This window comes from Pristis pectinata, chromosome 17 (genome assembly GCF_009764475.1).
Source record: "Pristis pectinata isolate sPriPec2 chromosome 17, sPriPec2.1.pri, whole genome shotgun sequence".
Lineage (NCBI taxonomy): Eukaryota > Metazoa > Chordata > Chondrichthyes > Rhinopristiformes > Pristidae > Pristis > Pristis pectinata.
The window spans coordinates 23619228-23907585 of record NC_067421.1 but is presented as its reverse complement, the minus strand read 5'-3'; the positions used below and the strand labels follow the sequence as shown (position 1 = coordinate 23907585).

At 37.7% G+C, this 288358-nt stretch overlaps 6 protein-coding genes across 17 annotated transcripts in view; 2 read left to right on the top strand and 4 right to left on the bottom strand.

Moving 5' to 3' along the window:
* Positions 1 to 99385, bottom strand: part of clip1a (CAP-GLY domain containing linker protein 1a) — a 125720-nt gene extending 26335 nt beyond the window's left edge. For 2 of the 7 annotated variants that reach the window (XM_052031871.1, XM_052031872.1), the window contains exons 1-18: positions 99099 to 99376; positions 73690 to 73884; positions 66360 to 66919; positions 50363 to 50487; positions 45614 to 45830; positions 44547 to 44744; positions 42988 to 43091; positions 42585 to 42645; positions 36654 to 36758; positions 30208 to 31149; positions 25944 to 26060; positions 25338 to 25395; positions 24151 to 24234; positions 21567 to 21723; positions 21016 to 21181; positions 20322 to 20537; positions 13290 to 13427; positions 9555 to 9661 (exon numbers count right to left, since the gene is read on the bottom strand). In XM_052031871.1, coding sequence (XP_051887831.1) covers positions 9555 to 9661; positions 13290 to 13427; positions 20322 to 20537; positions 21016 to 21181; positions 21567 to 21723; positions 24151 to 24234; positions 25338 to 25395; positions 25944 to 26060; positions 30208 to 31149; positions 36654 to 36758; positions 42585 to 42645; positions 42988 to 43091; positions 44547 to 44744; positions 45614 to 45830; positions 50363 to 50487; positions 66360 to 66919; positions 73690 to 73786 — 3452 coding nt within the window. In that variant the 5' untranslated portion in view covers positions 73787 to 73884; positions 99099 to 99376. Of the gene's footprint in view, positions 1 to 9554; positions 9662 to 13289; positions 13428 to 20321; positions 20538 to 21015; positions 21182 to 21566; positions 21724 to 24150; positions 24235 to 25337; positions 25396 to 25943; positions 26061 to 30207; positions 31150 to 36653; positions 36759 to 42584; positions 42646 to 42987; positions 43092 to 44546; positions 44745 to 45613; positions 45831 to 50362; positions 50488 to 66359; positions 66920 to 73689; positions 73885 to 99098 lie in introns of all 7 variants that reach the window. The other 5 variants (XM_052031877.1, XM_052031873.1, XM_052031875.1 and 2 more) reach the window with 5 other exon arrangements.
* A 12773-nt stretch (positions 99386 to 112158) lies between these two features.
* zcchc8 (zinc finger, CCHC domain containing 8) lies at positions 112159 to 129669 on the bottom strand. The gene is made up of 14 exons (XM_052032413.1): positions 129487 to 129669; positions 125758 to 125800; positions 125299 to 125373; positions 125087 to 125192; positions 124923 to 125000; positions 123753 to 123856; positions 123015 to 123080; positions 122848 to 122908; positions 121572 to 121702; positions 121090 to 121232; positions 118744 to 118868; positions 117682 to 117768; positions 116224 to 116338; positions 112159 to 113565 (listed from the first exon to the last, which is right to left on the bottom strand). The coding sequence occupies exons 1-14, from the start codon at positions 129659 to 129661 to the stop codon at positions 112808 to 112810; spliced, it is 2067 nt and encodes a 688-aa protein (XP_051888373.1). The 5' UTR covers positions 129662 to 129669; the 3' UTR covers positions 112159 to 112807.
* A 2-nt stretch (positions 129670 to 129671) lies between these two features.
* si:ch211-110p13.9 (uncharacterized protein LOC562347 homolog) lies at positions 129672 to 135760 on the top strand. The gene is made up of 5 exons (XM_052032414.1): positions 129672 to 129914; positions 130064 to 130209; positions 133766 to 133895; positions 134279 to 134412; positions 134777 to 135760. The coding sequence occupies exons 1-5, from the start codon at positions 129878 to 129880 to the stop codon at positions 135650 to 135652; spliced, it is 1323 nt and encodes a 440-aa protein (XP_051888374.1). The 5' UTR covers positions 129672 to 129877; the 3' UTR covers positions 135653 to 135760.
* A 3504-nt stretch (positions 135761 to 139264) lies between these two features.
* rsrc2 (arginine/serine-rich coiled-coil 2) lies at positions 139265 to 172295 on the bottom strand. Of its 2 annotated transcripts, XM_052032333.1 has the most exons (11): positions 172131 to 172295; positions 162886 to 163054; positions 161078 to 161124; positions 157990 to 158180; positions 157050 to 157673; positions 153373 to 153480; positions 151175 to 151257; positions 146049 to 146090; positions 144151 to 144374; positions 142907 to 142996; positions 139265 to 140024 (listed from the first exon to the last, which is right to left on the bottom strand). In XM_052032333.1, exons 1-11 carry the CDS (start codon positions 172134 to 172136, stop codon positions 139842 to 139844), a joined length of 1767 nt encoding a protein of 588 aa, XP_051888293.1. In that variant the 5' UTR covers positions 172137 to 172295; the 3' UTR covers positions 139265 to 139841. The 2 variants fall into 2 exon arrangements, with proteins under 2 accessions (XP_051888293.1, XP_051888295.1); XM_052032335.1 differs by lacking the exon at positions 146049 to 146090 and having other exon boundaries at positions 172131 to 172265.
* Positions 172296 to 174909: 2614 nt separating this feature from the next.
* kntc1 (kinetochore associated 1) lies at positions 174910 to 275754 on the top strand. 5 transcript variants are annotated; one of them, XM_052032449.1, is made up of 64 exons: positions 174910 to 175055; positions 180376 to 180519; positions 181196 to 181316; positions 182702 to 182817; positions 183190 to 183262; positions 185796 to 185873; positions 187795 to 187829; positions 187924 to 188034; positions 189205 to 189295; positions 190562 to 190614; positions 190716 to 190828; positions 191914 to 191968; positions 192181 to 192279; positions 192887 to 192930; positions 193086 to 193160; positions 195338 to 195413; positions 196082 to 196207; positions 196298 to 196387; positions 196462 to 196527; positions 196620 to 196681; positions 198840 to 198951; positions 200375 to 200518; positions 200611 to 200667; positions 201715 to 201816; positions 203184 to 203303; positions 203494 to 203637; positions 204431 to 204529; positions 205494 to 205597; positions 208811 to 208913; positions 209341 to 209475; positions 210726 to 210842; positions 211614 to 211686; positions 211773 to 211840; positions 212757 to 213043; positions 215218 to 215390; positions 216968 to 217065; positions 218434 to 218578; positions 221869 to 221925; positions 226048 to 226211; positions 227374 to 227478; positions 228570 to 228698; positions 230457 to 230573; positions 230931 to 231040; positions 231317 to 231521; positions 233439 to 233528; positions 233903 to 234074; positions 237981 to 238039; positions 240734 to 240950; positions 241387 to 241460; positions 244535 to 244745; positions 245840 to 245949; positions 250200 to 250255; positions 252024 to 252102; positions 252799 to 252917; positions 253787 to 253922; positions 256390 to 256485; positions 260277 to 260333; positions 260620 to 260674; positions 261530 to 261593; positions 267628 to 267757; positions 268109 to 268198; positions 269565 to 269710; positions 273153 to 273240; positions 274134 to 275754. In XM_052032449.1, the coding sequence occupies exons 2-64, from the start codon at positions 180388 to 180390 to the stop codon at positions 274155 to 274157; spliced, it is 6657 nt and encodes a 2218-aa protein (XP_051888409.1). In that variant the 5' UTR covers positions 174910 to 175055; positions 180376 to 180387; the 3' UTR covers positions 274158 to 275754. The 5 variants fall into 5 exon arrangements, 4 of the variants coding, with proteins under 4 accessions (XP_051888409.1, XP_051888411.1, XP_051888412.1 ...); XM_052032450.1 differs by having other exon boundaries at positions 174970 to 175055; positions 180379 to 180519; XM_052032451.1 differs by lacking the exons at positions 250200 to 250255; positions 252024 to 252102.
* Positions 275755 to 275929: 175 nt separating this feature from the next.
* Positions 275930 to 276956, bottom strand: LOC127579573 (hydroxycarboxylic acid receptor 1-like). Its single transcript, XM_052032453.1, is given in 2 exon segments — positions 275930 to 276580; positions 276582 to 276956. Coding segments are annotated over 2 exon segments (1020 nt in total). The 3' UTR covers positions 275930 to 275935.
* Between the last annotated feature and the right edge of the window lie 11402 nt (positions 276957 to 288358).

The window sequence follows — 288358 nt, the reverse complement described above, 5'->3', positions numbered from 1 at the left end:
ATCTGAGTTTTAAAATGGATTATTTAATGACCCAAACCATTAAAGGATACAATTTTCTCCCTGTAGTACAAGCAGATTTGTGTACTGAATCACCATGACACAAAATGGTGAAGTATAATGTACCATGTCCCACTGTTCCTCACGTGGTAATTTCCTGACCTCAAACAGAATTGCTGGAAAGATGTGGGAGGAGAGAAAAAAAACTTTCATGATGAGCTGGTTGGGAAGGAGGTGGGAAATGGTAAAGCAGGAGGACCAGTCATTTTAGAGGATCTAACAGCTAGTTGAGAACAGCATTGGCAAAGTGCCTGTAACTGCTTGGCAATGATTAAGAGCACAGACTGAAAAAAAGAGTTAAAAAAAGGTAGACAGTGTGTTAAATTGTGCATGTGAAATAATAGTGAATAAGATAAATTATTAAAAGGAAAAATTCAAATCTGAAATTAGACAAAAATACACAAAACTGTTAGAATCTGTAAAACAAAGAATATGATGCGTCAGATATGTGACCAGTGGTTGGAATTCGGAAAATAAGGTGGACAGGGACAGTGCCACCCTGCAAATACAGCAGTCTCAGTGACCTTAATAGAAATCCAGATCTGTGAGGTGATGCAGAGGCAGAGACGTACATTTGAATATGCAGAGATCCATTTAGAGTCGGGGGTGGGGAGAAAAGGAGGTTGTAAACAAATGAAAATAAAAACTTGCTTTAGTTTGTGTAGAACTAAGAAAAAAGCCAGCTGCACAGGTAGCATATATGAAATTAAAACACAAATTTTCCCCAAAAGACTGACTCACACATCAAAATATCAACTCGGGAAAAAGGGACGACATCTAGGATACCTTAGTGTGGAAAGCAAAGCCAAACCAGTGAATACAAACTGAGGAGAAAGGGGTGTAGTTCTTACAAGGTAGATAAAAACATAATCAAGGTAATTGTGGGAAATTAATGAGTCTGTAGAAGGCACATCAACAGAAAAAGAGAGGATAGTTCATAAAAGTGCAGAAAGACCTCAGAGACGACCACTTTACGGCAAGAGGATGGTGTGAGCAAAGAACAAAATGTAAACAAAGTTCTACTGATGGACTAAGGCGAAATTTAATCCAATATTAAAAAGGTTTGAATTTCTAAGCAACAAACCCAATGATATTACCACCATAGAATGAAGTGAAAAAAAAACATACAACTGAAAGCACTTTCAGTTACTAATTTTGTCAGAACATGGTTCTGCTCAACTTGCACTAGTCTAAAGACTGATGTTAGATGAAATCTTGCAGAGAGGTGCAAATTTACAATCTTCATTTTCCATAAGGAGAACTCCAAGCTTTGTGTGGGTCATCAAGCAGAAGCAATGTATCAAATGAGGAGAGGAAAAGTTTCTTATGGGCTTATCAACCCAGAATGCTGACATGTATGCCTGAGCAATGGCATTAGCAGCATGTACAAAGGCCCAGAAAGTTACAGCAGAATTGTGCATGGCACCTGCAAAAGGCAAGAACAACCTCAAATAGATTTGTAAATTTTTTATATTCGAATAACATGAATCCAGGGGAATGGATTCACTGGTATAGTATGAGAAAAGGGTCCTGATTTTGTGAGTAAGGCATACTGCCTGCACTTGTTGCAGAGATTCTTCATTGCCTTGCACTCACCTGATTCAGATCCAAAAAGGTAGAATTTGCTGGTCAATAGTGTGTTGGACTGAAATAGTAAAGTTCACCATGGCACCAGGGTCTCACGCAATGCAAGTGGGTCAAGTAGGTTTACAGAACAAGCTCACAAAACTGCTGAGAAAAATCTCTTACATAAGGCAAAGACCTGATACCAGCTTTGCAGAAGCAATCAAAAAAAACATCTGAAATGAATTGAAATGATGTAAACTAAAATAAGCTAAAACTTTTGAAATACTTTAAAATAATTAAAAATATTACTGCAATCAATCTGCCCAAAGTACCAAAAGATTTGCTGGCTGGAAATCTGGACCCCCAAGTCTGAACTGATGCAAAGCATCAAATTTGGTTCCATTTACAGAACCAACTGTACTTACTAGCAAGATTTGGTGTGGTGAGTTTCAAATTTTAAGGATGGGATTAAAATTCTGTCAAATTAGTTACGTAAAATCAACTTGCATTGTTCTAAACCATGCACAACATCTGAGACAAATGAGATTTTAGACAGGGAACCTAAAGCTTTGTCACAGATGTGAATTTTAATACTTAAATGAAGAAGAGGTTACTCCGACTGGGCATATACCTGGAAATGGCTTCTTGTTTTGTTTGGCATCAGATATCAACTTTAAGATCTAAGAACATCTCATCAGTGCTTTCAGTCCCATCCAGAAATTAAACACTGCTCTGCTTGTTGGACACTGCATTCACACAGGGCTAGTTCAGGATTTTTATTTTATAAAGTGATGCTCTGAAGCGACATTAGTGCAAAAATGAAGTGCTGTAGGGACAGGTCAGAGCTTTTCCAGTACGTCAGTCCACTAATTTGCCACCCATGGGGTTTTGTTCCGTATTCCAAGGTGATGAACTGCAATGTCTAAGACTCTTGGGTCTCTGCCTGCTTGAGTTTTCAGTTATCAGTTGATGATGCAGTGACTTCCATTATTCCTTGCCTTTGTCACCAGTAGTATTGTTAAGATCTACTATCTTACGTGACTTGGATTGATGCCCTAGAGGAAGTACCAAAACGAGTATATAAACTATGGAACTTATTGAGTCTCAGTGCCATGTTAAGGATAGGGCCAAGCATGGTGCTGTTATATAATGGAGTAAATTCTAGACCAGATAAAAGCATGCTGGGGAAACAGGGTTGTTCTGAGAGCTTTGATATCTGTATGCCATATCCTGTTGGGTGGCAGTTAATTGTGCAGAGACTTTACTACGAATGTTCTGAATGTGATGTTTATAGTTGTGGGAGCAAGCTAGTATAGTACTCAAGTAGATTAGGGTACACTCATGAGAAAAGTACAGAAGTATATTCTAATATACATGTGCTTTTGGCCTGATGATTGCACAGATGGATATAACACATTTTTTTTCACATCTTAAGTGTAAAGAGACTGTTAAAATGACAAATGATCTGGCATCCATGATGAAAGAGTTTGAAGTCATAAGATTCTTGATAAGCAATTTCAGAGACATGACCCATTTCAATTGAGATAGAGCTCTATCAATTTAGTCTTCAATTTGTGAGAATCGTCCAATAGAAAGAATTTGCATTAAAAACATTGAATTTTGCCTCAAGAATCTTCAATATGAAGATACAGTCACTAAAACTGAGGCATAAATCCTAAGTTGCAAATTTATTGCAGAACTGCAGGATATTAGCTTTTCAAATTGTGAAACAAAAACAGTGATGTTTTTGCTCACTGGTTGCTAAACTCATGATTCATTTTTAAAGGCCTACATTTCAAAACAGGATGAAAAATCTACTAAATCCTACTTTAAGAAATCTTCCTCAAAAATACTTTTAAAAATGAACTAAAGTCAACAAATTGCAGAAGTACAAAGTAACCAGCCCACCCCTAAAGACAAGGAATATTGGGTGATTCTGGAGGAACAAAATGAATATGTAAAATGGAGCTTGGGATCACAGGAATCTCAAGAAAATGGTCCCACACACTTAACAGCAGTGTACATGTGGAAGTATGATATATGCATCAAGCTTGTATAAATCCCATTCTACTGGTCATCCAGGTTAGAGGGACCAGTGGGCTGGACTAATCTGAAGCTAGCATTATCCTTCTATCACCTCCTCCCTCCCTCTTATTAGACCCAAGGTCTTGCTGTGGTGGTGCTTCTTTGAAGTGCAACAGCCTATGGATAGCTACAAGGCCACAAATGGTAGACTGTCCTGACGGCCTTCTGACAGCTTGGGCTATTTACATGAATTGCTTCCTGAGGAGGTCCCTGCAGCTTTCATTTTGACCATGCTCTGCTGTGGAACTACACCAGTCCAGCAGTAGAGCACTGGTTACATTCATTTTGAAGGAGAAGAGATGCTGCAAGGAAGAGGGGTAAATTTCAGATAATTTGCATTTCTAAAAAAATTCAATGGCCTTATATGTATAAAATTGGTAATTTATTATTATAACCCAGTGTCTTCTCATAATTTCTAGCACTATTTTAAAATCATTTTAGCATTGTGCAATTTTGAACAATTAGAAAAATTAATAGCATAGTTAATCTTTAGTAATGCATGAATAATTTTGAATGCTTACATTCATAAACAATCTGAACTCTGACAATTTTGACTGCTAATAACATTGAGGGTGTGGCCTAACTGGCTGTTAATGTGTTTTTGTGGGTGGGGCTTGCCACCGAGGCAGGCTAGATGGAAGCATCCTCAGGCAGAAGTGTCCTGTGGGGTGTATGTTGTGCATTACTGACCTAAACACAAAAATTCATTTCTAAACTGTGATAACAGTAATTGGAGATGAAGGTTTGATTGTTCTGAAAATTCCTTCTGCTTACAGTTTTGGAAATTTATAAAGAATTGCCCATTTAACCAAACACCCTCTTTAAAACGTCTTTGACAAAGCTTTTGGTCATCCTTTAAATATCTCCTTCTTGGGCTCATTTCACTTCTAAAGCATTTTCTACCTAAAAAGTATTCCATAAATTTAAGTTGGTATTCATATTTAAGTTAAGATAAATGCAAGTTGACAAAATACAGCAATGACCAAGTTATACATTAGATACAGATGGAGTCAAAGAAAATACAACTTTATTCCTTAACTCCTTTTATTACTATGGGCTGGATTGTGCTGACTATTGCCTATGGTTCTGACTGGTATCAGTGGTGTTCAGTCACTGAAGCTGCAATAAGTCCAGGACATTGCAGATTTAAAAAGCTTTAACGGTGCCAGATGTTTTTGGGGTAAAGCCTCCTTAGGAGTCCTGTCTCTATCCAGATCATATCCCTGGATTCTAGGTTGCAGAGTTTCAGCAAGATAAGCTGGGTAGGCTTAATGAGTGGACAGACAAGGTCACAATGGTTTTTCCTTGTACGTCTTCCATAATCCTAAAGCAGTAATATGTAAAATATCAATGGGACACTTACCTACCATTTAATTCAATTAAAAAATTACTTTGTTAGAAATAAGGGAAGCAACCTATATGTGTGTTCCAATTATAGGGAAATTGTAGTTATTTGATATAGATATTAAGGTCACAAAATCTAACCAATGAAACTCATCCAGAAACAAAAACAGAAAAAACCTGAAGCACTAAGCAGGTCAGGTAGCATTTGTTTTTCTCTCCCTACAAATGTTGCCTGACCTGCAAGTGCCTCTGACAATTTCTGTTTTATTTCAGATTTCCAGCATTTGCATTTTTTGTTTGTTTCAATTGATAAAATCAGCCAGAATAATTTGAGTCAATGACAGGACCAAGTATTTAGCTTCTAAGCTAAATTTCACAACAATTATAAAATTTGTAAATCTAGAGTGCTTCCTTTCAAAAGTAAAAATGCAATTCGGGGGTATGAACATGTTAAACCAAAGAGCACTGTATATGGATCTCAACAGATATTGTCATTGAAGAAAATAAAATGAAGCTTGAGATTTAATGACAAGTACTTAGCATTTGTTTTAGCTCATGGCATTTAGTCACATTAAGCTATAGTAGAAAGTCATGATCATTCCAATTTGTAATTATAGTAAAAAAAAGCAAACTTCCATTTATTTTAATAACCATCAATAAAGAATAGGGAATGTACAAACTGCCCATAAGCATGCCACTTAGTTATTGAGTAATACACCTAATATTTCAAACCGCACAAGAAGATTAAGACAACGATTCTATTACTTTGTTAATGATAATAATTTGTTAATGATACATAGTTCACTTGATTTTTAACATTCAGCCTCAAAAGTCAGTGATAAGTCATAACACATTGCTACATGAACACACACATGCAAATCTTCTGGCATGCCCATGAAGATACTTAAAAAGCTTTGGACATGTAAAAACTGAGATGCTACATCAGGTGTTTATGAACACAATTTTGTGCACACATGAACATACAGGTGCCAGCATGCTCAGAGTTGAGTGAAAGTGCTTCATTTAAATATACCACTCAGGAAGTGTAGTTTAAACCTTATGAAGCATGTTTAACTTTTGATGAAGTGTTTTAAACATATCCTGATGAGCAGAAACTGTCCAAAGATGACGGATGGACTGTACCATACCAGGAAACATCATGCTTCTGCAGCATTGGGTAAGAATTAAAAATCAAAAGCTATAATAATTAATATCCAGTTCTAGTGAAATCTCAGCCAACAGAGAGCCCAGATAAGCCATAAAACAGTTGTAAATGATGTACATATTCAGTATTCAATCTGAATTTATGAAACCAGCTTCTAATCCTAAAATCCAGCATCTTCTTCATTTTGAAAAACTGAAGTCAATACATTGACTTGGTTTCATATTTCCCAGAAATTGAGGGATGAAACGTGGAGGGATTGCATAATATCATTTATTATTTCATTGTTGAATCAGACTTCACTGATAAATTACATAAAGCACTTTATAGCTCTACACCTTTACTTTTTATCTCACCATGCGTTCTACTATCTCATTCGTTTAAAGAGAAGAAAAATGTTTGCACCTAGTCCTGTTCAGTGTCTCTCTGCCTTCCTGGATATAATGAACGTGGCCTGGGATATGTTCCCATTTGATTTCCATCATCCCTCAAGGTGGACAAGCAATTTGTCTCCTTTTTATCACATTGATGAAATATTGATTTCAACTAATGAACCCAGGTGCCAGCAGGCTCAAGAGTTGATAAAAGTAATTCCGCAGAGAACAAAATACAAACACGAATGGACGTCCCACTCTTCCAAATTATACTGCGTGATGTCACTGCGCAGCTGCCATTAAGATTTTAAGTGTGAAACATTATTTAATTTATCCTTAAACATATGAATATTCAAAGATTAAAGGAGGGCAGAATTGTTAACTGTTCCATCATACTTTCTAGCATAAAGTTTTGAAATAACACATAGCTGAACAATGAACTTCGTTCAGCAAGACGACTTTAACAGAGATTGCATACATCATAATGTCCTCCATTCACTAATCAACATCTTCAGCTGTGACAGAATGCCGTTAACACAGTGAAGTAGACATCTGCAGTATTTTCTGCAACATTAACACTTGTTTTGTTAATGTTATCCCTCAGAAAGTCTCTCGGTATTAAAATATGCAAAATACTTTTGTTGCAATGAAAGATTATATAATAGAAATCAAGCTGAGTACCATCATACATTTTTCGTTATTACCCAGCAGTACAGTTTATCAAGATAATAAACAGTGAGGATTTTTCTTGCATTTGGAATAAATTATATCCTCTATCTCTAACAAATAAATTTATAAAGACATGTACTGTGATATTAGATACGAGTTACTGCAAAAAAAAACAAGTTACACAGTTATCTGTATTTTAATATTCTCCCGATTCTCATACTGACATGACACCCATGTATTTTTCTAATCTTCAAAAACTTAAGGACAAATACCTTAAAGCCCAGAATAGAATCCCTGTTTACAAAGGAGACAAAAGAGGATGTTACATTCCCTTGGAATGTGTCCAAGCTGTCCTTTTCAAATAAGCCTGAGCCTCGCCCTATTCCTTAATGTTCCTTTCATGAAGGACCACCAACCAAGGCGCAAGTGGGAAATGGAGCAAATAGTTAAAGGTTTATGTATTTTTTTCTTTAACATTTTTAAATATGAATTTTGACATAGAATGACTGTTTTTGAAACACGTTTGACAATTTGGCATCAATACCAAAAATAAACATTACATTTTTCACAAAGTGATGTATTTATTTCTGATTTAGGAATCATCTTTGTTACCAAAAATCTCTGTTAACACTAACAATTAATTCAGTAACTACAAGAGACTTGACAACACTCTCAATCTATGCCAGAAATGCAGATTTTTATTGTTTGGTTAATTGCAAGCTGCTGGTGCTTAGGAACAGAACATTTTCCATTTCTAAAATTCAGTGCTAGCATCAAGCAATCTCTAAGGGAGCACAACACAGGCAGCTGCATGGAAAAAGCACCTTTCCACTCAACTTTAACAATATGTTTATTTACCGGTTTACATTTTTGTCCCCACTAGTTCCCATCAACAATCCTTTAGCATATCTATGTAATGTTGCCTTAGTATTGAATTATAAAGAATTTTAAACTTACAAGGAGCAAGACTGTGAATACCTAAACTTGTTTCACACTGGACCCTGAATAGCAAAGGAAACGTAGGAGTTCTGGGCATGATTAATCTTAAAGGTGAGAGTGCATCCAATGCAACACCCATTTATCACATTGCTGGATGGAAAACAAAGAAAAATATCAAGACTGAGTAACTTCTGAATCCTCTTGCAATCTCTGCCTTATTCCAAATTTTGTACCCTATACAAACAAATTTTAATTATTCCACCACTGCCAGCCGTGATGATATCATCTTCTTTGGATCTAAGCTCTGTGACTCATCTATTAAATCTCTCTGCCCCTTTCTTCTTCCTTAAAGTGCTCCTTAAAGCCCACCTCTTTGATCAAGCTTTTGAATATCCTCTGAGGCTCAAGGTCAAAATTTAAAAAAAAATGGTAATGGTTTTGTTAAAAGCCTTGAGATGTTTAGCTACGTTAAAGGCACAATATAACTACAAGGAGTCATCATCGTGTCTGAAATTAAGAAATTTCTCTGCATAGAGAGTTATGTATGCAAGGAGGACCACCAGGATTCAATCTTCAAAATTTCACAGAACAAATCAAACCCAGACTTGGTAGGCCGAAGGGCCTGTTTCCATGTTGCATCTCTCTGTGACTCTAAGTCATTCACTTTTTTCTCTTGTATTCAAAAGGAATACTGAATAATTAGGTGCTATACATACCTGAGTCATAAATCCCTTCTACGGATCAGAACTACTATTATGAAAATTCTGCTTAGGTGAACCTTAACATGAATTGTACAAGGTATTCATTGAATTAAAGAAGAAACTTCCAGATGAACAGCCAAAGTGAATCACTGTAGCCAAGCATGAAATTAATGCCTTCAAGGAAGCGGGGAGGAGGAAAAATGCAATTGGTGAAATTGGTGGGGAGAAAACATAGTAATCCGTTATCTGCACAATGAGTGACATTGCAATTCTGACAATGTTGCTAATAAAATTACGTCTTTTACTTTCAATACAGGTGAATGACTCCAATCACATCAATTTTTAGCAAAGGGAGATACTATTCCAAAGCCAAGCTATACCTAATAGAGGGAAAATTACAGACATGGAGACTACCCACCAGGAGAAGACAAAGAAAATGCTCTATTTAAATATCATTATTACAGGAAACTTATCAAGACAGGAGTTTAGAAAAAAAATAATTCCTAGCTCTCCCCCACTGTGACATATGAAAATAGAAAAGCTGAAGAAGATCAGTGAAATTAATTCTAGCGTTAAGAGATGGCAACACTGCCACATAAAGAATCTATCTTTACCAGCAGGTCACTGTCATTTTGAACATTAAGTACAGTTACTTACATTTCTTTGCAAAGGCTTCCTATTCTCTTATTCTCTGAGCTCAGCTGCTGTTTTGAGTGGTTCAAGTCTTCTTGGCATTTATTGTTCTGTTCCTTAAGAGCTTCGAGCTGATAAAGGGAAAAAAAAGCATTTTGCTTTGGGAAAGAATGAATCTTTAAGAATAAAAATAGAAAATAGCTGACATCTCTCACTGCATTGAATATCAGAGATTGGATCTGCTCTAACACATTAGCAGAAAACATAAGGCTGTTAGAAAGACAATCATATTCTGTGCCTCAAAATTGCAAAACTGAGACTCTAAAGAAAAACAGAATTACCTTCATCACAAACCCTTGTGTTAAAGATTAAAACCTTTTTAAATGTATGCTCGATTAGTACTTTATGTTTTGCTACCAAAACTAAATGCTGCAAATTTTAAAATGTATCCCCATTTTTTAAAAATAAAATTACAATAGCTACCAACCTCAGGATCATTCAAATGAGAGAAACCCAATAAAAATCTTCTGATAATATACAGTTTATCTTAATTGCAATAAAATAATTTAACATACACATTAATGATTACCAGAATACACCATAACTGTTCACTGGGCTATTTATATAAAAAAGAAACTGAGCATCATCTGTTCTTTAAAAATCATACCTTAAGCTGTACAGAGAAGTAATAGGGGGAATAATTATCCTGCAAAGCTCTGATATCCATTATTGATGATATTAAGATAATTTCTTCCTTTGAAAAATTATTCTGAAGGTATGATAAACTACATGCCTTAGATAATGAACCTGAATGCTCACTGCCATCATCTGTCATGTGCTCAGTTGCATAACACAAAGCTTTTGGTGTACTGCCTCCAACCAGCTGTCCTACTACTACAGGTTCCTGCATCTTCAGCTATAACACTTGCAACAAATCAGTTTTAATGCACAAATGACATCATCTGGAGCTCCATGGACTCAGCTTCTCATCACTATTTTTTAAGTACTTAATATGAGTTCCTGCAAACATCCCTAAAAGGTTCATTTGAACAAGTTATAAAATAATCTATCTCACCATAGTGTTACTTTCCGTCATTTTGGCAAGACATTACAAGTATGTTTTACCAAAATAAATTTGCCTTTCTTGTGCTGTAAACAGCATTGCAACATTGATACTACTAGACACTTCATTTTTAAATGCCTATAAACTGTGTGACAATATTATCAAAATCATGAAGCACAGCAACTCAACAATACAAGCACACTACATTGTTGACTTGTATTGAATCATGTGCATCTCTTCAGATTATCAAGCAGTTTGGTTAAATTTGAAGTCCAAAGTTGATTACATTATATAAACAAGCATAAATATTGGTATTATTTCCTAAAAAAAATAAAGTTAACATGGAACATCTTACTGTCAAAAATGAAACTAGTCTTTTTCCTCTCATTCCATTTTTGAAAGGATTATTTTACATCAATTTTAAAACAAACCTTTAGCCTTCATTTAAAAAAAATAGAAAATGGGGGTCCAGATCATCTTAGACTACACTAAAGCAGATTTTCATAGATGGCATATCTGCTTTTGTACTTCTATTTATTCTCTTGAAACTAAGGCAGAAGAATCATCTTCAGCAAACGGTACAGGAAGTTTACCAGCTGGGCAGGAAGGATTTTTTGGGTTGATATTGATGGAACATAGTTGACCACTGTACACATGGATGATCCCTTTAACAGGTTCTGATAAGGATAACAAGAAGGGTTATAAATGTGTAACAGTTTAACTCTGTCACCTATGACTTACATGATAAACCTGCTGAAACAAAAACAGAAAATGCTGTAAAACCTCAGCAAGTCAGGATGCATCTGTGGAAAGAGAAACTGTCAACATTTCAGATCTGTGATCCTTTGTCAGAACTAGAAAAAAAGGGATGCAAGTTAGCTTTCTGTGAGAGAGGAGGTGGGGGAGGGATGTGTAGAACAAAGAGCACATCTGGGATGACTCGCTTAATGGGAACAATAATCAGCACATTAGGTTTATAGGTCTGTGTGTAATAAGTTGGTAAGATAAAATGGTAAGATAGTGGGACCTGCCTGGCAGGCTAGACTAATGCATGTATGATAAGAAAATGTGAGCCAACATGATATATATATAGAAAAACAAAAATTGAAAATGCTGGAAAAACTAAGTAAGTCAATCAACATCTGTGGAAAGAAACAGTTAATATTTCAGGTGAGGGACTCTTCATCAGATCTGAGAAAGAGAAATAAGCAGCAAAATGTGGAGGAAACCAAGGGAATTTCTCTGATAAAGAGAACCCACGTGGCAGATAAGACAAGCTACGATGGTTGTGTAATTTGTTGCTGATGTGGTTCTGGCATACTGGGACATGTTCGGCAAGACAGACGACACATACAGAGGAAAAGGAAAAGGTAGAAGTGGTTCTGGAGATCAACTGGTTGCCCATCCCAACAGAGCTTTGGGCATCAACTTTGTCTTATATACAAACCCCAATAAAAGCCATGATTATGCTCCATTTTTTTGGTCATGGTACAAGTTGAAATCACAAAGAAAAGGTTATACATTGTGAGTCTGACTCAGAAACCCAGACAGATTCAGGTGAATAGTTGAAATGAGATGCGAAAATCTGTAAGTAGGAATTGTTGGTGGAAGGTGCGAGAGAGAGAGGGATAATATCAAAGACAGAAAATTCTTACCCTCAAGTGCACATCATAAGTATTGGTTTATTATTGTCACTTGTACTGAGGTACAGTGAAAAACTTGTCTTGCATATCGATCGTACAGGTCAATTCATTACACAGTGCAATTACATTGAGTTAGTACAGAGTGCATTGATGTAGTACAGGTAAAAACAATAACAGTACAGAGTAAAGTGTCATAGCTACAGAGAAAGTGCAGTGCAATAAGGTGTAAGGTCACAACAAGGGAGATCGTGAGGTCAGAGTCCAAGGGAACCATTCAATAGTCTTATCACAGTGGGGTAGAAGCTGTCCTTAAATCTGGTGGTCCGTGCCCTCGGGCTCCTGTATCTTCTACCCGATGGAAGAGGAGAGAAGAGAGAATGGCCTGGGTGGGTGGGGTCTTTGATTAGGCAGGAGTCTGAGGTGATTGGTGGACTGAGGAGGGGTGGAAGATGATGGGCAGGTTACGCCAGGTAAGGAGGGGAGCAGGGTGTGGAGTTGGGAGACAGTGGCAGGTGAATAATAGATGGAGCAGACAAAGAGAGAGAAAAGAAAACTGAGCTGCTGGAGGGAGATAAGCCGGAACAGAAAGGGTCACCAAGTACTGACTCTGATAAGTAAAGGAGGTGATAATAGAAACCATTACGGGAGAGGTGAATGGCAGATGGAACCAGAACTAGATAGGGGATGGTGGTGGGGGCGGGGGGTGGGGGGGGGGTTGGGGGAAGGCTGTGGATGAACTGTGTGTGTAGTGGATGGAATCAGGAGGGGGAGGGGTGGAAACTTTAATTTTGAGACTGACAACTCCTTTGGTTGTGAAAAATGTAAAGGTTAAAGCAAAAAGTTATGCAGTTAGGTTGCAAATGATTTAATAGCAGAACAGGCTGAATGGGCTAAATAGACTGCACCCATATCTGCATTAACATAACTGAAGAGTCAGCCACTATATTTTTCATCCATCCTTTACAATCCTTTTACTGCTTCACAGCAATACTTTATAAACTATATTGTCTAACTTTCTGGAGCCAACAGATAAAGCAACGAGTTGGTTCTTACCTCGTTTTTAAGCTTTTGGTTCTTCAGTCTGGACTCTTCCAATTCTGCCAAAGTTTCAGTCTTCTGTTGGTCCAATATATTTTTCTCCTTCATTACCTGCTCTAATGACTGTTCAGCCTCTTCAGCTTTTCTCGAAGCCTAAGAATACAAAATTATCCTCTGTGAATGAATGGCTTAAAGTTTCACTGAAACACGTTACAGGAAAATTCTTAAAATTAATTTAAGCACCACTTTCATGTGGACAGGTCAAGTTAATTTATGTTGTGCACGTAATATCATGTTTACTTTTGAAAAATGGAAGATGGTTGAAATTTTTCATGCAAAATTTTAAGAAATTTTGACTTGATTTTTTGTGAAATTATGCTTTCACATTTCATTGAATGTTAGTTGCCATTACTATTAAGTTCTCATTAAAATTCTGCAGGAAATATGTACAGTTAAATAATTAGATTTGTAACATGCCAGATGCAGTTTCATGCCAAACATGCCACTGATTCTTGTTGAATTAAAATAATTAACATTGGAGAAATTCCTAAAACTCATAGACATAAAAAAAACTGTCAACAGGTCAACTCATCTTGTGAAATAAGAAAATTACATGCCTAATCTTAAATACAACATATAATCTAGAATTTTATTGATAGATTTACCTATTAAATTTTAATGGATTACATTAAATCCCTGACCCACCAGATTTCTTCAGAACCACAGGCACTCATGCTGGAGAATATGTCCATGGGTCCTGACACCAGTCTGGTGTGTTATCAAATGCTCAACCATCAACTAGGAACTGAGATGCCAAGCATCACGTCTATCCAACCACAGGCACAAAGAAGAAGTCACATCCGTCTGTAATCCTGCTGTTTACACTCACTCCAGTACATTCACCATTAACCAGAAGTGATAGTGAACAGGAGATACAAGCGAGATGGGGCTAATACTCCTCTATTCTTTAACTTCCACTAGTCGAACAAATTACTGTTGTGAAGCATTTTAGATATAACAAAATATTCCAAAGTGTCTCATAGAAGAATAAAAGAAATATCATGCTCCTACTTTGAAAGCAGCAGTTCCTTGTGAATAAAACATTTCTTTGGTACTCTGTAAATGCAATCTTTTATTTTCTTCCTATCTCTGAGCTAATTAGGACAACACTATTCATATCCCAGCCATGATTAGCAAATTTATCATAGTTTACTATCAAACCTCTGAGTTTCCTCACATCTCTGGCTGAGTACGATACATGCACTCATGTAACAGTTTGTATATTGCTGCCCAATCATTTCAAATTGTTTCTGCTTTTGCTGACGTTAGCAGTAAACTGTGGTTTCTCTGTGGATAAGTTTGAAGTACTAAGATTTTAGAAATAATTATATATAAAACACAAAATTGCAACAAAAAGAAAATTAAGATTTCTGTTGTGAATTGACTAAGAAAAAGATTTGAAGATAATCATCTGTTAAATTTAGGGACTTGTAAAATAGTCCTACTGGTAAACCAAAACAGGATTAAATGGATATTGGATTAAAACACTGTTTTACTATATCTGTTAAACTTTAAGCTCCATTCTATCCACACACTTCAATAAATTCTCTGCATGTTAATTAATTCAGGTAAAATGAGAAGCAGGTTTTTTTTTTAAGATGAATGAAATTACTTCTGCAAAATTCCCACACCAATTATTGGAGAGACAAGCCACAAAAATCATTTCCCAGAATTAATACATACTAATATACAGCTGACACTGTTATAATAATGATTTTAAAAGATACAACACCAAACCTGTTAATGCACTCATTAGTAAACAAATGTGCCCATAACTTTCTGAATTTAATCTAAATGCTTATAATTGGTACCTCAATCTTCTCTGATAAAGTAATATTCTGATGAAACTGAAGATCTTTTAATTTGGAAGTAAGGTCCTCTTCATTTTTCAGCAGTGCCTCCTTATCACACATCAGCTGCTGCAGTTTGGCTTCGGTTTCTCCCTTGTCTCGAGCCGAAAGAGCAGCCTCTTTGTGGAGGGATTCTGTCAACTTGCTATTCTCTCTTACCAGCTCTTCTTTTTCTGTCTGAAGTTTTAGCACTGTTGTCAGCAAGTTATCCTTCTCTTCCTGCAGTTTTACTTGATCCAGCTCAGATATCTCTTGGCTATTCCGAAGTTCATCTAAGAGTTTTGAAAGATTTGATTTTGAAGCCTGGAATTCTACATTTTCTTTGGTTAATATATCAATCTCCTTCTTCAACACTTCAATGGTGGATACTAGCCAATTTTTCTCAGCTGCTAGGTCTTCCTTCTCACCAGCATACTTACTTTGTTCAGCATGTAATATCTCATTTTCCTTTATTAGCACATTGTTTTCTGAAAGCACTTCATCGTGTTTAGCTTTAAGAACACCCATTTCATTTGTCAATAGCTGGAAGTGACATTCAAGTTCCGCATGAGCCACATTGAGAGCCTCACTTTCCACTTTTGTTGCATCTCTTTCCTGTATTAGTTGGTTCTCAAGTACTCTCACTTGTTCATTCAGTTTATTATACTTTTCCTCTAATTCCACTCTCTGCCAAGTAAGATGTTCTTTTTCAGAGCACTGCTCCTGAAGTTCAGCTACAAGTCTTTCCTTCTCTTGCAACAAGGAATGCTTTTCTAAATCCACAATATTTTTGCTATTCTGAATTTCATCCAAAAGTGTACAGAAGCTTGACTTTGAGGCCTGGAGCTCTTCATTTTCTTTGGTCAATTCGTCAAGCTTTTGCTTTAGAAGCTCACTGTTGACGAGGAGCTGATCTCTTTCTGCAACAATGGCTGCATTTTCAGAGAATAGCTGCTGTTGCTTCAATTTGAATTCGACTATCTCAGCCGAGAGAGATTCATTTTCTGCAATTTGCATGTTGCGTTTTGATTCCAAGGTCTCCTTCTCCCTTTGTAAAAAATCGCAATGGGTTTCCAGCTGTGACTGCCTTAGCCAAAGTGCATCTTTCTCAGTTTTCAGAGCTTCTTTTTCTTCATTCAGCTGCTTTGTGATGATGGCTGCCTCCTCAATGGATTTCTGCAGCTTTGTGGTCAGCTCCATTTTTTCCTTAGCTAGTTCATCCTTCTCTACAGTAAGTTGTCTCTGAGATGTTGTTAGCTCTTCCTTCTCCTGGAGCAGTTGAACACGTTCAGAATCTGTTACCTCCCTGCTATTCTTAATCTCATCCAAGAGTTTTGACTGGCTGGATTTTGAGGCCTGAAGTTCTGCATTTTCCTTCATGTATTTTTCTAGCTCATTCTTCAAATGATCATGACTACACTGCAATTGATCTTTTGAGATAATGTAAGATTGCTTTTCAAGGATAGTCTTCTGTAAACTTGAACTAAGATGGTCTTTCTCCTTATTTTGAGCTTCATTTTTAGATATTAGCTCATCGTGTGCTGATCTTAACAGACTTTTCTCCTTTGCTAAAAATTCATATTGAGCTTCAAGCTCTGAGCACTTCAATAGAATAGAATCTTTTTCCACCATCAGCTCATCTCTTTCTTTCACCAGCTTCTCAAGAGCAACTGCTGTCTCTTCACGCAACTTGTCAAAATTTTGAGTAATTTTGTCTTTTTCTTTTGTAAGTTCCTCTCTTTCTGTAACCATTTTCCTGTGGGCCGATAACAACTCTTCCTTTTCTTGAAGCAGTTGGGCTTGTTCATGTTCTGAGGCTTTGCTTTTTGTCTGAACATTATCCAACTGTTTGCTCAGGTCTGACTGACAGGCTTGGAGATCCTCATTTTCTTTTGTCAACTTATCAAGCTGCTGCTGCAAATGTTTGACTTCCAAGAAAAAGTGGTCCTTTTCAGTCACCAAAGCATCCTTTTCCAGACAAAGTTGTTGCAGAGTACTCTCAAAATCCTGCCTCTCTTTAAAAAATGCTGTTCTTTCCAACTGGAGTTTCTCATTCTTTGTTTCTAACACTTGCTGCTCTTTCTGTAGGGAAGTACACTGCAACTTCAGCTCTGAAAGTTCATAAAATAAGGACTCTTTCTCGGATTTTAGTGCATCGCTTTGCTGGATCATCTGTTCTTTATCTCCCTTCAAAGCTCTCACATCCTCTGCTATTTGCTCATACTGAGATTTGGCTGTTGCTAGCTCAATGGTTAAAGACTTCAGAATTTAAGTGGGGAGAAAGGTAAAAACAAAACATAGTCAAGCAGACAAATGAAAACAGCATGGATTAAAGACAATACAAAGGTAAAGTGTGCTGCTCAAACATTAAAAAAGAAAAACATAACAGAGCAGTGTTTGGATTTTTCAGCAGATTTATGGAGGAATACAAAATTGTAGTAATTAACGTAAACAGATCTACCAAACTTTTCTAAGGCTTCTCAAAGCACTTTGGACCATATGTTATTTAATAATTATGCAAAGTTTTGCCACTTGAAATAGTTAAGATGCAATTTGCCAAATAAGGGCAGACTTTACAGTAATTCTACTGCTTTGAATGCATATAGTACTGTTTAAGGTTTATCCTACAATCTAAGATATCATTGCCTTATTTATAAATATCAGCCTGTATAAAATGTTATCTTTTTTAAAAAAAATGGAAACGAAGGTGTGACGTGTGCTTAGCATGTCAATGCATTGATTATACCATAAAGGAGGAATGCCTAGCTTGAATGCTCTTTAAAAGCAGTTTTTAAATCAGGGGAAAGGGTGGAAATCGAAAATGGCATATATTTGCAATGTACTTGCAAGCCATGAGTGTGAGAATAGACACGTTATCATTTTTTAAAATTTAAAACTATACTTTGAATCTTTACTGGAGCAAAGTTACCTGATATAATGCAGCACTTGTTAAACTATATAACAGTCATTTGCAGTTACAAAGCACCTTTAGAGTGATTAAAAACTTGCAAGGAGCTTCATGAGTGTTGCCAAATGATATTTGAAACGAGGTTACACAAGAAGATCCTGGGACAAAGACCAAAAGCTTGATCAAGAGATTTAAACAATGCCCCGATGGAAATAAAAGAGGCAGGGAATTTAGGGAGGAAATTTCCAAGTGGGGCTTTGCCAGCTAAAGGCACAACCGCTAATAATGGAATTTTTAAGATGCTCAAGAGACCTGAAAAGGATAAATGCAGACATCTCAGAATAATGTGAAGCTAGAGATTACAGATGTAGGGAAAAGCAAGGGCATGGAGAGATTTGAAGGATGATTTTAATATCCAGGCATTGATAAACCCTTAGACTGGAAGCATGGTAGTTGATGGATCAACAGGTCCTGATGAAGAGTTAGAAAGGAGAGAGAATGGGTTTTGATTTACCTTGCTCTCCATGAGTAGAATGAGGAAGGCTGACAGGAGTGATTGGTATAGTCAGGTTTGGAGATAACAAAGCCATAGATAAAGGCTTTAGGAGCTGATAAACTACAGCACGGGGTTAAGTAACAGGTAAAAATAGGCTGCCTTATTGGACGAATGGCTATGTCATTCAAAATCCACCTTGGGTGAAACTTGCCACATGTACAATCTGGTTCAGCTTCTAAGTATTATTGGGAAAGGGATAGAAGCGACCAGACAACAGAGTCTGTAGTAGCAACTGCAGAGCCCAGCTTCAGCCTTCCATATTTTCAGTTAGAAGCAATTTCTGTTCAACCAGTACCATGTCAGCCAAGCAGGCAAGTAATTCATAGGGACGGGTAGTGGCCAAAATGGCCAAGGATGGTAAGGTACAGCAGGGTGGTGTCAGTATGAACAGAATGCTGTGTTTTCTCTGTTAGAAGCAATTAACTTGAAATTGGTTATGATAACAGGTGTATATTCTAAGTCACATTAATGTATTTAAAATTCTAACAGTTTACCAGGTCACTATTGCCAGGCCACTGAACACTACATCCTTGCAAAGTTAATGAAAATTTAAATTTTTTTGTACTTATTGTTAACAGAATTTTATCGGCGGGGGGGGGGGGGGGTGGAAGTCAGTTTTCAGTTTTTAAATCAACTAAAACTGTAAAATTGAAGCCTTAGGTACAAATAACACAGACTAAATACAGATCAGGCAAGAATATGAATTTACTTCTTGACACATTGTTGTATGCAAACTGCTTAGGGCCCATCTAATTTTATGTCTCTAAGTTGTTATGAGAGTGCCATTATGAAGTACAGTAAGTCTGCAAAAAGACATTGTTTCTGATAAATCACCTGAGAAACCCAAACACTCTTGTTTCAATGGACAGTTTTTCTCATTTTCTGCAAGAGCACAGTAAACACCAAGGATTATTATAAAACATGATGAATGGAAAATGAAAGCAAGAAATAAAACCACAGGATGCAGATGAACAGCCAACCAATAAGAAGTATCTTACTATTGCTGTTACAAATGCAATTTACCGAAATACTATACTTAAATTAGCATATTAAAAAAATAAAAATAGCTAACATATTATCTACTGTACTTACTATGAAAATAATTAAAATGCTTACTACTTTTCCTAATGTACCAAATACAAATGCATAATTTGTAAAACACTAAACAGAGGTGATCAAAGACGTGTAGTAACTGTGCTTTGGTAGCTTATTCTAATCCTCAGAAATCATCTATTTTATGAGTTTCACTAAATTGCATGATTAAAGCATTTACAAAGGTGAAAAAATATACAACTTGAGTTGAGACAAGGTTTTCTTTGAAATATTAGTAACTTGCTGCTGATTCACAAGCCATTTAATTTTAAGTGTAGAATGTGAAATTGAAATTGCCCTAAAAAGCCAAATGTGGAATATAGAACTTAGTTGTATGATATATTTGTTTATGTATTATGATGTATTTAACATTTAATTAAAATGTTTTATGTAAAAATACATCATTTTACAGGCATAGTATCAAATCAGAAAAAAATCCAAAATTTAAACAAAAAGTTTTTTTCTCTCCAATAAAGAGCCCAGCACATCTAAGATGCAGACAAAAAAGTTACTCATTTCACCATATCAATCCCCAACAACTAGTGCAAAAAAAAATGTAATACCCTCTATGAACCAGTCAAATATAATAGTTGCTGGAATACCTGGACCTGTTCCACTTGCTTCTTCAGTTCTTCTATGCGTTTTTCTCTTTGATTACTCTTCTCTTGAGAGCTCTTCAGTGCTTCTTTGGTTTCCTGTAAATTTGTCTTGAGCTCCTTCACTAAAGTTTCATTGTTCCTATTTATTTCTGAAACCACTTTCTCATGGTTGCTTTGCATTTCCTTAGTGTGTGTGCTGTGCATTTCCACCTGCTGCTGCTGTGGGAATAAACAAAGAATAATTTTTGCAACTTCCACCTTCACAAAAATGTCACATCTCATCATTGACATCCAACATAACTTCTCTAAATAAATATGTAATGGAATACTTCTTTCTTAATTTAAAAGTAAAATTAGAAAATTATGGTATTCAATAAATTTGTCTAATTATTTACATCTGAAATAATTTCTGCCATTATAATGCTGTACAATTGAGGGAATATTAACCAGAATAAACTATCCCACATTCAAATGAATACATTAATTCACAAGTAGTGAATTATCCCTTTACCTAAATTACCTAAATTGCATATTTATAACAATTATACAGTAACTGCTAGAGATGTTAGTTAACAAGGTTCTGTGAACAATAGAGATGGCATTTTTAATGAAATGACACACTATATTCCTTTACAGTGGAGGAGATTATAATTTTTTGAGGCACATTGGCTTGCAATGCCCAAATAGTAGTTTGTACCAGGTCTGCCATTTTCTTCAGTATTGCTTGAAGCTCATTCTGATGTTTCTGCTGCTTCTCCTCCTGCATCCGTTCTGCTTTATTTGTGACTTGCTCCAAGTTTTCCTGTAAACAAGCAATCTTTTCACTGGATTGACGAACCAGTTCTTGTAGTTCATCCTGCCTCCTGAAGTGGAAAAAAATGTTTTCACCTGATTAATCCCCATATAGCCATAGTAAAAATATCTAAGGACTGATAATCCATATAATTATAAAGCACAGAAAGTGCAATACTATTATTTGCAACATTATTGTCCACATGCCAATTTAGTCCCTCACGTTGTCAGTCTAACTATGCACAATCCTGAATATGCAATTTATATCCACTGCAATCCACATCTAAATCTAACTGTATTCTCCGCTCTTCAGGATATTAAAAACAGTTAGTTTTGTTTTAAGGCAAATTAACATCTAAACATTTTAACATTAATAGACATTTTCAAATCAAGATTGATTCACTGTTCAACATTAATATTACTGAAATCACAAGCAAACCATTCCATTCAAGGCACCTTTCTTTGAGTTTCAGCTCTTCATTCATCTTTGTAAGCTGAGCAGAGTTGTCTCCTGAAGATTTAATCATCTCAGAGATGGTGTTCTCAAGTTTGGTTTTATCCCCAGTTAGTTGTTCAGCCTTTTCCTCCTCAACTTTAATTCTTCTTTCCATAGCTAACAAAAGAAAAATCCATCACACACAAAAATGTAAACAGCAATAAATGCAATTTGTACTAAGTTGCATTTATAAACTCAAGAATCAAAATATCTCTTAGAGGTCACTCCAAGTGTGCAAATATTTTGAGAGATTAAAAGGTCAGACTTCCAAGAAAAAGTTACACTTATTCTTAATTGGTACCACAGAGATTAGCAATTATTAAACATCTGTAAACATCCATTCTAAAACATTATATAACATTTAATAACGAAGTGTTTTTATATTTGAATGAATATTTATCCACTGTGCAATTAAATTATAAGTTTATTATTGTATCCAATATGAAACTTAGGTCTTTAATTTAGTCACAGCAATCCTTAGTTCTGTTTGTCTTTGTGAATTTGTAAATTCATCTGCTTGCAATTACTTCTTCATCCCACCCCATCTCAATAATATCTAGCCATATGTCTACAGCCTGACATCATAATCCTTGAATTTTCCAATTTCAGGTAAACTGCTCCCCCTCTGTCCCTTTTCTCTCTCCTCCCGATCTACCTTTTTCAAAAACACCCCTACATGCTTCTTTAAATCTTTCCCCACTCCCTCTTCCTCTCTGCGATTACCACTCAAACCCATGATCTCTCCCAATAAGAAAGATAAGAGCATCATGTACAAGGGAACACTACTATCTTCAGGATCCTGTTCAAGTCTCCAATTCTGACTTGAAAATATACTGCTGGTCCTTGATTATCACTGGATCTAAACTTTCAAACTTCATTCAAATAGCAAGGTGGGAGCACCTTCACTAAGACCACTGCAGCAGTTCAAGTAGCTGGCTCACTATGCTTCTCAAGGATTGTTAGGAATGGGCAATAAATGGTTGCCTTGCCAGTGATCCATGCATATCTTAAGTGAATACATAGACTAATTTCTGTCTTTTTTGTCATGAAAAAAGTTGCAGAGATCCGTTGGTCTCATTTGTCAAAGAAAACAAAGAGGAAAGGACAGAAGTACCATGAAGATGTCAATCATCTACCTGATACACAGTGGAAAGTTCAGAGACTCATTGTCTCTTGGTTGTCATCTTGGTTCATCATTCCTACACTAGAGTGTACTATCTAGGTTAAGTTTCACCAACCCATAAGGGGAATACCTCCAGATTTGATAAGGGGAAATTGAAACCTAATTTGCCACTAATAAGCTTCTACCTGCTAAAATAATAGAGGACTGTACTGAGGTCAATGAACAACATACTTTCCTTGGGTTGATTTACAAAATCACAGAATACTTATAGCCCACCAAGTCTGTACCACCTCTCTGCAAGAACAATTCAGCTTGTCCTCACACCATTACACTCTACCCATAGCCCTGCAAATTATTTCCTTTCAGATAATTATCTAGCAACAATTGAATGTGCTCCAGTACTACACCTACAGTGCATACATACCTTAACCACTCACTGGTTAAACCACTTTCTGTTCTTTTGCCAGTCTCTTCCATTCTATATCCCCCAGTTCTTGACCCCTCCACCAATAGGAACATTTCCCTCTATCTACTTTGTCTATACTCTTCATGATTTTAAATATTTGCTTCAGGATCTCTTTGCAACTTCCTTTGTTCCAAGTGGAATAAATCCAGTTTCTGAATTCTATTCAAATAATTGACGTCCCTCATTCTTAACATCATTTTGGAGAGCGATCCCTGTGGAAAGCAGAGATTGGGGGTGGGGGTTGTGGGGGGGCAGACATGCCTGGTGTGATCCTGTTAGAGGTGGCGGAAGTAGCGGAGAATGAGGTGTCAGATGAGGGTGGTAGGTGAGGACAAGGGGAACCCCGACCCTGTTATGTCATTATGCCTTGGGGTGGGGGGGGTGGGAAGGTAATGGGGTGAGGACAAATGTACGGGAAATGGAGGAGATACAGGTGAGCAGTGATGATGGTGGAAGGGAAACCCCGTTTACTGAAAAAAAGGTTATCTCTGATGTCCTGGAATGGAAAGCCTCATCATGGGAACAGATGTGGCAGATGCAGAGGAACTGGGAGAAGGGGAAAGCATCCCTACAAATGACAGGTTGGGAAGTGTAGTCAAGGTAACTGTGGGAGTCAGTGGGTTGTAAAAGATGTCAGTGGATAATCTGTCTCTGCAGATGGAGAAAGAGATCCGGAAAGGGGAGAGGGGTGTCGGACATTGACCAAATAAATTTGAGGGCAGGGTGGAAGTTGGAGGCATAGTTGACGAAACTGATGAGCTCAGCATGGGTACAGGAAGCAGCACCAATGCAGTCATCAATGTAGCGGAGAAAGAATTGGGGAGCGTTACTGGTGGATGATAACCCAACCTAATTTCTAAATGACCAAATACACAATCCAGAGTCAAGATTCAAAGTTTCTACAAAATAAACTCATCAGAAATTGAATTTCAGTGCATTTCAAAATATAACTTACCAGAAAGCTGAGATTTGAGCTCCACAACCTCAGAAGAAAGTGAAGTGCTTTGCTCTTCTTTTGCAAGGAGCTTTGCAAGTGTTTCTAATCAAGAAAATATGTTAAAATGTATAAGACCACAGATTAACTATCTTAGACCAGAATTTTGGGGGATAACCATTACCCTTTTGAAAGCTTCAAGCAGAATTTGTACAATTTAACCACACCAAAATTCCATGTACCATGATGGTTGGTGATACTGGATGAGATTCTAGTTTCTGGAGCTCAACTATCTTAATATGAAAGTCAGTACAACGACGTTCAGCGTGCTAGTCCACTATATGTCCTATATAGCAAAACCAGAGACAAAACTTATCCTAGTGGCTAGATATTCTAGGATACAATCACTGAATAACAATCCAGCAAAGGATCACAGCATACAACACCAACAAATCCATGCCATTTTTTTTTATTAAACAAAACCTGCAGAATCCAATTCTACATCCTTTCTTGCTTAGCATATCTTTAAAATATTCACCCTTTACAAGCCAATCTAAATCCCTTGTAAAAAGAATTTAGACTGCAACAATGAACTGTAGCGCAGAATCCCACACTCTCACTAACCTCTTTTATAAATTATTTTTCTTGTTAAAAAGCTCTAATTTCTCGGCTCCCTTTTAGTAAGCGTCAATGGTTTTCTGCACTACTATTCCAGTGAATCTTGTCTGGGTCATTTTTAAAGCTTCCTAGATCTTTACTAAAGGAGTTTTTAAATGGCAACATCACCTGCAGATCTTAGAAAGTTTGACATTACAAGTAATTTATATTTCTACATATTAAACATTCTGTTTTCACTTTAATAGCTTTATTTCTCACGCTGCCATCACTTAATAACCATATGAATGCATATCAAGGTGCCTCCTTTTACCATTAAAATTCTACCAATTTTGGTGCATATCCTTACCCATACACTGGGACCATCAATAAACTTAATAGTGTTCCTTTGTCTCCCATATTTAGCCTCACACCATTTAGAACATCATTTATCACATCTTTCTTGTCTAAAAAACTTACTTTTATCCCACTGCTTTTCTCCATATGCCATATTCCCTTTAATCAATTCCATGCACCATTATTATTGCTATGTATTTGGTACATAGCAAGTTCAATCAGAGAACCCCATTAGTTTTACTATACTTTCAAGTTACCTTGCAATGTTTGCTGCAATTTGTATTGTTCTTCTGATGCTCCATCAAACTTTTCTTTCTGAAAGTGCATGAAATACATTTTAAACAGGTTTCAATAGTCAATTTATCCCAGGGCAATAAATTAATGACATTCCTTCACTGCTCAAGATCAGAGGAAATTAAAGAAAAATACAAATTGCAATGGTTTAGAAGTTACTTTACACAGTAATGTTTAAACTAATCACGTTGTATTGATGTTAAGATTTGATAATTTCTTTCCACTGAAAATAGATGACAAGTTTTACTCCTGATCCACTTTTGCTTTCATCAACTAGGTAAGACACTTTCTCCAGTACTCTAGTGCCCAAATTCAGACATTACTAACTACTTTTCACATACAACAAGCATTTTAAGAGCCAAAACCAGAATAAACTCTTAATGTGATTGTACACTGCATTGTTCTCCTAATTATTTGACCAGAAAACAACAGATAAAATTTGTCAGCCGGCAACTATTTATATTTGATAACGTTGACAATAGTGGTTGCACCTACCTTATGTAGAGTATCTCAACCCTGCCTCAAACAGACTCTGTGTTACATAACATGAAGTGCAATGAGCCACTTACCATAGTCTGCAGTTGTTGCTCGAAAGCTTGTTTATCCTGGCTCACTATAGTCAAACTTTGCTTCAGATTAACAACTGACTGAGCTTGTTCCTCGAGCTGTTTGGCCAAATCAATAACCTAGTAACAAGTATGCAAGTTCATTGCAACAAAAAAAATAAAAGCGAAGGGGATAAATGTGTTGAAACAATAGAAATTATGAAAACAAAACTCAAAAATAATATAAATTTAAAGCTGCAATATGCAAAATAACAGATTGAAATTTTTATAACAATCAATTTTGAGTTATTTAAGAGACTTAACAAATACATATGGCAAGTATAAAAACATCTATAGAGCAGAGACACAAGAGACTGCAGATGCTGGAATCCATAGATGTTGCCTGACCTACTGAGTTCATATATCAGCTCATTTTTTGATCTATATAACACACTTCTTTTCCCATAGGTTTATTTATGCATTAGATATAAAAATAAAAAAAAATTTCTAAGCCTTATTACATCTGTAACAGCAGGCATATTCCTTAGATTCTACACAATTTATTAATGTTGTAAGCTGGTCAACATCAATAATGTTGACTAAACAACCAAGAAAATTTTCCCCGAATCTTGTTATTTAACAATCCTTTACATATTATATTAAACTGTTTCCTTACTGAAGATCAAATACGTTTACCTTGAATACTGCAGCTTTAATTTACAAAAATATAACGTGCAAATGGGAACTGTGGATAAATCAATAAATTTCAAGCGCAAATATATAACATGAAACAATTTGATAATGGAGAGTCAGTGGACAAGTAGCTAATACAGAAATGATCAATGGTGTAGATTCTATCACCTGCCTCGCCCGCTCCCCCCCCCACCCCCCTGGTGAAATAGATACAGAAAGCACAATAACCTTAGAATAGTTTACCCAGACTCACTATAACTATTTATCTTTCAACAATAGACTGATGCATAACAAGATATATTGCAAATAAGAAAGGAGTTAACAAGAACAAGTACTAAAATAATATACTACTAGCCCTGAAAAATCTTTAAAAAAACAGAAAAAGCAGGAAATCAGCAGAAGATGAAGTTTTATCTGTGGAGAAAAATGAAGATAAATTTCAAATTGGCAAACTTTCACCAATAAGGAGGTATTTCCCTGCTAACTTCAAGATGACTTTTGACCCATTTTTTGTTCCTTGTTCCAGTATAGTCTCTAATTCCCTTGCACCATGAGTTGCAAAGTTGCTTGGGGGTGAGGAGTGGGGTGGGGTCTATAGGAATTCAGCTAAGCCACCTGTATGTGAACTCTGTTAATCAAGCAGGCTGGGAATGAATATTTCCCTAATGTAGTTATTACTAATTGGGGACAATTACAAACAAATGTAGTAGGAGATAGCAGAACAAAGTATAAAGGTCAGAGAGAGACACATAGAACAAACAATGGCAGCTTTAAATAGATAGAAGAGAGGGAAGGACTTGGGCTAAAGATGATAAACAAGAGACAGGTAGCAACAGCAGTACAAGTAGAAATCCAAGCTTTGATTAGACAGGTGATTACAAATCAGTAAACATGATAAGTAGTATCTGAATTAGGAAGGAGATGCTTGTCTGAGTTCAGACATTGGAAATGCCCGAGAAATTTGCAAGAAAACAGATTAAGGTTAATAATGGGTATTGAGCAACACTATACGCATGTGGGTACAGAGCCTACAATTATGACTGAACAAAGAACTAGAAAGGGAGTATAAACAGGGATCCTGAGCTGGTTTGGTAGCATGAACCTAGGACCACCACATGAAAAAGACCTGGAGTTCAAAACTCAACCCAAGTTGCTAGTTCAGCCTAATCAGCTAAAGCCAGAAACAGGTAATATTGAGGTAGGTTGTAAGTGTTTGTCCGCCTGATGTTCTTTGAATAGATCTTGTCTACATCACAGGGGTGCAGCTAGTAGAGCTGCTTCCTCATACCGCCAGAGACCTGGGTTCAATCCTGACTTTGGGTGCTGTCCTTGTGGAGTTTGCATGTTCTCTCTGTGACTGTGGGCGTTTCTTCCAGGTGCTCCCAGTTTCCTTCCACAGTGTAAAGACGTGCAGATTGGTCAGTTAATTGGTCACTGTAAACTGCCCCTAGTGTGTAGGTGAGTGATAGAATGTGGGGGAAAATTGATGAAAACCCAGGAAGAATAAAACAGGATTAGTATCAATGGGTGGTTGATGGTCAGCATGGACTGGATGGGCCAAAGGGTCCATTTCCATGCTGCATCTCTCTGACACTTCTCCATTTTTGAACATTATTTATGCAGAAAAGTTTTGTTATTTTAGTGCACAAAACGAGGAGTATTTATTTTAAGTGGTGAGAGAATGTTGATGTTCAAAAGGGATCTGTACATCCTTGTACACAAGTCACCAAAACCCAAGATGCAGGTCCTGTCCAGTGATTAGGGAAGATAAAAGGGATGTTGGCCTTTATTACAAGAGGATTTGAGTATAGGAATAAAATTGTCTCACTGCAATTATATAGGGACTTGGTAAGACTGAACCTTTTGGTCTCTTTATTTTAAAAAAATATACCTTCTGTAATGGGAATGCGTCAAAGATTCACTAGACTCCTTCCATGAGGGGCTATCTTAATGAAACTTACAACATTCTGACATGGCTCAACACGCTGGATGCAGGGTGGACTTTTCCTCTGGGCGAGGAGTCTGGAACCAGGGGTCAAAATCTCAGAATAAAGGAGCAGGTTGTTTAGGATTGGGATGAGGAGAAATTTTGTCATAGAGTGTGGTGAATCTTTGGAATTCTCTACCTTGATGGCTGTGGAGGACAAGTTATTGAGTTCATTCAAAGTAGAAATCAATACATTTCTGGTATTAAGGGAATTGAGGGGTATAGGGAAAGTGCCACAAAATGGCACTGAGGTAGAAGATCATGATCTTAATGAAGAGTGCAGCAGGCGAGAAGGGCTAAGTGCCTACTCCTGCTCCTAGTTTTATATTCTAATCTAAATTTCTGTCTTTCACAGATCACTCTTTTTCCTTCATCTGTATTTGATTAAAATATTTTAAATCTCTAACTTTTTCTAATTCTGATGAAAGATCAGTAATCTTAAATCCTAATTTTGTTATACTGCCTGATTTGTTCAAGCATTTCCTGCATTTTCTGCTTTTATTAAAGGAACTTTTATTTAAATAATTCTTTTTGCTAACAACAGTATTAATTCAATATATACAACTTACTCAAAATTATAATGTAACTAAAGGAAGTAAGTCTTCAGAAGTGTGCAATAACATGATTGTACATGTGTAAGTATCCATACTAATGCAATGTAACTGAGAATGTTAAACTTGCTTACATTTAGCATAGCTATACATGCAAAAGCATGAATAACCAGTTTTTATGAAGGTAAGAGCTAATGCAATTCTTAAATAGATTGAGATGAACAATCTTTTTCCAAGTAAATATTGGCAAATTCAAGGTTTTGTTTAAATTTCAACAATAGCAACAAACTTAACAGCTTGCAAGTGCACATACACTTGGATAACAAAGATGCACATTCTCCATAGTGGATTGTTGCATTATAGTTTCGATGTTTAACAAAATACTTCTCTATTAACAAATACATAATGAGCATAGCCTACACAAGTATGATTTTCATGAACACAGAAAGACTTTGTGGACTATCATGCTCTTCCTATTCTGGACAAACAAGGCTTCCACTATGCACAAATTGCTATTAGAAATGGTTTTGACTCTCAGTTTCAATGCCAGGTCTAAGTGTTACTTATGATAACCAGTGTCTGTAGAAACATGTGGATATTATTTTGATCTTGAAAGAAATTGAGAACTATTTGGTCTTTACCATCTCCTCCACAGAAATTCTTTAATTCAGATTTAACATGGGACAAATGGATATTTTAAAAATGTTACATCAATGGAAGTCAGAGCTATCTTTTCCCACATAAATAATATACATCACATTCACTCAAAAAGAAAAATCTGGGCCTTAATATCATGGTTTGGATGTTTCTTTTTGATTTTGATTTAAAACTTGATGAATCAAATTGAACAAAAGTTCAGCTTTTGCATTATGCTTCACTGTTGAAGAAAATATATGTTCAAACTGTCATGTTTAAGGAAATATCTTTCCAACTACACTAAATGGACAAAATATTTAACAAAAATTTTAAGAGGTTCAATTATGTGAATTGTCATTTTCATAGATGATGTTTGACTTAAAACCTTTTGAAATAAAAGACGGAAAAAGCATATACATACCTTGCTCCCTTCAGAAAGCTTTAAAGCTTCACTGATTTTCAACTGTGATTCAACAGCTGCAAGCTTCTCTTCAAGTCTTTTGATTTCTTCTCTACCTTGTGCTTCAACTTCTTGTAGCAATTCAAAACCCATCACCTTTTGCTCTGCTGCTGCTACTTTAGCTGTTAATGCCTCTACAATTTGTGCCTGTTCATTGCTCTTGGACTGCAAAATTTGCAATTCCTTTACCTTCTCTTTGGTTTCCTGTAGTTTTGTCAAAGTCTCTTCCATTTCTACCAGGTGTTGATTTGTAGCATATTCCAGTTGTGACTTCAGATTATCTATATCTTTCTCCTTTTCTACAGTGATTTCTGATAGCTGAGATTTTAAATCTTCAATTTTTTTTAGGTAGGTTGATTTTTCAAAATCTTGCTGTATTTTAATATTCTCAAGTTCCATTTGATGGTCTGCTTTAAGCTTTTCAAAGTTACTCTTCAGCTCTAGAAGCTCTGTGGTTTGGGAATCTGCTCCTTTACTGAAAGAAGACTTGAGTTCTTCCATGGCTTGCTGATGAGATTCTATTGCAGACTCGAGCTTACTTTTCCATAGACTAATAACCTCTGAGTTTTCAGTAGTGGCTTGATCCAATTTGGACTTGAGAGTCACATTCTCCTTGGATACCTTTTCAGTCGCAGCTTGCAGCTGCTGAAGTGCCTTTTGGTGATCTTCCTCTGAGGTTTCAAGTTTTTCTTTCAATGCTTTAAGTTCATTTTGATGTTCTTTGCTCATTGTTGCAAGCTTATCTCGCATGCAGGAAATTTCTTCCAACAAAGGTGCACTGTCCACATTACCAGAAACTTCAATGCTCACAAGTCTTTGTCGAAGCTCTGAAACTTCTTTTGTGCGCGATGCTAGATCCCTTTCTAATTCCATAATCCGAGACTTCTCAGACACAGTAGCCACCTGAAGTGCAATCCCCCCCATGAAACACAAATTTAACCAAGTGAAATATACCAACATATATTCTCAAATTTCTTTATAATTTACAATTCTGTCATAAAAGCCAAAACTATTTTTTACATCTAATATCGTTAAGCAAATTACGACATCATTTAATAGTCTTACCATCTAATCAAATGTTCAAGTTGGCCAGCTGCACACTCAATCAACTTTAACAAGTACAACTTACAGGTTTAATGTAGAACATAAATCAGTAGATGTGTGCGAAAGGAATAATGTGAAACTACATGAATTCAAACAGCATGCAGCTTGGTTGGGGGCAACAAGTCAAACAGGGCTCTCACTTTCGATCACTCTGCAGTGAAACCCGAAAATATGGTTTGCCAATATGAATGGGTTGGATGTAATACCTAATAGGGATCTAGGCTTCACCGTTGATACACACATGAAAAATGGGCACTTGGGCAAATGTACCAGACGGCTGTCGATGGCCATGAAATTGAATTACAACAAGGATCACAATCCCCAGGAAAAAGGAGAGGCGGGTGTGGTGGGATGGGGTGTGATGCATGTTCCAGTGCAATTCCATGACCACTGACACCCTTTGGTACCTTTGCTATATTTGTTTTACAGTGTGGGTTACATTGAAAATGCATAAAATAATCAAATAGTAAATAGTAAAGATATTTAACTGGCTTGTTACCCTGGTTATATGACAATATTTTTCCTGTGAACATATTAAACTAATAAAAAAATATATTCCCAATCTATGCTGAATTAGATGAACATGCAAAAACTGGCATAGTTCCTCAGAGTTTGGAAGGGGTTAATTAAAAAGAAACACCCAAGGTTGTTGCTCTGTATATTTCCACTCTTTTTTTTTGGCTGGAACATGGACACGGACATTCTGTGCAAAAAGAATCAGACTTGTCTCTGCTGGATTACATGTTATCATCCTTGGGAATGTGGATGACAAATTATCACCTGGACAAAGTGCCATTGTGAGTGCCTCCAACAGGTAAGGGGGGCAATAAAAGTAAACTATGATGCAGTATATTCTTGCTACTGTTTTCTCAGGTGTAAAGTCAACTAACATTCTTTTCAATGTCAATATCATTAAAACACAAAAAAGCTATGCAGTACACACAAGCATTGTTGGCAAGGTCAGCATTTATGGCCCATCCCTAACTGTTTTGAGGTGGTGGTGGTGGTGAGCCATCCTCTTGAAATGTGGCTGTTCTTCTGGTGAAGGTACTGCCAGAATACTACTAGGAACATAATTCTAGGATTCAACAACAATGAAGGACTGGTGATGTATTCCCGAGCCAGGAAGGTTTACAAGGATAGGAAGCTAAGACTCTTTCTTGTGGGAGATGTCATTGTCTGGCACGAGTGTTATGTACTACTTAAAACCGATGCATGAACGTTGACAAGTCTTGCTGAATGCAGCCATAGGTTGCTGCTTCATTTGTTGAGTTGCAAATTGAATTGAACATTGTACAATCATCAGCAAACATCTCCACTTCTGATCTTATGATAGAAGCAAGGTCATTGATGATGCAGCTGAAGATGGCTGGGCTTAATACAGAGCCTGAGGATTTCCTGTAGTTTGGGATAAATGGCCTTTTACTGTTCTTTCAAATGCTCTAAACCTATTTTCCTTACTATTTTCTCCCAAACCCACTCTCCCTCCTTTTCAACTCCTCAAGTGTATATGCTAAGCTAAATGACACCATAATCATTTAATCATCAAACTCACTCCAAATCCAATGCTCACCCAGCTTTTAAAATGTTTTGATTGACATAATATTAACTGCTTTGTTAGAAGGACTGCTTCAGTTACATTTAACATGGTTGGAAGAAATTTCCTATACATTTCAAGATTTATTAGAAACATGTTGAGTTTATACTCTTCTACACCAAAATTCAGCTTAAAAATAAAATCTGTTGGAATCTACTTTATGCCTTCCAGCAGTTCGTAATTTGGACATCGCGTCCACTCTTATTTTCATTTCTCTCTTTTGAGGAGCTCTTATGCAGCCTGGAGCACGTTATAATCACAGTAATATCAAACACTCACCCACTCAATAACACTGGAAACAGAAAGGATTAAATACAGCAACTTTTGAAAGAGACCTCAATTTGAAGATCACTGTTAAACACCATATCTGCAGTCACTTAAAGAAAATGGCAGAATCAGTCACTGTGCATGAAAATGTTTGTTATATTGAATTGCAGGCAGGAGTTTCCATCTTGAATAGGATCCATGAAAACAAAACAGCTTTGATAAAGTTAGAAATTAGAATGAGAAAGAAATTGCTGTTAACATTTAAAATCCTAATTGTGCACTTTAATCACTTTTGATAGTTAATGCTGCTTCCAAGTAAAATGTAATAAGTTTATATTGTCAAGTAATGCCAAAATATTTACAAAGCTACTTTAACAATGCTCGTGTAATATTAGTATTTTGTACAACTGTACACATTCAAGTTTTGCCCAAAATGAATTGTGTGCCAATCTCTACCAGATTTTGAAGCCTTAATTTTTTTAAAATGCTTTGGTGCAATAATAATGCCAAACAGAAATTTGTTTATCAGCTGCAATATAAATTGCACAGTCACACCTGAGTCAAAGTAGGAGACTTTTGCTGAGGGGACTGAAAGCTTTAATCAAAAAGCTGGATTTCAAGAGCATATTCAAGGAGGAGCAAGGTGGACAGGAAGAGTGGTTCAAATAGAGAAATCCACAGCTTACAGCCTAGACTACTGAAGGCACCTCTGCCAATGATGAGGGCAAAGGCAGTGGTCAATGTAAAAGAGGCTAAGGTATGGAGTACATAAAATTCCCAAAGCACTGTTGAACTGTTTGAGGTCACAGACAAAAGGACAGATAAGGCCATGAAAACAAGGATGAAAACTTTATGTTCATGGCGTCAGTTTAACGGAAGCATGTATAGGTCAACATTCACAGGGTGATGAGTAATTGGGGCTTGCCTGAATTATATTATGGTAATGGGTAATTGGGATGTCTAAATTAGATTATGGGCAGAGGAATTTTAACGAGAAGTCTATAGAAGATGGAAAATGGGAGGCCTGAAAGGAGAAATGAGCCTGGCAGTAATGGAAGTATGGAAGTGTTTCAGCAGCAGATGGGCCTTTGCAGGAGCAGAGATAGGCGACTTTACGGAAGTAGATTAGGTGATCTTGTGAATGGAAAGGTTATGCAACCTCTGAGCAATCTAATTCAGCTTAATACAACTGGCCAAGGAGAGGAATGAAACTGTGGGAAACCACAGAGGATCAATCAGCTTATTTTTGTTATAGTTTGTGCGAGGCCTGGAGAAACCAGTGAAACTGGAAAGGTTTAAAAAAAGTAAATGTCAAAATAAAATTGCATCATCAGATCAATCTGCTTTGAAAACGATGTAACATAAGGTAGTAGGTGCAAGACATGAAACCTTAACTGCTGTAACTAGGTCACAATTCAATGAAACAGATTTCCTCCAGATTTCTTTGGAGATGATATTCATCTTTCAAAAAAAAATTGTTCTTAAGTGTCTACTTATACAGTTATCTTCATCTTTAAAAATAAATTTTGATTTCCTAAAGTTAATTAAAATTTACATTTAATATTTTCTAGCTAAACTTAATTTGTCAAGTCCCATTCAATCTAATTTTTTCTTTCAACCACCCAGAGTTGACTCAGCTTTTTCTATATGGAAAAGGAAGGGAATAGTATGTTTTCATGATTTATTCATTGATAACTGTTTTTCATCTTTTGAACAATTGTCTAACAAATACAATTTGTCTAGATCACACTTTTTTCGATATTTGCAGATTAGAAATTTTTTAAAAGCTACTACACCCTCTTTACCAACACCATATAAAACTGAAATTATGGAAAAAATTTTAGGTCTTAATCTTTATCAGAAGGGCTTGATAGCAATAATCTATGATTTAATTATGAAAATACATCCAGAATCACTGGACAAAATTAAGAATGAATGGGAAAGTGAACTCCATACATCTTTACCTACAGAGACATGGAAGAAAATTCTTCATTTAGTTAATACATCTTCAATGTGTGCCAGACACTCTTTGATACAGTTTAAGGTAGTTCACAGGACCCATATATCCAAAGATAAGCTAGCCCGTTTTTATCACCATATAAATCCTATATGTGACACATGTAAATCGAATGTGGCTTCTCTGACACATATGTTTTGGTTCTGTCCTCTTTTGTGGAAAACTATTGGAAAGACATTTTTAACATCATCTCAACTGTATTGAATATTGATTTACAACCTTACCCTATCACTGCAATTTTTGGTTTACCAAGGATAGAGTCTGGCCATTTATCTGCTTCCACTTACTGTATGATTGCCTTTGTCACATTAATGGCCAAACGATCCATTTTGCTTAAATGGAAGGATCCAATACCCCCTACTACTTTTAATGGTTCTCTCAAACTATAGCATGTTTAAACTTGGAAAAAATTAGGAGTGGTACTGTTGATCCTTTGCTTAAATTCAAAGATATTTGAAGTCCATTTATTCAATACTTTCAAATGATATAGATCCCTTTTCAATAACTTTTCAATTTAGAGGAACGGAGTTGATGACATAATATTGCTCTGTTTCTATTGAGAAATTTCAGTCCAGTTTTTTCTTCTTTTTTTTTGTTTTGTCTTTTTTTTTGAAATTTTCTTTTTAGTTTGGTTTGATATATTATTTACAATTTTTTTTATTGATTTGGGGATTTTTTTTCTTTTCTTTTATATACACAATAAATGTTTTTCTTTCCTTTCTTTTATATTATATTCATCTACTAAGAGATCATGAGATCTAAAGATTTTTTTTATATTTTAATATTCTTTATGATTGTCTATGCCATGATTGTTCTCTTGATCTCTTTGTATTATATTTACAAACATCGATGTTATATATTAATCTGGAAAACTAATAAAAAGATTTAAAAAGAAAAAAGAACATTTTCTAGATATGACCAACCACAAAGGTGACACTTATCACACTGATACTCTGACATAATGCACCACTCTGTGGTAGAATGTGGGACGGCACCCATTGACAATTTTAACTGCAATGTTATTTTCAGCTGGATCTTCTGGGAGTTGCAGCGTGGAAGCACTTTTCTGAGAAAGCCAGAAAAATTGAAGGACGTTAATCTCCCACAAAGTTCCCATTTGTTGATTACTCACCACCAAAAGTTTGTGAGCAGATTGTCAACTAGCCCACTCATTTAAGGTAGGACATGGAGTAAGCATATATCAACAAGTAACATATCAGAAAAGCAAAAAATTCTTTGATCCACGTAGCAAAATCTCATTCTAAAATACATATAAATAGTGTTTAAAATGTCCTTAGCTAAGTGATAAACTTTTTTTGCAGGGATAAACCAATATAACAATGTCAATGTTAGCAACTTATATCCATTTTGGGTACATGCTGATAATTGAATGGAGTTCATTGAAACTGTGAAATCCATTACCCTAGTGTCTTCTAACTCTCTCTGGAGTTTTTCAGCTTTGGTCTTTTCAAAGAGCAGGCTCTGTTCAAGCTCCTTAATGCGGGCATGCTCCAGTTTGGTCTGCGTCTGTTAGTAAAAAGGGAGAGGAAGAGAACACACCAGTGCCACCATCACATGCCAGCACGACAGGAGGGAGCCACATGCAGGCTTATCCACCAGCACCTTCTGCCTTTTATAACAGTTAGGAAAGCAAAGGGTAAATTGGACAGTTTGGAAGCAAACAGAAATGTTTAATGGAAAATGGTATCAAAGGTATGCACTGACAAGGATAAATAGGGAACAATTAAAAGAAATACAGTTTAAAAAAGGCAGATTCAAAAGTTTCATGCAGTCAGTGTACAGTTTAATATCAGCATTGTTCAAATCAGAACAGTTAATACTTAAATTTTAGTTTACTACTGTAAACCCCTTGTGCTTCTGTATTTTGAAACATTATTAGTCTAATTATTCAGAAACAGGATTTACACCTAGAAATGGTAAAACATCCTAAGAATCAATCAAGAGCAAAACACAAAATCCTCCAAAATAACATATCCTTGTAATTTCCTGTACAGATTTATACTTTAAGTAATTTAATTGCGACTTCACTTGCATTATAAACTAAAGTGAATTTCTCATTGTGCATTCAGAAAGAATGCAGTAGGTCTTCATTGTACTTGGGTTTGGAGTTGATTATCCATGCACATTACTGAGAAAAATTAAACTTTTATAACTTGTGAGGTCCATACAAAATCATATTAGTTTGTTTTAATTAGTTGGTTTCTGGAAGATTTTGAAAAAAGAACTCATGATTTTATTGCTAAACTACTCTGGGTGCACACAAGGAGACTGCCCAAAAGATGCATTTCAAAAATTCCAAAAATGACAAAACATTGAGTACTTGAACAGCAGATACTTCAGCCATTCTTTCAAATGATGCTTCAGCAATAAATACAAGAAGAATAAAGTAAGGCTACGTTTTATAATTATGAAGGAACTAAATTACAGTACTTGGGATAAAACTGAGCATTAAGACAGCTATCTGAATATTTAGATCTTTGAAAGGCTTGCTTGGATCATTCAAAGTCCTTAAAGCCAATATGGTCTGCTGATGGCCAGTTGAATTTTTAGCCAGGAAGGAATAAGTCCACAATGGATGTGATGGTACAAAAGGAACAAGAGCAAGTGGAAACATTTTCAAAGGGATAGAGTTGTGGCAGCTCATCCACTTTCAAAATGAAATTGCAATGAACCTCACAGAATAATCTGAAATTATGATTTTTCTCTTTTAATCAGTTCTTGAAGTTAGCAATTCTTCTAGGAGTCATTAAATCTAAATCCATTAAGTTACCTGTATAATCTGATGTGTATGCAAAATGAAATATTGGACATACACTTCTTTTCTGAATTTACATAATCTGCTTTAATATTTCAAAATGATAGTTCAGATTATTTTGGCATGATAATAAAATAAAGGTATTGTTCAAGAGAATTTGATTGCTTAAGTATATATTGGCAGCACAAAAGTGACACAAATGAATTCCAAGGGATGTTCAGTCACTCAGAATGCTAATGAAATATTTAACCTTCCACGTGAGGTTTTTCTCATGGCTTTTCATGGGAAACATACAAGGACAACTGATGCCTGATAATGCTGGATCTGAACAGGAATTCAGGCCAGAAAGATAGTCACCATTGTCGTTGACCAATGAAACAATGCAAATTACAGTCAGAGCCATTAACATCTGCTTCAAGTGGGTTTGAGAAATATAAAAAGCACTTAAGGGAAAACTTCAGACTCTGAAACGATGGTGGCCTCAGTTCAAACAATAAGATATTAGATTGGTCAGTCTAATTTCAAAATCCACATTACATAATTTAAATAAATTTAACAAAAATCTGGATTCTAATCAGTTCCTAATGGAAAGCTACTGGCATAAAAATAAAGGGGAAAATTTGTATAGAACCTTGAATAACAATGGGGGAAATCCCAAAACATTTTGCAATCCTGAAATAATATTTGACTTCAGTCATTATTAAAGAAATTCACATTTCTGTGTAAAGTTTCCCCATGAATAAACAAATCAAAACCCAAGTGTTTTGTAAAACTAAAGCTGCAGTGGATAATTTTCCTTTGATCTCTACAAAACATAAATGCAAATATATTTTTAGAATAAGTAAGGGACTCAGTAGCTTGCCTTCATTAATTGCTGCTCAGGTGGACTTTAGTTTTTAAACTATATTACATGTACAGTCAAATAATAATAGTAGCAAAACTAGTTATAAACCTATAATTAATAGGGGTTTACAGCAGAGTTATTCATCATCATATATAATGCATTTCATTCTGTGCAGCTGTGAAAGCAACATGCATATAAGTAAGTCAATGCTGAGAAAACAGTTACTGCAGTTAGTTCTGGTATTTGTTTTATAGTAGTATTTTGGATTGCTCAAATTAGAAATTATTTAAACATTGGATGTCTTCACCTGTCTTACACTATATACCATTCCCTTTTAATCTAATTTTACTGAGGAAAGTGTAGAATAGTTGCTACAATCCTTGCATGCAATGATGTCCACTAAGCGGCACACTGATGATTTAACTATCAATCTGAGAAGAAACCACTCCTACACCATCCAGTCCATTTTGCTTTAATCTACATTTCACTGAATGCTGCAACCCAAAAAAATGCATATTGTTTCCTTGCTGATCTTATTCCTTTCTTTCCTGTAATAATTTGTTCTTTAAAGAATATGGACCCAGAAGCATATTCCAGAGCCTAATTTAGTTTCCATTGTTCAGTTCCTACATGAATGTGTATCAGCTAGCAACTTGATTGAGAAAAGCATTTCGCCCAGGCACCAACCCATTTGTCACTCCTCATCATTTACACTCGTCTATTTTAGGAGGGTAATTAGACCAAAATGAGAAACGAGGATTGGCCAATGGCATTGTTCAAAAGGCTAACTGTACCTCATTTATACTTTTGCTGTGATGAGTTATCGCTATATTGTTTGTGGATCGAAACTAGAATTTTACAGGTTGGTGTAGTTCAGGAACTTGTTGGATAAATCTCCAGAGAGGTAAAGTACATGTTTCTGAATGATATAGGAATGCAAGAATCAGTTACTAAAATATGAAATTAATTTGCATTTGAATTTGAGACCCCAGGGTTTGCCCAAATTCCTACACATAGATTAGCAATGTGTTAGTTGTGCTTTCTCATAGCTTGCCAAATATATCTTATAATTTGGTTTTGACAATTAACTTCTAGGCAATACTATCACTTTTTACATTGATGATCCAAAAGCAATCATCATGTTTCTACTCAAGGACAGAACTGTTCTTACATCAGAATTACCACATTTAATCAGCATTATTTTTGAAGACATCCAAAGTTTCCTGATAAAACTGGCAGGATTTGGTCCAAAAGTTCCTCAGACTTGTTCCTACAGTCTTCATTTGGCCCATTTCTGTCTCTTATAACAATTCCATGTCAGTTATTTGATTTGAATTTACTGTTGGTTAAAACAAAATTCAGAAGTTTTATTTAGCACAAGGCACAATGTTTACATAAAAAGTATTTTTTTTGTGATAGGTTTAATGGGCAGTTTTAGACTTGGTTATAAGGAATGGTGCTGGTCAGTTGGAAGGAGCATGTACAAATATGTTCCTACAAAGGGAAAGAGCGAGACTCCCAAATCCAAGTTTCCCTGGATGCTAAGTTACATACAAAGAAGGCAAAAGCATAGAAGTCTTTTCACAGATCCATCAACTCAGTTTTGCAGCAGGGCTAGAAAGTGCTGGAACGAAACTAAGAAGAAAATTAGGAAGGTAAAGAACGTCCATGAAAAATATTGGCAAGCTAAATCAAGAAACATTCCAATTTGTTTCTGAAATACCCAGAAGACAAAAGGATAACAAAGGAAAGAGTAGGGCCTATTAAGAGTCCAAAACGATAATCTGTGTTCAGGGTGGCTCAAGAAATGGATATTATTCTGAATGATCATGGGGTTTTGGATTACATGTCCACAAATCCTTGAAGGTAAAACACATAAGTAATTGAGAAGACATACAGGATACTGTCCTTTATTGGCTGAGACAGAGTTTAAGAGCAGGGAATTATGCTAGAGCAATGAAAAATCCTTGTTGGGCCACAGCTGGAGTACTTCACTGTTCTGATTATCACATAAGAAGATAACATTGGAAAAGGTATACAGGAGATTGACAAGGATATTGTCAGGGTAAAAGTTTTCTTCAGCAAAGGCTGAGATTTTAAATTGAGATAAACATAATTAGAAGAGATTGGGACAGAGTGAATAGGTATAATCTATTTCCCTCAGCAGAAAGGTCATTAATTAAAAGCCACAGATTTAAGAGAACTGATAGGAATATTAGAGGGGGGTTGTGGAAAAATCTTCCAAAGAGTGGAAGAAAAAAGAATTCAGTGTGAAAAGGCGGTGGAGGCAAAAACCTATTCATTTAACAAGTGCATGAATGAGCACTTGATGTAGCACAATTTACAAGGCTACAGATCAGGAGAAATGGTGGAGGGGTATGTTTAAAGAGCTCTCTTTTTGTTGCCTGACTTGGGCACTATGAGCTGAACGGCCTACTGTACTATAAATTCCTATGATTTGGTAAAAGTTCTGGACTTGTGCTGACATGCTGAATACAATCAAATGTCCGATGTGGAATGTAGGGTTTCCTCTTCACGTAAGTATTATTTTTGTTGTTTTAAACTACATGGAAAATAGTTTAAACTGTATACAAATGATAACATTTTGATTCAGACATTTGCAGAGCTTTAAACACCAGACCTTTTCTTCCACCCCCCCACCCATATACCACTTGACTCACTAAGACTTTTCTTCCTACTGATTATAAGTACTTCATCCTATTGTAGTCTCTATACATTTAGAAATCTGCAATCAAGAGAGTTTATGATATGCTTTATATCTAAGTAAATCAGATCCATTAGATAGCTCTCATTGGTTAATAGTTATTACTTTAAAGAATTCCAGAAGGAGAGGTAAAACTATTCCTGCTGTTAATTATTGTTGTTAATTCCTGATCAGTGATCTTCAAATAATGGCCCCTGTAAAATGCATTTGTGCATCTTCCCCAAAACAGAAGTTAAACTAATTTGTCTTCAGTTCACATCTCAACCCCTTTTTGAATACGAGTTGCTGTACTCCGCTTCAACTCAAATGGTCTTTCAGTGTTTGGTAATAATTCCAATAATAACTTCCTAAAGCTCTGCCATTTCTTCCCTCACTTCCGTGATTCTTTCATGATCTGAATATTAACAAAATGAACTGAGACTGAAAATGCTAAAACTACTTTAAAAACTTAAAGTTGAATTAATTCTGATTCAACAGACCAAGGACTGCCAGTTTTATATGCATAGTTCACTTATTTATGGGATTCTCAAATATTTGAATATATCCAAGTTAAGTGTAAAGAAATTTTGAAGCAGTAATAGAACTTGTTAAACACATACAGAATAAACTTTCATCCTCAATGGAATACAACAATGTTAATCATTTAAAATTGCACTGTTTGTTGAGGGCATAAGGTCGTAACTGTTAATTAATCAAGAATGTTTTGCCATCACTGCAACCACATAGCCAAAGCGCCATGCCAAATAACCAAATCACCCAATCATAATTTGAAATGTTTAGATATTTAAGCCCAGGTTCTCCATTGATCAGCAGTCATCAGCCACTAGCGTGAACTGTTCACAGCCTCTCATCCCTTTTATACCAACAGGCGTTGAAAAACTTATTCAGTGTTGCTATTCCCTGGCTTCTTAAGTACTAGCAGCAAACATGTTTTGTTACATGCAAAATACCGATCAGAATGGTTATGGTCTTTTGTTCATGATCTCTGAAAATCCAGGGGATTATTACCTCTAAGTCACCTTTGGTAATGGACTCTTCCTCTACACGGAACTGAAGATCTTCCACTTTTCTGTTGGTAAAAACAGAAGTAATTATTGAGGAAAAACAAACAATTAGGCAGAAAGAATGTGACTGGCTGAAGGTCTTTAATAACAGAAGAAATGAAGGCAAAAAGAAAACTCTGCTTAAAATACAAACTTTTCCCAGTTCATATACAGAATACAGTTGATAAATACTGCCGTAAAACTACAAGGTTAAACTCAAGAATAACTTGATTTCTGAGTTGGCTCATATCAAGCCAGACTGTGCTTTTCTACAAGAACAATGTGGTTCCATATGGTTTATCTTTTTTTACAATTTTTTTTTCATCTCTATTATAATTTATTTCAGACATTATTTTAGCAGCTTGTACCTTTTCTCTTCCTCCAGCTGGTTCAAAAGCTCCACCTTCTCTCTGTCAGCAGCCTCCACCAATGCTCGTAACTGGTCCATCTTTGCCTCCATCTCCAATACATTCTGCATTAAGAGATTGAATGTTAATATTATAGGAAAGTCCAGGAAGTTGATTAAGTGGCTCTTACACTTCCCATTATTCTAGACAAAAAATGATTTTCAACTGCATAAAACTGCTGTAGAATACAGCCCAGGACACTTGCGTCAAGGACAGTGCCTCAAATGAGGAGACATTTGAAGTGCTCCTTCTGGCAGGCAATGACTGCCACAATGCCCTTGATAAGTTTACTTCTATTCTTGGCTCTCAGTGGAAGGTATCCTTGCGTGTTCACCCCCTAAATGCTTTTCACAGAACCCAAAAAAATCTACATTCGCCAGGGTTATCAGTTAGTTGCTGGATCTCCTGCCACTTTTGTTGGTCTTCGGCCTTCAGATGTCCATAGATCAGTTTTCTTCCCACATGTGACATGATTGTATTTCTAGTCAAAGAATGACTTTCAATTATGATTGGATAGCTCCAAGATCTCCAGGCCATTTTCATCAAACCAGGTTTGGTTCTTTCAGGTAAAAAAGCCAAGAATCTCTTCATTAGTACCAATTATGGTAGACATTGGGGCAGATTAGGGACCGTGGATATTTTGCAGTTCCTTCCGATTAAGAGTTATCTGTTTGTTCATGAGCTGTTGACAGAGAGAGTTTTATTTGTGGGGTCTTTGAGTCCTTAGACATCAATTTTCTTGCAGCAGCAGCACTTGGGTTGCCATTAACGGGCAAGACTGATGGAGAGGACAGACTGGATTGATTGACAGGGTGGTTAATTCACCATTTGCCTGCACCAATCTTGAGATGAGTGCTGCTGACTTACTTGCAATCTCCTGTTTATACTGCAACACATCTAGCAGGTATCAGTGCCTGGAACAAAAGTGTTACAATTGGGTCTTGCACTTGTTTCTCTGATGAATCTATATGTTGGTTAAGTTCTGCTTGTGTTCCAATCATTTTCTCAGGAGGAAGACAGAGTTAGCTTTTCTCATTGCTTCCTTGCCAATTATATCTTTCTTTTAGATCTTCCAGCATCTGCAGTTTCGTGTCTACACTTTTCTAGAGCGAGTGTCTTCCAACTCTGGCAGTTGACAAGGAAGATTGGCTGGTGAGTGGATAGGTGAAGAAAGAAAAGCCTTGGATAAATTTGGATAAACATTCGTTACACCTGAATTGGACACCAATGCTGCTAGCTCACGCGAAGCTACCATTTCCCCCCAAATAAAGCAGACACTCTCTGGGAAAATACATACAATCTGTCAATGAAATAAACCATGGTAAATCTAATCCAATATCTAATCCAGCATAAAAGGCAGAGACAAGAATAGACTTAATGAGGTATAATAAGTTTATTCTTGTCTCTGCCTTTTATGCTGGCTATCATACAGTAATTATAGATCTTTATATCCCATTTCCATTGTACCTTGAAAAAACAATTACTTGCCAATTAAGCTTACAGTTTCATTAAACTCTTACCTGTTCGTGACCTGTCCGAAGTAACGTAAGCTCCTGTTCAATTTCTCCCACGTGGCTAGTTGCCTTGGCAACCTCAGCTCTTTCTAGGTCTCGTTCAGCCAGAAGCTGTTCAATGTGCTGCTGCTTTTCCTTTAAAGCCTCCTGTAATGCAGTGGTGCCTGATATTTTTCTTGCATAACGTGAAGATGTTTCTGTTAGCTGGAGAAAAAAAAATTGACATTTAAGTTATTAGAATAACAGTTAAGCTCATTTATTACTGCAGATTTCTTTTTGACTGCAAAATTAATTTTTCCCTTCGTACGCTCAAATCTTCCCCTCTCCTGCGGTGTGATTTTTCTCTACAGGATAAAATGATAAAGCAAAACTCTAGTACTCACTTAAAAATGTATAATGACTTATTTAGTTGGCTGGAAAAACCTTCTGACCTGATAAGGAAAAGGGATTTCTGATGTGACGATGTCCCTTATCTACTTAAATAGCTGTTCGTTCTTCCCCTTCCTCTGCAAATCATTGGTTGCTTCCCTAGTATCAAATCTAAAATGATTTTGCAACACACTTTTGAGGAAAATCGGTCTACTTCCCCAACCTTGCTGTTGCAAACTCCAGTTTTGCTCCTCTCCTCCCCTTGCTGCCTTCCAAAGCATCCTTTATTTTTCTCTCCTCCAATTTCATTCCTTCATTTATTCTTTCCCTCCATTTAGCTCCCCACTCCTCTCAGTTTTTCTCACACCACCTTTACCCATTTCTCTGAATCTCCCGTTCTCTCTCCCGTTCCCCATTCCTGCCCTCATACCCTACATTGTCACCTCATCTCCTCATATCTTACTCCATCCTCACCCTCTTTCTCGTTCAGTTCATCTATCCCATGGCCTAGCTCTCCTCTCCTCATTTTTTGTTGCCAATCTTCCCATCTCATTCTTCTCTATTCCTTAAATACTTCAGAAGTAATTCCTCAAAATGAAAGATCAGTAAGTATTTTGTACGTTTATCTGAAAATTTAACATTAAGCACTTTGCAAAGCCCCCAGGATAGATTAAGCAACTTTTGACATCAGGTTAATTTCTTACCAATCCTGATCGACTCGGTCTACCACTGATGGAAGATGCTACAGAGCTTAAAGAGCTGATGGATGATGCACTAGGACTCCGCTTGAGATTTGATGGGGTAGCTACTATTTTTCGTACAGTTGTCTTGGCTTTAGCTGGTGTTGTTGAGGGAAATCCAATTCTGGTAACTTTATGAACTGGTGCAAACAGACCATACTTTGCCTGGCACTGAAAATATCTAAACCAAAAGATAGAACATATACTTTTTGTTTTTTTCTTAAATTAATATACTTTAAAACTTATCCAACGTTAGCCAATGGAGATGGGGTTGGTGAAAATAATCCCATGTAAAAGATATCCTTAAACTATTTTTCAATATTGTAAAAATATGGATTAGTAAAATTAACTACCAACAATGAAAATGTTCACACCATCTGGTGCCATAATAACCAATAACAATTCTATTGTCACTAAATATGCAAATACTAACTGCCGTAATAACATCTTTTATGCTAACTTAGTTTTGTACCTTTAAGACTTCATTCAGGTGCAATTTGCATTACTTACTTATACATTTTATTTCTGACTATTTTACTAAAATAACTCAGCTGGATAGGCCTTACTGATCGAAATCAGCAATTCACAAATATACTTTAAAATATTTCATATTTCTTATGACATAGAAAAAAGCTATTCAGCGCAGACTCTGTATTGGTTCTCACATCGTCGCCATCAATCTCATTCCCCCATTTATTTCTCTGCAACCTGTAGCATTTTACATACCCATTAACTCCCAATTCACCCTACCCCCCTCCCCCCCCCCCCCCCCCCACTGTTAATTCTCCAGTCACAACCTACATTGAGGCAATTTACAGCAGCCAATTAATCTATCAGCACATCTTTGGGATGTGGGAAGAGACTGAAGCACTTGAGGAAAACCCACATGATCACTGAGAGAACGTACATACTCCGCACAGACAACAACCAAGTATTGAACCTAGGCTACTAGAGCCACGACGCAGCAACAAGTAGTAAGTCTTGCCTTAGCGGTAGCACACTTGTTTCTCTTAGTAGTTCATGTTTTCAAGCCTTCTCCAGCCATTTAGCAGTGTTTATGACCAATGTTTCAATGCAGTACCAAAGGAGTGTTGTACAGAAAGATAAACTATTATTTTTCATGTGAGATATTAAAAAAAGTCATGTGAGTACCCTTGATTTAGAAAAACCATATAACACACCTGGAAAAGGGCTGGGACTGCTGACTATTATTTATTAACAAACATATATTATTAAAATTATTTAATTGATCATTTAATACAACAGTGACTACATTTCAAAAAATTAATGGCTGTGAAGCAATTTGGCACAGTTCATGAAAAAGCATGCTATAAATGCATGACTTTCTTTTACAAGCTCATTATTTGTGCATTGAATTTATTTATATTTTGATTGTTTAGTAATTCATTCAATTGCTTCACTAATTCACCAGAAAAAATATCCAAAACTTGTAAACCACAACAGTATCGGGATTCAGTCCATTCACAGATTTTAAAAAAACTTTGGGTTAGGAGTTGCTGATATCTTTACATATTGCATGTTCAGCTTTAGTTATTTATCTCATCTTAGAGGTTTCCAAGATATGGAAATACAACACTTTAGCCCATCATAATAATGCAGTGAATTTACCACAATGTATCAGAAGACTGGTTCAAAATAAACTTAAGGTTCTCACTGACAATAGAAGATGCAAGTCACATAGTTTAAAGTTGTATTTTACCACTTGATAGTACTTAAGATTTAAATAAATTTCTTTCCTCCCCAAATCTCTTAATCCCAGTTATTTGTAATTACTTAGATGATTTTGGAAAATAAATAAAAAGGCAGAGAAACAAAGGACTGCAGATGCTAGAATCTAGATGAAAAACACTATGATGTTGGAGGAACTCAGCAGGCCAGGCAGCATCCGTGGAGAAAAACAGGCGGTCAACATTTTGGGTCAGGACCCTTCTTCAGGACTGAAGATAGGAAAAGGGAAGCCCAATATACAGGAGGGAAAAGCAGAGCAGTGATAGGTGGAGAAAAGAGGGGAGGCAGGGTGGGCACAAGGTGGTGATAGGTAGATGCAGGTAAGAGATAGTGATAGCCAGGTGCAGGGGACAAGGGGAGAGCAGATCCACCAGGGGATGGGTCAAAGGTAAGGACAGAAAAGAAGAAAAGGCAGAGCAGAGAAAAGAGATAGGCTAGGAAAGGGAAGAAGAGAAGCAGCATGGTTTGGTGGGGGGGGGGGGTGAGTTTGTGGGGAAGGGGTGTGGGAATTACTTAATGTGGGAGAATTCAATGTTCATGCCGTTAGCCTGCAAGGTTCCAAGATGAAAAATGAGGTGCTGTTCCTCCAGTTTGTGCTTGGAATTCTCCTGGCAGGCAAAAATAAAAAGGCAACCTGGCTATGATTAAAGCTTTATATATAAATGCAAGGAGTGCAGTGAACAAGGCGAATTATATTCACGCTATTTCTGAAACATGGCTTATAGTACATTAACGTTCCTGTTTACAGATGAGAGAGGGAGATAAAAATTGGTTGAAGAAACAATTACAGCATTGAGAAGGGATGATATGTTTGAAGGATCATCAAACGAAGCTAACATGGAATCAAAGAATAAAGAAAGGGGCAACTACACTGATAGGTGTGTATGGGAGAGACCGGAACTGTCTGAGGGAGATAGAAGAGCAAATTTATGGGTAAATTTCTGAAATGTGCAAAAATGCTAGGGTAGTAACAGTGAGGGACTTTAACCATCCTGATATTACATTGGGATGGTGTTAAAGATATAAAGGGCAGAGAATTCATAAATTACATCTGTGAGAACTTTACCATTATGTAGCAAGCCCATCAAACATAATTGTGGATTTAGTTTTAGAGAATGAAGTTAGGCAAGTGAAATGATCATGAATGGAAGAGTAGGAATTTGTGATAGGAATCATAGTTCAGTTAGATTTAGCATAGTTAGAACCTATTTTATTTGTTTTTTTCCCCCTATCGGTTGGAAGAAGGCTAATTTACTGTGCTTAAAAATAGGGAGCATGATGAAGAAGTTTGCATATGATACAAAAACTGATGGTCTGGTTTACAGTGAGGACAAGATCTGTGGATTGTAGGAAGAAGCAAAAGGAATTTTGTTTAGAGAAATGTATTTAGGGAAGTGCAACAAGATAAGAGAACATACATAAACAGGAAAACATTGAAAGGTGAAGAAGAACATAAGGACCTTGGAGTGCATGTCCATGGATCGTTAAATATAACAGAACACTTAAAAAGCCTATGGAATGCTTTCCTTTGTGAGCAGAGGCTCAGAAAATAAGAACAGGGAGACTGATCTAGACCAGTCTCCCATGTTAATTAGACCACAACTTGAGTACTATGTACACTTTTGACCACCATATTATGAGAAAGATTTACTTACACTAGACAGGGTGCAGGGGAGATTTAGGAGGATGTTGCCAGGATTGGAAAATTTTGGCAATGAGGAAAGATGGGATAAGCTGAAGCTGTTTACTTTAGAACAATGGGAGGTGTAGAAAATTATGAGAGGAGAGAGTAAACAGGACTTGGCAGATGGGTCAAACCAGGGTAAATAGTAGAATGATTAAACAGGAGATAAGGAGACAATTCATTTTCATTCATAGGATGCTGGAGGTCTGGAACTCATTACCTTCAGGGCGAGAGAAGTAGAAACTCTCATTGCAATTTTGTACTTGAAGAGCCATGACTGCAGGGCTACAGCCAAGTGCTAGAAGTTGGGAAGGTTGGGTACTTCTTTCTCCACTGGCAGTACCTTCCTTCTGTGTCGTAAAGCTTTTACACCTCTTTCTTGTTTCCATTGTGCTTCTGTAGATCTTATCGAACTATTTATCATTAACATGGCCAGACTAAAGTCATGGATGGCTTAGCTCCTGAACACGTGGTGCTTTGGACCTAGTTGACTGACTGACCAGCAATGTCTACAATCAACATCAAGAATTCAAATACAGTAAAACTGTATAATCTGCTATCCAATTATTTGGAAATCCTAATAGTTCGGCATCTAGCTTACCAGGTAATGTTTCCTTGAAGCTAACCAGGGCCCCAGTTCCTGAGTTCCCTTAAAACTCAGCAGGTTCACTGCAAAATTTATTATGTCAGTGTGCGACATCTTAAAAAGAATTAAAAGAGTGTTGGGATATTGATAGGAATAACATTCATTAGTCCAGAAAATCAACAGTTTGTCACCACCAAATGCCAGATTAAGGGAGTTTTATTGTATTCTCTTTCTGGCCTGGGCAGAAAAATCTGCTGTCTTTGGTAATAGGAACAACTTTGTCAAATACTATTCATGCAAGGATTTCATTCAATCTGCATGAGAAATTAAAACCCTTGCTTTTAGTGGCTCATTCATGTGCTGTTATTTGACGATCAGCAATAATTTTCTTTGCTAGTCAACTGCTTACATAACCATGAATCATTATATTTTACTCATCTGAGATATTTTTGTTATATGATTGATTGTTTGTGAAGATCCTCAGACTGATAAAGGCATAGCATGCAAACATATTCTCTGCATTGTGAATTATTCTTTCATTGTCCACTTGGAAACAAACAATTTCTAGTTACATATCTGAATTTACAGCTTTCAAGGTCGTCAAGTATTAATCTTCATTGTGGAAATTGTGTGATGCTTCACAAATGATGCGTTTTCAAAGAGCTCAGTCTTAAACATTTGTAAGCAAGCAAACCTGGTTCCGGCCACAGCTCCATCATTCTTCCCGAGGGGTTCGTCCAGTTCAACTCCACACCACTCCCCCTTAGCAAAGTCAGTCTCTCCCAAGAAGCGCACCACTCCTGCTTTAGTACCACCAACCTACAAAAACACCAAATAAGCAGCAAGTAAAGAATTAGTACTTTCTAAGGAAAGATCACTGGTCAAATCTAATCATGGATCAGACCCATACTGCATTTCTGCACTTTTTTTTCTATTTGTAATAACTACCAAAAACATGAATATTTAAGTTTAACTTTAGCCACAAAACTACTGCAGTAGAATTAAAAATAAAAGAGCCTCTTTGAAATTTTGTAATGACACATAGATTCTTCCCTTCTAAGCTACAAAACCCCAATATAGGACCATGCATACACTTGCACATCATTCAAGCCACCTTAATGCAAATTAAAACTTTATTTTAAAATTAACCAGCAGAATAACCAATGTATTCTACACATGGGAAAATAATTTAGTTCATAGCAATCTAATAGATCAGCAATAATAAAGTAATAATTTATATTTTGCCAGCTCCATCATTAAATTTTAAATCCAGCGGTATTAGAATGGAATAGCACATTCTCATTTAGTGAGACTCACGGTGATCATTCTTCAATAACCTGTAGGAAAAGTAATTTGTTTAGTGATATATATAAAAAAACAAAGATGAAAGGACACAGAACAAAGTCAAGTTAATGGTGCTTGACAGTAAACTTTCCCACAATAGTTGTTAGAGTGCCTTTACATTGTTTTGCTTTGCTAGGTTGTTGGGTATATAATGTGTAGGCAATTAAGGATTAAATTTTAAGGAAAAGGCAAAAGTAATCAATATCAAAATTAAATGAACAAATTGATAAAAATACATTGCTTAAGAGTGTACATCCAGTTATAAAAATTGTTAGAAAATAAATTTAGGCCACAAAAGTGTCAAAAATAAACTGGATGTTTGACACAAGTCATGTTTATTTATAATACAGCGTCATAGCCTCAGGCTGTTAAACGATTAATGAGAACTTGAAATGACACCCCAGTTCCAGGAAAAATGCTGTTCACAAGATTTAAAAATCTGCCTGCCAATACTCAACACCACCCCAAGCTGTCAATTTTCCCTACAAGTGAAAATTGACAGAAAAAACTAATGACTGACCAGGAACAGAAAACAAAAGCTAAGTGAGAGATCATGCTACTTAAACAGAGATGTTGAGAGATCATGAAATGAGGGATGTCAAACCATAACAAATTTTATAACAAGTTGTGTTCAATTCTCAGCAGCTGCCAAAAGCCCGCAGATAGAAACAAAAAGAAACTGCTTGCTTATCCAGGACTACCTAACTTATGATACCCTGTTAGCCATGCAAAGCTGTTGGGAAGGTAGGAGGCCCTGAAATTCTTATGTGAAGATGAACAAGATGCAGGCCAAGGTAACCATAAAATTGACCAAGGTTAAACAAAATAGCACAAATAATGGAAAGCTCTGGCTTAATACTCTGGTAAGCACCAAAATGAAATGAAACAAGAGGAAGATCAAACAGCTGTCACAAATTTTGCTTCACCACAGTGCACTGCAAAACTGTATCTTTTGGAAATTCCCTCACTAATATGATTTACTGACAATTTACTTGAAAGTGCCAGTGTAAAACTGGACCATTTCTTTCTTGCCAGTTCAGCTACAGGGCTCAGGCCAGCACTCTAGATCTACAGAACAAGAATTGTACAGATATTTCCTGGTCATGCACATTGAACCTTGTCTAATTTTGATTTTTAAAAAAAATCACAGTAATTTGACTGAAGAGCCTGAATACATGTAATCCATAATTAACATTAGTTTATATTGATTCTAAATGTTAAATGAAACAGGAGGGATCCAATGATTAATTCATTAGTGAACAATGATGCTTTACAGCAAAGATAAAACTGCACTGAAGCTAAGTGATAGTGGATACAATAGGGAACAGAATAAGGCCATTCAGGGCCTATTCCATCTTTCAATCCTGAACATTGGTCATCTGCATCTTATTTCTATTTTCATGCCTTGAATTTATACTCTGTAATGCCCTTCAAACAATAAAAGTCATTAACCTTAGATATGAAGTTTTGAACCAGCCTTCATCACTGAAAAGCCAAAGTCTAATTTTAACCTATGCCACAATTTGCACAATAACCCTCATAATGCCACCAGAGGGAACAGTTTTGCTATGACTTACCTATCTATTGATGATCATAAACACCACAAATAAATCACTCTTTGATGTTCTGTTCTGGAATACAAGTCTGGTCTTGACATAATCTAATCCTAATAGTTTTGTGCAATCCTGGGGAATTAGTGCTGCACCCATAAAAGAGCCTAAACATCCTTTGTGATGGATGTAATTTCCTTACAAAGGTCATTAGTAATTGACTAGTTGTATAGTAGAAAAATTAAATTCAATATACCATGAATTTATTACAGTTACAAAATAATACAAAAATTCTAGGTGTTCTGTTATATTTTCCTGAAGCCCTAAATAATGAACAAGTCCCAGCTCCAAACTCCTCAGAGAAAACCATTAAATCTTGAATGCCCTCTATCTTTGTTAACCTGCTGTCTAACTAAATATTGCATTCTGCATGACACGACAAAATGCACCTGCGCTTTTGTAAATCAGTTCACCAAAAATTTGTTCCAAAAAAGTTATGCTCAGAACAACCAGACTGCGTAACTTTTAGCTCACATCAGGTATATACATGTGGCATAGACAATAGGGTCAAATAACATGCTTCTATGCTATTAATTGCTATACTATTCTGTCCATCTTAGTATCCCAATACAAGCCATCCCCAGGTAATGCAAGGGTTTCGTTTTTACAAATGTCCTTAAATCAATTTTGTCCACAAGTTAGAAAATACACAAAAATCACTCAATATGGTAACCATATCTCAATAGCATTGTAATGAATGGCATCAAAAACATAAGACTGACAAGAAAGAACAACAACTAAAAGTGGAGAGAGAGGAAACTAGCTCTGCTGTTTGTAGGAACAAATGCATGTACGTATGTTGGCCTTTTGAATTTAATATTATGGGGAGCTCGTTTGTATGTAGTGGTGTCCATAATCTGAAGATTGCCTGTAACTGCAAGTCTGCCATGCATGGATACCATGCTTTGGCACAGACATAACACAATCTTTAAATCTAAATCTTTGAGCTGTAGTCTGAAACTGGCAAGTAAAGTTCACTTGTCAAAGCAACTGGTTTCTTAGCAACTTCAAGTTATTTATTAATTAAACTTTGTGGTCTTAAAGTGCCAGGACACCTTAATATATCTTAATATAAGTTTGTTGCCTACTGACACAGAGTGAACAATTAAAAACATCTGGGACCAAAAATGATTAAATGTTAATTGAACTGAGCTCAGCAACATATAGATTGTGACTTTGGGGCACTCAGCTCCACCTCTGTAGAATAAAAAATACCCATTCTTTGTAATATTCCTGGATCAATATATTATTGTATATATTCCTCAATATATACCCAATATATTACTTTGTAATATATTGCCTCTTGAATACTGACCTGCCTTAGCAACAGCCCCTCAAGTGTCCTAGAACATATCGTACCTTCAATATTGCCAGACTAGAGCTTCTTCTCCAATGTGCAAGACTCTAGGTCTCTTACATGACAGCGTGACTGCAGCCTAAGCAAACTAAACAATTGATCTGATTTCATTGTTTCTCTAACCTTGGTATAACCTTAGTACTATTGTCAAAATCCACCCTCTTCCACCTTTTCCAGGACTGTATGTTCTAGGACAGCTTGCCATGGAAATCCACTTCCCAGATTCTTATTCAAAAGGCTGAACTCAATGAAACTCCAACTCGGCAGCAGGGCCCTACATGTACAACTGTTGTCAGGTGAGGCCTGCTCAAAATTGCTGAGAAAACTGACAGCTGACAAATCCATGCTCGAAGCTTTGAACGCAGCCAATTGATTGTCCACTTCTAAACTCTACGCAAAGTCCATTGGCAGAGAGCAGCTGCAAAACTGCCAGTGAAACTCAGCCACTAAGTTAGCGATTTCCACAGCAAATTACCAAGGACAAAGACTGGCACTTCAGAGCAATTTCCTGCAACTCATTTCAACCCAAGGATTACTTCCTTGGAGCTGCCAAACCACAGTAAAGAGGTAGAAGTTGCACGTTCATTCTAGATGCCCAGCTCAAATGGCCTACCTGATCTATGCCAATATTGATACAAGATATTAAGATATTTATTTATTAGTCACATGAACATCGGAACACAGTGAAATGCATCTTTTTGCATTACTGAGAATGTGCTGGGGGCAGCCCGCAAGTGTGGCCACTCTTCCGGTGCCAACATAGCATGCCCACAGCTCCTAACCTGTACTTCTTTGGAATGTGGGAGGAAACTGGAGCACCCGGAGGAAACCCACGCAGACACAGGGAGAATGTACAAAGTCCTTACTGACAGCTGCGGGAATTGAACCCGGGTCGCTGGCGCTGTAATAGCGTTATGCTAACCGCTATTGCCAGAATTAAACCTGTTACTATGAGCTGTTTGAATATTTGTATGGTATCTTTGTGAGTAATTAAAACTAGTGACTAGTACTCAGAATAAATGTTGCAAAAAAAAGCTTCAAGCTGGGAAATCTCATGGGAATGTAATGAGGTAGGGATGTGACTGACAAGTTGCTATGTCGTTTCAGTAAGAGAGGATCCTCAAGTCTCGCACCATGGTAGAAAATCAACGGATGTGGCAGTACCTAGAGGAAAGGGATTCCTTGAATTAGAAGTACTGATGGACAGGATACACCCAGCACCATAGGGAAAGTAGAAAATTATTGCCCTGATTTTTCTTGGTTATCCCTCACTCCCAACAAATTTTGTATGTTGTACATACCCCTACCCACCAGCTTTGAAAGAAAGGGGATTTCTGAGAGTACCTGGCACAGGGAGTTCCTAAGCAAACATACAAATAACAGCCAAAGGGGAGAAGAGTTAGAGAACAAAGAAAAACATTACACAGCACACTCCCTAGGCTTCTTTGAGAAAACCTCAAACTTGAAAATTCTGGTATTGGTATTGGTTTATTATTGTCACTTGTACCGAGGTACAGTGAAAAACTTGTCTTACAAACCGATCTTACAGGTCAATTCATTACACAGTGCAGTTACATCAAGTTAGTACAGAGTGCATTGATGTAGTACAGGTAAAAGAAAAACAATAACATTATAGAGTGAAGTGTCACAGCTACAGAGAAAGTGCAGTGCAATAAGGTGCAAGGTAACAACAAGGTAGATCGTGAGGTCATGAGGTCATAGGTCATAGTCCATCTCATTGTATAAGGGAACTGTTCAATAGTCTTATCACAGTGGGGTAGAAGCTGTCCTTAAGTCTAGTGGTACATGCCCTCAGGCTCCTGTATCTTCTACCCGATGGAAGAGGAGAGAAGAGAGAATGTCCCGGGTGGGTGGGGTCTTTGATTATGCTGGCTGCTTCACCAAGTCAATGAGAGGTAAAGGCAGAGTCCAAGGAGGGGAGGCTGGTGTCCATGATGTGCTAGGCTGCGTCCACAACTCTCTGCAGCTTCTTGCGATCTTGGGCAGAGCAGTTGCCGTACCAAGCCGTAATACATCCTGATAGGATGCTTTCTATGGTGCATCGGTAAAAGTTGGTGAGAGTCAAAGGGAACAAAACAAATTTCTTTAGCCTCCTGAGGAAGTAGAGGCACTGGTGAGCTTTCTTGGCCATGGCATCCACGTGGTTTGTCCAGGACAGATTGTTGGTGATGTTCACTCCCAGGAACTTGAAGCTGTCAACCCTCTTGACCTCAGCACCATTGATGTAGACAGGTGTATGTACACCGCCCCCTTCCTGAAGTCAATGACCAGCTCTTCAGTTTTGTTGACATTGAGGGAAAGGTTGTTGTCATGACACCATTCCACTAAGCTCTCTATCTCCTTCCTGTACTCCGATTCATCACTATTTGAGATACGGCCTACAACGGCGGTATCATCTGCAAACTTGTAGATGGAGATAGAGCAGAATCTGGCCACACAGTCATGAGTGTATAGGGAGTAGAGTAGAGGGCTGAGGATGCAGCCTTGAGGTGCAAAGCACAAAGGTAGCAGGTGCATGGAAACAACATCATGCACAAGATCCTGCCTAGGCCACAAAATGCCTTCCTGACTTATGAAATAAATCACCATTCCTTCATCGTCACTGCATACAAATCCTTAATTCCCTTCCCAACGACAGTGGGAGTACCTTCACCAAAAAGAGTGCAGTGATTCAAAAATATCGCTCACCACTAGTTCATGGGGAATTAGGGATGAATAATGAATGCTGGTCTTGCCAGTAAAAGCCACACCCCATAAAAATGGGAAAACAAATAACAATGAATGCAGTTTTATTGCACTGGCAACCATCTGAGCTCGAACCAGAATCCCCAGATAGAACTCGATGGCAACAATTGGTTAATGATATGTGCTTCAGTGGCAAAGGAAAATAAAAGCAAGATGTAAACCATGGCCTCCCCAGTGGACTTCATACCAAGTTCCATAAAACAATGACTTAACAGAAGCATCTCTAATATTAATTTCAATTTAGTTATATTGTGATAAGCAAGTGACCAAAACATGATCCAATTATGTCATGTGTGGTCACTTTGTAAGTACAAGATTAAGTTTCTTGAACTTTGATAGAATGGTTATAGCACAGAAGGAAGCCATTCTGCCAATTGCGGCTGTGCCAAGCAACTCACAACTACCACCCAACCGCCCATTCTCCACAGCCTTGCAAATTCTTCTTTACCACGTATTCATGAAATTCCCTCAAAGGCCACAATATCAATCACCAAAAGCGGCTTGGTAGTACCATCCCTGAAAGTTTGAAGATGTACCTGGATCTGCAGCAGATGGCGAGTAAGTCAACACACAAGGGATTGTCACGAACCAGCAACAAAAGAAACACACTGAGCATGATTTAGTGTTAAAAACTATTTTATTACTACTTATGATAATACGTAAGATAAAAGTAAAAATGTTAGTATGTTAGAATTCAAAAATGTTAAACCTCGAACGTTAACCCCAAAACTAAACTCGTCGTGTGTGTGTGTGACAAAGTCCCAAACTCCAAGTTCCGGAATGGTTCTTAAAGTTCAGTTCCGCAAGCCATAAGGTGAAACATGAGCAAGGGCTTCTTCAACAACCACCGTTGTCTGAAGACGTAGACGTAGAGAAACATAGAGAGAGTACATAGGAAATCCAAATGTTCCACGATGGAACCCAAACGACACTTCAGTGTTTACTCGGTAGTGACTTCCTCACCCCGAAAAGCATCCGAATCGTGGTCGTCCACACACAAATACCTGTTTCCTTCTACAGGTCAGCAACAAAGTGAACTCCACCGGATTACTTCCAACTTCCATACGTGGATTTCAGTGGCAGACACAGTTATTGTTTCTCATCCATTGATAGAGAAAAAAAACAAGCAGGCTGGTGTCTCTCTCCCTTCTCTCTCTCTCTCCTTCTTCTTCTGACTTCTTCAACAACGTCATTACGTCCTTTATCTTCTATTGACGTAAGCACGCCCCACACACACATATACACACACACTCTCTATCTTAAAGGGACTTTCACTGAGTCCGTAACAGGATAAACTAATTTGACCTTGTATTCATTGATCTACCTGTGGGAGCTGCATCTATCCACGACAGCAATGGTAGAAATGACCACCACTCAGCTATGGCAGAGACACTGTTCTTGTTTCACACCAAGGCCTTCCTCCACTCAACTCAGATCTGGAAAAACAAAACTGGGTATTCATGATGCACTGTTGACTATCAGCACAAGTAGATCACCATCACAGCTCCCTTCTGCAATCGCCTTCACAGAAACCTGTCTTCAACCAATTTGATTCATTCCATCTGATATCAAGAAGCAGTTGAGGACACAGGATACAAAGGATGTGAGCCCAGACAATGTTCCAGCTGTAGTACTGAAGACCTGTGCTTTAGCAGCAGCTGTGACCCTTACAAAGCTGTTCCAATACAGGTATAAACACTGGCATCTATCCGACGATGTGGGCCCATTCACAAAAAGCAGGACCAATCCAATCAGGATGATTATTTTCCAGTCAGTCTATTTTGTTGATGATTTGAGTGTAATGAAAAATACTGTTGATTGTGCTCTCAAATGGCATTTATATGGTAATGACTAGGTCACTGATGTCCAGCTTGGGTTTTCAGTATGAACAGATCTCAGAGCTTTGGTCCAAATATAGACCAAAAAGCTGAAGTCCAGAGATGTAGCAAGGATGACTGCCCCTTGATATCAAGGCAGCATCTGACATGTGTTGAACCAGGGAGCTTGGGCAAAACTGAAGTCAATGTGGGTCATGAGGAAAACTCTCCAATTGTTGGGTTCATAAAAAAAAAATTATCAATAACTTCCATTCCACAAAATCATCCTCAGGTCAAAAATGGAAGACTTTGTTGATGATTCCATTCCATTTACAACCCTCTGATATTGAAACAGTCCATGTCTGCATGAAACAAGATCTGGACAATATTCAGGCTAATGTGGCAAACAACATTAGTATCACACAAATGCCAGGAAATTATCACTTTCAACAAGGAAAGGTTTAATCATTTAGATGTATTCCATCATCAAATCCCATATCATCAACATTCTGGAGGTCATCAATGACTAGAAACATCAACAAATCAGTCACATTAAATATTCTGGGTATAAGAGGTCAGAGATCAGATATCTTGCGGCAATGGGGTCATCACCTGATACCACAAAACCGTCCCATTAAGGTACATCATGAGGGCAATGGACTACCACCCACTTGCTTGGATCAGTGCAGCTTCAACAATGCATAACACTATCCTGGATAAAGATGCTCCCATATTTGATAGCCTGTCCACCACCTTATGCATTCACTCCTCACCACTGGCACTGGAAATCCTGAGTACCACCTACAAAATACACTGAAGCAACTCGCCTAGGATTCTTCAACTGTATCTCCCAAATCCATGACTTCTACCACCCGAAAGGACAAGAGTAGTAACATCACTAATAAGCAAATCACTGCACTCATCCCCCACCCTATAACCACTCTGAGTCATACATAATCCTAATTTGTTTCTTCATCTTCACTGGATCAAGTTACTGCAACTCCCTGCCAACACACTGAGAGAATATTTTCACTACTTGTACTGCAGTAATTCAAACAAGCAGCTCAGCACCACCACTTTAAGGGCAACTCAAGGGTGACAAATAAATGATAGATTTGCCAGCAATACATAAACATTAAAATTATTTTTCTTAGACACAAAAGGACCCTTTTAAGGATGAGATTTATGCTCCTGCAATGTCATGCAATCCCTCTGGCCGAGAAGAGGAAAAAACTGAACGTCGTACAATAAGTGGTCCTTAGTTTCTTTTAAAATAAAAAATTCTGTTTTCAAAAGCTTCTTGTATATTTCCTTTCTACCTCTTTTAATTGAATCTTTCTTTCCCCCTGTTATTTTTTCTGCATCTAATTTCACTCTAATTCATCCTGTTTTTAATTGCATAAGTTAGGCTAGACTGCTGATTTGGTCAGTCGTCGAAGTCCCAGACCTGCACCATTATCAGCATGTATTTCCAGCAATCTGAAGTGCAAAAAAATCATTGCTAACTCATTGCTAAATCAACGTAACTTATTGCTGCTAAATTTGGACTATTAACACATACCCAGATGACTTTTACTGGTTTATTGCCAACCTCTCAGGAAGCAATTACTTCACTTCCAAAACCAGTGGATCCCAAACATAACTTTATGCATTTCCCTGAACTGTTTGCATCATGGCCCGGTCGTGTGCAGAATTAGTCAGAACAACTTCTCTACGCTGAACAAACATTACAAAATAAGTGACCAGAAGCAGATTATACTATAGATGTGGAATAGGAACACAGGAAAAGGTGCAAGCCATTTAATTCCTCTGAACTATTCTGCCATTCAACCTCTGCCTGATAAGCACCCTAACTTCATATATACTCTTTGGCTCCATAAATCTTTGATACCTCTGGCATTTAAATGATTGTTTTGTCAGATTTTTTATTATCTTCTACCACCCTTTGTGTGAAGAAGTGTTTCTTAACTTCATCCTTGAAAGGCCAGCCTCTGATTTTATATTCCTTTGTTCTCAACTTCCAATCAGCAGAAAGTCTCTCTACTCATTTCATTCCATTCAGGGAACTAAATATCTCATTCAAATCAATCCCTAACCTTCAATATTTTAGTGAATATATATTTAGCTAATGTAATCCCAATTTATTGTTCAGTGTTTGAAGTATTGGTAACATTCTGGTGAAGATGCATGGCATTCTTTCCAATATAATTTTTTAAGTTACAGTAGGCAGAACCAAAAATTTTGCAGTTATAGCAAAACCTCCTTGCCTTTTGTTTTAACTGTCTAGTTATAAAGGATAACACCCAATCTATCCACTTTTTAATGATTATTTTGAAACATGGCTACCGCATTTTAGTATGTGTGTAGGCAGATATCTATTCTCTGCTGTTTTTGGCATTATAGTAGTTAGAAACTCAGATTTATTCATCATTTTCATGCAGTCGAAAACTTCACATTTACCTGCCTTGAAACCCATGTGGCACAATTATTGCTGACAGTTTATCAATGCAATTTCATGCTTGTGACTGCAGTTAATATGCCACCAATTTGTTTGTCATTAACAAATTTGAATATGAGGCTCAAGATCGAGGATGACTTGCTTTGACTCCAGTTCTGATGATGATAATGTGGGGTTCGCAGATGGGGCAGGATGTATTTAATGGGAAAGTTTGGGAGGTGGTGTGCTCCTTCCATCACTTATGCTAGTTTTCTTCATGCTCCTGACAGAGCAATTTGAGGTTATAGTGTCATCCCAGATGCTCCCTCCCCATTTTGAGTGAGCATGGTACAGGGATTCAGACAAGATGGTGGGTATGTTACAATTTTTCCCCCAAAGGCTTTGAAAACATCCTCAATCCTGGTAATCACTTGTCCAGACAGAATGTAGAGTGTTTTTGCAGCTTCAATCACAGGGACTTTGGAATGATTGGTGTGGGTGGGGTGGATATAGGGAAGCTGGGAGTTTTGGGAGAATGGAAGAAAGATTTGGATTTACTTAGTGCCTTTTCTGTCCCCTGGATGTCCCAGGACGCCTCATAGCCAAAGCAGGGTGTTTTATCTTAATGTGTAGTTACTACAGTAATGTAGTAACACCATACTGCTTTTTCCCCTCTGTCTATGAAATAAGTGCAGTATTGTTAATATTACAATTAGTATTAAATGTTCCAATGTTTATTTGAAAGAAAAAGATCTCTCAGCATCTCACTTTGATGGCCATGTAAATGAAGGAGTGATGATTGAAAGTCAAGTAGGCTGACTCATCAAGATACTATTAGCCTTCAGCACACATTTCCAAAGTGGCTGCCAAAAGACCCAATATGGATTGTTGAATACAAGTAAATTAGATCCAAGAGCACTGTTCTATCAATAGATGATTCCCAACTGCAGTACAAAAGGAGTAAGTTATCTGTTCCATATAAACTTACTTGCTAATTACTAGTGATGGAGGAGAGATTTCATTATGCTACTGTCATTCATCAACTTTAAAAGTACTAAAATGAAGTTATGACACATTAATACTTAATTTGTTGAAATTGATCTTAGAGTGTAACAATTCATATCAAGAATATGGATAATACAAAATACTGTTTTTTTTAAAAAAAGGAGAGAACAGCTTCATGACCTAAACGTACAAAGTCATTAAATTCTAATTAATTAGAGGAAATTAAATATTCCATTGCCCCTTTCTTATCTCTTTCAGAGATATGAATGGGACCAAATCAATCGGTCCTTGGAAAAACAGGTTTAAATCCCAATTACAGAAATTTTCAGCACAGGAGGAAACTATCCAATCTATGCCATTTTGAAGCAATTTTTAAAAATCTTGAGTTAGAGGTTTCCTTGTGTAACCACGATGTAATTTTGTTTTTTTGATTTACTCCAACCTCAGGGAGTTTGGTCCATTTTAATTTCATGGTATGATGTTGCATAAAAGAAATTTGATATAGTAGTTGTTACTTCCCCCAAAAGCTGTAATTCCAAAGGTCTTGCAGCATATTCTCTTTAGCAAAGTGAGACTGCAGCCTGCAATATATATCAATTCAACAGAATGCAGGCTGTACGTTTTTAACAAAGTTATAAATTGTTGAAAAAGATAACTTTTTGCTTAAATAAAAGTCAGCATTCCATTGTATTGTCATGCATATTATGGAGTGTACTCTGACATTTGGTAAAGAGAATATACAGAGAGGCAATATTTTAAATTTTAGAATCACAGCTTATAAAGGCAGCAGAAACTACTATATATAAAATTCCCTTGATGCAACATCATGCTGTGAACTGAAAAGCAGCAGTCCCTGGGATTGGAGTAGAACAGAAAAAAATAATTCCAACTTGGGTACTCCATGAAAGCTGTGACTTAAGGCAAGAGATAGCTTCAACTGGTATGCACTGGATGGCTTCTTTCTGTGCTGAAGACTTCTATGACTGCAATTTAAACCCACTTTACCATATTCATATTTCTTGCCTCCATTATCAGAGGAGCTAAGTGTAGCTCAGGCACCTCCATCCAGAAAAGACATGGATGTGGCCAGAATCAGAAAAATCACTTCTCTGTATTTTTACTAACTATTGTACTCTGACATTGGAAAATGACAGGGAGGATCAATTCATTTCAGCTGTGCAAGAAGTTGTTACATTATAATCATAGATCCAACAAAAAAAGGAAGTAAATCAAGATTAAAATTATAAAAGTGGGAGTTAAGAGTTGGGTAAGTGACAAGTATGATGAAAGCTATAGGATTTGCTCAAAGGAGGCAAGTAACAAATGCATTACAAGTATAAATATCCATATGAGGCAACCATAAAATTAACTGAAAAATGAAAAAAATAGGAAATGCTGCAGATTCTCAAAAGGTCACACATCAGCTGTGCAGGTCAATGTCCTTTCAACAGGACGAACAATCATTTCTAACTGATTATAACAAGTTAAATAGCTTTCAAAAGCAGTAACCCAAGTATTCAAAAAAACTTGACCTTTCATCAGAATCGTATTTTAAAACTATGTATAAAAATCAGGTACATTAAACCCATTTACTTTAAACTATATCACTTGATTGAAGCATCAATGTCTGGCCAGAACTGGAACTTGCTTAATTAAGTAGTCCATTGAATTCACCACACATTTGTTTTAAACATCCCTGTTAAATTCAAACCAAAAACTAATTAAAAGAACTATGAAAGATGGCTTCAACAAAAGCAAGTTAATGCTTGAAATCTGAAAGTTAAAGCCAATGCTTGAAATCTGAAAGTAAAACAAAAGCCTGTAAATGTACAGCAATCAGAAACCATGTATACAGCAAGGGTAAAGTGGATTGGACTTCACATCAAAACAAATACTGTATGTTAAAGGTGTCCCTCTCCACTTGTGCTGTGTAACCTGTTGGATATTCCCAATATTTTAAGATATCAGTATCAACCAATATCAAATCACTTTTACAAAAATAAAACTATAACTGATGAAGCAACACCACCCACCAAATAATTAAATTGTTCTGATTTTTTTTCAGATAGACAAAATAGTATCCAACATTAATTTTCATTCTTAGATGCCAACCTAGAATGCAGCATCCATTAGTGGAAGATGTGGTGAACCATGGAGTATAAATAAAGCTAATTAGCAGAAACCCTCCTGCAATTTTACTTTCTGAAGCAAATGATTCAATCTACATCCCAGAAATAAAAAAAATGGCAATATCCTCTTCTCTGTCTCAGAGAGGTCTCAGAGCATCAAAGTCTCAGAGACCCTCATGACATTATTTCAAGTTATTAAATGAACCTTTTCTATGCCCAAAAGTAGTTGTGTTTCTGTCAAAGCCAGTCTTGAATAAAACTAGTCTTCAGATACAAACATTAGTTGAAAGCGTAATCCGTAGAAGTCAGCAAATACAGAATTAAGCACCTATCCATAATGGACCCTCCTCTTAATAAAAATCAATCAAAGCTTTTATACACAAGGAGATATTCATTGAATCTTAGCAGACCAAATTTAATAAATCCTCAAAAGAAATAATTATTAGTTAATATCAACTGTTAGCATATTGTAATTTTCAAAAGTGTTAATTGGTGAAGATACAGCACTAAATTATTTTTCTACAATTGTTTTAAGTTGTGCTTTGGATACATTACTTACATGCTATAAAAGGTTACTACTACTTTGTGTTACAATAAAACTATTTTAAATCCAAAAATATAGCTAATTGACAATTCTATAATGTTAAAATTCATGGTAGATTGCTGGTTGCAAGATATCTAAAATAATAAAGAAAAAATGCAAAATGTTAGAAATCTTAAATACAAACAGAAAAAGCTAGAAATATTTAGTAAATCAGGGGTCAACTGTGGAGAAAGAAATAGAGTTAACTTTCCAGGTGACCTTTCATTCAAACTAGGAAAACTTACAAATCAGACATGGCTTAAATTGCAGAGAAGGGGGAAGAGAGTGCCTATGATAGGGTGAGACCAAGGAAGGTTAAATGGCACAAAGGATGGCTATGAGAAAATGGTGAAGGCACATTAATTCTGCCTGGAGGAGATTTTAAAGGAGAAAATAAACAAGGACAGAGAAGAAACAAAAATACTTGTGAAACTCAGGGAAACAAAACACTGCAGTTGCTGGAAATTTGAAATTAAACAGAATACAGCAAATACCCAGCACGCTTGGCAGTGATTATGGAAACAGAAAAAGTTAACTAATGTTACAGGTTGATGATGTTTCTTCAGAACTGACCTGAACTGGAAAGACAAGTTACCTGAAATTTACTTCAGATAACCAGCAATTTCAATGCTCTCCACAAATGCAGCCTGGCCATGCTCAATACTACCAGCATTTTCTGTTTATATGCAAGATATCCAAATATCAGTTCGGTACAAAATGGGAAACACTTTGACATTTAAATTACATGGCTCAGAGTTAAAGTTCTACTCGAATACTCATTAGATTTCAACATCCCAGTGCTGCATTTGGTTGAATGATCACTTCATGGCATTTTGACGAAACTTAAATTGAGATCATCAGTTAGGTACCAAGCATCTCATGATAATGCTTCAGCGCAACCCCATGCCTGGATTCCTGTAACATCCTTTAATATTAGTGAAGGTAGAAGTAAAGATATACAGAAAAGCACTGGAGGAAATCTGGGAACAGAAAGACAAACAGTAGTCAGGCTTTGGTTAAAATGTACATGTTATATGTGTTGGACAATATTTTGAAGATAGCTTTTTCAATAAGATTTGATCAATGAAGAAGTGTACATTTGATTTGTTTTCTATCATGACAAGAAGCTAGGTTGTAAAGATTAAAAGTAATCTGATGATACCTTTTGTTCTATATATTTACTTACTTTGAAAAAGAGTGATTGCAAAATCTGTATCTAGCTTTGTCACCACAAGGGAAAAATAAAAATAAAGCAGATGCTGAAAATCTGAAATAAAAACAGGAAATGCTGGAAACATTCAGCAGGTCAGTGGAAATAGAAGTCAGATGAAGAGTCTTTGATTGAAACATTAACTGCCTCACCTGCTGAATGTTTCCAGCATTCTCTGCTTCTATTTGTCCCAGCAAGTGTTACTTAAGATCAAGGATTGCAGCTAGAAGTTTGTGAACACCAGGGAATCCTGAGATCTGGAAGGGGGCAAGACTCTGGGATTCAGCAAGCCTAAGGAATGTTTTTTGTAATACTGGAAGATGGGGCAGACATTACCACATCATACCAATAAATTGTGCTTTGTGCAAGATGTACGAAAACTACTCAAGTAGATTTTTTTCAAGAAGTAACATTAAATACTTAACAAACCTACCAGGACCCGATCTCCAATCTTTAATTCACGTTCCCCTTTTTTAACAGAACTAGCTTCTGAGAGATTTGACACAGATTCACTTCCTGTTTTTAAAAGATTGGACATGGCTGCAGAATCTTGAGCTCCACCCGATGCAGCTTTTTGTGCTGTTGATGTAGATGGAGCTGTTGCAACACTGGTTGATGTAGATGTTGGTGATGTGGCTCTGGAAACAGATGTTGCACGAGTCTGTGAACCACTAGCTTCACCATCTGTCACTGGGCTTCGCGACAACTTTGAAGGTCTTGTAAATATTCCACGCAATGGTTCACATTGGAAATATCGAACCCCAGCAACTGAACCATCATTTTTACCAATTGGTTCATCCAAGACAATTCCAGCCCATTGGCCAGGGGCAAACTGACTCTCCCCAAGGAACTGGATGTAGCCAGGTTTACTACCATTTACCCAGATGCGTTCTCCAATTTTGAAGTCAGCCACATGTTCTTCCTGAGCCTCCGTGGTGGATGCGCTTGAAGATTTCTCTCCAGGTGATGTCTTTTGTGTGGTAGCAATGGATGCTGTGTATAAGAAAAATAATGCCAATTATTTGATAACATACTTGAGATTTTCTTTTGAAAAGTTACTTTTCCTTTGATAATCTCCCCTCGTCTGCTTGGCAATGATTTCTTGTTACAGTGCACTTCTATGAACAGTAATCTCTGTATAGAATCATGCATATTGCCCTTCATGTGGCTATTGACAGTAAGCATAAAGGCAAGAGAGACAGGTCAAACCCAAGTTTAGCTGACACGCACCAGAAATCCTGGCTAATCTTCCCGTTTTTAGGCACAAGAATACAAGAAAATAGGAGGAGTGGTCCACCTGGCTGCTCAAGACTGCCCTGCCAGTCAATATTATCAAAAAAACAAGAGGGCATAGGTTAAAGGTGAAAAGAAGGAGTTTTAAAGGGGATTTGAGGGGAAAGTTTTGTTTTCGCTCAGAGAGCGGTTGATAGCTAGAAATTGTTGCCAGAGGATGTGGTGCAGTCAGATACAATCATTACATTTTAAGAGACATTTGGAAAGGCAAGGCATAGAAGGATATTGACCTAGTGTGGGCAAGTGGGATTAGAGTAAATGGACAAAGGTTGGCATGGGGCACGGTGAACCAAAGCCCTGTTTCTGTGCTGTATAACTCCAAGAGTCTATGATCATGGCTGATCTATACTTGTCTCAACTCCTCTTCTGTGCCAGTTATTCATACCCCTCAATTCTCCAATCTTTCGAAAAAGTTATCTACCTCCATCTAAGTACTTCCAATAACCTCATCTTCACAACCCTCTGGGGTAGAGAATTCCAGAGATTCATCATCATCTGCAAAAAGAAATTGCTATGCACCTGTTTTAAATAACGTGGCCTTTACCTACAATTATCTTGTAATCCAGAGCTATTGAGATGAAGTATAGTCCTGTAGCATAAACCCAACTTTGATTTGGTTAAACTCAATAGACCACTACAATAATTTGCAGACATTTTTAACCTCTTCCTCCTTCAACCTGAGGTTCCCACCTGCTTTAAGACCACCATTATCATCCTGGTATCTAAGAAAAACAAGGTAACGTGCCTTAATGACTACCACCCGGTGGCTCTGACATCCACCATCATGAAGTGCTTTGAGAGGCTGGTCATGGCACGCATTAACTCCAGCCTCCCAGACAACCATGACCCACCGCAATTCGCCTACCGCTGAAACAGGTCCACAGCGGACACATCCACCTAGCCCTACACTCATCTTTGGATCATCTGGACAGTTAAGACACCTACGTTAGACTATTGTATATTCAATACTACAATTCCAAGCAAACTTATTATCAAACTCGGGGACCTGGGACTTAACACCTCCCTTTGCTACTGGATCCTTGACTTCCTGACCGACAGACTGCAATAGGAGCTGCTTCACATCAGTGAAATCAATCAAAATTTGCCACAAGAAACAAAGGCAATGATGTTAGGGACAGTGACTAAATGTTTGGGCAATGAAGCAGGCTTTGAGATGGACAGCATGGAAACTAGGTTTCACCAAAGAATTCCAGAGAATGGGACACAGACAGCTGAAATCTGTATTAAGAAAATGCAGCATATTTGAAAGTCTTTCAGATCCTAAACAGAGGTTTCATCCAGCTATTCATATGCAAAATTATTCATGAAGAGCTATCAGTTCTTCAACTCTATTTATCCCTTCACCAACACCACTTAACTAATTATTAATCTCATCTGTTTTTTGTAGGATTTTGTTATGCATAAACTGGTGCCACTAAACAAAACTTGGCTATTTTGAAGTCCTTCAGTACTACTAAAAAATTGGAAAGGTAATAGATACTCATTTTAATCAACAATAAAGTACTTGCTTGATTTACTGTTTTTGAAAAGCATTTAACAATGTTATAAAGCAATTTGCCTACAATCATTTGTTAAAGATCAATGACCTGGAAACTTAATTCTGCCTCTGCACAGGTGATACCTGACCTGCTGAGTACTTACTAGCAGTTTTTGTTCTTATTTCAGATTTCCACTTCTGACATAATTAGCTTCTCAATAATCTTTGTGATCTCCTCTGCTCTCCGGCTCCTCGACCATGTGCTCACTCAGACCTCTGATCTCACTCTCAAAAACCTTTTGTAGTCATGCTACTTGATGGTAAATCCTATATAGGTCATCCAGAAGTTATGAACGCCCGACTTAAGGACACCCAAAATACAAACAAGCTTCCAGGATATTATTAAAAACATGTCTGACATATGTATATATGTTCATTCCTACGAATGGCAGAACTAGCTTCCTCTCTCTCTCCCCACTTTTAACCTTTCTTATCAGCCTTATGTGCTTTTGATGCGATTCATTACAATACTATGGAGGTATGATTACCATATCAAGTGATTTTCGTGTATTTTCTGACATGGACAAAATTGACTGGATGGACCTCTACGAAAAAACAGAATCTGTTCATTCGACACACACAAAATGCTGGAGGAACTCAGCAGGTCTGGCAGCATCAATGGAGGGAAATAAACAGTCGACACTTTGGGTCGAGACCGCTGAGTTCCTCCAGCATTTTGTGTGTTGCTCCCGATTCCAGCATCTGCAGAATCTCGTGTGTCTTGGAGAACCTGATCATTACCTGGGGACAGCCTGCATGTCTGTCTAGAGTTTTCTAATGACCTAGATGTTCCAGTCAGCAAAGAGTCACTTCCCTGTCCAAACAAACTCTATTCAGGAGATGCTGCAAAGAACATTGACAGCATGACTGCTGGCTAAGCCAGACTCACTAGTTCAGTCAGCTGTCAAGCACTTCAAAATGCTGTGAACGTTTTAAAATATTTCAGATGATCAGAAATTTGAGTCAGAATCAGATTCTTGTCCCCAGCAACTTCCACAACTTCACACTTTGTGGCTGGCAAAGACTCTGCATCAAAGCGCAGCTGGGAAATGCTGAAGAATGGCTGCCAGCAAGTTTGGGACTTTCCAGGCAGAACTGCTGGCATTTCCCCACAAAATTACGCCAACGTGTCACGAGTCAAAAATAATTTTTGGTTGATTTAAGTTTAGAGCTTCAAATTAGACTTGATGGCAAATACAAGTTGAAGTTTGACTATTCTCATTAAAACTTCACCTTTTTCCACAGGTCAGAACATCTCAAAAAGCTTCACACAGTTACTTTTACACTATGTAAAAAAGTATTATGCTGTGACTCTATGACAATAAGGAATCCTAGCTGGGAAGTCCACTTGATATGGTTGAGGAAGGAATTCTGACTTTCACATTGGGGAGAATATTTGTACTGGGGAGAATTCCCCACTCTTCAAAGGGCATTATGATTTTCAACATGCAGAAGATGCATATTCTGCTTAAGTTCCAATCCAAAGGCCATGTAGCCTTCCCAAAATGATAAGTCCAACTGCATGGCTTGAACCCAGTACTCAAAGCCAAAGTTTGCCCACGAAGACAAACTGACATTCTAATGATTCTAACCTTCCACAGGAGGAGAAATGGAAAATGTCGTTTTATACAGTGCAAGTACAAATATTCATCCTGCAGAAGCTGATTTAGTGACCCAGACGTTGCAGCAGAACTTTCAATGAGTTAGCGCTCACAATCATTAAATCTGACAGAAATTTCTGCAGTTTAACATGAAATTTAGAATATTAATGTCCACACTTCATTGCTTTTCCTGATGCTTTGCTAAAGTGGTATTGCTACTATGCATTGCCATGAAGTCACAGTTCTTATCCACAATATACCCAATAAGCGTACCAGAAGATACAGATTTTCTATTCAAATGTACATGAAATCAATAAAAATTTAAGGCTAAATTATTGCCAAAAAACCCCTCTAGCATCAAAATTTGACTTTTTCTTTGAAACAAGAGCAGACTCTCAGTTCTTCAAATCTTAATTATTATTGGAGATTTGAAAATGAATTTTTTTCTTTTTTGTAACTTCTCTCATTCTTTCAAACTATTTGTCCTTGCTTTATTTATTTCTTCTCTGTACTTATTAAATGTTCTAACTGATATTTCCTACTTTTGATTCTGAGCATCTTGTTAAAAATTCTTCAAAATGATTGTTAAAGATACACAGTTATGACTTGTAAGGTTCCCAGTAGCATTGGTTACCATGTGGAAAGTTTAAAAACAGTGCTCCATATCTATCCTTATCATCTATATCATTATTTTCTAGTGTTGTCTGGAACCTGCTGTACAATATACCCAAGTTATCAACATCCAGTACTCTATTACACATAAATTATGTAACAAAATTATATTCATCTTTGAATATTTCTTCTTCATACCAACAATTTCTAATGTACTCCAAATTCCTCTCTATTGTTCATACTGGACTCCCTGGATCTAATTGGCTTCTCTTATTTTTATTTACCCAGTTTCCTGAACTCACCATTCCTTATTTATGGTGGCTTACTCATCCTAACATTCCAAGGAATCCTACAGGTCTCTCATTCAAGTAGACATTCTCTCTGTTCAAACAGTGAATATCCACAAACTTTTGAAATGTTGGGACATCTCAACTTGGATTTTTCAAGTGTAACCTCCAACTTTATCATTTGCACTTTCAAAGGGATGTAAACCTTCATCTTTTTTTCCTATTCACCAGCTGCAAATGACCAATTCCAGTACCTCCATGCACAACTTAGATCTAAACTGCTAACTTGACTTAAACCAGAGTCCTCTATTACTCAGTTCCACATCATTATCATTAACAGTTCTGGATTTGTGTACTTTCCTGGTTATGAAATTCACTTTGTTCTCTTTTCCCCTCTTTCCTCCATATTGTTAAAGTATTTGTTATTTTTGTTAATGACATTCAAAGGCATTACAATGTCTGAATCTCCTCTCAACAGTACACTGGGGTCACCATGGATCAGAAGAGTAACTAGAATATTATTGCCAAAGCATGGTTAAAAAGGCTGGACATCTGCTGTGACTAACTCCTGACCACCCAAAACCTTTCTTTGCCTGGATGAGAATAGCTCCAATAACATTCAAAAAGCTTGATAACATCAAGGACAAAGAAGCCCATAAAGATTCACTGTCTCCATTGCCAACAAATTACAGTTGTAGTATATACAATCTATAAGGCGTACAACAGTAATTCGCAAGGCTACTCTGACAGTTCCTCTCAAACTTGCAACCTCTACCACCAAGAAACACAACTATCCAATGGCGATAACATAACCTGAAAGTCGTCTCCATGTCACATGCTATCATGACATGGAAGCACGTCATATCTCCTCTTTCCTACGGCAAAAAATCCGTGGAACTTGTAGTACTGGGGAAGTACTTTCACTAGAGGTACTACAATGGTTCAGATGCTGCTCACCAATACCTTTTCAAGTGCAAATGGGGATGGGTATTAAGTACTGCCTTGACAGCAGTGCCTATATCATGAAAGTGGATAAAAAGAAATGCTCTTAAGTTCTAAAATAGAAAACCTTACAATGTTTGGACTGTTTTTGCTCATTGATTCTCAGGAGGAGATACACAAATACAGGAAAGAGCTTGAGGAAATGATGCCAGTTACAGTAGTAGACATACAGACTGTCTCCTATAATAAAGGACGTATACTCTTTACTTTTTAATCTTTTCCCTGCATTTACTTCAATTTTTGTAATTACTTTTGCACTGTCTATTGTTACATAGTTTTCTCAGAAAAAAATTACAGAATATAGACAAAAGGGGAAGATTAAAAATCAATAAGACAAAGGCAGATAAAAATGTTGCAATATAGCCTTTTCTTCCATGATGAATTTTTAGCTTCAATAATACAGATGATACAGCAGTGAAAAAAGTATTATTTTTAGGTACATCTTTTGGAAACAATCCTGAAACAACAGGTACACAATTTAGAACCATTAAAATGCTATAGTAATTTTAAGATTTTTTCTAAGAATAGAGACACAGAAGCCATAAGAAAAACTGTGTTTAAGTGCTGCCTGACATTTTTGCAGTTAATTATGGTTCCACCTCACCAAATTTAATTACATCTAGTGGTTTATCCCTGCAGATCCAATGCCGTTGATCTTTCATTACAGTCTCAAAACTGTATGCTATCGTTTCCCTATAATAGAATTACTATTTCCCTCTTTCCCCTCTCACCACACCCAGCATCCCATACAAAGATTACATTTAAATTTGATTTTAATTAATCAAATAACTGTTGAATGTGTCAGCACAATGGTAGCTCACACAAGGCCACATTAAGTATTAAAGTCTGTTTCTATACTGGAATAGTGCCAGTGTTTAAAAATGAATACAAACAAAGGTTTTCATATTTGTAAATGGAAAGTACAAAGGAAATGCATAGAAAATATTCAATTTACTACTCACGATTCCCCACATCGAAAATATATTGTTGGTTTCTAACTAATAAAACTGGATATTCCTCTATTCTCCATTGTGTGCAATAGTAAGCATGCAAACTAACTAGAAAGCAACTGAATTATAAGACAATTAAAAAGGTTGATGCACCTTTTTGAAATTTGATTACCCAAGCTGTGCAAAAGTGTTCATGTTAACAATGCATCTTAAAACAATACCTTAGTATTTTACTTAAGCATTTAGCTGGCTCAGTTGAAGCTTATAACCAAACAGACCTTAAGACGGCAGTAGAACTGTACGATGAATCTCATTACACATTTCCATCAAACAGATTTAACAAAGCACTGCTCCAGGATGTAAAGCAAAGCAAAATCTTCCCCAAATAAATTTAGAATGGTAAACCTAGCCTTCATTTACAACATACATAAAGTCTAGACAGGAGATTCTAATGACTTACTTGCCGATTGTGAAGAAGCCGCTTGCTTCACTGCAGTACTTGCTGGCTTGGCAATCTTGCTGGGAGCTTTCAGCCCACTAGGTTTTAGCAGACTCATCCTTCTTCTGTGCTTCCTTATTCCAGCCTTTGTTTCAAAAAAAGTCTTTCCAAATCATCGAATCATCTGCACTGTTTTTATATAATGTCATCTAAAACCTGCAGAAAGAACATTACAGAGTGAAAAGGTATTTTAGCTGCCATGAAATGGGTTTGAAGTGTTGCAGGAAGCAGTACATAAAACAGCTTCCTCCTGACAAAGCACAATGCTCTTTTCCACATGCCTGAGCTCCTATGAAGGACTTCAATGAGGTCCTTCCCAATGCTATGCTTGTATTTTTTTTTAAAAAGACAAATGTTTGAAAAATAACCATTTTTTGCTTTAATTTTATTAATCACTCTTCATATCTGAACATGCAATTTAAAATTTTTCACTAATTTGTCAAACAAGGTTCCAACATTTTGTAACAGAACACACTTCCTAGCTGGTTTATTTTTGATAATCAGTTAAAATATTTAGTCCCTTTGTTTACCAAATAAATGTGATCTTTGATTATATTCCCAGTTACACATTATCTTGCCAAACCAAGGACACGTTATACTAAAACACAAAGCAGCTACCAATATATAATTATACATTTTTAAAACATCAAAGGCAATAACATATGATTAAACCATGAATCTCATGTATTATTAATGACCATACTCCACAGAAGCCAGTGATTAATTCTGTCTGAAAAAGAAAACAGTGCATTGGTGTTACTTGCTCAATGAATCAACACATCATTTTTACAAGGTCCCTTGCAACTCTCACCATGGAATAGTGTTCACTTTCAAAAGGAATGAACTAAACATTATCTAAACACAGGAGGGAGCTAACGACGTGCAGGTAGACGAATTCAACACATTCCTGAAGTGCTTTAACAATTACTGCATCCACTATTAGGAATGCCATCCTTAGATTTCAGTTACTAGACTTCAGTGACAACACAGTAACAAGCTAAACAACCAAGTGCATATGATTGTTTATTGCACCCCCCCCAACCAAATAACATTACCCAACTGGTTCCTGTATCTCACCCTGGTCTTCTTTTCCTTCATTAGCTTATACTATCGAATTCTAAATGTTTAGCTTTTCCCTCAACTCTAACCTCTGAAAGCAAATTCTTGAGCTGAAACTCTGAGTGCAATTCATTTTCTGCTATGTTCTAAATTTTAACGAAGTTACTCTTGCATCACTGCTCTCTTTGGCTGATCTGTCAGCTGCAGTAAGAACCTGATTTTCTTCCATCTTTACAAAATTATAACTCCTTTAGCATTGCATTCCATAAATGTATGCTGAATTCAAAAACTGTTACAAGCATACAAATTAGCCTCTCAAGGCTGCTCTGCCAATTAATATCATTGCTGAATCTGAGTATAACCTCAACTCCACATTCCCAGCTACCCATGGTAACCTTTCACGCTTTGCATATTAAGAACCTATCTACCTCTGCTTTAATAATATTCAGACCATGCACCGTTTGAGGAAGAGTTTCAAAGACTCACAATTCTGAGGGAAAAAAAAGGCCTCAACTTGTCTTAAAAACACAACTCATTTTTGAATAACGATGCCTGGTTCTAGACTCTCCCACAAGAGGAAACATTTCCTCTGCATCCACCCTAGCATCATATGTGTTTCAATTCTTTAAAACTTCAGAGAATACAAGTTTACCTTGTCTTCCTCATAAGACAAGCTGGCCATGCCAGGTATTAGTCTAATAAACCTTCTCCAATCTGCTTCCAATGCATTTATATCCTTCCTTAATTAAGGAGAACAATACCGTACACAGTACTACCTATGTAGCCCCAGCAATGCCCGATGTAATTGAAGCATAAACTCCCTACTTTTGCATTCCCTCAGCAATAAACAGTAACACTCTGTTAGCTTTCCTAATTACTTGCTGTTACTGAATACTAAAATTCTGCAAATCATGCACTTGGTCATTCAGATCCCCTTCCATCTCAACAATCTATTGAGATAATGATTCTTTTATTCTTCCCACAAAATGGACAATTTCACCATGTTACCTCCTACAACATGAGTTTTAATTTCCACAATAATCTTTAATGCTACACCTATCAAATGCCTTCTGGAAATCCAAGTATAGTGCATCCACTGGTTCACCTTTGTCAACGACACATTACTTCTTCAAATAACCCCAATAAGTTGGTCAAGCAATATTTTTCTTTCATAAAATCTTGCTGACTTTGTCAGATTACCTTGAATTTTTCCAAGTGCCTTGTCAATATAAATTTTCTTTTCAAACTGTTACAAATTAAAGCAGATACAATAGTGGTGTTTAAGAGGCTCTTAGACACACGAATATGCAGGGAATGGAGGGATAAGGTTCAGGCAGAAGAGATCTAGTTTCATCATGGCCCAAAGGGCCTTTTCCTGTGCTGTATTGCAGTATATTGCATTGTATGTATTGCATTAAAAATTTGAGGAATGTACTCCACTATGAGCAAAAGGTAAATAAACTACAATATATCAAATACAAATTTAGATCTTAAAGCAAGCTACCACTAACCATTCAAAATAGATGTAAAGCTTCAACTGATCCCTACAAATTTTACTTCCTAAGAGCAGAACTGCTCAATTATTTTTATCAAGAAGACTGGAGAGAACTTTTATTTTACGAATTTCAAATTTAAAACCCGTTCCACCATTACTTAGCCCAATTATGGCATTTACATGTCTTATTTACAATGATAAGGCACCTGTGCTTCTGGAACTGACACATTCTATTGTGCTATTTTCATTTCAAATGTTTCACATCCTGATCCACACAGTCACTTATTTTTACCACATTGCTAGTTATATGCTCTTAATGCTCACTTGCTTAATAGCTAAATATATCCAAAATTGTCAACAAGTTGAGAGAGAGAGAGAGAGATTCCAGACAATACATTCATTCAATTATTAGTGCAAAACAAAACCACATTAAGCTTAAGCGTTCAGGTCATATGCTTTGATAATCCCAATTTATTTTACACTTGGTCTGGAGCAGCAGTTCTTAAAGTTTAGGTCATGACAAGAGACAGGCAGAGAGAAATAAATTTAGAGCAGGAGATTTTCATTAACATGTTTAAAAGAATGCTTCCCTGATCTGCATTGTTTTCTGTAACAGGCAAATGAGCAGCAGAGTCCAGAGTAATTCAGTCAAGGTGGCAGTGGTCAAGTAAGGTGAGTGACACTCGCGGATGAATCTGTACCCTCAGCACCCATGATTTAAGAACCTCTGCTTTAGAGGAAAAGTAAAATGGCAGTCATCCATGTACATCAATGTGGTTTTATTTCATGCTGCACCATGAATTTAGTAGAACTTACTAATTTTACTACTCATACACATAGAGCCATACAGCATGGAAACAGGCCCTTATCCCACTAAACCCTTCCTATCCATGTACCTGTCCAAGTGGCTTTTAAATGTTGTTAACGTACTTGCCTCAACCACTTCCTCTGGCAGCTCATATACGGACCACCCTTTGGTTGAAAAAGTTGCCCCTCAGGTTCCTATTAAATCTCACCCCTCTCAACTACGCTGTTTAGTTCTTGATTCCCCAACCCTGGGAAAAAGACTGTGTGTATTCACCCTTTCTAGGCCTCTCTATAAGATCACCCCTCATTCTCCTATGCTCCAATGAATAAAATACTAGGCTGCTCAACCTCTCTCTATAACTGAGTCCTTTGAGTCCTGACAACATCCTCATAAATCTTTTCTGCAAACATGTTGACAAATAAGGATATACTTAATTAGAATATTAAACAAGTGAGCAACAAGTACAGTGGTTTAATGTTAAGAGCTACAACAGCTTAACATGTAATCTTGACTTAAGATTGCATAACTAATTCAGCAGGACGATTTGTTTGACTCACTTGTCAAAATAGTGAACTTGATTGGAAGAAATCTAATGCAAGCCAGATTTCTAACATATTAGCTTATTCATAAAATTTTCAAATAATGACATAGTACATTCACGTCACCATCCTTAGTACACTATTATTCCATTCACATTATATTAGCATGATAAATTTTCCTTTACATTCGTGCCTTCAAACAGTCTGAAGGTTCTATGTAATAAGGTCCCAGCACATCACTCTGCAATGGCAGAAAGGATTTAATCTGCGGCCACTTCCACAGAAGAACTTGAAAATAATGAGTGGCTTCTGCACTGCAAGTACAGGAAGTCCCCAGGTTACGAACGAGTTCCATTTTTGAGACTGCTCATGACCTGATTGTGTGTGTAACTCGGAACAGTGTCCGCACATGTGCACTTGGCCCGGGGATCGCGGCCGCACATGGCCCCGGCCACACGTGCGCACTTGGCCCGGGGTTGGGCCAAAGAAGGTGTACTGCCGCCGTGGTAGGATTGGGGGCCAGGCCGCGAAGGTCGGTTCGTAAGTACAGACGTTTGTAAGTCGGGCGTTCGTAAATCGGGGACTTCCTGTACAAGGTATGGGCCACATCTGCACTGTATTAGGAAAACCCGATAATACCTTGCACCTGATAGCCAGGTGGGGTTACTTCCAGTAATCCTGTTGGCACAATCCCACTTTCTGCTTCATTTTGGCTATAACCTCCACCCAGTTTTTGATGCATGCCAGCAGCTCTTCCCAACCACATTCCCAGCACTTTCCAATGCAAGGCAGATCATTCCATGATCTCTATGCTGGCTGTCAAAACTTTCACCACCGCTTTCCTAGAGCTTGGTGGTTTCTCTCCCTATCAATTACACCTCTAGTTTTCTCACTATTAGATTAGGTTAATCTGCATGTTAGACTAATTCTCAATTTATAATTGTTGAATGGTTGGGATTGTAAAGCAATACATTTCTCTCAGTCTGTTGTTGGGTTTAATTGGCATGCTATTTAAAATTGAAATTCCAGTCAATCACAGATGGACCTTGTTCCTGCTGACTAGTTCAAATGCCAAACATTATTATTTGGAGTTAGTCAAAGTCATCCCTTAAGCCTCATATACCAAATTACTGAAAACAATGCATAACTATCACAAAAGTTTCTAAACTTGGGGTTCACAAAAGCGATGTTATTTAAAAGAACTTTTGCAATGTGCTTTGCTATCAAATGAAAGCCTAAAACAAAAAACTAAGGTTACATCAGTCAAGAAGCATCACAGTATGAAGGAAAAATGTGATTTTTTTCCCCAAGAACAGCAGCAAACTTCATCAAGCAATGTTTCAACATCAGAAAAACGAGTTCAAATAAGATTTCATGTTTTCTTTTTAAATTTGTGTTAGTATGCAAAAGTCCAACAGATCTTACACTGTAAAACTAAACTTTGACTCTCTCTTCATGATCCAAATACCAGGGTGTTGGTATGTAAAATAACTTTTTTATTATTCAAGACACTGTGACTTATTAAATTACCATTTCATGCATTCAATCAAATCAGGGCAGACCTAAAAGCATCTTACCAAGTTAACCTGCACATAAAGGAGAAGAAATCCTATATAGTGGGAAAAGATCTTATCAAGCCTTATGTAAAAGTCATCTATAAAACTCTTTCAGATGAAGCAGCAGCATGGACGGTGGATTCTATCCCCCTCTCAAATTATACTGTTGGACAAAGGATTCAGGATATGTTGTGATATTCCGAAAGTTGCTGCAGAGGAAATACAAAGTATTTGCTCTTCAATTGGATTAATCAATAGACATTTGTGAGATTTAAAATTGATGATGTTCAAGAAATAACCACCAAAAAGGGAGGACATTCTCACAGGAATCGATTCAAACCTGAACGATCTGCTTTGGAATGGACTGACTGTGTAGAGATCACTGCAGAGACAGTGCCAGGGATAAAATGGGTTGCCAGTCAGGCTTTATTGTTTGTGTTCAAAAACTTGCACCTGATCTAAAAGTGACCACTGCACTTCGCATAGCAAGGGCCTGACATCCAAATCATTGCAGGGTGTAGTGATAGGTTCACTTCACAAAATTGTGAACTTGATTAAGAGGCTTCCCTATCAGCCAACTATTCTGTGCACTCTATAAGAGATGAGACTTGAGGGCTTTTGCAACTATCTTCCTTAAAGGGTGGTGCAAGCAGAGTCTTAGAGTATCTTTCAGGCAAAGACTGATTGATACTTGATAAGCAGGAGGATGAAAGATTACTGAAGCTATTCAAGAACATGGAGTTGAGGTTACAAACAGATCAGCCATCATCGTATTATGTGGCAGATTAGGCTAGAGGGGCCAAGTGGCCTACTCCTGCTCCTAATATATATTTTTGTATGCATGGTGATAGCCCATGAGCATTTCCTGTTCCATACAGACAACTGTCCAGGGGAATGTCCCTGTACTTCCTGCCTTTCTTAAAGGGAATGATAATTCTCCTGTAGAAAATCTAAAACTTGGCATATTGAACCACATGGCTGGGCTGTAGGAAAACTTTTGGAATTACTTTTCCAAAAAACACCAAAAAAAGTATTAATTGGCAAAGTTCACCTTGTTGGCAAACCCAAGTTGTTCCAAATGGTTTAGGATAAGTCTAGCTGAGATGGAAGGATCATAGAGAACCTATGACTCAATAATGCCAATGCAAACTCATGGAAGCTTTGAAACAAACACAGAGTTCTGCATTTCCCATCTCTAGCAGGAATATTTTTCATGCTTGGCTAAAAAAGCTGTGAATACTCTGGAGACCAGATACGTAAATCAACTGGAGGCCAGACCATGACCTCAGACTGGCCTAATCAAAGGCTGAGCAGAGAATAGAAGTGCTTGTTGCACATTATAAGAGCCTCAATGCTGTCAGTAAGACATTTTTATTTACATGCAAAATTTGTATTTCTTTTTCAAAAAAAAATTACTTTCGAGGCCCAATGTTTTTTTTAAATCTCGTTCCTTGCTGACTCACAATGCCAGCAGGTTTTCATTCATAGCTCTTACAAACTAATCTGAATCAGCATAAGTCATCAGGAAATTCTTTCATAGTCAAACATAAGATAGGTTTGAAGAAGCAGTGAGCTACTGTTTAGATCCTGACATAAAGAAGTTTATAAACCCAATCCTAAGGTAAATATTTTTCCAATCCCCACCCATCACCCATATTTCAAAGGCAACCTTAACCATATATAAGCATTTACTATTTATTTTAAAAATCAAATCTCATTGCATAAACACACAGTCCTTTCAATAATTCAACTGAAACTTAACAGTATTCGCTTCAGCTTGTAAATCCTCTGCTTTAGTAAAAATAACAATGATTCTGCAGATCAGCACAAGCACATTCAGAAATGGTTCAGTGATGCTGAAATTACACCAGCTTTAATATACTACAAAATCTGTTTAGATTTAGTTGCACATTTAGATATAAAACTGTCTTTAGCAAATACCTGTGCATGATTTCACTTTCTAAAGGAGCTTTTTATTCTAGGGCAATTGGGTGCAGCAGCATTTTGGTTCAGATACCAGACTCGTAATCAAGAGGACATTGGTTCAAAATGTTCACCGTAAAAAAGTGACTTCAATTTTGAAGTACGTAAATAAACCATAAAGTTGTCAGATGTTTATTAAAATGCTACTGGTTCACTGCTATCCTTTCCTGGCCCGGCCTATGTGCAGTTGACTGTCCTGTGGAATGGCTCAACAAGTCACTGATTTACATTTCCATGGACATTAAAGATGGTCAATAATTTTGGTCTGGCTACTGTTGCCCATGCCTTGAGAATGTAAAACAAAATCACTAGTTCTGTTGCATCGTGAAATGGTATCAAACAAACCTACGACTGGAAGCGCTATTACCAGTGGTGTCCCACAGGTGTTGGTATACAGCTTCTTGCATTTTGTAGTCTATGTCATTGATTGAGAACCAATTGAAGGAGCCATGATAAAAAGCTTATAGATGACACTAAAATTGGTTGTTGTATGATCATGAGCAAAGCTTTGGGCAGAATGATGACAGATTGTCTGAGCAGTTAGGCAGAAAAATAGCAATTCAAATCTAATCCACATAAGAGTGAGGTGATGCATTTGAGGGAGGTACAAAAAGGCAAGGAAACAAGCAATAAATGGGAGGATACCAAGGGATGTGGAAGAACAGAAGGACCTTCTGTGTGCAAATTCACAGAGATTTAAAAAGGAGCAGGACAAATCAATAATACGGGTAAAAACACTTTCCTTTATTTGCCAAAGCATAGAATAGCAGGGAGATTCTACTAGAACAATAGAGAACACTAGTTAGGCCACATCTTGAGTACAGTACTATTGGCACATTATAGATGCAGTTGCACTGAAAAGGATACAAAGGAGATTTACAGAAACACCTCCTAATCCTGGGCAAAGTAGCCATGAGGCAAGACGGGAAAAGCGAGGGTTGATTTCTTTGGGACAGAGGAGGCCAAGCAGACATTTAATTGATAATATATTAAATTACATAGAGCCTAGACAGTGTAAATAAGAAAGACCTATTTCCCTTAGTGGAGGGGTCAAAACCAGGGGTCATAAACTTAAATTAGGATTAGAGGGAAGATGACAAAAAAATGTTTTTGCCCTGAACACAGTAGGAGTCTGGAACTCCTTGCCAAAATGAGTGCTGGAGGCAGAAACATTCATCACATTGAAATGGAATTTGGATGTGTAGCTGAAGAACATAACCTGCATGACTCTGGATCATGATGAGATTAGAGAGGGCAACTCTTTTTAGAATGAGACATAATGGACCTTGAGGTCCAATTCTCTGGATCTCTGAAAGTGGCAGCACTGGTGGAGGAGGTGGCAACAAAGGCATATAGGATGCTTGCAGTGGCTGTGGCAAAGAATACAAGAACTGGGATATCATAATAATTGATTATAATAGCTTTAGTAAAAGCTTTATAAAACATTGATTAGGCAGACCTGGAGTAGCGTGTGCAGTTCTGGTCACCTCACTAAAAGAGGATGTTATTGCACTGGAGAGGCTGCAGAGCAGATTCATCAGGATGTTGCTGGGATTGGAGCATTTCAGTTATAAAGAGAGACTGGATAGGGTGGCCTTGTTTTCCCTGGGAGAGAGGAGACCGAGAGGTGATCCGAGAGGAATATAACCTTATGCAAGTGGATAGATAGGATACATAGTAAAATCTTTTTCCCATGGTAGGGGTATCTAAGACAAGATGGCATAGGTTTAAGGTGAGAAGTAGGAGGTTTAAAGGAGATCTGAGGGGGAATATTTTCATAGAGGTTGGATAGAGAATGGAATCTGCTGCCTGAGGTGGTGGTGAAGGCAGATACTATCGCAACATTCAAGAAGCCTCTAGACATGTATTTGAATCACCAATGCATAGAAGGCCTAATGTGGACAAATGGGATTAGTAAAGATATGTACAACAGGCATGGAAATGGTAGGCCAAAGGGCCTGTTTCTGTGCTGTACAATTCTATGACTTTCATTGACTCTTCCTTTGTTGTACATTTTCTGTGCTTCACTAACACAGAAATTGTTAATATACAGTTTGCATATTCAATTCCATTTTAGACACTGTAACAATATTCCTAGTATTAATTATATTTACTTCTCTGTGCTTGGTTGAATCTTGATGTAGCTATGCAACTAACAATCTAACTTAATTGACAAAATGCTTGCAAATTATATTCTCCATTTATATATAACGGAGTTAGAGGAATTTTACGCAATTATATCAGGCACATTCATGTAAACACAATTTGCATGCTACATACAATAGTCTACATAATGTAGTAACATTATTTATATTATAGATTACAACTAAATAAACCTCAGTACAATGCATGCAAACTTTATTTAAATGGCAAATAGTTAAACTTTATTTAATGTAAACACTATTTGAAAGGGATTAGAAAAGCATATGTACACAAAAGGTAATTGCACCTTAACAAGATGTTGTTAACTGTTTTTCTTCTTGCATTCATTGCCATTGCTGCTTTCTTCTTATGAAGACCCTCGGGATCAAGGACGACTACTTTCAACTCTTGTTCTGAGGCAAATGACAAGACCGATGTGGAACCTGCAGACTCCACTACAGATTGACAGGAGGTGCCTGATGGAGCAGCTGGGTGAGTAGCTTGTGGGGTGGTGCACTTCTTCCACTGTTTGCCATGGGCTTCTGTGTGCTGCCAACACATGGACTGAGGCTCTCAGTACCAAATGTACCACTTCCACTTTGAGCAGTGGGGCCACGGATGTTGCAATTTTTCAAGGAGATTTCGAGAAAATTCTTGATATTTTTCTGCAGCCTGCCTGATAATTTCTTCTCGTGATGGAGCTCTGAAAACTTGCGTTTTGTTCAGGAGGCTGGTGTAGGCATTCAAATTATATGGCCTACTCAATGGAGCAGAGTGAGTGTAATTAGGAATGGAATTTTGGCCAGAGTGGGGACAATGAAACAGATCCTCTTCCAATGGATTTGGAGGATTTTGCAGAGACAGATTTGATGACGTCTCTCCAGTGTTTTGAGGTGACTGCTGTAGATAGTCCAAGTGTCATAAACATACTGAAAGGTAGTAATCACTGCTGCCCAGCAGACTACTTGTTTTCTGCAAGTTTGAGGTCATGATCTTTAAACTGCCTTTACATCAGCTGGCCAAGGGCTGTGCAAGTGCACTGAAAATAATGGCAAATCACTGTCAGGGGTTTCTCAACCAGCTCCTCAAAGTAGCCAAAGAGCTGCTCTCTGAAACAGTTATAATTTTGTCCATCTAGTGATACAGTGGACATGACCTTCACAGAATGACAACTCCAATATAGGGAGCAGCAACAACCACCAAAGACGTATGGGTAGGTTAACACGGGTGTAATTGGGCAGTGTGGACTGATTGGACCGGAAGGGCCTGTGACTGAGCTGTATAAAATAAAGTAAGACCTTTTACTCCAACCGAGTGAGACTGTGGAGCACCTTCCTTAAATTTAGCTGCTGGTTGAAATGCATCCCCGTCTTACATTTGCTTCATGAGGGCATGCAAGCAGTGATCCTAACCAAAGCAGTCAGTGTCAGTGAAAACTAGCATTAATCAAGGTTGCATCATTGCCCTGACACTTTTCTCAAGATAAGATGTCTTTATTAGTCACATGTACATCAAAGCACACTGTGAAATGTGTCTTTTGCGTAGTGTTCCGGGGGCAGCCCGCAAGTGCCGCAACACTGCACTTTACCTCCAAGTTCCTGCTGGAGTGGAACCGATTTACAGGACTAAATAAAAAATGTTTAACCTATGGAACCTGTACCCTAAAATCAAGGGCACCCCAGCCTCAGTAGACAAAGTGCAGTATGTGAATGATGCTGGGATTTGCATATGTATGCAATCAATGATATACATTTCACAATAAAAGAGTGAAGTCTTCTAAAATGTGAGTTAGCCAGCATCAATAGGATGCAACAGACTGATCAGGTTAGCCAGCAGCATTATCTGAGGTAAACATATCTGAAGAGCAACTGCTGAAAAGTTGTACTGCTCTGGTAGTCTAGTTGCTTGGGTACAAAGCAAACACATTATAGGTAAAAAAAAATTCCTTCCTCATTTGAAAATATGCACTAACAGTTACAGAGGTTTATTATTTTACTGGAGAAATGATTATGGCCCAAATTTTGAAGTGATAATAATGTCAAAACTACTGTTGTTCACCATCATTACAATATAAAATTAATAGCAACTTTGGAATTCCCACACAGGCTTAATTTAACACAGTAATCCCCTAAATTGCTGTCAATGATTCAGTCCTCCTGTAAAGATGTCACCAATGAAATTAAGAGTAATTTAGAGTACAGTCTCATGATATAGTACATTGTTACTATATTGTATATACTATAAAATATTGTACATTGTTACTTAGCCTGTCTGTTCTATTGGGTTACCAAGCCATAAAATAGCTGAACAAATCCTGTCTCGAAAAGAAATTTTATGTATTAATATTGTATTTCCCTTCCTTAAGTATTTTAAAATATTTTTATGAAAGCTTATATCTTAATAATGTTTAGGGTCCAATACTTATTAAATGTTTAAAAACTTGTATACAAATTTGATTTTCCCCCTTTGTGGTTTGCTGTGAGGCAAATCTTTAGTGTGATTGGTTGCTCTACCAGCTTGATGACAGTTCAGTTGCTGGGTGCCAGAGATCCTATTGAACTGATATCTGATAAGAAAAGGAGCTGGGAAGGATTAACTTTGCATCAGAGATCACTAGACTATTTTAGGTATCTCTCTTTAAGGTGAAAGGAGAGCACTATTATTTTACCACTGGTGAGAGAGTAAAGTCAGGAAATTCAAGACCTGTTAGTCTAATGCACAGTTATTGGAAACCATGATGAAGACTAAGTGATTGAGCAGCTAAAGAAATTTGAGTTGATTAGAGGAAGTCAATATGGATTTGTAAAGGGAAAGTTGTATCTAACAAATGTTAATGATTTTTTTCTGAAGTGATCAAAATAGTACGCAATAGAATTTCAATGTGTAGTCTTTAAGGACTCAGAAGTGATATATATTAAAGTTTTTACAAAAGAGACCATTAACAATAATTAAAGTTCATAGAATCAAGGGCAAGATATTGAATTATTTAGGTGATTGATTAAACCAAAGGAGATTTGGAACAGCTGATACTTAGAATTGGAAGGGAGGAGCTAAATGGCCTCCCATGAAGATGTGTGTTGGGGTCTCATCTAATCCCTACATTTATTAATGGCTTTGATAATACAATAGAGATCCATACATCCACTTTTGACAACAACAACATTTAGTGTATTATAAAGGATTATAGACCATAGCATAATATTAAAGTGACACTGGAAGTTTTGGTGAGAGGGCAAAACTGTTGGAGATAGACTGCAATGCAGGTGTCAAGGGATCCATTTTGGACAAAAAGAATAGAGAATCTGGTATCAATCTTATGAAGTATGCAAGGGCAAAACTCAGCCAAGCGCTAGGTGCAGATTGTTGAGCTTGTAGAACTGACTGCTGGCTTGTGCAGTTAACACTAATTTGCTGTAGTTCTTAGAGGAAGAAACCAAACCCATTTCTACCTTTATAAAATGATAAAAATCAGAATGAGTGTAATCTCCTGGATTAGTTTTGATCCACTAAAAATGCCGGTGAGTGTTCTTCCAATCTTTTGTGCTCACTGGTCTGGGGTTTAATCCAGTTTTATCTGCATTACAAAGCTTAGGCTAAGACATGGAACAGGGTAGACAGATGAATAGGTCTTTTCCCATCCATTTTTGTCCATTCATCACATTACTTAAGTTTATCCATTCCAAACCTCATTATTAAGAGCATGGCATTTATAATTGTCTGTAATAAATCCATTTTCTGAAACTGCACGTGGCTTTTATCGTAGCTCAAGCAACATTGCACACCATATATAACTTCAAACTTTCTAAATACATATTTTAATACATCCATACAACACTTAATTAATAATCCTACGTTATTTTTCTTTCTGTATCAGTTGCAACACATATCTCATTGGCAAAAAACAGTGGTACAAGATGTGTACAGTTTCTCGATTATAACACAATTTCATGAAAAAAACTCCAAAACCTTTTTCTTTCTCCAAGCCTTTATTGGAAAATAGTCTTCTGTCTTAAATCACATAGACAAGGAACTATCTTGACAGAACCCTAGGCATGAACATGAACACTGAATGCTAGAGGAGAAGTAACAATATCAATATCAAGCAGTATCTGACTTTGGCTATAAACAGCCCTGCTGAAATAACTAGTGGGAGGGGTCTATGCCAGTCAAAGAGAAAATGCTTGAATGGTGTAATCATATTTGGCATACCAGAGGTAATCTTCACAATCTCAGGATATCAGAAAAATTCCTCAAGATAGTACATAGAGTCAAACTATTTTCAGCTGCATTCCAAATGACCTCAACTCCAATACTTGCTTGATACCAAAGCTTGTCGAAGGATCCAGACAGCATCCAGGCTTGGATTAGAAGTGGCACAACATCAGTAACACATAATGGCCATGTAATGAACGGTTCCAAAATACAGAAAAGTGTTAACTTGACCTTTAACAGTGCAACTAATGCCACATACAATAACAATCTGGCTGACCACACTGACCAAACAATGTAGCCAGAAAAACACACTGGCTACAAGTATTGTGCTTGTACAGAAATGTGCCAAAATATTCAGGTGTAGCGGCCCGTACTCATGGAACTTGAACCGTCATCGGCGGCCGCGGGCGGACGCACGGGATCACGTCGTAGACTAACTGCGGTGCGGGCCTTCTGACAGGAACCTTACGTCACGCCTGCCAGAGGGGCTTTCGGGTACTTTTTGCGCATGCGTTTTGCTTGCTACAGTAAAGTGTGCTCCGGCTCAGCCTCCACGTCTCTGAATTTTCCTTTCAGCAACGCGCCGCGTTCGGCTACACAGTCACCTTTGTGAATGCAACTGCACTAATGAGACAGATCCACATCAATCACAATAGTAATTCACCTGATCCATGTGCTTCCAATGCCAGCACATTTACTTTCAAATCGTACACACCTGTAATTTTGACAAATGCCAACTTCTCTTCATCACTCATCAACCTCAAGCTCATTATCTAATCCAGCCTGAATAGAAACTTTGGCAATTCACGATGGCCCATCAATTACCTTCTTATGGAAACTAAAACTGGACTATTATTACTTTTCCAGCTTCCCAAACATTCCAACTAAAATCTTTTTAAAAAAGTTGGCAGCCATTTACATTAAAATGGTTGGTGATATTTTTTAACTGAAGGTAAATTTGAAATTAGAAATGTAAGCATTTATTGGGTAAAAATGGAAATCTTGTCAAAAAAACACAAAAGCTCTAACAGGCCACTTTCAAATCTTTTTACCAAATATATGCCGAGGGAGGAGATTGCTGAGCCTCTGGCGATGATCTTTGCATCATCAATGGAGAAGGGAGAGGTTCCGGAGGATTGGAGGGTTGTGGATGTTGTTCCTTTATTCAAGAAAGGGAGTAGAGATAGCCCAGGAAATTATAGACCAGTGAGTCTTACTTCAGTGGTTGGTAAATTGATGGAGAAGATCCTGAGAGGCATGATTTATGAACATTTGGAGAGGTATAATATGATTAGAAATAGTCAGCATGGCTTTGTCAAGGGCAGGTCCTGCCTTACGAGCCTGATTGAATTTTTTGAGGATGTGACTAAACACATTGATGAAGGGAGAGCAGTAGGTGTAGTGTATATGGATTTCAGCAAGGCATTTGATAAGGTACCCCATGCAAAGCTGATTGAGAAAGCCAGGAGGCATAGGATCCAAGGGGACATTGCTTTGTGGATCCAGAACTGGCTTGCCCACAGAAGGCAAAGAGTGGTTGTTGACAGGTCATATTCTGCATGGAGGTCGGTGACCAGTGGTGTACCTCAGGGATCTGTTTTGGGACCCTTTCTCTTCATGATTTTTATAAATGACCTGGATGAGGAAGTGGAGGGATGGGTTAGTAAGTTTGCTGATGACACAAAGGTTGGAGGTGTTGTGGATAGCGTGGAGGGCTGTCAGAGGTTACAGCAGGACATAGATAGCATGCAAAACTGGGCTGAGAAGTGGCAGATGGAGTTCAACCCAGATAAGTTTGAAGTGGTTCATTTTGGTAGGTCAAATATGATGACAGAATATTGTATTAATGGTAAGACTCTTGGCAGTGTGGAGGATCAGAGGGATCTTGGGGTCCGGGTCCATAGGACGCTCAAAGCAGCTGCACAGGTTGACTCTGTGGTGAAGAAGGCGTACGATGGATTGTCCTTCATCAATCGTGGAATTGAATTTAGAAGTCGAGAGGTAATGTTGCAGCTATATAGGACCCTGGTCAGACCCCACTTGGAGTACTGTGCTCAGTTCTGGTCACCTCACTACAGGAAGGATGTGGAAGCCACAGAAAGGGTGCAGAAGAGATTTACAAGGATGTTGCCTGGATTGGGGAGCATGCCTTATGAATATAGGTTGAGTGAACTCTGTCTTTTCTCCTTGGAGTGACGGAGGATGAGAGGTGACGTGATAGAGGTATATAAGATGATAAGAGGCATTGATCATGTGGACAGTCAGATGCTTTTTCCCAGGGCTGAAATGGTTGCCACAAGAGGCCACAGGTTTAAGGTGCTGGAGAGTAGGTACAGAGGAGATGTCAGGGGTAATTTTTTTTTTAATCAGAGCGTGGTGAGTGCGTGGAATGGGCTGCTGGCAACGGTGGTGGAGACGGATATGATAGGGTCTTTTAAGAGACTTTTGGATAGGTACACAGAGCCTGGAAAAATAGAGGGCTATGGGTAAGCCTAGTAATTTCTACTGTAGGGACATGTTCGGCACAACTTTGTGGGCTGAAGGGCCTGCATTGTGCTGTAGGTTTTCTATGTTTCTATATAATCACTGTCCATATCTACTTCTATATATTTTGTTAGGCCACATCTAGTAACTGCAATACATTTCTTATCCTTCACAAAAGAGCAAAGTGTATAACATCTGTTTTATTTAAGGCAAATAACTTATTTACTTAAGATTGGTGTCTAAATAAATATAAAGACACATTAATGATATTTTTCTGTTAATAATATTTGTCAGTTGCAATGTACACAAGGGAAAAGAAAATTAATGATTTGGAACAATTTGCCATACCTGCCCATTTGTTTTAATTGACCATTAATGTGCGACTTAAGATAGATATCCTTCTTAAAAAAGACAAATCGGCACATTTTATTGCCTTTAATTTTTAGTTGCTATCCTTTCTTGTTTTGAAAGACTGGACCCATCTGAATCTTCTCAGTTGACCCCCCTTTCACATTAAGGCTTAAAACAGATATTGAAATCTGAAACTGTCCTGGTTTAGAGGTTCTTATTACCACAATAGATTAAAGCAGACTCAGCACAAAATGAAAGTGGGGAAGTAATTATACATCTCCCAAAATATGAAATTCCTTATCAGCAATGTATTATACCTTAAGCTATAAAATGATCTCATTATTCCCAGATATTTTGCAATGTTAGTGTGCTCACCATCTCTGACTTTTTTTTCCCTAATGTGAGAACTCACTGCCTCAGGCTGCGAGGAGATCAAAGATTTGGTCTTCAGATCTGGTGCAAATACAACCCCACTGATTTAGAAAATTATCTGATTTCAGTCCTTTCCTTCTGTGGATTACTGCAAATATAGCGGTTAATTAAATGGTTTCTTAATGATCCAGTGGATCAGTAGATTATACTGAATCAAAGTCATTGGTTGGGTGTGCATGGGATTACCCGATTCCTATTCAAGGCTCAATTCAACAAAATGACCATAAACCAGAGATTATCTAAAAAAAAGTTGATACCAAATTGATGCTAACTCCCCTTAATTTGCTCACACTTCTCAAGATCTCAGTCACTCCTCTCCAAATTTAAATGCAAACAGCTACAAAATAACTGAACTAAACTGAAAAATCTATAATTTTTGTTTTCCTTTCCTCCTCCGCTTCACTTAAATAATGGAATGACTTTTGCATTTTCCAATCCAAAAAACAAAATTCCTAAATTTAGAACACGTTGAAAAATGGTATCTAATACGTATGCAATAATATTCAAATATTCTTTTAATATTTGAGTATTTTTAATACACAGGCATAGGAACCACAAGAATCTGTAGATTTAGACAAATATTTTAGTTTTCCTTGTTCCACTGACTTTTTGTCAATTTGCTTTGCTATGTAAACAGATACAAAACATTCATTTAACAATCTCCAGGACTTGGTCTTTAATGCATTGACATCCTTTTATAGTCCCACCTGTGTGTCTCTGTATAATATCTTACAAGAAAATGTGTTAATCTCTTTTAATTTTCTTCAGAAATTTGAGTTTCATCACTTCCTCTGTATTGTTTTGAGGAATTTTATAGACTATTAGATTTCCTTTGATCTTCCAAAAAACTTTTTCTTTCATTACTGTGGCAATGGTTACTTAGCTGTATGAGTAGCACTTTTGTCCTTTAGGTTTATGTATTTATTTTGCATTGTACCAAAAGCTTCTTTTAATCTCTCCTAGAGTTTGTAGTTTTCCTATCAATAATTCGCCACTGCTCAGTTTTCCTGATTCTGAACTTTTAGTATTCTTTCTTACAAGTTAATAAATTTATTACACATACTACTTGATTGTTGTTTCTCCAAACCTATATTTAAATTAAAATTGCCTTTCAAAAAGGGGCTAAATTTATCAATAAAATTCAAATAAACAATCACGCTAATCACAGAGCATGATGGGAGTTTTCTCATGGATTTTGAATGGGAAAGCTTATGTGTATCTTTGACTTTCAGATAACCATTTATAGTTCCGTAGAGGGTGGAAAGAGTATGGAATTTTCTCTTTCTAATAATGAGTTTATTGCTAACTGTGTAATACCTGTGTTTACAAATGAAGTGTTGTGCATGTAGCAGGATCTTTTTATATACAACCTTTTCACAATGTTTAACTGTATTGGAATTTACTAGTACAGCTGCTAACTCAAGGTAAATCCATAAAAAACTAAATACTCAACAAGTCAGGCAGCATCTTTGGAGAGAGAAACAGTTAACATTTCAGATAGGTGACCTATATTCAGTTGTGATGAATTGTCATTCTTTGACTGCCCTTCCCCTTTCTGTATTCCTGCTATAACAATACATTTCTAACAAAATAAAACATGAAAGCTATCCACCTGCAAAGAGCCCCACCACACTTATTGCATCAGGACTGAAATTGCCTTGGGCAGTGTTTCAGTTGTGATGCATTGTGGCGAGGCTCTCATGTTTTATAACAAATGATAATTTCTTTAAAATAAATTGAGTTTTCATTCAATCGTGTAGCAAATGAATAGAACCTGCCAGATAGAATCTTGGTTTACATAGGGTTCTCAAGTTATAAAATGTACGAAAGCTGGCACAACATTAATTTTTAATTCCTTAGTAAAAAGGTAAGTTGTGATGGATTTCTTATGATACACAGTCTTCACTGTACCAGTAACTGGAGAGCTATAAATTAAACAGGTGCTGTGTTCATAAAAGCGTAAAGCCACGTGAAAACATCCACCTTTCAGATTAATGATTCAGAAGGCAAGTCAAGAACCTCAGATGGGGCGTACCTGTAGTTGAATATTATGCTGCTTTCTTGTGGACAATGATCTGTTCATAAGATCTTGATGAAGGCAGTCTGGATTTAAGTATGTATTAAAACCTGTTAGAATTGACATATCTCCTGTTCAGAGGACAAAATGTCATTTTTAAAACTATCATTAACTTATGAAAATTAGGGGTGTTTAAAATTGACTGCATTTTACTAATATGATAATCCTTTCATTTTTAGAAATATAAACTGGTGATGATTGTCATACACCCATTAACATAATCCCTTGGTTAAACAGAATGTGCTTTTGCTTATTAACTAGCATTTTAAAATATTGTCTTAAATAAATTCTATTTTTATGCTGCACTTCAAGTATTGCTGTGGCATCCTTTTAGAAACCAACTTGATGTCATTTGTGCATGACACACCCTATGATATAATTTTCTGTGTCAATTTAAAATTTAGTTCACACCTCACCTACAGGCATTTGGATGAGGTAATGTAGAAACACACCTAAACATAAGTTACTAATAGGAAAAAGGATTAAATTGGAGTAAAGTACACAGCACCCCTTTCAGAAAACTTCAAATTAAACAAGATTTCATGTGGTTTGGTTAATAAATATGCAACTCTCCATAAACTCAACTTTGTTCAGTAGGAGAGTAAAAGTATCAGCCAATTACAAATATGCAGATGGTGCTTTGCAAGACATGTTGGGTCTCATTGAATTTGGATCATAAATTAAAAAAAGACAAATGTATGCAACCAGATGACGGCAATTCCCTTTCTGCTGGCTAAAGAGTTGCAAAAGAGTATACAGAAGCTATCAATTGTAAAAGTTAATATAAGCCACAGAAGTTGATTATGGAAATAAAGTAGCAACAGTAAATACACATGGATGGATGGTGAGGAAACTTTGCACAGGATAGATTTGTTTATGCTACAGTTAGAAGGGACTTGATTGAAGCACACACAAACCTGAAGGCTCTTGACAGGGTGGATGTGGAAAGAATGTTTCCTTTTTTTTTAGGAGAATGTATTACTAGGGGCCTCTGTTTAAAAGGGCTACCAATTTAAAATAGAGATGAGGCAATTTCCACCCTCTGCCCCTCAGAGTATTGAGAGCCTTTGGAACTTTTCCTTAAAGAATGATGATAGCAGAGTGTTTGAATAGTTATTTGATAACTAAATGAAATGTCACAGGTAGTCAAAAATTGAAATTATAATCAGATCAGATGTGGTTTTATTGAATGGCACAACGGGCTAGAGGGGCTGAGTAACCAACTCCTGCTCTTTACTCATGTGATCTTAGAATTGTGGCTGAAGACCTTTTACATCTACCCAAGCAGGTTGATGTATCGGGATTAACATTTCATCCAATGGGGAAAATTTCCAACAACACATCAATCTAGATTATATGCTTAAATCCTTTCATCTGCTCATCCTAGCTGATGCTACAATGCAGTAAATAAGTTTCCTTTATGTGCATATACATCTTTGATTTCCAAAAAACAAAGATGTGTATGCAAATATATGGAGATTATGAGCTGGTGCTGTATGTTTCTATAATACATTAATGAACTATATTTACCATAATGAGGTTATATAGGCTTCCTTGGCTGAATTCATAACAGGAACTTTGGTCATCTAGTGGTGATTTGTTCTAATCTTGCCAAAATGCTTATCGCTGCTACATTTTTTCTTTACTTTTGGAATCTGGACTTCAATGCCAAAGCCAACATTTATTGCCCAGTCTTAAATGCCGTGGAGAATATAGTGGTGAGCCACCTTTTTAAATGCTGCAGTCCTTTTTTTTTGCAGATACTTCCACAGTGCTGTTGGTTAGGGAGATCAAACGATAAGGAATGGTTGTCAATACATCTCCAAATCTGAATGGTGCACAGCATAGAGAGGAACTGCAGGTGCTGGTGCACAGGCACTCACTATCCTTGTCCCTCTTGGGAGCTGCTGAGAGAGTAAATGGGCGAGTGACTGGAATGTGTTTTGTAGACAATACACACTACAAGCACAGTGTGCCAATAGTGGAGGGAATGAATATTCAGTTGGAGTGCCAATTAAGTGGGTTGCTTTGTCCTGATGGTACTGAGCATCTTGAGCTGTTGACACTGCACTGATTTAGGGAAGTAAGGAGTATTCCATCACACCCCCAATTTGTGCCTAGTACATGTGGAAAGGACTTTGGGTTTCAAGAAGTGAATCACTCACCACAGAATACCTAGCCTCCAATCCAACCCGCTCTTATATTTATGTGTCTGATCCAATTGAGTTTCTGGTCAATGCCACCCAATGATATTGATATTGGGGGGGGGGGGGGGGGGGGGGATAGAGGGGAACCAATAACGGTAACAACATTGAATGGCTAAGGGTAGGTAGTTAGATTCTCTCCTGCTGAAGTTGGTCATTGCCAGGCACTTTAGTGGCAGGAATGTTACTTTTCACACATCAGGCCATGTCTGAAGAAGAATGGTGATCAGTAACCATACTTAATGATCATGTCCCAGAGCATACCACTCTTCTTCTGCTCCATTGTTGCACAAGGCTTGATTACTATTACGACACTGAAGAGCTTATAATGAGTTGAAAACAAAAACCCATTCACAGTACAATATCTTTTCTAAAGATATACTTCACATTCCTCAGTCGAATTATATTGTGCATCAGATTGTTAATGGAAGTTATCGGCGGGTAATTTTAATTAAGCTACACTCACGACTACAGCCGAAATATAATGTGACATGGATAACACTCATTAAGCTATGTTGCAATCAATCCTGGGCCTTACATCATATTTAAAGACAGTTTTGTTTACTACTTGTGACAAGTAATGGTATGGTATAATCTCTATAAAGGATCCTAGTTAGTTTTTGCAAAATTGGTTTGGAAAGCAGGACATTTCATTACATTTGATTTAGACAAGTGCTTAAATTATTTTCCAAAGAAACTATACTGGCATTTAAAATAATCTGTAATACTATTACATGTTTGAGAACAAGCAATAGAGAGGAGTATACATGCAATTGCATTACATCACACTTTTATTTCCTTTTCTAATTACCCATGCAGTTTTCAATGTCAAATAATGTTCATCTCACTCTTCTACCTATCCAAAGTCCTTTGTCTTCAGTTATAATCAAAGAAAATTACAGCACAATACACAATATTTAACCCACAGTACCCGTGATGGTTCACTGAAAGAGAAATGGTGCTTTATCCTGCAACTCTGCTTCTGGTTTATAATCTTCAAGCTCTTCAGGTATCAATCCAACTCTCTTTCAAATTATTCAAATCAGTTACCACCACTTTCCACTTACAGTTCTTCAGATCCTTACAACCCTTAAATTTCTCCTGGTAGATTTTTTCACCCATGTGCATGATGTCTGGTTACTGACCCACTCTCCAGATGGATAGATTTTCTCGATCTATTGCAGGAAAACATCTTCATCTTTAAAACCTCTAGAAGTTCAACTTCTGTTTCAAAGAGAAAAGTCCTAACTTTTCCAACTTTCCTCATACACAAAGTTCATTGTGTTATTGTATCATTGTTAAGTTTCCCTGTTCCTTTGAGTTTTTTTTAATGAAGTGTGGTATCCAGAAGAGTACATAATAATTCATCTGAAGCCAAACCAGAGACTTACAAAGATCAACGTGATCTCTTTACTTCTATTTATAAATCCAAGTAGTCCATATGCTTTTTTAATCAACTTTCCTGCAACCTTTTAAGGATTTGTATAAATGGGAACTGAAGTCTCTGTGCTCATCTACAGTTATTACGTTGTGCCAATGTACTTTCTTTCTTCATTTCTCCACTCATTTCACTATCCAGTCCATCTCATTCCGAAGTCTTAATTATTTGCATCACAATAATTACATTTCCAACCACTGGCACAATCTGCAAACTTTATATGGTATGTTCCTACATCCAAAGTTAGGTCATTTATAAAAATTAAAAATATTTGTGATGGCTAATCTGACCCTTGGTGAACACCAATACACAGCGTCTCCCAATCAAAAAAAACTTCCATTCACTTGTACCCTCAGGTTCCTGCCAATGGGTCAATTCTGCTCTCATACTGCTACTTCCATGATCGAGTCATTTTGTTAAATTCTTTTCCAACATTCATTTATACAGTATGTCCTGGACTACCTTCAATCAGCTTTCTTCTTTATCTCAGAGTGCTGCGGCTGGTAGAGCTTCTGGCCCTCAGCTCCAGCAACTTGACCTTCTGTGCTGGGTGTGTGGAGTTTGCATGCTCTATCACCAAGTGGGTTTCCTCCAGATACTCCAGTTTCCTCCATATCCCAAAGGCATGGAGGTTATTAAGTTAATAATCACAAAGTAGTTCCAAAGTAATCAAAATCTAGTTTCCTTAAGGAAATACATTGTTAAAAAGTCAAGACCATCTCCTATAAATCCACAATAATTATCTTGTATATCATAACCTTTTCATTGTCACATATTCTGAGTCTCCACTTGAAGCAAAATCATTGGTCTGTGGTTTCATCTCATTCCCATGAACTTTTTTCTTTAAGACTGGTGTTAATTCCTGTACAATCCTTTGTCATCAGTCCCATTTTAAATAATTCTCTAAAAGCTGCAAACTAAATATGTGACTGATTTCAGGTGTTCCTTCTTCAAATATCCTTATGCAAAGTCCACTTGGGCTGTAGTGCTGTCTTCCTTTAATTTTCTTTGCCTATCAGTGGTCATTTAAATATTCTTTTACTATACATCATCAGCATTAGTTCTCAACTTTCTTACCCTTCATCCACATGCCCACTTAATGCAGGATTTTCATCTTATTAACACCCAAGCCAAAGAGTTCCATCTCAGTTATAATTTTTTTCTTATGAAAGGCTTTCGTTTGGAAACAATAACTATTTTCTTTAAACAAGCACTATCTGATCTGAGTATTTTCACCATTTCCTGTATTTTCTTTACACAGTTACTCATTTGGATGCTTTCCTACACTTCTAACCTTCTGAGAAGAGAAGGTGGCCTTTTATTCATCCTTTTTTTAAAATATCTTCCTCGAACATGGAGGAAGGCAGTATAAATTAAAGACCCGTTTTACTGGTCTCCCTCAAAAGGAACTGTCATTTCTAGTTTGGCAGATTCTTTGCATACACCCACCAATTCAGGAATTTCATAAGAATCCAATTCTCTGTTCTTACTGCAAGAGTTTTTCTTTAAGTCCCATTTTTGAAGCTTAAGGTTGACAAAAACAATCATATTTTGATGGTAAAGTCATTTAAAAAATTTGAGACTTTGCTTCAGAAAATAATCCTGATAATTGTATGGAATCCAATTAACTCACACAAGTGGATCCTCGAAAAAAATACATTAACCGGTTAGTAATAGACTTCTACGGGATATTTTTAAAATTATGGTAACTAACTGAAAGAAATCCAAAACTAGATACAAACAGGCTGGCTGGTTAAAAGCCCAATAGATCACATGGACCACATGCTTGAAATTCTTAATCCATTTACTTTCCATATTATGGGATCTCAAAAGTGAAATCGATGCAAATAATACTTTTAAAAAAGTTCAAAAGAACTAAACTGTTTCAGAAGAACGTAGAAATTTAGGGGACAGAAGTAGGTCGTTCTGTCTAAAGTGTTCGGCCTTTTGTGATTCAGATGGTGTAAAGTAATTGCTTTTTCTGTGGCTATGGTTCTGCCACACAGTCTATAGTGGATTCAAAATGTAACAACTATACTCTGAACTTCGAAAGCTCTAAAGGAAAAAGTGCGGGAGCAGAACCTGCCAGAAACCGAAGTCAGACTGCGTGTGTGTGTGTGTGTGTGTGTGTGTGTGTGTGAGGTGGCACATCCCGGGTCATCTGACAAGCACAGCAGTTAAAAATAAAAATTGTAGACTTGTAAAAACAAACTCTATCGGAAGAATCAAATATCTACAAGTAACTGGAGGAAGCTGAAGTGACTGTGAAGGCGAGGATGGGGCGGTTTGGCGTTTCACAGATGGTACTGGGCGCCTGGGTTTCGAGGGAGGGGGTGGGGGAAGAGAGCCGCTTCGTCCATCATTTCGCTCTCACTTTTTACTCGAAAATTAAGACAATAACCGCGTTACTCCGCTCCCAACATCAGGTGCCATCGACATTGTGACTTTCCAGTCACGACCCCTTCTGAAAGGCCTCAACAGTGAGACGAGGCCCAGCGTCGTTCCCCGCGGATCCAATCCCCGAGCACACGCCGCCTCCCCAGCCCGTGACTCGCCGCGCTCTGCGCCCGGAGCTCGGGATAAAACTTACCTCGGGCTGCGGTAACTTCGTCCCCGGCGCCCGTCCCGAAACCAAACAGAACCCAGCCCAGTCCGACTGAACCGAATGACCTGACGTCAGAGCCCGCCTCCCACCGGGCGGCAACGAAGTCAGAGGCAGCCTGAGGGAGAGGCGGGTGAGCGGGAAGGGCCGGCAGACTCAGCCTGCGGTAGCGGGCGGACTCCAGATAAGGGGAGATCAACACCAGCCTCGGCTGGGCCTTCAATACCAGGAGAGGGTGGTGCATGTGCACAGGTATCGCCTGTGATAATACTGGGAGGACGCTTTGGGCGCTTTTTTATTGTCTATCGTTTAAATAAATCTGGGCACTTGACGGACACTCTGCTTCGAATGTAGGGCAGTTCGCAGATGTAAGGAATCTGCATGACAGAAACCATTGAAAATGAGAAATTCTCTGTAGATGCTGGAAATCTAAAATAAAAATAAAAAATGCTGGAAATACTCAGCAGGTCAGACAGAATCTGTGGGAAGAGGAAAAGAGTTGGAGTTACTGGTGGAGAGCACATTGCCACAATCCCATTCCAGTAACTCATTCTGATTCACTTCCATCGGCAGAGTACTGTAGAGGGAGCTTCACTCTGTATCCACACTTATTTTATTTTAATGGTTCATTTGCATATTTACATCAGTTCCATCAGAATATTTACAAAATGCTCCAATTAAAACTCATACTTTTCCAGGATGCACTCCAGTCTTATGACACCCATTGGTCCTCGAAAGCCTCCAAAGAGCCAGTGAACACTGAGTGCTCCCTCTACGGGACATGTCCTAGGGAGAGGAGCAGGTAATCGACTCGGGCAGAATCCTCCATAGCCCATTGCATGGACCTGTGAATGACCACCTTGACCAGGCTCAGGAGCAGACCAACGAGGAAGACCCCGATTGAATCTCTCCGCCCCCCGGCGTACTGGTTGCCCGAATATCGGGAGTGTGGGCTGAAGTGCAACCAGAACTTGAGGTGCATACCCTTCAAATACTCAAAGGAGCTGTAACCTCTTACTTCCATGTATAAATATGTACTTGTCCAGACTGCAGAAATGACAGGCAGCTTGGAAAGCTGTGAAGAGTGTGTACCTTCTCCCGTGTCTGCGTGGCTTTCCTCCCACATTCCAAAGACATACGGGTAGGTTAATTTGGGTTTAAAAAATGGGCGGCGCGAACTCGTTGGGCCGGAAGGGCCTGTTACCACGCTGTAAAAAAAACACGTGGAGAGGCACATTTCTGAGGATTGTATGGAGGTTTTTGAGGCCTAGGCCCAATAAGCAATTCTGGCATAGTGGGAATCAACTTGGTCAGGATCACCCTACTCCCTGTATTGCTCTTGAAAAGACAGGCTGAGGTTTCGGTCACAGTTCACTCCACTAGTGTCCTGTCCACACTGGTTAGTGAATGAATAGGGTGGGTACCTAACAGTTGATTTAGAATACAGTCTCAGTACTAAGTACAGTAAGTTTAGCCTCCAGCTGCGGTGTGGACACAGAGACAGTGTGTATTAGGTATAGGGAGTATAGGCAATATGTAAAGGATGTGCATGCAACCATGCAGAGACAGTGTGGGCTCTGGATACAGTAGCTTTTTAAAGGGAATATGGACTCTGAGTGTACAGTGTGTGCCATGAACAGGGACCAATGCACTTAGTAAAGAAAATCTATAGCATAGAAAGAGGCAGTGTATGGTACAAGATAAAGAGAATACTGGCAAAGGCACTATCAAAAAGAATAGAAGCAAGGTACAGAAAGGAATGGGTAACAGCAGTTTATTTATTCATTCACTTTTCAAGATCTGGTTATGCTGGCTAGGCCTGCATTTATTACTTGTTTAGAATTGCCCTTGAGAAGGTAGTGGCTCACCACCACCTTGAACAACTGCAGTCATTCTGTTGAGAGTGCTCCCAGAATGATGTTGGGTAGGAAGTTCAAATCAGGGTGACTTGGATGGAACTTGCAGGTGGTAGTGTTCCCCAGTGCCTGCTGTTCTCAACTTCTTTTTAGTAGATTTTAAACAGTTTGTAAGGTGCTGTCAGAGTAGCCTAGGCAAGTAACTGTAGTGCCTTCATGGACAATACACTCTACAGCCTTTGTGATGGAGGGAAATGAATGTTTAAGCTGAACACAGGAAATGGGAGCAGACCTTCTGCCCCTTTGAGACTACTCCAGCATTCATTAAGATCATGATGAGGTAGATTTTCTACTTCAGTATCATTTTCCAGTACTATCCCCATAAATCCTGATAATATCCAAAACTCTTAATCTGTGCTTTGAAAGATCACAATGACTAGGTCTCAACACCACTATGTACAATAATATAAATAGTGGCTGCAATCAGACAAGAACTTTGCATGTTATAATATCAAGTTCATCCATAAACAAGATTCAATATTAGCAAGAATATGATGGGCTCTTTACAGAATGGGGGAATACTTTACATGTTGAAACCTCACTGTCCAAAAACGTGCCCAGTTACTCTAGCTGCAAAAATTTTCACTTGTTTTAATGCATCCTGTTAGTAAAAATGTAAATATCTAGTTTTGAAAAGACACCTTTAACCATCTGTGATGTCGTGTCATCATTATGTCCATGAATAAACTGTTCTAATGGATTTTGAAACTGGTTAGTCAATTATTGATCTGACTGGTGTGGAAGATTATCCTGGCCTAGATACAAAATCAATTGAAAAAAAAATGGGTTAGTATTACTGAGTTACACAACCCTTAATAAGACAAGGACAGTTTTGGTCTTTATACATTCATTCATTAGAAACATAACAATGGTTTTTAATTTAAAATCCAAAATACCTACATGTTAAGTAGTGTCAGTGAATCATTTAACAGAATAAATTTTGTAGTTTGCATATCCTAATCCAAAAAGGAATGCCTTCAACAGTACATTTCAGATGACATCTCCTACAGTTAATGGAATTGTAGGAGATGGTCATTAACCATCAATTCCTTTAACTACAACCTTGAATAAATCACATCCTTTTTCACACTGGAATCTTCTTAATGGCTCTTTTACATCAAATGAACAAAAACTTCTTATATCATTACAGTTTTAAAAAATAGCTAAACTGGCTCAGCTCAATTTTACCCAAACTATCTAATGTTAAAATTTTCTCCTGCAAAAAAAAACATTGCTAAAGTTATGACAGGTGGTAGTGCTCTGATAGGGATTTTTTGAGCAAGATTTTAATTCTCAATCTAAGGACATGTTAGGGCAGCATTTATTGTCCCTCCTTGGTTGCCCTTAATTGAATAGCTTGCTTAGTCAGTTGAGAGTGAAGAATCAATTACATTCACAAGGGATGAGGATGTAAGTTTACTTCCCAAAATGACACTATTGGACTGATTAATTTCCATCCTTACTCTTACTGATACCTGGGACTTGATGTTTAAAAAGAAAAATCAGATACTTATACTGAAAATCAAAAACTGCAAATGCTTAAATAAAAACAAAATGCTGGAAACACTGAGCAGGTTAAGTCTTATAGGAATGTCATCCTTGAAGAAAGTCATTTGGTCTGGCCCTATTCTCTTTGTTCAACCCATCCCTTCCTGCTATTAAAAAAAACTATTTGTTTTCTCTCTTTCACTATTCTGACGAAGGATCTAGGATGTGAAACGTTAATGGGTTAGCCTTCCACATATGCTGCCTAACCTGTTGAGTGTTTCCAACATTTTCCTTCTTTTTAAAGAGAGGAAATTAAATATTTATACTGCTCAATTGGGATTTAAACTGAAATTCTCTAGGATTGTAAATAGATGTACCTAACTATGTTACTGCTTCTGGTTAACATCAACTAAAATATAACAGCCATTTTCCCCTCAATTTTCCTTGAAAGGTTCAAAATTATATAGGGCCACCGATGTGAACAGCCCTGCATTACCTCAACCAAACAGTATCTTAAGGAGTTTGTACGTTCTCCCTGTGTCTGCGTGGGTTTCCTCCGGGTGCTCCAGTTTCCTCCCACATTCCAAAGATGTACAGGTTAGGAGCTGTGGGCATGCTATGTTGGTGCCGGAAGAGTGGTGACACTTGCGGGCTGCCCCCAGCAGATTCTCAGTAACACAAAAAGACACATTTCACTGTGTGTTTCAATGTACATGTGACTAATAAATATCTTAAACAAAATATTGCAATGTTGGAAATCTGAAATAAAGATAAACCAGTTTATTTTTGTAATTCTCAGCAAGTCAGGCAGCATCTATAGACAGAGAAATACTTAATGTTTCAGGTCAGTTATCTTTCAACAGAACTTGGAATAAATGGAGATAAACAGGTTTAATTTGCATAGAAATGAGAGGGGAGGAGCCAACTTCTGTGATAGAGTGGAAACAGCAAAAGGTGATGCTGCAAAATAACCATAGAGATGAATAAAACTAAGATTATCTGGATGGAATGTCCAATATCCAGAAAGAATATACTCAAATGGATTACAGAACTGAAGGGTTATAAAGTGCCTAGTCAATACACGAAGTGGTGGTACTTGAGCTTAAGTTGAACTTCATTAGAAATGTGGGAAGCTAAAGATCAAGGGGACAATAGTTATGAAATGGGGAATATGAAGTAGTAGTTGATTGGTCACGTCTGCTATATTCTGCATAGCATTGCCCAATCTGGGCTTGGAGATTAATAGAATGTTGGAGATCACAATTTGAACTGATAGTACAATAAATTGAAATCACAGAGAAAGTATGACTGAGGACCTGACTGCCAGGTAAGCAGGAGACGAAAGAGCAGTTGTTGCAGCTCTTGGGAAGGAGTGGATGTTGCTGGATAAAATGCGAACTGAAAGTTTTTCAGTCATTCATTATACCTCTCTCACACCACTCATTCCTGGCATTAGCACAGGTTTTTGAAATGCAGGGAACATCACATTGGGTCCAAGCCAACCCACATCCAACAGAAATACACCAGTATACAGACAGAAAACAATGAATACATTTTTCTCATACATTTCAGTTACTCAAAAGATGCCCAAAAATATTCACCTGATTTATGAGGGCAATGAAGGTGTGATTTCCCTTGCTGGTGAATCTGTTAGAGAAGTGTAAAGGAGGAAGTCAACACATCAATATCTAGAAATGGGATTGCATAGTGCTACTTTTTTTAAATCTACTGCACAACTCAATTTCAAAAATAAGTGAGAAATCATACACTTACTGCACATTGCATGGCCCATAATTTTCCTTCCAGACCCTCTATGTCTAACATATGTTGGAGCACAGGAGTATAAAATGCATTTGAGTGCTAGTTCTTAAATTTTGAATGACACGGTGAGGCCTGTGGACAGCACAGTCCTCTCAAATGAAGCAGGCATTCACATCATTTGGGAGACCTGTTCCAACCCATGAAGTCTGGCACAGCAAATCCACTTTACATAAGTCTACTTTAGGTTGAAAACTTAACCATCCTAACAAGTGCCCCTTGCAAACCTACTTCTTCCACCACTTCACAAACTTTACCTGGTTCCCTGACCCACCCCCAACCCACCCCCAACCCACTACCAATCTGCAGCCAAACCACCCCACTGACTATCAATTTGCTGCCTGAACCATCACTCTCACTGATCTCTTGGCCTGATCTGCCTACTAGTGTTTTCTTCTGACCCTTAACCATGACCCAACCATTGATCCCACATGACACTTGCCTCAACTTACTACCAATCTCCTACCCTGAATGCTCCACTGATTCAGGGTGGTCAGTTTTACAACAACCCTCTTGTACAATCACCAGCATCCAAACTGGTACTTCATTCCCCCACAGCAGTCCCCACCCACCTTCCTGAAGTTGGACTTGTTTTACTTCATTCACTCTTCCTCCTATTCAGCAATACACAATGCCACAAGCTTTGATAGCTACAAATTTTGCCACAATGGACCCTCAAGCCAAACTTTCTTTAGCCTGCTGGGCACCAGCCATTTCTAGGCAAATATGATTATGAGAAATGCAATTCTTAATCACAAGTAGCTATTGAGTCAATTATTTCAATGAAACCAGTTCGTATGGAGACACATACAAACTGAGAAATACATTTCTAGCAACCAAAGATGAAATTTATACAGTAAAAATGTTAGCATTTAGAGGGCCTCTAACTCCATTGCCACAGGTAGTGAATCTATATAATCTGTATAATTTAAGAAATGAAATTTAGGACAAATGTCAGGTGTGAGGTTCAGCTAATAACTTGGATGATGATGAAAGTTGAGAGAATTAGTAAGTCTAAATTCGGGGGGGGGGGGCGTGGGGAGTTCTTTTGAATAGCTTGTAAAAACTTTTACACATTAATGTCTAGGTTAGATCGCCAGCATCTTGTATCACAAGTGAGCAACCACCATACACCCACCCCCAACTTTCCCCAAAGGCAGCGGCATGTGGTTTACTATTTGTGATCAATTACTGAAGTTTCACACTGGTATCTGCCTCATTCTGTAATTGAAAACTGTTTGGCTATATGAATGTCCTGATGTGGTTCAGTCTGTGCAAGACAGTGATATAATCAGATGAGAGGCATGACAAAAAAAAAATGCAATATAGGCCATTTTAGGGTGGAAGCATCTAAGGAATTCCTCTTCAATCCTCCAATCCTTTAATTCCTTTAAGCTTTAAATTTTATAAGAGGTAATACTGACCCCAACCAGAATTAGATCCAGCACTTGCTTGAAGAAATGTCTATCAGTATTGTTACGGACTCAGTGAAAGTCCCTTTAAGATAGAGAGTGTGTGTGTATGTGTGTGTGGGGCGTGCTTACGTCAATAGAAGATAAAGGACGTAATGATGTTGTTGAAGAAGTTAGGAGAGAGAGAGAGAAGGGAGAGAGACACCAGCCTGCTAGTTTTCTCTATCGATGGATGAGAAACAATAACTGTGTCTGCCACTGAAATTCATGTATGGAAGTTGGAAGTAATCCGGTGGAGTTCACTTTGTTGCTGACCTGTAGAAGGAAACAGGTATTTGTGTGTGGACGACCACGATTCGGATGCTTTTCGGGGTGAGGAAGTCACTACCGAGTAAACACTGAAGTGTCGCTTGGGTTCCATCGTGGAACATTTGGATTTCGTATTTACTCTCCCTATGTTTCTCTACATCTACGTCTTATCTTCAGACAACGGTGGTTGTTGAAGAAGCCCTTGCTCATGTTTCACCTTATGGCTTGCGGAACTGAACTTTAAGAACCATTCCTGAACTTGGAGTTTGGGACTTTGTCACACACACACGACGAGTTTAGTTTTGGGGTTAACGTTCAAGGTTTAACATTTTTGAATTCTAACATACTAACATTTTTACTTTTATTTTACGTATTATCATAAGTAGTGATTAATAAAATAGTTTTTAACACTGAATCATGCTCAGTGTGTTTCGTTTGTTGCTGGTTCGTGACAAAATTGGGGGCTCGTCCGGGATCCAACCCAAAGATTAACGAGTGTCTTCTGGGATTGTTCCCCAGATTGACGAGATTCGTTCGGGATTCAATCCAAAGATTGTTGAGGGAGGTCTGATAAATTCTTTCTAATTGGCTTGTGTGTGTGGAAACCAGCAACAATGGATACATTTTTGAAAAAACCCTCTCCTGGAGGATTGCAGGGGATGAGGAAGCCTGATTTGGTGAAAATTGCTGCAGAGCTACATCTTGAGGCAGTAACGCGATTTATGAGAAAGGCAGATATTCAGAGACTGATAGCTGGCCATTATGTGGAAAAGAAGGTGTTTGAGGAGGAAGTGTTAAAACAGTTTCCTGGCAGTGAACTAGCAATTTCTGAGGCACAGGTGCAGCTGGCAAAGATAGAGGCTGAACGAGAGCAAACCCGGTTAAGGTTAGAGGCTGAACGGGAACGAGAGCTAACTCGGGTGAAGTTAGAGGCTGAACGGGAACGGGAACTAATTCGGTTGAAATTTGAGGCTGAGGCAAAGGAAAGGAAAGCCCAGATAGAAGAGAGGAGGATGGAGCTGGATAGGGAGGAGAAGGAAAAACAGCGGCAGCGTGAGTTAAAAATGAAGCAAAAGAGTTTGGAATCTGATTCTGATGATGGTTTTTTAGCCAGCAGGGAGGTTCGATTAGTCCCTCCTTTTGAGGAAGATCAGGTTGATTAGTATTTCCAACATTTTGAAAAGGTTGCTGTGAGTTCAAACTGGCCAAAGAAAGGATGGGCTCTTATGGTACAGAGTGTGATTAAAGGTAAAGCTCAAAAAGCTTATTCTGCTTTGTCTGTTGAGGATGCAGCTGATTATACCAAGGTAAAACAAGCTGTGTTGAAGGCCTATGAATTGGTACCTGAAGCTTATAGACAAAAATTTAGATACTTGAGGAAATCTGCAGATCAGACTTATATGGAATTTGCCAATGGAAAGAGAATATGTTTTGAACGATGGTGCATGGCTAAAAATGTAGATGGGGATTTTGATAAATTGAAAGAATTGATGTTAGTGGAAGACTTTAAAAGATGTGTTCCAGCTGAGATAACTACATATTTAAATGAAAAGGGAGTGGAAATTTTACAAGAAACTGCTAGGTTGGCAGACATTTATGCTTTAACCCATAAATCCAAATGGGGACAACCTAAAACCTTTCAAAAGAGTTATATGGACAACCCAGGTAAACCGGAGATTAAATTGGGAGGTTATCAAAAAGGGAAGGATGAAAAGAAGCCAGTGCTGGAGAAACCTGTTGAGCGTACTTGTTATTACTGTAAGAAACCTGGCCATGTGATAGCTAATTGTGCCCTTTTGAAGAAAAGGAAGGAAGCTGTGCCCAATGCTTGCTTTCAGGCAATTAAAAATCAAAAAGATTTAGGAGATGCTGTTAAAGATCAGTCCTTGCAAGAGGTAAAAGCGGAAAAGTTGGAGGAGGTGAGAAAGGAATTCTGTTCTTATGTATCAGAGGGTTTTGTTTCACTGAATGATGGGTCACCCCAGGTGCCAGTGAAAATTCTTAGAGATACTGGGGCTTGTCAATCTCTCTTGCTGGACAGTGTTTTAAATTTTGGTGAAGAAAGTGACACTGGTGAGGTAAATCTGGTGTGAGGCGTTACAGATGACACCATATCTGTCCCTTTACACAAGGTGAAGTCAAAGTTCGTAGAAGGACCAGTCGAGATAGAGATAAGACCTAGTTTGCCCGTGGAAGGAGTTTCTTTGTTATTGGGAAATGACCTTGCAGATGGAGAAATTGTTCCTGTGGTACGGTTAACGACCAAACCAAGGATTGATGAGTCTGAGAATGATCCAGATGTTTACCCATCATGCGCGGTGACTCGATCTAGAGCTAAAGAATTAGCCAAGGCCGACAGTCCTGTGCAGCCTGATGTAGTTCCTTGTGACAGTCCTAAACAGGAAGAAAATTATGATGCCTTATCTGAGACTTTTCTGTCTTCACTGGAGGATCAACATCCTTATAGTGAGCCTGAATTTAAAGATTTGTCTTTGTCGAGGAAGGAGTTTATGGTGGAACAGTCAAAGGACCCTGAGTTGACAGAAGTGAAAGAAAAAGCACTGTCATGTGAGGAGATTGAAAAAGTGCCAATTGGATATTAATTCAAAAATGGAGTGTTAAGGAGGAAATGGAGACCTCCCCATATCCAAAAATTTAAAACTCGGTTGGAGAGAGTCTGCCAGCTAGCGAGAGAGAATTTGAAAACCAGCCAGATAAGAATGAAGACATATTTTGATAAACGTGCTCGGCCTAGGACATTTGCAGTGGGGCAAAAGGTGTTGGTATTTTTCCCTAGCCAAAATAATCCCTTGCAATCTCGTTTTTCTGGACCCTATGTTATTGAATCTCGAGTGACTGATTTAACATATATAATCAAAACACCAGATAGACGCAAGAAAACACAACTCTGTCATGTAAATATGCTAAAACCTTATTATGAGAGGGATTCAGTTGTGGCCTTGGTGGATGATGTAAAGGTTGTTTCTAGAATGCCTGATGTTGATGTTGAGGAAGGCCAATTTAGACCAAATACTGTTCCATCGAAATTAAAAAACCAAAATATCCCGGAGAACCTTGAAACAAAGTTGGACCATTTACAAGTTTCACAAAAACAACAGATGAGAGAATTAATTTTAAAATTTAAAAATCTGTTCCCAGATGTTCCAAACAGAAATTGATAATTACCCATGATGTTGATGTTGGGGATGCAAAACCAAACAACACCCATATCGAATGAATGTGGAAAAAAGTAAACTTGTTGATCAGGAGATAAAATACATGTTGGAAAATGACATTATTAAACATTCTACTTCAAACTGGAGTTTGCCCTGTGTTATTGTACCTAAACCTGATGGAACTGTTAGGTTTTGCACAGATTACAGGAAAGTGAATGCTGTAACGAAGTCAGATGCTTACCCTATTCCTAGGGTGGATGATTGCATAGATAGAGTGGGAAAGGCAAAATTTCTTACAAAGATTGACCTATTAGAAGGGTACTGGTGTGTTCCATTAACAGATAGAGGAAGGGAGATTTCTGCCTTTGTAACCCCTTCTGGATTGTATGAGTATAATGTTTTACCATTTGGAATGAAAAATGCTCCGGCAACATTTCAAAGAATGATTAATTCAGTGATTCATGGGTTAAAACATACAGATGCCTACATTGACGACTTAGTGACTGGGAATGATACATGGGAGGATCACATCTCTGCGTTAGAAAGGTTGTTTGAAAGACTTTCCAAGGCTAACCTTACAGTTAACTTGGCTAAAAGTGAATTTGGCCATGCCACTGTGACTTATCTTGGTTATGTTGTAGGTCAAGGCAAGCAAGCTCCTGTTCAGGCAAAAGTTCAAGCAATATCTGAGTTCCCTATTCCCACAGGTACGAGGACTGTTAGAAGATTTTTGGGAATGGTTGGATATTATTGAAAATTTTGTAAAAATTTTGCTGATATTGCTCTTCCCTTAACTAATCTTCTGAAGAAGGGAGTAAAGTTTGTTTGGACAGATTCTTGTCAAGAAGCATTTGAGAAGCTGAAAGCCATTTTATGCTACCATCCTGTGCTCAAATCACCTGACTTTGAAAAGCCATTTTCATTAGCAGTAGATGCCAGTGATGAAGCTGCAGGAGCTGTGTTGTTGCAGAAGGGTGACATTGATGATATTGACCATCCTGTAGCTTACTTTTCAAAGAAATTTAATGAGCATCAAAAGAATTATTCCACCATAGAGAAAGAATTACTGTCGCTTGTTTTAGCCTTGCAACATTTCAGTGTATATGTTTGCACCGCTCAGAAACCATTGACTGTATATACAGATCATAACCCATTGGTGTTTCTGAGCCGAGTCAAAAACAAGAACAGAAGGCTGTTAAACTGGAGTTTAATTTTGCAAGAGTTTGATCTCATGATAACTCACATTAAAGGCAAAGATAATGTGATTGCTGATTGTCTTTCCTGATGTTAAATGGGAAACGTATCTGTACTAATCTTGACAGTCTGTAGTTGTGTAGCATGATAATTATTAACATTACTAACTGTATGCGCGGTTAAATTTTTCTTGGGAAAAATTTTTTTTAGGTGGGAGCTGTTACGGACTCAGTGAAAATCCCTTTAAGATAGAGAGTGTGTGTGTGGGGCGTGCTTACATCAATAGAAGATAAAGGATGTAATGATGTTGTTGAAGAAGTTGGGAGGGAGGGAGGGAGGGAGGGAGGGAGGGAGGGAGAGACACCAGCCTGCTAGTTTTCTCTATCGATGGATGAGAAACAATAACTGTGTCTACCACTGAAATCCATGTATGGAAGTTGGAAGTAATCCGGTGGAGTTCACTTTGTTGCTGACCTGTAGAAGGAAACAGGTATTTGTGTGTGGACGACCATGATTCGGATGCTTTTCGGGGTGAGGAAGTCACTACCGAGTAAACACTGAAGTGTCGCTTGGGTTCCATCGTGGAACATTTGGATTTCGTATTTACTCTCCCTATGTTTCTCTACATCTACATCTTATCTTCAGACAACGGTGGTTGTTGAAGAAGCCCTTGCTCATGTTTCACCTTATGGCTTGTGGAACTGAACTTTAAGAACCATTCCTGAACTTGGAGTTTGGGACTTTGTCACACACACACACACGAAGAGTTTAGTTTTGGGGTTAATGTTCGAGGTTTAACATTTTTGAATTCTAACATACTAACATTTTTACTTTTATTTTACGTATTATCATAAGTAGTGATTAATAAAATAGTTTTTAACACTGAATCATGCTCAGTGTGTTTCGTTTGTTGCTGGTTCATGACAGTATGCATGACCAGAACAGCAGCCTGTTCCAGAGGACCCATAATCTCTGGGAAAAAGATCTAGCTCCTGATATTCAATTTAGACTTGACCTTACACAACATTAAATCGTGACCCTGCATCCCTCCTGTTCAAACAAAACAAACTTTAACCTACAATACAATTTCCTTCCTTGGTTTATAATATTCTATTAGAGAAGGATGATCTGAAGTGCAAAGTACAAGCTCTTCTTATCCATCTCAATAAATATGATTTTTATGCTCAAATAGTCTGTGGACATCTCCAGCATGTTTTCCAAAGCCTCAATATCACACAACTGTATGAGAAAATCCAAGAGTGCACTATCTTTGAAGTTGGGCCTGACCTGTATTCAATTTTGCCTTTAGTTATATGAGAAACATAAAATTGACTGATTTAAACACAAGACATTGAAAAAGGAAAATCTGACATCTTGAAATTGTGATTATCCCGTCCAATACAATAGGAAGTAAGTGCAGAAGGACTACATTGAGTTTGAGTGCAACCATTCGATTTTGGTGCCAACACTGACACTTGTTGAGATGTCCTCTCCATTATTTCTTAAATAAGTAGTAGCATTAACATATTCAACTCTAAATTGTTCAAACCTTGTAAGAAAATGGAAGTTAGTGCTAATTCATGTGGACTTTGTTATTTGACCATACAAAAACCCCCAGTGGCCTCAAAGGTTGTGGTCAGGATTTCACAATTTTCCATATGGTAGCTTACCAAAGATTTTCAATAAAGGTGACCTTTTCCAGAATGATAAATGAGTGACCAAGATCACAACATTTCCTGCAAATTTCAATGCCATTTAATGCAGTCACAAAATACTAAAACATGTCATAGTAGAATTGTTCATCACATTCCTGTAATCCAAGGCTGTGTACTCCTTGCAAAGAATGGCATTATAAAGGTTGAAGCAGCTTTAAAAAACTAAAGCATATGTGGATATTCATAAAATACCTGAAAACAGCCCTAGTAATCCCTGACAATTTCAATATTCAGTTATTAGGAATTAAAATACTGTACACTAAAATCCCTGGCAGTAATATATAAAATTACATTGGTAATATCAAAAACATGTGTTATATAAACAAAAATGATGTACAAGAAATGACTAAAAATTCACTGTACACTTAATTCCACATAAGAGAAATTCTGAGACCATGCCTAAAGGACAAATTTCAACAGTGCCTCTTTGAAAATGAATATTACACAGAAAAGCCTCTTTCTTCAACACCAGACACTTTTTCACCCTTTACCAACCTTAAATATTAAAAGAGCACTGACATCCATATTTTTGACACGTTCACTAAAACATCTGCTCTGCTGCAAAATGTTGAAGTGAGGTCCGAGTGGGGAAAAAAGCTCCATCGTGGTAAATGGTGACATCATGACAAGGAAGCCTTGGACTGAAAATTTCAGAACCTTTATAAATATTCATTTCTTTTTCAGTTTGTTTCTTGGAGAATTCTTCAACAAGTTCCTGAGTTTGAGGTAAGTTCCGGTTGCCTCAGAAAGATTGTCATATTCAAAGGGTGTGATTCCAGTAGCAAATTTACTCATGTCGGGCACTGCAGAAATTCTACTCTCCTGCATTTCTGGAAGATCAGCACTGGTGCTGCCCTCATCTGTTTTCTCTAAACATACTGTGTTCCTTTTGATAGATTCTGCAGAAGTTTCAGGTGCAGAAGATGCTTCAGCAGTTGGACTCCCAAAATTATATTCAACTGAGCCCATTTTATCATTAGACTCAATTTCCATGCAGTTGTCTGGCTGAATTATTGTTGGTGAGGAATTGGTAGAACTCTTGGTCAAAGGAGAATCACAAGGACCTTCCGTCTCACTAACAGTACCTTCAGTCTGTGCCAGTGCAGCCCAGATCAAACGCTGCTGTTCTTCCAGCTCTTCCAATGATAAGATATCTTCATCCAAAGTTTTATCCACAATTTGGGGAGTTACTAACTGGGTATTCCCATCTTGTAGTGAATGTCCTGCTGGAGAACAAGTTGAAGGAGTAGAGGGAGGGGTGTCCTTTGGAAGTGGGGGACGGGTTGGAGTAGGTGGTGCAGGTGGGACAAATGTAGGTGGTGTAGAAGGGGGTGTTCCTTTGGGCAGAGGAGGAGGAGACGACAAATTTACTGGGCAACCAGGAGGCATGGGTGGAATATGACATAATGGCTTTGAAGGTTCTGAATCTGCAGGAGAAATAAAGCGAACACACTTAGTGGAAGAAGAACTGAATTCTTAACTTCAGTCACAATATTCTGGAAGTCATAAGCAACCAGGGTATTAACAGGCATAATAAGGTCTTTCTAACTGAAAAACAAAAAACCTGAAGATCCTTGAAATCTGAAATAAAAAACAGAAAATGTTGGAAATGTTCAACAGATCAAACAGTATCTGTGGAGAGAGAAACAGTTAACCTTTTAAGTTGATGATCAATTGTAACAAAAGGTCATTAACTTGAAATAAAACTATTTCTCCCTCCATGGATGCTGCCCAAACAGTTGAGTATTTCTAGCATTTTGCTTTCATTTAAGGTCCTTCTAATATATGAACAGAACAAAATGAAAAAATCTGTACTTTTCAGTTGTCTTTGGAAGAAACTGTTTAGAATAGAATGGACAGAAAAATGGTTCACTGTTTTTTTTAAACCCCAATATGGAATATTATATCCTAGAAGAGGAAAAATATCTAAGAGCAAGCCAAAGTAGGAATGACCCAACTGATATCCCATTCAGGGCACTTGAAACTGTTTTATAGACAATTAGTAGTACTTGTACTTATTTAACATGCAAAAGGTAAATGACTACTATTCATTACAAAAGTTAATATCTGAATATTTACTGATTATATTTAGTTGAAAAACAGACATTTCCCTTGAACTCTCCTCAGCCCATAATAAATTTTGAAAGCTAATATATCTTTCTTCTATGGTGAAATGCCACTGTAGAGTTAAACAGGTTCTAGGTATTAAGTGATTAGCTACTGTGTCCAGCTGAATTCTCAAATAAAGGATATTTATGACAGCTGAGGCCAGAGCCTCCAGTTGCGAATATCTATCATATCTTCAACAGACTATGTAATTTGCGTGAATAGTTTGGAAGCTCTTTGAAAAGTCAAAATAAACCACAAATAAACCAAAGTTCTCTTAAATTTCAGATTTAGGCCGCTATTTTTCAATATCCAAACAAGAACTTGGATTTAAACAGCTCCTAAAATGTAGCAAACTGCCCATGGCATTTCGTGATGGAAAGAGTTGACATCAAACCACAGAAGGAAAAGTCAGAACAGAACAAAAGCTTAGTTATAAGAGGTCTAAAGGATCATCGAAAAGGGAATGTTGAGAAATAAAAATGCGAAATTTTGGAGATTAGGGCCAAGGCACTTGCAAACATGGCTGCCAATAGTTCAGCAATTAAAACTGCAGTACAAAATGCTAACATTATCCCAGTATTTAAAACTAGAGCTGGAGGTGGTAACAGTGGTAAGAAGCAGCAAAGCTGCAGAGGGATGAGAAAACACCTCTATGTTCCTCATTCCTGAAGTGCCGTTGAAATGGAAACAGGAAGCAAGTGGGTACCCCTCGGTTCCTGCAAGCTGTTAGGCACAGCGATAATTTAAAGATGTAAACAGGTGAACGAGACTTATTTGTGCAAGTTAAAATTTGGAAAGCAGAGGTTTGAAAGATCACACTCGTGCAAAGTGGAAGGTGGGAGACAGCCAAGAGAGCTTGTTAATTGTCACATCCCAAGTTAACAAAAGCATTTGGAATATGGATACATATGGAATTTGATAGTTTTCAAATGATCTCACTGGGGTCCAGCATGTAGATGAAAAATAAGAGGCAGCAAGGATAGGTCCTTGAACCCCAAAACTAAGTGTGTTGGATTGGTAAGCATACCTGATTCTCTGGATACATTTTGATAGATGAGCATACAAACATGGATAATACTAGTAGAATAAGTCTAGAATCTTTAACTAATAGATTACAAACTTAAGAATATGTAATTTGTTCAAACAGTTAATTTTTTTTAAACTGCTTTAGACCTGGCCATTGTAAACTGTACATTCTGACATCATGCAGAAACAGTTAACAGAAACTAAAATTTGCCCTTATTATACTGGCTACATAAATAGTACAAGAAACCAATCAATCAACATAGTGACAGGGGTAAAAATGCTACTGAACAGGCTTCCTTTACACAGGATCAAGCACTTTTAGAGCCAGAACATGCATCACATTTCCTTTCTGCAAAGTTTGCCAGCTTACTTAATAATAGTTTTGTGGAACTTATCTTTGTTAGGTAATTAACTCCTTTTGGCACATTAAACCTGAGATATGGATTTGACAGAATTTGCAAGTACATATATAAAGTAATCTTTATTTTGAAACTGCTCCAGAAGTATCACCTTCTATCTCAAAGAATATTTTTTTCTTGATTTGCTTTCACCAAAGAAATGGAAATGCCCGAGATTAACCGAGGAATAGGCAAATAGCTTTAAGTGTTTACAGCTTTATAGGACTTGCTATACAAAATACTCTTAAATTTAGTCTATTGGATATGAATATAGATAGATAAACAGCATGCCAAGCCACTACCTGTTACAATTTGTAGTTTACAACTCAGAAGTATGAAATAAAGGCTTGCTTCATTTCCAACTGGAAAGAAATTGCAAGGTTCAATTTTTGTACTTTTAAGCGCCCCTTCCCTCAAAATAAATCAGAATATCTGCACATGGTGAAACTTGTATCTCAATATTACTTTTTCTTTTGAAAGCGAACAAGCATTTTATTATGTTGTTTTTGGTAATGCAATACAAAATAAATATGAACTATTTAAGTGCTATACCTGAATCTATATCCATGTCATAAGTATAGGCATCTATTTTTTCAGACTTGCGCTTCTTTACACTATCAAGGTTTGAGTCAGCATCTGAACCCCTTTTGTTTGAACTTTGTCTAGTCTAAGAGAAATAGAAATTGCCAGTTAGTTGATACACAAATAAGTGCTTCTATTTTATATTAATGGTTCAAAATAGTGCCAGCATTAAAATTGCACTGTGTGACATTTTCTCCTTGTTGATAATGCTTCATCCTGGGATACCTTTTTGCAGGTCCTCGCTATCCTTAGTTACCTTGTGCAAGATAACCCTTTCTCATGGGCGTGCTTTGCTAGTGATTTTGGGGGTGTATTTAGTTATAGGGCATTCTGATGTCGGTTCAATCTTTTCACCTAATGTGAACATATGTCTTTACCAACAAAAAAATCATGATCAATAATAGGAATTCTCCCACATAAATTGAGGCAAATTAAAACGACCTGACACTAGTTGAGGCCAGTTATTTTGGACCATTCAAAAGAGGACCGTTGCATGTTTGGATTACTGTTCCTCATCCACTAAGTAAACATATTAAAAAATGTTCATTTATGAAGAGATAACATGAATCTGTCTCAATTATTGTTGTTATATTTAACAGTATATTACAGAATATTTTTCATTGTTTCTAGTCTATGAATGGCAATATTTGTACAATATTTTCATTTATACTACTGGACATAATTTCACAAGCAAAGCAATTTATCTTATTTTGGGGAAAACTAAATAGTGAGGGATGAAGAGAGACCAATGGAACTGTGGTTCTTTTCAACAGAACTTATTTATCAGATGAACTTACAAATGTGGTGCACTCAAATGGTTATGGAAACAGAATCCACGACAGCCCTAATATATAACAGGAAAATTTGAAAGTGCTTTCAGTACTGGCACAGGTGTGATGGATAGAGTTTCTCTCTGTACTTGTAAAATTCTACAAAACATCTTTACCCAATTCACTCCTTTAGACTACTTATCAGTATACTTAACATTACTTATTGATACAATTAGTGAACGATGTTTTAATGAGTAGTGTTAAGCAATTTTAAATCACCTCATGAATGAATATTAAATCATTTGCAATGGTGAAGCCAATTTCACAAAAACTAATGTTGCACATTAGAAAGTGTGCAACAAAAATGCTGCTACTGGGAGGTACCTGGCCTCTAATCCATGCCTTTCCACAAAGGGATGCATACTACATTATCTGGCACCTCACAATAAACACTGTTGATAATTTTCCAAGAGATGTGAACTACATTAATAAAGCTGAAGTTTGATCCCAATTGCATGGCAAATTAGTCAATTTTGGCTGTTTTTTTTTACTACTGTGAATTTATGATTTCTGGTTTCAAACTTTTAAAATATCTTCATCAAAAGTCTGACTTAATGTAAAAAGCTAGGGAAATAGAATGCGAAATCATAAAACTTACTGTGAAATAATTAGCATTCAAATGATGTGCAAAGTGTTCCTTAAGATGATGAGTTTGCATTGGAATTGAACCATATTGTCTCCATTCCTGGTGACAAAGATATAATAAGCAATAGATGAATAACAATCAATCAGTAAAAACCTGTTGGTATTCATATAATCAGCAAATGGATCAGAGATAAAAATCATTCTTGTTGCAGATGTAACGAGGATTACAGTAGTAATTAAAAATACTTTTACAGTTAAATGAAAACAACCAGAGGACAGCTACCAAAACTGTTGAATTTTATTACATATCTTTCTACTGTAAACTGTTTAAAACTTTTTGCCTTATGTATTAAAAACATTTAGAACTTTCACAGCTGATGCCGTCATGCTTGTGGTCAACCAGCAAAAGTTGCATTTCATATTTTTGTGATCAAAGATTTGACTGCATGCCACAATGCATTTTATTTTGCAGGGGACTTGTCCCAAAAGCATCAAAGACAACAAATTCACAGAAGCAATCAACTGGGTGTCATTCTGGGTCTAAAAGTTTATAATAATGAAAAGCAATAAATAGTGAAATCAGAATTTTAAAAAATTAAAAAAGGATAAAGAAGATCTTAATTCTAACACTGTTAGTGGAAGAGGTATAGTAGGGTGCTCCCACTTGAACCTTGATTCAAGGGACCTGCAATAGCTCAGCTGATGATGGATCATTTAAGTTTGGTTTTGACTACAGGGACCAGAAAGTTCCTGGTCTACACTGGGTCAGCTGCTCTCAACTAGGAGCACAACTAACCTTGAAACCAAGGAGGAAAAAATATTGCAGATCAGGAACTTGCTTTCCATAACACCCGTGATTCCAGTTGGAAAAATAAGGCAATGACGGAATTGTGATTCTCTGAAGTCAAAATGTTTGTCAGCACTCATCATCTAGACTGTAAATGGTTGGCTAATTGCTGGAAAAATCTAAATCCAGGTTAACTAGTTTCTCAGCACATTTGGGATAGTTCAGAATGAACTCTAAACATAGTGAAAGGAGGAACATAGATTGGACTATTCCAAGTGCAATGCTTACATCCTGAATCCCTTTTGGAATGACAGCATTGAATCCTGCATAATCTATTAGTTTACTTGTGTCATAGGATGGAAAACAAGCTTTTGGATGTTGTTTGTCATGCTCCATTTCACCATCGCTTGAATCTATAAATAAAAGTAAGATGACAGTGAAAGAGTTAAACTGTGCCCACCATCCTTAACTTTAAGAAACGAATACAAATCCTTCCATTTTCAGTTTCTTTTAAAAGTTAGCTTTCCATGCCACAATGTATCCTTTTGAATAAGTCACACATCATCCTGATTTCGACAAAAACTGATTTTTCTTCATTATTGTTGCATAAAGACTACGAAGTCCTCTAACATCATCATGGGATTCAACAAAGGGCCACAGCAGTCAAAAAAAAATTCAAGAAACAGGAGGAGGAGTAAGGCATGCGCCTTTGTGCCCGATCCAGTATTCAATCAAGGCTGAACACATTTTGGCCTCAGCTCTATTTCTTGTCTGTACCACAGTCTCCTCACATCCACTGTAGAGCAAAACTGTCCTTGACTTGGCCTCCACAGCTCACAGGGTAGAAAATTCTAAAGATTCCCAAACCTCAGAAGTAATTCCTCTTCTCAATGTTAAATGGGTGACTCATTATTCTTGAACGTAAAAAAACCCCTAATTTAGATTCCTTAATGAGGGGAGCATCCTCAAAGCATTTACCTTGTCTAACCCCTCAGTATTTTGTTTGTTCAATAAGGCATCCTCTCATCTTCTAAACTCCAATAATGATAAATCAAGCTATCGATCAAACTTTCCTAAGACAACCCCTTCATTCAGTAATCTACCAAGTGAGTCTTCTCTGAATGAAAAGTGTATGCAGTGCACAAGGTGTGATATGACCAACACCTGGTACAGTTGCAGCAAGACTTTCCTACTTTCAAACTCTATTCCATTTGCAATAAAGGGCAAGATTCATTTTGCCTTCCTGACTTCTCTCTGACCTGCTTATCAACTTTTGTTTCCTCTATACCATAGCATTCTAGTCTCTCCCCATTTAAACCATATTCTGCTTTTCCATTATCCCACAATATGCTCCATTTGCCAATTTTTTTTGCTCACTAGCTAAACAAAGCAGAATCTTTTGCAAGCTGCATTCATTCACAATTTGCCTTCCCACTCTCCTTGGAATCATTGGCAAATTTGGCTTCATGGAGAAGACACAAAGCCATCTTCTCAGGACACCAAAAATCAGCAAGGACAAAGGCTTACCATTCTCTCAAAAACTCAAATAATCACTTTGCCTCCCCATCCCAGAGACTGTGAAGTAAACTCACTATCTGAGTCAAGCAGCCATATACATCCCAAGTTCAATCCTAGTCTCCACTGTGTTGCGACAACAAAACCGTGCCTTAACACATGGTGCCCAAGTTAGAAAAAAAAACAGGGAAGTGAGACTTTCACTCCTGATTAAATTTGATTTCAATGATATTTACACATGTGGGTATGCTGGGTATGGACAGATTAGTTCTCAGTGATGACAATGTCAATAGTTCAAAGATGAATTAACAGCTTTTCGTTTGAAGTACCGGAAGAAAGCTGCTGGCTGGGGAGCTGCACCAAAATAAAGGCAGTCAAGGACCATGAGTACAGGAAAATTGTGACAGAAATTTCAAAATAACCCGTTTGAAGATATTTGCTGTTTGAAAAACTGAAGCAGTAGATCAAAGGAAAATGAAATGTTAAGCTTGGACTCTGTTGTTATTAAGTCATTCCATTGGGTTGGCAGAAATATTGATGGCCATTTTAAAATACAACAAACATTTGTCAGATTACAAATATTTACCAACTCATCAAGGAGAGATTACATGATATATTTAACGATGCTATTGTACAAAATATTTAATGGTCAAGCTGTTGCTAAATTCTGTGCAAGTACAAGAGCAAATTGTTCACTGGGGCTTCATGTTTGACAATGGGAACATCAATACAAAGGAAAAGCAATTCTCTGGCTGGCTGGTTTCATACCAGTTTTCCTCACTGCTCTTCAAATTTTATTTATTGAACAGAGCATGCTAGATTATGATTCTGGCACTGAATAAATATTAAACATACTTAACAGCATGATGCAGAATCAAGCTACAGTAATGCCTTTCAGTAACGCCTTTCAGTAACCTCCACAGAATGACTTAGAACATTAAAACAGGTGAAGTATTAAAAAAAATCATTTAATAACTGTATGCTTAAAATGTAAAATTACCATATGGCAATGAGAAAAGGAAATGGTACTGTGATACATTTATCAGAAAGTGTTACAAACACACCACAAACCCTTCAAATATCAACACGTTTACAAACTTCAGATATGGAATGCTTCACCTCTTCCATCATATAGAGCAAGACCAGAATTCTCTTGCTGAGTCTCTAGTAGCCACCCTGGTGGATAACCCAACTGGCGCATCCGATAGATAAATGGTGGGAGATCTTCATCGGTCATCCCAAGAGCTTCTTTAAGTTCTACACTGCAGAAATTATTAAGTTACATAATATTATTCAATGGTATAAAAAAATAAAAGTGAGTAGCTGTAGCATGGCAAGTTACTCCAGGAGAATTGAATGTTCATTGTTGAGCTGCTCTTTTTATGAATTCTATAATTACAGCAGAATGCAAATATTTGCTAGTTTAAAAAAAAAATAATGGATATAGGCAGCCTATTTCACAAAGCCAGTTATTTATTTTCTTGAAGAAGGGGAATGAAACTAATTTGAGAGCTTTAACCAATGAACCCACAAAGGCACAATTCACCAAGTGGCCTCCTCCACCATGATCCTATTATAAACTAATATATAAATTTTTTTACCTGATAACACCTGGTTTGAACTTTTCAAACCTCTCTGCATGATACCGCTGTTGAGATCCCGAATGAGGTGAATCACTGGCCATTGCATTGAATTCTTTTCTTTTCTCACTAATACGAGCAAGATCACGTGGCTATAAAGTTAATTAAAAGATATGCATGAGTTACTTTATGTTGTTAACAACTATGCACAAAATATGAAAGTTTGAAGATGTGTGCTACTGGAACGTTCAATGTGGAAACTTTAATGCGTTTGTTGATTGCCATCCCAAAGTTCACAAGTTGGTTTAACTTCTCCTTCTCTGAATATCAATCAATTTAAGAAAATGACCACCTCTGACTAGAATTCTTCCCAAACTATTTCAATACCTTCATGTCCTGAACAAATGCTGGGGCATAACAGGTCTCTGGTAACTTGCTATTAATCAATTCCTCACGTGCAAGTATGATCAATGAGAATGACAAATAATTTTCAAACCAAACTGATATCTTACCCTTTACAACTACTGCATTTTCCATTTGGGTGAACTAATTGATGAATTAGCCCATGGCAGATTATGGTGCCTATATGTGGCCCAACAAACGCCACCTTTACTGAAACCAGTGTTCAAATTCATAATCTGCTGTTCCACACCATACAGTTCATTTGTCAAGAAAACTAGAAGGACTCCACAGAGAAAAATCAAGGTTTCTGTTACTTTTAAAGTTGATAACTCATTGAAACACAGCAAAGAAAAAAAAATGCTATATATTTTCATGTCAAAATGTCCCAAATCACTCAACATCCAAGTTGCACAAAGCACAATAAACAGAATGGTAGATGTTGGTTGAGGGAGAACCGAAATTCAGAAAAATTCCCTGCCCTTCTGAGTGTTGCTGAGGTCCTTCAAGTCAACCTGAGCTGGTAGACAGGCTGCAGTTTAGCATCTCATCCAAAAGCCAATGTCTCTAATAAAGCAGCATCTCCTCACTGATTTGTCAGCCTACATTATGCATACCAGTTCTGGAGTTGGCTTGAACCCACAAGTTTCCAGTACAGCTAAATTTAATACCACCGAGTCAAGATGACCAAATACAACAGTTTAAACAGCTGGAATTTAGCTCAACTATTAATACAGAAAAATAAGTTAGTCAGATACACAGAAGCATTGCACCTTGATATAAATTAAGAACTGTTGAAAGAATCAGCATACAAACTTTTGACTTCTACATGACCCTGATGTATGTAACTGCTACCCACTTTAAACAAGATCTCATTACAACGTCACAACGATCTTACCTTTGGACAATCTTTTAACTGATGTTCTGTTGAACCACAGTTGAAACAACAAGGTTTTGGCCTATTTAATATATAAAATGTTTTTGCTGTGTTAATCGTGTTTCAAAGCCCTTTGCTATCTATTATACTTCAAAAAAGTGAGATGAACTCCTCACACTTGTACATACCTCTTAGCTTTTAGTTCCACTTCTTGTCCATCCAAGGATACAACTTGAGCAAAAACTTGCTGATATCTTTGCAATTCATTCAGGAATTACTCATTTCCACAAAATATACTTTAAATAAACTTACTGATCATTATTAACTTGCAGGATTTTATTACAGGATGTTTTCAAACTCAACAGGAAGTCAATTACTGTTATATAAAAAGCATGGGCAGACTCAAACAACTGTAGAACTCGGCCTTAATCTGGTCATTTTCTGTGGAAAAATGGTTTTATGCATCTGGATTGATAGCTACTCCATTTGCCTGCTCACATTTCATTTCTCCACTTCACTCTAACATTTTTATTACTGAACATTAATGTTTCAAGACACACAAGAAACCATTAAATAAGCTGCTCAGTAAATAAACAGTCTCAACCAGATATAGTTTTAAATTTTGAAAAATAATAGTTATAATTATATGCAATTCACTTAAATTCTATTTTGTGCTCCTAGTCAGAAGATCAGGAACATTGCTAAACATCTGAAATTTACATCCTAAAATTATAGCTATAGTTGCATTGCAAAACTGACTTCTGAATTTGAGAAACATTTCACTCCAAAGTACAATACATCCCATATGTCCAGTAAAAATCCATATCTTTCTTGGTTATGTCTAAAATCAATTCAGAAAATATTGTTCAGCTGGGCAATAAACAAGTCAAATGATGTAAAAGCTTTCCATTCAACATTTAGGATACTTGGGTACTTCCCATCCATTTGTCAGCTGTGGATTCTCATTTAACAACGGCTGTCCAAGTTTATCCAGGCAAAAGCTGGTGAAGTACTGAACACTTCCCACAACCTGCATGAAAACAAAGGTTTTATAAAAGTTTGCTAATAATTGGCAGAATACTAATGAGAGTTTCTCTTTTAATGAAATGTCATATTATTGCTTAAGGAATTCACTATACTTGCATGCATTATGTAACATAATAACAAAAATAACTTTATTCAGTTGTTGAACAAAAGTAATAAAATGGCCATGGTAACATTTGGAATATTAATACAAATATTCTAAAGCAGCATTCAGAAAACCTGCAGATCCAAATCAGATTTAACATTAACAAAGACATTTCTTTTCTTTCATAGTTCATTAGGTGACAGTGGTACAACTAGGAAAGTTGCTGCCTCACAGTTCCAGTGACCCAGGTTCAATCCTGACCTCTACAGTTGTTAATGTAGAGTCTGCATGGCTTCTTGTAACTACGCTGGTTTCAAGGTGCCTTAGTTTCCTCCCATGTCCCAAAATTATGCAGATTGGTAGGTTAATTGATCACTGTAAATTGACCCTAATGTGTAGGTGAGTGGTAGAATCCGTGGGGAATGATGGTAATATGGGGACAATAAAACAGGATTGGTAAGGGATTCATGTAAATGGGTGCTTGATCATCGGTGCAAATGTTTCTAAATTAAAAGGATAAAGAAAAGCACTACATTTAAATAATGGGCAGGTTGCACGTTTAGATTTTCCAAATATCTGTCTGACTAACTTTATACTGTGAGAAATGCCAAAGAATTTCCTCCAGTGTTATCAAATAATATGAACAACTTCATAAATCACTCTGATTGACACCTTCTCCAAGATGGTTGGCAATGACCATCATCTGACCAAACTCAATCCAGTCCTCATTTGCATTTGCTACTGAAAAGCAGGTGCTGAAACCTTAGTCCATTTGTCCCTAAATAACCTAGAGGCACTGCTGCCAATTTCATCACTGCTATGGCTACCTTTAGACAAGATCAGGTAATTCAAGACTGACTAAGGATCAAACTTGAGTTTGCCAATGTAAATACTTCAGAGAGCATGACTTCAGTTCTGAATAAAGCAAATTTTAATAAAGCAGATAATATTTGGACTTGTCACTCACATGAAATGCCTCTTTTGTTTTCTTTCCTGCATTTAAACTTTTCACCTTCAGTTGTTCTTCTAGCAGCACACTTGATGGCTGTAAAGAAATGTATTCTTTTATACACTTTTCAGAACAAAAAAAAAGAAAATCTGTACTGTCTCAAATTATTTCAGTCCATTTACCTGGGGTTTCACATTAAACGATGTCCTTTCAGGGTCACTTTGAATTTCTTTCTCATACTTTTCTACCAAGCCAGTGATGAAGTCTTCAATTTCTTGATGAAACTGCCTGAAATTAAATTGGAGAATATATCAGAGCAGCTGGTATCAAAATAGAAATGCTGTAGTAGAAAACAAGTAAAACTTGAAGTGTTGATATTTAAATTCAAACTTACTTTGAAATATTATTATTCATAAATAAGATCTGAACCATTGGGCCATCTGTTTTGGAGTCGCTCACAACTATTTTACTGCCACAGATGAAAAAGGTTAGAAATTTGATGAAAACTGTCAAAACTTAGAAAAGATATAATCCTTCGCAAGTTAACATTTGTGTTAGTCAAATCACTACACTTACTAATTTATTCTATGTAACATATTACATTGCACAAATATAGCAAGCAAAAAAGTTTAAGATATAAAAAAATACCCAAAATCTTTGAATGCTGAAGATAAATTTAGAATACAGAACTAGCCAAATATTTATATAAAATTCAATCGTGTATGGAGATAGCATTGTAAACAATTGAAAATATCTTTGTGTAATATGATTATTACATAATTGCAGAAAACATTATACACACATTATCTAGCATCACAAGCAAAATTTTAGGCTCACTCAATATACATTTTACCTTGGGTGGGTTAGCAGGTTCAACTTCCTCTTAAGTTCCTGATGTTAACTGACTTAAGGAAAAAGACTTAATACATTGGCAATATGCATTCTAGCATAAATTTTGCCCTATCCACAATAAACTTGGATATCACAGAATAGCTGGTCAGTACATTAAAATACACCCACAGCTAGTGGTTCGTTATTCAACTCATCTATTGCCACACGTCACAAAATGTAATTGCTGTATGTTCAACTTACTAAGTAATACTGGAAATCTCTGTTGGTATTCCTCCTTTAAACTTGAATCACTAACAACCATAATGGCATTTAAACCAAAGTAGATATGATGGGCCAAATGGCTACTTCTATGCCATAACGATTCTACTGTCCTTCCCAGAATTATTCACAAACATAAAAACACAATTTAAGATTGCAGCCAATCACTTGCATTTACAATACGGGCCGAATCTGGTTTACAAACTGGCTGTTTTTATAGACATCCATAAGTTAATTTTGGTCAAAAGTCAGAAAATACGTAAAATTATTTAACATGGTAACCACACCTTCACGGTATTATAATGTACGGTGTTGATGAGGGCCAATTAACATCAACATTTATTTTTCGTCTTCCTATCAGGTTATAATGGTACAGAATCAGGATGTCCCATACTCAATGGCTAGTTATGACGGGCTTGAAGTATCAGTGCACATTGCATTGTTTAAAAGAATATTGTTGCACAAATACCATTAGAAGCGATTGTTTGTTAATTTCCAAAGCAACTCTCTTGTGGCCTCCCACAGTGAAACAAACAGCCTCTGTTCTTAAGAAACCATGGTGTCTGATTACTGCAGGGTAATTACTTGTAAACAGGATTCTTTTCAGGACTAGTTCTTGTTTGAATTTAATGATACTTATGGGAGTTCGTTCAAAGATATGAGGTGCCCACAAGTTAGATGTTTGTAACCAGGGAAAGGCCTGTAATCCTTATTTGTCAGTGTACAAATATACAAATCCCACAGAATTTTGTTGTAACAAAGCAAAATACCAGCCACTTTTATGAGACATTACTGCTCATTCTTTGCATAACACCAATGTTGTGATAATCTTTCATATTTTAGTAAATGGTGAGGGGTTAACCCAATCTCATTCTCCTTCAGCTTAGCATCAAATATATGCCCAAGACCAAGTAATCAAAATAACTCTGAACTTGCTGAATTTAACTTCTACTCTTTTTGAATTGTCAACAGAATAATCTATTGAACATTTATAATTTAGTGGCCTAGTAGTTAATTAACAAATCATCCAGAGATAAGTTTGAATCCCATCAGGGCTGCCAAGTAATTTACTTAAGTAATTAATTAAATCTGAAATTAAAATTCATATTAACCATGAAACTACTGAATTGTCAAAAAACCCATCTGGCTCACTAACATCCTTTAGAGAACTAAATCTGCGGTCCTAACACAGGTCTGGCCTGCATGTGACTCCAGAGCTATCAGTGTGGTGTGGAAAACCAACTTTTCCTAACTGGATACTGTTGTGGATCCAACATTCTAACTCTGGGCTATATGTTCCACATATCAGGCACTGTCAGTCTCAAATCAGAACACAGATACATCAACAGAACAATGTTTGGATAGATAACTGTCCTGAAATATTAATTTTGTTTTTCTATCCACAGCCTAATGTACAAGTATTTCCAGCATTTTCTGTTTTTATTTCAGATTTGCAGGATCTATGGTTTTTTTGCTTTTCAAAAATACAACCAGGTACTCATTTGAAGTGGCTTACTTTGGCATTCGATTTAGAAATACACCATAAATGCAGACAGAATACCAAGTCAACACTGGGGGATACAGTGGCTTCAGACTCCACTTACAACTTCTCATCCCATGCTTGAACTGTTATGTTCAACATCCCTCAAAAACCTATGCTCGGCTCTAGTATTTGTTACCTTTGTTATTTTGAAATATCATTTGAGAGAAACACATGAAACGCTGGAGGAACTCAGCAGGTCAAGCAACATCTATGGAGGAAGATGGACAGTCGACATTTCAGGTCAAGACCCTTCAACTGGACTGAATGAAGGGTCTTGACCCGAAATGATGATTGTCCACTTCACCCCCATAGATGCTGCTTGGCCCGAGTTCTCTAGCAGTTTGTGTTGCTCCAGACTCCAGCATCTGCAGCCTCTTGTCATCATTTGAGAGAAGCATGTTGGTTGTGACCAATTCGACTTCGCCACACTCTTCAAACCCCTCCAATCTCTCTAAACTGTCAGACTGATGACTCGCCATACAACATTGGATAAAGAATCTAAATAATGTGGGAATAAATTTAGAGAAGCAAAACCATCACCTTTGACCCCTAATGACTCCATTCCCTAGCTGTTGTTGTCTGGCAGGTATCTAAAACAGGTTCATAATGTTCACAACCCTAATGTCATATGTGACGCAGAGATAATCTCCAAATCACATATTCACATTACCACAAAGACTGCATACCTGCATCTACTTAACATCAAACTCCACACTGGGCTTGGCTCAGCTGCTGGAGAACCTGACATCTCTGCCTATGTTGCCACTAGACTTTTTTTCTACCTTATGCAAATGCAAGGTCATTTAAATTCTGTTATCTGTTTCATAATTCACTTCACGTTTTTTTCATCCACTGTTCATAGTTAGTATCACTTGAATTTTAAATTTTTCACATCCCCTTGTAGACTAGCCAATCCATATTCTCAGTTATCTCCTCAGGCCTTACTACCGTTTGAGATATCAGTATTCTTCTAATCCTACAGTTACAATAATTTCAACATTTATCTAACTGGCAAGATCCCATGCTTTGGAAATCCCATCGTAAATCTCTCAAACTCACTTTTGTCCTTAAAGACATTCCTTTAAATCTCTTTGACCACGGTTTAGGTTATCTGCATTTCATATTTTGTTTCAGTACGTTCCTTAGAAAAACCCGGGATATTCTGCTCTATTAAAGATACTATGCAAGCTTTAATTATTCATAAATTAATCCTTCGCAACGACACCACATGTGCAATGCAATTGTAAACATCACAGCACATTGCAACAACCATGAACAAACTATACACAATATTTGTTGGAAAGTCTGGAGTATTTCCAGACAGCCAGGATTCTGAGACATACATTCTATGGATTAGCCATAGACGGGTATATCAAAAGCTATTTCAAAGAACAAGTGTATAAATTCTGCAGTTTTAATACGGAGTCTTAAAATTAAGTTTTCCTGCTTCAAGAAACGTCACGGAATTTACAACTATTCTGAGTGGACGCATCCATTGTCACAGATGTACTTAATCCAAAAATCAATTGCTTGCTTCGGACTAAAACTATTACAACGACCACTCCGTGGGGAGCGATGACAAACAAAAAACTACCTTCCACGAAATTACTACAGTCAGATTCCCGAGGAAACGAAAGTAAAGCTGCACAGACCAGGCGAATGAGCAGGCCTGCGTCCTGGGCCTATCGGGTGAAGCCGAACTATCAAACGAAACCATCATCTATATTTTTAAAACCTGGTAACGACCACCAAACAGGCCGACGGCAAAAGCTCGAGAGCGGCGAGGGAAGAAGCGGCCGCGGCGGGAGAACGCCGTTAAACGGCCGCTCTGCACCGTCTGCTTTGCGCGGCTTCTCCAACACGAGCCAATCGCTCCTCAGGCGCCCTGTTTGATTTTGCGAAAAGCATTTCCCTTAAACAGTAGGATATTCTCCGCCTTCAGGTAGCCCACGCTCTCCTCGCATTCCTGCAGCTTCTTCCGCATACCCTCCACCTCGTCCACATCTTCGAAACTGTTAAAGCGAACGTGCGAAGGTTTTGAATCCTCAAACTCCTCGAACAATTTGCGGTCCCCGAAATCCAGTTCCATCCTCTCGGCGGCCATCTTGTCACCAGGCTGCGTGACGTCAGCGCGCCCGGTGGACGCGCCAAGTCCAGGGAACACGTGACTGTCCCCGGGCGGGCGGCTGCTCGGTGTGCAGGTCGGGCTCTGACAGCACACGACATCAGCGTCGTTGTCCAGCCTCGGTCAGGCTGTGTCCGTGAACCTCTGGAGCAACGTGCGGACAGACTGCTGTGTGTTGTCGCCATCCTGAAGTAAATGATCGAAGCCAACCCGTTGATGTCTACAGCCAAAGGCGAGTGAGATTCTGCTGCAAGTGCTGATCGGGTCATCAGCTGGAGGGGCGTTAACTGCCGATTAAGTTGTTGCGCTTTTGGAGATTTATTATTGAATCGAAACGGCGGTTATTTCCGTTCTGAGGTCCGAGTAATTCTCTTTTGCTAGAAGGGGCGACCAAAGAAAAACACATGGCTTCTGTTGAACCAATGGCCGTTTGTTTACCAGAATGGAGCGTCGGCGTCAGGAAATTCAGATTTGTTTTCTTGAGCTCGTCTAATTCAGTAACGTTGTGCCAAGACTTTCAGGTGGAGGTTGGTATTTTAAGTAATATTATTACAGTAATACAAGGTGAAAGTTTTGGATGCTAAAATGCAACTTTCTAACCTCTAAAATATAATTTACAATACATAGACAATTAGTAATTATTTAATTTGTCACTACGACTAATTTAATACGAATAAATTACAAACAAGATTGAAATAATTCGGATTTCGGAATATAACTTGGTCGGCACGGACCAGTTGGGCTGAAGGGCCTGTTTCCGTGCTGTATGACTGTACATCACCTTTTGTTGTAGCTATATGAAGTTTTAAAATCCTTTATATCGAGAGATTTAATAGCAGCAACATGTGGAAATTGTGACTTCTGGAACAAATTAAAGGCTTTGTATTTAGTGGTAAATGCATTACCAGCTGAGTAGCCAAAGCCTTTCTGCCATTTGCAAAGAGCAAGTCAGGAGTATAATGGAATATTTTCCATCAGAGATTTTAAAACACCTTTTTAAGTTTCAGCTTCAACTATAGTCAAGTGTACATTCCAATCTTTAGTATTCTGTATAATGCTTAAAAATGAATTTAAAATGTTGCTTTTTGCTTCCTGTTCTGATTATTTAATGTGATTATCACCCTTAATGCACCAGGTACTTGGTGCCAAAGAATTCTTTGCAATCATGCTGGAAAGCATGTTGACAAGGTAAAACTTCTTCCCACAGAGATTGCTCTACACCTTTGTAGGAGCTTTCTTCAAAGTTGGTGATGACAGCAATAAAACAATGGCAGTCTCAAATTTTGTCTTTTAAAAATTATGCTTTCTTTTCTAACAAGGACTGAAAGATAAGATAAATCAATAGTGGTATTACATCACACATTTCAATTCAGTTTGCCCCTCTATTGCCAACTTGATTAATGCTTTCTTTACAGTTGGATATTTAATATTAAACAGAATTTAATCTGACAGATATTTAAACCTCAATCAGTAGCAAGTATTAGCTGGTCCTTAATCTTATTTTTTGCAATTGCATAGAGTGTACATCACAAATTGCAGAGGAGATTGAATGGCGAAAACAAAAATTATTTGTAATAGGGTATCAAAAAACCGCACACATTTTGGTGGTGTTAGCTGAAAGAGCATGGTGAAGGTTTGTTCTCCAAAGGCACTGGAAGTTAAGTTATTGATTGCATTTGAAACAGAAGTTAATAGATGTCTAGACATTAAAGGAATTAAGGAATGTTGGGATAGGGTAGGAAAATCATGTTGAGTTAAAAGATTATGATCTTGTTGAATGGCAGCGCAATTCAAGGAGTTGAATGACCTTCTCCTGTTCTTTCTTGTGTTCTTGTTGCTGGTCCTCTATTAACCTGGGCTCCATTTTCCTATAATCAATGATTTTCCCTAACTTCTAAAGATCCATCAATCTCAGCCTTGAGTAAACTTAATGAAAGCCTCCACAGCTGTCTTAGGACAGAGCATTCCAAATATTCGTCGTCTGCTTTGGGAGAAGAAACTAGACTGTTTTGAGGTCATGCCCAACAGTTTTGGATTCCTCTGCTAGAGAAAGCATCATCACAGCATCTACCATATCAGAAGATCCTCTACCCAGGATGTTAATGCTTCAGTAAACTGCATATTCACATAGGCTCAATTTGCTGAATATTTCTTAAGACAATCCTTTCATACCCGGAGTAAATCTCGTGAACCTTCTCTGCATCATGTTCATTTGTTGTATAAGGAGGCCAGAACTGCATGTATTATTTCGGGTCTAATCTCACCAGTATCCTGTGCAGTTGTAGCTAAATTTACCAATTTTTCTATTCAATCCCTCTTCCCATAAAGGCCAACATTCCATTTGTCTTCCTAATTATTAGCTGTGCATTCATGTTAAGATTTAAAATGGGACCTGATTGCCATGTCATAATTGTGGATGGGAAATTTGGGAATGCCTATTCAAAAAAAAATAACAATATAACTTCCGTAAATTGGTGCTTTGGTTGCAGTGGTAGAGCACAGTTTGTTAAATGACAGAGTTGAGTTTATCGCCAAGGGGAAATCATGGCGGCATTTTGTGAAGTTAATCATGAGAAGAGTATCTGCCCAGATGTACACAATACCATAAACAAGTGTAAAACTAGTAAATAATATGATATATATCTCAGAGGTTTTACAGATTTTTCTTCACTGAGTTGTATATTTTATGTATAAGTTGTGTTCTGTATGTTGTCTGAATTTACATGCCTGTGATGCTGCTGCAAGGAAGTTCATCACTGTACCTGTACCTCACTGTACTTGTGCATTATGACAATAAACCCATTGCAGTTCAATTTTTTCCATAGTCTATGAAGTGACCAAGGGGAAAAATATATTGAGTTGCTATTTAATGGCTTTATATTTGTGGATGATTAAGAAAGAAATACCGCTTTTGAGGTGTTTGTCTTTAGTGTCTTAATAACTTAACCATATGTACTAATGTTTCCCTGGATTAATATTGCTGCTGCTTTAAGTCACTACTTTTCAGCGACTCATCAAATTTCAACCATACTTCATGCATTAGCATGCTAGTTGGTATATCTTATCTGAATCCTGACTGGATGAATTGTTAACTTTGTCTTTCTATGGAGGTTCACTTTGTTGACATCACTATTAATGTACTTTGGATAAAATTAATTCCCCTGCAGAATTATAACATTCTTGCAAATGTACTGATTGACATGCACTTCCAATCTGCGATCATCCTTCACGTTATTGTGACCTTTAGTCACCTTTACCATTGTAATTGCTGTACTGACAGTCATAATGAAATTAGTTGTGTCACTGAGCATTTCTGTGGGCTGACTAAATGGAATCTCAAATCTGCCATCAGTTTGCATACTTGCATGTAAAATTGACCATAGATTATACATACAAGTTACTTTATATTAATTGTTATCCCAGTACTTTGGGGGATAACTTTATCTTGTAAAGGTCTTTGAATTGTTTTAGATGACTAAATATAGCATTGTGTGTTAATTGAAGTACTTGTCTATAATGTGCTGGGTAAGGGAAATGTACTTAACCAGGAAGGCATTTAATTTTGAATGTATTATTTAGCATTTGGGAGAGGGAGAAGGAAACTGAAGAGCTAACTTGAGCTTAGCTTATATTACTGCTTTGAAAATTTTTGGTCAGGTGGGTATGAAATGTAAGAAAAAAAATTGTACTTAAGAGAAACTAAATTCAACCATTTAAAATTGTACAAGTAAAATTTTATTTTACCTGGTATGGCACATTCTCTTATGAATATTAACCTAGGGAATTTAAGTACAAGTCTACAGAACTCAGGATTTAAGATAGCAAGTGTAGAGCTGGTTAATAGAGAATTGAATCAGAAGTTTCTAACCTCCATCACTTACCTGTCTAATTTGTCTGATCTACCTCTCCAAACCTCATCTTGTAGTCGAACAGTTTTTCTGATTGGTTGGAAAGCTGCCAATCTACCTTACTCGGGTGTTAAGTGTCAGAAAAGTTAGATATGTTGCAAAGAAAATAAAATCACAAAGTTGGAGTTTTATATCTGGAAATACATTTCTTAATTATGAACTTTTTCGCCTTTAGGAGAATTTGACTCCCCTTTTTCTTGGTGCTGATGTTGTTGCAAAAACTAGCATTCGCACTGAAAATCATCCAAGAGTTCATGCAAAATTTGCAAAAAGAGGATTGGCAACCAAGCTCTGTTTTAGTTCAGGTAATACATTAGCTCTTGTTTGAAAGCACAAAGTAGAATCTGTCAGACTAAATGTAAATCTGTAGAAGGAAAACACCTTTTGATGACTCACTTAGACTGGCCAGATTACTTTGCAATCTGGTTATGACTTCCTGATAGATAACCTACTATTCTATGATCATGTGTCTCTCTCTTATTCACCATCCTTTCTCCTGCTACCTCCATCACTGTGACCTCCTCGTGCCTAATGAAACATAACCTCTGATGTAATATCATAGTATCATTGAAACGTACATAATTGAAACAGACCCTTTCAGCCCACCTCCTTTCAGTCCTTGACATCCACAGGTTGACCATAAAAGGATTAGTTACTCGTACTTATTTCCGCATATATTTGTTTTTAGAATTTCGATTTGAAGGACTGAAGATGCCAACCATGGTAAACAGTTTGTGGTTTTACAGCATTCAGGGGCTTTTTCGAATTGCCTTTGAGATGTATAGTAAAGAACAACAGCTGGATGTTCTTGTTGTCCTGCAGGTACAGTTAAATGAAAATTGCCAATTATAATTTGTTTCAGTGGTGTTGAACAGCACACTTAGGGCATTATTTAGCATGAATTATAGCCTTCAGTATAATGTTTTATGAATGTTTATGTCATATTACTGATCTATAACCTATTCACTAGTTTATTTTTGACTCTTGATAGTCTTAAATGTGTTCATTTGCTGGGAGACTGTACGGGTAGCACAAACATGGAGAACCAGAGCAGACGATTATGGGTTTAGACCAATGACACTATTGGTGCAGAAAATGTTGTTATTGCCATATTAGTGAAATATTGTTTCTAATCAAATTAAGTGACTGATATTTTGGTTATTTTATATTTTTTCCCTTCTGTCAGGATTTGTGGAAAGCACGAATAAGTGACCCTGTTCTGAATGAAAAATATGATGTTAAGTTTCTACAAAACTTCCTTGGCAAAGAACTGCTTGAAAATTGCCTTCCTGATAAATGGAGCCACGAAGGTTCCTCTGCATTACACCCAACCATTCAACCTGATAATTTGTGTAGCACAACTGCTTCATTTTTAGATTGTACCTGCAACAGTATTGCTAATGAGGGTGATCATAACTACTGTGTACAAGAAGCAAGAATTTTACAAGAAACTGAAGAACTTCATATAGATAACTCGCTATGTGAGGAGATTTTGAGTAATGATTCTTTATCTATCAAGTTTAGATCAATATTTCAGACTTTTAAAATTTTACCATTGGAAATACAAAAGGAACATGAAAAGTTAATTATACTGTTACTTGATTTTGTTGAACTCCTAATAAGTGAAACCATATCAGCACAGAAGTTGGCTGACATGATACTGCGACTTTTAACCAGTCTTAAAGACTTCATTATAAAGACAGAAGCCACTGAAACAGAGGTTGATTCTATTTATTGTAGTCATATGCTCTACTCTGTAAGTAAATGGTTAGGACATCAGTTTTATTCTGCTAATGCCTCTATCAGCAGGCAAGTAGAGGAGTTTAAAACAATCCACATCAATAGAATCACAGACTTGCCACCTGCTGAGGAATTGGTAGATAAGCTGTTTCCTGAAGCCATGAAGGTTTTGCTGTTAAGCTGGATGGGGCTTGATGACAATTCTGCCTCGTGGAAACTGCAAAGTGAATATCCAATAGTGTTGCTTATATTAGAATTTGCCAATCATAATCTAATCACTGGTGTTGCTCATGTTTTATATTCTAGCTTAATCTGTAAATAAACTTTTGAGAAAGATTTTGGCTATTTAAATTGGATTTACTAGTTCAAGTAGCTTTTGAAGAAGTTAAATAATTTTTAGAGTAAAAAAATAATTTTCAGAGTGTACATATGGAGATATTATTTTGATCATAAACAGTATGTTGCTGGGTAGGAATTTTGGGTGAGTCAGAAATGGATGCTAACCCCCCCCAAAGATAACTTACCATTTCCTTGGCCTTCCTGCAATCTTGAATTCAGCAAGTAAGACCTTTTTAAAGTTGCAGTATTTCATTTTTCATGCTTTCAACTGCACCAGGCTTTTTAAGTATTTATTATGCATTGTAAGAAACATTTGAACCACACTTCAGCCCTCTTATTTGTACTAATTGCTCATTGTGGTGAAATATGCAGTTGTTGCTCCATATGCAATTCATTGATTTCATCAATTTATTTTTTTTTACCATGAACATATTTGTCTGCTGTCTACATTGCCTCCAATTCATTTAATTAGCAGTGTTCAATCTGGGTGCTGGCAGGTAATCAAGAGATCATGACAGCAGCAATAGTTTTTTTTCCCGTGAAACAAGCGCAATTGCAGTTGAAGTTGCTGGATAGTGATTAAAAGGGCCCTTCCCATTTTATTCATCCTACTACGTAAAGCAGTGGCCTTTTCTATAGACCGCATGAAAGAGTGACACTCATTTGCCCTTAGATCACAACAGAATCAGCACAATAAATGTTGCCCTAAGGGCATCACTTATTTAAGTAACATGGTTCAATTAAATTAAAACAGCCACAAAAAGGAAGGTTCCAATGTTAAATCACAATGTCATTATTGTTTATGAAGAATTCTATTTCCTGCTGCCACCACCAGTTGCAGCAAGGAACAGAATTCCTTCTAAATATTACATGCTCTTTTCTCCAGGATGACTCAGATAGAAACAAACTGAAGAAAGTAGGCAGTCAGAGCAATCTACCCATATTAGAACTGTAAAATAATATTGGTGGTCCAAGAGTAAGGAGTTCAATTTAGGCCAATTGTGATATTCTATCATTAATAAGCAAGCTATTAAAGTTCTGCCTTTACTGGTCTGTTTGGCTATTTGCCTAACAGCTGAATGAGAGCTCTACCAGGCAGGGCCATATTTGCCAAGCCCAAGCAGGAATATTCATCTGGAGCAGCACTTTCACATTCTATTGAGAACTCCTGTTTTGAAACATTCTGGAGCTGATCTGCAGCTCTTCAACCCTCACAAGTAGATGTGCTCTTATATTATTTAATTTCTCAATTTCACATGGTTCAATTGGTTACATTCCACCAAACATTATCCTTTTTGTAGCTCATTGTTATGCTAAATACTGATGCACAGACATTTCTATGGAAGACTACAGTTCTTTTTCATAGACCACCAACACCTCATCCACCACTGAATCAAGCCATGTCTACACTATCAAAGGACAATAAGGAATGTCAATACATGACATATAAATGTTGGTGACAGTAGAATCTCTCCCACTGTGCATCTTGTGTTATTTTTCCTGCTTTTCCAATTGAGTCCTTAAATTATGGATTTGTGATTTTAAAATCAGATCTGAGACTGCAAGATTATCAAAACTTTGTTAGCCCTCTGCTTTCTCCTGAAGAAATATTGGAGCTGCTGGTGGCATCTCAGAAATGATGAGGTTCCATAAAATTTCAATGGTGGTGCAAAAAATTCCATGATACTCTTTCCAAGATGAATGGCATAACAAGAGTGAGAACATGCAAGTAATTTGGATGTAAAGTGTTTTATGTGTCAGAAGGTATTAAAGAAGTTTAAAGGTATTACAGTAAAACTCTGCTAATCCAGCACCTTCAGGACTTTGGTGCTGGACTGGCAGATTTTCCAGACTCAGTAGTTACTCATTAATACCCCATTTTACTTTAAATTGGCCTTTGAATGTTAGAGTAGTAGAATAAGTCCTTGGTGAACCAGGTGAGTTTAAAGGGGATGATGGAAAAAGAACTCTGGTGTGTTAAACAAGGAAGTGGGAATGGAATCCTAGAGAGCCAGATGTTAAACATTTGCATTGCAGACTCAAAATTTTACTGCAAGTGCAACTTGACTCTTTCTTCCAACTTGACTCTTTCTTCCCTCGTGTTTAAAGGCTGGCAGGTGCATAAGCACATGCAGAATTGGGAACTAAATTACATAGTAACTTGCTTATTTTGTGTTAGTCCAATGACTCAACATCCTATAGGTGACATCTATAAAACATCTCAGGATGTTTTATGTGAGCGGGAGAAAGGAAAATATACTGAGGTATGGCATGAGTTATGACTAAAAGCTTGGTCAAAAAGTTGAGGTTTGAGAAATGATGACAACTAGCAAAGGAGAAGTGAGGGAATTGAGGGCATCCTACATTAATGGTAGGATACCAAATATAGGGAACAGAGGGACTTTGAAATGCATGTCCAAAGATTCCTAAAGTGAGTGGGATGACCATCTACAATAAGAGAGCATCTCATCACCTACCCCTGATATTCGATAGCATTACCATCACTGAGTCCCTGACCTTCAACATGCTGGGGCGGGAGGGTCATTATTAACCATAACATCAATTAAACCATCCCCATAAATGTTACAGCTACAAGAGCAAGTCAGAGACTGGGCATCGTGCAGCAAGCCCCTTCCACCATCCACAAGGCACAGGTAACAAGCATAATGGAATACTCTTCACATGCCTGAATGAACGCATCTCCAGTAACATTAAAGCAGCTTAACATTATCCAGAACAAAGCAGCCTGTATGATTGTTACCCATCCAGGACTCACAACTTTCATTCCCTTCACTATCTGTAAAATGTGTGGCAGTTACAAACCTGGAGTGCAATAATAACCTCCTATAATCTAACACCAAGGACAAGGACTTCAGTATATGAGAACATCAACTATCTTTTGTTGGAAATGCACCATATTCCTATAATGTCGTTGGGTCAAAATCCTGGAATCACCATCCCCAAAATCTAGTACAATGGGAAACTACTTTCTGCAGTTCAAGTTCAAGGCAGTGGCTCAACATCTTCAAGAGTAATTAGGAATGGGCAACAAATGCTAACCTTGCTAATGATATGCAGATCCTACAAAATTGCTTTTTGTTTTTGTTTGTTTTAGAAAAGATATACAGAATGCTTTCTTGAATTAGCTAAGACACAAAAAGGCATAGAAGTTAAGACAGGAAGGTGTAAACACTGGTTAACCCACAAATGGCTACTATTTTTCAGAAAGGATATGATTGCACAAGACAGGGTACAAAGGAAATTTACAAGGTTGCTGGAGGGATTGGATACTTTTAGGTATGAAGAAATATTTTATTTGTAACATAATAGGAAGAGATATTTATGTGAGATGTACAAATTTGTAAGTGGCCCATCAGATTCTCATAGGAAAGAGTTAAGAATTTTTGTTTTCAAACTACTAGTGGGGGGGGTTTGAGTTTATTGTTTGAAGGGGTATTAGAGCAAGAAATGCTCCATGCATTTTTAAGCTACTTGGGGATGCACTTGAAGGCCATGGAGCAAGATCAACCAACCAGTCTGGACGTGATGGACTAAAATTTCTCTTCCTGTTTTAAATTTCTAAGATACATGGTGCTTGTATTGAAAATCATCCATTTATTGTCCAGAAAGCTTGATAATGAACAGTGCACTATAAAGCGCTTTTTAGCACTGGAATAAGTACTTACAAACAAACTAAATCCAAATTTACAACTACACAATCATTTGCATTTCAAAAGATGAAAATAACTGTACAAGTTTTAGTACAAAAGCAATCACATAATACAGCAACATGAAGTATTACAACAAAATATGAATGAGATTAGGCTGTTTGAATCCAGTCTGCATACATTACTCCAAATACATAAAAAGAAAAAAAAATGATAGAACTTCCCTTTCTCTGGTTGCAAAACAATGCCTTCAACTGTTTCTTCAATGAAGTCCCAATGTTTAGGAAGAAAACTATCACAGTATGATTGTTGATACACCCAGTTATCTTTACAATCAAAACCCCTTTTAATAAATTATTTTGCATTGCAACAACCATGCAAGCTAGATTACTAGCTTTTTCAGTAAACGGGAAAGTGAAAGTCAAGATGAAGCTTTAAATCTCCAACATGGACAAAGACAATATAAAAAAATCATGTACTTAAGCACAAGTACAATGCTCATTCTTAAATTGTGTCCATTCCTCTCATTGAAGAGGAGAAACCCAGGCCCATGCCTCTCTGTGTGTGAGTTTGTGATCGTGCCATCTCATATTGAGCATCCAAATTCCTGAACACTTCTTCCTGCTGCTTTAGAGTTTTGAAACTTTCATCAGGATTTGGGATTGGGGTTCCCACCTCTTCCTCATCCTTCAAAACAAAATGATTACAATACAAAATATTACATTCCAATCAACATCTCTTAATGTGCTCTCAGTTACGTGCAATCACAAGACTGTCTTACCTCCAACTATGTTTTCCAGTTGAAGAAATTGTGGACAATAACCCTTCCATACGACTATTATATTGGTTCAAGACATAAGAAACCGAAGCAGAATTAGGGCATAAAGCCCCTCAATTCTGTTCCATCATGCTAAGCCTCCACCTCAATTCAACATTCAACATCTTTTGGATTCCTAAAGAGTCCAGAAGTCTGATTCGGTTTTAAATATAATCAAGGGCTGAATTTTCAAAACCCTCAAGGTAGAAACTTTTTTTGGGTCCCATTTGAGTCCTAAACAGCCCATCACCAGTTTTAGATTTCATGGCCAGGGAAAAAAAAATCAGCCTCAGGATTTACCTTGCCAAGCTCTTTTGGAATTTTTCTTTTAATGAACTGTAGGAAACTTATGACACTGGTGGTTGACATTCAGCCTATCCTGTATTACTTAGGGGATGGTTTATACCTCTTTCATTCAGGCAGCGAGTTCCTTCTATCAAGTACTTTTGATATACCTTATGATCCCAGGTTATGGAACCCAGAGCTAAGGGAAATAAGTCATACTTCTTTAACTAAGCCTTTCATAATTTAATACACTTCAGTTAAGTCTCTCATCAGCCTCTAATATTCCACAGAAAACAACTTCAGCCAATCCAAAAGTCCTGTCAACATCCTGGCAAATCTCCTACAACTTTCAAACAATCACATTTTTCCAATCATATGGTATCCAGAACTGTACTCAATACTCAAACTGTGACTAGACAAGTTTTGTGTACAATTCTAACATAACCTCTCTGCTCTTAAATTCTTTGCCTTGGCTAATAATGGAAAGCATCCTGCATGCCTTTTTAATCACCTTACCAAACAGCTTCTATTTTTAATGGTTAGTGAACACATTCCCTCTGCTGCCCAACATTTCTCGATATCCTCCCTCTTATTGTATATATTCCTTTTCCTTGTTGCATTTCCTCAACTGCATTACTTGTGTGGCTTAAACTCAATTTGCCTATTTTCTGTCCAAGTGACCAGATCATCTACACCCTTCTGAAGTCAAAGGCTCTCCTTCTGTCAGCAATATTTGTATCATCTGCAAAATACTGTCATGCTTCCCCTACTTAAGTCTAAATTAGTAGCAAAACGAGCAAGGGATCAAGTCTCAGCATTAACAGCTTTTCAGTCATTAGAGTACCTGTCGATCATTAACCTCTGTTTCCTGCCACTGAGCCAATTATAGATCTAATTTGCCAGTCGTCCATGGATCTCATGCTTTATTGAGTAGCTATCTTGCTAAAGTCCATGTCAACTTACACCAAATGCACTTCCCTCATCCACCTTGTTACCTTTCTTAAAAAAAATCAACTGTCAGATATCGCCATGGCCCATGTAAATGAAGTTTTATAACATAACTCAGAATTGATTCTAATAATTTGCCCAATGAAGTTACACTAACTGGCCAGCAATAAATTATTCTTTCCTTCCTTTTTAAAAAACAGCATTACATTAATGGTCCTCTAATCCCACTCCTGTAGCCAGGGATGACTGGGAAAAAAGGTAACAGCCACTATAATTTCCTCCTTTCTTTGAACAGCCTAGGATAGATTTCATTTAGGCATTTCAACGATGCTAATTCCCTTAGTAATTCTTCTTTTACTATGCTACCTCATCCAGTATTTCATGTACTTCCTCCTTACCTATAACCTCTTTTGTGAAGGATAGTTTCAAAGTATTAAGAACTCCATCCAAATCCTCACCTTCAAATACAGGATATCTTTATGATCTTTAGTCGGTCTTACTCTTTCCCTAGTTATCCCCTTGCTTTTTATATCCTTGAAAAACACTTCTGTATTTTCTTTTTGCTTTCCTAATTTCCTTTTTAATTTTACCCCTTTACGTTGTATAATTGTCCAGGCTATCTAACTTCAGCTTCCACTTTCTTGCCCTACTCTTTACTCTTTGGTCCTTGTCATCCAGGGGCTCAAGAGTTGACAACCCCACTTTTTCTCTTTGTGGGAACATATACCTTGAACCTGTTGAATGAGGTAATCTCTTCATTCCAAACTCCATGGAATAAAGGCGCAATCAAATCAATCTCTCTTTGTTCAACCTGGTCTACAGTCCATTGTTGCTTATTTCTTGCCCTTCAATATCAATATAGGCTTACTGACTGGTTGAAAAAATCAGATGAGATAATTGTATAAAGTGCAAGATAGAGATGGGCACAGTATGTTTCTATTAAACAGATTAATATATATTACTCAAGGGGATTTAAAATTGTACTGACCAAGATAACATCCAATTGAAGACAGGTTGGATGCAGAATCTGCATTCCCAATCTTCAGTGGACTTTCTGCAGAAAGTGGTTTTGGAGTGATTTAACTTCACTCCCCATAGAAAAGCAGTTCATTTGGTAAAATTTATCAATGGAAACAAAGTCAGAGAGTGTTTAAATTTACACTTTAATTTGAAGAAAATAGAATTTTTACTTCAGAAAAGGGTTATTTGAATGGCTCTAATTAGTTAACTGTATACTACTCTGCTTCAAGATTCAAATTTAGTAAATTAAATCTAGCCATCTTCCACCCACCAAGGTGACAGAGTTCCACATATGGTGACAACTGATTAATGACATTTACCAGAAAATGGTAAAAGAGTTCAAATAGCTTTAGCCTAAAAAAAATCACCCTGTATCATTTTGTTCCATTATGATTCACGTTATTCTGCAATGCTTACCATTTTGTTGGTCTTCCTATAATAAACACATTTAAAAATTCACATAAAAAGCAATTTTTCCTGTGCTATTATTACAACTCACCTTGATGCCCATTAACTTTCGGAATTTTACATTTTGGTCTTTGTTACCAAAATTTAGCTTCTCCCATAATTCTGCAGTCTGTGACTTATCCTTGAACAGAACAAAAAAGGCATATGAAAATCCACTACATCACACTGACAGAAAATAATATTTTATGAAAAAGGTTGGGAAAAATAGGTAAACAGATAAATAAATAGCATTTCTTATTTCTGCTTACAAATAATTTGTGACCATAGGCAGTTCACGAAGTTTACTGTGATACAACTGCAGCCTAAATCCAACTACAATTTGCTCTAAGTAGTTTTGTTGAATTAGAATAATTGATCACAAAGTGACGTCAAATGTAATCAATTTCCAGAGTATTGTATTGTAATGCTATTATCTGGCCAAAGCTTTGCTTCAACTAGCTTTTCTCTTCATAAAACTAGCCATTTTTTAAAAAAATCATTATCTTGTTTCATGAAAAAGTCACTATTAAAGCTCCTGTTCTTTTTAAGAACAGCAAAGAATTTTAATGGAGTAAATAGAGAAAGTTTATTTTTAGAAACACAGAAAAACTACAGCACAATTCAGGCCTTTCGGCCCACAAAGCTGTGCCGAACATATCCCTACCCTAGAAATTACTAGGCTTACCCAGAGCCCTTTATTTTATTCAGCTCCATGTACCTATCTAAAGGTCTCTTGAAAGACCTTATCATATCCGCCTCCACCACCGTTTCCGGCAGCCCATTCCACGCACTCCAAACAAGCACAGAACCCAAACACTGAAACAGGTATTAAATGGACAGCAGAAAATATCTTTACCTTAAGTGCCTGACTTTATCAAGGCCACTGCCAGAGGGTCCGAGGATTCCATTTCATTCAGTACCTTTATTTTCTCTGCTGCCTACTAGCACCCCCATCTTACTCCTATTATTGTCTGCTCCATCACACAAATGCATTTCCTGTGCCAGACCTATAGCTCAGCTGACTCCAATCCATCTGTCTTGATCCTCTATCCTGAATCTTCCCCTCATTTCAAATACTTCTCCGACTCATCTTCCATGCCCACGATTTTCTCTGACTCTCTGTCTCCCAGGATTTTAATCTCTTTCCGCCACACAAAACTATCCTGCTCTGCCCCCAAACGTAGTTGGTGGGCAGTGAAGGGAAATACAAAAACAAAGTAGATGTAAATGTTTGTCTATGTTAGGAAAAGCCATGATACAGAGCCATATTACATATAAGTTGTATTCAGAACTCACCCCTTCCTTCTTGTTTTGCCAGAGGAGTTTGCGTTTCTTCTCCTGTTCTGCAAACTTCATTGGGTTGACAGCAGTTGGGTTGTAGTAACTAGGTACTGCTATGCCAGTTTCAGCCAGTGCCTTGGCTTGGAGAGCTGCCATCTGTGCAGCCATTGCAATCTGAGGTGTAACTTGAGTACCAGATGCCAGGAGTGCAGCGACATTGAGAACGGATCCACTACTAACTGTTGAAAACATCAGAAACTTAATCATCCATATCTTTTTATAAACATTCAACTCTTAATTGCCCAATATCAATCTACTCATTTACAGTGCTCAAGATGCCTGGCACCAATGATGTAATAGAACAACTTGATTGTCACCTCACTGAGGGATCTAAACCTTGACCTCAATTTCGAAACCAGTAAACATTATCTGCAGAATGCACTGTCATATGCCACAGTATCATTCACAGCACCATGCGAACATTTATGCTAATAACTTAGAAGGATTAGCATTGTGAGGGCATGGAACACCGCCAAGATAATACAACAATCTGATGAGCATATATTGCTATTTGTTTATCAGAGTCAAGTCACATCTTTACCATAGAGGTACTATGACAATGTGAAGATAAAGCTGACCTTGCTGTGACACATCTTAATGATGAATTTCAAAATATGTTCACAATTACAACCTATTCAAGCCTCTTACTGCATTCATCACTTCCACTGGTGTTCAAGGAGTTCCAGAACAGCACAAAAAACTCCAAATTCCCCAGTTTACAAACACAAGTTTTATACAATTCCAGAAAATAACTAAAAATTGCAAACTCTGCCTCCCAAAAAAATCAAATGACTTTTACCATGCAAACAGAAACATTTGCATTTTCTTAATGGTGGGAGAGAAGAAGTGGTATGCAGAAACAAAAGAGATTTAGATGTTGATCTAATGAAAAGCTAATGGAATGGTGGCTTCTAACTAGAGAACTGGAATGCAAAACCAAGGAAGTAGTTATACCAAACTGTAGGAAAGAAATCCTGGACAGGAAATGATGCAGATACATAGAATTCTACCGGGAATCAAAGGATTACATTATGAGAATAGGTAACCTTAATTGGATTTGTATCTCCTTGAGTTTAGAAATTTGAAGTGCAATCTAATCAATGTCTTTAAAATGATAAAAAGATATGCCAAGATACATGCAGGAATTATTTTCTTCAATCAGGAAATTTGGATTAATCTCTAAATTAATGCTAGGCCATTCAGAAGTGAAATCAGGCAGGACCATTTCTCCCACAAAAAAAGAGTAGATACCTGGAATTCATTACTCAAAATGAGTGTTTTTGAGTCAAATGAAGTTTAAGACTGAGATCATTAAATAGGTAACACGAATGAGATGTCGGTGTGGATAAATAAAATTGAACTACAGATCTAACAGAACCGTGAAACAGGCTTACCTATTCACGTACCTTCTCCTAACAAACCACTCAATATCCTTCTGTTTCAAAATACTCTTACTTATGCTCATAGACTCTCCCTTCATAGTGTAGTACCTACAAACAGTCTTACCACTAGTCAGTAAATAAAATTGTTGCTTTGGTTTGGGCATAAACATGTATGTAGAAATTCATCAACCAGAGACACCAGTAGCATCAACAAAATGGGACTGGTAGGGAGCAGATGAACACTAACAAGCAGTTCTATCCAACAGGTTAAAAACTCTCTCTAGTTGCGTATCTTACATCAGCAAAAATATAAATTGCATTTAATTTCAAGTTTTACATTCCATCAAACACTCCACTACGCAAAGACTAATCACAAATAAAGCGCTGGCATCTGGAGTGATTTGAAATGAAATAACAAATGTGATTGTGAAGGAATATAGTTTGCTAAAAATAGATATTAAGTTTTCCTACCTGTTGGCTGGTTGACATTTCCAAGTGATCCATTAGTTGTATCTGTTGAAAATAAATAGTGCTTACTTTTTAAGCAGTATTTGTCCAGTTATGATTTTTCAAAATCAGATTTTAAACATTTTGGCAGTTTCTGTTTTCCATGCACATTACAGTCCCTTACATCTGCATTTGTGCAGCAACTATCAGAGCTCACACTGGGGTGATGTTCTCATGGGCTTTTACTAAACATCCAATCCTCCAAGATTGGGATTCCCCTCACACACTCAGAAGAATGCTAGTGCCTTTAAACTGGTACTAGTGTTCTCAATCCTTAAATGTTATTACTTTGACACTCCATTTTAAATTGTTTTGGAAAGGAAGGATATGGCAAAATACAAGGAAGATGTATTAATATTTTGACAGGGCAAGGACAAATGTTTCCTAATACAGTACTCTTGGTTTAAAAAAATTTCCAATATAACCAGATATAGTGTCGATTAACAAGTGTATTATTTACACTTCAGTTTCTTTCTAAACTGGGCGACCAAATACTGGATTTGTTCCTGTGGCCAAAATATGAGAAATATAAATTATGTAAATATCATTTACTTTAAAGAGAAAAATCTGAAAGAGAAAATTGGTTTACATTCTGGGGAATCCACTGAATAATACATAGAAACCAAAGTCTCAAACATATTTCATCTATGAGCAGACTGTACATGTAAAATAGAAACTTCACAATTTCATTAGAATTGAGAATCTTTAAAAGTACTGGACAGATACAGCTCAAAAATCATGTCAACAGATACATCTAGGGTTAATCAGAAAGTGTGTGTGAACAGAAAACTGGAAAATCAGACATTAAAATTATCCTTTTACCTCCTTGGTAAGTGCTTCAGTTTTACAATTAAGAGTGGAATACATATTTTATAAAATTACAGGAAAGAGGAATGCTGGATGCCGATTCTGATTCTGAAATGTTATCTCATCAACTCCAAATCATTACTGAGATCATAAGATTGGGGAAAAACTACTTAAATGTAAATTACCACAATAATCACTATTTTTACATCCAAGGACTATTTTAAAAATGGCCAGTACTTGGGAATTAATTAGCAACTAGCATAAAAACTGATTACATATTTTTAAAAAAGGATGAATGATATTACAAGACTCACTGGAATAACTGAGTGGGAATTGAATATCACTTCATATTGGAAAAGCATCCATCCTTACATTCTGTTTCCAACTCAAAACTGTATAACTTCAATGTCATCGAAATATTACATTAGATTGCTTGAGAAACAACCCTGACAGTCACACATTTTCTAGGAAATCAGACATACAGTTGAGTTATGTGAAGCCATAACAATAGGGGATTTAATTTTGAGGTTATTGAGTAGTTCAGTTTGCCAGAGAGAAAGGCTAACATTCACAAACCACAATGAAAATTAATAATAAAACAACACCAGCATCAGTATAAGGCATTGAACACGTCAAAGGTGAATCAGGCTGGTCTACTCAGCAGAGCCCCCATGAGGAACATGCCATGAAAACCCACAAAATTTGAAGGTCTGTCTCAGACTTTACAATGTCCAATACACCATTACCATCTCTTAGTACATTCTGTCACCAGCAAGAAGCATATTCACTAACATGATTGTTCTAAAGTACACAGCTATCTGACGAGGCTGGCAGCATAAGTGGCAAGAGATTGTATGATTGGAAAAAGTGACCTGACCTTGTCCACACCAATCTATAGCGGACATATTGCCCATGACAGGACTGTTAGGACTAAACACCATACAGTTCTTGTGGAGACAAAATTCTGTCATGTTGAATGTCACTACCACAGACATACACACAAGAGATTCAGAAGAAATCTAACAGCTCAAAACTCTGAGAAGTGGTAGGCCTTCCCCAGCAGCAGGCTTATGTTTCACTACAATCTATAATCTTATGGCCTTGCCTACTCTTCACTCTACTATTTCCAAAGGAACACCACCAAGTGGACCCAAAAAAATGAGCTGCCTACCTAGTGAAATTACACAAGACTATTTTTTGAATTAAATTTATGACAACTGGGCATCGCTGTCAATGCCAGCAGTTATAACCCATGCCTGAATGCAGCGAGAAGGTGGTGGTGAGCAACAATTTTATACGCTTCTGATCAGTGTACTTCCACAATGCTTTTGGGCCTGGAGTTCCAAGATGAAGATCCAAAGACAACGAAGGATAGGCATTACATTTTCAGAACAGGACGTGTAGGGGAACCTGCAGGTTATGGCATTTTCAAGGGTCTTGCCCTTGTCTATTTTGATGATAAGTCTGCATTTTGGAGATACTATTGGGAGTAGCCCAAACAAGTCATTGCAAGGTATCTTTTAGATGGCACACACTGCAGTCACTGTGCGCTAATGGTGGAGGAAATGAATGTTCAGGATGGTGGATTGGGTGCCAATCCAGTGGTGGTTTTGTCCTGGAAGCTGTCAAGCATCCTGAGACTTATTACAGCTGCACTCATCCAAGCAAGTGGAGAACATTCCATCACTCTGCTGGCTGGTATCTTCCAAACTGTGGAAGGGCTTTGGGCTGCAGGATGCCCAGCTTCTAACCTGTGCTCATACCTGGTCCTGTTCAGTTTCTGGCCAATGGTGATTGTTAGACTGTTGATGGTGGGGAAAGGGCAACAGTACTGCCATTGAATTTCAAAGTAGATGGCTGGACTTTCTAATGTTGCCTCATACGTTTGTGCCTTGAATGTTATATGCCACTTTTCAGTCCATGCCTGAAGTTGTCCAGGTCATGCAGTGGCAAATAGAATTGAATATTCTGCAATCATTAATGAATATCCCTACTTCTGACCTAATGGTGAAAGTAAGATCATGTTGAGTCAATTGAATATGGCTGGACATAGGAACAGCCCTAAGGAACTCCTGTAGTAATACCCTGGGGTTGGGACAACAATTGTCTTCCTTTATGCCATGTATGACTCCAACCATGGGAGTATATATCCCATGATGCCCATTTACTTCAACTTAATCAGGGCTCCACATATATTGCCTTGATGTTAAAGACAGTCATTCTCATCACAGCTCTGGAATTCAGCTGCCTAGTCCACATTTGGATCAAGGTTATGATGAGGTCTAAAACCGAGTGCTCCTGGCAAAAGCCAAACGAACCCTTGGTAGGCAGGTCTATCACTTTGCTGATTAAGAGTGGGTGATATTTAACCAGATTGAATTTGTCCTTTTTTGTGATCAGGACATGCCAGGGTAATTTTCCACATTGTTGGGTAGAAGTCAGTGTTGTAACTGTAATGGGAGAGCTTGGCTAATATAGTTAGTTTGGGAGTGCAGTCTTCAGTACTACAGTTGAGTTGCCTGGTCCAATGGTGTTTGCTGTATCTAGTACTTTCATCTGTTTTTTTTGATATCATGCAGAGTGAATAGAACTGAGTGGAGACTGACTTTTGTAACGGTAGTCTCTGGAAGAAGCCAAGATGAATCATTTGGCATTTATAGCTGGACATAGTTGTGAAGGCTTCAGCCTTGTCTTTAGTATTCACATGTTGGACCCCACCATTGTCTTGGATGGAAATATTCTTGGAGCCTCCTTGTCCATCACCATTCACAAATAAACGTAGTAGGACTTAAATCTTTGATGTGATCTGTTGGTTCAAGTGAAGTGTGAAAGTTTCAAAGAAATAGTACATCTTAGCATCCCAATGTCCTCACCATCACAGAAGCCAGTCTTCAATCAACTTGATTCACTTTATACAGCAAAGGGCCTGACAACATCCCAGCTGCAGTGCTCCAGACATACTCCAGAATAAGCTTAAGTTCTAGCTAATCTATTCCAATACTGCACCAGCATGTGCATCCAGAAACATCCTGCCCATTTAAAAAAAGAGAGCCACCTAATTCAGCCTGTTACAATCTAGTCTATTCAATCATTAACAAAATGATTGAAGTATCACTGATCTTCACCTTGAGCTCCAATAGAAACACTAGGTCTAGACTTTGACTGAGAATCTCAAGCTTGGCCAAATGGACACAAGAGATGAATTCCACAGGCAAGGCGAGGGTTGATTCCTTTGGCTTCCAAGGCACAGAGTATTTGATCTCATGCGCCATCAAAGAACTCTGTGAAGACAAGGCGAGAGAGAGTAGGGTAAACTCCACTTGCTGGTACAAAGGTTATGCTCATGGATGCTGGAAGTCAATCATCTCATATCCAGATAAATGATGCACCAGCCTTGCAGGGCAGTATCAAAGGTTCAATAGTCACCAGATGCTTCATTAATGACTTTTCATTTAGCATCTGGTCAGGGGCAGCTGGGCCAAAAACTGACAAGCAACACTTGTGCCATAAATGCCAGGCAATAATTCTCTAACAAGGGACTCTAATAATTATCACATAACAGGACCCTCACCATGACAATACAATTGTTAATTCCTTGTCATAAGGTTGCTTGATTTCAACTGGTTTAGAGACAAATAGTGTATGTACATGTAGTTCGGATCCTGAACATTATGTGGTAATTGACTCAACCTTTCCACTATCCACAAAGAACAAGACTGTGATGAAAGTCTCTATTTACTTAAATATGTGCAGCTCTAAAACCACCAAAGAAATTTGATGACATTCAAGATGGGCATGCTGCTTGATTTGCACTTTAGCTACCATCTTATTCCCTCCCTTCGCCATAACACGCAGCTGCACCTTCTCAAATATGCACTTAAGCCAGAAGTCAAAGCTCCGTCAACAGATGCTCCCAAATCCACGATGATTACTACCACTTAGAAGGACAAGAGCAGCAGACCCATGGGATCACCACCACTTGGAAATTCATGCCTAAGCGACATAGCATCTTGACTTGAAAATATGTTGACCATTCTTCATTGCTTCTGGGTCAAAATCCTGCAATTTCTTATGTAACTTAAATGTATGCATCTTCTCCAAAGTGACTCCAGCAGTTCAATAAAGGCACTCATTTTCCACCTTCTCAAGGATAACCAAGGTAAATACAAGACAAATACTGGTCTTGCTGATGTGCATGTTCCAGGAGTATTGAAATGTTTCACACCACTACTCTCTGCTTGCAATAGTTTTGCAAGTTGTATTATACACTTATTACAAAATACCTGTAACATCTGTTTGTTCCACTTTTTGTTTCTCCAGCAGTTCTTTTTCTTTTTGTTCCTGAAGCTTCTTTGCTCTTTCAAGTCTGTGATTCAAAACAATGGAAGATTAGATATTTGGTCATTATTTTGACCATCAATACCTTAGGACTACATGGCTTCAAACACCGTTATTTATTTAAATTATTGTGTGAATTATAGCTTCAGTTAAATATTTATAAGCCTTACAGGAACAGTTGAAGATTGGCTAACTTGGACTGCTTTTTCCACTGGTGTAAAATACTAATCAGGAAAGCCTTCAAAGCATTTTACCTGAAACCTATTATTGAGCAACTCTATTTAATGAACATGCTTTTGTTCACATTTCAGAGTTAGGGCCGGTTGAGCAGTTGCTGATGTTAGTAATCAATTTGTGATTTTCAATTTACCATTTTACTCTTATAGTAGCACATTGGCCTTGAATTCTTGTTATTTCTCCTTTGAATGCTTCTGACCGCGCCGAGGTAGACTTACCTGCAAGTAGATGCTTCCAATCTATCTTTGCTAGGTCCTCCTTTATGTTAATGATATTGGGCTTTCCCTAACTTAAGGTCTTTATTACTGGTCCATCCCTATCCTTTTCCATACTTGAAAGTATATGGAGTTATGGTCACTATCCCCCAAAATGATCCCTCACTGACACTTCCTCCACTTGACCAGCTTCGTTCCACTGGATAAGGTCCAGTAATGCTCCTTTGATCCATCAATGTATTGTGTCAAAAGGCTCTCCTGGAAACACCTCAAAAATTCTGCCCGCTCTGAGCCTTTAACACTAAGACAATCACTGTTAATATTTGGCAAAACTGAAATCCTCGCGTACAATACTATTTTTTTGCATCTCTTTGATATCTGCCTACTTATCTGTTCTTCTGTCTCGTGTTGACTGTTGGAAGGTCTGTAATACAACCCTAGCAAAGTGACAACACTCTTTTTGTTTTTAATTATCTCCATGGCCTCGGTTGAGGAGCCTTCTAGGATATTGTTCCTCAATACTAAAGTAATGCAATCTTTAAATAACAGTGCACTACCTCCTCCCCTTTTACTCCACCCTCTATCTTGCCTGAAAATTCCCTAAACTGGGATATTGAGTTACTTGCCCTGTCCATCCTTCAACCATATTATACACCAAAGTGTTAATTAAAGCTTTGCGTTGATCAACTTTACTAGTTATAATCATTGCATTAAAATAGATGCAATTTAGTTTTGAATTTCCTCGATATTCACTTACTCGTTCTGCCCACTGGACTTACTATTTCTCCTCTAGGTGACTGTACATCTCCATCTGAACAACGGCTCTATTTCTAGGCTGTTGGTCCTTGGTGTTGGATACATTTTTCCCCCCATATGTCACAAATGTCCAGAATATTATATGTAGAATCCTCAATTCAGAGGAACTTTGAGCTTGCCTGTGGAAATGGATCTGCATAACAGGCAGAAGTCTCTTACTGCCTCAAGCAATGACTCAAAAGTATAACTAAGGTATTCTTTAAAACAAAATCTATAATTCATAATCAATATACTTTTTCCTCAGACTTTTATGAGTAGAATTTCAGGAAGGTTTATGAGATGCTAAAACATACAAATTTTTAATCTTGGAATTAAATAAAAAGCAGGTATGTTTCTAGGCTGGCAGTTATTCTTTTGGTCAGTCGCCTACAGAACTTAATATGCAAGTTTTGTGGAAAACTCAAGAGACCACCTTTGTTAATGTTATCAGTTTACAGGCAAACACACTGAAGACAGAAGAATCTGGATCAGTCAATAAGTTTTAATGCTCGAGACCAAAGTCAAAAGTATACATCAAAAGCTCATCATCTAAATGTTAACCTTTGTTAAGATGTGTGATTGTAATTCAGATGATTGGCTACTTACCCCTTCTCTGGCCAAAAGGTAACCAAGAACAGTTTTTTTGGAACATTAGTGCTACTCTGTTATGAGCTGAGCTGATGGAAAGCTAAGGGAAGTGGAAAGGAGATGGAGGTTGGTGGAAAGACGACTTGCCCATTATAAAAAGAAACTCATGTAAGTAAATCAACACCGAGTGGTAGAACCAGCGATTTAAAGCAAACAGCCTCTCTACACGACAGAAAGTTGCATCAAACCAAATAGAAACTCAATACTAACATTAATTGCTTAAAAATTAGACCAACAGCAAAAATTACCTGCGAGCCAATGCTTCTTGAGCATCCATGGCAGCATTGCGGCCCCTGAACGCTGGGGGAGTCCGGCTGCGGCTTCTGCTTCTACTAAATTTGCGTTTTCTTTTCTCTCTGCAGTACAAATTTCAATTTATGAATAAAATCATTCAAGAAAATAACAGTGAAAATTCATTTTCCTCATTTCAATTTCTTCATAGGCCACAGAAATGTAAAATATTAGGAATGAGGAAATTTAATAACCACTAATTACAATAAAAATTACTATTTTTATATATAACCACATTATAGAATGATAGTTCCGGATTCCTGCTGGGTCCAAACATCAAAATTGAGTAGTGAATGCTTAAATACTGCAGCTTAATTTGAATTGCAAGAAATTAAACTCAACTCTATGAATAAAATGAATATCAGAAATATCCATTACTTCTACAATTCTGAATTAAGTAAATTTTTCAAGTATTTTTCCAAATTATTCACAGGCACACACTTATGCAAATAATAAAAATAATTGCAAATCAGATTGTATTTGTTCAGATGAAGGTTTTCGACCTAACATATTAACTCTGTTTCTCTTTCCATAGATGCTGCAGGATCTGCTGAAGGCTTCCAACATTTTCTGTTTTTAATTCAGATTTCCAGCATCTGCAGTTTTTTTGTGTTGGATTTACAACTGTAGTTAGGTCTGTTTTTATTTTGAATGCACCAGCAAAACAGGTTAGCTCCACTGTTTCTTGCATAATTTGTCAGTACATTTTTTGCTTTCTTACTTATGTGATTTTTAATATTTACATTTTCTCGTGCAGCACTTTCTAGTGCAACACTTGAAATCTGATAAATCAAAACACGAGCAATGGACAGGAAATGCACATAAAACAGCGTACACCTACATTATGGAGGAGTTGTGTTCCTAGGAGTTTCTGGGTGTACTGGCTATAGGCAAGAGAATTCTGATTGTATTGTAGGCAGAGAGACTGTTATTTGTTAATTAACTAGAAACTGACGTTACATTGTTTGATAAAGTATCATTGTACAAGCGTCAATAGAAGAGACACCCGTCAGTTTCCAAAGCAAATCCCTTAAGTGCCTCCTGGTTTGAACTGGCAGCCTGCAATTGTCCTTGGTAGTTCAGTTCTCTGTATACATTTGTGTGTATTTATGTATTCTTTTTCACGTGAATTTTGTAAGAGCAAATTTCCATTCCACAAACTGCCATAACATGGAGTTACACTGTATTGTTTTATATTACAAGCAAATATTCCGCAGATTCATGGCAAACTGGGAGGTTAAATGGGGGATGAAGAAGTGTCCTGATAATGATGGAATAGGATTTTAAAGCTCAGCAGTATATTAGGATTAAGATCTTATATTTGGTAACACTGCATTGGCTTCCTAGAAGAATGGGAAAGGGAAATTCTTGGAATACCAGACTTGGTGTTAGGTTCACACGACAGCAATCTTGACGTTCAAGGAAGGAACTTAAAGCACGTGAAGATTAGGGATGATCTTAGCATGAAAGAGCACAATGATTGCGATGTGGGAAATATCATAAAGGCCATTTGTAGGAGCTAGTAGGATAATGGGGATTGCTGGAGTGACAGCATTGGGGAAAATAGGATATCATACCCTGCAAGATAAACTTTCCAGAGAAAGTAACCCAACCAATCCAAAAGACTTATGTTCTCACATATTAGTATCCCCCCACCACCCCTTTCTACATCATCCCTTGCTAATTCCTGTGATCAAAAATTAAAAAGGTATATTTTTTGCTTTCTAAATAGGAGGGATGTTTGAGGAAAAGGGCCAAGAATACAGTGGAAATATGTATTATAATGATGCATTCAATTTATGAAGTTTGCTAACAATGCCTTGAACAAATACGTTTCCATAAATAAACACAAATTGGAAATACGAAGTTCATTGTTTGAGAACCATAGGATGATAGCAGGTTGCCTTTCTGCCTCTGGTGCCTGTCCCAGCTCTTTGAAAGATCTATAAAATAATCCCATTCATCATCTTCTGAAGGCTACAGAAGATCCCCTTAAAGTATTTGTAAAAATTCCTGTTGAAAATAATAATTGAATCTATTTTTAGGTAATGCATTCCAGAATGACGCAACTGCATAATTTCTGCCCTGAAATAATTAATTGATTTTACTGCTAATTACCTTAAACCCAATAGTCACTGAGCTGTCCATTACGAGATAAAACTTTCTATTTGCTTTATCAAAACCTTCACCTGCTCCAATAAAAACTATCCCAGTTGCTCTGTTAAAGGTCTTTCACCCAGTACCATTCCAATAAGCTTACCTCCCCTGCACCACCTCCAAAATCTCGACATTCATCCTCAAGCGTGGCACCGAGAATCAGCCAAAATATTCAAGCTACAGCTAATATTTTAAATCGAACTTTTGCCTATGTCCCTATTTATTAGGCAAGAAGACCAGCATCCCTTTTGTAACACCTCAATCTGTTACCTCCAAAGACAAATGTGCTTATACCCACTATTCATTGCGCACTTGAAAATTCTATTACCTACCTAGAAGAATATTCTTCTGCAGAATATTCTTGCTATTAAATAGAATGGTGAAATGTGACATCAACCAGTTATTTATTTCTATCCCATTCATTGTTCATTACATTTCACATGTGCAAACTTTGAAATAAGATCTCCTACCAATACTCAAATCACCACCACACATCAACAAAGAAGCAATGGTATCCAATGCAAACTTCTGGGCAAAAGGCGATGCAGTCTTCCTTCTATCTGAAAAATAACCATTCAGTACTATGCTTTGTTTTCTGTGTCACAGCCAATCATTTACCCACCTACACACGGCCAAGAAGCTAGCTTCTCTCGCAATGTATGAAACAAAGCAGTCTTTACAAAGGCAGCTTCCATTTTGATAGTGGATATACGAATTTAAAATAGAAAAAGCACAGACGAACTACACAATGGTACAAACCTTTAATACATTATTTTCAATAATTTCCTGGACTTTGGGCAATTAGCTAATCATAGCTGGCACAAGAAGTTGGGGCAATTATTTGTCACAACACTCTGGTCAAAAAAAAATGAGAACAACCATATTTCTCACTACTACCTACTGACCTTAATTGAAAGTGTACGCACCCTTGTAGGGAGAAAACTCTGCTACCCATTTACCTGTCACTCTTCCTCTCATTCACTATTGTCTCCTTGTTAAAGATTGCTTTAAATTTAAGGAACACTGTCCAACCAGTCCATTACTCTACCCCACTTCCATGACTTCATCTTTCACTTTCTCTGTAACCCAGCTTTCCAAGATAGCCTCACTCTTGCCAACTGTGGCCTCTTCAGCATCCCCAGTTTTAATTGCTTTGTCACTCATGGCTGTGCTTTCACCCAACAAGGCCCCAACTTCTGGAATTCCTTCTCTAAACCTCTCCAACCGTTCTTTACCCATTTAAGTGATTTCTTAAAACCCAACCAAGCTTTTGGTGCCATGTCTGAGAATCCACTTGGGTGGCTCAGTGCCAAATTTTGCCCAATAATACTCCCACAGACGAAATGATGATGTTCAATTGTATCCCAGAGAGGGAGTTATTGGTCAGTAAAAAGAACAATTTGAGAGTATTTTTTTAATATAAAAAATAAACAACACTTCCAATTTGTTTTATATAATCACAGACCAATGAACTTACTTGCTTCTACTCCTGCTCCTGCGTGGCCTGTGCCTTGATCGTGATCTTGAACGGGATTTTGGTCGCCGTTTTTTTTCTCTGGTTCTTGAACGCCTGTCCCTGCTCCTTGAGCGCCTGTCCCTGCTCCTTGAGCGTCTTCCACGACTTCTTGATCGCCTTCCTCGACTCCTTGAGCGCCTGTCCCGGCTGCGAGATCGCTTATCCTTGCTCCTCGAGCGCCTGTCTCGGCTGCGAGATCGCTTATCTTTACTTCTTGAGTGTCTATCTCGGCTGCGAGATCGCTTATCCTTACTCCTCGAGCACCTGTCCCGGCTGCGAGATCGCTTATCCTTACTCCTTGAGCACCGGTCCCGGCTCCTTGACCGCTTATCCTTGCTCCTTGAATGCCTGTCCCGGCTCCTCGACCGCTTGTCCTTGCTCCTTGACCGCTTGTCCCGACTCCGTGATCGCCTATCTTTGCTCAAGCGCCTGTCCCGACTCCGGGACCGCTTGTCTTTGCTCCTTGAGTGCCTGTCCAAGCTCCTTGAGCGTTTGTTTCTGCTTCTTGACCGCCTATCCCGGCTCCGAGACCTTTTCTCTTTGCTCCTTGAACGTGATCTCTTCCTTTCACGGCTGCGATGTCGTCTAGGTCATGACACAAACAGAAATTGACATACTTGGGTTTATACAAAAGAACATCAGTGATTGTGTTAACGGAAAACCTCCAGGTCAACTGTACAACCACAATATTCAAATGATAAACACAGTCCCTTCAAAATGACTACTTTTTTTTAAAAAGAAGAAATTAACAAAAAAATCGGCTGGCTTTGGATCAGACACAGAATTATTAATTTTCAACATCGCATCTTCAAAATTTGGCAAAGGTGTTTCAATCAGGATACCAAGCAAAAGACAAACAACCCTCAAAATAAATTAAAGTAAAGGCATTAACACTACTTGCCTCTCTCTTGATCTGGACCTGGAATAACTATGAGCCTTTGAAGGTTTCTTTTCTTTTCGCTTTGGTCGGTCTTCTCCATTTTCCGTTGAACTTAATCGCTCTCTCCATTTGCTTTGCTCCTTGTCACTTGGTTGCTCAGATGACTTCGCTTTTTTGGTGATAGATTTTTCTTTTAAATCCCGTCTTCGTTCCTGTTTTAAGAAGAAGTTGGTTCTTTCAGGAAAATAGTGCAACAAAAAGAGTTAGTATGGATACTAAAGTACAAAGATTTAATAGTGGGTTGTAAAAGCAACAATTCTTTGAATGTCTTAGAGGGAGTGAAGCAAAGTGCTCTCAACATTCAATGCTTTTCACAACACACCAAACCCAAGAAACAGAAACCAGAAAACTAATTATGCTGATACATGTTTGAGGAGCTGATAACCTACTTCTATTCTTGCAATATCAGTGGAGATGAAATTCTATCACTGTATTTCATTGTGAAAACACTCCAACCACATTTGAAATAAAACTGACTTAATCCAATTTTATATCACTTGTCTGTCATTCATGAAATTTCCGATTATCAGTTGCAAGCTTATGATCTTAGATTTATTAGGCCAACATATTCCAAGAATAAAAGATAAATTCTCTTTAAATATAGTTCATAGACTTAGCCTACTCATTAGGTATTTCTCAATCATCCCACACCATCACCTTCAAAAATATCGGCTACAACTGACATCCAAATTTTCCAATCAGCAAAAAGCCCATTACAATGCAAATTGGTTACATGTTAAGATTTAACCTAAACTTACTAACCTTAAAAACTGTTCTTGTCGCTACAGATTCACTGTTCTCTTATATCCTGCTCAGTTATTTCCAAATTGTGAAATCTGTAGAACTGCACAAACTATTTCTAATCAAACAGCTTTTAATGCTGTGGGGTTATCATAAATGCTCATTTAGGTCAAATACTGTAATGTTACCACAGTAAAACTTTGCCTTCAAAGCAGTTTTACACAATGTTATCCAATAGGGTGTGATGATAAAACTACGATTCTATTGTGATCATGTTCAACAAGAGTTTATTTTTCCATTTCATAAATCTTTATACACACAGTATCAATTAGACAGGACTACCAAAATGTAACAATATACAGGAATTTCACTCCAATACCAATGCTTTGTCTGCACCCAAGCTAATATACTTCAATTAAACTACAAATTCAAACAATTAATCTTTAAATCCTTAAGTTCAATGAGTACTGTAAAAGTAACCTAAGAGGTACTTCTAGTCTGTTACTTACCGTTTTAAATAATGCTGGTGATAAAGTGAAGCTGCTGACATTTTCAAAAAAATTGAGAATTTTGTGATCAGTAATTAAGAATAAAGGATTTACCTTGGATGTAAGTTAATACTCCACTAATACTATGTCTCATCCAGCAAAATTCACAAAATCTGAATCTGCTGTCTCAGCATGTTTAAAAATATTAATCTAACCTAAATTAATGTACTACGAATACAGAAGTTTACTGTAGTATGAGAAATGTGAAATAAAAACAATAATACAGAAACTACTCTGTAGATTAGATTGTATTCCAACACTTTTGGTTTTACTGAGCATGAAAAGAATTTCTGACACTAATACTGTACCACAAAGCCTATCAGAATCAGGTTTATTATCACTGTCTAATACGACGTGAAATTTGTTGTTTTGCGGCAGCAGTACAGTGTAAGGACAAAAAACTGTAACTTACAAAATAAATAAATAGTGCAAAAAAAATAGGAAAAATGAGGTAGTGTTCATGAGATCATGGACCGTTCAGAAATCTGATTTTGTGGAATTTGATTTTTTAAATTCAAAATATAAAACATTTTAAATTTTGGTAGACATTTATGGTCAACACCATGGTGCCACGTTTTAATGAATTACTTGATTTTCAAGCAATCATCCTACCTGGCACTATCGCCTCACTCCTTCCACAAGCCCCCCCAAAATTAAGCCTTTGGCCATTCTGCCAAAAAAGAGGCATTACAATCAAGTCCATTCCATGTGCACACACATACCTACCATAAGATGATCACCAGACTGCAAATAAGACTGAGTAGCATCCTACTGTGCATTTACGCACTAAGCCTCCAGTTGTGGATTGGAGAAGAGCAAATGTACTTCTGAACATTTTATCTTATTGAGATCTCAATTCCTTTACTGACTATAAATTTATTGTAACAAAAGACCTGTGATTACATTATAATATAACAAGCCTCTGACAAAAACCTGTTAGCAGCATTGATGCCCAGAAAATATATTTTGGCATGTAAGGCAAGAATGTTTGTAACAATTTCATTCAGCAATATGAAACAAAGCTAGTTCTTGGATAAAGCCCAGCAAAATACATAAGCAACAATAAGAATAAACTAAAAAGCAATTATTTATTACAGGCTGGCCAATTTTTCGTAGTTAATAAAAAAAATCAAACTGAAAAATTTGGATAATTCCTAATTCAATGTAGTTTGTGGGGAAGCAACCCTCCCCCAAAAACCAAATTGAACCGACAATTGAGTAACACAAATAAAGCAGATTTGCTGGGTGATTCTTTCAAGTTACAAAGCAAATACGAGTGCAAATGGCTGATATTTACCTTTTCAGGAGGTAGGCTTATATTTTTTGCTATTTGACTCTGCAGCGTCTTCCGCTCGCTGTGTCTCTTCGTGCATTAGCACGCTGAGTACGATTCATTATAGAAATGTTATCATTTGATCTAAGTATACAAAGTAAACTTTCCAAATACAGAAAAATGCCAAAAATCTGCATTGATAGCCTCCTAAATTGTCAAACCACTAAATATTAAAACTGGCAATATCTGGTCAATTTTAACCTATTTACTATATTGTTTTAATTAGAACAGGGAAGAAAAATATTTATACCAGTCACATGCTTAGGTAGAATACTGTACTTTGTCATGACAGTTAAACAATTTTACTTATATATTCCATTTCTTTTGGTACTTACCATCCCAACTGTCAGTATTCAATTAATATAATTCTCAGCAGAACTACATTAAGTTCTTAAATTACCAATATGCTACAGAAATTGTTAATTACCTCTTTGCTTCTGCTGCGACTTAGTCTGCGTTTCCGGTTTTCACTTTCTGAAAAATTAAAAACTGACAACTCAGAAAAGCAAAACAAAATCTGAGCATTATTGCAAAAGATAACAGTCAAACCCTGAGATACATGGGGGAATATGTTCCTGAAAAATCAGTGCAACTTGACATCCTGTTGCTCAAGGTATTAAATGTATGGAAAATAGGGGGATTGGTACCAAGATATAATGTTATTTCATTATAAAGGATGTCTAAGTGCAAAATAATGGAATTAAATGCCTTATTAAAAACTTTATTCACAACATTAGCCACTAGCCATCAGGCTTAAGACCACAGAAGAATCATCCTACGATCTGGTATGAGAAGGATAGTACTGGGCTGGCTGGGGGAAAACTGCAAATGCTGAGGTGTGGAGCTGCACTCTAGCCAACATGGTGAGTGCCTGTCATTGCTGGGAGCTAGCAGTGTTTGCTCCATCATTTGATGGACTGCCTGTATCTTGTTGCCCCTTTCATCCCTTTGGGAATGAAGGAAACCGCTGTCTCCCTCTCTATTTGGTTGTGGACAGCGGTGCACGTCAAAAACACTTCCATCTGGCAGAACTGCCTATAATGTCCCCATCACGGGCTAGTTTGTCACTGACTTTTGCACCTCCATATTGCAATACCGTGTCAGGAATCAAGCACAAAAGTACAGCATTATTCTAGTGATAGCTGGGTGGAGTTCATTCAAATATGGCCGTCAATTTAAATTAAAAATATAAGTGGTTAGATATACAAGAGACTGCAGATGCTGCAATCTGGAGCAACAAACAATATGCTGGAGGAACTCAGCGAGTCAAGCAGTATCTGTGGGAGGAAAGGAACTGTTGACATTTCGGGTTGAAACCCTGCATCAGTTAAGCGGTTTACCTTCATTTATCTTTATATTACTAATTTCTAGTAGGTTAAGCTATTACAAATTTATTTTCTTTCACATCATTTCCTAAAAACCTATTTAAACTCATTTTAAAAGTCTCTTATCAGATGCAATTAAAAACAGGTTAAAGTTCTTTGACAGCGGAAAGCAAAGGGAAAGGGGCAATGAGGACAGGAAATCAATCTGATCCAATGCCACCATTTACTTACTTTGTCCAATCTTTTAGGCTGGTGAGAAAATTACAACTTGTAACAAAAAGCACAGCTGCTCCCTCAGCTTTCACAAAAAGCATCAAGCAAATGCAGTTTACACGTGGGATTCTTCATGTACAGGAAACTAGTTTCAGTCGCATGTGACATTTAAAACTAGCATGTTAAAATGATTAATACAATTTGCTCACAGTAGATAAGCATTAAAGGTATTAATCCTATTTCAGCAGTTTTAGAAATTCATTGTTTTCCATGTTTGTGAACATGAAAACTGAAAAGCAGACTTTTTTAAAGCATAAACCAATTCATTTGTTTACTCTTTGAATACAAGTTTTTGAAAAAAACTTACAACATGACCGGAAAGAATTTTTATAATACTTGAAAAGATTGCATACTGGGCTACTAAGTTCCTCCAGGCAGGCAAGCAAGAAAAGATCAAATTGATCCATACTACTTGTTTTAATTTGCAACTCTAGTATCAAAATTATGCACTGGTATTTGCAAAATAAGAAATGGCCTGTCCTTTCAATTAATGCCTTAGAACTACCCAACCAAAGAAAAATATTTAATTGAGAGAGAAAATTGTAAACTCATAAACTCTATTGATTAATTTACAATATACAACTTGAGAATGTTTCACCAGTAAAAGACTTTAGAAACTTGTATACAAGATACGCACCAGACTTTTGTTTCTTTTCCCTGGATCTTGATCTTGACCTAGACTGGGATCGTGAAGAGTGATGCTTGTCGCTTTTGGGAGATTTAGATGACGTTGATCTCTCACTTTGCTTTTCTGTGTCAGAAGTCGTTTTTTTCAAACCTAAATCATCCTGTTCAGTTTCACTTCCCTGTTAACAGATTTTAAAAGTAGAATCAGTATGGATAGAATTAAGAAACAGCAAAGGTAGAAAACACTGGTGACAGTTTTCTATAGGACCCCAAATAGTATAGTAATGTAGGGAAAATACAAATCAGTAAACAAGGATAAAATAATAAACACTGACCTTCAATCTACATATAGATGGAGCAAACCAAATTAGCAGTGGAATGATTAACAAATGGTTTTCCAGACCAATTTAGTGAAGAACTAATGAAGGAACAGGGTATACTGGAACTATCAATGTGCAATGAGAAGGGATTAATTAATAATCTGGCAGTTTACGGGCCTTTAGAGAATGATGATCATAATATGATAGAATGTTATGTAAACACCGAAAATGATTGAATTAAATCTGGAAAAAAGCAAACTACAGAAGGAATAAGGCGTGACTTAGCTATGGACAACATTGAAATACTTAAGACAGTTTACAACAATTATATATCTTTTAAGACACAAAAACCCAGCAGGAAAAGTGGCTAACAAGAGAAGTTAAACACAGTATAACATGAAGGGGAAAGGCTGATAATGTTGTGAAAAGAGAGCAGCAAGTCTGAGGATTGGAAAATTTTCAGATTTCAGCAAAGGAGACCCAAAAATTGAAAGGGAATAGGGAAGAATATACAAGCATTGTAGCATGGAATATAAAACAGACTATAATAAGCTTTTATAGATATTTAAAAAGGAAAAGATTAGCTAAAGTTAACAAGAATCCCTTACAGTGGAAATATTGGAAAATAAGAAAATGGCAGTTATAATAAAGAAATACATTGTGTCCATTGCCATGGAAGACACTGGAAACCTCCCAAAAAGAGGCCATCCAAAATTTCAGATTCCAGAATGGTTCCCACAAACTGGAACGAAGTAAATGTAATACCACTATTTCAGAAAGAGAGAAAACACAGACTATGAGACTGACATCAATAAGAAGGGAAATGCTAGAACCTATTACTAGGGCAGTGGCAGAAGGGTACTTGGATAATACTAGCAGATATGGGTAGAGTCAACATTAGATTTATGAAAGGAAAGTCAAGTTTGACAAATCTTTTTTTTAAAAATGTTCTTACTAGCAGAGAAGGGGGAGACTGAAAGACTTCCAGGTGCACAAATCACTGAACGTTAATGTGTGGGCAGTGCAAGCAATTACGAGGGCAAATGGTATGTTGGTCTTCTTTGAAAGTGGATTTGAATACAAGGACAGAGACTTCTTACTACAATTACACACAATGCTGGTGAGATGACACCTGAAATATGGTGTACGGTTCTGGTCTCCATACACAAGGAAATATACAGTGGCATGCAAAAGTTTGGGCACACCCGGTCAAAATTTCTGTTACTGTGAATAGTTAAGTGAGTAGAAGATGAACTGATCTCCAAAAGTCATAAAGTTAAAGATGCAACATTCTTTTCAACATTTTAAGCAAGATTAGTGTATTATTTTTGTTTTGTACAATTTTAGAGTGAAAAGAGGAAAGGAGCACCATGCAAAAGTTCGGGCACCCCAAGAGATTTGAGCTCTCAGATAACTTTTACCAAGGTCTCAGACCTTCATTAGCTTGTCAGGGCTATGGCTTGTTCACAGTCATTGTTAGGAAAGGCCAGGTGATGCAAATTTCAAAGCTTTATAAATACCCCGACTCCTCAAACCTTGTCCCAACAATCAGCAGCCATGGGCTCCTCTAAGCAGCTGCCTAGCAGTCTGAAAATTAAAATTAAATGATGCCCACAAAGCAGGAGAAGACTATAAGAAGATAGCAAAGCGTTTTCAGGTAGCCGTTTCCTCAGTTTGTAATGTAATTAAGAAATGGCAATTAACAGGAATGGTGGAGGTCAAGTTGAGGTCTGGAAGACCAAGAAAACTTTCCAAGAGAACTGCTCGTAGGATTGCTAGAAAGACAAATCAAAACCCCTGTTTGACTGCAAAAGACCTTCAGGAAGATTTAGCAGACTCTGGAGTGGTGGTGCACTGTTCTACTGTGCAGTGACACTTGCACAAATATGACCTTCATGGAAGAGTCATCAGAAGAAAACCTTTCCTGTGTCCTCACCACAAAATTCAGCATCAGAAGTTTGCAAAGGAACATCTAAACAAGCCTGATGCATTTTGGAAACAAGTCCTGTGGACTGATGAAGTTAAAATAGAACTTTTTGGCCGCAATGAGCAAAGGTATGTTTGGAGAAAAAAGGGTGCAGAATTTCATTAAAAGAACACCTCGCCAACTGTTAAGCACAGGGGTGGATCAATCATACTTTGGGCTTGTGTTGCAGCCAGTGGTACGGGGAACATTTCACTGGTGGAGGGAAGAATTAATTCAATTAAATACCAGCAAATTCTGGAAGCAAACATCACACTGTCTGTAAAAAAAAGCTGAAGATGAAAAGAGGATGGCTTCTACAGCAGGATAAAAATCCTAAACACACCTCAAAATCCACAATGGACTACCTCAAGAGGCACAAGCTGAAGGTTTTGCCATGGCCCTCACAGTCCCCCGACCTAAACATCATCGAAAATCTGTGGATAGACCTCAAAAGAGCAGTGCATGCAAGACGGCTCAAGAATCTCACAGAATAAGAAGCCTTTTGCAAGGAAGAATGGGTGAAAATCCCCCAAACAAGAATTGAAAGACTCTTAGTTGGCTACAGACAGCATTTACAAGCTGTAATACTTGCCAAAGGGGATGTTACTAAGTACTGACCATGTAGGGTGCCCAAACTTTTGCTTTGGGCTCTTTTCCTTTTTTGTTATTTTGAAACTGTAAAAGATGGAAATAAAAAAGTAATCTTGCTTAAAATATTAAAGAAATGTGTCATCTTTAACTTTATGCCTTTTGGAAATCAGGTCATCTTTTACTTGCTTAGCTATTCACAGTAACAGAAATTTTGACCGGGGTGCCCAAATTTTTGCATGCCACTGTAAATATAAGTGCAATGAAGGTTAATTGGATTGATTCTTGGGATGGAGGCTTGTTATACGTAGAAAGATTATGCAGACTAGGCCTTCACATTCTTAACTTGAGAAGCATTAAAAATGATGTCATTGATCTCAAAATTCTTATGAGGTTTGAAGGGGGGCGAGGGGCCTGTTGGAGGGCGAGGGGCCTGTTGGAGTGCAAGGATAAAGTTTCTCTTGAAAGGGGCATCTTGAACACCAGGGCTCAATCTCAAAATAAAAAGTCAGCCATTTCAGAACTGATAGGAACAGGAAATTTCTTCATCCACAGGATTGTGAATCTTTGGAATTTCCTACCAGAAGTACTGTGGCAGCTCAGTCATTGAATAAATTCAAGACATATTTTTGATTAAGGAAATCAATGAATATCGAGTAAGCACAGGAAAGTGGAGCTGAACATCAGCTATCATCTGGCTGAATGGCAGAGCAGGTGCAATGGGCCAAATGGCCCTCTTCTTTTTCTTTAAAGATTACATGCAGATTAATATTAAACATTCAAGCCAAGTCTTGACACCATTAATGAACTGATCAAAACACTCCAGTTCTGCTACATCTGGTTGTTAACATAGGTGGACAATCAAGTAGTTGGTAGGATGGGAGAAGCTCCAACAACAATTCCATTCTCAATGATGGCTGGGCTCAGGGTGTGAATGCTAAAGAAAAGGTTAAAGTATTTGCAACAACAGTTAGCCAGAATTGCTGAGCTGACAATCCATTTAGGCCTTGTCCTGAGAATCCCAGCTTCATAGAGCCAGTCAGCCAAGATGATTTGTGCCAGATGATGTGCAATTCAGTAAGATGGCTCACCACCACTGTCTCAAGGGCAACTATGCATTGGAAAATAAATGTGTGTCTTGCCAATGATGTCCAAAATGAACAAGTTAAAAAAAAATTATTGAACTGTAGCACAAGTCAGCCTCCCAAATTTTGGTTAAACTATAACATCTATGATATGGCATATAATGATCAAATCCCCAGGAAGGCACAGGCTTAATAACAATTACTCTGGATTTGTATTAATTGCACAGTTGCTCAAACAGATCGATACTTTTTTGCTTGAGAAAAACCACTGATGAGAAGGGAACAGTAGAGGATTCTGCACTTGTTTCTAATAAACAAAATAAAACAAATCTGTATCAAGTGGAGAGTGTAGATTCATGAACTTAAAAGAAACATGTCAAGATGTATTAGAATAAATGAACGCAGCCTGAGATGACGGGATTTCAGTCATGGCTTGTCCTGGTAACCTGGGAGATATCAGATACAAGGAAATGTCCAAACTCTTCTATTATCTTATGATGCAGGCAGTTGTAGTTGAAATGCGAGGGTCCTGGACACTGCCTTGAAGATTCTAACAATGTCGTGAGTGAGGTGGCCTCCAACAATCACAACAATTTTTCCCACATCTGATGCTAGTTAAACTCCAATCCCTATTGACTCAAATTTTATCAGAGCTCCTTAATTACATACTAGGTCAAGTGTTATCATTCTATTAGTGTTATCATTCTATTAAGTGCAATCACTCTTACTTCTGGAATTCTGTTCTTCCATCCTTGTTTAGACTGAGATAGTAATGTGGTAGAGAGCAAAATGATCCTAATTTAACAACCTAACATTTGTCTTTGTGCAAGTTATTATACTAGCATGTAAATGCTACTTGATAGAACTATCAACGAAACCTGTGATTTCCTTGATTAGGGATAAATTTGTGTGTAGCATGAGTAGTAAATAGTAGTATGTGAGCCATCTATTACTTATTATTGCTATTCAATATGAATTTTTGGGCTGACAATCAGAAAATAAAATTACAGCTATTTCTCACCCCCTCAACTTTGAGTCCTGGCTAGTCCTTATGAGTTCAGAGAAACATGTGTATCCACATTGTACAACATGTGGTGATATCAATTCAATAGGTGTATATCTTTGAGGGCTTATTTTTATCTCCAAATTCTTGCCAGTGACTTAAGTAGCATTCACCCATCCTCCAAAATACAGGTCCTCCCAACATATGTAAATACAAATGAGCATTTGTGAGACTGGTGGGATGGATGAGGATTCATTTTTGCTGGCTGCTGCGGGGCTCCACAGGCATCTTCTGCCGGGTGGGAAAGGGGCATCGCTGCTGCCTTTTCTCTACATTACATGAGTGTATTGATGCAGAAAAAAGAAAGAGATATTCATTATTTAAACTATTAAATAATCACAATACCTATCCACAATCCAAAAATAAAATTGTTTTAGTCCCCACATGCACTGGTTAACCTGCTGAGTATTTTCATCAGTTTGGTTTCCAGCACATATGGCAGTTTGGTTTTGAATCTGCATTTTGGTACCAAAAAAACTAAAAAATATTAAGCTGGAATATCCTGCAACAATTATATAACCGTAGCAGCAAAATAATTCTTCAAAGGGAACACAAATGTGACTAAATTGAGTTTCCAAAAGTAACAGGATAATGTTATAGGATAATTATCCTGTTCGTAAGTAACAGGATAATTAACTTGTGCCATTTTTAGTCTTTTATCTTTCCTTGAGTTTTAATGATACTTCAAAACACATTTCACTTTTCCTGACTCTAGGTGTGTTTGCACCCCACCCCTTGATTCTCTTTTGCTATTTGACAGTAAAATTAAACTCAGAAAATAGGTTTTTAAAATGATTTACATTGCTGATGATCAGGAATCATCATGCTCAAATGAATCATCATGCTCAAACTACTGCATGGGAAAAACACTTGGGAACCCCAAAAAGTAAACAAAGTTCCCAGTTCTGAATTATAGGCATTCCAAGACTACAAAAAATCCAAGCGATGGGAAAGTGGCAAGTATGAGCACCACTTTTAAAACAAGGGATCAACCCTCAAATTACAGCCCAATCATCAATGCCTCACAATTGAGGAAACTTTTTGAGGCAAGACAAAGCCAGATAAAATAAGAATCTAGGTTAGGAAGAAACAGGTCACATCTGATTGGCTGAATAAATTTCATTTGCAATTTACATCTGGTGGATAAGTGAGGCAGTGATGTTATTTACCAGATTTCTGCAAGACACTGCACCCCATGTAAATCAGTTTGTAATGTGATGGATTGCAGAGTACAAAACTGGATTACGTGTGTCTGAAATTTAGATAGTACATATAATTGAAACATCAGGGGTTCAGATCTAAAAAATTAACATTTTCCAAACTGATCATTCACAAATAATGCCATTGAGATGCCATAATCAAGTAATCATCATCCAGTAAAACATTAAAAGGCAGAGAAGAGTTGGGGGAGGGGAGGGGAGGGGAGGAAATCTGACAACCAACATTCCAAAGGCAAAGGAATTTAGGATATCAAGGGATATGGAATTCATACAGGAAAGGGCAGTAAGATAAAAGATCAACCATGTAATCACTGAATGGCAGAGCAGGCACAAGGGACTGTATGGCTCACTCTTTCATGTTCTTAAAAAAAACTAGATTTAAGAGGGTAAAGGCATCTAGCTTTGGTGGTCAGTAAACTTGAACTTATAGTTATGACCTGTACGTGAAGGCTGCTTATCCTGCAACTTGTCCCGAGCTAGGATTAGGCAGTTGTTTTTATGATATTCAGATATGAAAAGCTGGACAGGAGGAATGTTCTTTCATTTGTCACAGAATTCAAGTTCAACTCAGAAGGCATGAATTTTCTAATTATATAATAGTTAAGCCTGGGGTTTGCTGGTACACAATCTTTGCAAGTACAGGCATCATCTACTTGCTTGTCCAATAATTTTACATTTTTTAATCTCATTATCTTTTACAACCTTAATTACCCCAATGAATCATTCAGAAATGCATCGCTGGAATATAGACGCTCATGTAATGCAGAGAAAAAGCAGCAGCCAATTTATGCACAAGGTCCCACTGACATCTTTGGTATAGATGACCAATTAAATGTAAAAAGGCCAGCCATTTATGCACAAGATCTCACCAAAACCTTTGATACGGGTGATCAATTAAACTGCTTTAGTTACAATTATTATAGAAAGAATATTGATAGGGAACTCAGAGGATCTCCTTAGCTTTTGAATAACTCATGCCACAGAATATCTACGTTCACCTAAAAAACAGATGGAGGTTCAGCTTAACTCTCAGTCAACAGGATGCATGTCCTACAAAATATCATTCATTTTCCTGATATACAAGTCTTGGACTAAGACATCAATCTACAACCAACTAGCAGAGGCAAGAAAGCTACCACAGGTCCACAACAACTAAACGCCCTACTTTAAAGGATTATTAAATTCCAGAACAGGTGACGTGAACCAAAGTCTAGCTGGAGCCATTCATTTACCAAGAAGGATTTATTTCCCTCCAAGAGAAATTAAAGTAGGACTGTGAAGCCAAAACGATGGCAGGTTTAAAAATAACTGGGCAAGTGTCCACTAACAAAGAGTACACAAATCACTAGACTTACAGGAAAAAAAAGATGAAATATGAATATAGGTCAGGTGGTTCTGCAAACATGGATAATAAATTCAGCAGTATAACAGCAAGTGAGTGGATTGATGGCAATGCCAAGAAATCAAGGAAAAGAACAATAAAAAGAAACATGTTTTAAGCACCAGAAGAATCAATATCCAAAGGTGCAGATAAATTTAATCTTTATGTGGAAAATATTCATTTCTCATTTCTACAGACGAACTCCAATGTTAACTTGTCAAAAATCAAATGACAATACCAGCAGAGGCACAACAGTAACACTACTGGTACATTGTAATTTATATGACATAAGAAACAACAATAAAGATATGAATCAAGGACAGGGTGCACATCTTTAAAATATGTTTTAATTTCATTAAAAATCAATGACTTGATTAATTCAAATTATTCACCTTTATTCAGGAAGCAGAATCAGAAAATAGAATCAACAGTATGCATGTTTTTTCTCTCAAATTTTAAATTAACTCATTAATTATTTTAATGCTTTCTTGTACAATATCTGAGTATGTCAATTTACCATTAACAACACCCACTTGAAACTTTACCATTTTTAGATGAGGCAATTTCTGTAAATTTTGACGAGGCTTCTGGAATATCAATCTTACCAGAAAATTGCGTTGAAAAACAGATCAGTCACAGAACGGCAACAAGCACAGAAGGCAGCTATTCAGCCCTTCAAGTCTGTGTCAGAATGCTGCACGCTTTCCCTGTGGCCTCTCCATATTGCCTCTTTCAAATACTAATCTGATTTCATTTTTGAAAGCCACGACTGGATCAGCTTCCACCTTACAAGACAACGCAATTCTGATGCTAACTATACACTACAACCATTTTTTCCCCTCACGTCACCTTTGATCCTTTTGCCAATCATCTTAAATGTATGCGATCTTCGAACCTTCTATCAGCCAGATGCTTTAATTACACTGAAATGGAAACTAGTGGTTCTGGATTTAGTCATTACAAAAAGAATTTCTACTGGTTTGTAAATCGAACCCAAACTTAAGAGTCTAACTTCTATAAAGTGGTTCTTCCAGATGGTTCCTTTCACAAGAGGGAATCGCACAAATGTTAAACTAAATGAGCTGCAGATTCGAGCACTGTTTTAGGCCACAAAGCCTTCGGCTGTGACGAACCGATAATCCTTTTAATGTAAGATCATGTTCATGTGAACTTTCATGCATGAACTGTGCGCATGTGTTGTCTGGAGACAGATATTGATTTATACTCATAAAACAGGTCCAAGATTGTCGAGAAAGGAAGGCGAGTTTCTGGCTGCGGCCATCATCTGTGGCGGAACAAACCCACAATGCGGCCACTCACAAAGCTCAATATATCATCCACTGACACCAGCTTAACGCCCACCAACCAAAACAAGAAGCAAGACAAAATCAATCTGCAAGCAAAAAAATACATATTTGTCACATACGATCTAATTCATGCCAATATAAGCATGTTTAAAGGAAGAATGTTCCAGAAAACAAAGTATTTCCAACATGGCGCCTGCCGCCATTTTCTCTGGAGCCACCTTCATCGCTTCAATACGAACTGCAGCTTTTTGAAGCAATCCGATTTACCTGAATTACCACGCAAAATCTTAAACAAAACGACGATCGCGACTTTGATAATACGTACCGCCATACTCTCGAGGGCTTCTGAGAAAAAAATAACTGTCTCCCTATCGCCGACAAGCTCACCCAGCAGCGCCTAGCCGACAAAGTGCTCAGTGACGAACGTGACCCTCCCCGCGCGGAGTCATCGTGCGCACGCACCAACCCGCTACCTGGCCTGTCAGATCACTCTGTTCCACAGGACACTCACTCAATAAAACTAAAAATATACTGCTTTGTTGCACGAATTTTCAACCCGTCTGATGGTAAATCTTTCTTTCTCGAATACCTCTGCATTTGCACTGAGCACACACGATATCTAGCGCTTCCATTCTGCCTCAAAAGCAAGGAATTTTCTCCAGGCGCTTCCCAGTTGACCATAACAAAAAAAACTGGACACCAAGCCAGCGAACTACTTTCCCCAGTTCTGATGAAGCTCTTGGAGAAACTCTGTCTCTCTTTCCATAGATGCTGCCCAACCTGCTGAGTGTTTCCAACACTGTCTTTATTGCGTAAATATTTGGAGAAGGGTTTCAAGGATGTAGAAATTTAAGAGACTGCTAAATACACGGAGTGACCTAAGATTCTGCCACTGAACAAGAGAACATATACCTGTACTGTGGTCTGGAATCATTACAAACTACTGGGATACTGAGTTAAAGAGAATTGCAGGGATGGAGCAAGGACAGAACCTGCAGGAGTTTATAGATCAGATAAACGGTTTTCAAGATATCTTTATGAGTTACATGTACATCGTAACACAGTGAAATGCATCTGTGAGTAAAGTATTGGATTGACAAGTTTCCAGGTCCTGGTGAACCTCATCCCAGGGTCTTAAACGAAGTAGCTATTGAGATAGTTGATGGGTTTGTTTTAATTTTCCAGAATTGCCTTGATTCCAGGAAGGTTCAATTAGACTGGAAACTAGTGGATGTAACTCCTTTATTCAAAAATGGAAAAGAGACAGAAAGCAGAATACGTGCCAACTAACTTAACACTTGTCATAGGGAAAATGTTTGAAGCTTTTATTAAACAAATTTATTTAAAATAATCCTCTATTAATATTTCCAATGATGAAGGTTATGACTCATTTGTTATTTCTACTATGGCCTGCCAGATTATGTTTCCTTCCTATAGATTTCACTTTCAAATCATTCAAGAATATTGTAATTGAATTACATAGGTGAATAAACAAGGAGTAAATATCAATGTCAAGAAACTGGATAATGACCATATATGCACTTGAGAGGACTGAGCATCAGATAGCAATTGCACTTAAACACCTTCAGTTGACTAAGTTTTCCAACAGATATGCAATGTAAAGATTTCCTAAGTGTCCAAAAGCAGTTGCATTGAATAAAACAAGCACTTTCACAAATAAATCCAAAAATTCTGCAAATGCTGTAAATAAAAATGTGGGAACTGAACAGGTGGTGCGCCTCTGATAGGGTAAAACTGGGGTGAACAAGGGAATAACCTGTAAATAAGGTTTTTTGGTCACTAAGTGAATGGGATCAGTTAGCAAGTGAGAACATAGACAAAAGAATGTAAGAGTTGTGAGATGCAGAGCAGGAAGACGTGCCCAACAGCTTATCCCTATGGTCATTCTGGTTTTATCCTGTCACAGATATTCCACCCACCCAAACCCTCATTGCAGCTTAACAAACTTCTTTCCTCTCCTTCCCAGTTCTGACACAGGGTCGTCAACCTGAAACGTTAACTCTGCTTCGCTTCAAACAGATGTGGCCTGACCTGCTGAGTATTTCCAGCATTTTTACTTTTAATTTTAACTTTGACAAATACCAATCTCCAGGCCTCACTCTCCAAGATGTGCCCGGGCCGGGACCGTTAGTTTTTGTCGTTCCTTTGTTTCTCTTTCACCAGCCATTAGTACCTATACTGCAGTCAGAAGGCCTTATGAATTATTATTCAGATGTTTTTTTCCTGCTGGTATCAAATTCCGAAAAGCTAGAAAGTACAATAACCATTAAGGATAATTTTTTACTAAGTTACAAAATAAAGTTTCTCTATGTAAGCACATTTAAAGATAATTATAAAAGCCTATTATCAGTAATTCTATGTTGGCGCCGGAAGCGTGGCGACACTTGCGGGCTGTCGCCAGAATACTCAATGCAAAAGATGCATTTCACTCTGTTTCGATTACATGTGACTACTAAAGATATCTCATCTTATTTTTAGTGTATAGTCCACTGTACGGAATTGCAGCACTGAAATAAATACTTTTTTAATGCGAATTTTAAAAACATTTTTCTCTTCACCCATGTCTTTAGTTACAATTCATTCGAAAAATAAATCGAAACATTGGGGATAAAATGTAATTAAAATGCTGCACTCGAAATTGCTTGATAGTCTGAGCCTCTCAGTCATTAGTAAGAGAGCCACTTAGAAAGGACTTTTTTTTTTGCATTCCTTTAATTATAGTCTTTTCATAGAGCACCACAGGAATTTTTGGCCTCCAACAAGCACATCTCGGTGAGCGAGGCCCGGAGTTGGTGTTTCTCAAAGTCAAAATATAAACAAAAATGCTGGAAATACGCAGCAGATCTCTCGAATGGCGTTATTAATTGTACCAATAAACTTTGCAAACATGAAGCAGTATTTTGCATCTCCTGTTGGTAATGCTGTTTGTTCACTCCACACATCAAGCAGCGCTCCATCCCTCCCACAGATATTGCCGCACCCCGACGTCAGGTTCTTCACCACAAGTCAACAGACCACGTGACCATATGCCGTCGGTGGGCGGGGCTTATCACCACGCCGGCCCCCAAGCGCGAGGCGTGATGGGAGATTGTCCTCTCCCGCCAATTTGAAATGAATTTTCTGAGGAGAGATTAATTTCCGACTAGACATTTTAAACTGTCTTTCGATTGTTTTGGATGATATTCTAGCTATCTTTTTTTTAAATTTAACGTCTGCCTTATTGTTGACGGTAGGTGCGACTATGTTTGATAATGCTTGCGTTATTCCAGCTTCCAAGAACAGCCGCACTTTGGGCCTTGTTGTTTCGGACGTTTGGGGCCAAGGATATTGTTGTGTCTCGATCAGGTGCTTTCAAAAACTGTTTGACCACTGCATAACTATTGGAACTTGCTCCGCCTTGGCTTTATATTGTCTTCTTAGGCAATCCCTCGAAGTTTTGCGTGACTTGTTTCCATTTCATTTCTGTGGGTTCTGAAGTGGAGGGACTCGACCTGTACGGAATCCACAAGGTCTGTCACAGGTGGTACTTAGTTTGGGATGCTTTGCAGTTCTTTTGCTTGCATTTGCCCACAGTGTGCTCCCATCAGAGAGACTCGCAGTGCTATGTGCTTTGATCATTCTCTACTTTTCACTGCCTTCCTGCAAATCTTTTGCTGTGATTGAGCTCGTTGCCAATTGCAGGATTTTTGGTATCGAGGGTCTGCTTATCGGAACTGGAGGCGTGTAAACAGGCTATTGGTACTGGCAATGTTAGCATAGGAAAAGAAATAAGTACTGGTTTTTCTTGCTAATGGATAGTGGTGTTATTTCAGTGTTTAGAGGTGTCATGGCTCTGAAACGTACAGGAGGGAGGAAATCACTGCTGCTTAGTAGAGCATCATAGTGCTGAGTTTGAGGTCTTGATCTTCAGACAATTTATTTTCTCTCAGAGGGCTGAAAGTTATACTGTTACAGTGGATAAATGCTAAAGTGACAAATACAAAATAAACGAGAGGTAGAATTAAAAGTGAGAACATGACAGCACCACTGATAGGGAATGTGAAAGGAGATTGGTTCAGAAGTCTGATAGCAGTGGGGAAGAAGCTGTTCTTGAGTCTGGTCATCTGGGCTTTCAAGTTCCCATATCTTTTCCCAGAACGTAGAAGGTAGAAGAGAGAAAAGAGGATGGCCAGGGTGGCAGGTATCCTTGATAATACTGTTGGCCTTCCTGAAGTAACGCATCATGAAGATGGACTGGAAGGAAGGAAGCAGCAACCCTGTAATAGTCTGGGCAATGATTACCACTCTGTAGGTTCTGTCAGTCCAGAACAAGGCAGTTGCCATACCAACCTGTCAGGATACTCTCCACAGCGCATCTGTAGAAGTTCGAGAGAATCCTCATGGACAAGGTGACACCTAAGAAAGTTCATGCACTGATGTGCTTTCTTCATCACTGAATCAGTATGGAAAGAGCAGGTTAGGTTGCTGGTGATGTAGATGCCTAGGAATTTGAAGCCATCGACCATCCGTACAGCAGCTCTGATGTGTTCGCTTCCTTAGGTCAACAATCATCTCTTTTGTCCTGCTGATTTTAAAGGCTAGGTTATTGTTCTGACACCATGACACAAGGTTTGTCATCTCTTTCCTCTACAAAGAACCCAAATTTTAGAAGGATTCTCTATAATCCCTCTCTGTTGACAGCTTTTGTGAGGCTTGTGAAAGGCAATGTATACTGGTTGGTTCTACTTTTTTTTTGCATTGTAGACTACTTGAAAATAACCCTCCACTGTCTTTGGTTTGCTTGGCTCCAGTCAGAAGCAATATTCCCACACATCAATTTTAACCCTCTCCTGAATGTCTGTGCTGTAACCAGATTGATTGTAAATGTAATGTATTAAAAATGTGCATGGAGGCCACAATGGGTGCTGAGCCAAAAAAAGATGTTAGGGACAACGTCAGTCTGAAGGAAGATCCTGAGCGAGAAAATAAAGTGAGAGGTGGTTTAGGGATGGTAATCCAGAGCATGGATTGTAGATGGTTTAAGCATGGACATCAATATAAAAGTAATTCCTTTAACAACACATTATTTTTAACTATTCTGAGAGAAAGTTGTTTGGATGGAACAAATTAATCAAATGTTTAATGCAGATTCTGAACATTTTTCTTTCACTTTCTTGTGGTTGGCATCTTGAGTCCAAGGAAAGCCCTAGAAGCTCTCTTGAATAAATGACAAATAATGCCCTGTTTAGTTGACTTTTGCCTTTAATACAAGGGGAGAATGGAAAATGTGCAACTGCATAACCACCAGTGGTGAATGACAAGGCTGCATTTCTACATATCTGAGCACTGTACCAAATGGTAAAGCAACATTAGTTTGTTATTTTATCCTCTTCATGATTTTCAGAGTCTCTGTCGCTTTATTTCTGGGATTTAGCTGGCAGTGCCAATCTATAGTTACCTTGAGAAGATCCTGGTGAGCTGCCTATTGAGCCATTACAGCCACCTGGTAAAGGTACTCCCACAGTACTGTTCAGTAGGGTGTTCCAGGAGTTAGACCCAGGGCCAATGAAGTACTGGCAATGGATGTTCAGGTTGAAATTGTGCATGCCTTGGAGGTTAACATGTAGATAGTGGTGTTCCCATGCACCTGCTGCTCTTATCCTTGGTGCAAGATGTCATGGATTGGGGAGGTGCTGTCTGAGTGTTCTAGACTAGTAACTGCAGTGCATTTTGTAGATGGCAAAAAGCCACTGTGCACTGATGGTGAAGGGCATGAATGTTTAGGGCAGTGATGGGTGACAATCAAGTGGCCTGATTTTCCTGGATGTTATGAAGCTTTATTGACAATTGGGTAGTCAGGAATTGAGCTACTCCACACATGATATCCAGCTTCTAACCTGCTCTTTTAGGCATGGTACTTGCAGGCCTTGTGGACTTGAGTTTCTGGTTAATGAAGACCTCTGGGATATTAACATGGGGGAATTTTTCGTTGGCAATGCCACTTTGGAAGCGTTTGGGCTTGGGACACTACCCTGAAGAATGTTTGGTGCTGGGATGATTGTCGTGTGACAATCACAACACATTTCCTTTGTGTGAGGTATGAATCCAACGATTGGAATGTTTCCTTTTGATGTCCACAGGCTTCAGTTTAGCAGGAGAGTCTTAATGCCACACTCTGCCATCTCAAGGGCAGTCACTCTCACCTCACCATATTGTAATCGAGGCTATGATTAGGTTGGGAGCTGAGTGATTCTGTAAACCCAAACTGGTTATCAGTGAGTGAGTATTGTTTGATAGAACTGGATGACAGATACAATCACTTTGCTGCTGATTGAGAGTAGACTAATTTGGCAGTAATTAGCTGGATGCAATCTGCCCTCCTGTATATGAAAGGGACTTACCTTGGCACATTTCCACATTATTGAGAAGATGTTTGTGTTGAAGCTATACTGGAACAGCTAGGTGAAGCTAGTTTTGGAGCACAGGTCTTCGGTACTGCAGCTGGGATATTGTCTGGTTCTGTATCTTTTGCTGAATCCAATGCTATCAGCAGTTTCTTTATATCACTTGGAGTGCATTCATTTGGCAGGAGACTGGCTTTTGTGATGGTGGAGACCTGTAAAGGAAGCTGAGATGGATCATCTATTCAGCATCTCTGGCTGAACTCTGATCTCTGGATTGTTGGTCTGGGGGTCTGGTAATTTTACCACTGCACCACCAGTGTACCATGGCATTTATAAGACAAGATATCTTTTATTAGTCACATATACATCAAAACACACAGTGAAACACATCTTTTGCGTAATGTTCTGTGGGCAGCCCGCAAGTGTTGTCATGCTTCCGGCACCAACATAGCATGCCCACAACTTCCTGACCCGTACATCTTTGGAATGTGGAAGGAGGAAACCCACGCAGACACTGGGAGAATGTATAAGCTCCTTACAGACAGTAGCCAGAATTGAACCTGGGTTGCTGGCTCTGTAAAGCGTTACACTAACCGCTACACTACCGTGCCTACCCTAATATTATACTGTCTATAGCTTTTGTGTCACTTAAAACATGTATAACCTTAACTTCTTTGGACATTTCAACACACTTTTCTATATAATTAACATTTGGATGTTGAATGCAGTTTGTGAAGGAAACATTCTCTACATTTTAACAGTTTCTGCTATGGTTGATTTTCGCTGATGAGCATTAAAGTCTTAAAATTCTTCAATGCAAGATCCTTTTGTGAACATCACAGAAAGCCACAATTTTCTCCATGCTCTTAATGTCTCATTTCTAACTGAATCCCATGCACCAGTAACATAATAAATTGCATCTTCAATGTTGTAAAGTGACAGCAAATCTCGAATGGTAATTAATCAGCTTCTTTAGAATTTCTTTTCCTGTAAAAGCATTTAATGTTTTGGATAATAGCTTGATTGATAGTTTATATCAAAGGTTACATTAGGAGGCAAGAAAATGGTAAATACAATTATCCAACAAGAGAGTATGTTTGTTATCTTCCGATTTTACTAAAACATACTTTAAGGTAGGCACAAATGTGTGATAAAGCCAAAAATGAAAAATTTTCTTTGTCTATTACCTTGTTTTGAACATTGTATTCCACTCAAACGCTTCATGCCTCCTGAAAGCTCCTGTGATCTTCAGTATTTTTCAAATGGGCCACGTTGGCAAAAAAAAACTTCAGTGTGAGAACTTAATTGCTGCACCTTATTGGCACACAACGAGAGCTCCTTCCCCTTTCTCCTGAGGTGAAGAGGAATTGTTTCTTTGTGGATCTTCAGATTCTCCAGAAACCTGTGAATGCTCAGTTATTAAATCTATACGAGGCTAGAGTAGGTAAATCCCTTGAACTATAGGGGAAATTAAAAGTTGGGAATCAGACAAACCACTAAATTTGCCATGATCTTATTGAATGGCAGAACAAGCTTGACATTGGCCAGCTGTTCCAACTTTTGTGTTCTTACCTAAAAGCTTGTTTGTGGGTCAAACCAGTAAAGCAAGATACTCTTGTACATCATGCTGGTTCTTTGAAAGAGCTATCATATTGGTCCCAATCCACTGCTCTTTTCCTAGACCTCTGCAAATGTTGACTTCTCAAATGTATGCCTTGTTTGACTCAAGGATCTATTTCAAGGCACTTTGCTAGTCTCCGGTTTCACCCCCCCGCCCCCCCATAAACATGGTAAACCAAAAGTCTATTGTCTTTGCCCAGACCTGTACTGTCTCAGTCTGCTTACTGATTTACGTTGGTTTTTGGTTGAATAGCATCTTGATTTTAATATTCTCATCCTTGTTTGCAGATTGCTCCATGGCTTTTCCTTAGTCTACCTTCAGCTGTTGAAATCCTGTTCTGAAATCATCTCCATAAACTTCCCTACTGTGTCTTTTATTTAAACTCCTTTAAGTTAACCTCTTGGACAACCTTTTGGTTATCTGACTGAATGCACCGAGCATTTTTGTTTGATAATGCTCCTTTGAAGCATTTTGTGACTCTTGCTATGTTAAAGGTGTCATATGAGTAGAAGTTAGTGATATTACCTATGCATTTTTGATTATAGCAGTTGTTGAAGATGTGGAATGACGTTGAACTTCTAACAAATGATGACACGGGCAATGGTCGGTTGAACATTGAGGCTAGAAAAGAGAGCGGTGCAGCCCTTTATCAAGTTGATACTGTAGTTAAAATATCCTCTTCAGAGACGGTAAGTTTTTATATATTTGTGGGGGCACAGGGAAGGAAAGCAGTAATTTAAAAAACACAATAAAGCCACTGTTCTGGTATGATTTAAGTAGCTTGCAAGCGATCATTGTATTTTGAATAATTAATGTGACTTGGACAGTAAAATAAATATTTGAAGTGTCTTACTTGTGTCTATCAAAACACAAAACCACTTCAATAATTGTACATCACTGTTAGATCCCCATTTATTAACCAATGTGGACATCTGAAGGGTGTACAAATGAGTGACCATGGGTTGATTGGTCACTAGTCCTTTGGTTTGTTGCAAGTTTTCTATTCACAGTGCAAAACTCTAGATATTTTAATATTCCTAAAATCTGGAAATTGATATATCTTACAAAAATTAAAGAAATAATTCATTTTAATGGCAGGACCATTATTTATAGAAGGCTGTCCGGTTTCAACATGACTGAATGCACCAAACCTTCTATGCGAGTTTAAAAAAAGAATGCATATCAATGATTTGTCATTTTTCAGTCAGTCTGTCCCATACAGACTTGCAAACTGAGTCGATTTTGGAAAACCAAATTAAATCTCTATGTCAAATATAATACTACACTTTCAATATCATATGTTTAGTTTTTAACTGACAAATTTAATAACTGTTATATAAAATATAATATTCACTTCTTACTTAGGTATCAGTTAGCCCCAAACTTCATGCCTATAGCAACTCTGATGGCTGCGTGGTGGTTGTGGACCAGTCAGTACTCATTATGGACCAGATTTGTCAGTCGGTGCTGCTACAGCTTCAGTTTGGTGAGTAATATTAGCTAATTCATTATTTTGTTTTTTTTAATCCAAAATATTCCAAAGATTTGGAGAAGGCCCTTAGAACAGCTTCTAGTTGCATCTATGAGGACCAGTTGGTAGGTAAAAATGCTAAACATGCAATGATAAAGTTTCCTGATTTTTATGGCAGACTTTCTAAGAAGTACAATTATGCAGCCTAGTGTCATTGATGTGAAAATAAGTACAAAGTTATGCTTGTATTGAAGCTGTGAATGTCCCAAAGTTCTACGCATGTATCCATTACTTTGAAATGTCTTTATTGCCTGGTATGAAAGAGCAATCTGTCTGTGTTCTAGTTGAATTCCAACTTCTTCAATTTTCTTTCCAGCCAGTGAATCAGGATTGATATTTTAACTGCCTTTAAGCCAGGGCAGTTTTTCTGAGCTGTTTCCACATAGAGCTCTGTACATGGGCTTTTAAGTGAATTTGAGATCTGAAAGGTGCACACAAGTGCTGCATACTGAAAATTTAATTTGATTTCAAAAGCCATACCCTTAAAGACATATTACTCCTGTCTACTTTAAATGACAAACATTTTATTAAGAAATGGTTTGTTAGGAGCAACATAAAGCATTTTCTGTGGATTGCAACAGCAAAACACGAAATAACTGATTTGGATCCAGCATCTATCACGAGTAAAGCTAATCTGGGGTACTGAAAGGCTAGGCAACACAACTGAGAGGGGAATCACTCTATGCTGAGAAAGGGCCTTCCAGTGATCCATTAATAGCTGAACAGTTTGTGATTTTTGTTTTAATTCAAACAACTGTGTAAAGTGCACAAGTGATGAGAATGATACTTTTCGATGGCATACTATCAGGACAACTGTTAACATGCTTGAAGTATTGTTTAACTGTCAACAAAAAAATTGAAATATTTAGAGTGAGATGAGAGCATGCGAAACAGCTGATATGCAACATTACTTTTGAATATAAATATTTATGAGACATAGTACCAGGTACTTAAGCAGGCTTCAAATACAGTGATTCCATTACTGCAAGGTTCTTGCAAGACCAGTTTCTCTTTCCTCCTGAGTGTGCTGATAAATTGAGGGCAGTGACACTGGTTCTAGTTTTCCTCCTCTTTCTTGAAAGTTGCTGGGATATAGTTCTATTTCAATAACTGATCTTCTTATCTGGAACTAAATGGTTGAGTTTTGGCAGATTATTTGATTGTGATTTAAAATCGTTTGGAAATTAATATAATTGGACAAGATAATTTCTGCATACCAATTATATCTGGTTGTGTTTTCTCCACTCCGGAGCACTTTTAGATGGTGAGTTGTAGGAAAGTCTCTCTGTCTTAAGGTGGCCCTAATGTATTTGATTTTTTTTTTGCTGTTTCAACTGTAGATACTGAAGTGGATGTAGTGGCACTTTGTCAGGAAGGACAATTTCTGATGGTTGGAGAAAGAAATGGAAACCTTCATCTACTGCATGTAAAGTCCAGACAAACATTATTAACTAATGTAGGTTGACATTTAGTTTTGTAATTGGGTTTCATTAAACAGTCTTTTGTTAACAAAACATTCCAAAAAGCGTTTTTATAACCAGTGTGATTCTGTGTGACTCAAGGTTCTTGATCTCTTGAGAGTTCAGAGTAATTCTGTTTTGTGAGTAGTAGATAGATGATACAACAAGTTGACATCAAATGTGAGTTAATCCCAGTGATGTGTTTGCTACTTTTTGAGGAATAAGACATGAAGCATTTACTATTTTGTTGCATCAGGTAATATTATTAATTAGCATTGTTGCTACTGATAGAATTGTTTAATAAATTATTTTAGAATTTAGCATTGAATTATGCTATAAATAACCACATTCATCTTTTGTCTTGGCAGTCATTGATGAAGAACTCTTCAAAAGGGAAGACCTACCTAAGTCTTACTTTGGAGGAGGAAGTCCCTAATTCAGGTGCCATTTTATGTTTTTTTTATTTTGTGGAGCAATTGTTTTTGTTTAACAAGAAATGGACTCAAGGAAGAACATTTTCTTCATTTATTTTTACCACATTTTAACATTGAAAGCCAAATATTGTTACTGATATCATAGTTGATTTTTTTCTTAAATTTCTGATCTAGCCCGGTGTCTACTATACATTCAAGGAATTTTTAGAAGGTTGACTAATTTTACAGTTTTACAAAACACTACGGGACTTTTTCCTTATTGGAGCAGAGTGTTTTAATTTAAACTCTGTTTGATTTTGGCTATGCTGTTGACATGGAGTTCAGCCAAGCCTGCCTTCTATCGTAGCTACAAATTTCATGTTCACTGTCACTAGTTTTTTCCATGTGGGTCCTACAGAAATTTAACTTTACTGCCTGATACCTTACTTGGTTATGTAGTTCTTTACTTTCCATAATGTATGGTGAATCATTGCTTTGTACCTTTTGTATAGTTGGTGCTCATAGGTGGATACACTACTCCACCTGCAGACTAATTGAAGTAATACACAAGTTTAACTTTAGTTTTGTATTCTATATCTTTAGATATAAACAAAGGTATACCAAGTATCTGTCTGTGTGTACATCAAGACCCCTTTACTCCTCACAGTTAGAATCTTAAAATTAAATATATTTACTTTCCTGTTCTTGCTTAAATATATTATTTCACATTTTTCTATATTGCTCATTGTATTGATCTTTCTGTGGTTTATTGTAATGTTCGATTTGGAATCAGCTGCTGATTTTGTTATTGCCTGTTTAGATCCCTAATAAGCTGATTAAATCTAGATTATTTGCACATACAATAAGTATAAGAATGACCATTATAAAATGGCATTGAATAATCCAATGAGAATCATAAAAATTGCAGATGCTGGATATCTGAAGTGTAAACACAAAATGCTATAAATATTCTAAGTTAGGCAGCATCTGTGGAAAGAGAAATATTTTGGGTCAAAGACCACATCCCAACTCTAATTTCCCATTATGTAAAATGGGTTTTACCATCACCATGTTCATTCTTGCATATATCTTTATCCTTTTGATCACATTCCCTTAATGTTCATTGGCTTGGGCCACCGTACTTTAAAGCCTTTTTTTGCAAAGCCCAGATAAGATGCATTTCATTTATTGGTACAAAGCAGAATATGCAGATTGCTGATGATATTAAGCAAGTTGGACAGCATTTCCGAAGATTGAAGCCGTCTCAGCTGTTACTCTTTCTCCACAGATGCCGGCTGACTTGCTGAGTTTTCGTGCATGTTTTTCTTTTTTTAATTAAGCCCTATTTTACATTAAGATTGGTCAAGCTCATCCTCCCATTTAGAACTCCTTGAATAACTCTTGTTTCTCCAAGTGCTTTGTAATCTTATGCCATTTTTAAGGTTCCCATCCTTTACCATCTCCTGGAATGTTAACTGGCAAGGCTATGACATCAGCTCATCCAAAATTCTGCCTATATCGTAAATTGTACATAGTCCTGTCCACCCAGCAGCCCTTGGATTGTGTTGGCATTGACTAAGATTTAATTTTCATAGAATTCAAATCCATTCATGGCTTCACAACTTCCTATCGCTCTTCTTGCCTTACAATTCTCTGATACACGCAGTACCCAGGTTACGTAAAGGTTCCATTCCGAGGAACAGTCTAAGCTGTTTCTCCATAAGTCAGAAATGTCCATTTTCTGTAGTAACCCATATCATATTGCTATATACACTTGCTATAATTTCATTTCATTGAATATTCACCTTAACACTTCTCATAATTAAACTAATTGAATATGTACTATATTCAGTCGTTAATGAATGCCATGAAACATGATTTATTATTACCAGCTTGAAAAATACTTTAAAAATGTATGGGAGAATTTGTGTAAAGTGGGATTTCCATAGGTCAGGTCATTTGAACCCAGGGAGTCCCTGTATTTTCATGTTCCTCTAATCTTATCTTCCTAACCTTTTGAGCTACCTAGCCCTGAAGCTCTGGAAGTTTTTGCTTAAATGTTTCTACTGTCTGCCACTGTCTCTTTTAATATACTCCTTAAAATTTTTAATCACTATTTTTGTCATTTGCCCTAATATCTCATCATTGTCACTTTTTGTAAATTGTTGGCCCAGTAAATCTGCTGTGTGCTTCCTCGGGATGTTTTACTACCTGACAAGGGCTATATAAATGCAAACAGTTGTCCTAATGTAAATGTTGAATTTATATTAAACTTCCTAGCTTATTTTGTGGTAATTTAAGTATCATTTCTTCTTTATTTATCTTTTCCTTCATTGTACTTTTTCACAGGCTGGGAAAGGAGCATAATGCCTTCAATTTCTTTCTCTTGGTTTTTCCTTTTCCTTAAGTTTGCTTCATTTGTACATCCAACTTTCTTCAATTTTCAACTGTAACTTATAGTTATCAGGATAAGCTGAACATCAAGCATCAGTTTCTAATGGGAATCTCATTCTGTACAGTGAAGTTTCAGTGCTGTTAAACCTTTTCTTTCCCATTTTCAGGCACCTACTATGTGGTCCTGCTAACCAACAACGGTTTCTTCTGGGTTTCATGTCTTCAGCTTGCCAGACTTCAAGAAGGTAAAAGACTTGTATTGCCTTTAATGATAAAGTACAAGGTTGTAAGGGTAGAGTTTAGACAATGTCATGAAGGAGGAGTATGACACACTTGCCTTCATCAGACAGGGCATTGAGTACAAGAGTTGGGATGTCACGTTACAGCTGTACAAGAAGATGGTGAGACCACACCTGGAATATTGTGTGCAGTTCTGTCACCATATTATAGGAAGCTTGTGATTAAGCTAGAGGGGTGCAGAAAAGTTTCATAAGGATGTTGCTGGGACTGGAGGGCTTGAGTTACAAGGAGAGACTGGATATGCTAGGACTGTTTTCCCTGGAGCAAGGGAGGCTGAGGGGTCAACTTGTAGATGTGTAAAAGACATTTGGACAAATTCATAAATAGGGAAGGTTTAGGACATGGGCCAAATGCAGGCAAATGGGACTAGTCCAGACAGGCACCTTGGTTGGCATGGACAATTTGGGCTGAAGGGCCTGCTTCTGTGCTGTATAACTCTGACTCTAAATCCCAAATGGAATTTAGGGAAAAGGCATGAAAATGGAGTGTAATTGCTTGGAGATATGCTAGAACTTTGAGTAAGTTCCATCAGAGCTGGCTTAAGATTCTAATACTAATTGTGGTGCAGAGATTGTCGACAATATACACAAAGACAAAAATTAGAGGACAAGAGAAAAGCAGCGATGGAAAACGGGTTTTGGTAAGATTGAGTAGAAATTTGAAAATTGCAGCAAAGGGCTTGAAGCCAATGAAATGAGGAGGGGAATGATTCGTGAGGGTGGAAAAGGATCATTTTTGACATTGTTAATCTCTGCGGCTAACCCATCAATGTCACAATATTTCTACTGGTGGCGCTTGTCTTTCTCAGCAAGCTTCAGGGACCAAGTTGTCACTCTATGTAAGATTGGTAGTCGGATGGTGAATGCAGGCGACTGCCTCGTACTGAGGTGGACTGGACAGAACTATCCCACAGGCTCAATATTGTGCACCATGGCTGTGTATCCCCCTTCATCACCCTCTTTTCTACACACTGCCCCCACCCCAGCTAACAGAACTACTTTAAATGTTATTGTGCAGTCGATTCTCCATGTTTATACCTGCAAGCAAACTGAACAGTGCTTGAAATTTGTTATGGATATTTCTTAATGCCCCATAGTGCTGTTAATGATGTTATTAAGCATTTGTAATTTTTTTTTCTGGACTTGTAAGTGTACACTATATTAAGTGCATTTGTGGGGAGGGGAAAGGAAATAACTATGCACTTTTCTGTGTTTTTTTTAAACCTCGTTCTGAAATAGCACATCCTATTTGCAACCTCTTCTGTCATTGTGAATCACCTTTTCCAATCACATATAATGCTGCTCACTTTCCATTAATCCTAGAGGTATTCTGACCTCTGCACTATCTGCACTATTCTGACTCTACTACTGGAAAGTGATTCTGTAAGCCTCTCACTGATACCTTAACAAGTTCCAGCTTTTGGTTAAGTATGGTACTGGGGAAACATTGAAGGTGCCTCATTGTTTAATCTGGCCAAGGATGACTGTGGAGGGGTTGAGAGGTGGAAGTCTAACTGTGGGTGAGGTGGAATTGCAATTTCTCATGTCTGTTGTCCCAGAATTCACTCCCAGGACCTCATCCCAGCACTAAGTGCTCTCAAGAATTAGAGGATTCCCTCTGCCCCTGGTCCAGTGACTACTCAGACATATGAAAGTCTCCTTTCACTGCACTTGTTGTTGCTGTCTCCTTTACATATATTGCCTCCTCATTACTGTTGGTGCCTGAGACCCATCCTTCAATCCCAAGTTTCCTATTGAATGGCATCAAACTTCTCTGACTAACTTTTGAGCAATGCTACAGAGATAGTAATTTAGATCTTAAAATTTCAGTACTATTGATTTCTGATGCTTTTCATTTTTTTTACAGCAATTGAGACGAAGGACTTCAATACAACAAAAACCGTAAGCCTGCTAGATTTTTTTTAAAGATTATCTCTTAATACTACCAGAGGTATTTTGCAGTTAATTTAAAAATGTTTTTTTCTCTTCATATTAGCTGAAGGAACAGATGAAGATCAAGTTTGTGCAGACTGAAGATAAACACACAGCTGGCTGCAACCATGCAGTGATCGCCAGTTTGAAAAGTAGCATTAAACTGCTTGTTGGTGTAAGTGGATTCCTTCTTTACATTGGGCATTAGTTATTTAACTACTTTGAGGATCCTCAATAAGTACTCTATGTAACAGTGATCTAAATTGGCAGTTTCTGATATAAACTCTCCAGTTTTTGGAGGAATTGAGATCACTTAAACACTTCTGAATTCAAATTTGAACACGATGTGAAATCATTGAGAGCTTGGCAGGGTTTCTTGATGGAAGATCTAAACGTACCCTTTCCCACTGTTTCTTAGCATTTTTGTTCCGGTTACAGCAGGGAGAGCTTCCACAAATATAATGAGTAGGTTTTTGTGTGAGAAGATCGTCTTGTATAAAGTAGGGTGTGTTTTTGTTATAATAAATCAGAAACAAAAGAATAGTTAGGGACATTAGACCAGAATTTTCTACATACAACTTCCTTAGAGAATGGGGGCTCTGCAGTTGTAAATCAGTTTAATTTGGAGGGGTCCTTTTCTGAGTGGCGGGAAATTTGGTTCCTAACTATTTGGTGGGATCTTTTTATTTGCATAAGTGCTTGTTTTCTGGTATAATGACCACCTCCACATGGCTTTGCAGTACTGCAACAAGCAGAATTAATTTCCAGTGTGGTCATCAACCATGATGGTCTGAAAAGTGATATCTCTATTTTAATCTCCAAGCAATCAATTTTCATCAACCCTACTTCCCCTGAAGCTGCTACTTGAAGGACCAAAAACTCAAACTGAATTCTTTGTCCTCCCTGAAAACTGATCAAGATCACAGTCACTCTCAAATTCCTTGGGATCATTACAGGCTGCTCCTGCTGATTTTGTCTTGCAAATCTCAGTTTGCTGCCCACTGCTGCATTAGTAATGTAACCCAAACTCCACGAGCAAGAAGAGGAGATTTCATTTACTTTTCCAAGGCCCAACAGACTGCTTGATGGGCAACCCATGCATTATGCTAAATGTTTGATCCCTCCACCACTGGCATACAAACTACAAAATGCACTGCAATTACTTGCTTAGACTAAACCTCCCACATCTGTCATCTACAAAGGCATGGAAACTCTAGCATCCGAATATGCATAACATGCAAAGAACAATTGCATAAAATGTGTGAATAACCTTTGTAGTTTCATATTAACAAAAGCAAAATTTTTTGGTTTTATTTTCCCTTGTTCATATGGTATTGTGCTTCAGGGTACAGGTGACAACGTATTGTCAACATGGAATATGAATGGTGTCAAGGAACTGGAGGCCAGTAATGTAGTTGATTCATCCATAATGAAAGGTAAACAGAAAATTTGAACATGTGGAGCATTGGAAAGTGTTTATCATTACATCTGTTTTGTTAAAATATTTACTGACCATTTTTATTTTTTATATTGTGCAATTAGCATGAATCCCATAGACCCTTAATAATATTTCCCTATCAGAATGAAACATTGGAGCACATACCTGACATATCCTACCTATCCTGCCTGCTTTTACAGTTGTCTGCAGCACTGTGGCTCCTCTGCCCACTGCAACCTTCTGTTGATGTTTGGTGAGACAATGTCCCTTGTGTGTACCTACCATGATGCTTCTCTCCTATTCCTATCAACTTTTGCCTGAATGGTAAGATAAAGGACATCAGTAAATGTCACATGTTGCCACTTGAATGCCCCTCTGTATGTGAATTGCTGGAGCAGTGTTTGTGTGCGTGTATGTGTTTTCCTTTTTATGACTGTACCCATTTCACCATGAGATGTCTTTTCAAATCAGAAAACCTTTTGCAAATGTATAGGTATTGTTGCTGTGGCCAGACACCACCATGACTACCTCCTCCCAAGCTCTCTTCACTGTATCATCTGACACTACTCTGCTTCCTGCCACCTCTTCTCACAACACGAGATCTCACCCCTCAAATCTTTGATGTTAATGAACAGTTCTAAGTCCTGCAGGATGAAATGGGAGTGTTCCCTCTGTTCTGAAGCCTCTCCCCTGGCTGTCATTGTATGTAGCTTCTATCTGTATTTGCTGGTGGGTATGCCTCTTAAAGACCAACACCTTCGTGGAATTTTTGTGCAGCAAAGTATGCAGGTATATCAGATTGTGCGCCTTGTGAAATGGTGCAGGACCTGTTTTACTGCATAGTTCTGGGTGGGGAAAAACACCCTAGTGCATTTAGTATTTTAAAAAATGTTTATGGTTAATATAGGGATTTATTTGCAGAAAAAGGTTATGAATGTTGGTGCTGTATGTACCATGCCAATTGTGCATCAAAAATGCATCAATTTCTTGGCACATTTTGATCTATTGAGTGCTTCTGATCATCCAATTCAGAAAGTAATTATCACAGAAGTGTAAGAATTCAATGTTTGTAAGAAATGAAATCAAATGGGTTGAAGCTGAGAAGTATACTGTATAACCACGTGGATAGATTTGAAATGACTCTTTGTGTAGCTTTTTTGGTTGGAACAGGGAAGGAAGATTAATTATTCATTACAAGTTCATAATTCTCTTTCATACTTTTTCATTCAAGATATTGTAAAGGATTTTTTTTTTATAAATTTAGGTGTTAAGAAGTGTCAAATTCTTGGGAATACCATAATAATCCTGGATGACACTGTAAGTTTAATTCAATACATTTTACAATTTTTTGGTAATATTTAATTTTACTTTTTTCCCCTTTTTCCTATGAAATCTAATTTCCTGTTTCTTTGGTTCAGTATTTCCTCAGTATGTGGGATGCCTATAGTCTTGTCATGGTCTGGTCCTGGCCCTCGGTTCAAATCCAGGATTTTTTGGTGACTGCAGAGGGGGATTCTTCTGCCATTACCAAGTAAGAAAAAATTTATGCTGGTGTAGTAATGTAGGTTCCTTCCGTGATTTTAGATTTTTCCATTCAGTTAATCGATTTTGTTACATGGAATGTGTTTCTTTTCTTCCAGTATGTAGCAGATAGTTTGGATTATTGGAAGAATCATAAACAGCACTTGTTTACGTCTATTGACATAAATCTTGCTCTATTTTGCTACAATATTGTAAGAAAATGCTCCAGTTATTGACTCTACATGATATAAAGATTTCATTTAGCAAGTTTTGCTGGAAAATTCAAAGAAGAGTTGAAAAGGACAAGCAAATTAAAAGAAAATAATATCTTCAAGCAATCTTCATGAAACATTACCCGTGGATTTTTTTAAAAGAATAGATGATGTCAATGCCATTGAGTCATGCATATTGCTTACAATTCCTGTAAACATCATTCTTGTCTATTTCCGTCATATTTTGTTAACAAGGTTTTTTTTGATACAAAATGGTATGTCTGCTGATTTACTTTGTGCAATTCTATAAAGGGTATGCTGCAGTGTGTGTATATTTACAATATTATTGATTGTGTTCTGACTGGTCTTTTGTAAGATTCTACCCCCTTGCATCACTTATTATTAGATGTATCATCAGCCATGTAGATCTCAAACTCTGGAATTCCTTACCTATCCTCTGCCTTTTCAAAACAAAAACCACACTTTGACTAGTACGATAAAATGGACTCTTGACCTCATAATCTACCTCGTTATGACTTTGCACCTTATTGTCTATCTACACTGTACTTTCTCTGTAGCTGTGACACTTTACTCTGAATTCTGTATTGTTTTACCTTGTACTATCTCAGTGCACTGTACAATGAATTCATCTGTATGAATGGTATGTAAGACAAGTTTTATTTACTGTACCTCGGCACAAGTAACAATAATATTCCAATTCCAAGCAACTAGTTAGCCCTCTCAATACCTCCTTTTAGCTCAGTGTTTTTCCTTATGCTTCTGACATTTATTGGAACATCTCTTTAGTGTTAAAGGTGGTGCTAGTAAATGCAAGTAGTTATTGCTACTGAATGATTTCTAACTTAGTTTTATCTCTTCACAGGCAAGGGATTGCCAACTTGAAACTTGTGGCCTTGACGGTCCCAGTGAACAAAGAGGTAACGTTTTATGTATTTTTCCCAATGTTATTAATACACTTCTGTGAAATTTTATTTATATTGAACATCAATCTAGATTTATTCTTTTTGAATTTTGTCTTCTAGAAGAAGTGTTCTGAAAGTCATAGTATTTAAACTAGAGCTAATTTCAGCAAAGTTCTTGTATTTTGTACCCAAAACTGAACACAATATGCATATATGATTATTTACAGACAAGAAATCTTTTGGTATACTCTTTTCCTACAATGAAACTACTGTACTCGTTGGAAGTGGCAAATGTGTCAGCTCTGGTTCAAACAGATGTTGGTCAGGTAAGACCTGATTGCAAATATATCCCTTGTGATCTGGAATTGTCTTTTCACTTTGAACTAAGTCACAAAGGGTTATTGTAAATTACTCATTTTTGTTTTCTGCCTACAAATGAATGATTATATAGTGGATTTGTTTGCAATTAGTTTATCACACAATTGAACTGTATTTTGCATTGTTGACTGCAATGCCATAAACAGTGTCCCTTTTTTATAGTTTGTTTATTAATAATTTTATAAATGGTTTCTTATTTATATAGCTTATTACAAGATAATAAACAATAAATCATGCTAACATTGTTAATCTTTTTGATTTTTTTTTTCCAATTCCAATTTAGAATTTTGGCCTTGTCGTATTTTCTTATGACATAGTAGGAGGCCAGTTGGACTGTCAAGTCTATGGCAATATCACTCCCTGACTAATTTTTTCAATTGCATGCCTTCCAATTATTTGGGCAACACTGCTGAGATCTAAAATCAAGTGGCTTTAAAAAAACTGATCTGTACCTGCCACTCCTTGACTGCATTGGAGTTGACATGATTTGTTAGATTAAACTGGTCAAGCTGAAGCTTTAGTAATTGATTTATATTGTACTGTTTTTGATGTTAGGACACCATATACATTTTGGAAGGACTTTATGAAAATCAGAAAAGGTAGGAAAATATCTACCAGTAGAAATATTGAAATTCTTTTATATTGCAATTTATAAATTGACAATTTTAGTTTAGTATTGTATGTAATTATTTTACAGGACTCTCAAAACTTAATGAAAAACAGTTATTTACGTATAGTCATTTCATACTTTCAGAAACTGTAGTTCACCTGAAGGAGTCATTTCTGCAATTGCTATGAGATGTTTAACAGAAGCATTGCCAGAAAACAGGTAAGAATAAACTGATTAAGGTAGAAAGTCTCATTGTCAATGAACTACATTGATAATCAAAACATTATAGAAAATTTTAAAAAATAAACAGCCATGCTTGTCTTTCTCTTTTGATCTGTTTAACACTCATTTGTCCCTGTCCTACTTGGCCCTTCTCTTGACTATCTTCATTACTTTTGTGACTGACCCAGATGCTACTGTAAGGTCTTGCTCTGATCACTGTCTTGCTCTGATCACTGCCCATTCACCTCTCGCCTTTCATCTATGCTTGATCTACTCTTGCATCTTTCTCCCCGCCCTCACCCCCACCTCTCTCTTTGCCCCCTGCCGTCACCCCCTTGCCACCACCTTCTAGAACCAACCAGAGAGCAGGCTTACTAGACCTGGTATTTTGCAATGATTATTTAATGAAATCATTGTGAAAGCATGCCCAGATAACCACGATCATAATATGATTAAATTTTACATAGCCTTTATAAACACCAATTCAGCTTCTCTTTCTCTGACGTATTTCTGTGTGACAACATGAAATACAGAACCTATCTGCTTAACTTCTCACATGCTGAATTAGTTTATGAAGGCAGTGAGATTTGCTGTTCAGTTTGATTGTTTCATTGACTAGGAGAGGCAACATGACTAAGCATTTTTGGCAATGATACAAAGATGGGTTGGTTAGGTTAAGTGAGTTGACTGATGGAATATAATGATGGAAAATCTGGGGTTACCCACCTTGGAGTGAAAAACGAAAAAGCAAAATTGCCTCTGTTGCTCACGGTGTCTGGGTTTCTGTCTGGCTCTGTATCTTCTCTCGTGCTTTCCAAGAACAAGAGCTCAAAACATTGTGATACAAAGTGATCTGGGTGTGCATGAAACACAGATAAAAATACTATGCAGATACAGCAAGGAAGGCGAATAGAATTTTGGCATTTCTGTATCTTAAGATTTAGTAGGAGGCCAGTTGGACCGTCAAGTCAATGGCAATGCCATTCCCACACCAATTTTTCCTGTAACCTATTCTTTCATCCAACCTGCACTTGGCGTGAGTTACTGTTGGCAATTAACCTGTGAATTCTCATATCTTTGGCATGTAGGATGAAACTGGAGCTTCTGGAGGAAACTCACAGGAAGAATATGCGGGGGGGGAGGGGGGGGGGAGCTCCACAAATACAGCATTGGATGTATTCAATGGACTGAAGCTGCATCTACTAGCTGCTTCAGTGGCCATTATTGCAAGGTGTATGGAGTATAGATGTAGGAAAGTTTTGATGCACCTTTACAAGACACTGGTGTAGATTTGGTCTGTATCAGAATAATTTTTCAACCATTTCAGAGAAGAGGAATTTCTTCTTTTGAGAGTTATGGATCTCTGGAATTCTCTGCCTCAAAGAGTTGTGGAGGAGAAATCATTGAATATATTCAAGATGACAGATACTTAAACTATAGGGTAACAGAGGAGTCTGGGGAGGGCACCAGAAAGGATGATGAAACCAAGTTGGATCAGTATTCCATAATCTATATTTCCAGAAAATCAGTGGAAGAAAGGCAACTGAGAAGAGTGCATTTAGGGAACAGGTGTGGAAGTAGCAGTGATGATCATGAGGGGGTGCAGGGAGTAAGGTTAATGTGCTCAAAGGGCCCACTCTCCTGGGCTGACAGATGAGCATTTTAAAATCTTATAAGTTGTTGATGTTGTGATCTGGCTGTTGGATCACATGTTGGAGGCTACCCCTGCTCTTGTTTGTGTTCTTATTTGGTGGATTCATTGGAACTTTGTACTACATGGCACTTGTTTGCATTTTGGCATTTACTTGCGTTTTAATTGCAACTAGTGTTTAATTCCTTGCCATTTCCTTAGGCCTTTCACTAATTTAATTAGTAACTATCCCCTTCTTCATTTTTTTTTCCAATGCTTTTGATCATTTGATAAATTCTGTTATGTCTTCCAGCTGTCAGTGCAGTGAAGATTTCAGGCTGTGAACTTTGCCTTTTTTTTGTCCATTGCTTTCCATGTTTCTGATTCTTAGCATTTTTGTTCTCAATTTTTATTTTTGGTTGAAATGTAGTATCAGCACTGAATTTGGTTGATAAATACCTTCCAACAACATTTTTCTTTCCCTTGTTTTTCTTGTCAATTAACTGTGGTTGTGGTTTTAATGTATTTCATAATCTGTTTTTAGACTCAGTCGCCTGCTCTACAAGCATAAATTCGAGGAAGCAGAGAAATTTGCTCTACAGTTTGGTTTGGATGTAGAAGTAAGTCTGATTGCTAGAAATTAGAGCTGTAGAAGTACCTTTAAAATAAATTGGGGAGGAAGGGCAACTGAGAAGGGTGCATTTAGGGCAGTTGAGTGTGGAACTAGCAGTGATGGTTACAAGAGAATGCAGGGGCTAAGGTTAGTATGTAATATCTCATAAGTAGTTGATGTTGAGAACTGGCTATCAGATCATACACATGATTATCCTGAGGACAAATATCATGGGAGAATCCAAACTTGGACTGGAAAACTGAAAAAGACATTTGGCTCTATTGTGCTAACTTTAGAAAGCCATTCATAGCCTTAAAAAAAAATTAAGCCGTGGTGTTAAGTGCATTGAAAGACATTCATTTTTCTGACGGACACGGGAAGCACCCTGAGAAATTGGAGGCCTTGTACTTTTAAAATGCTAAGTACATTAATGAGAAATTGGCTCCCTTTTGTATTGCTTTTACTCCTGAGAAAACTATTGTTTCCAAGCAGCTGATGGATAAATCTTTAACTGAAACAATTGCTGGAATTTTTTTGTTGTGAGTAAGCAAAATATATTGACGATGTAAGAAATGTAGTTACTTATACATTTGAGTAGTCAATCTTGCTTTAATGAACTTTTGAGTTCTGGTGAAGTGGAAAAAAATGAAGTGAATTTATGGAATTTTTTTTCAGCTTGTATACAAAGTCAGGCTGAGCATAGCTCTAGAGAATCTTGCCTCAGTTTCCTTGGGAGATCCCAATCCATCATTGTGGCAGAACATAGTTGAAGAGGCAAAAGCAGACTTGCACAAAATACAGGTAATAACCTAAAACATCTATGTAAAGCTCAGTTATATTTTGTGACTTTTTTTTTCTGACTGGCTGTCTTTCATTTCTTTGCCTCCCCAGGACGATCAATTTGTCTTGAAATATTGTATGGATGTTCCTTGGCCAACTTTTGAAATCACTTTGGAAATGTTAAATTATGCGAAAAGACGGGTAAGTTTTGCATAGTGTTTTGTTTTGTATGGTTTCTTGTGTAAACGTTATTAACTGCAGACTACTTTTTGTAGAGTCTAAAGAAAGAAGATAAAAAATCTCGCCATTTGACTGAGGAACAAGCTTTGTGGCTGGTGGAGGTAATAACAAGACAACTTTTTCATTTTTCTGGTCATGGAAAATATTATGAACTGCTCATTCTTAATTTTATCCATTTCATCAAAAATTCCAGGTTTTGAGAGCAGAAGCAAGGCTTACTACATTTCATGAAGCATTTGGACCTGAGAAATTCAGGTTTGATTTTTTTTTCCCCTTTTTTTATTGTTGCCTTTTTTCCAGCATTAATAAAAATATTCAAGGCACTTGTGAGAGAAAATTAGAAAGGAGTAAATGAATAAATACACCGACTGTTAGAAAAATTACCAAAATCTGGGGTGAAGAAGTAGATTTTGAGAAATCTTTAAAAAAAAAATGGTGAGAGATAAGGGAGTCCAGGGAACAAGTTCTATTGAGTTAGTAGCAAAAATGTGTGGAAGTTGCATTCCAGAAATTCTTCATTCATCCCAACAAATCTCTCCCATGTGGACAAATAGTCCTAAACATAATTATTGGTTTATATAGTTTTACAAGGCATTCAATAAAAATAAAGGTTGAATGGGGTGCTGCAACAAGTCAAGATGTCTGTACGAAAGTGATTTTGGCAGTATGCTACAAAGTTTGCTGATTGGAAGCAAAATATTGTGATTAATGAACATTGTTTGGTTGAACTTGAATGTACACGGGCTGAAGTCAACTTCTTATTTTCCAGATGTATAAATTATTTGTACATATTTGTATTGCCAGATTTCAATATTGCATTACCAAGTTAGATTGTTAAATAGATCAGTAGTAGCTGAGCGAAGTAACTGATGGGTGAAATTAATGTAGGGAGATGTAAATGAAATTGATTTTGAGAAGGAAGAGCAAGGAATGGGTTCCACTGGATGGAAGGCCATTGAGGGCTGGGTATGAATAAACTTCAATGTTTACATACATCACTCTGACATCACTTTTGGATAAGGCCATTGAAAAGTCACAATATTTTGTACATTAAGATTGGCTGCATGGAGAGTAAGAAAGAAGAGCTGATGACTGAATTTGTACACTGTAAAGTTTGTCATTTTGGGTTGGAAAACATTAAGCTATTGAGCATCTACAATGTAGATTTACCAGTTTGATATTGAGCAGTAATGAAAAATTCTGGGACTCCAGCCTCTATTAGAACAGAGGATGTTATGTTTCTCAGATATTAAAGGATTTGCTGTAATGAGTTGGTAAAGATGAGTTCCTTTGTCTGGGAATAAATGATGAGGCAGTCATCAAGCTAAAATGGGCCCATGAGAGTGAGGATTTTTTTTAATGTAATATTGTTGGAGAATGGAACTCAATGCTACGGGGCTTTTGAGACGGGCAGCATGACAACCAATGCAGGGAATAGGCAAAAAAAAAATACAGGACTATGGGAAGAGTGTGAACAGAGGGGTGTTATATGACAGGAAACATTTGTGCCATATGCTGCAAAGACCATACCTAACAATAGTGAGTCTATGTATGTTCTCTAGAAATTTCTAGCTGAGTTTCTGTCACCAACATTTTTGTGTTCACAATTGACCAGAAACTTAACTGCACCAGTCATGCAAATGGGTCAGTGGCTGGGTTTCCCACATCAGGTGACTCTCCTCCCTCTAGCTACAAGGCAAACGTAAGAGTACTTTCCATTTTCTTGAATGAGTGAAACTACAATAACACTCAAATTCAACACCATCCAGGAGAAAGCAAATTGCTTGATTGCCACTACTCTTACCATCCTAAATAGACACTCATTGCAATCTTCTCACTCTGTGGGTGTGTCTTTACTATTATATAAAATGCACTGTAGCAACTTGCAAAGCCACCCTCAACATCATATCCCAAACCCATGACCTGCATCACCCAGAAGATCAGGGGTACCTGGTACATGGGAAGCTACCAGCTGCACGTTCCCCTCCATGTTACACCATCCTGACTTTCAAATATATCACCATTTCTTCACAGTTTCTTCTTCTACATCATCTCTGTTGTGGGAGTTCCTTCATCATAACACCTGTAGTTTCCATGGAAGTGGTTTTTCACTGTCAGCACCTCGAGAGCAGTGAGGGAATGGCATTAAATTCTGGCCTTTCCAGCAAAGCCAAAATTATTTGAACAAACTTAAAATAAAAGGTTCTTTTTTTTTCTTGTCTCCTGCAGACCAGTAAGGGCGAAGAAAGCTCCGAGATAAACATGGACCTGAATTTAAACCAAGAACCTTTTTCTGAGTTACAGATATATCAAACATTAAATGTGGGCTGAAATGAGACTTAAGTTTTAGGACTTTGTGCAGTCCCTACTTTTTAGGCTGTGTAACATGACTAATATTTAATTTCTTTTGCAGTGGTATTGCTTGGAACAAGTTTGTAAACAATGAAGACCTTTTTAATGATGTACTGTTGCAGCTACAAGAGGGAAACCAGAAATGTGCAGAGTATATTTGGTTAAGACACCAGGTGAAGTTAACTGAATATTTTATCTTTTTTTCATATCATGAAATGTTTTCCCATCTTTTCATATTAGAATAGTGAATAGATTTGTGTTAATGCCAGGCTCAGAGGATCAATATACTACAACTTGATGCATGTGACTCGTAACACTTAAGTCTTAAATGCAGCCAAACTATTGTCTTGACCTCCTTCTGCTGCAAGGTGATTTGATTTGCTTATTGATTGGAAGCATTGTCTGCATCTCCAGGGAGACTTGAGTGCAAGATGATATCAAACCTAGTTCTGAGCTGCTGATTCAGTTATGGGAAATGGTTATTTTACTGTACCGATAACTCAGTGTATAGAAGCTCAAACTGAATTTAGTTTGTTTTCCTGACTTAAGTAAAAATCTGGAAGTAAAATATGTACCTGGAAATGTGACCATGAAGCTTTTGAAATGTTGATTAAAAATTCCTCCAGTTTCAATTTCCTTTAGGGTAGTGTTCAGTATTAATACTGGTGTGGCTACAGATACACCATCTTATTGTTGTGCAATAATTTTAGCAGAAAACAAAGTACACACAAAACATAAATATGCTTAATATATATTTAAGTATATATACATGATTTTGCAGCAAAGTTTGGAATCCCAACCTAAATTTATCATACTCTGCACATTTAATTGCCTTTATTTGCTAACATGAGGCTTTATTCACCAGATATGAGTGATGCTTTGACTGCATGATTATTTACAAAGAGACAATGTAGACCTTGCGTTTCTTCCAGTTGCTACTTTTAGAATGATGTGCCATGTTGGGACTGATCATTATTGGTTGATCTTTCTTTGCTGATTAGTGACCATTCCAGAGAGACATAAGAGACTGTAGATGCTGGAATCTGGAGCAACAAACAATCTGCTGGAGGAACTCAGCGAGTTCAGCAATGTGGGAGGAAAGGAATTGTCGATATTTTGGGTCCTGATGCAGGGTTTCGACCCAAAACGTCGACAATTCCTTTCCTCCCATACATGCTGCTCAACCTGCTGAGTTCCTCCAGCAGATTGTTTGTGATCATTCCAATTGGTTGAGCTAGCCCCCAGTGCCTGCTGTGCTCTCCATACAGTGTCGCTGGCATTTCCACGTAGCCAGGTTTCCCACTGATGTAAGTATAAACATCATCAAGTAAATATAAAATATGCTGTGATCTTGATTCTAGTTACAAATTGTAGTTGTCAGTTATTAGGCACAGTTTGGAGTTTTTTGTGGAGCTTTGCAATTATTTAATGAAAAGAAGTAGGAGTCCAGGTGAAGGGTCGTGACCCAAAACTTCAACTGTCCGTTTCCCTCTATAGATGCTGCCTGACCCACTGAGTTTCTCCAGTGCTTTGCATGTTGCTAATGAAAAGAAGTGTTTTGTTCTTGTGATCATTATGATCATTTTTCTTTGTCAGGTGGAGTTTGAAAGCAAGTTTGATTTGAAAAGACTTCAAAGTTTGCTCGATTCTATTCCAGCAAGCACGCCTTCAGAGGAACTGTGCCTCTGGCTAGGAAATGTCATCATTCCCTTTGTTTTAAGGATTATTCCTGAGGGCAAGGTACTGATGTTTGATAAAGAGTTGTAAAGGAATACCATTTTCCTTTTTCTTTTGGACATTGCAAAATGATTTTTTTGTTTGAATTTTTATAGAAAATTCTGGTAAAATGGTTGGAGCACAGAGCCCGCAGTCTTGAGCTAACTGAGAAGGTAATGAGTACAAAAATTAGATTATGGTACCTCCTGAGAATGAGATGAATCTAATATTTTTATGAACTCAGCAATGTTAATAGGCTGACATTGTGACTTCTCCAAACTACTGAATATAAAAGTTATCAAGTTCTTTTTCCAAGCTGCTAAAAGCAATATGTTAAAAAAGCAAATTCAAAGGATGCTATATATCTTAAACAAAAATAAGAAACAATGAAAGCTGTCTGTTCCATTTTATCTAAAAATCAGAAGGCTGAAACCCATAGGCCAGTTAATAAAACTCTTCTTTTGCATACCACCGCCACGCTCAGTCTCCTCATTGATTTGTCATATTTATCCATCATGCAGAAAGGGATGGGATGGAATTTCTTTGAACTTAAATTTGCAAGATCTGTTCCTTCAGATTCCATATTGGATTTCCAGATCACGACTCTATCCCTTCCCTTGACCATGATCTGAGTTTGAACCAGATTGTTCACAATCTTGAGAGTTCTACTTAGCCTGTCCTGAGTTATTCACCCCAAATCCTCTTCACTGTGATTGTCTATTTCCAACTCTGTATGGTTTCCCATGCCCTGCCTGAACCATCTGCTGCTGAAATGCCGAACGTATCTTTGTTACCTGCGTCAGCTACTTCAATACTCAATGCTGCCATCTGCATATTCGAGTTCACCCTAGCTTTGGTTTCAGTTGTCTAGGTGTATCTCCACCAATCTCCTCCCATTGTCTCTCTAACTTTCTCCTCCTCTTAACGTATTACTTTAAGCCCAACATCACCTCTACTTTTGGGGCTTGAACAGTTTTGCTCTATTAATGTTCTCGTGAACCTCCTTAGAAATGTTTAATGTATTAATGCCCTTCAAGACCAGGATATTCTGTAGGGACAGAATGCAGAAAATTTTTAGTGATTTGAATTTATTTGTTAAAGCTCCCTGCACCTTAAGTTCTCATTTTTCATTTTTATTGTTCATTTTAAAGCAAAATTTAAGAGCTGTTGTTGCAAATATTGAAATTCATTAGTCCTATCTATCCTCAACTTTTTTGCAGGGAAACTGGCCAGAAAATGGGTTGCAGATGGCAGAACTGTACTTTGTAGCAAAGAAACCAAATGAACTTGGACTTCTCACAGCTGGACTTTGGATTCCTTTAGTATGACTTAATCTTTTTCTTCAATTTAGCTGAATTTGGGTTTGTGAAGGCATTTGAGGGCAATTGGACAGGAGACAGGGAAAGAATTGGGAGCATGGAGTTTCAGATACTGATACAGGTGAAAATAGGATGGAAGTAATGTCAATGTTAGAAGGATTGCTTACAGTTACGTTCAGCTGGGTTATGGCTGTGAAGAAGTTTCCAGTTGAGGATGATGTTAATGTGAATGGGAAATTAAGAACTGATGTAGAGACCAGGAGCGATAGGCACAGAGTATGTTGACTGCAATCAAACATCGGTTTAGTTAAAGTTTGGAGTGCAGTGTTTGAAATTGAAACTGCAGTTGAGAAGGGATAGAAAGGAGTCTTATTTGTGGGATTAAGGTAGGCAATGAGATGGAGGTGGGAATAAATGAAAATGCTTTCTTAGTTGAACTTGAACTATGGGTGAAACAACATCAAAATCATGTGTATTGTGTTTTTTTGAAAAACAGTGTTGCAACTTAGTGTAGTCAGGGTACTTTGCATGTATCAAGTTATGTAAAGAGTTTTACAGGTGACCCCTGCGTTATGGAGGAGTTGCGTTCCTAGAAAAACATTCGTATCGCAATTTTCTGTAATGTGAATCCCCTCTTCTCTTTGAATCCTATGTTGTAAGCAGAGATATGTCTTTAAGGGATGTTTTCCTCTCATATTACGTAGTCTTATCACCGATGACAAAGTGATCCACCACTGTTATTTAACAGCTGAGGCCAACAATAGACTTGGGGGTGGACAAGGCTCGTGTGAAAGTCCCTCCTTTGCCATGCCCTCTCCAGTCCAAGGACATGTGAACAGGTGTCTCAGTGTGCTGTGTTGCCTTGCTGTTTCTCTGATGGGCAAGGCTTGTGGATTAGGAAAGGGTTTAAGAACTGGGGATGTCAGAGAAAAGGAATGGATTCGAGGATTGGGTTCGTGGAAGAAAGATAGTGTAGAAGGAGTTCAGGGGGATAACAGGTTAAAGCGTGACGACTTGGTGGAAGTGGAGTAAAGGCTTGAAGAGGTAGGAACAGTCTGATACCAAATGCCTAATTGGGAGCTCCACATGTTAGTCATAAAGGCCAGGAAGTTTCCAGATTCATTCAGTCATTGGGCAGATCTTGCAAGGCAGCAGTACAAATACTGCAGTTGGTCTCTTCCATATAATGAATCACTGGGCTAAGTCTGCACAGCAGTTGTCAAACTGGATGCTGTAATGGAGCAACTTCCTTGGTGGCTGGGGAGGGTGAAGCTAGTGAGTAAAAGTTTAAAAAAAAAGTTAAAAATGCTGGATTTTTGTGCTGTGAAGGAACTATAGAAATTTTAAAAACATTTTTTTGTTGAATTCAGAAGGAAAATATTGATTGTGAGGAGGTATGTCAATTAAAGACATTGGTCAATAATCTGCAAGAGCTGGTTGACCTCCACAGAGAATACAACTGCAGACTGGCACTCTCGGAGTTTGAAAAGGTAGGTAGTATTTTCGATCAATAATAGACTAGCAAAATGGTGTATGAGTTTTGTAGATCCAGAATTGGTGCTTTAGAGCAATTAAGATTTTTTTAAATGTTTTCTTGAAATTGCATTTTAAAATCTGATTTCAGTAATTTGGAGGATTTATGCCTTGTATATTGCACTGTAATTCTGATTTATTTATCAGGAAACTACAGCAACAATTGTATTTCGGATGTTGGATAGAATTCTGGCTCCAGAGCTTATTCCATTGACTCTTGAAAAGATTATACAGCCTTACATAACTAAGCATGGTTTACAGAAGGAAGAACTGTTGTTGCATTACATAAAGGTGAATCTTCTACTTTAAGTTGTTGTTATATAAGAAAAACAAAACTAAGCCCAATAGTAAATGCAAGAGCTGAATGGTGAGATATGTTGTAAACCATTTAACTGGAGAGATATATTTAAATAATCAACAGAATTGCTAAGGCAAAAAAGGTTATCATTCAAAGATGGACATGATATGTTAAATTATTAGATGAGGTCTTTTTAGGAATAATAATTCTGTAATTGCATTTCATTCGCCAACATTCTTGAAACCAAGGGTAAAAAACTTGGGGGGAAAAAAAGAAGTAACATGTTCATTTAGAGTTTCAGGAAGAAAAAATAAAATGTTTAAACCCTAATCTCATTCTTTCATATTCCTTTGCATAGGAGTCCATTTGCTCCATTGACGATATGCCGTCTCTCATAGCAATCACATTTTCTATTATTTCTCTATTTGATCACAGATGCCCACTATCACCTTTCTGATTATCGTGTCATCTACCAAAAGTAGCCGGGAACCTACCAACAGCACATCTTTGGGATGTGGGAGGAAACTGGAGCACTCCTGCCAAACGCTCACAGTACCTGTGCAAAATATGTACAGTCACAGGGAGAATGTGCAATCTTAACACATTGCACTGGAAGTGAGGATCAAATCCAGATCACAGCAGTTGTAAAATCAATGTTCCTATTAGGGGCAAATGTCCTAGTGTGTTTTTTTTCCCCCAGTGATAACCAACATCCTACAGTCTCAACGCTTCATTAAAACTAATGACTAAATGTGTATAATAGCTTTTCTCTCTTGCTTTAAATAGGATTTACTGGAACGATGTAGTTCACGTTCAGCCTCTCTTTTTGAAACTGCATGGGAGGCCAAAGCTATGGCTGTAATTGGGTGTATGACTGATACTGACGTAAGTATTACATATGCAACCTTATGGTAAATCCAGTAATTATTTTCATAGGGCAAAATTTATTGACCATCTTTGGGCTGTTGGAGAGAAAGGAACGAGATGTGTTCATGGACCAGATTGTGCTTGATTCAGTTCTCCCTCTTGCTATTCTGAAGGCTGTATTTACATATTGTAAACCAATTATTCTGATGGCCATGGAGGTCCCACAAGGCAGAAAAGTCCAACTGCAGGGAATAGGCCTTGGACATCTTAACTAAAGAGGCCTCCCTTAGACTGTCCTGAGGGTTTTATGACAGCTCACTGCTGTCAAATGCCCTTTGAACTGATTTTGATTGTCTTTTGTTAAGATCTGTTTAAAGTAGTTAGAAAGAATTCAAGTATTTTTTAAAAAATACGTAAGAATGCATTAAAATATAATAAACATAAATGACTTTTAATTAATTGATATTACCATTAAGTAAAGAAATAAAGCCATCCACTTAACTGCACCCTTCAGTCTAGGTTGGTGACCCTTGTAAAATGAATGGGGCTGCATTATAAGCATCTGCTGGTGTAAAGCTGCGGGTCCTAATGAGCAGTGAATCTGACCCCTCAGTTCATTATGTTTATGTTGCATCCTTAGATATGGTGCATAGGTGCTGAAGTCTGACTTGTGAAGGGTTCGTTGCCGGAGGTTCCCCACAAAGCGTAATCATATTTTGAGTTTGTATGAAAGATTTTTTTTCCTAAGTGAGATGGATATTTAGTGTACTTAAGTATCTCACATTGCTGCCTCTTCAAGTGATGTAGAAGCTTGGGAATGGTTGGCTCCTCTATCTTCCCACTTGCATTTGTTTGAAGAAGAGGTTGGGCAGAATGTTTGGGAAGGGGTGGGGCATTAGGATAAAGCGTAGTATTTTTAGTTGTTAGAAACGCTTACAATGCATTTGTTAATCTTTGTAGTAATAATAATATTCCTTCACAGCTGATTTTTGATGCAGTACTACAGATAATGTATGGAGCAGTAGTGCCCTGGAGCGATGCTGTAGAACAACTTGTCAAACAACATTTGGAAAAGAATCATCCTAAGTATGTACTCTTTTGATGATGCAATGAATTTAAAGTAATTAATTGCTTGTAAAATTCCCACGCTACTGGAGATGAAACATCTGTGCTTTTACATTTTCCCTTTCCACTATCCAGGAGCCCGTATGGTCTTTCCAGTTGAAACAGTGATTCACTTGTACTTCTAATCTTCTCTTGTGTACTGTATTTGATATTAACAATGTGATCTTTTCTACAATGGAGAAACCAAATGCAGATTGGGTGGTCACTTTGTAAAGCACTCGGGCTCAGTTTGCAGGAGTGAATGTCTGGCACTTTAATTCGACATCCCACTCCTGCGCTGTTACAATGAAGCCCAGTGCATGCTCAAGGAACAACACCTCATCTTCTGGGCACATTGTGGCCTTCTGGAGTCAGTATCAAGTTCTCCAAGTTTAGGTAACTTTCTTTCTGTCTGGAGCAGAAGTGGCCTGTCAATTTGGCTCTGTTTTTCTATTAGTGTACTCTGGCCCACTGGGCACGTCCTACAGTCTTGTTTTTAACAAGAATAACACAGACAAAGAAGGATAATGGACTTCCAAATGGCACACAGTCATTTGCTCTCAATCTATCAGAGATATTCTATTTGTTCTACCCAACCCTCCCTACCAACCTCTCTGGTACTGAAAACTACCTTGTTTTCTCAATTTCCTTGTTCTGGCAAAGGATCTAGGATCTCAAATATTAACTCCTCTTTCCACAGATGGTGCCTTACCTGCGGAGTGCTTCCAGCATTTTCTCTTTTAATTTCTGATTTCCAGCATGTTTCAGTCCGTTTGGTTTTTATTTCTAAAATTGGCTGACTTTTAAGTGATGGTATTCTCAGACGTTTGGTGCTTTTCTTCTTAAAGATAAAGGTACCAGACTGGGAGATGGTAGCAAGATAAGCTTGGCGAATTGGTCAGCATGTATGAAGCACTTGCAGCCACAGTGTTTGTTGGTGGAGTGTTGATAAATATTGGGTTCAATGATGGGGATGTTGATCTGGCAGCACACTTTGAACTGGATGCAGTGGAGCTTCTTAATTGTTGTGCTTTGTGTATTGCTACTTTCTGTCACATGCAGAATGAAGTAATAAAAGATGAAACACACGTCAGAGTATCCAGCCACTTTCTTGAACTTATTACAGTTCTTTAGGTAAAGGTACATACATAGTTCAATCCAGCAGAGAGTTCAATTTTGTGCACGTGGATTGGAGGGAGCTTGGTGGTGGAGTTTTTTCACATCTTTTACTTCTCCACAGCTTTAAAGGTTGCAGTTTGGAGTTTCTGTTGAAGGAACCTTAGGGGATTACGGAAGAGCACCTTGTATGAGCAACATCACTACAGTCACAATGCTTTCTATAGTCATATGGGTTTCTTTGTCCTGGATGATGTCAAGCTTCTTGGTGAAGTTGTACTCATCCAGGCAGGCGTATTCCATCACACTGTGGACTTGTGCCTTGGTGATAGAAAGACTTGCAGGTGAATCACCTGTTGCGGAACACCCAATGTTTGATTCTACGATATCTGTGTATGTAGTGTATTTAAGTTTCCAGTTAATATTGAAGCCCAGAATTGGTAGCTTAGAAATGGTATTACTGTTGAATAGTAAGCAAAAATAGTTAAGCATGGAGACACAAGTGACTGCAGATGCTGGAATCTGGAGCAACAAGCAGTCTGCTGGAGGAACCCAGCAGGACAGGTAGCATCTGTTGACGTTTTGGGTTGAAACCCTGCATCAGGACATTTCGACCTGATACGTCAACAATTCCTTTCCCTCCATGGATGCTGCTGTCCTGACAGTTCCTTTCCCTTGCACAGATGCTACTCGACTTGTTGAGTTCCTAGAGCAGGCTGTTGCCCAAAAGTCGTTAAGCCTGTTGTAGATACGTCTTATGGGCAGCTCTGCTATTTAGCTGCAGTGTTCTGATGGATTTGAACAGTGGTTTCAGTGACCACAATGCAGTGTACAACCATGGTGTGCTATATGAACTTCCAAATCATGCTGGAAGCTAGGATGTTTTGTTTCTTTATTGGAGAAGTTATAAAAGGAGTTGACTTTAAGTTTGTCAGCGAACACCCTCACACATGAAACTTTGAAGCTGAGAGAGGAAAAAATGTCATTGATGAAATACCATAAATTGTTTGGTCGAGAACACTGCCTTCAGGAAGGACATTCACATTCTGCTAAATAGAACTGTTTTAAAATTATTTTTTACTTTATGTCCATGCTTTAAAAGAAAGTATTAAAACTAGATAATGTTCATTGGCATGAATGTAATGTCAACTCAATTATACAGAAATTCCTTACTTATAATGTGGTGATGCCACTGTGAAATTTATGTTAATGGATGCTAACATAAAATTTCCTTTTTTCTCCTTCCATAATTGCCCCATAGCATAGGGCCCTGGAGAAAATGGGACTGCTAGGATTCGGTACTAAAATAGAAAATGCTGGGAATATTTAGCAGGTCAGGCAGTAACTATAGGGTGAGAAATAGAATTAATGTTTCAGGTTGATTGTACAAAAGTTAAACAATCAGTGTTACCTTGACTCCCCATGTTTTCCTAAATGCACTACCTGCATTGCTCTGGAGAACCCATTTTCTAATTGGGGGTTCATACTTGATCATCATCTTCTTTTCACCTATGCCGTCCTAATTTTTTTTCCCAAGTTGCACCACCATCCTGAATGGAATATGGTTTTATGGATGGTGTGGTTTAACTGTGTAGGTTAAATCTAATTTTCTCCTGATCCAGTTTGTAAATACTTTAAATATAAGGAATCATGGATAAATCACTCTTAAGTAACCCAAGTCATCTGTTGTGTCTTAGTGTACTCTTCACCGAAATCTGCTAACTCCATTTAGGATTAAACACTTGGCAAGTTTGAGGAAGTTTTAACTGAACTAGCAAGGATGTGTTGCGAACCAGGAGTTAGTTATTAACGATAAACTGATTATGGAAATTAAAGACGGTTGTGGCAAACTGAAAATGTTTTAACAGTGGTTCTGGAGCGACCTTGAGCACAATTTTGAAATATCAACACATCTCATTCAGTCAAAGCTTGTATGCATTCAGACTTGGTTTGAGTTTCGGCATTCCAATTCTTTATTATAGGTAATTGCCATTAAGTCCATGTTGAAGTGACTTGAAATAAATAGTTTGAAGTTGAGAAATATGAAAGCTATTAAATGACCCATGATACTGTTACTAGGGTGAAATTGTTGCAAGAAAGCTACAGGCTTATGGAGATGAAGAAATTATTAAGAGGATATGGAATACGGAACTTTGACATGTTCAATGACCACGAGATAATGGTAGGATTATAAGTTTAATACATTGTTCACATATAATTTATTATTCGCACACGAGTAAGACTGAATAAGTTGTAATTGTGTTTGGATTTCAAGATGAAAAATCAACTGGACTTTACTTAATTATTCTACTTTTATGTGAAGCTTATTGTGGAATCTTAGCATTTACTTATTGGCCTATATTCTTCTGTACTTCAGTCTTCAAGTATTAAACTGTCTCAACTTCTGTATGTTACTTTTTGGACAATTCTTCTCCCCATATAAACCTTATTTTACCTTTTGTGGTTCTAGTTTTGTGTTGTTAAAGGAACAGCTAATTGCTGTCTCATACTGTTGTGTCCTTGGAATTTATTTTTAATTAATTGGAATATAACCTTGAATATATATAATTTTTCTTTTGTTAATCACTGTATCTTTTTCTTTTGATCAGTGGTTGATAAAGTTCATCTTGAAACAAGACCTGTCATCATCATTGGATGATGCTTTGAAAGTAGTTCATGCATATGTACTTACCCCAGTTGAAGTTTACTTTCTTCATACAAAACACCTGATATTGAACAACAAGGTAGGCACTTCTTAACATCTGTGTGCAGCAGAGGTTGAAGGGGGTGATGTGTGTTGTATAGATGTCTATTGATTGTGTATTCTTCCTAAATCTTGGCAGGATATATTAAAACAAAAATCAGAAAAAGTGTGGCTCACATAAGAGGAACTTAAAATTTCCTTGGTCATGGTTGAACCAAATGTATAATTGGTTTTCTAGCAAGTGAGCTTGTCTCAGATACTTAATATTATATAAGGATCTTGTGAGTAATGATTTGCTGTGGTCATTCTCTCTGAAAACCACATAGAACTCCCAAGGAATTTGGCATATTATCCAATTTGATTCGTATCAGATTGGTTGAAGCTCACCAGATAATGGCAATACAGTAAAACTCCAATAATCTGCTGTCCAACTGTTCAGAAATCCTGATGTTTCGGCATCTGGCTAACCAGAAGATGATTGTCACCCTCCTCATCCACTCACTGGGGCCCCGGTTTCGGCAAACGTTGTCCACTTGCCAGGGCTCTGGTTCCCACGCATTCTTTAAACTTGCCAGGTTCACTGAAAATGTATCATTCTACTGCGTAACACCTGTTTTTAAAAAAAAATGTTTTGGAGTATGAGTAAAATAATGTCTGATACTCTGGAAAATCTGCTAGTCCAATACCACAGAAGTCCCAAGCATGCTGGATTAATGGAGTTTTTCTGCATCTCTTACTTTGAGATGGAAAAAGCAAATATTTCTCGGATACTGAAATTTGGTTCTTTTTGAAATCAGAAAAAAATTATCCTCCAAGTGCCGTAGTGAATAGAGATGTAGATGCAAGATCTTAAATATCAACACAACATTAATTCTATGAGTTTGAAGCAAATGTTGGAAAACGTGAAGTCACAGATTAATGGTGGTTGACAGCAGGCCCAGAAAGAATGGCAATAAAGAGTACAGCAAAATGTTACCTAAGTTATTCTTGGGGTATATTATGATCTTAAAATAGATTTTGAAGATTTAACCTTTTGTAAATGTTCTGAGAAAATGGTACATTTTCAAATGCATTTTTGTATATTCTGAATGAAGAATTCTCTTCATCTTACTTGGCCAAACGCACTTAAACCTTCAAATATCAACTAGATTTTAAATCCAATCCTAATTAGTTTCTGTTTACTTTCCATTCCTGCTTTATCTGACTTTGTCTCGTAAAATTAATCTATGGTGTTCTAAGTTTTGCAATTTGAAGTAATAAAAAAGAAGAAAATCTCTTTTTCTCCTCTAGAACGACGACTGCCTCAATTTGCTAAAGTCTCTTGCATTGAAGGAAGCTGAGACTACTGTAATGCGTTTGAGCACTTGGGCGCAGTTGAAAATTGAAAACCATCCTGATGATCCTGAGGTAAGATTATGAATGCAGTTGCTTCAGAAATATCACCTTGTGTTTTTAATTGATGAAATTAAATGAATGTTCTGGCTATAAATAAAGATGCAATGAAAAAATCCAAGTCAAATTAGTCATCTTTTCTCTTCCCTCATAATCCCTCTTCACCCCTAGATTATTGACTCCTTGTTAGGAATATGGTTCTATAAGCAATAACCATCATCTCAAGCCATGCACAGTTAATAATTATTCAATATGAACCTTAATACTGAACACTAGCAAGATTTTTAGCCGTAAACCAATAGATTAAAAGTTGTCACTTAACTTTCACGATATTATGAAAAGGGTTGCCATTTAGTGATTAGGAGGTTAACTCCTAGCTGATTTTATCAAAGCTGAAGTGCTTATAACATCCCCAACTGTGATTCTGACCCACCCTTTCCTGTGTATCTATATTATTCAGTAAAACCATGGTAGAGCTCTTGATGGGCCTTGGCTGTAGTTTTAGTGCTAACCAAGCCAAAGTAAAATAGAAATAATCACTCTTCTGACTTAGTGCACTTCATTAAATATTTCTCAAATTAAGCACTCAGAAAAATTTGTGTTTTAATTGGAAAGAGAGAAAGCTGTCATAATAATTATCAGATTTTTGCTTAATTGGAGGAAAAGTTGTATCATTTTAATTAAGTGTAGACAACTGACAATTTGGCATTTTTTTTCTTGTAAGTAAGTATTTGTGGGCAAAATGCATAATTTCTGTTGATTGACTTGATGTTGTTTATATTTCAGTGGAAAAAGCATCTGGTGTCAGTTGCAAGATCAATGGCGGAGATTATTAAATTTTTACAGAGGAATCAAAAGGGTAATTTTTCTGAACTATTTTTAGGTTTTCCTAATCTAAGGTTCTTTTTTTTGCTTGAAGCTAACACAATGTTTTTGTTCTTACAGACAACACTTTACAACAGGAAGAAAATGAAAATCTTTTAAATAAATTTCAAACATTTGCAGATTTTCAGGTAATTATTAAGTAAAAATATTGGATGTACATATCACATATTAATCTCTTCAAATATTGAAATAAAATTATACTTGAAATTCTTTACCTAATTCCACATGGGCCTTTCAAACAAAACTGCCCAGAATTCAGCAAATCTCACTTAGCAAACACTGGTTGACTTCTATAGGAAGAAATTTTAAAATAATGCTGAAGATTGAACAGCTTTGTTTTAAGATTTAATCCAATGTTGAAATTAAGTGTAATACTGAACAACTGAAAAGATATTTATTTTTACTGGCTGTAACTATAGTGTGGAAGCTCAAGTTTGGTGCTCAAAGTGAAAGTGTTCTTACACTGTAGTGATGGACCAGCACACCCAAAGATCAGGTGCATGTATACCCAAGTTTTTATTTGTGATTTGTTTTACAAATTCGGAGACTTGTATTTTGCACAGTGGTGATTTGTCTTTCTAGTAGTTCCTTAAATCATGGTTGTAAACAAAGAAGATGGAAATTGCTTCTTCTGGAGATGACCTTTCACATCTGCAGGATATTCTAAAGTGGAAGGGAATTGTTGTGGTGTAGGGAACAAAGAAAGCACGAGTTCCATAAACAGCATAATGATTCACAGGATAGTCTGTTGGTTAATGTATGGAAAAACCACTGAAACGTGCCATGAGCACTTTTATATCCACCCATGCGAAAAGGTTTTGACCTTTTGATGTTGCGTTTTATTTGAAACATTGGAGCTCTGACAGTGCAGCTTTCCCTTAGTACTGCATTGAGACATCAATTTTTATAAACTATTAAAAGTTTTTGAATCAGTGTATCGTGGGTTGTATCCCCACTGTCCTAGCCTAGTGGCAAGTTCATACTTGAAAATATTTATACATTTTAATGCTTTTAAATTTTTAAAATAATATTGTTGACTTGCAGGAATATTTTGAGGGATTCATTTCACTGAAGGATTACGAGGATCCTAAGATGCTATTACAATTGTACAATGAACAAGTTCAAGCTTATGCGAGTACTTGGTCTAATTCAAACTTGAGGAAAGATGCAGGTCATAACACTGGTTCAAGCACCAATGCGAAGATTCCTAGAGAGATGAAGCTTTATAAACTGTCCCTCCTGTTTCAAAACTCAGAGCAAGATGTGGTATCAGAGCTTGCAATGAGGTCACTTGATGAAGGAAATATAGAACGGGCTGTAAAAATTTGCAGGTAGGAATGTGGAAATTTTGGCATATTTTTATTGCTTGATCTTTACTGAATTACCTTAAGAACATAAGAAATAGGAGCAGGTGTAGAACATTCAGCCCCTTGACTCTAGTTTGCTGTCTATCTCATCTTTTCTTCCTATGTTATCTCAGTATCCTTTTAGATGGAATTTTAGGTTTTATCACTCACTTGGGTATGGCCACAAAATATGAGGCATAGTGTCATAGAATTTGACAGCAGAGAAACAGGTCCTTTTGGCTTGCTTCATCCATGCCAATGTGATACCTATCAACGCTAATCCCAATTGCCTGCATTAAGCCAATATCCCTCTGTGCCTTTCTTATTTAAGTCCAGATGCCTTTTAAACATTATAATTGTATCTGCCGCTACCACCTCATCTGGCAGTTCATTCCAGATAACCACCACCCTGTGTGTGTGTGTGTGTGTGTGTGTTTTGGGGGGGGGGGGGGCGCGCAGTGGTGAACCTACCCCTCAGGTCTCTTTTAAATTTCTCTCCTCTCACCTTTAAACCTTGCCGTCTAGTTCAAGATTCCCTTGCCCTGGGAAAAAGACTATTTATCCTATTTATGCCCCTCATAGTTTTATAGACCTATATCTATAAGGTCACCGCTCAGACTCCTACATTACAGTGCGGATGAATCAAACCTATCCAGTCTCTCCTCATAACTATAGCCCTCCATTCCAGGCTGCATCCTGATCAGTCTCTTCTGCACTCTCTCCATTGCTATCACATTCTTCCCATGGTGTGGTGAACATAACTGTAGACAATTCTACAAGTGCAGTTTAACCAATGTTTTGTATTTTTGTATAGCTGCAATATGATATCCTAATTCTTGTACTCAATGCCTCAGCCTATAAAGGCAAGCATACCAAATGCCACCTTCACTACCCTACTCACTTGTGTTACCACTTTCAGTGAACAATGGACTTGCACCCCATGGACCCTCTGTACATCAACGCTCCTACCATGTCCTACTAAAATTTAACTTCACAAAATGCATTGGCTCATATTTGTCTGGATTAACTTCCATCTGCCTGCTCTGCCCAACTTTCCAGCTGATTGATATCCCTCTATATCCTTGGACAACCTTCCCTGCTATCTACAACAACTATTTTTGTTTCATCCACAGACTTGCTAATCAGACCACCTACATTCTCATCCAATTCTTATACTGTATATAAATATTATAAATAGGGTCCCAGCACCGATCCCTGCAGCATACCTCTTGTTACAGACATCTAGTCAGGAAAACACTCATCCACCACTACCCTCTGCCTCGTATCACCAAGCGAATTTTGGATCCAGTTTGCCAACATGCCTCTGATCCCTTGTGCCTTAACCTTCTGGACCAGTCTACCATGTGGGACCTTGTCAAAAGTCTTGCTGAAGTTCATTAAACCACATCCTAATACTAAATCTTCTAGCCAAGGGAAATATCATCCCAGCATCCACACTGTCATACCTTTAAAGGATGCTTTGTTCAGTTAGATCGTCCCTCATTCTTCTAAGCTCCAGGGAATATAGAAAATGAAGTTAAACACTGACAAATACTCAGCAGCTCAAGCAGCATCTGTGGAGAAGAAATCAACTAATTTTCAGGTCAGTGATCTTTGATCAGAGTTCTTTCTTTTTGCACATTTCCAGCATCCATGAGTACTTTGTGCATGTAGGGACTGTAGGCCTAGTCTACTCAATCACTCCTCATTTGGACCATTCGTCACCGTTCCAGGAATCAGTTTCATGAACATGTGATGCTTCCCTTTTAGGCAAGTGCATTATTCCTTGGAATAGGACACCAATATTGTAGACAATATTCCAAGTATGGAATGAACATGACCATATGTAATGGAGTGAAACTTTTTTTTTACTGTTGTTCTAAAATTCTTTTGGTTTCCTTAATGTTCCCACATTTAATTTAGTGATCCATGTACAGACGTATCCAAATCCTTCTGAATATCAGTATTTCTCGGTCCTTCACAATTTAAAAAATATCTTGAACAATCTGTTGACTATTTGGAAAGTATTGTTTGCAACCTTTTTAGTCAGGTGGATTAGAGTGAAGAATTGGTAAAAAAATTTAAGATTTTGTTAGAAAAGTGGAATTAACTTAGTATGAATATTTTATTTTCTCACTTATTTCCTTTTCTATTTTTAGTGAGCTTTACGAAGAGCACAAAACTAATCAGACTGGCCAAGTATTATTTCATGTGGCTCAGAAAATGTGTCAGATGTTGGAAGCTAATGTTCCCATAATAGTTCCAACTGGAATGAACTTGCCTGCTGTAATTTATGAACTAGCTTGCGAAGCCGTCACCATCTGCAACATGGGTAATCTCTTACTGAAAAATTGAACGTAACCTAAATTGGAATCAAATTTTTAGCATTTAAGTTGTATTTGTCTTTGGAATTTCTTTTGCTTTATTTTCTGGATGGAAACTCAAACTTGTGTATGAGGATTAAATACACTGTTTTTCTTTTGATTTAGAGGAGTAAGTTATGAAACTTGATTTTGTCTGAAAATATTTATCTTTATTTTTGTAGCAACTGATGCTATTGTTTAAAATTACTTCAGGAATGGAAACTTACAATGTTACCATAACCGGGGGATCAATAATAGATGTTCCGGATATAAAAGTCAATTTATTTCATTTTTGGGAGTGTTCAAGGCCACTGCCCCTGTATTTTAATAGTCGAGAACGAAAAACAGTTTGAGGGCAGTGATGCAGAGGAGACTTGGTCTGTAGCAAAATTTCTTGCCATTTGTTGTGGTAAAAAATAGAATATATTTTACCATTTTAATACAAATAATCCTTTATTTTAATGCAATTTTTATATTTTGAAAAATTTCAACATGTTGGTCCAGGGGAGGCCATTCTCCAGAGTATCTCCACCACATCTTAATATGTAATTTTGGGATCTAGTGAAATATTTTCAGCATTGCCTGTTGTACATGCAAATAAATTAAGAAATTGCAGAATATTAAATATTACCAGAGAAGAAACAAAATCTCCTGTTCTACTCTGCAGTTAAAAACATAGGACGTAAAAGTGAAATGCAGAGTGTTCATTTGGCCCCAAGGTCAATTGTAAAATAATATAAGACAAGGGAAGTTCTGGGGTATTATTTCCAGAAATTATATTGGAGAAATTAATACAAATTACTTCAGCCCCAGTTGAAATATAAGTTGGGAAGCAATTAATTATTCCATATTGCAGTTTTATTTTAAAAAGTAAACTTCAACAGATTATTTTTAAAGATGTAGAAGAGTTTTACCCTTGGATCCAAGACGTGGCTGTCAGTTTGAAAGATTCTGTCATTGAAGACTAATTGGTAGATAAAGCTAGTTGAATGTGTCAATAACTTTTCTGGATAGACTGGTTAGTGGAGGTTGTCCTCTCTGAAGGAGGGATCAAAGACTAGAGGTCACAAGTATAAAACACTTTTAATGCAGTACGGTTGGAGTCTGGAATGTACTACCTGCAGATTTCAAGGACACAGCTTCTGTTGTGGCCTTCAAGAGGGAATAAAATAAATATATGGAGGAGAAAAATTTGGAGGGATACAGAGGGAGAGAGTCAGTGGTGGAACTGGAGAATCACTGGAGTACAGAGCTGGCTTGGATGTGACCAGCTGAATGGCTGCCTCCTGAGTTGTAACCATTATATGATTCTAAACAAATAAATGTTGCATGGATGTCCTAGGCCTAATTTTACTTTTCTTCTAACTTGCCCAGCATTGAGATTTCAAGACCTTCTTAAAATATAATGCACGTGACACTTGATCAAACCCTCTTGTGTGTACCACACAAACAAGTTGCACTATAGGACTACCCTCAACTATATAATTTTCTTGACTTAAGTGTTATAGAAGCACTGCAATGTAATTTTTAATATTTGTTTTTTCAGACCTTGTACTTGACTGTGAAGAGTTGTGTAAAAGCACTCGTGCTGCTCTAGATGTGTACAGGCAATGCCTAATTGATGAATATGGATTTAAAACAAGAGTAAGGTTTGACCTTTGCTTATGTGCTCATTTCTAATCAATTTCACATGAAGGAATTATTTACAATAACAATATTGTGTCTTGTGTAGATCTCCTATCTTTCTGCTGCACTGCAAATTTCCTTAATTTTGCAAGGAAAAATGAGGCAAAACCCAAAGCACAAACTCTCTGATTTTTATTTTGAAAATCTCGGGATACATGCTAGAATATCAATAACACTGACTAACCTTCATACATTTTTATGAAATGTAATGGCCAAGGTTCTAACTTTTGGCATTCACAACAATTAAACTGTGGCATCAATTGATGCTGACTTGTGGCATATTGTGTCCTGAAGTCAACTTGGCTTCATCTTGTCAGAGGAAGAATCTTTCATATTTCATGCTATAATACTCTTGCCATAATAAAGTACTTTGGAAACATGCCATAATGATGAACAATGATTAAAGAACTTTTCAGCTAACCAGACATTGAAAATAATTGGTACAAATAGCATATGTGCTATATAATTTGATATAAATGGAATCTATAAATAGAAGTCTTGCTTGGGTATGAAGCAAGTGTATTTAAAATGTATTTATTTCTATGCTGTATGATTCTAAAAAAATATTATTTAACATTGCTAATGCTATTGAGGATCTATTGGATTCATACATAATTGCTAAGTATCATGAGCATTTTCCATCACACTACACTTCCTCATCATAATTCTAGGCAAATTCGTTACTTGTTCTTTCAACTGACTGACTTGTATGAAAAGTTGCAACGAGCTGGTCAGTTTTATTTATAAATACAAATGTCTGCAAGATTTCATTTTTTTAATGGTTATATCAAGTCGATCAGTTTTAAAATTCTTCCTTTGGAGTATGAATGTCTATTTATTCTCATTAATACTTCCCAATTTTTATGTAAAACTGCTGCAGTGGGACCAAAATATTTGGTTACTTACTCTTTCCATTTTGGAATACAGGTACTGTATGTCTCTGATAACAACTGTGGCGCCTTTCTGATTAATGTTTTAGAGACTTGCCGATATTAGTGTTACTTTCTGTACAGATGCATCCTTACCTGCTGAGTATTTTCAAGTATTTTGTTTTATTTTAGATTTCAAGAATTAATTTTTTTTGTTGTAATTAACATGAGCCCTCTTATGTTATGGTCTGTCAGATTGAAATTTAAGCCACTGATAGTGCAATTTTCTCTCCATGCATTACTGCAAACATTTCAACACTCTTTGGGGGGAGAATTATAAAGTGTATTAATAACTACTTTAGGTAAGATTTTTAAGAGTCATTGCTGAATAATTGATTTTTTAAAAAATTTAATGCAAATTGTTAAGTTTATAACCTGAATAATTATAATTTTAAAGGGGTCATCTTTGGAAACTGACAAAGATCCTTATGATGAATGGACTTTTGAAGATTTCTTCACTGAGGATGGCATTGTGCTTGATCACGTATCAGTAATGCCCGTAATGTATGAAATTACAACTGCCTTCGTACCATTGCTTCCAGGTATATCAGTTGCAGCAGGATACATTTTATGCTTAATTTGCTGTTTTATTTATCAACAGGTCCTCTCCAGAATATGGCAGGATTCCAATCCTTTGTTCATAACTTGAATGGTTCACAAGTCATAAATGCATCTGGGAACAGTGTTCCCGCATGACAGCAGATGCCTGCAGCCCCATAGCAGCTGGAAAATCCATACTGCCTGTCTCCCAAATGCTCGTCCGTATGTACGCATGTACATAAGTCGGGTGTTCATAAGCTGGGGAGCACCTGTAATTATTTTTACTGTAACATTTTGTTGGGCCATTATTTCATTGGAAATAATATAGCAACTTCCAGTGAGAAGCAGAAGGGCATGAGAAATAGGGGCATGAGAAATAGAATCATGAGTAGGCCATTTGGCTCCATGTGCCTACTCCACTGTTCAAAAAGATCACGGCTGATCTTTTACCACTGCACCACTCTCTATACTAGCCTCATGATCCTTTATTCCCTTAATATCTAAAACTATATTGGTCTCGGTGCTGAATGAACTGAGCGACCTGAGTTTCCACACCCTCTTCTGTGAGAAATTCCAAGTGTTCATTACCCTCTAGGTGAATAAATGCCTTCCGCTCTGTCTTAGATTGCCAACACCTAATTTTGAGACTTTGTCCCCTGGTTCTCGACAAGCTAGCTAGCAGAAACATCAATTCTGTATCTACCATGTCAAACTGAAGCAGATTGTGGATACATCTCAGTATCCAAAAACAAGTGTCCAAGTTGTGCCATTTCACTGTTACACAAAGACAGCTTTTCACATTCTGCCTTTACAACTGACGCATGTCGAATATCATGTAGTTGCTGCATCTGTGTGGTATATAAGGAATAAACTTGTCACAAAGTTGAGATTTGTTTTAAGCACGCCTTCTCTGCTAGAAAATAATAATTGTGAATTAGTGACAATTGACCTTCCTGGCACTGACTCTTCCTTTAGATGAAAATTACTTTCAAATGACAAATATAAAAAAAGTTTTTTTTCTGGCTTTTTTCCTTGTTCCAGTCTCTATTTTTGATATTTTGATTTGACTTTCAGATTACCCATCTTAGTTTACATCTTAATTTGCAGTTTCTTCTGCAATTTATCAATGCTTCAATCTGATTCATTAAGAAATTCCACAGTTGATTCCTTGGAGTTACAGATGCTATATTATCCTTGCTGTGTCACTATTATCTCTCACTTCCAATGACAGCAAACAAAATTATTTTGAGCTGAAGTGTTTAGCGACAAGGGTAATTATCAGTGAGCATTGTTATTTGCCATGCAAATAACAAATTTGGTAAATGTACCTTGTAATTTTTATTAATTTGTCATGCAAAAGTGATTTAAGGAACAGGTAAATGTTATTCTTCTGATAAGGGATTTTAAATCTATTTTTCTTCCCTCTTTTGAATTGTTATTAACTTCTGATGTACTGTACCATGAGAGCTTGTCTCTTGAATCAGGTTTGAACATAGACACTGAATGTGCAGGTGAGCCTTATATAATGCCTAATTTTGAGACTTTGACCCCTGGTTCTGGACACACTAGCTAGCGGAAACATCAATTCTGTATCTCCCTTGTCAAACCAAAACAGATGTGGATACATCTCAGTATCCAAAAACAAGTGTCCAAGTTGTGCCATTTCACTGTTACATGAAGGCAGCCTTTCACATTCTGCCTTTACAATTGACACACGTTGAATATCATGTAGTTGCGATATCTGTGTGGTATATAAGGAATAAGCTCGTCACAAAATTGAGACTTGTTTAAGCACGTGTTCTCTGCTAGGAAATAATTGTGAATTATTGACAATTGACTTTTCTGGCACTGACTCTTTCTTTAGATGAAAATTTCTTTTAAATGACAAATATAAAAAATATTTTTTATTGCTTTTTCCCTTGTTCTATTCTATTTTTGCTAATCTGATGTGACTTTCAAATTACCCATCTTAATTTACATCTTAATTTGAAGTTCCTTCTGCAATTTATCAATGCTTCAATCTGATTCATTAAGAAATTCCACAGTTGATTCCTTGGGGTTACAGACACTAAATTTTCCTTACTGTGTCATTATTATCTTTCACTTCTATCAATAATGACCAACATTTTTTTGAGCTGAAATGTTTAGTGACAAGGTTAATTATCAGTGAGCATTGTTATTTGTCCAGCCCCAACAAAATCCGATTCATTATATTGCTGTGAAGATTCATTTAGTCAGACAGAAAATGGAATTTGTATAATTTCATTTTCATTACATCATGCACTGTTTATGCATGTGGCTTGTTGGCAAGAACAGGAATCGTTCCTACCAGTTTACCTCCTAATTAATTTGTAGAACTATATTAGTACTGTGGTAATGAATCAGATTTTAGGGAAGCTAAGGTGGCAAGGCAATCAGGTGTGTGAAACAGTTATCAACTTTGGGATTGCTATGCATGTATAATACAATGAGGATATTCCTAAATTGCTTTCTGCGACAAAGTCCTCTCACAGACTATATTATTTGCAAATTTTCCCCCTGGATTTGAGGAAAATGATTTGAAATAACATGAAATTAAGTTATTTACAAACAAACTCCATTGCAATAATGCAGAAAATTTCCCACTTACATATTTCTTAAAACAATTGATAGGGTATACAGGAAAGTTCAAAATTATCAGTGAAGCATCCTGTTTTCATGATCAAAACCGCTTGACAGTGACAGTTGGGGGTGGAGGAGAGGCAGTGGAGAAAATTCAATTATTGACCTAACAGTCCTGGGCAACTACTCACTTATTAATAATTCCTGCAGTCATCTAAATAAATGTAAACTACTACTGATATTCCATTAAAATTAGACCAACAAATTACATCATATCTGCATGAAACATTCTGCAAATTTATTCTTTATTTTGGCCTGGAATTTCTGCTGCATAGATTTATATCTTGCTCACTTAAATCCTCCAGATAGATTTGTTTATGTGTATTTGAAGCTCATTACTACTTGCAACAGTATCTGGATTACTATCTAATATAAATTAAGTATATTGGCAACAATAATGAAGTACTGTTATGCACCATATGTTACACTAATTTGCAAAACTGTTGCTGCCTAGCAACTCTTCGTATGTTAAAAAGATGTTTCAGACTTTATTTGGTCAAAATGAAATAATATATGATTGATTACCTGTACTTCAGTAGTCAAGAAAATGAAGTGAAGGAAATTTAATTTCTCGTCCAGCTAATTAATTTGCTTGACACAATTTTTGAAGCAAGTTTTTATTTTAATCTAGATGTGAAGCTGCATCCGTTGGATTGTGTATGCTTGCCGATGAGCCCAGATATGAAAGGTATTTGCGTAGATAAAGCCAATGTACACATATCAAATGTTCAATGTCGTTAATTGTTAAAACTTCAACAAAAGGGATAGCGTGGGTTGTTACAGCTGAGTGCAGATTGTTAGGGTGAAATTTCCCCTCTTGACAGTAAATAAATTAATTTGATAAATGTACCTTGTAACTTTTATTAATTTGTCATGCAAAAGTAATTTATGGAACAGGTAAATATCATTCTTCTGATAAGAGATCTTTAAACCTATTTTTCTTCCCTCTTTTGAATTGTTATTAACCTTTTCACATACTGTTCCATGAGACCTTGTCTCTTGTTGATATGAAATTGCTGTCAGTCAGGTTTGAACATGGACACTGAGTGTGTAGGTGGGCCTGTGTGGTACTTATGAGATCTTGTCTTAACCAGTCCCCAATGTGGGACCTGTAAGCTTTCCACAGATGAGCAAGAAGTGACTCACTGATGTGTATGTGAGTGCCCTTCCATCATTTATGCAGTACAACCAGTGGAGAAACTCAAGGGTTCAAATACCATCCTGATCATTTCTTTTTCCACTTTGAGCAGATGTGGGCCAGTTATTCTCAATATGGAGATAAGGATGTTGCATCTCAAATGGAGATATTTCATTTTTTCAAGGAGGCTATGAGCATATTTCTGTTCATCATTGAATCTTTGTCTTTGTTCAGCTGGAAATCTTCTTCTTTGACAGAGCTTGGAAAAACATGTCTGTTTTGGAAGTTTGGGGAAATATTACAGTTGAGTAAAGGTAACAACAAAGGCATGAGAAAGGAGTTGGGCAGAGTTGATTGGAAGGGCACCCTAGCAGGGATGACGGTAGAGCAGCAATGGCAGGAGTTTCTGGCAGTAATTTGGAAGACGCAGGATCATTTCATCCCGAAGAAGAAGGAACCGTGGCTGACAAGGGAAGTCAAAGACAGCATTAAAGCAAAAGAGAGGGCATACAATATTGAAAAATTAGTGGGAAGCGAGAGGATTGGGAAGCTTTTAAAAACCAACAGAAGGCAGCTTAAAAAGGCAATATGAGGAGAAAAGATGAAATATGAAGGTAAGCTAGTCAATAATATAAAAGAGGATACCAAAAGCTTTTTTCAGATGTATTAAGAGTAAAAGAGAGGCAAAAGTGGATATCAGACCACTGGAAAATGACTGGAAAGATAGTAATGGGAACAAAAAAAAATGGCAGATGAACTGAATAAGTATTTTGCATCAGTCTTCACTGTGGAAGACACCAGCAACATGCTTGCTATTACTAAGGAGAAGGTGCTTGGGAAGCTGAAAGGTCTGAAGGTGAATATGTCACCTCGACCGGATGGACTACACCCCAGGGTTCTGAAAGAGGTAGCTAAAGATTGTTGAGGCATTAGTAGTGATCTTTCAAAAATCACTAGAGTCAGGATGGTTCCAGAAGACTGGAAAATCGCAAATGTCACTCCACTCTTTAAGAAGGGAGGGAGGCAAAAGACAGGAAATTGTAGACCAGTTAGTCTGACTTCAGTGGTTGGTAAGATGTTAGAGTCCATTATTAAAGATGAGGTTTTGGGGTACTTGGAAGAACTTGATAAAGTAGGCCGAAGTTGGCATGGTTTCTTTAAGGAGAGATCTTGCCTGACAAATCTGTTGGAATTCTTTGCGGAAGTAACAGGCAGGATAGACAAAGAGTTAGTGGATGTTGTTTACTTGGATTTTCAGAAGGCTAGTGGTGTTCTGCAGAACTTGGTGTTGGGTCTGCTACTTTTCACGTTATATGTTAATGAACTGGATGACGGAATTGATGGCTTTGTGGCCAAGTTTGTGGATGACACAAAGATAGGTGGAGAGGCAGGTAGTGTTGAGGAATCAGGGAGTCTGCAGAAGGACTTGGACAGTTGGGAGAATGGACAAAGAAGTGGCAAATGATGGAATACAGCGTAAGGAAGTGTATGGTCATGCACTTTGGTAGAAGGAATAAAGGCAGAGACTATTTTCTAAACAGGGAGAGAATTCAGAAATCGGAGGTGCAAAGGGACTTGGAGTCCAAGTGCAGGATTCCCTAAAGGTTAACTTGCAGGTTGAGTCTGTAGTAAGTAAGGATTCATTTTGAGAGGACTAGAATATAAAAGCAAGGCTGTAATGCTGAGGCTTTATGAGGTGTTAGTCAGACCACATATGGAGTATTGTGAGCAGTTTTTAGATATTAGATATTTGTTAGTCACATATACATCGAAACACACAAAGAAATGCATCTTTTTGTGTTACTGAGAATGTGCTGGGGGCAGCTCGCAAGTGTTGTCACCCTTCCGACGCCAACATAGCATGCCCACAACTCCTAACCCGTACGTTTGTGGGATATGGTTACAAGAATTATCCTGGGTATGAAAGGGTTAATGTATGAGGAGCATTTGATGGGCCTTGCTGGAGTTTAGAAGTATGAGGGGGGAGCTCATTGAAACCTATCGAATATTAAAAGGCCTGGATAGTCTGGGTGTTGAGAGGATGTTTCCAGTAGCGGGAGAGTCTAGGACCAGTGTAGAATAGGCTCAGAATAGAAGGACTTCCCTTTAGAACAGAAATGAGGAGCAATTTCTTTAGCCAGAGGGTAGTGAATCTGTGGAATTTATTGCCACAGACGGCTGTGGAGGCCAAGTCGTTGGGTATATTTAAAATGGAGGTTGATAGGTTCTTGATTAGTAAGGGCATCAAAGGTTATGGGGAGAAGGCAGGTTAATGGCGTTGAGAGGGAAAAATAAATCAGCCATGATTGAATGGCGGAGCAGACTTGATGGGCTGAATGGCCTAATTCTGCTCCTATGTCTTAGGGTCAAATATGAGAAGAGTTCTGTGTTTTTCAGGGTCTCGCCATGAGCTATTATTGTTGGAGGGCAGTGTTTTAGAGCGGGGACATTGGTGGTGTTCCTTTGTCTTGCAAATATTGAGCACAAGGTCCCCCCTCATGTATGCTTCAGTGAGTGCTTCGATGATGACTATGAGCTTACTCTCCAAGTGTATGCAAATACGAGCATCATCTGCCTACTCTACAACTTGACTACTGATGTTTGGGTGGCCATGGTTCTGGGGTGTATTCACTAGAGGTTGAACCGTTTTAAATTAGTTCTGAATGTAAGTCTGCACCCACCAGAAATTTGTTGGAGGTGAGGTGCAGTATAGCAGCAAAAAAGATTTAGAAAAGTGTCAGACAAATGACACAGGATAGCTTGACACCAGACTTCATTGAGATCGGGTCTGTTGTGGACCCATGGGTGAGGATTGTGGCTTGTATGCTGTCATGAAGCAAACATAAGATGGAGATAAATTTCTGTGGGCAGCTGAATTTGATGAGGGTGTCCCACTGTCTCCCTCTATTGATAAAGTTGAAGGTTTTAGTGAGGTTGATAAGTCCATGTATAGTGGTTGTTGCCCCCTGTGATTTTCTCGGAATTGCCACGTGAGGGAAGATCATGTCTACAGTACTTTTAGATGGATTCTGTCATAATTCATGGAGCAGTTTGGCAACTGGGGTGATCAGGAGATTGAGGAGGACCCTAGTGATGATTTTCGTATGTCATATATCAGGGTGAACTTGCCCTCCCTCCTGTAGTTATCACAGGTGAATTTGTTTCCTCTTGTGAAGCTGGCTACTATTACGGCATGACAGCTAAGTCTAAACCTGGAGCAACAAACATTCTACTGGAGGAACTCTGGTTGAGCAGCATCTGTGGGAGGATAGGATTCCAGCTTCTGCAGTCTCTTGTGTCTCTAAGTCTAAACCTGATTCTATAATAATTTATCTGTTCTGGGGGTCCTGGAATATGATTCAGCATTCAGACAAAATTAGCAATGCTTAGTGATTATTAATACTTAATGCTTGAGTTAAAATAAATTAAATTTAATTAGTCTATTTTTAAGTCAACTTCCCAAATATAAAAACTTGCAATGACAGAGAAAACAGCAGACTTACCAGCAGTATAGCTTTTCAAGTCTGTATTGAAAATGTGAACTCAACAAGAAGGCACAGGGCAGTAAGCCTGTTTTTGTGAACCATTTATAGACACATTTACATACACACATCAGAAAAAAGTTTCTTTTAAAAAAAGTTTGGAAAAAAAAACTTTATTTTATTAATATAGGCCAGAACCCTTTGAAGCCGATTTACACACCCATGACCAACCTACTACAGAATTTGCAGGAGTATAGCCAACTACAACTAGCTCTGCAGCTGACCATCAACTCTTTTGGAAGCTGTCATCAACATTTTGTTTCAAACAATATGAATTCGGTGCTGAGTAAAAAGGTAGGTTTAGAGCATTGACAGTTTGTTCTATTAAGTATGTGTAATTATTTCTATTAAATCTTTTTTATTCAGTAAAATAATGTGGATTTTGCAGGCAAGGCTGGCATTTGTTATCCTTAATTAATAATAACTATAGAAGATTGTTGTGGTGAAGTGTGAAGGAGAGAGGGGGTCGGGGAACACCGAAGGTGAGGGTTACCTGAAATTGGAAAACTCAATGTTCATACCATTGGGTTACAGACTACCTAGGCAGAATATGAATTGTTGTTCCTCTAGTTTGCATTAGGCCTCACCCTGGCATTGGAGAAGATTGAGGATGGATAGGTCAGTATGGGAATGAGAATTGAAATGGCACACAACTGGGAGCTCAGGATGCCCATCGCAGACAGAGTGCAGGTGCTCTGGAAATCAGTTGCCTAGTTTGCACTTGATCTCACCGATGCAGAATCTCCACATCAGAACCATTGAATGTGGTAGACTAGTTTAAGGTCAAACTGCTTGATAGAAACTGCCTGACTGATAAACATATATAACAGCTGATATCAATTGTAATATCTCAGTCTGGAAATCTATGATTGCTGGCAAGAGCTTGCTGTAATCATTATTACTCATAGGGAATCATTGGCAGGGGAAACTACCTAACAATTTTTAAAATAGCTTTCTGAGAATTGTTTACTAGTTTTTCAAAATTAGATTTTTTTTAATCCAACTTCACACCATACTCTGAAATTATGGGACAAAAGTAGTTTGGTACTCTTTGGAAATGGGTGGCACAGTAATGTAGCTGTTATCACTGCTGCCTCAAAGCTTCAGAACAGAGTTTCAGTCATGATCCTGGGTACTGTCTGTTCAGAGTTTACATGTTCTCCTTTAACAACTGTGTTTTCTCCCATATCCCAATGACATGCTGGTGGGTTAATTGGATTCTGTAAATTACCCTTTAGTATAGGTTAATGGCAAAAAGAATCAAAGGGAATTTGATGGGCATGTACGAGAGAGAATAAGTTGCAAGGAAATGAGGAAAGAGGGATTGGAACTAATGAGGATTGCTCTCCTAGAAGCAGGCAAGGATCCATTGAGCTGCCGCCGTCATAAGAATCCAAAGCTGGTAACTGATATATGAGAGATTAATGTCATTTTTTTCCTCTTTGTATACACGTAGCTTCATGAGGGCCAAGGCTTAAAGGAAGTAAAAGATTATGTCGTTGATATTGGAAATGTAGCCTTTTCGATTGTCAAGAAGAACTCTCAAGCTTTGCTGCACAAGGTAAAGTTGCACCAGGCAGTCTAGAATAATTTGACAGAATGGGCCATAATAGCTGACAACTTTCTACAGATGCAGCTCTGTGTATTTCCAGCAGAGTTACTGGATGACAATCTAATGCAGGATTTATTTCTTCCTCTCCTCTTTGCTCCTTTGTGCCCTCACACCAAATTCCCCTTTCCTCTAACAGTTGGTACTAAAGCTAACCTGAGTATTTTTATCTTTACCTTGACTAAAATAAATCATTCCAGCACAGGCAGGAGATTGAAGGTCCAAGCCTAAATGCTGGCTAAATGTTATCAGCAGTCAGTATCCTGGAAAAGTAATTATTCTTCCCAAGTGAGGCCACTGTCAGGAATTCTGTACCAAGGAGTTATTGGAGCTAAAACTGATTCTGTTTTCATTTTACTAGCACAAATCTAGTTTTCATCTAGGTTGATAAAAGAGTAATTGGAAGGAATTGAAATTATTTTCCTCATCTTCCCAAATCCCAAATTAAAGCAAATTGTAGTGGTTAAAGTCTGATAATTTGATACAAGCTAACTTGAATTTGGGACTTTTCCTGCTGCCACTTGCCCAAAAGCCATTTTAGACAACCTAATCTGTATCTTAAGTGTGAATAAGTAGAAGGTTGTTTCTCATCATGATGTTTATTAGAGGTCTTTACAGTTGCTGAGATGTCTGCCTTGTACAGAAAATTGGAAAGGTGCTGGATGCCAATATGGGAAATTCATGGTTTTCAGTTAATATAACCTGGAGCTGAGTGTCAATTTCTCTAGTTCTTTCATAATAAATGAAGGAATGCAGAGCCATCATCAATGAAAGAGCATCGTTATTGTACCCAAAGAATAAGGTGGTCTCATTAAAATTGTTCCCCTTTAAAGAGGTATTAACTGGGATTGTTATCACATTTATTCCCTTACTGATGTAATCTATTGATTATTTTGTTTTGAAAGAACAATAGGTTGTGCATTAATGAGAAACCCATTTACTGATTTTTATCATCTTTAGCCAGTTGGATAATTTCCTGCCTTTTACAGTTGTATTCAGATTATGTTTCTGCATTAACGCTTGTGATTCTTCTCATTTCTCAGCTTTTCAACTGTCGCGTGGTTGACACTGATTTAGCATTGGCTTACTGCACATTATTGCCAAAGCAGATTGTGTTTGAGAAGTTGTGGAATATCATCAACGATGCATGGCAAAATTATAACAAAATTCTGGTATGTGCAACAGTTTGTCAAGATTCTTAAACCACATCTTATTGCTATCCAAGCATTTATAACTTTCCAGATTTAGAACAAAAGAACATGTGATGTAGAAGCAGGAATGAGCAATTTAGCCATCTTGAACCTCCTCTGCCATTCAATAAGATCGTATCCAATCTTTTTTCGGCACTACCTTCTTACACTCATCTTGTATTCCTTAATTTCTAAATATCCATTGATATCCACCTTGAAAAAACTGAACCATTATAGTTGCCTTGGGGAGGGATTCCAAAGCTTTACTTCCCTCTGGGAGGTTTTTCATCTCTGTTCTGAATGGCTGGCTGTTTGTTTTAATGCTGTGATCTTTGGCCCCAGCCAAGTGAAACATTAACTCCGTATCTACCTTGTAAGGTCCTGTAAAAATGTCTCAATGAAATCCCATTTCATGCTTCTAAATGCGAGAGAGTATAGGCCCAGTCTGCTCAATCTGTCCTTGGTGACAACCCCAAGAATAAATGTGGTGAATCTTCACTGCACCCTCTTCAATGCAGATATATTCTTCCCTTAGTAGGAAAATCAGATCTGTACACAATATTCCAGATGTAGTTTTAATATGCATGAGCAAGACAACTTTATGCTTGCACACAAATCCTCTTGCAGTAAAGGTCAATGTACCATTTCCCTTCCTAATTGCTTGCTGTATCTGCAAGTTAACTCCCAGTGATTTGTGTGTAAGGACACCTTCCTCCCTCTGAACAATATCACCTTTTTAAAAACAAAACTTCTGTTATTTTTCTACCAAAAAAAACCTTGCTTTTTTTCCACATATTCTATCTGCCACACCCTTGCACACCCTTGTCTACATCCCCGGAAGCCTTTCTGTATGCGTCTCTCAGCTCACATTGGCATCTAACTTTATATTAGAAGGTAAACAGTTATAATGCACATAATCCCTTCATCCAAATCATTGATATAGATTGCCAACACCTGGTGTTGCAGCACCTCATTTGTTACTGCATCCCAAACTGAAATTGACCCCTTTTATTTCCTACTATTTTCTGTTTGTTAATCAATACTTAATCCCTCAAAGCTAGAATATTATCTCTAATACCATTTGCTTTAATTTTTGTTTAATAATCTCTTGTGAGGCAGCTTACTGAATACTTTCTGGAAGTCCAAATAGATTACATCCACTGGTCCCTCCTTATTTATTATCGCTAGCCATAAACTCAAAATAATTTTTTATCGATATGAATTCCCCTTCATGAATCTATGTTCATTCTACCTGATGCCCTTATTAACTTCTAGTTGCCCTGTTACAATTTCCACAAATAAAGGCCATTCTATTAATTAAATTATAATATTGATCTACCGTCACTTCTGCAAGTGACATATTTTTGTAATAAAAAAAATTAAATGGACTGCTATTAACCATGTACTGTTCAAACAAAAAATTACACATAAGTGCGTTTACTCTTTCTTTAGGGCAAAGCCTTTTTTTTGTGTGATCTTTCTCCAATTTTGTCAGAAAAGTGATTTATTGGCAGGGATAAGAACTTGTCGGGTTTTGGCTTCTGAGTCAGGGGTCAGATCTAGAAATACTGAGATGGTTTTTCAGGGAGCTCCAGGAACTCTATGGAGAGATGGTAGGTGGAGGAGTGAATGTTAGAACATGGGAGCTAATCCTTGAATGTTCCAATAGTGGAATCATGGACTAATTAACTGTTGAACAGTTTGTTTTTCTTTCATCAATTGTGAGTCTTACTATTTCAGGCAGTTGCGGTTGTTGGTGCTCAACTGGCTGATTTGCTTCAGGAAGAGGAGCAAAAACAGAAGTTCAGTTCCTTGATTGTTGATACAGAGTGGGGTCTGAAGCTCAGTAAACTTGGTGTGAGTAACCCTGTAAATATTAAGTGTTTCAGTTAGAACTGAGGAAAATTTAAGTCATAGTGACTTTTTCAAAATAACAAAACATTACAGTGTTGAATAAAAGAGTTTCCACTGATGACACTGAATGTCCATGTAACCTGATGAAAGTAGTCTGATTGTCTTGAGTTGAGTCTAGATTCAAGCTATTTAATTTTTCAGTGATGCTGCAATGGAGGTATGAATGTGCCTTTGATCCTTTGATATTTAATTACATGCTGTAGTTTTACACACCATTTTTCATCACTTTTCAAAGTCAGTGCAAATGCCCTTTTTGTGAATTATTAATGTTTCAATAACATTCATTTCTGTTATTTCTAGATCTTGTTCCAGTCAGCATTTAGGGATAACCCAGCAAAGAAAAAAGAATGTGTTCTTATTTTGGTGCAAAATCCGAATGTGGACTCCAAGCTAATAATGCAGTACTGCAGGTAATAATGATTTCATTAAGCATAATCAAAATACAAATTAAAACAATGAAGATGATCAGTTAATATGGAAATTAAAATCTGTACCAAATAGTTTAAATATACTGGAGTCAAATAGTGCTTTCTTAGCATTTCTTCACCTTTTTCCTAACATTTATGTTTAGTCTTGGTACTGGATTCATATCTTAAATGTGGGTATCGAAAAAAAATTAACTCAATTATTTGGTTACATAAATTGAAATCTGCTTAATTGCTGAATGCCTAATCTTTTTCTTTCAGGGCTTTTGGACTGAACAGTGATGTTGCACTGCAGTTGTATATAGAGACATTGCTTCTAAGGGGTACAAGTGGCCATCGTGGTGAAGGAGAGCCATGTGATGTAAAACAATCTCAAGCTAAACTTTTGGAAAGAGCCATAGAAGTCATGCCTTTATTGAAAAGTAAAACTGACCTGGTTATTAGTTTGAGTGGTGCTTTGCACAAGGTAATCCCTTGTTAAATCAATCTAGTTTACCACATATGCCATACCTTAAAATCAGTAATTGGGAGAAAAGATGCATGATGGATGATTCACCAGGTTTTGAATGTGGGCAGCAGGTGTCACTCTGTAATGATATTTTTTGAAAGGAGAGAGATCAATGAAATCTGGATTAAGAGTAATTGGGGTTTACATAAATATGAAATTAAGTGTGTAGATGCAGTAAGAACAGATTGTGATTCTTTGAAATTCTCTGCTTCCAAGGGGCTGTGTGTACTCCATTATTGTGTACATTTAAGATTAATAGTGCTTGATTTTCTTTTTTGTTGAACTAAGGGAACTGAAGGTTATGGGGTTGAACAGGAAGCTGGAATTTTTTGTATTTGGCTAAATCTTAGTGGTAGAGTACTTCATCTGCTATATCATGCATTCTTCTAAACTTATCTTGTTCAGTGGAAATAATTACAGTAACTCAATTCTGTCTCCAGAACTACAGGTTCACATAAGTGCCATGCTCTTTAACCTTAATGTGCCTAATTTGAGGGCATTGTAGGATTGCTCTTTGTAAATTTAAGTGCATGTTTTTATTTTGATCTATTTTAAGATCTTTCAACTGACCTTGCAACTGTGACCTTGGGAGGCAGCATTTAGAAGCAAAATTGATGGCAGAGAGAAGGTGCTTGCAAGCTCTCAGAGGGACCTGGAAAGGCTGGTGGAGAACATTACTTGTAGAAGAGAGTTTATTTGTGCACGAGGATCAGAGACCTTCAGGGCTTCTGGCAGGAAGTTGCCAGGGAGTAATACTACATGATTGCAGTTTATGAATGCTTATGTGTCTGGAGAAGCATGCAGAGCATCATGCTTGCTCGTATGGGTTGAAGGAAAAGTAAAATATGCAGCAGTGTGTTATAATGGAGGTTAGCAGCAACAACCTGGAATGGTTATTAGAGTAGAAAGCTGAGAGTGACTGTAACCTTAAACTCCATTGGCAAATTAGTCTTAAATACATGTGCATGTGCAGAATGTCTTAGGTCTCTGACGACTGTCATTGTGGAGCTTGCATGGAAATTGCTTCTCAAAGAAGTCTGGCTATGAGCTTGGGTCCCAATAAGCACTGAGTGATAAGGTCTAGGATGATGAGCCCTACTTTGCCTCTACTTTCATGGTCCTCATGGCAGCCATTGATGTCTCTGCTACCTCTGGTCCATTTCCATGCCATGTGATAAATGTAGGAAGTGGGAAAATAACCATTGGAAATCAATTTCGAGTGCAGGAAAGCCTGTCTGAAGTGTGAGCAGTGTGTAGAATGAGCAGTGAGACTCCTGGAAAAGTATGTATTTTGAGTTTTTTCTCTTTAAATTGCTGGTTGTCCTGTAAGTAAACAAGGGCAGTCATTTTTCAGATTAAAAAAATTTAAAAATTACACAGGATACAAAAATTGAATGTTTCATTGTAAAGAGTTGTTACAGCACACAGATGGGGGCCATTCAGCTCATCAAGTGCATGCTTGCTTACTTCCACAGTTGACATAATTTTAGGGAATTTTATACAGAACCAAGTTTTGAGTGTGAAAGAAGTCCAGTTGGAAAGTCAAGTTGAGAGGCATAGAAATAGATGCAGTTTTGCTTTACCCTGGATTAAACCTATTTCAACTGCAAACATTTTTTTTCCAGTGATGTGAGAAGAAATTTCTAGGCCTATTTTGACTAGCCTGCTTTCCTCAGTGGTTCCTTTTCCTCCACTCGGAGCAAGTTGAGAATTGTTAACAGTTTAAAAACAAATGAAGTCAAATCATTATTCTATTAAACTTGGTGGCGATGGTGCATGTTGTAACTCCTATCCTGAAGTATGTTTTCAAAAGTGAAAAGTTTATTACGTAATTTGCTGAACACTGAAGTGCGTTCTTTTTCTTCTAATTTTAAGATGGATCCATATAACTATGAAGTCATTGAAAGTGCCTTAAAAGTTATAAAATTGTCAAATGAAACAACCATGAATTATAACTTGGATCAGGTAGGAACAAATAGCTCTAAAGGGGAAAATGTGAGTGTTGGCTCTGCTGGTTTGATAATGGATGAATAACAAAAACTGCTTAATGCTGTCTAAATAACATTTTTGAGGGAGGAATGAGGGTATTGGTGTATTTTTAATAAGATGACAGAATTTTGGAGAAAGGGAAATGAATAGGAGTGCTTGTTAATACATGGAGCAAAAAAATTTGTTAGTTGTAATAAAAGTTTGAAAATCAAGTTATTCTTGGGGTTTTGAGTAACTAGTATATTGAAAAATATCATCAGCTCAGGAGGATTTTCCACAACATCGCCCAAATAAAAACTGCATTTGCTAATCATAAGTTTCATTTGCTAAATAAAATCTTGCTTTAATAGGCTTTAAGTCTCTTGCAACACTTGTACTCCTACAAACGAATTTCACCACCTGGGGATTTCGAACATCAGTATCTCCAGAAGCATTCAATTGATCTTTCACCAATGGCTGAAAGTAGGCTGCCTTTCCACCTACTGTTTTTTGAAAACACCCAAAGGTTTTGGAATGTGATATGTAAGTACTTAAATTTGGGATAAGCATAATAAATGGGATGCAGAAATAACGCTTTTTTAGAAATCTTCCATATCTTCTATTAACTTGAGGATTGCCAACTCAACAGGAAATTTGTAGGTTAAGTAGGAAATTGTATTTTTTTTGATGAAAGAAGTAAGGTGTATGAGCGAATTGAGAGGTTGCTTATTGAAGGCTTGTATTGGCAGTCAGTAACATTTTTTTAAAAAATAGACAAAGGATTTTACATTGTAAATGTGTATGAATGGCCCTATTTTGGATTATTTTTAAAAGTAGAAGGAGGTCAAAAAGAGGGTATGTCTGCATGGAAACCACATACAGAAGGATCACAGCTGTCCTCTCAGTTTGATGGTAGTATGAAATTTTGCCGATTTATTGCAGCATTCCTCTTCAATACACAAAGCCAAATGTTTGTTTGTTGAAATAATATGCAAGGATAGGTGAAGTGTCGGTCATGCCAAAACTTGGTGTGACATGTCCAATTGAGCATCTGTAGAGGAATAATGGGTTATGTTTATATAGAAGTCTATTTGTTTTGATTCGTTTTCCTTCCTGTTAAAGTACACAAAATTGTTTCTGTTGGTCATGAACCGGGACATTTTGAGTCATGAATTCCTGATTAAGACTAGCTACATTTATTAATTTCAATTGAGCTTATTTGAGACAGCAAGAGATTGTACTAAATTTCTACACTGCTCCATCAAGTGGTAAATGTTGAATACTGCTCAGTGAGGCTCGAGAAGATGATTCAAATGATTGTTAAATTTCAGAGAGTAAGTGTTTAAACATGTGCACACATAGGTCACCAGCCCTTTCAGACAAGGGAATTTCAGAGAATATCATTGATTGAATTTCATTAAATTATAGGTCCTCACAACACAGAAGGAAGCTTTTATCCCATTATACTTGCTCTGGCTCTTAAAAAGTGATTTAATTAGCCCTCTTGTCCAACACTTACTAATAACCTTGCAAATGTTTCCTTTCAAACATTTATCCAGTTCTTTTTTGGAATTACTGTTGAATCCTCTTCTACTATCCTTTGGATTGTGCACTCCAGATGATAACTATTTTTCTGTGTCACTTTTTTTTTTAAGAAGTGGTTTATTAATACCCCCTTTACCCACACTTATTTTGCCTATTATCTGAAGTATGTGCAGCTAGGGACTAAATTAAAAAGCAGAACCAAAAAGGTGATAATCTCTGGATTGCTACATGAGCTACATGCAAATTGGCACGGGGTCAATAAGATCAGAGAGTTATGGCTTTAAGCATGGCTTAAAGATTCATGTGGGAGAAGTGGGTTTGAATTAGTGGGACACCGGCGCCAGTATGGGGAAGGAGGGAGCTGTTCCAATGGGACAGGCTCCCTGAACCACGCTGGGACCAGGGTCCGAGTGAATCGCATAACCAGGGCTGTAGATAGGGCTTTAAACTAAATAGTAGGGGGATGGGTTCAACAGATTGGAAAAGTATGGATAAAGTAAAAAGGGAAGGAGAGTGCAGGAGAGGTCACTGAAGTCTCCAGAATAAAGAATAAGACACAAGATTTAGAAAGGGATAAGAATTTAACTTCAGGCAACGTGGAAACAAATTTGAGAAGAAGGGTAGTGGGTACAGGACTGAAGGTGTTATACTTGAATGTACGAAATATACAAAATAAGGTAGATGAGGTCATAGTGCAGTTAGAAATTGGCAGGTATGATGTGGGCATCACAGAGTTGTAGTTGAAAGAAGACCACAGCTGGGAGCTAAACACCCAAGGATATATACAAGTACAGTCTGTAACCGCAATCTGCATCTCCCCATTGCCAGTCACTTCAACTCCCCCTCTCACACTATCACTGATGTGACAGTCCTCGGCCGCCTCCACTGCCAGAACTCCAAGCGCAAACTGGAGGAACAGCACCTCATTTTTCGTCTTGGAACCTTGCAGCCCTAACGGCATGAACATTGAATTCTCCCACTTCAGGTAATCCCCACCCCTTTCCCCTTAACCACTCCCCCCCTTCCCCACCATGCTTCTTCTCTTCTTCCTTTTCCTAGCTTTTTCTCTACCCTTTTTTTCCCTCTCTCTCCTTACATTTGACCCACCCCCAGTGGATCTGCTCTCCTCTCCTCCCCCACACCTGCCTATCACTATCTCTTGCCTGCATCTACCTATCACCATTTTGTGCCCACCCTGCCTCCCCTCTTTTGTCCACCTATCACTGCTCTGCTTTTTCCCTCCTATATATTGGGCTTCCCCTTTTCCTACCTTCAGTCCTGAAGAAGGGTCCTTGACCTGAAACGTTAACCACCTGCTTTTCTCCACGATGCTGCCTGGCCTGCTGAGTTCCTCCAGTGTCATAGTGTTTTTCATCTAGATTCCAGCATCTGCAGTCCTTTGTTTCTCTAACTGCAATGTTGGCATTCATTTCAAGAGGACTAGAATATAAAAGCAAGGATGTAATGCTGGGCTTTATAAGGCATTGGTCAGACCACATTTGGAGTATTGTGAGCAGTTTTAGGCCTCGTATCTAAGGAAGGATGTGCTGGGATTGGAGAGGGTCCAGAGGAGGTTTACAAGAATGATCCCAGGAATGAAAGGGTTAATGTATGAGGAGCATTTGATGGTTCTGGTCCTGTACTTGCTGGAGTTTAGAAGGATGAGGGGATCTCATTGAAAGCTACCAAATATTGAAAGGCCTGGATAGGGTGGATGTGGAGAGGATGTTTCCGGTAGTGGGAGAGTCTAGGACCAGAGTAGAATAGGCTCCGAATAGAAGGGCATCCCTTTAGAACAGAAATGAGGTGGAATTTCTTTAGCCAGGAGGTGGTGAATCTTAGGAATTCATTGCCACAGACGGCTGTGGAGGCCAAGTCATTGAGTATATTTAAAGTGGAGGTTGATAGGTTCTTGATTAGTAAGGGCATCAAAGCTTACGAGGAGAAGGCAGGAAAATGGGGTTGAGAGGGAAAAATAAATCAGCCATGATCAATTGGCAGAGCAGACTTGATGGGCCAAATGGCCTAATTCTGCTCCTATATCTTATGGTGTCCTTTGGTTACTTGCTCTCTGTACAGTGGGAATTGTTTGTATTTTGTAAAAATCCATTATAATTTTGAACATATCTATTAAATTGGCCCTCCTCTGCTCCAAGAACAAAAATCCCACCACTCAACTCTCTCATTGAAACTGAAATGTGTCATTCCTGAACACATTCTGGTAAATCTTCTCCTTTGGAATCTCTCCAAGACCTCAACATTGACAGGAGAAGACACACTCTCTCTAATTGAAGCTAACCCACCTGTGTATTATTTGACTTGCACTCATTCCCTGCATCAGGAGTTGCGAGTGGGCTTAGTGGTTAACTCTGTGCTGACAGTATGTTCTGTACTTACACACTGCAGTGCATAAGCACCAGGATTAATTGGTGTGGAGAGTGGATGGGTGGCAGTTCCCTTTAGGAATCACTGCCCACAATGAAGCACAGTTAAGTTCAGTATAATTTCCTTATAATTTATCCTGTCACTTTCAAAAACAAACACCTATATTCTATATCTGAAGCCTTTGGGATTCTCTTTAAAAATGTACCTTTTTAATTCTTCATTCCAAATCCAACACCTTTGTACATTAACTTTCACCTGGCAGTTTTATTAAACTGCTATGTCCTCCCAATGATTGCCTTATCCATTTACCTACATGGCTGAGTTATTTGGAAATTAAAGTTTTTTGGTCCTCTTCCCAAGATTGGGTGAAAGGTTCTGAATTTTATGTGCATTGCACATAAGCATTCTGTCTTGTTGACCTTTTGGAAAATTTTTACATTTTTGTGTTATTTTGCTAAATGTAAACATTTTGTAATTCTATAAATTTATTGAAAACTTGAGTTTTTGTTCTTTTTGCAGCTGCAGAACTAAGCGAGGAGACTTTTGCTACACTGCTGTTGATATCTAAACTGATGAAGGTGAGTTTCATGCATACGGATGTACACCAGTTGTTTCAGAAGTAATTGGTAAGTAAGATAATGAAAGGTAGGAACGGAAGTAGGTCACATTGTTACTCTACCCTACTTTGCTTTACAATAACATTTTGGCTGATCTTAACTGCAGCTCCTGAATTCTTGCCTGTCTGACACCCATATTATCTTGATTTACTTTTTCACAAGATCTGCCTCAGCCTTCAAGTTATCCAAAAAGCTGAATATTCATAGCCCTCTGGGATAGAATTCAAAGGTTTCATGGTCCTCTAAATGAAGAAATTTCTCCTCATTCTATCATGTCAGTGCCTCTCAGATCTTGTATTTAAAAGAGATCACTTCTCATTCTTCTAAACTCCATGATGTATAGGCCCAGTTTGCCTAAGATCATGTCATAAGAAACGTACCCATCTCAGAAATCAGTCTAGTGAACTTTTAACCAAAAGTCAGCCTCCAAATAAAACAGCATAGAATAGTCCAGGTGTTGGCTCATCAACTGCAGCAATTACATGATTTCCTTACTCTTGAATTCCATTTCAGCTGGTAGGTCATTGGAGGAAGTTAACATGGGATACTTCCAGGAAATAATTGACTCAAATCAATCATTTCCTTTATATTCTCCTTTTATAAAGACTGGTGTACCGATTTTGTGACAATCAATCAATCAGCATTTCATGGGACACTAAGGAAGTTCACTATTGGGCCCTGCTGCAATCAAACCATCCATGCGCCAGGAACTTAATGGAAAGGATGAATGGGACAGTAGTAACAACTTTAAAATAAGAAATAGGGGACAGGGGTGCATGTGTGGTATAAGGAACAGATGAAAAACATAACCAGTAGTAATTGTAAGTCAAACTAAAGCCAGAAATTGTGCTTTAGGCACTCGTAGCAAAAGGAAAATGAAAAATCGTTGTTAAACCAGGAATTAAAGCAAAGAACTGCAGATGTGGAAATCCAAAATAAAAAAGGAAATTACTGAAAATACAACACCTGCCCTTTCTTAGCTCTTCCTTCCTACCATTCAGGAATCCCAAACCTCCTTGCCAGTAAAGCAGCAATTCACTTGTACTTCCAATTTTATTTACTGCATTCAATGCTCATGTGTGGTCTTCCTGCATTGAGGAAACCAAATGCAGATTTGGCATTTGCCTGTTTGGTTTGCAGGACTGACCTTGAGCTCCTAATTCTCCATCCCATTCCCACTCTGACCTCTTTGTCCTTGGGCTCCTAACACTGAAATCCAAAGGAAGCATGAGGAACAGCCCCTCCTCTTCCAATCTAGGCGCATTACAGACCTCAGCCCTCAATGTTGAATCCAACAATTTCAAATAACTTGCTACTTTTGATACAAACTAGAATAGCAAGTTTAGGTGAAAGGTCATCAATCTACATTGTAAATTCAATATACTTTTTTTCTCACAGGTGGTATCTGTCCTCCCAGAAATTTCCAGCCTTCTCTTTTATTTCTGATTTCCAAAAATTGCTGTGTATTATTTTATCTTGCAGTTCCAGCATTTTTTTCAGCTCTCTCCCATCCTCATTCACCTACTTCAATTCACATCTCCCAGACAGATCATTGGCGATTAACAAGTCCTTTCTCAGCTGCCACCACAATTATTTAATTATCTTGGATTCTATCCTATCATGGATGTTCCCTTTGTTCCTTGCAGATGGTGGAAATGTAAAATGGAAACACTCAGCAGGTCAGGCAGCATCTTTGGAAAGATAAATATTTCAGATTGTTTCAGCATTTTCTGTTTTTTATTTCAGGTTAAATTGTAGTTAATGTACTTTATATGATGCACTGAGTATGAAAAACACATTAAATGAATTGCAGGCACAAATTCAACTTAATGGGAGCAATGTGGCAGTGTTACTGAGATGATAGTTCTTACTGAATGATGAGACAAGATCGCGTGTCTAAATTACGACTATCTGTTACAATGTAACATTCCACCACAGAACCTTCTTTTACATTCTATGCTGCTTTTCAACTGTGAAAAGGTCCGCTTTCATTTTTACACATCACTGGCTCATTTCACACACACCCCCCCCCCCCCCCCGCCCAAAATAAAACCAAATTATCTGGTTGTTATCACATTACAACTTTTGAGAGATTACCTTGTACAAATTGGTTGCTGGAATTCCTGCTTTCTAATAGTGGCAATTCTTCAAAGGTGTTTCATTAGTTGTAAAGTGCTTTGAGATGTCCTGATATTCTAAGTCAAGACATGCTAAATCAAGTCTTTCTTTTATTTCCCTCCTTTTCTTCTTACCTTGCTTTCCTTTTGCCTTTGTCCCTCTGCCCTCCTCTTTCCCCTTCACTCCTCCCTCTCTCCCCATGAAGTGTGTAGATTTCTGGTTGATATGTATTATGTTTTCTTTCATCATTAAAAAGATCAGCAAATTCTAATGTAGTAGACCATGGGATAATTCTGATCTGTATTAACCAGCCCCATTCACAGCTCCTTGGTGAAATTCCATTCCGAAGTTGTTAAAGACAGTTCAAATTTTGACTTTTACATCACTAAAATGTCTTGCTCTTCTGCTATTTCTAGTCAGCAGGTGGAAAATAGTTGTGAACATTCAGTTGTACAGTTCAGTCTAAAGACCTTAAGCTTCTTGTGTTTCATCCTTGTGTTTATCTATCTCCAATTAATAGAACTTATTTTTCTTTAGGTTTCTTTGGATACACTTTATATGAAAGCTGTTGACCATCTGCTGGCAAAAGCTCTGAAACCTAAAGTACTTAAGCTGGCAAAAGAGGGATGTGTTTCACTGATAACAAAGGAAATATCTGAGACAGTGCACAGTATACAGTCTTACATCTTGGCAATTACAAATCCAGAATGGGCTACTGCCAGTTCCCATCGAGTTGCTCAGGAACTTCCAATCGGTAAATCATTACCAAACACCTAGTGCTATAAAAGTATATTATGGAATTAACTTTACACACTTACTGTTTTGGTTTATTTCCATCACAATCAACAAGACTGGCTGGGACCTATTCTCAGGTCCTTTGCTTTTACTGTTGTATCAACAGGTTTAGGCAAAAGATATTTAAAATTCTGCTTTTGGCATAGTGATAAAGAGCATTGTGGAAGCTGCCTGTTATTCTTTCCATCCTACTGTATTTCTCCAGACAGTGTCTCATATATGCAAAAAAGTACTGTTTATTTTTCACAAGAGCTTACTGATAGCTCTTACAACTTTAAAGTTTATTCAGAACTTGTTTCTTAGTCAAACTTGCTTGTCTTAATTTATCTACCTCAAGCAGTTTCCAGAGGTTGGAACTGTATTTTGGTCAAAATCTGTATGCTCATTTTTTACAGGACCTGACAAAATTCAAGCCTTGAAATTTTGTCTACAGATGTCTGAAAACTGGTTAAAAGCTACAGCACCAGCGGTATGATTAAACTTTACACCTCTATCATTTATAAAAACTCAAATATAGATTCCTGCACAGGAAGCAGTCATTCAGCCCATCAAGTCAATGCTGTTATGTTTTCGTAAGGTGTCCAAAGTGTGTTCTAGATTGCAAAGCTTTTGAACTACAAGGGAGTTGGGAGTTATGGGAATTGAACATGAAAGTAGAATTGAGGCCATGATCTTATTGAGATTGTGTATAGCCTGCAGCTACTGCTGTTTCTTTGTTCTTGTGTTCTTTAAAGATCCTTTGATATACTTTTTATTTGTAAAGGTTAAAGTACGTGGGAAGACCAGTAATTTGAAGTGTTCTAGATTTAAGCAAGTTTTCACCACTTCACAAGATCACAAGACAAGGGAGCAGAAGCAGGCCATTCGGCCCATCGAGTCTGCTCCAAGGAAAGGGAAATAGAAATGAGAAATGGGGAATGGGGGAAGAAGAAGAAGAAGGGAAAAAAAACTATTCTAATCCCAATTTCCGGCCTAATCCCCATATCCCTTGATATCCTGACTATTTAGATATCTATCTATCTCCTCCTTGAACGCCCCCACTGATCTGGCCTCCACTGCTGTATGTGGCAAGGAGTTCCACAAATTCACCACCCTCTGGCTAAAGAAATTTTTCCTCATCTCTGTTTTGAAACTGTACCCTCTAATTCTAAGATTGTGCCCTCTGGTCCTGGACTCACCCACCAAGGGAAACAGCCTAGCCACATTTACTATGTCCTTTCCTATCAATATTTTAAATGTCGCTATGAGGTCCCCTCTCATTCTTCTGTACTCCAGTGAGTACAGTCCAAGAGCCGACAAATGCTCCTCATACGTAAGCCCTTTCATTCCTGGAATCATTCTCGTAAATCTCCTCTGAACCCTCTCCAACGTCAGCACATCCTTCCTAAGATGTGGGGCCCAAAACTGCGCACAATATTCCAAATGAGGCCTCACTAGTGCCCTGTAGAGCCTCATCAACACTTCCTTACTTTTATACACTATACCTCTCGAAATGAATGCCAACATAGCATTCACTTTCCTTACCACCGATCCGACCTGGTGGTTAACCTTTAAGGTATCCTGCACGAGTACCCCCAAGTCCCTTTGTACTTCCGTGCTTTGGATTTTCTCTCCTCCTAGATAATAATCTGCCTGCTTATTTCTGCTTCCAAAATGTACAACTGCACATTTCTCTACATTGAATCTCATCTGCCATTTCCTTGCCCATTCTCCTAAACTGTCTAGGTCCCTCTGCAACCTTCCTATCTCTTCAATACTCCCTACTCCTCCCCCTATCTTGGTGTCATCTGCAAATTTAGCCACGAAACCATTTATTCCATCATCCAAATCATTAATGTACAAGGTAAAAAGGAGCGGTCCCAACACCGACCCCTGTGGCACACCACTGGTAACCGGTAACCAACCAGAACGAGATCCTTTTATTTCCACTCTTTGCTTCCTGTCAACCAGCCAATGCTCCACCCATTCTGTTATCCTACCCGTAATTCCATGACCTCTCATCTTATTAATCAGTCTCTTGTGAGGCACCTTATCAAAGGCCTTTTGAAAGTCTAAATACACAACATCTACCGCCTCTCCCTTATCCACCCTACCTGTGATTTCTTCAAAAAAACTCCCAATAGGTTGGTCAGGCAGGATCTTCCCTTCACAAACCCATGTTGGCTAGGACCTATCTTGCCTTGCGCCTCTAGGTATTCCGTAACCCCATCCTTGAGGATAGATTCCAATAACTTTCCCACCACTGACATCAGACTAATAGGTCTGTAATTTCCTTTATGCTGCCTCCCACCTTTCTTATACAACAGAACTACATTTGCGACCCTCCAGTCCTCCGGAACCACGCCGGAATCTATCGATTCCTGGAAAATTATCGCCAATGCCTCCGCTATCTCTAAAGCCACCTCCTTCAGAACCCGGGGATGCACCTCATCCGGTCCGGGAGACTTATCAGTCTTTAGCCCATTTAGTTTTCCTAGCACCTTCTCCCTAGTAATCTTAACTGAACTCAGTTCCATTTCGTGAGACTCCTGACTAACCGGCACACACTTCTTGCCAACTGTCAGCAGTACTGTGCAGATTCTATGCAATCCTAAAGAGAGTTGCACATTTACTGGTTTCCTCAGTTACTCCTGTTGAGCAGTTCCTCAGCAGCATTATCATGGTTAAAAACATGCAACTGATTGTATCAGTCTGCTACGTAGAAAAGGAGATTAATTGTTGAGAAACACAATTGTAAAGTAAATATTGGCTTTAGACCACACTTCTGTGTCATTAATGCAGTGAAATGAAGTTGAAATTCTGTTTGAACACTGATTTTGTTTGCTGTTAACTTTTCAAATGTTTTTTTCTCCTTTTCTAATCTCTTTTCATGCATGTTTATTCCATAGTTATTCCAGAATGTCTTGCCCACACTGCATCTATGATTGACTGCTGCAGGTGTACATTCCAAGAGATCACAAACATGACTCATTCTGAATGCATTTTGCTTTTGTATATTTCTAACCAAATTAAATTTTCTGAATCTCAGTTTGGACAACTAACAAAACAAGTTAGAAATAACAAAGTCCGCATAATTTCTAACAGCGATTGCCCTATCCACAGCTGTGTGTAACTTTCTCTGACTTATTAATATATTGAAAAACTAGAAATTGAGCTATGATACTAATTTTGTCTTCAGAATTCCCTTAGATTAATAACCCTGTTGCATCTGATCTAAGTTAAGAAAACTCTGAAGTAGTCATCCCACCAGCACAATATGAAGCTGAGTTGAAAACATATCATAATAATGTTGTAGTATGGAGATGATGAGGATGTGACCTTTGGAAAAACTAAAGCTGAGAATAGTGGCTGGAATGACCAGGGTTACATTGTTGTAGTCCTAACTCCAACCTGAATTTTTTTGTGAAACCAGCTTTCTAGTGACTATGGAGAATTAACTCATCTAGTATGTAATTTATTATTTGTGTTTTTAAAATGATGGCTAACAAATAGGACATTTTTATTTTATTCATTTTAGTAACAGAATTAAAATGTATTTCTTAGGATAAAGCTCATCAAAAAGCAGAGGACTCACTAAATAAATTACGAATAGAGTATGAGAATTCAGCAACAGCAAATCTGCTGAGAATCCACAACCTAAACTGCCCCGAGTACTTGAGATTAATTAAGCTACCAGCTAAACTGATTTGCTCATTGTACGAGCACAGCAGCATTGAAGATCGGTTAAAGCACCCTACTGCCAGAGATTATCCAGGTTAGTTCTGTTCCTTGAATTAAACTATTTGTTTAATAAGAGATGCACAAACACATGCTGAGCTTGTCAGTGCAAACTGCACTTTCATATTTTGACTTGATGCGTACAAAAGACCTGCTGTAAAACCACCCTCCCTGTATGCTGTCAGTATCCAGAAGTTTCAGACCTAAAAGTATTATTGGAACGTCATCACCTGAAAGACTGCAAGAATTTAAGGAAATGATTCACCACAATCTGTATGCAATCAATATGATATTGATAGCATTGTCCATATTTTAAGAACAAATTAAAGTAGCAAAATGCAGCCTCCATTCTCAACCACCTGCACCCACTTATCTACATCTATATCAGCCCTTCCGCATTCACTGCTTTTTTTTGTAAAAGCTGGTTTATGCGTTTTCCATTCAGTAGCAGCTCCGACGCTTGATGTTGATCTCCCAGATGCTCCAACTTCTGCCCAAATTTAGGTATTCACAATGGCTCTCGTCCATACCTGAGGGTAGACAATAATCACTCACTCCATTTACCTGAATTCATTCCAATTCCTTTATCTCACCTTTGAAACTTTCCTTCTTTGTACCCAATCTTATCATAAGGCCTTTATTACAGATCATAATTTGTAACAGTGACAATAAATTAAAATGGTCTGAATTGCTTTGTTTACAGAGATCCAGAACATGCACACATTTCTTTAATGTGACACCAATCCTATTAGCCTTATTGCCAGTTTAGTTCCTTTCTCTGTACTGGAGAACTTTTGAGATTTTCCTAGCATTTTTCTATTTTGTTAAATCTGGCTCTTCTTTACCCACTCTCTGCCAAAATGTCACATTATAAATCCCTCTGCGCATGATTTAAACGACCTTGAATAGTTAATGCAGGACCAACACTTTAGTTTTTGGAAGACAGAAAACAAAACCTTGAGAATAAGAAAATCTTACTGAATGTAAATATTTTGAATTAAGTCCAAATCATGCATCTTAATGTCTGTTATTATCCATACACATTTGACTTGATGCAACTAATTCTTTTGGAAAATAAACCGTTTTATTTACACTTGACATGTTTGCTGAGGGGATTGTTTTATTTTCCAGATATTCATGCTGTAGCTAGTGAACTAGCAGAAATAAACAACAGGGATTTAAGTAAAATCAGATATGCATTGCTGGAGGAATATTTATGTCCTCCCACTCATCCGGACTTGGTAAGTGTGTATCAGTGTGAGGAAGCCAAAAATCTGTGAACATTGAGATTGCTTGCACTATTTTTGTTAAGTAAGCGAGGAGTAATGTCCTTTGTTGTGCCATGAAACCAGAAACAGCACTTAAGGTAGAAAGGTCAACAGCATAGCACATTCTCTTTGCACAGTATTTTAAGCAATTTCATGATAGACCATGTGCAGGCAGATGTGCAGGCAGATGTGCAGTTTACATCATGGGCTGAAAAGCCTGTTCCAATGCTTTGCTGTATTGTTGTATTAGTAAAAACTGGTTTGATTTGCTTTATTGTAAATCATAATGCATGACATCTCTAAGGTTTGATTTTTAAGAAACTATGAATGTTGAAAATAAGGTTTAAAAAAAAAGTGTTGAAAATGCAAGTAGCAATCATGGTCTGAAAAGAGACACAAGAGACTGCAGATGCTGGAATCTGGAGCAACAAGCAATCTGCTGGAGAAATCCTGCTTTTTTTTAAAAAAAGAAATGTGGAGAGGCAGATGAAGTAAGGTTGGTGGGGGGTAGTGTGGAGATTGGAGAGTGGACAGCTCTTCACTCTCAGTCCTGATCCAGGGTTTTGACCTGAAACAGTGATAATCACTTTCCTCCCAATGATGCTGCTTAAGCTGCTGAATTCCTCCAGCAGATTGTTGCTCTGGTCTGAAAAGAAGTTAATGGTTTAGGTTAAGAGGGTGACACTTGGATTATGACAAATTGCCTTTACCTGAAATTTTGACTTTTTTCTTGCATTACTGTTTATGCAGTGTATTTCTAGCTCTCCTGTTCATTCAGTGCATGCTTTAATACAAAAGGACATCTTACCTTTTTTTTAGAATTATTATCTAAAAATGAGAACTCTTTACCACTGGCTTTATATTGTGTAAGAGGACTATGTTATTTGGAATAAGCAAATTTTTTACGATAAGCAGTGATCTTATCTTTTAACCATCTTAAAATTTTGCTTGATTTGTCCTGTTATGTCAATTTAATTTTTCCCCCCTTTCTGTTAGTTATATTTTTAAGGATTTCCATTTCTGTTTAAAAATTGTAAAACCTTTTAGTGTGCCTATATTTAAGTTCCTATTTATGCTGGCTCTGAGTTTTAAGCATTACCCCCATAGGTTTACAAGACCAACTAATTAAGTTGTTGATTCTTGCCCAACAGTGATTTCTATGAACACATTAAATGTTTGTATGCTTTCTGAAATACAACACACTCTATGCTTTATATTCTTTATACTTTTATTCTTTATACTTTTATACCTGTATTAAGAAAAAGAGGATAACTACGGAGAGGGCAGGTTCATTCCAGGGTAAAGGAGTGAATTTGTGCTTGGAGTCAGAGCACATGGCTGAGTACTTTGCATCTGTATTTACTGAGGAGAAGGATTTAGAAGATTTGTGAAAGTAGAGTGGGGCATGCTAATGTGCTAGAACATTTTGACATTAAGGAGGAGGTAGTGCTGGGTCTTCTGAAAAGCATTAAGGTGGATGAGTCCTCAGGGCCTGATGGCATATATCCCAAAATATTGAAAGAAGCAAGTGAGGAGATTGCTGGGGCTTTGACAAAGATCTTTGTGTCTTTACTAGCAACAGGCAAGATCCCAGAGCACTGGAGAGTAGTAAATGTGCCTTTTCAATAAGGGAAATAGGGATAATCCAGGTAACTATAAGCCAGTGAGCCTCACATCAGTGGTAGGGAAGTTATTGGAGAGGTTACTGAGGGATAGGATTCATGTACATTTGGAAAGGCATGGCCTGCTTATGGATAATCAGCATGACTTTGTGCGGGATATGTCATGCCTTACAAACTTGACTGCGTTTTTGAGGAGGTGAGAAAGGTGCTTGATGAAGGTAAGGTCGTGGAAGTTATCTACATGGACTTTAGTAAGGCATTTGATAAGGTCCCTCATGGTAGGTTGATTCAGAAGATAGAGATGCACGGGATCCAAGGTGAGTTGCAAGTTTGGATTCAGAACTGGCTTTCCCATAGAAGGCAGAGTAGGGGTGGAAAGTTGTTATTCTAGCTGGAGGTCTGTGACCAGTTGTGTTCCACAAGGATCGGTGCTGGGACCTCTCTTGTTTGTGATGTATATCAATGATTTGGATGAAAATGTAGATGGGTGGATTAGCAAGTTTGCAGATGACACCAAGATTGGTGAAGTTGTGGACAGTGTAAAGGATTATCAAAGATTACAGCGGGATGTAGATCAGTTACAGATTTGGGCAGAGAAGTGGCAGATGGAATTCAGTCCGGGCAAGTGTAAGGTTTTACACTTTGGGAGAAAGTATACAGTTAATGGTAGGTCCCTTAATAGCATTGAGTTATAGAGGGATCTTAGGGTCTGGGTCCAGGTCCATAGTTAACAGAAAGTGGCTACGCAAGTGCATAAGGTGGTGAAGAAGGCATAGGCATTCTTGCCCTCATTGGTAGAGGTGTTGAGTATAAGAGTAAGGAAGTCGTGCTGCACTTGTATAAAACTTTAGTCAGACCGCACTTGGAGTATTGTGTGCAGATCCGGTCTCCCCTTTAGGAAGGATATGGAGAGGATCCAGAAGAGGTTTACCAGGATGCTGCCTGGATTAGAGGATATAAGCTACAAGGAAAGGTTGAATAAACTTGGGTTGTTCTCCCTAAAGTATCAGAGGCTGAGGGGAGACCTGATAGAGATTTTTATAGTTGTGAGGGGCATAGACAGTCAGAGTCTTTTCCCCAGAGTAGAAATATCAAACACCAGAGGACATGGTGTTTGATATTTCTACACCATGTAAAAATATGTAGAAATATTTTAAGGCAATGTGAGGGGCAAGTTTTTATACGCAGAGAATGGTAGGTGCCTGGAATAGGTTACCAGGGGTAGTAGAGGAAGCAGGCAGTTTAGTGGAGTTTTTTTAAGGCAATGTGAGGGGCAAGTTTTTATACGCAGAGAATGGTAGGTGCCTGGAATAGGTTACCAGGGGTAGTAGAGGAAGCAGGCAGTTTAGTGGAGTTTAAGAGGCTGATAGATAGACACGTGAATCTGAAATGAATGGCGGGATATGGATGATACACAGGAGGAGGATTTTAGTATAAATTCGCATCAAGATCACAACATTGTGGGCTGAATGGCCATTCAGTGCTGGACTGTTCTATATTTTAGACTGTTCTATACTGTAAACTGTTCTGAGCCCACGATGTTGATGTAAACAGGAGCTACAATTGGTAAAGAAATGATAACCCTTATGCACAATGTTAAATTCAGGTGGATTTATGTACATTTCATAAGTTGCTGAAGAGACAGATAGTGTTCTTATATAGCTATTGATAAGGCTTGATATTTTCAGTTTTTTATTTTTGGCTCAGTTTGAGAGCAATTTCTGGTTCTATAGTGTTTGGCAAAATTTTCTATGAAATGCCTCAAAATTGAAATTACCAATAATAATAATGACAGACTAGTGCAGATTTTACCATAGTTATTTCTTTGGTTTAAAAAAAACTTTATTTTCCTTCATGTTATTGAGAACTCCTTTTGCTTTCTACCCCTGACGCACCACACCACATCACTGATCAGTGCATCCAACAGACAAAGGGGATTGGTACAGGCAAGTATTATGAAAGCCATGTGCAGCATTCTTAAAACAAAATTAATGGAAATGTAAGTTTTGTATGGTTGCCATTTATTGGCAGCGCGTGTTATAATGGAGACAAATATATTTCTTTTTTTTCCTCAGGTAGTTCCTTTTGAGAGTGTTTTGTTCACTTTTTATTATTAAAACTGAAAAATAAAATCCCACGTCATTGACGAGCTCTGCATATGCCTCTTGGCCTCTTCTCTAGTTTTAGTGGGATGTGGAGCTCATTAGGATTATTGCTTCAAAATAATGGAGAGAAAAGAAGCTTCAAATGAAAATAAATGCCTTTCTCCCTGTATATATAAAAAAATACTCACAGTAAGATGAGAATGAATGCAATCATTTTTGAGAAGAAACAAAATTAATTAACTTTGCCAGACAATTAAGTGGTGGCTACTTTCCCTTTCTTCCTATAAAATCAGATTTATAAATGGAAAGTGATCTTTCTAAGTGTTTTGAATTGGATTCCACCTTCGGATTTTATCTTAAGATCTTTAATATAAGCCATTCATTACTGATTTTAAAAATATAGCATTTGCAGTGTGGTTTTTAATCACTGATATAAAAATATTTAGTGTAAAACACATTTTAAGATGGTGTTAATTGAAGTTTTTTCTCATGTTAGGATAAAAAGTCACAAGAGATATTTAATAACCTGCAAGAAGATCTGGCACTGATGAGGTGTGTTCCTTCTGTTTCTGTTAATGTTTTTTAATTTTTTAAAAATTTTGTTTACAGCGTGGTAGCAGGCCCTTCTGGCCCAACGAGTCCGCGCTGCCCATTTTAAACCCAAATTAACCTACCCGTACGTCTTTGAAATGTGGGAGGAAACCGGAGCACCCGGAGGAAACCCACGCAGACACGGGAGAACATACAAACTCCCTACAGACAGCGACGGGAATCGAACCGTGCCACCCTAGATGAAAGAGTAATTTACTTCATTTGGCTATGTTTGTTCAAAGCAGAATGGTAGAGATATACAAGGTGTGGATATAATTCTTCCATCCTAATTACACTGTTGTTTTCCATTAGAAGTGATGTTAGGGGTAAGTCCAATGAATAAAAATATATTAGCTCATTTTAAATTACCTTTTGTATGGTCCCTTTACAGTAAAACTCTCCTTGTGAAGCATCTTTGCCTGATAAAGTTACTGAGGTTAGCTTTAATTTATTAGGACCTAACTTTTTAAAAAGGATTGGGTAAGAAAGAAATGCAGAGTGATCTGCTCTAAACTAGATGATCATTATAATAAGACATTTCCATACTCCCGCTCCATGAAAGAAAGAGCTCAAAAGGGACTTTGGATTTTTTAAAAATTAAAGTCAAATTAAAAGAATAAAATGACCTTGAAGATCTTAAGATATATATTACATAGAATTAACAGCACAGCAATGCATCATTCAGCCCAGATGATTTCTCCTGGTACTGATGATTTTCCTGAGTAAAGGTAGATCAGTTTTACACATTAACTATGGTATATTACCATATAATTTCATCCATTATGGTACTTTTAACTAAATTCATATCAGCAGTGGTTATAATAAATATCTTTTTATCACAGTTCTGAAAGCTTTTGAGTCCTGACCCAGGTATAGTTATGTCATAGAATCACATAATACAGGATTTCATTTGGATCATTGTAACATGTGGGTTAGTTGAAAAGGCTATACATTAGTTTAATACCTTCCACTTTCTCCAGACATTCCTGCAAATATTAATTTCAACATATTGTTCTATTTCTGCCATTCCTTCAAATCAGAACAAATATGTGGATGGCATTTACCATATAGTTCTTAATGCAAGTGGTTGTTGTTAATATGCAAGAATATGCAGCAAGTCTTGGAAGACTTTTGCTTTGGAAAGGTTAGGTCTGCATCATTGTCATATCTGGCCCTGCAAGCAATCGCCATCGCTCCCTGCACTGCTCAACTGGACCCAGCCCCCTGATTGTTGTGGCTTGGGGTGGGGGGAGAGCAGCGAGGGCTAGGTGGTGTGCAGGTGGGGAAGACGAGGCATGTGAAGTGCCCCATTCCCACCTGACAGGAGATATCTGCAGCCCCGCAGCAGCCAGCAGATCCATCCCGCTGGTCTCCCAAACACTCGTTCGTATGTACAAGGTGTCCATAAGTCAGGTGTTCATAACTGGTGAGGACCTGTACTTTTTGTCAACAAATGCACAAAATGTTACCACACCAATAAACTCTGCATGGATATATTGAGATTACATGCTCGTAAATTGTTCTGTTATTCATTTATTTACTATTCAGGAATCCAGTTGGATGCATCTGGATTCCCTATCAACCACATTTAAGCAATGGCTAACATATTGAGCAACATTGCATCTTTATTTCATGCCTCAAATCAAATTAATTTTTTTTCTTCACTTGTACATCATAATTTTAAAGGTTTTGATAACTTTTGTTTTACTGGTGTGTTTTTTTTTGGCAGAGCTATCTACCTACTTCAAGTGTACCCAGTTGATCACAGTGCAAAGTTACTTTTCGCTGTTGCTACAGGTCCATCTTCTGTATGTGTCTCCTTAACATTTGGAATTTTCATTAGCATCACGTTTGTTCTTTGGAAGCTACTTGATTTAAACATAAGTTTAAATGAAAATCTAAATAACCAACATAACAACTTGTCTTTCTGTACTACTGCCTTTATTATGTCTTGTATGAGGAAATGCTGTTGCCTCAAATGATTTTGCGAAACAGATTATGGACAAATTATATTGAGAGAACAAAAATAACTAAATGAAGTGAATGATTATGCTTAGAGGGTAAAGCATATAAAATATTCCAAGTATCTCTTCTGGTGCAGTATTGGGTTGTACTTCATGACTATTTAAAGTTTTATGCACAGTTACTTTCCTGTCATAGTGATATCAGGAGATTTGCACACAAAAAAGTATTAAAACTCATTTTCTTTTGAAGTCAAAAATAAATGAAATGAGAAAAAAATTTAAGCATGTATCTAGACACTGTATTACTAAGAACATAGAACTAATATTCATTTTAACTTTATTTTCCCCAGCAAAAGAAAATAAAAAATAGTTATGTAATTGGTGCAGAATCCACAGGCACTGATCTGCTGCTGGCCACTGATGGTCTAGTCTGTTGAAATGAGCTTAAGCTAACTTTTAACCACTAATTCTTAATATAAATATTGCTTTGAATGTCATACTTATGTTTGTTAAACAGGCATATTGCTGTTATTTTTCTAGCCTTTTGGTGGTGCCCAGCTGACATTTAGTCATAGAAGCCGTGCTTTGCAGTGCCTTCTTCACATTGCAGACAGTGAGACAATAGCAAATGTCATTCAGAAATCAATTCAACACATCAAGTAAGTTGCTATTGAGGTATTTGATAAATGCCTACTAATGAAACTAGTAGTTCAAGCAATTAGCATTCCTCTGCATAAACTGTAGTAAAATGTATTTCCAAGTTGTCTTTTACTTCACAATATTAGTCTCTCTTTCCGTTTTCATGTGGTTTAGAGTCTGTAGTTCTAAAATACGTTGAGTTGCTGCTGCTAGCAAAGCAAAAATGATTTTATTGAAAATGGAAAAGTAATTTCCTTTCCTCTTCTTCTCACATCCAAGTCTTTGGCTTAATGGGTAAATGGGTTGTCTTTTGTGGTATTGAACAATATAGCTCAAAACTTCCCATATTTTATCTTTGGTCTTTGCTAAATTAGGTTTACACCATGGTAGGACTAAGGCAGTAAACTTTGTAATCATTAGAGTTTGGTGGAGAAAACGATAAGCAACAGATCACAGGATTATTCCATCAAGGGACTGTATCATCACATATGTTGGATATATTCAAGCAGACTTGATTGCGATGGTCCCTGTGATAGAATTGTCTGTTAACAATGTTGAGGAGTACACCTTAAGATGTTCACATGGGTGTACTATTGAGTGTAGTTGATGAGCAGAGGAACATTATTACTTGATGTATTTTAAAGCAATCATGATTAATTGTAATATTTTGGGTTCTATGTAAGTTAATTTGGAAAATTTCAGATTTTAATCACAATTAAAGTAGCAGTGTGCAGTACAGAAATATTCCAGCAAAAGTGAACTATGTCATTAATCAGCAGTAATACAATAAAAATCATTACTATGAAGGAAATGTTGTTTAATTATAGTAATAAATAATCTCATATATGTAGCTAATTATAATAAATATAATTTGAAATTGTTCTTCTAGGCATTACCTGAAGTATTGCATTTATTTGGCTGAATTTGAAATCTTGAACATACCATACACCATTGAGTCATTCCACAACAGTCCCAAAGAAGGCATGATCAAAGGTTTATGGAAGAACCACAACCACGAGCCTAGAGTTAGTACAAAGATTAATGCACATTTAATGAACAAAATACACAGTAGCTCTCCTAATAATCTGCCTAGAAAAAAATGTCTCTGGATATGTATTATTTATCTGTCATGTTATGTACTTGCACTTAGTTCTCTGATCTTTCTGAGAGCAACATGTCAGGCACTAGCACTAATGATGCAAAGACCAGAAGTTCCATCAAACCTTCTGTACATTCACAACCCTTTTAGGCAGTGAATTACAATCCCACATTTCTCTTTCTGTGGAAACATTCTACTTCCACTCTTCTCTGATTTTTTTTTGTTACCAAAAAACTTAGTGTCTCTAGTTATTGAGCATTCTACCAGGAAAAGTGGGTCGTTCCTCTGCAATCTGTGTAAGCCTCTCGTGATTATATACACTTCAGTTATATCTTCCTTTCAATGTTTCAAAGAAAACACCGCAATCTAGTCAGCCTCTAGGTATGATTCTCCAATCCAGACAACAGCTCTGCACTTCTCCAGGCTGAATTTCATTTGCTACTTCTGTCCCCACCTGACCAGTCAATGGTATCTAGAAAATTTTATCTATCAATGACACTGCTGATTTTGGTATTGTTGGCAAACTTTTTAATCATTGCTCTTAAATTCAAGTCCAGGTCACATGTATGTATCAAGAAAAAGTGGGGATCTAATATTGAGCACTGCAGAACACTACTGCTCATAGCTTTCCAGACACTAAAACTCCTATTTATCATTAATGTTTCCCATTGAACGAATTTTTAATCCAGTCTGCTACTTTCCCTTGGATTTCAATGGTTCCTCCTTGTCGGACTTTGTCAAATACCTTAGTAAAATCCATGAAGACTTCATCAAAAGCATTATCCTCATCATTCTCCTCAAAAAAAAATGCGATGAACTTTGTTAGTCAAGATCTTAGTATAATAAATTTATACTGAATCTTGATTAACATGTGCCCCTCAAAATGCTGATTTTATGTTGTTTTTCAGAATCTTTTCCAATAATGTTAAGCTCACCAGCTGGCACTGTATCCTTTTCTCTTTTTTTTCCAGCTATACAACATTAGTTACAGGCCCAATGCTGTACTTGAAGTTGATCAAAGACCTTTGAAAAATTATAGAACCTATTCTATTTCCTGCCTTGTTTTTTTTTAGAGTCTGACATGTAATTTATCCAGACCTGGTGATTTTATCCATTTTTTTTTAAAGATACTAGATCCCCTTTTGCATGCTTTGTGCATTATGTGAAGTACCTCATTCTTCCACCTTAATATCAATGTCTGTATCATTCCCACTCTTTCATGAAGACAGATGCAAAGTGTTGATTTAGAACAATACATATCTTTTGCCTCCACCATTTTGATCTCTTGCAGGACTGACTATTATCCTTTTTTCCCTTCCACTATTTTTTTTTAAACTTTTTTTTTCTTGATCATGCCTGTCAATATATTTTCCATTCAACCTTTTTGACTTCCTAAGTACTTTCCAGTTAAGTACTTTTGCTGCTCTTGAGTGCCTTTTATAGCTTACATTTTCAATGTGCAACTCTCAGTATTTGTCATAAGCTTCCTCAGTATCCATAAAGGTCAAGATATGGGATTTCTACCTTTTCTTTTATTGGGTACATATTTGGCCTGAACCCCCACTATCTCATCCTCTTTCTGTTCTGACACTGATTTTCTTTCAAAAAGCTGTTTTCAATCCTCTTTTGCTGAACTATATTTTTCAACCTGATAAAAATGGGCTTTTTCCCAATTGAAAACTTTTGCTTCTGTCGTATTCCATTACATCCAACTGAATTATGATCATTGCTTTCATAATAATACTCTACTGCCACACTTTTCATTTGCCCAGGTTCAATTCCCTATAACATAAGACCAGTATTGCCCCCACTCTTGAGCCCTAGTAATCTGTCAAAAATACTGCTTTGCTCCTTTTCTCTCCAAATTTATTATAATAATGTTCCTTTGAAAACACTAGGTAGAAATAGTGTGAATTTTTATCTTTCATCTTACTGATTTCGATATCTGCTCTATTTAAATCAAACATTGAACTATACTGTATTGTAACTCATTGTAAAGGAAACATAGGAACAAGAATGGGAGCAAGAGTGGGATATCTGGCCCTTCGAACCCGCTCTGCTATTAATTAATCCTCTTTCCTGAATTTCCCATGATTCCCTGAATTCCAAAAATCTTTCTCAACCTATGACTTTGACTCTGTGACTCTGAACACTCAGCTCTCTAATGGTAAATTTCAAAGATTCTCAACTCTGAGAAAAGAAATTCCTCTTCAGTTTTAAATGGGCATTGCTTTATCCGGAGATTATGATTCCTAGTTCTAAGTACATTTAGATGTGATAAAAGTTTGGTTGTTAGTTATTTACATTTAGCCAGGTATTTTAAGAGAGCATCATAATGTCTAGGCATTGACTTCTTAAGAAACTCTAATAAACGGCATTTCTTTTATTCAAAGGCTGTTAGATTGATTACTGAGTTGAGCTTGGAGTACAAGGTGTATGACCCACAACTATGGAATGGAATACTACAGAAATTACTGGCTTTTAATATGGTGAGTGAATAGTACAGCTGAGTCCTTGTGCATACATATCCAATAAAAACAAAGTACTCCAAATGCATTTACTAAATTAGAGTCATAGTGTCACACAGCAGGCCCTTTGGCCCATGATGTCTATGCCAGCCATCATGTACCTGTCTATACTAATCCCATTTCCCAGCATTTGCTTTCTTTGCCTGAGTATTTCAAGTGCTCATCTAAGTACTTATAGACACTTTTGAGATTATTTGGGATTCAATAGCAATTTACATTTGCATAACATCTTGAAACACAGAAATTCTTTACAAAGCACTTTCAGGAAAAGGTTTTAAGTCATTGAAAGAGAAACTAGGAAGGGCAACCAAAAGCTTGGGTGAAATGATGGAATCCTTATAGGAGCTATTCTGTGAAGGTTTCAGTGCCAAAATTACAAGCAATCAGTTTAACCTTTGGGAAAGCGGTGTAAAAAAAAGTTAAGGGAGCAAATTCCAGGCATGAAGGAGAACAAGTGTTAATTTGTTAAAGGCCGATAGACCAGCCATGTTTGTCTAACCAGATTTTTGATGATGTAACACAAAGTTAATGAATAGAGTGCAATAGGTGTCATCAGTACATATTTTTAGATGGCATTTTAAAAAGTCCTTGGCTGATTTGGAAAGTTGAAGACTGTGGAATAAAGAAATCGTTGACAGAGTGTGGACTCAAAACATTGGCTTTACAGAGAGAAATCATATTTTACCACTGCTCTCTGATTATCTTTCAAACTCAAAGGTGACAGACAGTGGTGTTTAACCCAGAGTTCAGTATATCTGCATATGTGTAGGTAGGTGAACTTTCATGGAACAATGATGTTGTGGCCATAACAGAGACTTGGTTGAGAGACAGAGAGAGACAGGAATGGGTGCTTAATGTTCCAGGGTTTCAGTGTTTTAGAAACGATGGAGAGGGAGGTGAAAGGGGGTGGGGGAGGGAGGGAGGGAGTTGCACTACTAACCAGGGACAATATCACTGGTTAGTAGTGCAATCAGAGGGGATATAATGGAGGGCTCGTCCACTGAGTCTATATGGGTAGAACTCAAAGATAAGAAAGGTGCAATCACTCTGATGGGATTATTCTACAGACCCCCAATAGCCACCGGGACATTGAGGAACAGATATGCAGGCAAATTAGAGAAAGGTGTAAAACTAATAGGGTTGTTCTCATGGGGGACTTCAACTTCTCTAATATAAACTGGGACCTCCTTAGTGTAAGAGGTTTAGATGGGGCAGAATTTGTTAGGTGCATCCAGGAGGATTTCTTCAATCATTATGTCGATAGTCCAATGAGAGAAGGGGCATACTGGACCTGATCTTGGGTAACAAGCCTGGCTGAGTGACTGACCTTTCAGTGTGAGAACAGTTAGGGAACAGTGACCACAACTCCTTAAGATAGCTACAGATAAGGATAAGTATGGACCTTGCTGGAGAGAATTAAATTGGAGCAGGGCAAATTATGGGAGCATTAGGCAGGAACTAGGGAGAATTAATTAGTAACAGCTGTTTTTAGGCAAGTCCATATCTGACATGGAGGGTAGTTAAAGACCAACTGCAGAGAGTACAGGACAGATATGTTCCAGTAAGAAGGAAGGACAAGAATAGTAGGGTAAGGGAACCTTGCAAGTTGAGAGAGGTGGTAAATTTAGTCAATTAGAAAAGGGAAAGGTATGTAAAGCTTTGGAAGGTAGGATCAAACAGCACTTGAGGATTACAAAGAAACCAGAAAGGAACTCGTGAAGGGAATTAGGAAAGCTGGTGGGGGGGGGGGGTGGTCATGAAAAGTCCTTGACAAGTAGAATTAAAGAGAATCCCAAGGCATTCTATAAATGCATCAAGAGTAAGAGGATAACTAGGGAGAGGGTTGGACTGCTTAAGGATAAAGGAGGGAAGTGGAGGAGGTGGGTGAGGTCCTTAATGAGTACTTTGCAACAGTATTTATCAAGGAGAAGGATGTGGAGGATAGGGAGATCAGTGTAGAGCATGCTAATATGCTAGGGCATTTCAAGATAAAGGAGGTAGTGTTGGGTCTCTTAAAGAGCATTAAGGTGGATGTCCCCAGGGCCTGATGGGATATACCCCAGGTTATTGAGAAAGGCAAGAGATGAGATTGCTGGGGCCTTGACCAATATCTTCGTGTCCTCGCGAGCCACAGGCGAGGTCCCAGAGAACTAGTGAGTAGCTAATGTTGTTCCATTATTCAAGAAGAGAAACAGGGATAATCTTGGTAACTATAGACCCCTGAGTCTCACGTCAGTGGTAGGGAAGTTACTGGAGAGGATACTTAAGGATAGGCTTTATGAGCATTTGGAAAGCCATAGCCTAATTAGGGACAGTCAGCATGGCTTTGTGCAGGGCAAGTTGTGCCTTACTAACTTGATTGAGTTTTTTGAGGAGGTGACGAAGGTGATTAATGAAGGTAGAGCTGTGAATGTTGCTTGCATGGATTTTAGTAAGGCATTTGACAAATTCAAGGTCCCTCATGGGAGGCTCATCCAGAAGATTAAGGTGAATGGGATCCAAGGTGAATTGGACATTTGGATTCAGAATTGGCTTACCCGTAGCAGACGGAGGTAGTGGTCAATGGGACTTATTCTAGCTGGAGGTCTGTGACTGGTGGCGTTCCTCAGGAATCCGTACTGGGACCTCTGCTGTTCGTGATGTCTATAAATGTACATGGATGAGAATGTACATGGGTGGGTTAGTAAATTTGCAGATGATACGAAGATTGGTGGTGTTGTGGATAGTGTAGAAGGGTGGCAAAGGATACAGCGGGATGTAGATCCGTTGCAGGTATGGGAGAGAAATGGCAGGTGAAGTTCAACCTAGCCCAGTGTGAAGTGTTGCACCTTGGGAGATCAAATGTAAGGAGACAGTACACTGGTAATGGTAAGATCCTTAACAGTGTTGATGAGCAGAGGGATCTTGAGGTTCAAGTTCATAGCCCCCTGAATGTGGCTACACAGGTTGATAGGGTGGTAAAGAAGGCATATGGCATGCTTGCCTTCATTAGTCGAGGCATTGAGTTCAAGAGTCAGGAGGTTATGCTGTAGCTTTATAAATCTTCAGTTAGGCCGCATCTTGAGTATTGCATTCAATTCTGGTCGCCCCATTCTTGGAAGGATGTCAAGGTTTTGGAGAGGGTGCAGAAGAGGTTTACCAGGATGCTGCCTGGATTAGAGGGCATGTGCTATGAGGATAGATTGGACAAACTTGGTTTGTTTTCTCTGGAGTGGCGGAGACCTAGGGGAGATCTGATAGAGGTTTATAAGATTATGAGAGACATAGATAGAGTAGACAGCCAGTATCTTTTCCCCAGGGTTGAAATGTCTAATACCAGAGGGCATGCATTTAAGGTGAGAGGGGGAAAGTTCAAAGGAGATGTGCGGGGCAAGTTTTTTGTTTTTACGGAGTGGTGGGTCCTGGAATGCGCTGCCTGGGGTGGTGGTGGAAGCAACTACAATAGGGGTGTTCAAGAAGCTCTTGGGTAGGTACATGAATGTGAGGGATAAATGGTAGGATATAGACATTGTGTAGGCAGAAGGGATTAGTTTAGTTGGGCATTTTATTACTAATATAATTGGTTTGGCACAACATTGTGGGCAGAAGGGCCTGTTCCTTTGTTGTACTGATCTATGTTCTAGCTTCCAGGCTCTGCCTTTATATTGCTTTAATGCTATTCTAAATATATTTTGCAACACTAAGTATAGTACTTTTGTTTAGAGCAAATGTATGGTTTTTTACTAAAATTCGCTAATTGTTTTTTTTTACAGACCAACTACTTGAGCAAAGTTTTAGAAGCGGTCACTGCAATACTCTCTTTGTGGCAGGCATGTATGATTTTTGCTTTGCAAGTATAGTTGTGGACCTATTGCCACATTAAGATTTAACAGTGATGAGATACCATTGATGATTGGCCATTCTTTATGTAAAAGTGAAAAATGAGTTTTAGGTACTGAAGTTGCAAATGTTAACAATTTGGCTATTTCAATACTACCTATTTTCAGCTTCAAAAGAAAGTTTCTTTCTTCATATTACAAACTCTTAAATGTTCTTCTTAGTAATAGAAGCACTGCTTTTTCACCCAATGTTGAAAAGTAAATTTATTTTGAACAGATCCCCAATTTTACCAGAGCATGGCGCAGTGTCATACTTGCACCTTTCCTTTCAGGTAAGCATTTTTTCTTTTGAAGAGAACTTCCATCTTTTTAAATCCAATTGGAGATGTGATTGTTAGAATCAGCCTTTTGGAGTTGTTTTGCAGATGTTGCAACATTGACTATAATGTGTAGGTGATGATGTATTAAAATTAATACAAAGTATATTAGATCCCAAAATCAAATTGAGTAAGTGAAGATGAATCTGTGCTTGGTTAGTGGTGTAGTAAAATCATAAAGTGGTGTTCATCTCCAGTTGCAGGAAGAGGTATAGTGAAGACTCTGTTATGAGCCCTTTAGATTAATGTAAGCTTTTGAGGCATGAGAGTTGGCATGGTAGTTGGGATTGGGTGTTACAGCATGTCTATTAACTTGGCCAACTTGATGGGCCATGATAAATAACTTTTAAAAAAAAATCATGTGTTTTGTGCCGCATCATCCAGTATTGAAGGTATGCCAGTATTGAAGGTATGCCATTACCATGGTACACTGGAATGTACTGCTAAGAAATATGTATGACATGGCCAAAAATAAGAAGGAAAATGCAGTAAAGCACATGCATTTTTCCTGAGTGGACCCATACTAGATTTGGCTTAATGCTTTGCTTGGCCCAAAGAATCCAAAGGTTGAATGAACCAACCAACCAGCCAGGCTGGTCTGGTAAACTTGTACTTCTCTCAACCATGTTTGTCACTATACAGTTGGTGTGTTATGGCTATTTGATAGATAAAATATCTTTTGAAAGGCTTTCTCAATGTGCTTTGCCTTCAAATCTTGAGGAAGTACCATTTAAGACTGAGACCACTCCCTGTTCTGAAAGAAAATGTGCAACTTTGAAATTAAATATACATTTTTAATTCTTTATCCAGCCTCGTGTCCACCAAGTCCAAAACAACTGAAGGCTTGTTATGAGTCATTTGTGCTCTTGATCAAGTAAGTGCTACCAAACAAAAATCAGATATTATGCCTAATTGCAAATTAACTTTTTTGATCCCCATTTTAATGTTTTAGCCCAAAAAATTTAAGTCATCAAAGTAAAGTTTTGGACTAAATCTAGGAATTCATTTGATATTTATGGAGCCTGCTTACTCTTCTACAGTGGGGAAAATCTGGTGGGAATTGACTGATTAAAAATAAGTCTTGAGACCCGTATTAATGATGCAGTTGCTTATAGAGATGCTAGCTAATAAGTTGCTGTATTTACAGACAGGCTTGTTATTATTAGTCTGGGAAACGTGTTCACTAATTTTTTTTTAAGTCAAACCAGGAATAATTTAGTTACCAGTTGACTAGCACATCTTGGGATGAGGGAGGAAACTAGAGTTTCAAGTAAAACCCACACCATCCTGGGGACAAGGTGCAAATTCCGCACAAACACTACTGGAGATCCATATCTTCAATCACCACACCTTTGTGGTCGAATCTATCAAGTCAGGCACTTAAAAATAGAAAGTCTCAGGAAGACTGGTTAATGCAATCAGCCAACAATTGGTTTGCTGGCACAGACTCGGGTCTTTGCTCACTTGGATTTAACCTGCATCTCTTTGGGGTCTTCTTGATTACTTCTGCACTGGGCAAGATTTCTCTACACTCGACCAGCACCTTTTGGGGTCCCTGTGATAGCTCAGCCTTCAATTCAGCCTTCATGGTGTCTGCTGACAAAATTCAACACCAGCCTCCATGAGCTGCACCTAGTTGCCACTGGTATAATTTCTTGGCTTAGAATATGTCCTAATGCTAATTAAAATAGAAAATTATAGTGTCAGTTAGTCCCTCAAGTGGAACTCTTGCATTGACTCAGAAGACCATGTCCTAGAAAAAGAACAGTTTGATATTTCAGTGAGTTCAAGAAATGGAGGTCCTCAAATTAGGACAAAGCATAAATGTTGAAATATCAAAGGCATGTACAAAGGGAACTGCAATTAAATGGGTGAATTTTAATCTGCATATTGATTAGACTAATCGAACTGGCAAGGGTATTATGAAAGAGGAATTTGTGGAGTGCATCAGGGATTGCTCCTTAGAGCAATATGTTATTGAACCAATCTGGGAAGAGGCTGTTTTAGATTTGGTCACGTGTAATGAGGTAGGATTAATAAGAAATCTTGTAGTTAGGGATCTTCTAAGTAGTAGTGATCAAAACATGGTGGAATTCCAGAGACAGTTTGAGGGTGAACACCTCTGGTCCAAAGGTGCACTCAATTTAAATAAGGGCAATTACAAAGGTACGAAAATAGAGTTGTCATGAGTTCATTGGGTAAAGGAACTAAAGGAAAGGTTAGTAGATGAGATAAGCAGTAACAGATATTTAAGCAACTATTTCATAGTACTCAGCAGAAATTTCTCCCAATCAGGAAGATTGTGATTAACATAGGAGGTCAAGGAAAATATTTAATCAAAAACTGGATAGTGGCAAAACTTAGTGGTATACCAGAAGACTAGGAATTTTTTTTAGGAACCAGCAGTGGGAGATTAATGAGGAGGAGAAAATTGATTATGAGATTAAACTGGCAAGTAACATGAAAACAAACAGTAGAAGCTTATATGGATATACAGTATAGGGTCATGGAGTTATACAGCACAGAAGCAGGCCCTTCACCCCAACTTGACCATGCTGACCAAGATGCCTACTGAGCTAGCCCCATTTACCTGCGTTTGGCCCATATCCTTCTAAACCTTTCCTATCCACATGCTTGTCCAACTGTCTTTTAATCATCGTATTTGTACCACCCTCTACCTCTTCCTCTGGCAGCTCAGTCCATATACCCACCATCCTCCAAGGAAAAATTTGTCCCTCAGGTCCTCTTTAAATCTTACCCCTCTCACCTTAATCCTATACCCTCTAGCTTTAAACTTCCCTATCCTGGGAAAAAGACTGTGACCATCCACCTTATCTATGCCCCTCATGATTTTGTAAACCTCCATAAGGTCACCCCTCAGCGTCCTTCACTCCAGGGAATACTGTCTCCATCCACACAAACTGCTGGAGGAACTCAGCAGGTCAGGTAGCACCTATGGGGTGGGGGTGGGGGGGGGGGGGAGATGAACCGTTGATGTTTCCGGTTGAGACCCTTCATCTGATTCCAGCATCTTGTGTCAACAGTCCCAGTCTATTGAGTCTCTCCTTGTAACTCAAGCTCTCCAGTCCAGGCAACATCCTTGTGAATCTTTTCTGCATCCTCTCTAGCTTGATTGCATCCTTCCTACAGCATGGCAATCAGTACCGGACACAATACTCCAAGTGTGGTTTCACCAATATCTTGTGCAGCTGTATCAGTGGGATTAATAATGAAAAGCAAGGAAATGGCAGATAATTTAAACAATACTAGGCATTAGTCTTCACATTGGGGAACATTGGATAGCAGATGGGCTAGTTTCAGATAGCATGGAAGAACTTGTAACCAACAATCCCTATCCTGATGGACAAAGTATTGGATAAGTAATGGGACGAAAAGCAGATAAGTCATGGGACCTGATGGCCTACACCAGTGATTTTTGAAGAAATTGGCTGCAAAGATAATAGAGCCATAGGCTGAAGTTTAAAAATTTAGTATTCCAACAAATTAGAAAAGTGTAAATGCGACTGCCTTATGTGAAAGGAGACAAAAAGTGAGAAACTACAAACCACTTAGCATAACACCTGTTGTTGGGAAGATGCTGGAATCTAGAATCCTGGAAGAAACAGCGCTTCACTTAGAGAGACTTGATGCAATGAAAACAAGTCAACTTGAATTTATGAAGGGCAAATCATGTTTGACAAACTTTTTCAAGTTCTTTGAGGATACAAAAGCAGAATCAGCATAAAGGAGTCGATAGATCTAGTGTATTTGGATTTCCAGAAGGCATTTGATAAGGTGTCACATGAAAGGCATGTTAACATGGAGTGAACAATGGCTATCACAGGGTCAAAAATAAACTTTTTCGGTGGTGTGCACCAAGGATCAGTTCTTGCCTCTCAATTATCTTCTATCTGTATTAATGACTTGGAGGAGGGAGCTGAGTATAAGATGTCCAGATTTGGTGAGGACACAGAACTACATGGGAGAGCATGCTGCTGCACTGAAAATATTTGGATGCTGCAACAGGATATACACAAGTTGAGTGGATGGGCAAAAACTTAGCAAGTAGAGTTTGATCTAGGAAAACATAAGATCATGCACTTTGGTAGGAGGAGTCAAAAGGCAGATAACTATCTAAATGGAGAGAGACAGCAAGTGACTGTACATGGAGGTATAGGTGCTCTTGTGCATGAAACAAAATGCTTGCAGTTGCACAAGTATTTAAGAAGGCAAATAGTATATTGAACTTTATTGGTCAAGGGTTGGAGTTTAAAAATAGAGTATTGTTACAATTGTATTGAATTATTGTGTACAGTTTTGATCCACTTAATTAAGAGAAGATATACCAGCATTAGGGACAGTCTAGAAGAGATTCACAAGGATAATTCCTCAGATGAGAGTATTTTTCTATCTCCAGTGGCTTAAAAAAAGTTAAATCTGTATTCTTTGGAGTCTAGAGGAATAAAACATAAGATCCTAAGGAGGCATGATAGGGTAGATATCAAGATGTTTCCACTAGTGGAAGAATCTCTAACATAATTACAAGATGAAGGGGTAGTGATTTAAAATCTCTTCTCGTAGATGGTGGTGAATATCTGGATCTCTATCTCGGAGGGTTGTGGAGATGAGATCACTGGGGGTATTTAAAGAGGGGGTAGATATTTCTTTGAAAGATTGGGGAATTGAGGTCTACTGAGAACTGACACAGAAGAGTAATTGAGGCATGAAGTAGATCACCCCTGATCATATTCAATTGTGGGGCAGGCTTTTGAAGGCCCAGGTGGCCTACTCCTGCTCCTATTTTCTTGTGTTTTTGTCTTGTTGAAGTGGTTCTACATTACCAAGGACATCATTGTTATCAACAAATATTGGGCCACATTGTGCTGGATCCAGTCTGCTGCTCATAGTTCCTGCATACCTGCTCTAACCTGAACCAGATGCAGAGGATGAATCTCACTGGTCCTCCACTCCCTTGTACCTCAGCTTTGGGCATCAAAACACAGTGATCCTTGCAAGAACTCCTCATACAACCCTGCTTTTGACTCTCATTTCTGTGCCACAGCACTCCACCTTGCAATAGAAGGAAGATGCAACAAGCAAGCTGATCAAGAAGAAACACAGCAAATCGAGCTTGTTTCAGTTTAGCAACCTTTGTTTTCCAGCCCATTAACTTCATGTCTTCAAAATCCACACCATTCTATGGTTCTGTCCAGGATTTTAATTATTTGAAGTAAATGATTTTCTTTTTAACAAGGTTAGTTGTAAAACACTAAGTTTATTTTAAGAAAGTTAAAGAAAAGTCAAATTTCTTTTAACAATTACTTGTTGCTTTCCTTGCCTGCCACAGGCCTAGAATCATTCTTGAAATCAATGGGGTCTTGTATCTTACACCAAGTCTGATGTGGCATAGGGAATAATTGGCATTTTCCCTGGCATAATGTTAGTAAATCCCAGCAGGACTGAGCTCCACTGTTGGAATGCATGTGGAGTATATTACCAGTGTCATCTGTCACTTAGTATGTCTTGGGCTTATTTGTTCAGCAGCACCTGGACTGGTTAAAGATGTAGGATTAGGATCATGAGAAGCTGAATGAGAAATGTGTTGGTGCCACCTGAGAAAAGGCGGTGAAGTCTTGTTCCTTGCAGATATGTCTGGAGGAGGTATAAATAGAAGAGAAAAATGAAACACAGCTGGAACTTTGAGATACAAAACACACTAGTAGTTGGAAATGTGAAATAAAAGGGAATACTGGAAATCCCCAGTAATGTAGGGGGCATCAATGGACAGAGAACAACTGCATCAGAACTAGCCATTTCTGACATGAGCAGGCAAGACTGGTTACCTGAACTTATTGAATTCAAGGTGAGTCCTGAGGGAAAGTCAGCTGCTATTCCCTTAACTTTGTGCTTTGTTAGAACTATACAAGAAGCCAAAGAGAGACATCAGAGTGAGAGTAGTACAGCAAATAAAAGCAGAGTGCAAGCTTACAGAAGTTGTTTTGCAGAGCAATCACCCCATCTGTATTAGATTTTTTTTAAATGAGTGGCCCACATTGTGAGCCCTGAGTGGTTGAAGTAAGTTGCTGCTTCACCCGGAAAGAGTTTTTGGGTCTCTGGATGCAGGGAAGGGAAGAGGTAAAAGGGCAGGTTCAAGTTCAGGTTTATTGTCCTGGGCGTATGTATACAGGATCTAAATGCCATGAAAATTAGCTTTTTCCAAGAGCAGTGTATTTCATTACAAGACGAGCACAAACATAAATTAACATAAATTAAACATGCATGTGTGCAAAATAAACATAACGAAGCTAGTGCAAGATTGAGAGAGGAAAAAAAGGTGTTGCTTTCCTGTGGTTGCATAGGAAGGTTCTGTGAGAAGGGGAGTGGGTGTTGATAGAAAAGTGAACCAAGGAGTTGCAGTGGGAACAGTTCCTTTGGAATGCCATAGAGAGAGGGAAAGATATGTCAGGTGGTGTTGACATCATGTTGAAGGTATAAGTTACAGAATATGATGCGTTGAATGTGGATGTTGGAATGGAAGGAGAGGGCAACAGGAAACTTATTAACCCTTGTTCTATGTAAGAGAAGAGGGGGTGAAAGCAAAAGAGTGGGCGATGGAACAGTCTCCACTGCAAGCACTATTTTGTTAACAGTATGAATGTTATCATTCCAGACAAATCTTAATGCATTTTGAAGTGTAAATATGGCCAAGGCACTGTGTGCTTATAAAAAGTCCATATTCTTGTATGTAAACTGACAAATGATTAAATAAATGGATGAATGTTTCTGCTGTGACGTATTGATTTTATTTTATTTTTCACTTATCTAAATAGATAACTCAATTTTCTTATTAAGGTGATGTTAACTTGTTTGGTGAAACTCTTTATACCAATTATTTTCTGATCCTAAAGATGTCCTGTTGTACCTGATCTTGATCTCATTGGCATTGCAAAACAATATGTTCAGCTGGAGTTGCCAGCCTTTGCTCTCGGTTGTCTTCTACTTATCCCTTATTCGGAAAAAAAGAAACAACAAATACAGGTACGTGGTTTTGAAGCAATAGTCATTAGCAACTTGCAGGATATTTGTTTTTCAGCAAAAATACTTAAATCTAAGGAATAATGAATCTGGAAAAAAAAACAGGGAAGACTCATCAGCTTAATGTGATTGTGTTGTTTAATTCGATTTAGATTGGAGCTGTTGAGTTTATTTTATGTTTCTAATCAATTTGGGTAATAGAATTGAATGGGATGTCATATTACCTCTGCCAAGTGGACATCTAAAAGGAAATGAACCTACCTTCCCTTTTAGAAGTATTAATGAATATGCACGTTTCAGACATTTCCTTATGATGTTCAAATAATTGTTTTTAATATATATCTCCTTTTGTAGGGATTTCTTTTGTCAGTTGATTCTGTGACCATTTTGCAGCAAGTTGTTGATCACATGACAACTGGAGAGGTTGCAGGATATGCATCCAAGGTAAAATATTTTATTGTACAGTAACAAAGTGTGCCGATACTCAGTGTTGCCTCTGTAAAGATTAAATATCATTATTGTTTTGGGTATTATCCTAAGAATATGAATAATTAGATAAGCAAATGTGTCAGTCAATGTTTCTTATTTTTTTGAGAAGTATGTTGTCAGAATTCTAATATTAAACTATGCAAAACATATTACTAAATGGATTAGGGATCATGGTGAGGACATTACTCCACTGAATTTTTGAGCAGTATCAAACAGCATTAATGGGAAAGATTTGATAGAGCTGGGAAAACGTAGTATTTGGGACCAAGTTAGTGGTTGCAAGTAGCAAGCAGCAATTGGGTGTCAATAGCAGGTTGGGCTTTGGTGTCGCTAGCATGCAGACACTGGGCCTCTGTGTCAGTTGTAAGCAGGGACTTGCCTTGGGTCAGTAACAAGCAGCCAGGGCTAAAGATCAATAATGCACATGTGGAGCACTGGAAGATTTTGACTTTAAACTTTGCAAGAATTCAAAAAGTTGTGAATAAATGATATGTAAAGACCCTTACCGCCAGTTCATCATTGATGAGTGTAAAATATTTTAGCATTATGTTAGTGATAGGATGATTTTTAGCCTGGTTTGTACTGATTTTGGCCAATCCAGAATCAAGTTACTACTGCCAACAAGCACAATTTGTTATGTACATCTGCTGATTTGGTCCCAAGCTCTGCTGTTTTCTTTCCACCATCATCCTTTCCCATTCGTGCTACTTAATACAATTCAAAAATGCAGTGAATTAAAGTATTCACTATGAACTTATCCCTGTATCAAGTATTGCCTTCCATCCTTTATTTCTTCCCTGCCTTGGTCCAGTTATCCTGCCAGCCTGGAAATCTACTTGAGTAGAACTCCACACTTAGTGACATAGGAGGTCGATTAGTATAAGGAAAATTATAGTCTGTGATATTCCATTTAGTACTGCTTATATAATCACCGAATTTTACAAGGTTTCTATTTGAAAACTGGTACATCAAAGATTCTGTTACTATACTAATCTGCTATTATGGATAAAGCCATGTTATAAGAACAAAATACTGCGGATGCAAGAAATTTAAAATAAAAACAAAAAAATGCTGAAAATACCTGGGTCAGGCAACATCTACGGAGATAGAAACAGTTTTGTGGTTTTAAGTTGATTGTTCATCTGAATTGTTATGTTAATTGATTTTTATATTTGACTCCTTAAAGTACTGGTTTAATTATTTGCAAGCTATAGGTGGCAAGTGTATTGATTTACTTTAAGAATCACTAATTAAAACAGATGATACTTCTCTTTTTAAATTAAGTCTGAATAAGTCCTCTGCTTTGTTTTAATCTCCGAAGATTAAGGAGTTGGCGTTGGGCAGCATTGCAGACAAGAAACAATTCGAGATGCTTGTTGGATCAAAATTCTTTCCTTTTCTGAAGCAATATATGATTGATAACAATCGTGTGAAAGAACTGGTGAATTACCTTGTAAATAGGAGCTGGTAGGTATAAAATGAGTGTGAGTATATGAATGGATGGTAATTGTCAAGTTATTTGAAAATTATTTGACTTTATTTGACAAATCAGTAATGATCTAGATTCTTTACTGATATTTTGTTTTGCCTGTCTCTTGTTTGGGAAGGTTAATGTGACATCTGTTCTGAAAATGCTCCTCAGCCTTAGAAGTTCTAAGTTAAAGGAGGGGAGTGAAATTTATATTCAGTCACCCCAGCTACCAGGAGTATAAAAGAATTTTAGAGCACACGAAAAGGCCATTTGGCTCATTTTACTTACACCTGCATCTCTGAAGAACTGCCTATAATGCCATTCTCCTGCCTTTTCTCCATGCATAAAAATAAAAACTTCCCTTTTTTTAACAACTGTTGTAGATACTGCAATGGACATTCTATGTCCTGTGTTTCTAAAATAAAGGGGCAAAGAATTTTCTTAACCATATGGTTTGTTATATTGTTGATATTCTTGCCTTTGTGCCTGTGTAAATCTCAATGATCATCATAAACAATTGTTCCATGCTTTCCTTATTAAAGCTCTGTAATTTTGAGTATTTGTTTGATTGCCTCTTAATCTTCACCGTTGAGATGAAGAATCCCAGCTTCTTTAATCATTTCTAATGACCAGAATATATTGACTTTACTATGACAGAAAAATCCATTTTGTGCTTTTTGCTTTGGCATCTTTTATAAAAAAAAGACATTCAAAGCTGAAGGACGTATTCTAACAGATTGAAATCAATGATGTACATGTAAAGAACTAGGACAATCTCTTTGGTTTGTCGTGGACTTTTTTATAAAACACACTGTAGGAAAGATGTGATTGCACTGGAAAGAGTGCAGAGGGGATTCACCAGGATGTTGCCTGAACTGAAGCATTTCAGCTAATAAGGAGAGTAGATAGGCTGAGGCGTGACCTGATCGAGGCATACAAAATTTATGAATGGGATAAATAGTAAGAATCCTTTTCTCATGATGATGGTGTCTAAAAGGACATGGGTTTAAGATGAGAGGAAGGGGATTTGTAGGGGTCTGAGGGAATTTTTTTTTCCACATAGACAGTAGTTGGACTATGGTATTCACTGTCTGAGGAGGTGGTTGAGGCAGATACACTCACAACATTCTAGAATCACCAAGGCATTGAAGACTTTGGACCTAATGCGAGTAAATGGGATTCTTTTTAGTCTAGAAAGTGCAATGGCCAGTGCGCACGTGGTGGTCTAAAGGGCTTGTTTCTGTACTGTACAGCTCTATAACTCTAAAACTACTGCCAACCTGTAGTAGTTTTTGACTTTTCTCTGGAAAATTGAAAAATAAATTACTTCTATTTTGCACCTCTGGCCACTTTGTCCAGATCGCTGAGTTGTAGGTCCAATGTGCTTCTGAGCCTACATTAATAATGCTTTTGAACTGGCTAATTAGATTTGTGCAAGAACAGTTCAAAATCATTCTCAGTACCTTTGTTGTTCATTTAAGTTCCACTGAGCTGTCTCTCACCTTATTTCATTTCTCTGTCAACATATCCTTTGCTTTCAATGAAATTTATTCTTTTCATTGCAGCATACAAAATAGAAGCAGGAGTAGGCCACTCTCAAAGCTGCTCTACCTGTTTAATAAAATCTTGGAGGATCCGTCTACCCTCAAATTCACATTTTGTCCACCTGTGGAATCCTTTCATTCCTTTCCTTATCGAGTATCTATTTACCTCTGCCTTAAAAAATTTTTAAGGAAGAGTTCTAAAGACTCACAACCCATTGAGAGAGAACATTTTACCTATTGTTTTAAGTAGGTTACCCCTTATTTTTAATCAGTGGCCCCTAGTTCTATATTCTCTCTCAATCTCTCACATATCCTGCACATCTGCCCTGACCAGATCCCTCATGATCTTGTATGTTTTACCAAAATCCCCTTTCACTCTTGTAAATGTAAGCAGATATAACTGCCTCATGTGGCAGCAAGCTCCCCATTCTCGCCACTCTGAATAAAGAACATATTTCTGAATTTATTACTGACTACCTGGTATTAATTTCTCCTGACAACAGTATCACATCGATGTTTTCCTTTTTTGTTTTTCACTATACAGAGGCAAGGCCTTGCAATGTGAATTACTTTTATCAATAACCTTTATACATAAGCATCTAATTGTTTTTGAAACTCATTAAAATTCAAATACAGGGGCACCCTGACATACCAGTTCTGGAAAATGTTTCTGGTGGTAAATTGCATGCACTTAGCATATCAATTCTAAACCAGACCTGGTACATATTTGGGTGAATGTAGTTTAATATCAATATTTAGGAAATCTTTCTTAATTTCTTATATGAGAGGTTATTAAGCAAAATTAGAGCACATGGAGCAGGCTTAGATTGAGGATTGGTTAATGGACAGAAAACAATGGAAATAAATAGGTCATTTTTTGTTTGGAAGACTGAATCATGGTGTGCTACAAGGGTCAGTGTTGAGGCTCAGTTGTTTGCAATCTATGGATGAGAAAATATCCAAGATTTATGATGATACAAAACTGGGTGGCAGTATAAGTTGTGAGATGGATGAGGTGAGGTTTTCAGAGATAGTGAATGGTCGATTTGGCAGATGGAGCACAATGTTGGGGTAAAAAAAAACATATCATCCACATTGATAGAACAGATAGAAAAGCAAAGCATTTTTTAAATGGGTGTTATTATATGCAAATCACTGAGAGTTAATGTGCAGTACAGCAAGCAATTAACATAAACAATGGTCCTTTGGCCTTTGTTGCAAGAGGATTTGATTACAAGAGTCTTACTGAAATTTATAAGTGGTTCCGGTGAGACCATGCCAGAAACTTTATGTACAGGCCTGGTCTCCCTACCGAAGGAAAGATATACTTGGGATAGAGGAAACGTAATGTAGGTTCACCAGATTAGCTAATGAGATAGGAGATCATTCTGGGCCTAGGTCTCTTGAGTTTGAAGAAAAAAGGCAATCTCATTGAGACAATATAAAGATTCTGCCATTCAGAACTGAGATGAGAAGAAATATCTTGCAAAATGTAGTGAATTTTTAGAATTCTGTACCCAAGGTGGCAGTGGAGGTTCACTTTCTGAATATATTCAAGCCAAGAATAAATATATATGTTGATTTCTAGCTTGAAGAAAATACACACACACACACACACACACACACACACACACACACACACACACGTGTGTGTGTGTGTGTATTAATACTGGATTGTGGCACAATAGTAAAAGATCAGCCATGATCTTGTTGAATTATAGAGCAAGTGCAAGAGGTGAATGGTGTATTCCTGTGCCTGCCTTTAATGCAATCAAAATGGTTAGTTTACTTTCGGAAGTCAAGATTGAATTTTCCATGTTCATGTACTCTAAAAGTGATCTTTTTTTTCATTTGTTCCAAGATGCTTGTAGCTAATCCAGTTTTCTTCCTACAGCCTCGATGAAGCTATCTCCATGGTAACTGACTACCTAAAGCATGAAGGAAGACCCATCAAATCGGATATTTCTCTTGATTTTTTAAAGGTATAATTTTTTTTAGGAAGGAAGCCTATTTCGTGAATTTTTTTACAAGGTGAAGTATGTGCCACTTTCAATAAGGCCTTTCTTGTGTTATGAAATAAGTACCGTTTTAACAAAGTTCTTTCTGACAAGAAACTTGTAATGTAAACATTACCCACATTAATCAATGGCAATTTTGGCAATGTTTTTATTAAATTATGAAATTAAGTGTTTCAGGAAAGAGTAATACAGCGGGAGCCAACCTAACGCATAAAACCAGGATGGTGGCAAATAACTTTAATGTGCCTTAAATTTCATTGAAAATGAATTGAGATTTTTTGATCGTATCCTTATAAGAGGGACTAATTGAAGACAAGCCATTTCCTCAAAAGGAAGTGTAGTGTGTACACTTCTGGCCAGCAGTTGCAGCATTTTTTTTTTGGACATGTTACTTCTTGGCATGGGGTGTTGGATATTGCAGAGCATGATGTAGAAAACTGATTGGGCGAGCTTTCATCAATGTGCTCTGCACTGATTGAGATAGACAGAACAATGGCAATGCTTAGCTCTGATCTGTATAGGGGTAGCCAATTCCAGATTGATGGGTTATGGGAAACTATTGGCTTCTGTGCTGGTGGGCTAGTGAGAAAGTTGGAAAATTATTCATGATTCCTGGATTCAGATCAATGAGTGACCTTAGCAAGTATCTGTACATGAGAAAACACGCATACGAAATGTCAGCACGGGATCAGATGCCTTTGTGCTGCCTCTGTAACCTGATTATTTCTAAACACTAATACTAGATCAAGCCACTGGTTGTCATTTTCCTGTGTATCAGAAATTCTCTTAAGAAGGGGCAATTCTGTCTTTTAAAAATGAACGATTTTTTAACATTTTAATTTTTTTTATTCCTCTAGGAGTTTCTTGATGATCAGAAGTAGAATAACCAGCGTCACCAACAGTCCACTGATATTTTAAATAAGAATAACTTCCTTGGCATTGCTGTGGTAAAAATATATTGCTAGAAATGTTTATTTAGCATTTTGTCACATACAATGTAATTCTTCTTGTACATGTTATGCTTGGCATTGGAACTTTTCCCAAGTAGTTTCACTTCAGGATAGAAAATATTAAAACATACATGAAGGGGGCTGCTATCAAATGAAATCCGAGGAAGTCTCCCAACAGTGTGTGGGTAAATGCACAGACTCATATGGTAGTGAGCTATTCAGAGTATATCTGCCAGAAATTTACTCTTATTCTATGGTGTTTAATATTTCTAGCTGAGTGGTTGTGTCAGAAGTGCATAACTTTATTGTTATCTGATGACCTACAGTTTGTCCCTTCAGAGAGTGGAATTCTTTCTCTTGCTTCTTAGTAACCCCTTTCCCAGAGTAAGGATGAGAAAATTAACAAGGTTCTTGTTTCTGGTTGGAATCAGGAGAGATCTCCTGAAAGATATGCAGTGTTTGCCTGCTGCATGTGGTCACAAAGCCTGGGTTCATTTACTGAATTTGGATTTCCAGCATCTGTGGTATTTTGCTTTTGGATTACTGGATTTGACAAATTAGCAACTGAATTAACGTGTTTGTATTCCATTAGCTCAGATGCTGTTTATCAAAATTGATATTGATAGAGTGAATGTTTTCATATCCACCAACTTTTTCAGTAAGCAATTTGTAAAATGAACTTCTGTTGATTTAAGCTGATGGATGGAACTGATGTTAATTTGAAGAAAATGTATATAACTACCCATGTGCAATATTTGCCAAATACACTATCTAGTATGTGGCAAAGAACCGCTGTCACAATAGGACACGGGTTCTTTTCTCTGCATATTGCTTAAAAGATGGTTATCCTTGTATATCATTATTAGTAGTCCCTTCATGCACTAAGAATATAAAATAGAAATAACACGTCTTTTATTCAACCTCACTGTATTTATTGCTGAATTGCAGTCAAACTATTTGCATTGTTAAAACTGATTACACAAGTAATAATAAGAAAAAATGAATATGTTACTGTTTTTGATAAACAAAGATTTTTGAAAAGAACATCTTTTGGTGTCAATTTCACAAAATCTTTAATGTGCTTGAATTAAAATCCATTTTTACTGCTTACACTGTTTGAAATTTCCAACAGCAATAAGGTATCAATTATTAATATTGTATATTTAAATGCAGCAGCAGGATCATGAAAAATTAAGTTCAGATAAGAAACATTTGTTCAGTTAATGGAATTTTCATTTTCTATTTTGAAAACCAATATGCTCATATTCTCAGATCAAAGCGTATCACAAAAACAATCATTACTACAAATTCTGTATGTTTTTAAATGCAAACATTTGAGGGTCTTGTCCAAAGAAGGCAAGGGTCATATTATGTCACAAGGTCAATAGCTTAAGATGCTGGAACCTCCCTGACCGCATATTGATCTTAAGACAGATGGAAATCAGTAATAATCCGTAGAGAAGTAGGTGAAGCATAGGTTTTGTAAGATGACTTGCACTATCTGATACAGTTCCATTGCATTCCATTCACTCCTATTGTCCAGTATTCAGCAGATTTTCTTGCACTTCCAGTGTAGGCTCAGTGGGCGTGTGGCATTCTGCTGCCTTGTGGAATAAGCCTCCCAGAGGGTTGCATTGTGGAATAAGCCTCCCAGAGGTTTGCATTGTGTTTTCTTTTAAACTGCACAGCTGGGTTTAAATGCAAGTTTGTTATCCATACTGAATAATATTAAGCCGTTGACCTACTTCTGACGTTTTTCCTTGTGTAAGCTGCTTGCTGTTGGTGGTAGAAATGCCCCATGAGTTTTGAGAATTTTTCATTTCCAACTTGTTTGAATGCCTTCGATGTAAAATGTTTTTAAATTTTGAACTTGAGAAATAATAGACAATTGGATCAAGCATGCTATTAACGTAAGTTAGACAAAGTGTAACATAAAATCCCTCAACTGCTGCCCAGTATTCCTTGCTAGTTTCTGTCTTTTTTGATTGCATCATCAGCACAACAATTCTACCAATGTTGCTGGGCAAGAAACTAAGTAAGAACACAATGGCAACAGCTGTCACAACATGTTTAGCCTTTATAAATTTTCTTCTGATTTCACTTTTCTTGTGCTGAAGTCTTGAAATGATTGAGCAAGTGCAGTAGAGGATAACGCACAGTGGTGCTAAAAACTCAACAACAAATAAAACATCATGCCACGTTGCACCAACATTTGAAGGATTATACAAGTTGAAACTTTCACAGGATGTAAGGTTTTTCTGCTCAAACACATGACTTTCAAAGAGAAGGTATGAGGTCATTCCTATCATTACAGCCCAGGTGAAACTTACTCCCATTACTGCATATCTTTGTGATTATAGAGTTTAATTTATGGTGAGGATGAACTACTATAAAGTAGCGATCTGTTGCCACAAGCATGAGAAAAGCAATGCTTCCCGCCTGATTCAAAGACACCATAAATAACAGCACACAGCAAGCACCATCCCCAAAAATCCAATTCTTTTTGTTCACATAGTAAGCCAGTCGAAACGGTAAGCAACACATCAAGAGAAAATCAGCTAGATTCAGATTAAACAAATAAACGATACTTGGTTTTGAAGGTTTCATCTGAAAGCAGAAGATGCACAAAGCAATTGCATTGCCCATTGAGTCCAGAATAAATTCCACCAGCAGTAATGGTACAGCAATTTCAAGCAGTTTTGTTTCATCAGGTTCATTAGTGGCATCCATTGTTGCACAGTCTTTGCTGGTAGCAGTAGTCTGAATTTTACATGAGAGTGGTTTATATATGATCCTGCTAATCAAATAGTTCCTTTTTAACAGGATGTGTGGTGCAAGTAAATTGACTTGTGCTGATGCAATGGTTCTTAGTTCAAATTAATACTAGTGGGGGAGAAAACAGATTTTTGTAGTTATTTATACATATAATTCTGCCTAAATGGCAGTTGTTGCAGATTATTTCTATATTTCACACATTTACTGATCATTCACTATTTGCATTCTCAAAGTTTCATAATTTTTAAATGGAGAAAGACTATTTCAACAAAAATAATCTCGATTTATAATCTCATTACAATTTTTTTTTAAATTGCATTTTCATATATCAAATTTGGTTATGGTTCCAATGTTCCTCCTGTATTAATATCCCCTAAATTACACCTAGTATGCCAAATATGATATTGATTAATAAAATAATACTGAAATTTAGAATTTGGAAAGAAGAATGAAATCTGGAATTATAAACTAAATAATCTATTGGAATGGAGAACAAGAAAAGGTATGAGGGATAAGCTAACAGATCATTGAAAGTGCCTGCAGCATTAAAGTTTTTCACTGTATGTGACAATCTAGTATTTCACTGTACATGTGTCAATAACAAAGCAATTACCAATTACGTACATGTTATTAGCAAGGACCATGTGGCACTGTAAATTGTGCATTAAAAAGCTAAGTGATTGGGCTGTAAGGCAAGATCCTGAAATTGTTTAGACCAGGAAAGTAGGATTTTTATTGATCAATTAAAATATTTCTCACTGGTTAACCCACTGTCCTGAGCAGATAACAGATCTTGGTATCCCTAGGCCAAGTGTCATCTCTTGTGAGAAACGTGATTTTGTTTTAATTGGTGGAAACAATTGGAAATGTATAGAGTAAGATGATATTTTTGGAAGCGGAGAGGTCTGATTGAATTATATCCTCTCAGAAAGATAAAAAGGAGAAATGCAATAATCAGCTTGTAGGTAGGAGGGTGGAAGCAACTAATTTCTACCAGAAATGTCACGATGATTTACTTTTCTTTACCACTGAAATATAGCTAACTGATGTATTTCCAAGATGTGTTAAACATGGTATTGTAGCGGTTGCTACCGCGGAATAAAACAAGACTCTACTCGGAGGATTGCCAAACAGAACTGGTTTATTTTCCCGCCTTGCACGGGCCCTTTAAGGGAGAATGTTCCCGCCCAAAACAACCGGCAATGACGTAAGTCCTACGTCATCAGGACTTTCCCGCGCGCGGGTTCTCCCCGTCGCTCGGAAAGACGAGGCCCACCGCCGCGCGACCCGACTGCCGAGCCGGTTCGCCCGACTAGACGGTGAGTCGCCACAGTATTGTGTTAATTAGCTGATAGTCAAAAAATCTGAAGCATCTTATTCACATGGGCATTGAAAAGAGAACACAGAGAAGGGTGAAGGGGATGCAGCTGTGTAATGGGATGGGGAGAAGGATATTATTGGCAGAGGTAGTGATGAGATACACAACTTTTTTTTGTTTACTTATATTTTTAGGAAGATTGCAGATATTTGATACTGTTAGATTTCTCATGGTATTGTTAATGGTCAATTAGAAGATTTTTTTGTGTGGTAGTACACGTTATTGCCATGATAGGCATGATCTACAAAGACATGAGGTGTGAAATCAGGAAACTACACAAATAAAAGGCAGGAAGCAAACAGTGAATAACATTCAAGCAATGATATACTTGTTATATCCCACCATGTGGGCTAGGAACCTGGATTTAGAGCCATAGACCAATACAGCACAGATACAGGCCCTTCGGCCCAATGAGTCCATGCCAACCATGGTGCCCACCTGTCTAGTACCCATTTCCTGCGTTCGGCCCATATCCCTCTAAGCCCCGCCCCTGCATGTATCTATCCAAGTGCTTCTTAAATGATACCCTTGCACCTGTCAACACTTCCTCTGGCAGCTCGTTCCATATACTCCCCACCCTCTGCGTGGAAAGTGTTGCACCTCAAGTCCCTTTTAAGTCTTTCCCCTCTCACCCTAAATCCATGCCCCCTAGTTTTGGACTCCCCTACCCTGGGGAAAAGACTGCTACCATCCACTTTATCTATGCTGATGATTTTGTAAAGCTCTATAAGGTCTCCTACACTCAAGGAATAAAGACCTAGCCTGGCCAATCTCTCCTTATAATTCAGGCCCTCTAGTCCTGGAAACATCCTCATAAATCTTTTCTGCACTCTTTCCAGTCTAACCACATCTTTCCTATTACAGGGTGACCAAAACTGTACGCAATACTCCAAGTGTGGCCTTACCAGCGACTTATACAACTGCAATGTAATGTCCCACCTCCTATACTCAATGCCCTGACTGAACCACCTTTTTCACCACCTTGTCTACCTGTGACGCTGCTTTTAATGAACTATGCACCTGTACTGCTAGGTCCCTCTATTCCATTACACTCCTTAGTGCCCTACCATTCATAGTATAAGTCCTATGCTGGTTTGACTTTCCAAAGTGCATCACCTCACACTTATTTGTGTTGAAATCCATTTGCCACTCCTCAGCCCACGTCCCTAACTGATCAAGATCCCCCTGTAATCTATGGTAACCTTCTCCATTATGAACACCCCCTAATTCCATGTCATTTGCAAACTTACTGATCAAGCCTTGTGCATTCACATCCAGATCATTTGTATAAATAACGAATAACAAGGGTCCCAACACCGACGCCTGCGGCACACCACTAGTCAACGGCCTCCATTCCGAGAAACAACCTTCAACCACCACCCTCTGCTTCCTACCTCTGAGCCAATTTTGAATTTACCTAGCTAGTTCTCCATGGATTCTATGGGACCTAACCTTCCAGATCAGCCTGCCATGCGGGACCTTGTCAAAGGCCTTGCTAAAGTCCAAGTCGACAATATCCACTGCCCTACCCTTATCTACCTTTTTGGTTACCTCTTCAAAAAAAAACTCTAAAAGGTTCGTCAAGCATGACTTTCCACGCACACCGCTATGCTGACTCCTCCTAATCAGACTGTCTATCCAAATGCCGGTTGATGCTGTCCCTCAGAATTCCCTCCAGTAACATCCCCACTACTGACTTCCCATGGATAGCAAAATAATAACAATCATTCAAGCCCTACTTATTATCTTCAAGTAAAAATGTTAAACAAGTGAATGAGCCAGTTTGGACAGCTTCACCCCCATCTTCTTTCAAGCTCAGTGATTAGAAAGTGTCCTTTTTCAAAGTACAATACACAAATGACATATATTTAAATAGGTTTATCTCATCCTTTTTACTTAAGTCACCAGTTTCAATCTTGTGGCTTGTTGCTTCTGTGCAGCCTCCGTGCACTGGGTGGGTGGGCGAGCAAACATTCTCTTTCCCCAGCTAATTCTGCCAATGGTGGTGCATTTTTAATTGTGGGTTGGGAAAGGTTTGTCAGTTTCCATCCTTATCCTCTTCTCTTCTCTCCCACTAAGTTAAAACATCCACAGTTGTGTGGTCAGAGTCCTGTAGCTTTCAGGAATGACAAAACCAGACACAAATCTTCGTGAAAATGTTACCGTGTAGGTCCAGCTAGCCCTTACATTGAGTTTCACTTATTTTGGGTTCTGGCCAATGGATCCTACAGGAAATGTTCATGAATCACGTGCCTTGTAAAACAAAAGAAAGTGGACCACTGTGTTAGATTATCCATTGTCCTGCACATTTTAATAGATTTTTGTGGTTAAGATCCCAGTTTCATTTTGATTCATTTGAGATGGAGGAATTTAAATAGAGGGATATGTGGGAGGAAGGGGTTAGATAGTATTAGATGAGGTTTAAAGGTCGGCACAACATTGTGGGCTGAAGGGCCTGTATTGTGCTGTACTGTTCTATGTTCTTTTTCAATCTTTTTATTAGTTTTCAAATTAATACAGATTAATATATCAATGTTTATACATGTAATACAAAGAGATCAGGAGAACAATCATGACATGGATAATCATAAAGAACAATAAAGTATAAAAAAAATCTGTAGATCCAACGATCTGTTAGTGAATGAATGTAATATAAAACAAAAAGATTTATTATAAAATATTTAAAAAATCCCCAAAACAATAAGAAAATTATGAACAATATATCAAACCAAACTAAGCTAAAGAAAAGAAAATTCAAAAAAAACAGAAAAAAAACTGGACTAAAATTTCTCAATAGAAACAGAGCAATATTATGTCGTCAACTCCGTTCCTATAAATTGAAAAGTTATTATAAGGGGATCTATATCATGTGAAAATATTGAATAAATGGACTCCAAACTTCCTCAAATTTAAGCAAAGGATCAACAGTACCACTCCTAATTTTTTCCAAGTTTAAACATGATATAGTTTGAGAGAACCATTGAAAAGTAGTAGGGGGTATTGGATCCTTCCGTTTAAGCAAAATGTTCTAATAAAAGCCATCTTCTTTGTACACAATACATCCCCAATATAAACATAGATATGTCCTATAAAGCTCTAAAAGCAGTTACACAAATAACGTGCATTAAAACATTTAAATACCTGAAAGAAAATATTAGCTAACAAACTGCTTCACTATATTGATACTTACAAGCAGTGATCAGTTTTGAAATTACAAAGTGTTGCTGTGTAAACAAGAACTGTTCTTTTTGAATAGTACGTAACAGAGTCACTTGACACGTGGTGTGGAAATTGATCAAAGTGTAGATAAAATAATTGGTCCTTAACACGTACATGTACATAGATAAATTTGAGGCCAGTGTCATGAGTACATGGACAGCAAATTATCAGATAACAAGGACTAAGTGTGCACTAGGAGTAGAGGGAATTCATCAGATTGATTCCTGGGATGGTGGATTTATTGTATGAGGAGAGATTAGGCAGACTGAGCATGTATTCGCTACAGTTTAAAAGAGTAAGAATTGATCTCAGTGGAATGTACAAAATTTTTACTGAACCTGATAAGGCGGATCCAAAGTTGATGTATCCTCTGGTAGGAGTATCAGTTTTTAGGATATTTATATTTTTGACCATCAGTGAAGTGATAATTACGCCCTTTATTAGTTTAAAGTTTCAAGTAATTTGATGAGTTGTGTGGAGTGGATGTATCCTTATCTGGTGCCTTAGGTGAATTTGGGTAATTCATCTTGTTTTATGACACCTTGCATTGTCATGGCACTTTGATACAGCTGAGTTGTCTTGCCAAGTCATAAGAGAGAAATTAATTGTGAGTCACAATGTTGTGATTTAGGCCATACAAGGTTAAAACTTCATTATCTGAAAGGCATTATTCAGATGGATTGTTTTATGTCAGTATTGTAGCTTCATAACCATCATTATGGTACTATCTTTTTCCTCTGGATTATAACCATAGAACAATACGGCACAATACAGGCCCTTCGGCCCACCATGTTGTGCCGCCCTTCAAACCACACCTAAGACTATCTAGCCCCTTCCTCCCACATATCCCTCTAACTTAAATTCCTTCATATGCTTATCTAACAACCTCTTGAACTTGTGCAATGTATCAGCCTCCACCACCACCCCAGGCAGCGCATTCCATGCTCCAACCATTCTCTGGGTGAAAAACCTCCCTCTGACATCACCCTTGAACTTCCCATCCAATACCTTAATGCCATATCCTCTTGTTTTGTGCATTGGTGCCCTGGGAAAGAGGCGCTGGCTGTCCACTCTATCTATTCCTCTCAATATCTTGTATACCTCTATCATGTCTCCCCTCATCCTCCTCCTCTCCCATGAGAACAGCCCTAGCTCTTTTAGTCTCTCCTCATAATCCATACTCTCTAATCCAGGCAGCATCCTGGTCAATCTCCTCTGCACCCTTTCCAACGCCTCCACATCCTTGCTATAATGAGGCGACCAGAACTGGACACAGTACTCTAAGTGTGGCCTAACCAGAGTTTTGTAAAGCTGCATCATCACTTCGTGGCTCTTAAACTCGATCCCCCGACTTATGAAAGCTAACTTCCCATAAGCTTTCTTAACTACCCTATCCACCTGCGAGGCAACTTTCAGTGATCTGTGGATATGAACCCCCAGATCCCTCTGCTCCTCTACACTGCCCAGAATCCTGCCATTTACCTTATACTCTGCCTTGGAGTTTGTCCTTCCAAAGTGCACTACCTCACACTTCTCTGGATTGAACTCCATCTGCCACTTGTCAGCCCAGCTCTGCATCCTGTCAATATCCCTCTGCAAGCTTCGACAGCCCTCCACACTATCCACAACACCACCAATCTTTATGTCATCTGCAAACTTGCTAACCCAGCCTTCTACCCCCTCATCTAAGGCGTTAATAAATATCACAAAAAGTAGAGATCCCAGAACAGATCCCTGCGGGACACCACTAGTCACAGCCCTCCAATCCCAATGCACTCCCTCCACCACAACCCTCTGCTTTCTACAGGCAAGCCAATTTTGAATCCACACAGCCAAGCTTCCCCGGATCCCTTGGCCTCTGACCTTCTGAAGAAGCCTACCATGCGGAACCTTGTCAAACGCCTTACTAAAATCCATGTAGACCACATCCACTGCACTACCCTCATCAATCTTCCCGGTCACCTCCTCAAAGAACCCTATCAGGTTTGTGAGGCAAGATCTTCCCTTCACAAATCCATGTTGGCTGTCCCTAATCAGTCCATGTTTCTCCAAATGCTCATAGATCCTATCTCTTAGAATCCTTTCCAACAGCTTACCCACCACAGACATAAGGCTGAGCAGTCTGTAATTCTCTGGACTATCCCTACTACCTTTTTTAATAAGGGGACAACATTCGCAACCCTCCAATCCTCCGGTACCATCCCGTTGACAACGAGGACTCAAAGATCTTAACCAACAGCTCAGCAATCTCCCTCACCTCACGAAGCAGCCTGGGGAATATTCCGTCAGGCCCCGGGGACTTATCTGTCCTAATATTTTCTAACAACTCCAACACATCCTCTCTCTTAATATCTACATACTCTAGAACATTACCCTCACCTACACTGTTCTCAGTATCATCAAGACCCCTCTCCTTGGTGAATACTGAAGAGAAGTATTCATTGAGAACCTCACCCGCTTCCAGGCACATCCTCCCACCTTTGTCTTTAATTGGACCTACCTTTACCCTAGCCATCCTTCTGCTCTTCACGTACAAGAAAAAAGCCATGTGATTCTCCTTAACCCTACTTGCCAAAGCCTTTTCATGTCCCCTTCTCATTCTCCTCAGCCCTTTCTTAAGTTCCTTCCTTGCTACTCTATATTCCTCACAAGCCCTGTCCGATCCTTGCTGCTTAGACCTTATGTATGCTGCCCTCTTCTTCCTAACTAGTTGTTCCACCTCTCTCGTCACCCACGGTTCCTTCACCCTACCATTCCTTCTCTGCCTCGTCGGGACAAATTTATCCCTAACATCCTGCAAAAGATCCCTGAACATCGACCACATCTCCATAGTACATTTCTCTTCAAAAATGTCACCCCAATTTACACTCCCAAGTTCTCGCCTTATAGCCTCATAATTCGCCTTTCCCCAATTAAATATCTTCCCATCCTCTTTGCTCCTATCCCTGTCCATGACAATTCTAAAGGTTATGGAGCAATGATTACTGTCCCCCAAATGCTCACCCACCGATAGATCTGTCACCTGACCTGGTTCATTACCTAAAACCAGATCTAATATGGCATTCCCTCTAGTCGGCCTGTCAACATACTGCGTCAGTAACAAACTGCGCCCCGTCTAAACCTTTGGCACTAAGTAGGTTATTATTAGGCACTAGTTATTAGTAGGCACTAATTATATATTAATTCACTGGAAAATAATTTCCTGGCCATTCTGGTGGAATTTGAAATTGCTTCCAACTCATTAGTGCAGACCTCTACATTACGACTCCAGTAACATAGAGGCTATGCAGTTAATTCCTTTTGAATTCCTGCCTCTTGCAAGTTGATGCTTCTGATATAAAATAGAGATGGTGGGTGATGTGTGAGAGACCATACATTATCAAGGTCTTGATACAAGATCTGCTGGTGGACTGGACTTGATGAGTTGTCTTTTCCCATTCCAAGCACTCTATCTTAAATATGTGTTCTTGTGGAGAAGGTGCAGATGGAGCAGGTATCCAGTAGGGAGATAAACACGGTACCTTAGTGTTTGAAATATCTTCAAGTACTAACTGTGAACAAAATGAAAGAGGTAAGAAAGGAAACTGATTTTGCTATTTTTCTGGTTGCATCTGCTTCAGTGAGCTGGACAGAATAGATAAATTGACAGAATAGCGGGTGGTGTTGCTTTGCGTTTAATGTGATACAGAACCAACTGGCGTCCAAGGAGTGGAATGAAATTTGGGAGATGAGAAGCAAGAGGGCTGCTTGTGTGTGTAGGGAGTGGGGTGGGGGAAGAACAGGTATGGATGTCAAAAATAGTGGGGGACATTAACTCAAAAGAAAAAGTGATAAAAGAACACTGTGAGCATGGTGAATGGAGAAATATAAAGCACAATTATGGGTAACAAAACACAGCAAGAGCTGCAAAAATTGAGTATTAAGGGAAACTTGCACAAAATATCTACATCAACACAATCTTCACAATTCACAGAAGGGAAGTCAGTAGAAAGTGATGCAATTTTTGAGAACTCAGTGGTATGTATCTAGGTATAATCTCTTTTAAAAAGAACTGCTGTGCCACTTCTTTGGATTTGTAACTTATTCATTTGTGGTTTCAGCCTCCTGGTTGAAGACTGTCCAATGAGTAGAATGATAAAAACAAGTATGAATTGCATGTCTAAATTGTAAATTGCATAAGTCACAGCAATTGATATTTCTTTTGTACAAGAATTAGTACTTAAACTTAAAATAAAACAAAGAATGACATTACCCCTTATTATCTAGGGCATGAGTATGACCTCATGGCTGCTAGGATGCTGGATCTAGCTCCTCCAGCATAAATGTCTAGCCTTGTATTTTCTAAACACTAGTTTAATCATCAACCATCACTGCAGTATATGAAGCTCAATGTAACCCAATCAGCTCTCCATATTTATTGTGCATATGGTCCACATATTGATCTATTTAGAACCTGTTCAAAGGGGTGGACTCTTGCTTATACTGAGATTTGTAAAATCTGCATTGACATGTTATTAACCATTAGCTTTGATAATTGTTTCCCCAAAATCACAGTCTTGTAAATATATAAATATTCCTAATGAAGTCTAGTTTGCATTGATATAGGTATTTATCTGAAGAGGGGCCTGGAGATTGTGCTTAGTTTCAGCTTTGGCTATCCTGTTTTTCAATAGTTAATTTCAACATCCACTTCTCTGTTATCCAAAAATCACCAGGAGCAGCATTTCTATACAACTAGATTGAATTGGATTCATTGTGATGTCAGACTATTGCTTTGTTACGTGATTTGGGTCTTCCTGTTCAGGTACAGACCACAGATGTTTGTGAAGAAGACTTTGCAGTATTGACCCAGCTGGTTTGCCCAGGTCAGTGCCGTATGATCTGGTCAGTTTTATTGTTATTGTCAAAATAAAAAAAAAACTGCAGAAACTGGAAATCTGAAATAAAAACAGAAAATGCTAGAAGAACCTGGCAGGTGAGACAGTGTCAGTGGAGAGAAAAACTGTCAATGTTTTGGGTGTGAGACCTTTGTCAGAAGTAGGAAAGATGCTTTCCAGTAGGAGAGGAAGTGAGGGAGTAATGAGTAAACAAAGGGAATGTCTCTGAAGTGGCTCAATGAGGACTGTTACCTGCACATTAAACTTCTTGGTCTGTGTAATGTTTTGATAGGCCCCCACAATGACTTCCGAGTCCACTCTAATGTCCCCGCCTGCCAGTCCCTGGCATATGGCTTTTTCCCATGCAACTGCAGGAAGTGCAATACTTGTCCTTCTTCCTCTTCCCTTCCCACCGTGCAAAACCCAACCAGTCCTTCCAGGTGAAACAGTAATTTACTTGTACTTCTTCCAATCTAATGTACTTCATTCTGTGTTCCTAATGTTGCCTCCTCTACAATGGAGAAACCAAATGCAGACTGGGTGATGGCTTTGTGGACTGCTTGTCGTCAGTCCAAAGGAGTTACCTACAAGTTAATCCCCCATCCCTCTCCCATTCTGACCTTTCTGTCTGTGGCCTGCTGCACTCTTACAATGTGACCAAACGCATGCTCAAGGAACAACACCTCAGCTTCTGTCTGGGCACATTGGGTGGATTGTGCTGGGTACTAGTAGCAAGGGAAATTAAAACTTGTGATACACAATCATACATAGAAAGATTGCTGCCAAAATATTGATCACCAACTTTCTTGACAACACCCCTGAGTACAAACAGAACAACATTATTTATGTATTTGTGCAAAACCACACATTACCAGTAAGTGTAAAGACACTTTGCATGAAGTTCGTGTGGATGTGGCCTGTGCTAAACTAAAATCACCAAGTAACAGGACAGCTTGTGGTTGGAAGTATTTGGGGAAAAGAACCAACTAGTATTTTAGGAGATTCAGGCTATGATGAGCAACCTCACCGGGAGATTGTCCAAAGGCCAGCAGTTTCTTGTGGATTTCCATGAGCTGCCATAAGAAGAGTGAATACTTGCATGGGATACTAACAAGGTTCACTGACCTGGGCAGTGGATTTGAAGGATTTGCAGAGACAGGATTTGTTGTGTATCTCTGGTTCATTGAATGGCAACTGACAGAGATGGAAACAAAACTGCAGGTGCCTGTTTGCTGAAGTGTGACGTTGCCCACTAGTTCAGCTCATGGACTTTAGATATTAACTTCATTAGATCAAATCTCTAATCCTGTTCTTATTTTTTCATAACCACAAGCAAACCTCTATAACAAATAAGCTGAAACTTTAAAGTGCTTAATTATCACTTTACTAATGAATATTTTTATTTTTGTCCTAATAACTGACATCTGTCAGACATAGCAAAGCATTACTAATGTTTTTTTCCTCATTATAATTATAGCTCTTTTTCACTGAATAAAAGGAAGTTGAATATTGAGAACTAAAGAAAAGCCCTAAAAAGTTGGGTGCATCAACAATGATGCACTTACACACTCATTGCTGATGGTGGATATGTCAGATGTAAAGGTGCTTAGAACTTCTTAAATGGGAGGTGAATTCTGGATCAAGGCATCAGGGAAGTCATTCTGGTTGAAGAATAAGCTAAAGTAATGAGAGGTTCACAGGTTCTTCTACATGGCCTTAGAGGGCTAGTATATGCATTGGACAGAAGGAGAGACAATTGAGTAGGATGCAGTGTAGGTATCAATACAGAAGACAGTGGAAGAAATAGTAGGGCTTATCAATAGCAGACTTCCATCCTGGATATGGCTGCAACAGTGGAAGAAATGTAATGATTTAACTGGAGT

What these genes read in the sequence shown, in the direction of transcription:
- zcchc8 (XM_052032413.1), bottom strand. Translation starts at nt 129,661, where the DNA reads ATGGCCGCCGAGAGGATGGAACTGGATTTCGGGGACCGCAAATTGTTC. An exon ending in AAACAAAAGAGGCATTTCAT is followed by an intron (nt 123,857 to 124,922) that starts GTGAGTGACAAG and finishes GTTTTCATGCAG; the next exon opens with GTTGTGGGAAGTGTTCAGTA. An exon ending in TTCCAAAAGGGATTCAGGAT is followed by an intron (nt 117,769 to 118,743) that starts GTAAGCATTGCA and finishes CTTTGTCACCAG; the next exon opens with GAATGGAGACAATATGGTTC.
- si:ch211-110p13.9 (XM_052032414.1), top strand. Translation starts at nt 129,878, where the DNA reads ATGATCGAAGCCAACCCGTTGATGTCTACAGCCAAAG. An exon ending in CAAGCTCTGTTTTAGTTCAG is followed by an intron (nt 133,896 to 134,278) that starts GTAATACATTAG and finishes ATTTGTTTTTAG; the next exon opens with AATTTCGATTTGAAGGACTG. An exon ending in ATGTTCTTGTTGTCCTGCAG is followed by an intron (nt 134,413 to 134,776) that starts GTACAGTTAAAT and finishes CCCTTCTGTCAG; the next exon opens with GATTTGTGGAAAGCACGAAT.
- rsrc2 (XM_052032333.1), bottom strand. An exon ending in GTCGCAGCAGAAGCAAAGAG is followed by an intron (nt 158,181 to 161,077) that starts GTAATTAACAAT and finishes TTCTTAAAACAG; the next exon opens with GAACGAAGACGGGATTTAAA. An exon ending in GGAACAAACAGATGTTACAG is followed by an intron (nt 146,091 to 151,174) that starts GTATTTTGTAAT and finishes TATTTTCAACAG; the next exon opens with ATACAACTAATGGATCACTT.
- kntc1 (XM_052032449.1), top strand. Translation starts at nt 180,388, where the DNA reads ATGTGGAATGACGTTGAACTTCTAACAAATGATGACACGGGCAATGGT. An exon ending in GGAGGAAGTCCCTAATTCAG is followed by an intron (nt 183,263 to 185,795) that starts GTGCCATTTTAT and finishes TCCCATTTTCAG; the next exon opens with GCACCTACTATGTGGTCCTG. An exon ending in TTGCTACAGGTCCATCTTCT is followed by an intron (nt 252,103 to 252,798) that starts GTATGTGTCTCC and finishes TTATTTTTCTAG; the next exon opens with CCTTTTGGTGGTGCCCAGCT.